Raw genomic sequence first — 288,358 nt, 5'->3', positions numbered from 1 at the left:
TATACAAAATTAAAACCTTATGTTATAATATGTTCTTTTGGTACCCATGAAGCTGATCATTATTAATTTGTACACTAATAAATATTTTCAATTGTTAAAATTAATGCAAGTGGATGTAGTGGCATGCATAAAAGAACTTATCTGGATATCATTTTTAGAATATCTACACAGAAACAAGCCAGGGTACTAAGAACGTTTTGTTTAACTTATTGTATGAAAATGAATGTCTGCAAAACAAAAGCTATTCTATTTAGAAGAGGAGGATGTATTAAGAATAATGTAATTTGTAATGATAAGACTGATTTTACAATTATACTACCTTCTCTTCATGTTAAATGGTCACAAACACAAAAATTGTCAGCTGAAGAAGTTATTAGAATAAAAGAAATCATATTACAGACTACATAATTATTATGTGAAATAATATTACTTACTATATAAGTGGGGTAAATGATACTACTACTGGCTACATAAGCGGCAACAAGAAATAATATTACTGTATATACAAGTATTGACAAGATATACTAAGAAAGAAGAAAGATATTATGTGTGGAGTCTTCAGGATGGCATTTATGAAACAGAAGATGACTTGCAGAATGTTCAGCTTATAAAGATTTAAGAATAAAAATGGTTATTTATTTCATAATGTACATGAATTTCACAAACATATTCATAGCAATGGCACAGGAGCATACAGAACTATATATATTATTTTCAAGCCATTTTAATAACAAACAATTCTAACATGTAATACTGTGTCTGTGTGCGTAATTAATGTCATTATAACTTAATACATTTAACAATGCCAGAGTGTAGTTCCATGTAATTTTAATACATTTGTTTTGTATTAAATGTAGGGGTCCATGGATTCCTTCTATTCTTAATCAACATTTGTTTCTGTTCATGTTATCTATATCATACGAAAAACTATTGATATCAATGAAAAGTTAACCTATATACAAAGGAACAGAAGATCATTGTAATTTGATTGCACATTTCACTATCTTGGCGGTTAGTTTTAGACACATGTGATTAAGTGAGGGCAGATGTGATTAGGAGGAGACAGATGTGATTAAGATTGATAAGTGTAATTAAGGACAGATGTGATTAAGGACAGATGTGATTACGAGGGGACAGATGTGATTGGGAGGAGACAGATGTGATTAATAGGGACAAACATCATTAAAAGGGACAGAGATATCTATGTTATGAGTGTAACTTAAATTTACTGCCTATCAAGACACAAAGCAAATGAAAGGATTTATATATAACAAAAGTGTTTTACTAGCTTTCCCCTTCTAGATCCTTTTTTTATGGATTTGAAATAGTATCATTCAAAACTGATTGCGAAGTCTCTGTACCTTTGGCAATAGGCAAATTTGCCCATACTTGACTGTTGATGATGATGAAGAAGAATCAGATGAGATGTAGCTTAGCTTGGGTCTCTTTATATCGTTCTAATATACTGAAAGACACTGAACGAGACATTTCCTCACAATGACAATTTGTTAATGATACATTGACAGACATTCTGAACCAGACATTTCCTCACAATGACAATCTGCTAATGATATATTTGACAGATATTGTGAACCAGAAATTTCCTCACAATGGTAACTTGTTAAAGATACACTTACAGCAGCATGTTCATTGTAAAGCTCAGGTAGGTTGGTTCGGTATGGCAGAATACTGTCAGTGGTTAGAAGAACAGTTAGACGATTCTCTAACTTCTCCCCACATATCTTTTCTTTCTCACTTTGCAAATCCCAACCTGTTTCCAACCATTCGTAAGTCAATTTCTTCTCTTCTACTCGCCACAAAATGGCAACCTGTTAAAATGAAAAGGGTTTTTGTTCTTATTTAACATAAATTCATTGCTGACCTTGCTTGAGATACTGAGAAGGAGGAGAAGGAAGAGGAAATGGATGACACTAAGGGAGATATGATAAGCATGAGGTCAGCTAGATAAGAATTGTTTTTTCACTAATCTCATAGAACATGTTGGTTGAGTTGAGACTCCAACTCATGTGGACATTGGTGAGATGTGTGAGTGATCACCTTATACCAGTCAGTCATCTGAGGCCTATCACGATAATGTTTTCAAGGGCTAAATACACAAACATGATTAAATGCAACAAGTTACAGCTAATTCATGCCAACCAGACATACTATGCATACACACAGGATGGTTTGTATGATCAACAATGACAAAGAATCAATATGAGGGTATAAAGACTCAAAACTGCTTCTTTAAATTAAAATGTTACTGATTGGTTTGGTACTTTATGGCACAACAACACAAGTAGGTTATTTAATGCTGAGGCAATTAGAGTAAAGTACTATGCCCAAGGACACACCACAGTAGCTGACCCAGGATGGTCAACCAGTGCCTTTTTGACTTTGAGTCAAGCATGCTAACCACTGAATTAGTGCAAAAGTTCTGTTAACAATGTGTTATTTAAAAGCAAATAATAAAGTTAAAACTTTATCATCATTAGTAGTAAAGTAACATGTGATGTGTGCTACAACCAATTTGTGTACACTTTGGTCTTCTCCATGAGATGTCACATCAATGTCAAATTAATAATATACTAAGAAAAGATCTAACATAAAAATCCTAATAACCAGTCTTCTTAAGTAGAAATGTGTAAATATATTTAATTGGAATCGGTAGTCCCTGCATCACTGACAGCTACATACATGCTAGTTTGCAGATTTACCAATATGGTAAACATTTATAGGCAGCAAAACAAAACCAAGCCATTTAGAAGTGTAAACATTGCAGCCTAAGTAAATAATTTTATCATTAATTTATTTCATAAGTAATTGCAAATTCATGAGCTTCAAGGATGATACCTATTGCTGATTTATAAATTGCAAAGAAAAAAGTGATGACTAGACATAAAATACCTTGAGTGGAGCTGTATCATTCTCCTGCATTTTCTCCTTCATGAGTGCTAACACAAATTCTTTCTGTGTATCTTCATAAATGTAGCTAAACTTGATGCGTTCATGGCCAGCCAACTTCGATTTCTGGGAATACTTCCTGAATGATTCTCTGTACAGATCATGTTCCTTTTTCTTCTTTGTGACAAGCACCACACAAAGCCTTAAATAAATAAACATTCCACTGATATAGGATATAATTTAATGTTTAATCTTAAATATTATGGCACAAGATATTTACAGAAGATTTTCTGCATCAAATATATTTAAGCAATCAAAATTCCAGGAACTGATGTGCTGTGCTTTTTATCAGAAGCAATAGAGCTTCTGTTCTAGAGCTACACAAAGGCAACTTAAAAATGGATAACTGCTAACTGGCCATAAGAACTGAAATATTTCAAGGTCATTGTTCCAAATAGATTTCAGCCATTCAGCTGTTGTCTTGACATTCTTGGCTTATTAATAGATTGCAATAAAATGGATTGCGTGAAAGTTGATGGAAATCTGCTGAAACCCATAAAATACTAATTTCAAATGCAACACTGGTCTTGCAAAAACTAATATCAAACTTACAGAAATATCTACTTGCCTCTGCCCTTTGGCATGACAAGAAGTCCTTGAGGCCAGTATTATAACAAGTTTTTTGGTGAAAACCCTATATCAATATAACTAACTATTCAGGAGAAGTTGCTATAGTGAGATTTTCAAGATGGCTATCATTGGAACCATACTGGATGACAGAGTGGCACCAATTTTTTTTAGTACCAATGTCATACAAAGTATTTTTGGAGAAAACCCCCAGGTAAATATCACTTCCCATTTAGGACAGCAATAAAAAGATTTTCAAGATGACTGCCATACAAAATTTTCAAGATGGTTGGGATGTCAGATTGGCAACATTTTCATTTAGCACCAACTGGGTACCATAGGAAGTCTTCTGGAGAAGGCTCATGTCAATATGACCACCCACTGACAATGGCAGCCATACTGAAGGTCAGATCAACACAAGTGTCATTTAGGTCCAATTATACATCATACAAAGTCCGTTTCCCATTATGATATGACCATCTGCACAGGAAAAGTAGGGATAACAAAGTTCTGATATCGCCACTATGTTGCAGCCTAAATGAATCTGAACAGTACCATATTTGCTTATGACCAACTGGACCTTGGAATGAATGTATATGTGTCAAGCTGCATAGTTTGGTTCAGTCTGGATTAGCATTGTACAGCAGAGACACACAGTCAACAAGTTTCTTTAGTGCTAAGTTAATTCAAGAATGAATGCCTTTCCCAAGCATGCAGTAGCTGACCTGGGCTGATCCAACAGTAAATTCAAACCTGCACACATTATCACATGATCAGGAAGCTAACCAAGAAGACATTGTGGTTCCCTGTAAAATTTCATGAAATACCTTCCAGTAGTTTAGGAAGAGAAAAGAACACAAACTTGTGGTAGCAGTTGGATGGAATGGAAAAGTGGCTAATGGATGATGGCCAAAAGGTCATCTGAGAAACTCTTGTGGATCATGACCTTTGACATGACCCCCTGTGACTGACCAGAAAAGTCATTGACAAAAACAATGTATAACATTCTGTTCTACAATAATGTAGAGAATGCACGGTAATGTGCTTATACAACCTCAATATTTTCAAATCATTGTTCATAAATTTTGCTTCAGAAACTATTATCATTTTCACTGATTTACTGGGTGGGAGTAACAGGCTTTGAGCAACAAGACTGCAAGCATTTTTCATGCATTGGTAATCACTTGGATCAACGAGTACACAAGAGGCCTTATGTGAAAAGAATGCACTCCAGTGTCCTAGGGTGCATATTGCCAACTTACTTTTAGCATGAACAGTATACACTATGAGCCCATGTTATGTTTAGTAGTAAGACCTGTATGTAATCACTAATAAGCCATACTTGATTTTGGATAATACTGACCTTGACCCCCCTTTAACCATACCAGCGATGTGTCCCTTTCCTGCCCAACAGGCAAAACATTTGTGAAATTTGTTCAAAGGTAATGGTACTGAGAACATAGTTCCTGTTTGGGTCATTGTAACCTTGACTTTAAATCTGTCAAATCCAAAATCTGTAGTATATTTCCTTTCTGTGTTGGCGAGCCATCTTCAAATGGGGTCGAGACTAGAAGTCAAATGTTTGTTCTTTGAAGTGCTAACTATTAGTCACAGGAACTCAACTTTAAAGGTACAAATTGCATAATCATTGCAAAAGAATGCAGTTTGATATCAAATGTTTGGCAGTGTTTGGCGGAGTTTTCTCACACAAATTACACATATACAAAATTATTTGTTGCATTTTATCAAAGTACATAATAATAACTGTGATACAGAGTTGTTAGAATCATGTAGAAACTGCAATTTCCAACGAATTACCCAGTTCATCTCAATTTATATGAACATAAGCTACTTGATATTTTCTTATACATGTATTCATTTTACTACATAGTCCTTACAAATATACTGAAAAATATTGCAGCAAAAGGTAGTTTGAGACCCCAAAACAGCTCTTAACATCTTTACACCTTTCCTACCATTATGTTTTGTGTAATTAAAGTTCATTTACAGCAACCTTTTCCATTGCTTCTTTTTATGTCACATCAATCTTGGCCTTGAACCTTTGATCCTAAAGTCACTAAGTATTTTTGTTGCCCAACAGTCAAGCAATCAACAAAGCATGGTCAATGTATGTGGTCTAGAACTATATTTGCTGAGTGGAAAGTATTGTGTTTTTATATGACTTACCATGACCTCAACCACTGACCTTTTAAATCCAAAATCTTGAAGGTTTTTCTCCATGTCAAGCACAAAGTTTGGTTAACGCAGGTGTTCTGGAACTAAAGTTATTGTGCAAAACTCATTCTTCTTCTGTTTCAACTCAAATTTGGCAGATTTATTTTGTATTCCAAGTGCATCCTCAAAGTTTGGAAAGTTATGTGATATAAACTTAAAGCTGTTTTTAGTTAGGTTGGTTTTAATATCCCTATTAATATATTATTGGCCATGTAATGTAGAGGAAATGTGAATTAAGTGCATATCCCCGGATCACAACAAGGATGTCCAGGAAAACTCAACTCAAATCTATGGGTTATGAGTTTGACACTACCAAGACAGTTACCATGGTTCCCTCAAAAGTTATTGTTCTCAAAATTACACCTATTGTGCAGAACCTTTTTTCTTTTGTTAAAGTGACATTAACCTTTGTCATTTTGACATCAAAATCATCTGGCTTCTTACTTGCTACAGCTGGAAGCTGTCCATAGTGTTTGATTCAGGTATGTGATCTATACTGTAAGTTATTGTACAGAAAACATTTTAATCTTTCATGCAAAAAAAACTTCAACACTGTGGAGGTGTGTTAAAAATGATGCCTATCATAGGAAACACCTACTTCTATTTAGAAGGAAAGAATAAAGAAACAATAATCAGAGTGAAAAGAACTGAATACTACTGGGTACCAATTTTTATGTTTTACTTTATTGCTACACACCATAAATTGACAGACCCAAAAAACAATTATCCATCTGCAAAGATAACAGAAACATTTTACCATCTGATGGTATACCAAGAAAAAGATTTTCAGTACCAACAATAAAGGTGTCAATGGGTGCCAGGGTACTTGAGAACCCGCCCATTCATAATTACCCAGGTGATAAAATTAGCTATAGGGTACCCATTTAGTTCATATAAAAAACCAACCAAAACAAAACAACATGTTTCCAAGTTCAGATCAAACATTACATTTGGGAACATCAGGAGCAAAGGAGACACAAAATAATGAGTATATCTCGAAACTTTTGTCAGGTGACAGATCCACTGTAGACCTCAGTCTACTGATCTTTTATTTTCGATGTGACATTGATCCATCATAGACTTCCATCTACTGATCTTTTATTTTTGACATGTGCAACCATTTGGTTAAGTACATCAAACAGTTTCCTTATTTTCTATTTATAATAACTATACATGACAAGTTTCCAAGAAAACAGATGGCTTCTTGAATTTAAAAACATGTCACAGATCACTATACTTTGATATACACTTAAACTGCAGACAAGTCTATATTAAAAAATAATGTGCCAAATATTAAGTCAAACAGGCTTTATTGATCTTACTCTTGGATATTTTTTTTACTGCAAATTGTTAGGAGTGGAATTTTGTTAACTGAAAAAACATGTTGCACCAGGACAAATCAATAGCACTTTAAAAATTTTGAAAAAGCACTGCTACAGTGGTATAATAGAGTATTCAGAATTTGTGGACATGACATTACGACCTTTAAACGTTTCAGTGAAAGTTAAACATGACATGTGATGTAGACTAGTTAAAAGTGAATGTTGTGTATAAATAATTTATCATTTTGTTTTGCAACTGTATTTGTGTACCAATCCACATGGATTTAGACAATTTGTGACAAAGAATTTTAAGTAAATGCAGATCCAGGTAAGTAGCAAAAATAAATGTACGGTTTTCTTACGGTTTTCTGTAATTATGGAAAGTAAAATATAAATTACTCTTTTTATACTCAGATTGTGCTTTTTTGCCACTCAAATTAGCAAACTTCATGGGGGGTTGGAATGTATGAACTTAAACAAAGCAGTTCAGGTTCACATTTAATATAATTTCCATTTGATTGAGTACCCAGGTAAATGATCATTAGGAGTCACGGGTATCCTGATGCCGTTTCCTAAAATTTTAACATCTGAAGTCACTTATTGCAGCCATTAAAATTGATACTTGTAAAAAATAAATGAATTCACGTCAAGTGAAAGCTTACTTTCTCTTTTTGACCTTGTTCTCTTCAGGACATAGTTCATCAAAGTACCTCTGGGAGGACAAGCGAGGCAGCATGAGGTACTTGTTTGCCTCCAATACCTCATCTATTGTAGTCCTAGGCAGCCGTTGCATCTGTGTGGGAAACAAAATACCTGATTTTACAAACTCTAAAATTAAACATGGATTTAATGAAATGCCCATTTTGACATGGACATATCCACTGCCTGTACCAGTTGTATATTATGAGCACGGCCTTTTCTTTGTTTCAAAGTTATGTATTTGTTAAAGTGTAACATACAGTAAGCCCTTGTTATACACCTCAATATGACCTGGTACCTGATGAATCACAGGTATGGTAAACAATCCCATTATAACGCACTTCAATATAACAAAGCATCAGTTGTATATTATGAGCACGGCCTTTTCTTTGTTTCAAAGTTATGTATTTGTTAAAGTGTAACATACAGTGAGCCCTTGTTATACACCTCAATATGACCTGGTACCCGATGAATCACAGGTATGGTAAACAATCCCATTATAACGCACTTCAATATAACATAGCATCTGATATAACACAACTATGGTCATGGATTCCACTATAAAACACCTCAATTTAACATTGGTATGGTCATCAATTCCACTATAAAACAACTCAGTAAAACATGGTGCCTGATATGAAACAAGTATGGCCATGGTATTGGACACTCTGCTTACCTCATTATGACAGCATCGGAGACTGCTTATCTCATTATGACATGGTATTGGATACTGCTTAGAGTATCATGACAGGGTAATGTTGGATTTAATGCCATTTATCGGCACAATATAGGCTATACATGGCGGCCAGTATAAATGGTGGAGGAAGAACCCAGGAACACCCTGGGAAGAACCAACGACCCATGAGAAGCTACTGGCAAGCTTTCTGACATATCCACACTGGCCGAATCCTAGACTCGAACCCACGCAGACAGAGGTGAGATGGCAGTGATCCATAACGGTGAGCGCTTTAGACCACTCTGCCACTCGGGGGCCCCAAGACAGGGTATTTGATACTGCTTATAGAATCATGACAGGGTATTGGATACTGCTTATAGTATTATGACAGGGTATTGGATACTGCTTATAGTATCAAGACATGGTATTGGATACTGCTTATAGTATTATGACAGGGTATTGGATACTGCTTATAGTATCATGACAGGGTAATGTTGGGTTTAACGCCATTTATCAGCACAATATAGGCTATACATGACGGCCAGTACAAATGGTGGAGGAAGAACCCAGGAACACCCTGGGAAGAACCAACGACCCATGAGAAGCTACTGGCAAGCTTTCTGACATATCCACACTGGCCGAATCCTAGACTTGAACCCACGCAGACAGAGGTGAGATGGCAGTGATCCATAACGGTGAGCGCTTTAGACCACTCTGCCACTCGGGGGTCCCATGACAGGGTATTTGATACTGCTTATAGAATCATGACAGGGTATTGGATACTGCTTATAGTATTATGACAGGGTATTTGATACTGCTTATAGAATCATGACAGGGTATTGGATACTGCTTATAGTATTATGACAGGGTATTGGATACTGCTTATAGTATTATGACAGGGTATTGGATACTGCTTATAGTATCATGACATGGTATTGGATACTGCTTATAGTATCATGACCGGGTATAGGATAATGCTTATCTTATTATGACATGGTGTTGTTGTTGTTATAGGGTTTAACACCATATTTCAGAACAAGATAGGTTATACATGGCAGCCAGTATAAATGGCAGAGGAAGAACCCGAGAAAACCCCAGAAAGAACCACCTCACCCATGAGAAGCTACTGGTAAGCTTTCTCACGTACCCGCATTGGCCGAGCCCGAGACTTGAACCCATGCAGACAGAGGTGAGATGGCAGTGATCGGTAATGGTGAGCACTTTAGACCACTCGGGGTCCTGACATGGTATTGGACTCTGCTTATCTCAATACGACAATGTGCAAGATACTGATTATCTCATTACGAAACAGGAAGGACACTTTGCTTGTCTCTATGATGGGACAGGATACATTATTTATATCTATGACAGGGGCCTGGAAACTCTCTTTTTAAATCTGACTGAATATTCTACTCGTATCTTTATGATAGGGGACTGGACACTGTCTCTTTAGGAACTTGGACTGAATATTCTACTTGTATTTTTATGACTGGGGACTAGACACTGTCTCTTTGTGAAATCGGACTGAATATTCTACAGGATACATCGTTTCTCTGTGAAATCAGACTGAATATTCTGCTTGTCTATTTATGACAGGACTGGACACAATGTTTGTCTCTTTACAACAGGGACTGGACACACCACTTATCTCTTTATGATATGGGATTGGACATTATGCTTCTATTTATGATTGTTGACTGGACATTTGATTTTGTCTCATTATGATATGAGGCAGGACATTCAGCCTGTCTCTTTACAACAGGTAACTGGTCAGACCAGTCTACCAAACCTTAAGGTTCAATTTAAATTTTGTTGGGACTGAATCACTGTGTCTTGTTAACTTGAATTAACCAGATTCCTTGGTTGCAACCCTTTTCTTATTGTTCATTTAACACAATGGGAAATTCATTAACGGTGGATGACATTCCTTTTCCTTGAACTAAACACTCATGCCTCCTAAACACCTGTAAGGTTTTGTTTCTTTTGCAAACTCTTCTGTTGGTCTAATATTAGTTACACAATGTTCTAGCAGGGTCAGTGGGGATTACTGACCTATCTGATCATATATCAGCCTGAAATGAGGAGGAAGCAATGATTTTATTTTAAACTACTGTCAGAAAAACATTAGTACAAGAAAAATGACAAATATTAGCAGCATTTAACAATTTTATATGTGCTTGTGATTCTGAGCCTAGGGACTAAAAATATTTGAGTCCAAACACAGACATATACTATTTTATATGGGAGTGCATTTGTTCTTGTATACTGGTATACTGTGGTATCGACCCTGCTGTAAGTGTACTGTGACACACTGTCAGTAAATTAGTTTTTGCAATATTTCCAACAGTAGACAAATTTCTACTTAGGTTTTCATTAGTGTCATTTTAACTTTTTGTCTTTTTCTGTGTCTATTGTTTCAAAGCCCCAAAGAAGATTTCTGAAAGATGTGTCTAGCAGGAAAACGATTACAACAGAATGCTGTACACTGCTGGAAAATGTTTTAACATAATGTCATATGCTGAAGGAAATTGGTATAACATGTCATATGCTGCCTGTTGCATGGCAAGGATCCAAAATGGCAGACGTAGAGCTGAAAGTCTTGCATCAGCTGGTTCCAAAGAAAAAAAACAACACCAGATCACTTTTCTTGTAGCTTATATTTGCCAAGAAGACGGACAATAATTGACAACCTTGCCTGTCAGGAATGTAACCTTAGGTGAAGTTTGCAGCTGGGTTGACGAACCTTAGTAGAATAGACCCTTTTGTTAATCCTACTGACAGGATGGGGGCTTGGAGGTTGGGGGTGGGTGGGGGTGGGACATATAGATTATTGGGATTTTGCCACATTGTAAATGGCATCTTTACACTTATTCCCTAGGCTTTCACAGTGTGTGTGTGTGTGTGTGCAGGTTTGCACATGTACAACTTTATAGGGCCTAATGGTACAACTTCACAATCATGGCTATACTCTACTTAGCAAAAGATAATTAGCTAAATCGCCAAGTTAAACATCTTGCCAAAATTCCCAGGAAGATAAAACCCTAATGACAAAGCAGAGATTTTGCAAAAGCTATGACCTGAAGGGTTTTTAAAAATGCTAAAAAGGGTAACATCTTTAAAATACATTGTTGGACTTTCTGTATAAACTGAAATCTCTTAGAAAGTCCTTTCTCAGGATGCATTCCAAAGCAAACATTTTACTTCAAATAATCACCATTTACCACATGCACAAGGTAAATGGGTCAATAATAACTTAATACTTACATTAATACTTTATACTCATACTACTATTTGATACTTACATTAATACTTTATACTTGCACTAACACTTGATACTTCCACCAATACCTGATACGCTAATACTTGATACTTACACTAATGCTTGATACTTACACTAATACTTGATACTTACACTAATACTTGATACTTACACTAATGCTTGATACTAACACTAATACTTGATACTCACACTAATACTTGATACTCACACTAATGCTTGATACTTACACTAATACTTGATACTTACACTAATGCTTGATACTTACATTAATACTTGATACTTACACTAATACTTGATACTTACACTAATGCTTGATACTTACATTAATACTTGATACTTACACTAATACTTGATACTTACACTAATACTTGATACTTACACTAATACTTAATACTCACACATATACTTGATACTTACACATACTTAATACTTACACATATACTTGATACTTACACTAATACTTGATACTTACACTAATACTTGATACTTACACTAATACTTGATACTTACACATATACTTGATACTTACACTAATACTTGATACTTACACTAATGCTTGATACTTACACTAATGCTTGATACTTACATTAATACTTAATACTTACACATATACTTGATACTTACATTAATACTTGATACTTACACATATACTTGATACTTACACATATACTTGATACTTACACTAATACTTGATACTCACACTAATACTTGATACTTACACATACTTGATACTCACACATATACTTAATACTTACACATATACTTGATACTTACACTAATACTTGATACTCACACTAATGCTTGATACTTACACTAATACTTGATACTTACACATATACTTGATACTTACACTAATACTTGATACTTACACTAATACTTGATACTTACACATATACTTGATACTTACACTAATACTTGATACTTACACTAATGCTTGATACTTACACATATACTTGATACTTACACTAATACTTGATACTTACACATATACTTGATACTTACACATATACTTGATACTTACACATATACTTGATACTTACACTAATACTTGATACTCACACTAATGCTTGATACTTACACTAATGCTTGATACTTACATTAATACTTGATACTTACACTAATACTTGATACTTACATTAATACTTGATACTTACACTAATACTTGATACTTACACTAATACTTGATACTTACACATATACTTGATACTTACACATATACTTGATACTTACACTAATGCTTGATACTTACACTACTGCTTGATACTTACATTAATACTTAATACTTACACTAATACTTGATACTTACACTAATACTTGATACTTACACATATACTTGATACTTACACTAATACTTAATACTTACACTAATACTTGATACTTACACTAATGCTTGATACTTACACTAATACTTGATACTTACACTAATACTTACACATATACTTAATACTTACACATATACTTGATACTTACACATATACTTGATACTTACACTAATACTTGATACTTACACTAATGCTTGATACTTACACTAATACTTGATACTTACACATATACTTGATACTTACACTAATACTTAATACTTACACTAATACTTGATACTTACACTAATACTTGATACTTACACTAATACTTAATACTTACACATATACTTGATACTTACACATATACTTGATACTTACACTAATACTTAATACTTACACTAATACTTGATACTTACACTAATACTTGATACTTGCACTAATACTTGATACTTACACATACTTGATACTTACACATATACTTGATACTTACACTAATACTTGATACTTACACTAATGCTTGATACTTACACATATACTTGATACTTACACTAATACTTGATACTTACACATATACTTGATACTTACACATATACTTGATACTTACACTAATACTTGATACTCACACTAATGCTTGATACTTACACTAATGCTTGATACTTACATTAATACTTGATACTTACACTAATACTTGATACTTACATTAATACTTGATACTTACACTAATACTTGATACTTACACTAATACTTGATACTTACACATATACTTGATACTTACACATATACTTGATACTTACACTAATGCTTGATACTTACACTAATGCTTGATACTTACATTAATACTTAATACTTACACTAATACTTGATACTTACACTAATACTTGATACTTACACATATACTTGATACTTACACTAATACTTAATACTTACACTAATACTTGATACTTACACTAATACTTGATACTTACACTAATGCTTGATACTTACATTAATACTTAATACTTACACTAATACTTGATACTTACACTAATACTTGATACTTACACTAACACTTAATACTTACACTAATACTTGATACTTACACTAATACTTGATACTTACACTAATACTTGATACTTACACATATACTTGATACTTACACATATACTTGATACTTACACTAATACTTAATACTTACACTAATACTTGATACTTACACTAATACTTGATACTTACACTAATACTTAATACTTACACTAATACTTAATACTGACACATATACTTAATACTTACACATATACTTGATACTTACACATATACTTGATACTTACACTAATACTTAATACTTACACTAATACTTAATACTTACACATATACTTAATACTTACACATATACTTGATACTTACACATATACTTGATACTTACACTAATACTAGCCACTGGAGTATCTGTTTCCTCACTGAATAGTAGAAGAGTTTCCCGGTTATTGTTGATATTGTACTTCTCTTTTAACATTCTTGTTTCTAGGTCCATGGTACAGACATAAGCAAAGGCTATGTTATCCTGGTAGTAGAAGGCAGGGGCCAAAAACCGGGTCCCTGGGTCTTGTTTGGGGCCAAAGAAGATGGCCCTTACACGATTGTCTATAAAACCATTTAAAAATCCCTGGTAAGTCTCATCTTTTACCTATGAAGAGATGCAGAAGACTTTTAAACTTGGACTCAAGAGTTATATGTACAAAGTTCAATTAATATTTTTTGATAAGCAAGGGTTCAAAACAAGACTGTTTCTTGCAATTGCTAAGTTCCTGACTTGCATCCAAGATTTTTAGCAATGAATGACTTTAGCATCACCATGTCTTACATTTTTCTCAAAAAGTGGTGAGACAAAAAAGGGCCATATTTTTTTTATACAAGATATATCAATCAAGTAAATAGTCATAAAATATCACAATCATATTTTATACAGGATACATCAATAATGCAAATATCCATGAATATCACTCTAATTTTCCAGTAAGAGATTTCAAAATTTCAGGATCAAGAAGAGAACTGTATGCATTACACAATACACCATCTTAACCAGGTTAGAGAATTAATTGGGTGGCATAATGTGTGTGTGTGCTTGTGTGTATGTGTGCTTGTGTGTATGTGTGTGTGTGTGCTTGTGTGTATGTGTGTGTGTGTGCTTGTGTGTATGTGTGCTTGTGTGTATGTGTGTGCACAAACTAGACTGAATGGAGAATGAATGCAAACTGAATGCAAACTAGGTGGAATGGAGAATGAATGCAAACAGAAAGATAGAAAAGCAAATAGAAAATGCAGAATGAGCACAAATACAAAGTACTGAATGCAGAGTAATAATGATCCATGAAAACATAATTAAACATAAATGAATTTCATAAACAGATGTGAAAATTGATTATTTCCATGGTCAAAATCCCTTTCTCATAATAACCTATTACAGATTCTTTACACTGGCAAACATTTTTCCAAACATTACAAGCCATGACTGTTCTTGGGACAGACAGAATGACATGGACTTGCATTAATGTGTATGTGGCATACAGACAGACATGAATATGTGTGTGGCATACAGACAGACATGAATATGTGTGTGGCATACAGACAGACATGAATATGTGTATGGCATACAGACAGACATGAATATGTATATGTGGCATGCAGACATGAAAGTGTGTATGGCATACAGACTGGCATGGCTATTTGTATGTGGCATAAAGAATGACATGAATATGTGTATGTGGCATAAAGAATGACATGAACATGTGTTATGTGGCATACAGACAGACATGAATATGTGTATGGTATACAGACAGACATGAATATGTGTATGTGGGATACAGACTGGCATGAATATGTGTATGGCATATAGACATGAATATGTGTATGGCATACAGTTGTTGTTGTTGTTGTTGTTGTAGGGTTTAACGCCATTTTTCAGCACATGATAGGCTATACATGGCGGCCAGTATTAATGGTGGAGGAAGAACCCGGAAAAACCCGGAAAGAACCACCGACCCACGAGAAGCTACCGGCAAGCTTTCTCACATATCCACATTAGCCGAATCCGAGACTCGAACTCAGGCAGACAGAGGTGAGATGGCAGTGATCCGTAACGGAGAGCGCTTTAGACCACTCGGCCACTCGGGGCCCCGTATGGCATACAGACTGGCATGGCTATTTGTATGTGGCATAAAGAATGACATGAATATGTGTATGTGGCATAAAGAATGACATGAATATGTGTATGTGGCTTACAGACAGACATGAATAAGACAGACATGAATATATGTATGTGGTGTACAGACACAAATATGTGTATGTGACATACAGACAAACATGACTATGTGTGTGACATACAGACTGGCATGAATATGTGAATGTGACATACAGACATAAATATGTGTGTGGCATACAGACAGACATGAATATGTGTGTGGCATACAGACTGGCATGAATATGTGAATGTGGCATACAGACTGACATGAATATTTGTATGTGGCATAAAGAATGACATGAATATGTGTATGTGGCATAAAGAATGACATGAATATGTGTATATGGCATACAGACAGACATGAATATGTGTGGCATACAGACTGGCATGAATATGTGTATGTGGCATACAGACCAGCATGACTAAGTGTACATGGCATATAGAATAGCATGAATATGTGTGAGCCATACAGACTGGCATGAATATGTGTATGTGGCATATAGACCAGAATGAATATGTGTATGTGACATAAAGAATGGCACGAATATGTGTATGTGGCATACAGACATGAATATGTGTATGTGACATAAAGAATGACATAAATATGTGTATGTGGCATAAAGAATGACATGAATATGTGTATATGGCATACAGACAGACATGAATATGTGTGGCATACAGACTGGCATGAATATGTGTATGTGACATATAGAATGGCATGAAAATGTGTATGTGGCATACAGACCAGCATGACTAAGTGTACATGGCATATAGAATAGCATGAATATGTGTGAGCCATACAGACTGGCATGAATATGTGTATGTGACATAAGAATGGCATGAATATGTGCAGGAGACATAAACAACACTATTAGTCTCAGTTGATCAGATTCTTATGCAACTTTCTATGATCTCCATCACAAAAGGTCTGGTAAAATGTTACATTGCTCTGTCATGATGAGATGATGCTTCAGTTAAGGTTTATATGCCTAGTTTGGTCATTACATTATGTATTTGTTTCAAATGACTTCCAATGTGCTTACTTTGGAACAAGTGGCCAAAACACACTGTGTAAGAACTATAATGGGCACATAAGCCTTAAAAATTTTAGAAGCAAAACTGCCAGAATTGGTCTTGATAATATTTTCCGCAATCATTTAATCCAAGATTATATTATAATCTTGTCTGGATATAAAAAAACATTACTTTGCAAACAGACACTGACACAGGAGGTATGTTTAAATCTACCAATGAAACGGTTCAGGTTTATGTGAAACAACATCACTTCATTATCACAACAATGTATTAAATCATCTCAACCACCAAACCAAGGAAATCACTTTTCCAATTTTCAGAAAACTTTGTAATGGGGTTACAAGATAATTTTTCTTTTTTTTTATCAGACTCATTTTGTGAAGATGTCATGGAGATCTTGATGAATTAGACTTCCAACCCTACATCCTCCATCTAAATATGGTTGGGGAACCAAATTATTTCTATGAAGATGCTACAATATTGTGTAGTAATGGAACCCTGATTGAGTGAGTGGAGAGTTTTACCTTGGAGAATGTAGTGGGTGAGAAGAGAGTCCTAGTGAAGTCTCGGAGTGTCTGTGTGTTAACTGAGCCTTTGAAGTAGGTGATTCTTCCTGCACTGACAGCCATTATTACAGGAACATTGGTAATACGGAGGTGACTTACCAGACCAGCTTCTCTTCCTGCATGGAAAGTGGCAGCACAAAGTCCTTAAAACAAATGAAAAAATGGTCACAATATACCAAACATGAGAAAACTCTAGCGAACCTAAAAATTTTAAACCACTGATAAGGAAGCTTTATACAGCCAGCCTCAACTATAACAAACTTCCATATAACATAGCCTTGTATATAAAACATATTTTTTATTGTAAAGAACTAATCCTTTTATAGTTATATAATTACACATTTTTTAAAGCCTTTGTAACAAACTGATTGAAATCATACTATGCGATGCAAAAAAATATAATTTGTAAGTTCACAACAGGAAGAAAGTACTTCTATATGTATTCGTTTGCTCTTCTTGTATGCTCTGGAAGTATTTATAATTAATTAGTTAAAATAGAGATCTTTTACATATTTCCTGAGATTTGTTATTATTTTAATAACTGTAATCATAAGAATTGAACATCATACATCATATTTTATGGGATTTACGAAGTCATGAAGCTTAAAAAATTGTATTATACGCTATCCTTGAACTTTCTTTGCTCTATTAGAATTATTTACACAATGTGTAACTGATCTTCAAGTTTCATGGCCTAATGAATCCTGTAAAATTTGAAGTTCAATTCTTTTTTAATATGTTAAATAAACAGCTGTCCGACTGTCTGGGACAAATGAACCTCAAGTTACCCAAGTGCCCTAACAGACTTGGTTATCTATCCAAATATTCAATTTCCAAAACAAACAAAAAACCCTATATTGAAATTCTGACATACTTTTGGGCAAGTGAATTTCAACACCAGCATGACAGGTCTAGAATTTAAAAAAATTCTTTGCAGCCAGAAGCACTAGAAGATTGAGAAATTGACTAGTCCTGCTGAATCTTCACTAGTCCTTCCCACAAAACATATCTAGATTAACATCAATGTTATTTCTCAAACATTATGATCCTTCCTAATTCAGAAATAAAAATCTTCCTTTAGGAAATCACCAAATGACTTGAAAAAATTCACAGCAAGTTCACAAGAAAAATAATGATTCTCCAGAAATTAACTCTAAATCAAGGTGACTAGTAGACATTTTATCAAGCTTTTTCATGCAGAAAAGAAAAACAAACAAATATGCATATTAAGTGAAAAAGACAGACCTAATTCACACTTGCCATTAGGTACTGTAACTCCACAAATGATTTATAGTGGTACCAGTTATGCTACAGTGAAAGGAGGGTGTAAAGATTTCTTATTATAACAAATGAATTGGGTTTTACAACAGATATAAATTTTAAAGCAAATTTTGAAGCTAATCTTTAAAAGAATAATGGTTAATCATAACAACTGTCGTAATAACCATGGCACTACAACAGTAGTTAGACAAGTTCATAAATCTGATACAGTCTTTAAGTCCGAGTTTCCTCTGACCTCTCCTACTCCAAAATTGCATTGTAAGCATAGACGCGCTGCTTACTACTCAGCCTGCCAACTTAGATAGCCTTATACACTGAGATTTATTTGGCCGAGAACACATCAACATTGATTTTGTCAGCATCACATGACTAACGTGTTAACATGTGCTCTCTGTGTCATGAATATGGTTTTTCCACATTGCAACAACGACAGGTTTAGATTAGTTATTCTCAGAATAAATATGTTGAAACTTGTGTATTTAATTTAAAAAAGAAACGATTTATAGGTCTTGTTTTGAAATATGATTAGTAAAATCCTCATTTGTTCTTACACTCAAGGGGAGCAATTCAATCTTAAGGATTTATGCAATAAACTTAGTGAAAATCAACTCATTCAGATTAAAAAAAATTATGCATGATAGCATAAAAATTAACTGATTTGTGACAAACTAAGTTTTACTGGCCACTGGTTTATCAAAATTATGAAAACTACTTGTCCAACAGAAAATTAAATAGGCTAAGACAACCACTAATTGTGAGCACTGCACGAAGCGAAAAACTATCCAGTAATTTTACAAATCATAGTGAAGCCATTAAATGAGCTTTGATACTTTTGCTATGTGTGTGTGTGTTTGTGTAAAATTATGTCAAAATACCAAGACTAGACTTTACTTTAAAAAGTCTGCTATATACTTACACCAGATACATAGCACTGACTCATTATAACACACTCTTCATTATAACACACTACTCTTTATGATGGTGGGCTTGGTAAAGGTAATTTAAAGTATATGTATAATGTACCTCATAATAATGCCATCTCACTATAATGGTGGAGTGCTGTCCCATGCCTTTGCTAATGATTATAATCAGTTTAAAGTGCCAATTTCATTGTTGGTCCAAAAGTTTATTTCCCAAATAATGTGAACACTTATTGCCAAGATTTTCCAGAACTCATTTTGTCCAATTCATGGTAACTGAGAATTGTATGATTTGATAATCAATGAATGAGCAAACTGAATGTTTTCACTTACCAAGAAAAATGTTCTATGTGTGTGTGTGCGTTTTGGATTTTTAACAAAGCTTTAACAATTCTGGTCATATTGCTATGAGGTCAACATTGTGGCAGTTTATAGTGATGTCTAGCACTGGAGCATCATGCCAAAGACATATAACATCATGTCCAACCCAGTCATTATGCTGACACCAGGCTGACCAGTCCTAACACTAATCTTTAAATGCTGCACGACAAGCAAGGCAGCTGCTAGTACCACTTTTATAAATCTTCATTATGACTTGGCCGGGGTTAGAACCTGCAACCCCACCACATCTGAAGCAGATGCTCTAACCACTTATGCCATCGGAGCAGTTAAAATGATTCTCTAACCAATATGTTAAATTCATGGATTAAACTTGTATAATTGCATTCTTTTCAAAGCAAATCTTACCAACAGACTTGAGCTCCTGAAGGTATTTCTCAACATAGTTCTCGATTCTCATACAGTTGAAACAAAAGTCAGTATATGCATAAATTACACAGGGCTTCCTGTGGCTGTTGGGGAGAATAATGGTTTCATACTGCCTGAAAATAAAGACAGTGATTCATCAAGCAATGATTTTCTGCAAACTGTTACCTTTTTGTTAAATGGAAAACTATTTCTTTAATAAAGTAGAAAAACTTAATACTAGATTGGTGTTTGTAAAACACTTACTGCAGACCTAAACATCCAGAAACTTAAAAGTATAGTAAAAAATTTCAAATAAAAAACACAAAACCAATGGGATGAAAATCTATTTAAAATTATGTACAAATGAATTTAGACAAGCATACCGGATTTCATTAGTCTACCTCAAGAGTATTTTGTATGAAAATGTTTTGGTCCAAATACTCCGTGTCCAGTAAGTCAAATAAAGGCAACAAATAGATCAAAGTACTGAGAATATTGATGATTCATAACTTGGAAGTAATACCAATATACAAAAGATCAGATGGAAGAACCAACATGTCATAACCCAATTAACTAAATTAAATATGTCACTAGTGAATTTATATTAACATTTGAAACAATATTTCAGAACTTACTGTGATTTTTCAATTTAAAAACAAATTCTAGGATTACCATCAGTGATACATATCTTGGTGAGATGAAAATTATCAAGGCTAATCATTTACGTTTAGTTGCCTCATGACATGAAAGGCCATTGGTTCTATCATTTATTGCTAATTTTAGCAGGTCCATAAAGCTTGTTTCTATAATTAGTAACACAAACTATATATGTTAAAAGAGACCATACCTGCCAAACATCCAGGAATGATGTTGTTGTCTTTTTTTAAGGCTAAAAAATGTATGTTCTGTGGTACTAAAGGTGATCAGTGCATGTTAGTAAAATTCAGAATAATCTATCTACTCATATATGCCCAGGGGTTGCAGTAAGAAATAAAGTGGCAAGAGTTGGACAGGAGGACGGGGGAGGGGGTGGGGGATGTGAGAGGAAGTAGGAGGGAGGCAGCACAGGGCAAGGCAAAACATCTCTTGAGTGGTCAAAAGGAAACCATCTTCAAGATTGAGACTGACCTGTATCAACTGGAAGATGTTAGTCTTAATTTTTTGTTGTTCTAGGGTTTAACGCCATTTTTCAGCACAAGATAGGCCATATATGGCGGCCAGTATAATTGGTGGAGGAAGAACCCTGGAAAACCCAGGAAAGAACCACCGACCCACAAGAAGCTACTGGCAGGCTTTCCCACGTACCCACGCTAGCCGAGCCTTGGACTCGAACATACGCAGACAGAGGTGAGATGGCAGTGATCCGGAACGGTGAGCGCTTTAGACCACTCGGCCGCTCGGGGCCCCCTGTTAGTCTTAATGAGATGAAACTGCCAATGAAATTATAAAGTTTTTTAAACTAATATTTTGGAAATTACAATATTACAGGTGGTGACTGCTGTACAAATTTGCAGCAAAAAATCACTAATACCGTACGCCTATAACAAAATGACTACAAATTCACATTTTAATAATGAAGCTAAAATATATTTTGTTGGAAGGGTTTAAAACACTGGTAAACTTATAACTATCATATTTCTCACACTCACATAATCACAACATACACATATTAAATAACAGTATATACAAAGTAATTTTAAAAAAATAAAAACATTAAACAGTGTAATACAGCTATAACATGTAGTTGCCAGCTCTCAACAGTTTATTGGAGGTTTTGAAGGTCATGCAAGTACCATTAGAGACCTGAGTGGTACTACTGTTCAAACTTTCCAGAAGTTTCCAGAAATTACAGTAAGTTCCAAAGCCCAAGAAGGTCAATGACTTCGTCCTACATATATGAAATCAACATTATCCTTGTTTTGTGGGTTTTTTTTAAACGTTCACATGGGTGCAACCACCAACACTCTTTCCCCAAGCAATACTCAAACTGATACATGATGATGAAAATCAAACATGACCCTGAAGACCTAATAAAGCTCTGTTCTATTTGTCCCAGGATAGGTGTGATTGTATAGTTTTAATTTAAACAAGTTCATTTTATCCAAAATTACACAGTAATGGACTACATTAATCCAAATTAGTCATGGACATCAGTCAATGACAAGAAGTCTGTAAAGAAGAGATGAGTACAGGAGATGTGTACAACAAGTAATCACTGGCAAAGGCTACTGTCATATATTAGACTTGCTTAAAAAATGTCCTTCATCAGGAGGCGCAACCCTATAAAACTGTGGATCCTGACCTCACTCACACACCCAGGAGACTGGGATGAATTCTACAGAGAGCTCTGGAAGGCAAGATAATAATGTTTCAGGAAGTATTTAGACTACTGACCTTAGTGATATACTGTACTTGTCAATGCCACCAAAGTCTCCCCCAAAGTGAAACTGGAATCCATTGCCACTGCCAAAGAATTGCTCAAAGGCACCAAATGGATTGTAATTCTCGTGAAATCCCCCATGTGGCTGACTGGGTTGTCTTCCTGTGGCTGAGGTATAGCCAAAGTCATCATACTCTCGCCTCTTATCAGGACGTCCTAAAGTCTGCAAGATGTAAATGATTAAAAAAATGACTGAGCAAGTCCATTTTTGTCCAAGAATAATTAACTCTTATTGTTGTGATTGTATGGATTTGATTCATCAAGCAAACATTCATTTTCAGGATCTGAGGAGATAACTTAAGGAACATCTTAAAGCATTGGTATGACTGTACAGATTTGATTCATGCCCTATGTTCACCATCAGGATCTGAGGGGACAACTTAAAGAATTGGCTTGACTGTATGGATCTGATTCATCTAGCAATGATCACTATCAGGATCTGTGGGGACAACTTAAAGAATTGGTATGACTGTATGGATCTGATTCATCTAGCAATGATCACTATCAGGATCTGTGGGAACAACTTAAAGAATTGGTATGACTGTACAAATTTGATTCATCTGCTATGTGCACCATCAGGATCTGTGGGGACAACTTAAAGAATTGGCTTGACTGTATGGATCTGATTCATCTAGCAACGATCACTATCAGGATCTGTGGGGACAACTTAAAGAATTGGCTTGACTGTATGGATCTGATTCATCTAGCAATGATCACTATCAGGATCTGTGGGGACAACTTAAAGAATTGGTATGACTGTATGGATCTGATTCATCTAGCAATGATCACTATCAGGATCTGTGGGAACAACTTAAAGAATTGGTATGTCTGTACGGATTTGATTTATCTGCTATGTGCACCATCAGGATCTGTGGGGACAACTTAAAGAATTGGCATGACTGTATGATACTGTTTAGTCTAACAGTGATCACTATCAGAACCCAAAGGAACAACATAAAGGACAAATTAAAGAATTGGGAACTTCCTATAAGTGTTACAACTCTATGGTCTTAAGTGACAGACAAGAGTACAAACCAACAAGTTTTGTAAAATTCAATAAATAATTTATTTTTCTGGAATAAAAAGTGAAAATTGAATAAAAATAACCTATATTATTGTGAGTTAAATCATAGGAGTCCTACAAATTTTAACACAAGCCCAAATGTATAGAGTTCTGAATGAATTAAAAGTGTTCCAAATAAATTCCAATATTGAATGTGCTGATGTGCCTGTAATCTGAACTAAGCTAATGGCTTGGAATGTAGCACAACTGATGTAACACAATAATATAATCCAAAAGGTCCTTGAATTAATTCACTATAATTCCAAAATAATGATTTAGTCCAAGAAGTATTAATGAGCTTCGATGAAAAAGATTTTCACTTAAATTATATCTCAGCAAAATGTAAGAAAAGTTCTTCAGCATCAGATGATTTTTTGAAATCTGTGGTTGGTATAAGTGGACCTATGTTCCCATTAGCACTAGCCAAAACAGCCATTACCTACTAATATTTCCCAAATGCTAGCAAAGTGTCTGAAATAAACTATTTGACTACAGGTTTTTGCTATTTCCTTCTTCATCAATTGTGAAAAGATATTAGAAATTTATTGTGTTGTGATTACCATGATTATCAGAATTTGGCCCACAAAGATCAGCCAATAACATGCACTATCACCTCATTAATATATATGTAGATCACTCATTACTGACCACATCCAAGATCTTGATGATATAAGCATATACTGATCAACATGTGATTGGAAACAGTGCCTCCTGAGTTCCAATCAGATGTGAGATCACCTCATTAGAATACCTGTACCTTGCCCATTATAAAACTATTCTGAGATGTTACTGACACTGGCCTATATTATAAGTTTGATCAAAATCAAATCAGGAATATGGCATCCAGCGCGGTAGCCAGTCAGATACAAGATTAGCTCATTAATATGCAAGGATACTGCTCATTACTGACCTTGTCCAAGATTTTTATTTATTTATAGATAAGCCAATATTCCAATTCTAAATAAAACAGAATCATAATTATGGACTCTGGCATGGTAAAAAGCAATAATGGCCAATCACTGATTAATGGATGACTGAGAACACAAAATGGATTCTGGGTCCTGTGGTCAGGTGAGCTAAACCTGAATGCAAAAACAGTTACCATGCTTGTTTTTTTTCCTCATGCACAGAGCAGATTTGATACTGATATATACACTTATAACATAAGTGTCAGATATGTATCTCGTGTTTATCTAGATTTTGACCCCCTGTATTAGATTGGTTGATGGTCCATACATAACCAAATAAATTTATTTTAAAGGTAAATAGCAAGTCTGGTGGCTTAATGTAATAAATTTATTTTAAAGGTAAATGCCAAGTCTGGTGCCTCAATGTAATAAATGACATGTACATGCATCATACACCGATTTAGCCTTCCACCAAAAGCTAAATATTTAGGTGTGAACACATAAATGACATTATACTATATGAAAGTCCTTGCACGGTGATGTAAGCTGTGGCTTGGGATATCTATTGTTGTCAGAGGAGGTAAGTTGTGACTATTGTTTGTGTAAACATAAAAAGAACATTACATTATGTAGATACAGCATTTTGGCCAGGGATGTCAATTGTTTTTGAGCATCATTTCTAAGCTGTATTTTTCCAGAGACTAAAGTGACCTCTGACCTGAGATGGTTTTGATTCTCTGGGGTTAAATAGAAAGTTCACAGCAAAGCAACCCCTTTAAAGGACCCTTGGAAGAGTTGTGACTCATTTCTATCAAGGGTGTTAGTTTGGAATGCAAGACAGGCAGTGGTGCAATGTATATTCAATAGGCAATTTGCACATCATTAAGTTAAATTTGGAAAGACTAGTGGATTTAATGTTTGAGTACATAAATTACAAGCACTGAATCAATTACTTAATAATACATTTTTGAATTATTGGAAAAAAATTGTAGGGTCTTTGAGGACGTTAAAATGAAATATTACAGTAAAACCTGTTATAAGCGACCTCTGCTATGAACGACCACCTGTCATTTCTGACTACAATAACAATGGAAGGATCGATTTTATTATATAAACTCTGTCGTGCGTGACCATCTGCTGACCACGACCAGTGACTGTGATGTCTTAGCAAAATATACATTCTGACACTGCTATGAACGACCTCATCACAAAAGCTGGGATAAACTCAACCGGCCTTTTTTTAATCCCTGTAACAATGACCATTTATACCATTCTAAAAAAGAAATTGGCTGGTTATCTTAAATTTTGTAGGTATGCTTATAGTGTTTTATAGTTTCTATTGTAAACCAAACTAAAGTAATTGTAGATTATTCTGCACTTAGCCTGACTCCTGGCCTTCGCGTAGCTAGTGCCCATACGTTTGAGTATGACCCAGTATCCTTATGAACGACCAAATCAAGAGAACATAGACACCACCGACATATATGTAATCATTTGTAACAACAACTGCTTGGTTAATAATGAGTGTTCTGATATATAAAAAAATATGAAAAGAACAAAAACAAAAAAGGATTCTGGCCACCATTGATAGATGATATAGTCCATAAACCAGGCTAATGTACATGTCATGAATTGCCAGTGTAGTGCCGAAATTGACGTAGTGGTCATGGATATTGTTTTTAGAGTTAATCCTTATTGCCTGGGGGTGAATAAGGTCTTTGTCTATCAAACCAGCAAAAGAGAATCGTTTGCAGGATTCAGTTGATAGTGTGAACGACTTATGATGTTTGTGTCTTTTCCCCCAATGTTACAATGATTACATCCCAATCACCAAGCTGTCATCTGTTCAAGTTGGAGCGATGGGGTTACACACTTTTTTTTAATATAGAATTAATCCATGTATGTCTTCTTTGAATGAAGCCGTCGACTTTTGTCTCTGAGTAAATGATTCTGTTTCTGGATGAGTTAACTGTTTTTTTCATATTTAATTATTGTTAGATATGCAATTTACACATATAGATTTTTCATTTTTTCCAAAAGCCCATCAAAACCGTTTCAACAGTTGACATTAAAACTAAACACTAGATGAACCTCCAACAAAAACAAATTTTTACACTGGAGAAAATAGTTTTGTAATTGAAAGAAGTGAAAAAGTCCAGACCTCTTGCAAAATAGCGGTTTAAACGAATGTAATACAAATTTAGGGTATTAAAAAGGAAAAGGAGTAAATCAGAAATGATTTCATATACTAATACATGTATGCTAATGTACATGTAATCTTCAAATGCAAATGTGATTTCGTGTTTAATGATAGAAGTATATCTTTATTGCTATATAATTTTGTTTTCAGATGAAAGCATATCTTTTAGCAAGAACTAGTAATAAAGATTAGATAATATATACAATGATTGTGGTTATTTTTCTTTAAACTGTACTGGAAACTGGTCTTTTTGTAAAAACCTGTTATTAGAGACAACCTGTCTTGAGAGACCATTTTTTGTTGGCAGAAGGGGCAATCTATCATGACAGGTTTTAATGTATATACATATAATATTTTTTCTACGACAAGATCGGGGCACATACCTAATGAATTTGATGAAAAATAGGATGACCTAGAGTTATCATTTGACATAAGATAACAATACATAAATTTAAAACACAAAATCAAGGGGATGGACTTATTATCAAATCATCATAGAAATACTGGGTTATTATGAGTTCATGGCCATTCACTTACCTCATAAGCTTCATTTATCTTGGTAAATTTATCTGCAGCATCAGGGTCATCATTTTTGTCAGGATGCCTGAAGGAAAATATCAAAAGCATTATTTCCAAAACATGTAGCACAAAAATTCTGTCTGTATAAAGGTAATGATGGCAATAATTAGACAATAGATGGACAATAACCTCTTAATAATATACATTTTTCTCATTCTTGACCCGATTTAGCATTCCACATGCTGCAAGTGACATACCATATGCAATGTAATACATAAACTGTTTATTAAGTTTCTCTGATACATTTGTAAGGTTCAACCTTGTTATAAGAAGCTCATACCAACAAAGTCATATTGTAAAAGTGTCCGGATTAAATATATGCATGTGGTAGAAGAGTTAGCTCCCTTACCATATGTTGGTCACTGTCTGTTGAGGAGGTTTAGTCTATATTTCCTCCTATGTCAAAAGGAACAAAAGCATATTTAACATCTGCTTTTAAGACTGATTTAATCAACAAAGTTAAGAGGTAATGAGACACTTTGCACGCTGGGGTTGAAATTCCAAAATAACAATGTTCAAGGCAGGTCTAAGTAACCACTTAATCCTTCCAATTCAGTCAGTTGGGATCAAGACAAAATGTTCTCATCATTGGATATTTTTTAACCTTGACCAAAATATGAAGAGTGCGATTATTAAGGTACTATGTCAGATTCAGTAAATGCACCAATAAAATTTGTCATGTTCAACATCATATATGAGAGTATGCAGGGGCCATGCTACCAGGTGAGGTGGGTGACTATATCGCCCAAAAAATGTAAACTTCACCTTCTTCTCTTAGGAAAGTGAAAACAACTTCGCACTGCCATTTTTCGGGATGTTTGTTGACCGACCATACTTTTTAAGATGCCCCCTTGCCTTAGCCAGGTTAATTCTAACATCGAGTTATAGCATAATGATTTCATCAAGCCAGCAGTAGCTAGCCTAGATTTGATATCAATTATGCATACATTCTCTTGCACATTCACAGGCATGTGTTTTGATAGTTGATTGACCATTAACCCTTTTCCGAGTAAGGCAGCAACTATCATGACTGATTTCCACACGTTACCCCTTGATGATAAAAACATACAAACTTGTGTTTTGAAATTTTAACAATAGTATGTAAATAGCAATTTTTGTTTTAAGATAAGAATCGGTAATCTGGATATTTTAACTGCCACTTGTATACTATTTCATCATAAGATTACTTTAAAACAGTAAATGTACCAGTGTTACTAACAGTAAAATAATGGCAGACATGGCTATGTCTGGGATGTACAAGTTTATTAGATTGTTTTCATAAACCACTGGGCAAATATATTCAGAAAAAATATACAATGCATAGAAAGCAAATTCTAGGTATTATGTTATTGAAGATTTAGCTTTAAAATCATTTACATAGGGTTAGACAGTGCTATGTAGTGTTATTCACGAAAAGCATTTTATGGTCAAAGTTGTTTTCTAACTTGACTCACATTTGTGAAAATGCAGAAAAAAAAGCAGTGAAGCAGATACTATTCAACCAATGTGTAAAATCACTACAAGTATGTAGACAAATAAATAAACCATAAGTTTGCAATCCTACCAATGGACTGCTGTAATGAAGCTATATAAAGTGAGTGATTACATTACGAAAACCCCTCCTTTTAAAAAGGAAGAAACAAGGGTTTAGTTCATTTACAGATAATAAAGAAGCATTTTATGCATTTTAGAGTATTATGTATGAATAGTTATGGTAAGGTTTTATCCACAACAAAAGAAATTAGGACGAACAGTATGATTTGAAGTCATGTGTGCATTTGACCTCATGTACATAGTACAGGGGTTGTTTCAAACATGTTTAGAAATCTTGGATAGTGCTATTATTGTGAACTTGTAGAAGGGTTTAAAAAAAATTGATTTAGGGTAGTTGATTAAACATTTTTACTAACTTGCAATTACAATAATGTAATCTGGTTACTCAGCTAAAATTTGTTACAATGTACCTTCTATTATTCTCGTTAAGAGTCATATGGCCAAAATATTGAGAAATTTACTAGTCCTGCCAAATCTTTACTAGTCCTGTTCACAAAGCAATGTCACACAGCTTTCATGTATGTTTACCGATTCAATTTTAAAGTTTGAACAACCCGCAACAAAACTGGATGTTTTCTGTGTTTGTTTTTGCGAATTGCATATACCAGTTACACCACATAACATTCCTTTCCTCATCATAATTCAGCCATTCCCTGTCTTTTGTCCATTTCTTCTGAAATTTTCCATTACGCTTTTCCCTATCATAAGAATTATTCCTCATCATTCTCATTCAACTTCTGCTTTTTTTTCTGGTGGCTGAACACCTTCTATCGATGCCACATTTTGCCTGTCTTATAAGGAGGGAATTGTGCCTTGTTTTGAAATACGAGATGTTATAGTATAGCTGACGTGAATTATTTAAAGCAAGAAAAGGAATGGCATAGTGTCCTTTATATAAGAAAGTCAGAGCGAGAAACACATTTCAAAACACGTGCCTTTGCCCCCTCTCACAACCAATTGGCCTCTCCCTAACAAAGACTAACTTCAGTGGATGTTCTTCTGCATGATCAAAGCAGTGGCTATTGTAAACACTGTTATAAAATATTAGCATCAGAAGATAGTGTTAGTTTCAGCTTGGAAAAGGTGTGTTCCCATCAAACGAAGCCATCTGACACTCAGCGCGTTGTATTTAACAGCTCCAATTATGGTATCAGAAGTCATAAGTTTGGTAATTGTTCCTAATTAATCAAACCTCAATGTATTGTTGAAATTAATAATAAGGTGGAAAATTTTCAAATCTGTAATTCCACAACAAATGTATGGCATTCTGCTTGGATATCTCCACTTGTATTCAATTATTTGTTCATTCTTGTAAGGGAAAAATATAAAAACTATTCTTATCATCATAGAAAAAGTAGTATGGAAAGGATGTGTCAATAATGTAATCATAATAACTTGATCTAATTCTTATAATTATTTCGATGGAAATGTAAAATATGTAGTTCCCTGTTTGTGTCTTTTGTAGTGTTTAGGTAGCGAAAAAAAACCAAAAAAACCTTAAACAAAAAAAACATGTTCTTTTCTGTGGTATACATCTTTGTAGTTTGTTACTGTGGTTAAGTGAATAAAGTGTGATAAAACATTATGTTTTCATTTAATTCGTTATCAGATTAATTAGGATCAATTACCAAACTTCCCTCCACTGCCGCAATTGGCCACACCGCATGTTACAATGAAATAGATAAATAAAATGCGTATTTGATAATAAAATGAAAGAAACTAACCTTGTACTGTTATAATTTATTCACTTTTTTTGGTCGACATTAGCATTTTATTAAAAGAAAAATACATCCATGAACTCCGTATATGTAGTGCATGCATCCATAGTTTAATTGCTTTTTGTCAGATAACACAACACATTGGTCGTTGACATGAATATTGAGAAACAAATCATGTTTGGCTGTCCTCAAAGGTTTGAATGTCATGAGAATGATAACTGGATCCTGCAAAATCACACACGAGAAAGAGAGAGAGAGAGAGAGAGAGAGAGAGAGAGAGAGAAGAGAGTGAGAATTATCAACCCCATTGCTCGAAAGCACCTGCCATTCATTTTGATACCACGGGTTAAAAAAAGTATTATTAATGCCATGTATACTATTTACACCGAAGAACTCAAAACCTGTTTGTGTCAATTATGACTACAGATGGCATATAAATAAAAGCCAAGGTGTTGAATAAACAAACCTTTCAACAGCCATAAATTCATTGTTTGGATATCAAATACAAAGGTTAATTTATTACAAAGCAAGCTGACCCCAGAAGCAGACTTTGGATTCCTTTTAGCGTGGAGATTTGATTTTAACTTCACATACGTATAAAAAATTGGCTGACATGGAGAAGCCAACTTTGATTTCTTTCTACCTGTCTTCACTCAGATTTTGAAAATAAATAGAAACAATGGAACACTTTGAAACGATAACTTCTCATACATTTACACAAAAAGTGATTCATTGTAGTCATTGTTATCGCGTACATAGCATATATAAAGGGGAATAAAAACAAAACAAAATAACCTACATTATAGATCTCTGCTATTATGGACAAGTTTGTAGTGCGATACTCAAGTAGTGAAGAGGACTTGCCTCGTGCATGGAAAGAAAATGCGTTGCCTAAGGCTGCACCTGGATTGATGCATGACAACTATGTTGTATCACGAGCCTATCCATTACCTTGACACAACATGTATTTCATTTTGACAGTGTCCTAAAGTCTCAATGACACCATGAGCATATTTGTTTACACTGAATACAACTGATTCATCCTGACAGAAAAATGTGTTTTTAAAATCCTATCAAGACCTGTTGTAAATTAAAAGAAAGATACATAGTGTGCCATAAATTATTTGTTTCACTCTCTTTTTCCAATCAGTAAGTTCTGCTAATATTACAGATTACTCTGACAGGGCAAGTCATCCTCCCCCATAATAAGCATCGAATCAGCCACTCCACACTTGATAGCATTGTTACTCATAACTGGCTTGCTGCATTATAAAGTATCAAGCGGTGTTGTTCTCACTCATGTTTCAGAGATGGCTCTTTGTTATTATAATTTGTGAATATTTACAAGAACAAGTCTTTCTTTATATTTTATAGATAAATCAGCATCTTTTTTCTTATTTATATGAAAGTTCCAGTAACTTTTATCTCAGGCAAATAATTTTACAATAACCATTTTCACAGATCCTGAAACGGAATCATTATATTTAATATATTTTGACCCACTTGTCTTAGTTTGTTGACAGTAAAGTTCAAAATAAATCCTTTCTCATATAACTTTGTGTATTAAGTTCCTGCTTATTTGCACTTTTTGCTAAATGAGTAATCAAAAATTAAAGACAATTCAAAAGTCCCAAAATCATGAGACTGATTTTCTAAATATCCACATGGTGAATTTTTTTGTTTTATATGTTTGTAAACTAAAATAACATTCTGTACTTACAAAAAAAACATCTTTCTCAAACCTGATTCCTTTAACTTTTGTGAAGAGATCTCTCCCAAAACCAAATTCATACTTGATACAAGAAAAGCTTTAAGAGTACTAAATTACGTTTCTTTATCCTATTTTTCCTATTAATCTACATTTATATGTGTTACTGAGGTTGTTCTGTGATTCGTACGAGTCACAAGTAGAACAATGTAACACACAGATTCATTTGAAGAGCATTAAAACATGTATCGAAATGGACAAAACTTTCTGACCAGGGTTATCAGTATAAGTGGACAATGGTATGTATCACGGACATCTGATATGCATACTAATATAAGCGACCTCTGCTATGAACGAACACCTGTCATATAAAATATTTCAAATTAAAAGTAAAAATACTAATGGTGTATATTTCTGAATAGCTGCAAAAAGTGAATCAAACATCTGGACTTCAGTTACAACAAAATGGTTTTTAATCTTCTCGGTTGCAAAGACAAGTTTAAAGTTACTATTTTAAATATTATACATTCTTAACTGTTTTATACTGACTTCTCCCTAATTCCGTCACCTTTTCATTCGTTTGGTTTGAGGTCATTTTGCCCAAATATCAAGAAACTGCTCTGTAAAACAATATACTTACCAGTCTTTAGCCAGTTTCTTATATGCCTGTTTAATCTCTCTTTGACTTGCTGTGCGTTTTACACCAAGAACATCATACAGACTTTCTGTTTCAGCTTCACAGATCGATAGCAACAGAAATACAATTTGACAGCTTAAAAGAACCCGGCAAACGACCATCGTAATTAATGAAACAGTATCAAAATATTTTTTACAAGAAATATAATAACGAACTTAATGAAAAATAAATTAAAGCTGAAGACGCAACATCTCCTAAAAACTCGTCTGATTGATATACTTCTTTTTCCTGTCTAATTTATCCTTGGTAAAGCTGTGGAACTGCAGTATCGTTTTCTAGAATAATAATGCAAAGCTATCCTTTGTAAGATATCAACGTAGTTGATACAGGATTGGACAAAATACTGTGCCAATTTGTTTGAATATTTCTTTCTGATAAATTATATTTTTCAAATGTATCTTGAAATCCAGTGAAATTATTTTTGCATATATTACTTGATAACATCTATATGGTGCAAATTTGTTTTATACGAATCGCTCACTTCTTTATAATTTTACAAAGACATTTCTGAGAAGAGAAACAAACTCGTGGGTAAGATCTAATGGACTAGGCCTAAACATAATTTATGTTCGAATCATGTATATATTGACATTAAATGAAGGAATGAGATGATTATTTAATAACCAAAACTATACTTGGACATAAGCTGACGTAAATAAAATGAATATGTCGCTGTATTAAAGAAATCAAAGGGTCGAGACTGTACAAAATCAATCCAGGTCCAAATGAGAGTACAGGCTGATTCTGACTAAAAGCCAGGTTGAATCGAGCTAAATTAGTGGTTGGATATTGTGAAATAAATTTAAGTTTGGTCTTAGATTTAAATGTAGCGTCTGCAGTTGTTTCAAATATTCTTCTCAGTATTCCCTTGTACGTTGGTCAGTTCAAAACTGCGTTTAAGGAAACGAAACCATTAGTTCCGTACACAAAATCAGATGAAATAAAATAGAACATTTTATCTTGCATTGCCAATTTAAAATTAAAATACTTTAAGAGAAGCTCAAAAATTTAAATAATTCACTATTTCATTGAGAAATAATACAGTTCCCAACAAATACAACAAATTGTGAATACAGGACAAATGCAATAAAAAGATGACATATTTTTACTTATCATTGTTTAAAGGATTGTATATTTTGTTTTCTCTAAAAAAAATTAATGTATAATTTGATTTTATGTGCAAAGAAAATCATTCATGAAAAAGCTCATACATTAAATGTTTGTTATCTTTATTTATCCTTGTCTGTGTCAATTAAGATGTTTGTTAGATTTATTTATCTAGTCTGTGTCAATAAGGATGTTGTTAGATTTATGTAAAAAAATTTATTATACTGTTTCATGGACCAGTATTAAAAAAATAATGACATTAACAAAATTGTTATCCTTAAAAAAGTAAAGGTAGGCTTCAGTGGCATGAGGGGCTTATTGCTCACAGGTGCCAGGCAAAGAGGGTGCCATGAAGAGCATTTTTTGGCAGTTTAAATTTGTAATGTTTTTCCACTTTGCCTTGCAATAGTGGGGTAAAATCTTCACAAAATTTATATTTATATGTGGGAGGAGGGAGCTTGTCAACTGACATAACAACTTTTCTCTGTGGCAAATTAGGGCGCCATGGCAACTGACATATAAACTTTTCTCTGTGGCAAAGAAGGGCACCATGTCTCAAACCCCAACACAGGTCTTTAATGGGGTCCTTTTAAATCATTGCAGTGTCATATGTAATGAAAATAGAATAAGTTGGTTTACTCATCTGTGATCTTATCACAAGCTAAAAATTAAATGTTAGCACTAAAGTGTGTTTTCATATGCGTTTTAAGTTCATGATTAAGTTTATATTCATGAATGTTTGATAGCATTGTAATTTGGCCATAATGGTCTTATTGATGAAAAGTTTCAAAACATTTTTAAAAGATATTAATTCAAGGGATGACCTTATGTTTTCTTTATTGTAAACTTTGACAAACATTTTGGGGATTTGAAAAAGGTAATTTGATGTCTCATATCTGTTTTGTTCTGGTTTCAGCTAGGAATTTACAAAAAAATAAATTATGAACTGTAAATCAACCATTCACATTGATGATTTAATTAAATAAAGCAGCAGATGTCTATATGCTGCTAATCTTGTGGACCTCGGTAATTATAATAAAGGAAATGATAACATATTGAAAAAGGTGGTGTTATCTCTGCTGGAAATGAAATATGTTTTACTAATCTTTGTTTAATGAACTGTATATCAATTGTTTCCTCATAATTCAGTTTTTAATTTTATGCAAATTAGTAACACAGAATTGATTGATGGTGCTGTATCTAAATATTGTCTCAATCTGTATACAACTTTGCTTTCTCGGAATGCCCTTAATTTAATATAAAACTTTGCTTTCTCAGTATGTCCTTAATTTAATATAAAACTTTGCTTTCTTAGTATGCCCTTAATTTAATATAAAACTTTGCTTTCTCAGTATGCCCTTAATTTAATATAAAACTTTGCTTTCTCAGTCTGCCCTTAATTTAATATAAAACTTTGCTTTCTCAGTATGCCCTTAATTTAATATAAAACTTTGCTTTCTCAGTATGCCCTTAATTTAATATAAAACTTTGCTTTCTCAGTATGCCCTTAATTTAATATAAAACTTTGCTTTCTCAGTATGCCCTTAATTTAAGTGCAGACAATAATAATGATACTATCTGACCATCAGTATGCAGAACCTGTTGGATTAATGTCATTATAATTAAACATACATGCATGATCACCACCTCTTTAATACTTTGTTTGACAGTTGCTTGCTTAATTTACATGGACTTGAAGACAGTAATAGTAAAGTCATTTGACAGTCAGTTTGCAATACATTTGATCAGTGCTGTTATATTTAAAGCACTTTATTGTCATTTTCCACTTTACTGGATCTACCATTCTGGAAAACAAATTATAATGCTGTCTTTAAATATCTTTGTAAACTCTGGTTTTATGGAAATTATTATATATTATACTAAGAACTTGATGCATGTGTGATTTGGATTTGAAACATAGCTTTAAAAAATTTTCAGTCACATCACTACAATGTCTGCAGTGTGCATTTTATAGTGATGCCCAGCACTGGGGCATCATGTTGCAGACATGTAGCATGATGTTCCACCAGTCCTAACACTAATCTCGTAATGCTGAGCACCAAGCTAGGCAGCTGTTTGTACCATTTTTGTAAGCCTTTGGTATGACTCGGCCAGGGATCAAACCCATGACCTCCTGCATCCGAGGCGAATGCTCTAACCACTTGGCCACTGGAGCAGTAAGAACTTGATGTAAGTTAATTCATAATATGTCATAGTAGCACGACTATAATTTAAAAAAAACAAAATAGAAAAGAGTGAGAAGCAAAAAGCTTTGTAAAATTAAACAAATAATTTATTTCCCTTGAAAATGCAAATGTGAAAATATTTTTACAAAAGTAGAACTTATGGTATTGCAAATTATATCGTAAATAATCCTAGAACTACTAACGGAATTCCTAAATATTAAAGTTCCGAATAAGCTTTAGTGGTATTCCAAAGTAAATCCAAAGCAGAAAGTGTTGATGGCCTGTGTCCTGATGATGTGCCAACAGACTTTTTGTTGAATCACATTAATACACTCCAGGAATATTCCTTATTTGAATTTCATTATAAATCCAGATCCCTATTTCTATGAATGTTATTTTTGAATAGTCTTTGATTCCAGAGAAGAATAATTTTGAATTAAATAAATAAATTCCAGCTCAAATGAAATACTAGTCACAACAATAATACAGCTGATTATGCTCAGACCTTAAAGCATGAATAAGAAGTTTCTAGGCAAACAAGGTTATATAGTCCTCTACTTGACATTAGGTTACAATTAGCAGTTTCTAGGTAAACAAGGTTATATAGTCCTCTACTTGACATTAGGTTACAATTAGCAGTTTCTTAAGACAACAAAAATACATTTTTCCATAGCATATAATGAAATAGAAAAAGAAAAAAAACTAACTTACAAACAATGCAACTTAAATATTTAGAACATTCTAAATGTATTAATATAGTATCTATTCTGAAAATAAGATTTAATATTGCTTTAAATGAAATATTTGCTCATTAATATTTGCTACATTTTCAAAGGTTTGATTGAAAATGAAATAAGTTGGTTTAATGGTTCAAGATTTTAAAGGATAAAGATTCGGCAGTACGAGTAAAGTACGTTTTAATATTATGGTATTCATTATTAACTATTTACGCTATTTTTTAAAATATATAATTTGAAGAAATTGGTTTGTCTGAATTAAAGCAGTAAAAGATGTGGGTCAGTTTATATATATTACTGTTTGATAATGTTGAAAGTCATCCAGATTGGCTTTATTAATGAAACATTAGTTCAAGAAATAATTTTATGTTTTAATTATTATAATATTGAAATGATAATGTTTATAAAAGGAAATCTAAAGATGAACTATGTGACTTGAATTAAAGACACAAAAATCAGCATATTACTTTCTCTTACTGTGTTTTCCAAAAAGAGTAATAACTACTAAAATAAATCGGAGGTGTGTTCCATTGCTGTTATTATTTCACATGGTCTGAAACAGCAAGCATTCCAAATTTAGTGTTTTCACATCAGGAGAAACATGCTTTTCCTGACCTGGGGCAAGCAGGCAAGATTCTGTTTAGCATTTGCTGCATCCTTACATTGAAATGCATTAATTTAGGTTTCCCAGTTTTCACACATAGTTTCAAAATGGATTAAACATTTATGTAATATTAAGATAGTTTATAATATTACTTTCTGTTACCTACCAGTATGGTATTTACTTTCCTTCTGGGACTAGAATTATACAAGGTTATACCTCACTTTCTCGTTGTCATGCTACCATGGTTTCCAAGTGCTTGACGTAATGCCATTACAGTACTTGATTTGTATACCACTGTGTTTTTAAAACAAAGTTACACAGCTTGTACAAGTATCTTGACATTTGTGAAAAAAATGGAGATGTACTAGTGTAGTTTATTTTGACTTTGCCTTCTAGTTATAACGAACATTTCTGATGAAAGTGAAACCTTTCAGTTCCTTTAGAATTTGCTCTTCAATCAGCATAATTATCTACTTTTGTGTAAACGACTTATCTCTTTTTGTGCAGGTGAGGTATATGAATGAAACCTTTGCCAGTTTATTCTCAAGCATAAAAAAATGTAATGTTACTTGTGTTTGAGTTCTTTTTCACTTTATTCATTTATTTCATATCTTAGAAAGAATAACTAAGTTTTCGGGAAAATCTTGATACCGTTTGATTTTAATATTGATTTCTTTTTAAATACTACATGTTTGAAAAATACACATCATGCCCATTATTTCATTTGCAGAATTTGTAGATTCCAATTAGATGGTCAACAGGCTTGCTTGAATTATAAAGTTTATAACAAATCAAAATTTTGACTGAATTTTATATAATTTTAAATAAATCCTGGTTTATTCTATCTACTTGACATGTATTTTATTTTTTCATTAGTTTTTGAAGTAGCAGAATTGCTCATCAGCTGTTTCTTATTATTAGAAGTTATTTAAAAATCCCAATATATCCACTGCCTGCCAGAAGTTATTTAAAAATCCCAATATATCCACTGCCTGCCAGAAGTTATTTAAAAATCCCAATATATCCACTACCTGCCAGAAGTTATTTAAAAATCCCAGTATATCCACTGCCTGACAGAAGTTATTTAAAAATCCCAATATATCCACTGCCTGCCAGAAGTTATTTAAAAATCCCAATATATCCACTACCTGCCAGAAGTTATTTAAAAATCCCAATATATCCACTGCCTGCCAGAAGTTATTTAAAAATCCCAATATATCCACTGCCTGCCATAAGTTATTTAAAAATCCCAATATATCCACTGCCTGCCAGAAGTTATTTAAAAATCCCAATATATCCACTGCCTGCCAGAAGTTATTTAAAAATCACAATATATCCACTGCCTGCCATAAGTTATTTAAAAATCCCAATATATCCACTACCTGCCATAAGTTATTTAAAAATCCCAATATATCCACTACCTGCCAGAAGTTATTTAAAAATCCCAATATATCCACTACCTGCCATAAGTTATTTAAAAATCCCAATATATCCACTGCCTGCCAGAAGTTATTTAAAAATCCCAGTATATCCACTACCTGCCAGAAGTTATTTAAAAATCCCAGTATATCCACTACCTGCCAGAAGTTATTTAAAAATCCCAATATATCCACTGCCTGCCATAAGTTATTTAAAAATCCCAGTATATCCACTACCTGCCAGAAGTTATTTAAAAATCCCAATATATCCACTGCCTGCCAGAAGTTATTTAAAAATCCCAGTATATCCACTGCCTGCCATAAGTTATTTAAAAATCCCAATATATCCACTACCTGCCAGAAGTTATTTAAAAATCACAATATATCCACTGCCTGACAGAAGTTATTTAAAAATCCCACTATATCTACTGCCTGCGAGAAAGCAATACAAGAAAGAAAAAAAAACGCCAAGATATGAATCTACCATCAAATGGAAGTATAAAATATAAGCCACAACTGCTGATCTTTTTTACAGAGAATGAAATCAAGGAAAAAGAAACATCTTCAAAATATGGCTTTGCATTATCAGTCACATGTGCAAATTCATATGATATAAACCTGTTTGTTGACTTATATTTGAATGGATACAGTGACTTATTTCAATGGATACATCGACTTGTTTGAATGGATATATCAACTTGTTTAGATGGATACATGGATTGATTTGAATGGATACATTGACTTTTTTGAATGGATACATTGACTTATTTGAATGAATGGGTACGTTGACTTGTTTGAATGGATACATTGACTTGTTTGAATGGGTACATTGATTTGTCTGAATGGATACATTGAATGACTTGAATGGGTACAATGACTTATTTGAATGGATACATTTCTGTTTTCCTCTAAGTCCCTTTGGATCAATTTAGATCCATCTGCATATGCTACTGAATGCTGCAACACATTGTCAGCAAAACAGTGAAGCACTTGGATGACCACCTCATCATCACCGATTGTATGACATCTGAGTGAGAAGATGTTTCAAGACTTAATTCTACAATTTGAGCTCCGAACGTCTTTTTCTCTAGAGAATGGTCTACAGAACGATGTAACGATCCTGGACATCTCCAAGCCCTTTGATCATGTTCTACACAAGAACCTACATGTGATGATCCTGGATATCTCCAAGCCCTTTGATCATGTTCTGCACAAGAACCTACATGTGATGATCCTGGACATTTCCAAGCCCTTTGATCATGTTCTACACAAGAACCTACATGTGATGATCCTGGACATCTCCAAGCCCTTTGTTCAAGTTCTAGACAATGACCTACATGGGATGATCCTGGACATCTACAAGCCCTGTGATCATGTTCTAGACAAGGCCCTACATATCATGATCTTGGATATCTCCAAGCCCTTTGATCATGTTCTAGACAAGGCCCTACATGTGCTGATCCTGGATATCTCCAAGCCCTTTAATCATGTTCTAGACAAGGCCCTACATGGGATGATCTTGGACATCTCCAAGCCCTGTGATCATGTTCTACACAAGAACCTACATGTGCTGATCCTGCATATCTCCAAGCCCTTTCGTCATGTTCTAGACAATGACCTACATGGGATGATCCTGGATATCTCCAAGCCCCTTGAACATATTCTAGACAAGGGCTTACATGAGAGGATCCTGGATATCTCCTAGCCCTTTGATCATGTTCTAGACAATGACCTACATGTGATGATCCTGGAGATCTCAAAGCCCTTTGTTCAAGTTCTAGATAATGACCTACATGTGATGATCCTGGACATCTCCAAGCCCTTTGATCATGTTCTAGACAAGGCCCTACATGTGCTGATCCTGGATGTCTCCAAGCTTTTTGATCATGTTCTAGACAAGGACCAACATGTGATGATCCTGGATGTCTCCAAGCTCTTTGATCATGTTCTAGACAAGGACCTACATGGGATTATCCTGGATATACATGTATCCTTGCCCTTTGATCATGTTCTAGACAAGACCCTACATATCATGATCCTGGATATCTCCTAGCCCTGTGATCATGTTCTAGACATGGGCTTACATGTGATGATCCTGGATATCTCCTAGCTCTTTCGTCATGTTTCTAGACAAGGACCTATATGTGACGATCCTGGATATCTCCAAGACCCTTGAACATATTCTAGACAAGGGCTTACATGTGATGATCCTGGATATCTCCTAGCCCTTTGAACGTATTCTAGACAAGGGCCTACATGTGATGATCCTGGATATCCCCAAGCTCTTCGATCATGTCCCACAATAAAGACTGCTCTAGACTACTGTGATGGACAACCAAGTCTTTGATCATCATTTCTGCACAGTACTTGTGTTCACTGCCACGTACTGTCCAGTAAGGATGTTTCATGTCAAACGGTCATGGTGACAGTGACAGATCTATGTTTTCTGCACATAAAAAAAAAACATTTATCTACTTAGAGGACTATTAAATATAGGATTAATGTATACGTGTAGTGTGCAGTTGCTGTTACTTGTGTTTCATTCTATTATCATTTTCATTCCTAGTTTGGTTCAGTGGACTCAGCTGCAATACAAATTTGTCTACCTGGACAAGTGCTACATTTCAAACCCAAAAACCAATCAGGCCCTGTCAGGCTGTGTTGTATTCCCATACCATTACAAAGAGGTAAATTTTTCAGTATCTTCAACATAGCTTAGTACTTCAGAGGTCTCTACAAGAGCCACACTAGACTTTAACATAGCTTAGTACTTCAGAGGGCTTTACAAAATCCATGCTACACTTTAACATAGCTTAGTATTTCATAGTGTTTTTTTTAGATCCATGTGAGATTTTAAAATGGCTTAGTATTTCAGAGGTGTTTTGTGAGATCCATGTGAGATTTTAACATAGCTTAGTATTTCATAGTGCTTTATGAGATCCATGTGATATTTTAACATAGCTTAGTATTTCATAGTGCGTTATGAGATCCATGTGATATTTTAACATAGCTTAGTATTTCATAGTGCTTTATGAGATCCATGTGATATTTTAACATAGCTTGGTATTTGAAAGTGCATTATGAGATCCATGTGATATTTTAACATAGCTTAGGATTTCATAGTGCTTTATGAGATCCATGTGATATTTTAACATAGCTTGGTATTTGATAGTGCATTATGAAAAAATCCGTGTGAGATTTTAACATAGCTTAGTATTTCATAGTGCTTTATGAGATCCATGTGAGATTTTAACATAGCTTAGTATTTCATAGTGCTTTATGAGATCCATGTGAGATTTTAACATAGGATTTCATAGTGCATTATGAAAAAATCCGTGTGAGATTTTAACATAGCTTAGTATTTCATAGTGCTTTATGAGATCCATGTGAGATTTTAACATAGCTTAGTATTTCATAGTGCTTTATGAGATCCATGTGAGATTTTAACATAACTTAGTATTTCATAGTGCATTATGAGATCCATGTGTGCTTTATGAGATCCATGTGAGATTACAGCAAATCTTAGTATTTCATAGTGCTTTATGAGTTGTAATTGACTTTCTGGGTCTTGAAAATGTCTGGAAAAATTGAAAAAATTTACAACAAAAGTCATCAGGAAGTTGTAATTTATTGTTATTACGGAAAGGTATATCCTTTTATGCATTCAAGAGAAGATTAAGTATACTGATTCAGAGCTCTATTGGAGTTACTGTCAAATGCAATCTTTCAAGGCACATGTAGCTGATAAATGTGTGTGAGAAGTCTACACCATCATCTGAACTGGTCTTTGATGTTGTAGGGTTTAACGCCATTTTTCATCTCACGATAGGCTATACATGTCGGCCAGTATTAATTGTGGAGGAAGAACCCGGGAAAACCCCGGAAAGAACCACCGACCCACGAGAAGCTACTGGCAAGCTTTCTCACATACCCACATTGGCTGAGAACTGGTCTTTGTGCTGACATGCTGAATATCAATCTGCTTTTTTGATTTCATTGATTATTTTATTAAGTTTTGTATTGTGCTATTGGGTATATTCATTTTGATTTCATTGGATTTGATTTGATTTGCCATTCTTGGACAGTTGTTTTGTATGTCTGTGTGGATATAATATTATTTAAAGAATGCTGGGGCATTATGGTTATAACCCTTTATGGGAAGAACTGGTGACTCTAAAGCCTGGATAGGACCTTCCCAACTTAATATCAAAAGCTTCTTGTTTGACTATGCTGGAAAGAATTTAATATTTCCAGTATGGGGCTTTCAGCTCTTAAAAGCCATAGGAAAAATCTTTTATCCAGTTTTTGGCCGGATCCCTGCCTACCCTACTCAAACACTCAACATTCAACAATGGATATAACAAAATGGACAGTCCCTTAGTGGCTATCATCAAAACATAGATTTTAAAAAAATAATCAAAATGATATTGAGTGTCAACAAACATCACTGTTTTGGATTTGATTATCAGGTATGATGCAGAGTTATCAACTGGATGATCAGAGTATGGAATTATTAATAGATATGATCATTGTATAGAATTATCAGTAGATATGATCAGAGTATGGAATTATCAATAGATATGATCAGAGTATGGAATTATTAATAGATATGATCAGTGCATGCAATTATCAATAGATATGATCAGAGTATGGAATTATTAATAGATATGATCATTGTATGGAATTATCAGTAGATATGATCATTGTATGGGATTATCAATAGATATGATCAGTTTATGGAATTATCATTAGATGTGGTAAGTGTATGGAATTTTCAGTAGATATGATTATTTTATGTAATTATCATTCGATCTGATCAGTTTATGGAATTATCATTAGATATGATCAGTTTATGGAATAATAAGTAGATACTGCTGGATCCTGTTTGAATAGACATGTTTGGTGTATGGAATTGCCAGTAGATATATATGATCAGTGTTTGAATGGTCAAAATGTATTATCAGTGTAAACATGGAATTGTCAATACATTCTTTATGGAATTGTCAACAGTTCTGATGAATGTATTTTTCATCAGCATGTATGATGGTACATGTACATTAGGTTCAAAACATAATACATATATCGTGTGACACATACAGTGACACTAACTGTTAGGTCCAAAACATAATACAGATATTCCATCAACATATATAAAGATGTATTATCTTGTAGCACTCAATTCTAAACCTGGTTCCTGTCCAACAGTATGTATGGAAGCAGTCAAAATGGTGACTGATTGCGATTTTAAAAACTGTATGATTTATAAGTTGCTGTTTTAAGTCTCCATTTGGGCTGGCTAAGATCCATTTGAGTCTGAATTAAACTTGTTTGTGATTCGGAGTTGATCGTATTTGTTTAGATCAAACCATTTTAATCAGTGATAACAGAGATTCCAATAGGGTTGCATAACTACCAGTACTTAGTACCAGCAAAGTCATGAAAAGTCTGTATAAGGCCAAATTTTACTGGTACAAATGCTGATCTGCCATTATCATCTGTGTATGGTTTATCACTTGCATAATGATGTATAAAGATTAGAAAATTGTCTTGTAAATGATATTTTATTGAAAGTAAATGAAATTAATACATTTCTGACCTCAACAGGAGCAGCTTTGATAATAGACATCACAAATCAATACCATGCCAGTAGTGTAATTCTCTACTCTGAGTTTCCTCTTAACCTGCCCACGTCATTTTTGATATTTTGACATTTGTTGACAAACATTGGAATTCAATGCCATGGCAATATGGCAGATTAGGGTGGATGCTTATAGCAGGCCTAGCAAACTTAAACAACCTTATGCCAATCCATACCTGCATGACATCGATAGAAAAATTATGTTTTCTAAAAAATTGCAATTCTAATATCTGTTATGCCTGTAATTAGTGGTAGATGAGATGAAACTACGGTATTGATGAAAATATAACCTGGTACTATCTGTTTGCATTGCTAGTCACATGACTGAATAAATCACTCAACCTACAGTAATACATGTCTATGATATTAGAGATCCATGAGCAACAAAAAGCCATTTCCACAGCCTGACATCTGTATTGTTTTGAACATAACAGTCAGTGTCATATAATATCTGTACATGTATTATGTTTTGAGCATAACAGTCAGTGTCATTGTATGTGTCATACGATATATATGTATTATGTTTTGAACCTAATGTACCATCATACATGCTGATGAAAAATACATTCATCAGAACTGTTGACAATTCCATAAAGAATGTACTGACAATTCCATGTTTACACTGATAATATATTTTGACCATTCAAACACTGATCATATATATCTACTGGCAATTCCATACACCAAACATGTCTATTCAAACATGATCAAACAGTATCTTCTTATTATTCCATAAACTGATCAGATCTAATGATAATTCCATAAAATGATCATATCGAATGATAATTACATAGAATGATCATAACATCTTTAAAAACTATTAAATGAAAGTCACATAATGTTTGCAAAATAAACTAAAGCATACTAATTCTCAACATATTTATGTCAAGAACAATGACCAAAACCTGTCACTCTCACAACAGCCTGTCAATAAAACCTGTCATTCTCACAACAGCCTGTCAATAAAATATGTCACTGTCACAAACAGCCTGACAAAAACACAGATTCCTCAAGCAGCGAGCACATGTCAATGCAGTAGTCACATGACACAAACTAAAAGCTCGCTGACAAGTGATCTAGGCTTAATGAATTTGGCTTTTTCCAGGTTTTGGATAGCCGATTAGCTCAGTTTCCAGAGCCCAACATAAACATTAAAATATTTAAACTTGAATGGGAAGTGTTAGAGGAAACTCCGACTAGATAATCCCATTCCACTGTCAGTCACCAACTAAATCCACACAAAATAAACAGCAATATCCAAACCAGGCGGATCCATCAGCAGATAAATGTGGTTATTAATTTGCTTTGAACAAAAAGAAATAAAAGCTTGTATTAACATCTACAAAGCAGAAATGTAGGTGCTTTTATTTTCATTGCTTCGAGGAACAGCAGTTAGTCACAAACAACAGCACCAGAAGGAGTGAGCTTATCTCTTCATTGACTTTAGGCATTGATTTGAGTTTTGACTGCAACTACACATGAGGAAACTGGTTTCTAGTCTGGTTCCCTTTCTTGTTTAGCTGCAGCAGCAATCCAATACTATGTTTCATTAATTTGGTAACTGGAAACTGTAGCCCTAACTATATGTTGTCTGTTTTAACAGACTAGGGAGACAGAATTATACCATATGTATGGACCATTATGCCATCTGAATTCATCAAAGGGATAAGCACACTCTTCTTCTGGTGCTTTGTTGTGCTGTCATTCACTGATCAAACTTGGCAAGGATATGGAATTACAATTGCATCAAAAGATTAATTGGCTTCTGACAGACTTTGATACAAGACAGTTAACCTTCAACACTTAAAACAACATTTTACAGTGTGTTGGTACAATAATACTGATAGTCTCATTTTTTCCAGTACAGGGACAAATTTTAGCAGTACAAACGGGCATATACCAGTGCAGATACTTTAAACCATATATATGTTCATTTGAGTTACTTTTTGTCCTTCCTTCAGATTCAGTGATATAAAAAAAAGTATGGCAGACTGGGGTGCAGAAGTTGATGCACAAGAAAATTCTCTTTCTTCAAAGGTATGAGCATTTCTTTGAATTATTTAGAAAGATATAATTAAAAAATTGTTTACTTTTTATGCCTAATGTGTTCATTTGTCCCAAGTCAATACAGCATCAATCCCATTTGAGGGACCATTGTATTTAAATGCTTTATTTGTTCTAGGTCAATAGAGCATCAATCCCATTTGAGGGACCATTGTCTTTAAATGCTTTATTTGTTCTAGGTCAATAGAGCATCAATCCCATTTGAGGGACCATTGTCTTTAAATGCTTTATTTGTTCTAGGTCAGTGTTTCATTTCAGCATTTTTTTAAATTACATATATGCTGAAGTGCTGAGTGAGGGACTTTTTCAGGTTTGTCAGTACATTGAGGAAAAGTGTAGCATCATTCAAAATTTCCAATATATTCAAGGATGGTCTAAGCAGACAGGACTAGTCACCTATGTAGGTTTAATACTTCTTGCTGTGTACAACCACAACACAGCAACAGTGATGAGAAAATAGTGATAGACCATAGATTGAACAAGTCTTGCTTAAACTTTGTCATGTACAATGGTAAAGCTTGCTTTACCAAAATGTTTCTGAACCAAAATGTGTTTTTTTTTTCTCATTTAGGTCTAATTTCTGCTCATCTGATCATAAATGAAAATATTTTTTTGTTAAATTTTCAAAATGAAAATTCACTAATTCTGCTTTTTGTAACAATAAGAAAGAAATGTTAGTTTATTAATACACTCAAGGTTCTTTTACTGCCTTCTTTATAACATTGTTGTCAGGAGCCAAGAATCTACCCCCTCAACCACCTACCCCTTCTAGTCAGATATGGTTGTACACATTAAAAAATATAATGAATACATTAAATCTATATTGATTGATATGCATAAAGATTTCAGAAACTTGCAAAAACATATAGTATGTTCCTCTGTCATTATGGAAGCCATATTGTAGGTGTAAATACATGAAAACACCTTGTAAAGGTTCCTGATTCTATATCCTTTTGATAAATTCAGGTTTATCATTTTCATTCTCTGATGTTGTGGTTTCTTTTGGACAGGTTAACTGAACAGCTCTGAATCCATGTTGTAGCTGAAAGTAATAAATTGAAGTGAATCCATTGTGCATTAATGTTTTTTGAACAACTTGCATTACATCACAGTCCAAAATGTGACAGTAATATAATCATAATTAATTATTCTCCTCATGTCATCAAATATATGGTTGATGTGCCCCAGTTTATGTGCATATCTCTGTGCCTGAATATGTTTTATGTAAGATATCAATAATTCATAACAGAATCTGCATTTACTTGTTTTTTAATAGGTGGAGAGACTAACAGTCACGGCAGGGCAATCAAAAGGTCCAGCCACGTCAGTGGGAGCTGGGCCAGCTCAAGCCAGTGGGGAGGCATCAGCTTCTGCCTCTGCCCCAACTAGAGGGGCAGAGGGTGGGGCTGCAGGAGGAGCCTCAGAAGAGTCTGAAGATAAAGGTATGTCATAACTAGCATTCCTATGACGTGCATAGGGATAGTCCCTCCTCCAAAAAAAAAGAAAAAAAGAGCAACAATCAACAAAGTGAGACTGTCCCACATGACAGCTTTAAGGCTGTTCACTGAGAAGAGTCTGAAAATCAACACGATAAAATCAACACAATAGAGTTTAAAGATAGTTTACATACTAGGTTGTTTTATTAGTGGAATGGTCAACTGGTAAGTTACATAAGCAGATGAGCTAAGTCAGACTTCCTTGGGTCTCTCTTTTTTTGTGAAGAATTAGCAAATGAAAACACAATTCAACATATATCCTAGAACAAATAGAAATAAAGATATATAGGATTAATAAAATAAAAATTTAAGATGGTTATTATTTTAATGACCCCAGAGCAAGATAAATTTGAGGGACCTAGAAGGGTGTAGCAGAGGGGATTCAGGACAAGTTTGTGTGTGGTGGGAATAGCATCCCTTTATATCTGGCTGGCTGGAGCTGTGCTGAGGTTTTGAATGCATTCTAGGATTGCATTTGATTACTACATTTGGATATTTAGTTGCCACCTTCTCTTCAGTTTTGTAATTATTAAAGGTTTTGTATATAGTAAAAAGGTGTTTTAAGATATTCAAAGGTGTCATTCTGTATTTTTGTAATTGATTTTCATCCAAAATTGAACCACTCCAGTGGCCTAGTGGTTAGAGCATCCACCTCAGATGCAAGAGGTCATGGGTTTGATGACCAGCTGAGTCATACCAAAGACTTACAGTAATGGTACTAACAGCTGCCTCGCTTGGTGCTCAGCATTGAGAGGTTAGTGTTATGACTGCTCAGCCTGGCGTCAGGATAATGTGACTGGGTGGGACATCATGATACATGTCTGCGGCATGATGCCCCAGTGCTGGACATCACTATAAACTGCCACACTGCAGACATCATAGTGTAATAACTGATTTTTTTTAAAGCTTCATTCAGAATCCAAATCTCACACACACATCCACATCCACACTCAAGTTAATGGTCTACCTGGCCAGTGGCATTTGTTTTGCAAACAACATAATATATAGCTAATATTTCTCTCTGAGTATAGATTAAATATTCAGATCATTATTAATTGTAAACATATCTGTAACTTTGAGTTAGAGCTACAGTCTTGATTCAGACCCTGGACAGTTCCAGAAAAGAAATTTTCCATTAAGTTGACAGTAGTTACTGATGCATGAATTTTGCAGGCTGTTGCTCCAAAGAAAATCAAAAGTCAGACTTTCACCCAGTAAAATATGTCTTCTAGGGGATGACAATGATACTGGCTCTTTATTAGGTTTTTAAAATATTTTTGATAGACAAAAACAACAACAAAAACTAAATTTATATCTTTGCCTTTATCAGCTTATTATGGTATTGCTGTTTTGTTGTTATGGAAAGGATGTTCTTATTTTATTATGTCTTTCATGCCTGTCACTGTAAATATGTATGTATGTATATATGTGTATTTATGTATCTATGTAAGAATGTTTTTAATGTCATGTCAGCACAAAACTGGCCATGTAGTGCTGATTCAAACATGAGGCGCTAAAACAGTAGTTCAAAATATTAAAATAAAACGAGTTAGAATAGGGGCGAACATTTCATTCTCATGGTTGCTTTTTAACCTGACTTTATTTTCTGCATGATGATTAATGATTAACTGCTAGCGACTACCGAAAGCTCTATAGGGAATGATTATTGTAATCAATAATCAAACATTCTGTTTATTCTAAGCCTTCTTCTTGTTACCTGATGGCTTTTTTTGTGCGCTTGGTGTTTCCAAGATATGTTCCAAGAGTTGATTACATTCAGTATATAAAGTGTTTGGAATGCCTTGGATGTTACCCCCTGGATGCAACTGAAAATGGCAAAGTGTTCATGTAAATTTCAATACCTTGCATTTGGGAATGAAGCCACAAGCATAAGTGGTAATTGAGTTTGTCTTTTAAGTTATCTGCCAAACTGAATAACCCATGCTGATGATGTAGTGTGTTTAGATGAGCGGCATAGTTTGACATCGTTAACAGTTGGTGGATCGCAAAAGCTGAAAAAGTACTGCTTTCTCATTGGGATAGCAATTTAGGTAAATTTGAAAGTCTTTATTATGACATACCTTCCATGTAAAGTATGATGAAATCTCAGTATACACCAAGAATTATGTGATAATGGATGATACATTTTGAAGTCATAACAATTTAAATTTGTATTTATTACATAGTGGCAAATCATGAAGGTGTTATAGCTGCACCAACAAGCCATGCAACAATCTTTTAACCATGCTGTTTTTGTGTAACACTGATACCTAGCCATCATTTGCATTGGTGAGGCAGCCTTTGTTAGTTTCAGTGTGTTATCATTTGACAGATGTCTGTCAGTCCATCTGTCACCTACAACATATCTTTTGTGATATCACCCATCTGTTTCTCCATTACCACATCTGTTGTGATATCCCCCATCTCTCTCTCCATTACTGCATCTATTGTGATATCCCCCATCTGTCTGTCCATTACCACATCTGTTGTGATATTCCCCATCTGTCTGTCCATTAACAAATCTATTGTGATATTTCCCATCTGTCTGTCCGTTACATCTCTTATTGTGATATCCCCAATTTGTCTGTCCATTATTATATCACCTTTTAAGCTTCTGATCAGAAAATTACAAAACTTCTTAGTCGCATTGTTCTTGTGGTAATCATATGCATGAGGGTTTCATCTTTGCCCTGCTTTATGGGTCCATGGGAGTGGGTTTCACCTTTTCCCTGCCCTTTGGGTCCATGGGAGTGGGTTTGTGGTAATGTGTACTGCAATGTTCACAAGGTTTGAAAGTGAGGTGTGCAAAAATGTCATTATCATGACTTTTTCTAATATTTTAAGAGCAAACCTCATATATCACAGCTGTAAGACACATCGTGTATGTGATAGATTTTGGATTATGATCCTTGAATTGCTTTTTAGGGGTGAGTGTGAGTAATAGGTGGGGGTTTGGAATATTAGGTAAAACTCCTAGGGATTTCTGTTGTCAAACCAATTCAGTTTCTATTTTTCTTTTCATCACAAAAGTTTCCAAAGAGGAGGAGTCTCTGCTGAGGAAGCTGATTAACTCTAAGCTGGTATCCACAAAAGCAGACCTAGAGATCCTTCAGAAGGATCCCAACTCTCCCCTGTACTCCGTCAAAACATTTGAGGCCTTGAATCTGTAAGTGTTTGAACTTGCTGAAATATTACATAAACCATTTGTGTATATATATATGAAGAAAGTGTTGTGTTGTTTTAGACAATGATAGTTACTGTAATTGTTTTTAAATTTAAAATAAAAAGACAACTTGATAAAAAACAAAAAATAAGAAGTTTAACATTGACAAAACACATGCATAATAGATATATTTTAGAAAACAACTTCATTATAAAATTATATTATGTCAGAACATTGAGGTTTGTATTTGGTTACATAAAACAATGAGGCCTGCCTCTGGTCACATAGATCAGTGAGTCTCGAATTTGGTCAAATAAAACTGAGGCTTGTCTTTGGTCAGAAAATAGTGAGGCCTGTCTTTGGTCCCATAAAAATTCAGGCTTGTCTTTGGTCCCATAAAACAGGCATTTTTTTGGTCCCATAAAAACAGTGACTCTTGTCTTTGATAACATAAAACAATGCAGCATGTCTTTGCACAGATAAAAGGTTGAAGGCATTAAAATGTATGTACCAGGTAAATAAAACTTCATTTAAGTTCAGAAACTTGTTTATTACCATCGCCTGTTACAAACTCCAATGACCACATTATTTTTTTGCCATTTTATTTTTGCACAGAAATATAACTTTCACATTATGTTATTGATTTATATATAAAAATTTTTTACAAGTTTATACCCATTCAACTATATTAAAGTTACTACATTTAAGTATTACTAAGATATTATGTTTTGATGTTACCATCCATCTGTCTGGCTGTTACAAATTTCATTTCGACACAATAACTTTAGTTGTTCATGATGTACAGTTACCAGACTTTACAGATGTTTTGCAGTCATGGGTCAAGAAAGAACAACAATGGATTCAGAACATTAACTCGAGTTCTCAACCAATTATCAAAGTCTGTGGACAGTTTGTACTTGAAGTAAGGATGAACCATATCAGTGTCATGGTCAACAGGCAAGGTCACTATGACTGAAAAAGAATAATGGTCTCTGCACAATAACTATATAAAGAAGCCTCATGATTTAAGGGTCAAACAGTAAAAGGTCAAGGTCACTGCTAGAAAGAAAATTTATACACGATAACATTAGTTTTTAAATGAAGACCTGGACCAGACTTTGGATGCTTTGCTTTGGGTAAGGAAGAAGCATGTTGAATTTTGGGGTCAAAAGGTCATAAGTGAAGATCACTGTGCCTGAAAGAAGAAACAGTTTTCTGCAGAAAAGTTTAAGTTATAGATCAGACACATTGATCAAAATTTTTGGATGACTTCTACTTTGGGTGAGAAAGAAGTCTATTGGTTTTAAGGTAAAAATGTCTTAGATCAGGTTCACTGTAACTGAAAGAAGCCTATTGGTTTTAAGGTAAAAATGTCTTAGATCAGGTTCACTGTGACTGAAAGAAGCCTATTGGTTTTAAGGTGAAAATGTCTTAGATCAGGTTCACTGTGACTGAAAGAAGCCTGTTGGTTGTAGGGTAAAAATGTCTTAGATCAGGTTCACTGTGACTGAAAGAACCTTATTGGATTTACGGTAAAAATGTCTTTGATCAGGTTCACTGTGACTGAAAGAACCTTATTGGATTTAAGGTAAAAATGTCAAAGATCTGGTTCACTGTGACTGAAAGAAGACAAATGGTCTTGACAGAACTTTAGCTCTCAAAATTGCACCTAGACCAAAGCTTGTGGAGAACTTGCACTTATGATCTGGACGAAGCCTGTTGATTTGGGGGTTACAAGATCAAAGGTCAAGGTCATTGTGGCTGAAAGAAAAATTGGTATTTTGAGAATAGTTTTTGTTAGTAATTTCCTTGACTAAACTTTGTGGATGGCTTTCTTTTAGAGTAATAAGGAGGCTTTCACTTTGGGTAATAAAGAATCATGTAGATTCGGGGGTCTAAAAGTCATGTCTCATTATAAGTCTTAAGAAACTAATGATTTCTGCACATTGAGTTGAATTAAAGACTATGCACCCTGACCCAGAAGTTGAGCTGATTATGATACCATGGGTCATTGATCTCCAGAGTCAACCATATACTAGAGTCTATATAAAGGACTTAAGCATGGATTGCTGATACAGTACATACTATATAATTCCTTTGGTCAGTTGTATAATAACAGAGTACATTATAATGAAGTGTTGAGTCTTGGTTATATCTATATAGTTATCTATTCCAGGAAACCAGAGCTACTCAGAGGTGTTTATGATATGGGTTTCAATGCTCCATCCAAAATTCAAGAGACTGCCCTTCCTGCATTGCTTGCTGATCCGTAAGTATTACATTTTTAGAAAAAATACTTTTCTTTTTGAACTAGGTAATGAACAGTCATAGGCATTTATTAAAGAAGGTTAGAATATACATAAGCAAAACTATATGTTTTATTCCTAGTCATTGGGAAGATAGAATCAGTTCGATGTTGCATATGGATAAGTCAAGGCAGTTAGGGTGTCAACTCATATATTATAAATAATTTGCAGATTCATTTTTTTAAAAAAACTTGGAAGAAGTAAACTCACTTTCACTACATATATATCATATATGTTAGAAAATGTGTGTTTTTTCTTGTGTATAGGATGTGCTTTTATATGTGGAGCTGTGAATCACTGTAGATTTGTGTGTATCAAGTTTCATGGTTTTGGTTCAGAAATACACAATTGTCTGTACATAATTTCATAGATTTCTCTTTTTAACAAAAATGATCAATACTGGAGATTGATGTATTACCTCAGTCAGCGATGATACTGACAATCACTTTTTAAAAAAGGCTCAATTTCTACTTCAGTAATTGGGTTGATGTCGTTAGTTATCTCATCTCAGAGGTGGTGGGGTGTCACTGAAAGACTTCTGATGCTTAGTTGTTCCAACATGGAAAATGGTGCCTATCATACATCCATTATGGCAGAACGTAGCATCCATCTTGAAAACCTGGTTGTCATTTCTGATCCTGAACACAGTCATAGTGACATGGGGTTTTCACTAGAAGACCTTCTATAACGTCTAGTTCTTTCTAAATGAAAATGGTTTTACAAAGCCATCCAATATGTCCACTACATTGGCCATCTTTAAAATCATACTTTTCCTGAATGGACAGTCATATTATCATGGAGGTTTCACTAAAAAAAAAATCCTTATGATGTCTAGTTAGTCCTAAGTGAAAATGCTGCTGATATCCAACATGGCCACAGTAGCCATCCTGAAAATCTTCTTATCGCTACTCTGCCTGAATGGAAAGTCATGTCCATATGGTATTTTCACTTGAAGTCTTCTAATGGCTTCCATTTGGTCTTAAATAAAAATTGTGTCGATCTGGTATTCAGTATAGCTACCACAGCATCCATCTTGATAAACTTACTGCTACTACTAGTAGATGAAAATTCATGTCTGCATTGGGTTTTCGATTTGAAGACTTTTTAAGATGCCTTGTTCGTACTAAATGAAAATGGTGCTGATTTGATATCAAGTTTGGCCATCATAGCTGCCATCTTAAAAAGTTGTTGCTTCTATTTTCAAGCTGGGAAGTCATATTGACATGGGGTATTCACTACAGGAAATGGTGCCAATCTGACCCCATACATGGCTGCCATAGTGAAAATATTGAAAATTTACCTGAATAAATGCAGTACATGCCATCATCTGTATGCATTTCTTGATGGGAATGGTAGCATGATAACATAAAAATATTTTTAATTTAAGGTATTTTGTCTGTACTGCAAACCAGTTCTAATATTGCACATACATTTATAAAATTTTGTTCTTCCAAAGTTTACAGTTGAGAAGAAAGGTGTGTATAAATACTGACTGGTTTTTATATTTTATTATTTTTAATAAAATTTAAGTTTAAATGCATTTTTGCAGATGCAAGTTTCAAATGATTTCACTATGAAATCCTATAATTGATATCCTTATTAATCATATTGCCATATAAGCATTGATATTACGATTGAAAAGATGTCCCAGGACTTACTACTCTAAAATAAAGATCTGTCACAGAACATACAGTGCAGACAAAAATTACTTTAGAAATTAATTTATTGTGTCCCAACATGTGCAGTAAGTATATCAACATAAGGGTGTTCCCCGAAATTTTTCCAGTAGTGTCTGGTTTGCCCTAGATATAACTGATGGCAGTCATACACTCAGTATGACTGCCACAATGGCTGGTTTGAAAATTTTAAGGTTCAAGAATATCATAGGTGGTTTCAACACTAGAACAAGTTAAAGCAAGAAATGTTCTTATCTTGAGTTCCTGGACATTCATTTTCATCAGTAGAGTATCAGTCCGTCAAGGGACTCTGTTTTTCTTACCATGGTTCTTGATTCAGGAACTGAGCTGTGCCATTTGAAAAATAATGATTGTCCATAGGACAGTGAGTAAAATAGTTTCTGCCTTTCACAACTACTAATTTTGTGTTAATAGTGTTTGAAATTTATTTCCTTTGATACTCCGTCCACATATAATTAAGAATTTACCATTATTCCCTCTGATTCCCCCATACATGTGTACATAAGAGTGTACCGTTATTTCCTCTGATTCCCCCATACATGTATAACTAAGAGTTTACATTACTGATATGCTTTCTTGATTTATTTTTGTCAGACCAGCCAACATGATAGCTCAGAGTCAGAGTGGTACTGGAAAGACGGCTGCATTTGTCCTTACTATGCTCAGTCGAGTGGATCCCAGCAAAAATTACCCACAGGTACAAACCTTTTGAGTTAATGTCACCTGCTGAACATATATTTGAAGGCATCAGCTGGCATGGATAATTAATATGTTTGCAATTAAGGAAATTGCTGTTGCCAACATATTTCATATGTTTTTCAGGGTCCGTAGGGGACCTTGAAAAGCCTTGAAAAATTAATTGTTCCTTCAAGCCTTGGACCACTCCGGTGGCCTATTGGTTAGAGCATCTGACTTGGATGCGGGAGGTCGTGGGTTCGATCCCCGGCCGAGTCATAGCAAAATCTTACAAAAATGGTACTAACAGATGCCTTGCTTGGTGCTCAGCATTAAGAGGTCAGTGTTAGGACTGGTCGGCCTGTTGTCAGGATAGTGTGACTGGGTGGGACATCATGCTACATGTCTGCGGCATGATGCCCATGTGCTAGACATCACTATAAGCATGCAATGGTAGAGAGTGCTGCACAGTCACATGCAGCTGAAAAAATCCCTAAGCTCTTGTAACGATGCTTACTACAGGCAAAACAAGAAGCCTTCAGCATGAAATCATTTCTGACAAAAGAGGTATGTCTATGAAGACAGAGATTCAAGTTTTAAAATATAAACTGTATATAGTCTTAATTATGAAATTAGTTCAGTCTGGTTCTGTTTTGGGACTGAGTGGAAATAGGACAGACTATAGTCCTTAATGTAAGACCTCGATGCTGATATTTATGTTTTGGCCATCAGGGTCTAACTGCCTAAGTAATAGCACTTTGTAGCGTGTCTTGATGTCAACTAACATTGTAACAAAAGTCAATTTTTCAGGAATATCTCACTAAACTGGCAATTAAAGTAATGACGCTTTGCTACAAAGTAAAGTCATAATGTTTTAGTAAGACTTACTCTGATGTCTTTTCTCTAATAAATTCAAATTCTCACAGAAGAAATGGACCTGTTTTCAAGTTTCATTGGCCAACATTTCATTTGGCTGGAAAGCGATGAAAGCCGAGAATGCTGAAATCAGGTTAAATTAAAATATTGTTCTTTAATGAAAGGAATAAAAAATATATTATGCCTGTTGGAACTGTAAGCAATGTTTCGTTTCGTTCATGAAACATATCCCCCACATGAACCTACTTGAACATACTTCGGCATACGTTGCCTACTGTAGCATTTCAACAAATTCAAATTTATGTCAATGGAACATGCAGATGTGTCCATTTGCTAGAGTCAGATTTTGATTCCACCAGGATAAAAGCAGCACAGTGAGTATATTAATTATATATCAATTTTTGGAAGAGTGTTGATATAGGCAGCCAGGTGTGTGCAATATTCCTGAAATTACTCGTTCAGATGTCAACCGACATCGGAACATGCTATACAAGCCCGTTATTTGGGTAGTAAGACGTAGCACTAAAACAATTTAACGTGTGCTATATCTTACATTGTGGGACTAGAACAGATGATAATTACAATGAATATGATAAATCTAAAAATATAGAATACAGCTAAGCTGAGAGAAGTATCAATACATCTAATATGAAATAGTTTAAAATATCCATACGCTGTTTTTAAATAAGCAATAATATAAAAAATATCTTTACTTTTTTTGTTTATGGGGATGTGAAGAAGAAAGGAAGGTACTGGAAATGAGACAATGACAGCTGCTGCTGATGACTGTGCATTGAAAGCAAAGATCAATAGCAAAATTTCCTTTATCGCGACATCAGAAAAATTGGAGGAAAAGTGAAAAGGACAAAATCGCTAAACTTGGAGCTTTTGAAAATCAGCTTGATGGCAAGCTACAAGAACTGAAAAATTTGCAATAAAATATTTTGGACTTTGTAAATAGTGTAGTTTAGACAGTGTAAGGGGCCATCCATTTAGTATGTATGCATGGAGGTGGGTTAACCCAAATGCATGTGATTGCATGGGGTGGTCTACTGATAATGTACGTATGCACATAAAATGGGCAGGGTAAAACCTCAGATAATTTGTCTAATACATAACCTGTTTGACTGGGTTTACTAGACAACTTTTTAAAGTTACAGAGCTTGTTTCCATGATGCAAACAGACATTCAGTGTTGGTGAACTATCTGTTTTATTAAACATGTTAATATTATTAATCCTTGATCAGTTCTGCATGGATTAAATATAGGCTGTTCTATAGAATGTGTGTGTGTGCATGACTCGTACATATGCAGGTGCGGGTGTAAAAATGTATGCATGTGTACAGGGAGGGGTCAAGCTTTGCCAGATTTTTGCGTTCTTACTAAATGGATGGCCCTTAAAATGAACTTTGTTCGGTAACTACATTATTCTAATGCTCCAATGTAGGATGTTTAATATTAATGGGAAATATATCAACGATCATTCTATTGACTTTCTTTTTTTCTTTTTAAAAAATAAATTTGCAAGAAATGTTCCTCATATGAAGTAATAGTAAGTATTTATTTGTGTTTACATACAGTTTCTTATATGTATCCTTTAAAATTAATGTAATAATGCACCTTGAAAAACACAATTTAAATCTTGAAAAACCCTTGAAGATTTTGAATAAAATATGCTACTAACCCTTTTGGTTAATGATACGAATGAGAAATTAAAATGTTTATTAAAACACTTTAATGTCATCTATCTTGACCATCAAGGTTTCAAACATGCATGTAACTAACAAGCAGTTCAGCAGGTATTGATATAAAAAAGTTAATATTTTTCAACTGGAAATATTTGAGATGCATCTAAATGGTTTCATTATGACTCCTATTGCATTTTATTAAGTCCAGCCATTGATTTGCCTCAATAAAACCTATAACATTGACTGATATTAAAGTTATTTGTTGAAACATACTGTGAGGGTTCTATTTATAAATGCTGATCTTGAATAAAACTGCCCCCATGCCTTTAAAGATAGAAATTGTCAGAAGAGGCATTCCCCTTGTGTGAAAATGCTGGAAAAATCACTGATTTTATTCAGCAGTAAATTCTTTTACTTTAAGATCTGCCCTTTAAAAGCTTTTTCTGGCAGCTTCAGTCTCTGATACAACAGAGAGATAAAGGTAGGTAGGAGAAATTAGTCATGGAGGCAATATATAACAAAGGGGATAATAAACCAAGTTTATCCTTCCCCAATCCTGCCAACAATCAACAGTGACTTATTACCCTGCTGTCCACTGAAAATCCACCATAGGGAACAGTACTTGTGCATTTTTGGCTATCTTGGATTAGCGTTTTTCCACATAACAAATGGGTGATTGAGCTTGTTTCAGAGGGGCTTTCGAAATTGTTTATCCAACCCCCCCCCCCCCCCCCAACAGTCATGTTCACTTTCCATGACAGATATTCCAGCCAGTCGTGGAAAGGTAGAAATGTTACAGAAGGAGATCAGGTATTTTCTCTCCAAGCAGATGGTATAGAGACTTTGCAAACCAAACTCTCCAAGATCTTTTTCAAGACTTTTTCTGGTGCCAAAAGCTAATGGCAAACTTTGACTGGTGAGAGATCGGTCTGCAGTAGTAATAAATACTTCAGGATGGAAGTAACATGGTTGGTATTTGTTTCTGTCAGTGATAAATATCTCTGTGATGAAATGGAACCACAAACTACCCATCTTCTTCTCTCCAGTTCCAGATACAGAGAGTTGGGTTGTGGATCCTCTGGCAGTCAGACAGGATGGGTTTTGGGGCTACACCCTTTCTCCAAATGTTCTGATCCAAGAGTAAGGACAAAAAATGGGGTCAGACCTGCAAAATAGTTATAATCATGCCCATTTAGATAGGATAATAGGGAACAATATACTTGACCTAGAGATGGACATCCCCAGGAAAATCCTGATACTGCCCAACTCCGTTGAACAACCCAGTCGCAGGTGTTTCATTACATTCCAGACAGGCTTCTCCACATTGGTTTGCTCTTGTCAGGAGGACTTTGCATAGAAATAAATTATAACCTTCATTCCTGGAAATGATGTCAGGAGCTAGAAATCCCTCCACATTAAATTTTTAGGAGGAGAAGAACATTTTCGGGAACTGATGCAGGGGCAAAAGCTTTATTCCATTGAATCTATCTGTATCTCATTTGGCTACCTTTGTTTCTCTGGCTGTTTGAGGAGAGAAGCTTAGCTCGTGTTTCCATTAAGGATTACCACTCCGTGATTTTAGACACATTCAGGCAGCATTGTAGAGGGGATAAAAGGCCACAAAAAGGACCTATCAGTTCAGTAGCAGAGACTCATTTTGTTAAAGCCAGAGCTTAATTGAAGCTACTATCATTAAAAAATCTGCCCTAGATTCACTGACCGAGTTTTATGCCCTTTCAGTGGACCCAAATTATCTCCATTTAAGATCAGAATGTTCCATGATTTGAATGACAGAACCAGATTTTATAGCTAAGAACAAGTTGATGTCGGGCAACAAGACTGGTCATAGACTCTCTTTGATTGATATTCTTAGCAAGGCAAGATCCAGTCCATGCTTTCAAACATGATTTGAAACACAGAGTGAAATGTTGTGGGGATCAAGAGTACAAAACCATCAGCTGTTTTGCTTTCATGTTGTTGTTCTAGGGTTTAACGCCATTTTTCAGCACAAAATAGGCTATACATGGTGGCCAGTATCACTCGTGGAGGAAGTACCCTGGAAAACCCAGGGAAGAACCACCGATCTACGAGAAGCTACTGGCAGGATTTCCCACATACCCACGCAAGCCGATCCTTGGACTCGAGCCCACGCAGACAGAGCTGAGATGGCAGTGATCCGAACAGTGAGTGCTTTAGACCACTCGGCCACTCGGGTCCCTGTTTTGCTTTCATGTTAGGAGAGCAGTTTATCCTTCATATAGTGATCCCACATGAAGGATACCTGCAGAAGAGGTTGGATGCTCATTAATTTTCTCAGGCTGTTGTGTATTCTTCAGACATGTGATGAAGGAACATATTTAATGGAGATGGTGTATTTTTTTGTATTTTTCTTTAAAATATTTGCCTGATTACATTACTGTTAAGCCCTCACACACTGATGCAGTGTGAGCATCCTCATTGCTGTTTTGCTCAACCTTAAACTGGTAAACATCTGGTATAGGGATAGCTTCTAGTGGTGAAAATGGGAGGTAATTTTGAGGAGTTTCTTCCCTTTGTTTATATGTGATATATATAGTTAAGAAGGACAAGGAAAGAGATCATCTCTTTGGTTGGATAAATTTCCTAACATTAATGTGCCAGGGAATGTATTCTTAAAGATACATAATTTACTTTTAAAAAAATCAACTTGTTAATCAAATAAGGTATATTGTACCGATTCTCCGAGTACAACCTTACACTGACAGATCAGAAATATTATGTTAAGAATTATGAATAAAACTTCATCATTTTAACCACATTTAGAGCTCTTGCTTCAATGTTTGTTGTTTTATAAAAATACCCAATAATATCATGTTCATTATTTTTCAGTGCCTCTGCTTGGCCCCAACATATGAGTTAGCTCTTCAGACTGGTGAAGTCACTAAGAAAATGGCCAAACACATGACCAATGTCAGAATTGGTTTTTCTGTCCGAGGCGAGAGAAGTAAGATTCTGTTTCTTATCATGATTGTTTGACTTGATTATGGTTCAGTCATGAAAACAGGGCCATGTATTGGATGTTTGTGCAAGGTAATAATTCAACCTTTTGATGGTAAAGTTAAATTTATCTAGTATTTTATCTACTTTTTCATCTTCTTAACAAACCAAGTTATTGTCAACAGCAATCATTTTTCTTGTGGAGATGGTGTCGGCAGCATTTTTAAATTTAAAGTTTTATAAACCACATATACATCAGTTGCAGCATTTAATTTAAACTCCCTCACCATAGGACTTAAATTTATGACATAATATGCATGTCTTATCTTCTTACACATCATGGTGAGCAATGTTCAAGTATTGCATTATTGAAATTCACACATCTTCATCTATGACTTTACTCAACTGGAACTTAATAAGTGACTGTATTCATATGGAATTTTGTGATAATAATTACTATTGGTATAAAGGTTATATATGATATCGAAAGACTTTATGTTTTGTTTGTCTTGCCTGGTTAAGCAGAAAGCTTGATTCATGTATTTGGAACAAAAAGCTTCATTTTAAAGTTGTTCAAAGTCATATATCTTCAGTTGTTTCTGCATTCAGCTGAAACTTTGTACAATTTTACAATAAACCTAAAGTTTTAATTTGGTATACTTTGCCTGTCTCACCTGGTAAAAGAAGAAAATATGTACCATTATTTTAAACAGTGTTAAAGCGTTGTGTGAAAATTTCTTCATCTTGAATAGTAGTTGCTGTATTCAGCTAAATATTATATATATTATATAGGATAATATTAAAGTCTAGACGCTAATGAAGAATTCCTCTCTTGCCGGGGGGGGGGGGGGGGGGGGGGGGGGGGGGGGCGCCGAGTGGCCAAATGGTCTAAAGCGCTCTCCGTTATGGATCAGTGCCATCTCACCTCAGTCTGCATGGGTTTGAGTCTCGGATTCAGCCAATGTGGGTATGTGAGAAAGCTTGCCAGTAGCTTCTCATGGGTCAGTGGTTCTTCCTCAACCATTAATACTGGCTGCCATGTATAGCCTATCGTGTGCTAAAAAATGGCGTTAAACCACCCATCACCAACACCTCTTTTGCCTGCATCATCTACATGTTAAAGCATTAAGGTCAATGATGTTGAACTTTTGTGTGAATTTTACGAAAGTTACACACAGTAGTTATAGTGACAAGCATACAAGCACAGATGCCACAATATCCAGAAGCATACAAGCACAGGTGACACAATATCCACAAGCAGCCATGGTCTCAAGAACTACTTGAAGGGCACAGAGGCAAGTCATGACCCACACAAGTGGCTCTTTCTGATGCTGAGGTATCGGATGATCAGACTATTTCAGCTCATGAGATTAGAGCGATCCATGTGAGCCTCGTGTTTGAACATAACATTTCAATCCGCAATATAATAGAAGTTGTTGGCTTGCATGCAAATTCAGCCTTCTCAAATTTTCATCTCGGACATGAGACAAATTCTCAGAGTCAACTCATCCTATTAACTTTGCTGGATTCACCAGGGAAACTTTGCCAGTATGAAGATTCTTAACCGGATGTACAAGTCACAGATCACATGAACTTAGGCTGTGTTGGTTATCAGATTAGCCAAACTGATTATGTTTAGCGGGGAATCCAGCCATTATTTTATTTGAAGGATACCCAATGTATAGGTCAGATAGTCAGCATTCCTTCCCTTTTTAACTATTCTTCTTGCATTATTGTGATCAGGGAATATATTTGAAGGAGCACTGTTGGTGCTAGAATCATGAAACTAGAGCTTTGTTAGTGCCACAAAGGAAGGTTACCTTGGTCAGTATTTCACACTTTATGGGCTTTGTTTAAGTTTTGCTTTTAGCTCTTGATCACATAGGTTTTTAGCATGTTACCAAGAAACTTAATGGTGGGATCCATCTTGATAAGTAGTACACCTATTACAGCATGATGTTGTCTGAGACAAGTTGAATCATTTCTGTTCATGACATCAGGTTCAAGGTCGGTAGCCATGACAAAGAATTTTATCCTTCACTTACAGGGTAGCTTGTGAGCATGTTAACTCGCATATGTAAAAATATATTTTGTTTCCACATTTGATGTGTTGGAGTTTCTAGAAAATAGCCAAGATGCTTTCAATCTGTGGTAGTTATAAAGAAGAAACAATCTTACCTTGAATACATAGAAATGCTTTTCAGTCTGTAGAGCCTCAGATCCTTTGAGACTCGTTTTAATTCAGATATACTTGAAGGCCTGTGTGGACCCATTTTCACACTATACATATTTATCTCAACTGTACAGCAGCCAGTCGGAAATCTTGCTATAACTCGAGAATATCATTGATGGTTTCAACACTCAGCAGTTGAAAATAAGAAATGGTCATATCTTGGATATCTGGAGATTCTTTTCAGCCAGAAGAGTGTCAGTTCATTCATGGTACTCTTGCTTTTACCACAGATAAACTTGCAGACCTATGTATATTTATTTTCAGTATTTATTTATTTTTTAGTATGCGCTTATTTTCACATGATGTGTATATCCAGATTTTAAAGTATTAGTGAAGGAATTCATTAGCAGATATTTCTTATAGGTATTATGCTGGATTGATTTGCAGTTGATTAAATTAAAGTCCAAGCATAGGAAATGCCATTGCAGAGATTCTTTATAATAATCTTTTCATTTTTTTTTTTTCAGTTCCTCATGGCCAGAAGTGTACAGATCACATATTAATAGGAACCCCAGGGACAGTCAGTGACTGGTGCTTGAAATTTAAATCTGTGGACCTGAAGAAAATTGTTGTGTTCGTTCTAGATGAAGCAGATGTTATGATTGCCACTCAAGGTCACCAGGATCAGTCAGTTAGGATAAAAAGGTTTGTTTAAAACATTAAAGTTAGTTTATATTACATGATTGTGAAGCAAGTTTAATGTCTTAACATGCTCTCGATAGCTCATATTCGCATTAACTGATCAGTTAAGCATAAGAAATTTTTAAGACTGAAGAGGAACACGCATACTGAAACCAAGGATTGAACCCAAGACAGTAGATGTGCAAAGCAAGAGTATAACTACTATAAAATCCTATGACTTTTGCTGTTAGTTTTTTACATTGCTTATTTCATCTCTGGACAATAATTCAAGTTCTTCACCAGCTACAATTAACAAATTTTATAAGAACATTGCATTTGGATCAAGGAAGAAAGGTAAACTGTTTCTGCACAATAACTTGTATACCAAATATCTAATCCAAGGATTTTAAAATGGCATGCAAGTTAGATAGGTGATCAAAAGTACCCCTTGATGATTGCCTCCACTCTAATGTGGCATCAGCTGGTATATTAGTGCAAAACTCAAATTTACCTTTTACAAGTGGACACAGAATGGGGTTGTACGGATAGAAATCGCACACATATGCTAGATGTCAGCAATCTCAGTACCACCTATGGCCTCTTTTGTTTTATTTCAGAATGCTCTCCCCTTCCTGTCAGATGTTATTATTCTCAGCCACCTATGATGAAGATGTGATGAAGTTTGCACAAGCCATCATCCCAAACAACCCTATAATTATAAAACTCAGAAGAGATGAGGAAAGTTTAGATAATATTAAACAATATTATATTGAGTGCAAGGACATAGATGATAAATATCAGGCTGTATCAAATCTGTATGCAACAATATCAATTGGACAGTCAATGATATTTTGTGCAGTAAGTAAATTTTCATATATTTTTCTCTAACTTTCATCTTCAGAATTGAGATTTTTATTAACAGTTTATTTTATTTCTTGAAGTACTGAGAATTCGTAATTTTTTATGAGGTACACAATTTTGTGGATTTGTCCATATAAAGTTAATAATTTTCAAACAAGTAATGATTTTTCTGTGAAAGTAAATGTACATAAGTGGCCTTGTTGAAATTGCTATCGCTGCTCCTCCTAAATGGAAGTCATATAAACAAAAGACTTTTTATGATGTCAACTTGATCCTAAATGAAGTGATGTTGATATAATGTCCAATATGGCCACCACAACAGCCAGCTTGAATGTTTGTATATCTCTACTCCAGAGCAGAATGCGATATGGCTATGGTGTTTCCACTGGAAGTCTCTTTTACTGATATTATGAAGACATGCAGTATGGTCACCCTAGTGGCCAACATTTGAATCTTGTTATCACTACTCCACTGGAATGGAGGTCATAGACTTATCATGATGTCTAGTTGATCCTATATTTAAATGCAGATCTGCCATCCAGTATGGCCACAACAGATGTCATCTTGAAAATATTGTTATTGCTTCTAGTTGGTAATGGATGGTCATAATCAGCATGAAGTGTTTACTGAAAGACTTTTTAATGTGTCTAATTTTAAGTAAATATTTTGTTTATCTGATATCCAAAATGGCTACCACAGCAGCCATCTTGATAATCTTAACGCTGCTCTTCCTAGATGGGAGGTCATATCAACATTGGGTTTTTGCGAATGACTTCCTGTGATGTTATATGGGGTACTAAATGAAAAATGTCAGATATCCAGTATGATCGACAAGGCAAACATTTTAAAAGTCTTGATGTTCCTGCTCATAATTGAAAATCATATCAACATGGGGTTTTAACCAAAATGATCGTGATATCTAGTTAGTCCTGTATGAAATCTGACTTCAAATGTACCACAATGAATATCTTAAAATTCCTGTGACTATTTTCTAGAATGGATTGTTATGTCAGGGTTTTTTAGTGCAAGTCTTCTGATGCTGTTTAGTTTGTTCTAAATGAAAATAGCACCAATCCTATGTCGGCTATAGCTGCCTCAATGGCTAATTTGAAAATCTTATAGCTCCAGAACCAAAGAAGTGGTTTCAGCTCTTCACAGTTAAAAAGAAGAAATGGTCTTGTCTTAAATTCATGGAAATTCTTTTCGGACAGTAGAGCATCTGTATCATTGACCCCATTTTAGATTGAATTTGAACCAAAACTTGGAAAATGAGCTTGTATATTACAATTTTGGAACAGTTTGATTACGAGTGAGATCTGTAAATATGAACAAGCTGACCTGGCATCTGACTGACTCTAGGAACTATATATCAGATTAGAGTTTGATGCAGCTTACGGTAATGAAGGTATTTAACATTGCAGTTAATTCTAATGTTCCACTGGGCAGTCTTTTGACCAATTTTGAGATGGTACTTGTATTACTAATCAAATTTTGATTGAACATGTGGAACAAACCTTCATCATTAGTGTTTTAGACAAGTTCAAATGATTACTTTTAGAGCCAGGTAAACCTCTGGTTCGACACACCAGTATTTCTAGATGACAGATGATAGGCCAAGTGAGGACTTTTGTTTATTTTTAAGCTTTCAAAAATTTCTTTAAACTTTCATATAGGAAATGCTATGAAGCAAATATGTGACCGACACAGGTATGCTTACACACAGGTCTATTATAGACCCACAAGTGATGCTTACACACAGGTCTGTTATAGATCCAGGTATGCTTACACACAAGTCTATTATAGACTCAGGTATGCTTACACACAGGTCTATTATAGACCCAGTTATGCTTACACACAGGTCTATTATAGACCCAGTTATGCTTACACACAGGTCTATTATAGACCCAGTTATGCTTACACACAGGTCTATTATAGACCCAGTTATGCTTACACACAGGTCTATTATAGACCCAGTTATGCTTACACACAGGTCTATTATAGACCCAGTTATGCTTACACACAGGTCTATTATAGACCCAGTTATGCTTACACATAAGTCTTTTATAGATCCAGTTATGCTTACACATAAGTCTATTATATAAACACTGATGCTTACACACAGGTCTGTTATAGACCCAGTTATGCTTGCACATAAGTCTATTATATAAACACTGATGCTTACACACAGGTCTATTATAGACCCAGTTATGCTTACACATAAGTCTGTTATAGACCCAATTATGCTTACACATAAGTCTATTATATAAACACTGATGCTTACACACAGGTCTATTATAGACCCAGTTATGCTTTCACATAAGTCTATTATAAAGTGATGCTTACACACCGGTCTATTACAGACCCAGTTATGCTTACACACGAGTCTATTATAGACCCAGTTATGCTTACACACAGGTCTATTATAGACCCAGTTATGTTTACACATAAGTCTTTTATATAAACACTGATGCTTACACACAGGTCTTTTATACACAGAGTTATGTTTACACAATAAGTCTATTATAAAGTGATGCTTACACACAGGTATATTATTCACAGTTATGCTTACACAAAAGTCTATTATAAAGTGATGCTTACACAAAGGTCTATTTTATACACAAAGTTCAATATATATCTACCAATCAATGCTGTCATAAAATCACTTTTTCATTATTTCTTCTTTTGTGTTCTGTAGCATGTAATACAGTATTAGAGTCGAGTCTTTTTCTTGTATATAAACCACAGATATTTTTTGTGATGGAGACATTGTTGTAAATATTTTGAAAACATTTTCAGACCAGAAAAACAGCACACTGGTTAGCTGAAAAGATGATACAAGAGGGACATGCAGTGGCATTACTAAGTGGTGATCTTGAAATTACACAGCGTGCAGCCATTATCAACCGATTCCGTGATGGAAAGGAGAAAGTTCTTATTACAACAAATGTTACAGCTAGAGGTTTGTTTTCTCTGAATGAAATCAGTGAGGATTGGTTTACCACAAGTGCTAGTAAACTGATGAAATCTGATGTCAGTTATATTTTGCCTTACCAAATGTCATATCAAACTAGTAAATCTTTGGATATTTCACTTTTAAAAACTGTAGCATTTATTTGACCTTCATTTGTCACAAATAATTATTGGACAATTTATATGTGTGCTTTTGTTAATATATTGTTATAGGTTTTATCTATCCATAGTTGCTCAGAATGGAAGAATAGTAACAGAATTGATGCAGGTTCGAATCGTAATATCAGATTAGCCCAGGCTAGGCTACCATGGTGTGTCCTGGGCAGGGTACTTTATGTCTATAGCCTTGGCACTAAATAACCAGCATGTGTTGCTGATCAGTAAGACAACAAAGCAAACTCTTGTCCTGTCCCAATATTAGAGCATCTGCACATCATTGTTTTCCTTGTGTTCCTCCTTCGATCCTGATTATATTGCATCTTGCATGCAGCTTTCTTTAAATATATTCATCACAAGTTTCCTTTTAACCCTCCCTCGACTGATTTGGTGTCCTAGTGGTAGAGCATCTACCTTGGATGCAGAAGGTCATGGGTTTGAACCCCGGCCGAGTCATACCAAAGACTTACAAAAATGGTACTAATAGCTTTCTTGCTTGGTACTCACCATTACAAGGTTAGTGTTAGGACTGGTTGGCCTGGTGTCAGGATAATGGGGCTGAGTGGAACATCACGCTACATGTCTGCGACATGATGCCTCAGTGCTAGACTTCACTATAAACTGCCACATTGCAGGCATCGTAGTGATATGACTAAAAAAATTTTAAAGCTATGTTAAAAATCCAAATCACACACACACACTTCATTGTTTCCCTTGTGTTCCTCCTTCCCATCCTAATTATATTGCATCTTGCATGCAGCTTTCTTTAAATATATTCATCACAAGTTTCCTATTAACCCTCCTTCCACCCCAGTTTTGCTCCATCCATACATCATCTTTTTTCTTGAAATCCTTTATCTAAATGTTAATGCATTCTTGCATGCAGATTTGAGTACATCTGTTCATCATTTTCTTTGTGATCCTTCTTTGATCCCTGTATGACTGCATCCATTCATTTTTTGTACATCTGTACATTATTGTTTTCTTTCTAATCCTCCCAGGGTTCATGCAAAATATGTTTTTATGTTAAATTTAGGTAAGTATTAGCGGTCATAAATTTACATAGTGGTTACTCTTGAAATTAGTAAAAAGGTCTTGGAAAAGTCATGGAATTCAGTTTTTAAAGATTGCCAGAGCATGTCCTCCTCTAATCCCAACGTTACTTCATCCTTGCATTCAGCTTTTGGTACATCTGTACATCTTTGTTTTCCATCTAACCCTCCTTCCATCCCAATGTTACTACATCCATGCACGCAGATTTCGTTGCACCTGTACATCATTATTTTCTTTGTAACCCACGCTCCCATCACACAGATTAAGGGAGAGGGATTGTTTTTGGTACACTGTTTTAGTTGGATGAGTAAAGGTTATAGATTCTGAACACAGCGTCCTCCCCTCCATGGAAAGATAGGATGTGGTCAAAAGGCACATTTTCATAAGTAATATGGATGTTTCCTTGCCTTCTGAACTCCATTTACAGTGACTGAGTGAGGAAGATCATATTTTGATATGATATTTAAGGAGAATATTTAGAAATTATTCTTGAAGTTTCATATCCTAAATGCAGCCACACATTTTGGTGGGATACAGATACCAAAATTTATTAAAGTGGGCATTTGTGAGGATCCATCTCCAGGTTTCACCTAGGAACTGATGGTAATGTCTTATTGCAAGAAATATTACCACATTTATTGTATGTTTTTGGAAGGCAAAAAATAATTTTTGTTTTCCAAAAACATTAAATTTCTTTTTTTGGTGTCTGAAAACATACAAGGGAATGCAAATTTGCCCCCAACCCCCACCATAATGAGGTTACCTTTAGGTCATATGGTGATGTGCTGCCATTAGGTAAAAGTAGTATTTTTTCTAGCACTGTGGGAAATTTTAATTAAAGAAAGAAAACAAAATGTTTAAAATTAGTATGATATACACTTGTATATTGACAACTTACATTTGTGTATTATAGCCCATAATGCATTATGAATACTATAGGTCACACGTTAGAAAATTCATGTATCAGTCAGATTTGGTTAGAAAACAGAAATACAATATAAAAAATGGCATTCCTTATTGATCTTTATTCCGTTGTCAACAAACACATCACTAAATGCACTACAGTTCCATATTCGTTGCCGACAGTATCATTTGAGTGTTTAGTTCAGGTTTATGTTGTACATGCACTTGTACTTAGATTGGATGATATTTTGGTCTGCATAAGAAATCTCTGAAGGCTAACTGAGGCTACCAATGGGATAAGGCTATTCATAGGGAGAAAAAAAACCTTTAAAAATAAAAAATTTCATAAACATCTTTGGGTCAGATACCAAGTTTGAAAGGATTGTTAATTTAATACCCTTTTTATGCCTCAGTTGGTAGCCTTTGTAGGCATCAAGTTAATTTCCTTTTCCTGCAAAGGATGGGTCAGAACTAGTAGCTTGTCAACATAAATGATAAGAAAGCAAAGGATTTGTTCAATTTGGGCCTTAGGACTTCTGTCAACATACACACTTATTCCACTTATTCTTTTTAACATGTCATCGACATGAGCATGGCAGATTTTGTACTTTATGTCATCGACATGAGCATGGCAGATTTTGTACTTTATGTCATCGACATGAGCATGGCAGATTTTGTACTTTATGTCATCGATATGAGCATGGCAGATTTGGTACTTTATGTCATCGACATGAGCATGGCAGATTTTGTACTTTATGTCATCGACATGAGTATGGCAGATTTTGTACTTTACATTCTTAAAAAAATAGTGATCAGTTTGTTATGGTTCATTCTTTTTTTTCTTCTCTTTTTCTTAACCTAGCAATGGGTAGCTCCAATATGAGCAGAACTTGCTGATTCAATACAGTCGGCTTGTTAAAGATTGTTTTGATGCATATCAGTGACTATAGGTGCTCACGGTTAATAATATACATCAGGGATTTCTTTGACAGGTGTGTTTAAAGTAAAAGGCAGCCACCTGGTTTTGTGAAAACTTACACAATGTACTTAAAATTTAGCTCCCACAATTAATGCTTGTCATTTGCAAAGAGTTTTGTTACCTGTTGAACAATACCTATGACTAATTTATGGTGCATAATGCACCAGGGGTAATCGGTTTGTTTTGTTGCATGATTCCAAGGAATTTACTATAGGATTAAATGATCATGGTTGGGTATTTATTGATGTGTAAATTTTACTAATCACTCACAAAGTAAATAAAGTCCTTATAGTTCCAATTTCGTCCTAAGTAGGGCATAATTTCCTTTCATTTGCTGCTTCACATCACTCCATAATACATAACCGGTACAGAATCACAAGAACAGATTGACTACTGTCACAGTTACGTTTATTCAAAACTTTACATCTTAAGCAATGGCTACCCGTGGTTTCATTTATTTAGAACATTCTTGTTCAATTTTAGTCGGTCCCATCTGCTACGCCGTTGACCATGATTTTATATAATAACAGCTGATACGGATTGAACAAATGTGCTAAATTAAATTTCCAATGTAAACCTGAAATCATAATGGATTTTATCAATGAACAACATGATAATATGAACAAGATAATGCTATCCCTTGCTAAAATAAAGGTAACAATGAAATAAATTGTATACAGGAATAAAATCTTACGTCATTCTCAACAGTGTTAATATTTAACAAGACCATTCAGTGATCTAATGTGAAAAGAACCGTGACTATTGTCATAGTTCGTTTATTCAAAAACTTCATACTTTACATCTTAGGCAATGGCTACCCTTATTGTCAGCACATTTCTTTTTTATATAGAAAAATAACATTCTTGTTCAATTTTAGTCATTCCTATCTGCTGTGATAGTTATCTAATGTGAAATTAAATGTGCAGTTGTTCAATGTAGAGTTGCTCGCAAAACCAGCCATGTTTCGTTTGGTTGCATAGTTGAGTGTTGGAGTGCTGTTGGTTGCATAGTTGAGTGTTGGAGTGCTGGAAGGACTGAATTAAAAATTTAAAAGATGAAATAGTCGTTTCATAATGACATGTCTGCAATGTTTATTTATATTGCAAATCAAAAGTAGTCCCAGAATTTATTGATGCATAAAAAATTCAGATTAGTATCACTTGACCATTTCCATCCAATAATATTGCAGAAAATTTGTTCCATTCATAAAAGTTGGAATTATTAGTCCATAAATGACAGTTCCATGTATTGTTTAATGAGAAAATGCAGGATTCATGGTTTCTGAACAGAGCCATAAATGTCACACCTGTTGAAAATGATATCATTTTGATAACCTACCACTCATGGAAAAATTACATGATGAAGTATAAATCGAATACCTGTCACTATCAAAAGTTATTTAAGTTTATATACTCTATAGTTACCATCATTACACCTAACATTGTTAATACTGATAATAATTTGTTTGGAGCTTCTTATATTGTGTCCAAAAACATAATTCTCTAAAACAGTTATAGTCAAGCAATGTATGAAAATTACAGTGTATTTAATTATTGTTTTTCTGCAAAATGTATGTTGTCCAAAAAAAGTGTCCAGAAACAGTAAAAACAGTATTATCCTTTTAAATTGAATGGCAATAAAGATAAGTTTTCTAGCAGCCCAGGAAAAGGTTTAAAAAAATGGTGGGTAATGAATCCTTGGTGTTGATATCCTTACATCATGGATCCACAAGTTACTCAAGCGGAAACCTTCAAGCAAATTTCATACAGGGTCTTGAGGTTTTGACTTGATTGATTGGTTTGAGTGGTACTTTTAACACATCATGCCTTGGAAATGAGAGATAAAATCCTCATTCCATGGACACACCAAGGCAGCAAACCCAGCTTGGCCTTTGTGGGTATGAAACCCACAACCTTTTAATTACAAGTCTGATGCTGTTTCACTTAGCCACAACCACTCTGCAGGTTTTGACATGGATTATTATACAGTAAAACCTGTTGTGTACAACCTATGGTATGAGCAACCACCTGTCATTTCCAACCACAATTGTAATGCACAGATTGACTTTGGTTATATAAATACTCCGTCATGAGTGACCACCTGCTGAATGTGACCAGCAACTCACGATATCTTGGCAGAATATGCATTTTGACACTGCTGTGAATGACTGCGTCTCAAAAACGAGGATAAACTCCACTAACCTTTATTTAAATTTTTATCCCTGTAACAATGACCCATTACACCATCGTAAAATAAAATAGACTGGCTACTGATATCTACGCTTATTGTTTGATAGTTTCTGTTGTGAACCAGACTAAAGTACATGTAGATTATTCCTGCGCTTAGCCTGGTTCTCAGCCTTATTGTAGCTAGAGTTCATATGTACGAGTAGGTCCCAGTAGCCCTATTAGCAACCATATTGTGAGAACATAGACACCACTGACCTATATGTAATCATTTTTAACAACGAACATTTAATTATTAACAATTGTTCTGATTGAAAACAAACATGAAAGAATGAGAAAAAGGATTCTGGCTACCGGTGATAGATGCTACAGTCCATAAACCAGGATAATGTACATGTCACAAATTGTCATTGTAGTGCTGAAATTGACGTAGTGGTCACATATATCGTTTGTCTTTAGAGTTAATCCGTATTGCCTTGGGGTGAATAAGGTCTTTGTCTATTATACCAGCAAGAGAGAATCATTTGTGGGATTCGATTGATAGCGTTAAAGACTTGTGATTTTTGTTCTTCCCCCCACTTGTGATTTTTGTTCACTAAGATAGAGTTAATATGTCTTCTTTGAATTAAGCCATTCTGTTTCTAGATGAGATAATTATTTCTTTTTATTTCATTAATCTTTATTGCTATAAAAAATTTTTTTCATATGAATGAATATATTTTATCTAGAACTATTAAAAAAGAATAATATATATACGTACATTGATTGTGGTTATTTTTCATTAAATTGTTCTGAAACTGGACCTTTTAAAGTGGTATTTTTGTACAAACCTGTTATGAGAGACCACCTGTTTTGTTAGCCGAAGGGACAGTCTCTAATAACAAGTTTTATTGTACATCTGATAAATCAATTTACTATAAATAAAATTTAGTATAACAGAAATTATTCTTAGAGTTATTTAAGATTTGATATCAAATGTATGAGGAGTATTTGAATATTTTGTTATAACTCTTATTTCTAAGAACCTGACACTTTTTTATGTAAAAGGTCTGGTCATCCAAGTAACTAGTGTTTTTTTATGCCTCCAATATATTGCCAAAAGTTTTGAACACTACTGACATACCCATTTGCATAGCAGTAATGGAAGTATTCATTGACTGTGTGACATTGAATTGGTAAATAAATTTACCAGACCTCCTAAAGCATCCAAACTTGGATACATCATCATCCATTCAGCTCTGATTTAGTTAGAAGTGATTTGGGCCAAATCATGTAATCAAAAATTAACTGAGGGACAGATGATTTTGAGAGCTACCATGAGGTTGGAAATGAAGTTTTCCAGTGTATGAACAGTTTACCCAAAAGTGAATACAAAATAGCATTTAATTAGATAACGAGACTGAGAAATTGTATGTAGAGGTGCATGGGTGTTACTTTGGTGAATGCAATAATGTATTGCTCACAAATAAAGAATTTTTTTGCACAGTGCACATATAATTCAGAATCTTTTAAAAATCACTCATGACATGCCAGCATGAGATATCTCGTGTTGGAGATGTCACTGACATTGAAAGTTAGGAGTGACTTTGGGAAACTGAACATTGCACATTTTGTATGGCAGGTATTGACGTAACACAAGTCACAGTGGTTGTGAACTTTGACCTGCCCATTACTATGGAAGGAAAACCAGACTGTGAAACATACCTACATAGGATAGGGAGAACAGGAAGGTTTGGAAAGACTGGCCTTGCAATCAACATGGTGGACAACAAAAGATCTTACTCTACACTCAAAGTGATAGAACAACATTTTGGTAAGTACACTGATCCCTCACTATAATGGCCCTTAGTATAATGCAGCCTTCTGTAATGTGAATACAGTCATGAATCCCATTAAATAGGTAAACTTTTGTTTCATTATTCACACAGTTTTAATTCTTGTAAAATGAGAGCAACAATAATGGGGTTAAAATTAAAATTAATTTTGCATTTTAATTCACTATTTTAACACAATGATGTTTGACCACAACCTCACTACAAGGTATCCCAATCTAAAATGCCAATTATTTTTGTGGCTCGTTGAACAACATTATAAAGAGGGACCTGAATGCATTTTCTGTAAGATACTGATTAGAAGTCAAAATAAATTTTGTTTGTGATTCCCTAATGTAAGGTCAGATTTTGTAAAGGTCTTATAAGGTCAGATGTATTTAATTTACCTGGAAATAAAGCCCATTGACAGTACAGTACAATCCTGTGTTTAGTTGGCTTTGTGACATTAAGTTTACCTGGAAATAAAGCCCATTGACAATACAGTACAATCCTGTGTTTAGTCGGCTTTGTGACATTAAGTTTACCTGGAAATATAGCCCATTGACAATACAGTACAATCCTGTGTTTAGCTGGCTTTGTGACATTTAGTTTACCTGGAAATAAAGCCCATTGACAATACAGTACAATCCTGTGTTTAGTCGACTTTGTGACATTAAGTTTACTGGAAATAAAGCCCATTGACAATACAGTACAATCCTGTGTTTAGTAGGCTTTGTGACATATATTGTCCATCAACATTAGCTAGTTTTTACATTTTTTGAAAATGTGCTTTGTAGAATTTGGCCATATTTGACGGAAAGCATCCATGATTGCAAGCTCTTCATTTCAATGCAAATGATTTCAATCCAGCATCCAATATGGCCAATGTTACTAAAACAATGAATTTAAAAATATATTAAATGACTTGTCATTAACTGTTCAACAGAGTTTGGTCAGATTTGATCAAAAGTATTCTGCTAACCCAGATAACTTGGCCAGTTGCTCTTTCATTTATCTTTTTGGCTTAAGCCCATAGGTAAATGACTTAAAGCCCATTTGCGTCTTTTTTCTTTCCTTGTTGTTCATAACTTTTATATTTGAAACTTTTGAGTCTGGGAACATTAACAGTAAATTTCTTCTCTTTAATGCTGCATTTGAAAAAAACTTTTGACGTTTGATTTATGATGTCTGTTCTTAAGTCCCATCAGTTCCTCTGGCATCAGCGCTAATGTTAGGGTTTGAATTTAGGTAATTTTCACAGACACTTTTGCTTGTAGAGTCACCTGACTTGGATGTTACTGCTTGATGAGGAGTGCTACAGTTATCAGTGAAAACTTGGTCACAATGATCTATCATTTATAGTTAAATGATTTCTGTTTGCTTTAGGGTTTCCATTTTCTCAGGTTTTCATTTGGTACATTTTCTCTTACACATCTGCTTGCTAAGTCATGTTACTTGTGAAGCAGAAGGAATTTTCACATATGTAAAGAAACACTGATGGTTTCATGTCATTGGATGTTTGATATGCATTGGATGTTTGTTTTTTTTACATTTAAATTTAACCCTGAAAATGGAATAAAAGAGTATTCAGTACCCTAATTATTGGAATACTAGTTAAATCACATTGGTCCATACAGGGCTAGATTTACCATTAAACACACTAAGCATGTACTTAGGGCACCAACCCATCCATGGGCACCTGAAACAGTTAAAAAATTAACCTCTTTTGTTTTCTTTTTTTTAAAAGCTTTTAATTGAAGACCTTAATCTGGCACTGGGTCCATCCTGTAAGGATGAAATATTGTAGTGTCATTTGGAAACAAGAGAGAACATACCAAAGATAGATAAGAAACGATAGTGAAAATACATGGACAGGATGAAGATGCATCATGAGGTGTACTTCCATCAGTCAAAGCTAGGTCATTGTGAGCTATATTTCACACCACACTGAACCTCTTTAAACTATGCATATATTTTTTTTTCTCCATAGAATACATTACCTGATCACATAAACATTTGAATACTAACCTTCATTGCCTCTCAACTCATCAAGCCATTCCAGAAAGACAAAGACAAAAATAGACAAAAAATGAAACCCCTTACCACCACAAGGTGCTACTCATCATGAAGTTTACCAATTTAAATGTCTATAATGGTGAAATCAGCATCACATTCAGGGAAGTCAGCTTCAGTTCTACCCAGCCATCAAGAAACTCTTTGTAGTATTGTTTATTAATGTATCTGTTACATAGTATCATGATTATATTATGTGGACTTGGACCTTGTACTTCAACAAGGTGTCATGGTTGTGATCTTTATGTACACTTCTTTGAGGTTGTTTTCTTTCTGTTTGCATTAATATTATAGAGAACACTAAGGGTTGTTATTTTCATTTGGTTTTATCATACTTGTTTCAATTAAACAGTGGTGACCAGATGTTCAAATTGCATGAGATTTAAGGTGTAAGATGTACCTCACTTGCATAAAGTATTTATCAGCTTCGTTGTAGAGTACCTGTGCTAAATGGTCATAGGAATACAGTATATGGTATTGCAAAGGTACCTGTGCGAAATGGTCATAGGGAATACAGTATATGATATTGCAAAAGTACCTGTGCTAAATGGTCATAGGGAATACAGTATATGGTATTGCAAAAGTACCTGTGCTAAATGGTCATAGGGAATACAGTATATGGTATTGCAAAAGTACCTGTGCTAAGTGGTCATAGGGAATACAATATATGGTATTTCAAAAGTACCTGTGCTAAATGGTCATAGGGAATACAGTATATGGTATTGCAAAAGTACCTGTGCTAAATGGTCATAGGGAATACAGTATATGGTATTGCAGAAGAGTTTGAAAAGCAGAGATACATGTGAAGTCAAAGTCAAACGATATCAACATCTTGAGTCTTGACCCTAAGGTGTCATCAGAAGCAATTGCTGCACGCACGCATACACACACACAAACCATGCCTGCGGCAACAGTTACATTTGGAGGAGATCAGTACACATCAGAGATGACCATGCTGCTCACTTCCCAGGCACTGCTAGAGTTGCAAATGCAGAGATTAGTGCAGAAAACAATGATGCAGGGTGCTGGCTTGAGGAGAGATTCTATCCCACTGTTTGTCACATCTATCCAGTACAGGCTTGGAGTTGATTGGAGATTGTTCTTCCATTTTCCAGTGGGCATGTCCATGACACTTTAATTGGCAACCAGTCAATCCTCTTATCCAACTAGCCATTCTTTATGATTAGTGACCAAACCCTGCCTGATCATTATGTTATAGGTTGTGTCAATAGATCTGTGTTTTGCTGCCCATTCCAGCATGCTTTGTGTTGGACCTTTCAGCCATTTTTACTGGCAATACAAGTGGGCCCAGTGTGCATGTATATCAAGTCAGTAAATACTGTGCTTCACTTAGGGACTGTGGCATGGTTGTCATTGCAGCTAGGAAGGATTTTTGCAAATATGGAAGCAATGCCTGATGCAGACAACTCCCACAGACCCTACCATGGAGCATACTTAGTTTAGTTTCAAAGTAGCAGTAGAGATTTATAGAATCTTACCTCCTACTGAATGGCAACAAATAGAATCTTACCTCCTACTGAATGGCAATAAATAGAATCTTACCTCCTACTGAATGGCAACAAATACCTCAGCTTCCTTCTACTTCAGCACATGACAAATATTAAAGAAATATCTTACCATGTGTCAAACAATATTTGGGACCCAGGGAATTCAATGGCTTTTTTTTTAGATATCCAGTTACTGTCCTTATTCTCTTCCTGCTGATACCGCACACATGAACTAGACCAGTGCTGACTTGTCAAACATGGATAAAGGCATGAACTAGTACAGTGCTGACTTGTCAAGCATGGATAAGGACATGAACTAGTACAGTGCTGACTTGTCAAGCATGGATAAGGACATGAACTAGTACAGTGCTGACTTGTCAAGCATGGATAAGGACATGAACTAGTACAGTGCTGACTTGTCAAGCATGGATAAGGACTTGAACTAGTACAGTGCTGACTTGTCAGGCATGGATAAGGATATGAATTAGTACAGTGCTGACTTGCCAGGCATGGATAAGGACTTGAACTAGTACAGTGCTGACTTGCCAAGCATGGATAAGGCCTTGAACTAGTACTGTGCTGACTTGCCAGGCATGGTAAAGGACTTAACTAGTACAGTATTGACTTGCCAAGCTTGGATAAGGAGTTGAACTAGTACAATACTGACTTGCCAAGCATGGATAAGGAAATGAACTAGTACAGGACTGACTTGCCAAGCTTTGATAAGGATTTGAACTAGTACAGTACTGACTTGCCAAGCATAGATAAGGACATGAACTAGTACAGTACTGACTTGCCAAGCTTGGATAAGGACTTGAACTAGCACAGTACCTACTTGCAAAGCATAGATAAAGACTTGAGCTAGTACAGTTCTGACTTGCCAAGCTTGGATGAGGACTTGAACTAGTACAGTACTGACTTGCCAAGCATGGATAAGGACATGAACTAGTACATTGCTGACATGCCAAGCTTGGGGGGCCCCGCGTGGCCGAGTAGTCTAAAGTGCTCACCATTCCGGATCACTGCCATCTCACCTTTGTCTGCGTAGGTTCAAGTCCAAGGCTCGGCAAGCGTGGGTACGTGGGAAAGCCTGCCAGTAGCTTCTCATGGGTTGGTGGTTCTTCCCTGGGTTTTCAAGGGTTCTTCCTCCACTAGTTATACTGGCCGCCATGTATAGCCTATCTTGTGCTGAAAAATGGCATTAAACCCTAGAACAACAACAACAACATGCCAAGCATGGATATGGACATGAACTAGTACAGTGATGACATACCAAGCTTGGATAAGGACCATACAGCTTCATCACTGTCAGCAGAAGTATCATATCAATATTCTAGAAATGAAAGCCATAATAAATTATTTCATTCCTGGAAGATGTACTTTGCAAAGTGAAATTCTCATACTATTGAAGAGCTCAGTAGTGTTGACCTATTTCCTGAAGCTAATGGGCATCAAATCACCTGACCTTTGCATTCCAGTTATGGACTATGCACTGGTGTTCCCAGCTCAAGATCACAGTCTAGATCAAATGATTTCTGGCAGGCTCAGTGTCTTTGCCTACTCATTGTCGAGGAGCTAGACCCATCACTCTGAGTGGTCCATTCATCCATTGGTTTCAGTAAAATAGTATGTTTTGAGTAGTCCAGCAATAGATTTTTGTGACAAAGGTGAACTACAAACTGCCTATCTTCATTTCCAGTTCTGGGTCGAGAATCCTAGGCCATGGATGCTCTATCAGTTGGGATGTGTTGGGGAGGGTTGGGGGCACACTTTACTTTGTCCGCCAACACTTTTGGAACTTAGAATAATACAGAAAATGTGGGTCCAGGTTTTGGTAGCCATTCTTAGATGGGACAAGGCTTGGGTGAATCGTCTCCACTCATTTTAGTGACAGATATTCTCAGGAAATCCTAATGAGGTTGAACATACTCAACAACTATGGTAACGTGTTTCATGCTTATCCTTCTCACCTAGCTCATTAGGGAGTTGAATAGAAAGAAATATCAACCTCCAAGTCATGGAGACCTAGAAGACTCTTCACAAACGAGGGAATGTGTCTTGCGTAGGGGATTGGTACAGAGCAGCATTATCATCACACGGAATGCTTCATTTTATTAGCAGGTGTGCTTTTTTATCTGGCCTTTTGAGAAGAAAAGGCTAGTTTCTGTTACTATCAATTGCTACCGCTCCATGATTTCCAACGTAATCAGGCATCTGGTAAAGAGGATATAGACCATGACATGGATCTATTAGACTTGTCGGCTAACATTTACATGAATAGGCCCCAGTCACTCACCTTGTTTACTATGTGAAATCTTTGATAGGTTTAGACATGACCCAACTTAAATAGATTTGAGCCCTTGTCAGTACCTCACTGAAGCTACTCTATTATAAAGCATGTTTTTTTTGAATCCCCAGCATTGGCATGTCGGGTGGGGCTAAATATCTCTTCTGGAGAGGACTGGAATGGAGAATATGAGCCGTCTATCCTGTGGGTTTTGTCTGACATGGGTAAAATGCTTGTCATTCTTTGTGGTCTTACAAGAAAGGATGTGATTATGAGAGTTTCAGTTCATGTGATTCAACTGATCTAAGTGAGCTTCACATTGGAAAATGTTGTTTTGATGGCAGACATTATCAAAACCATTGGCTTGCATGCACAGTGAGACTATCTTGAGTTCTGTCTCTAAGATCTTATATCACAGACACCAGAATTATAGCTGTAGGCTAAGTCTTTGCTGCTCTTTTGACAACAGCACAACCTCATCATGAGATTGGGTTTAGCCCTTTTTGCTGGATTCACATGGATATTTTCTTAGTAAGTAAACATCATTTATTTCTCATTGCCCATGTATGGACATATGTGGTCATTGGTTCTGGTGCCTTTATGTTAGGGGACTGGTGTATCCTTCATATAAATACTCCAGCTATACTTTACTTGAAGGATACTGATAGTAACGGTTGGATTTACATGTATTTCCTCCTCCAGTTACCTATTCTCCTGACAATAAATGACAAAACACACAGGTGTGATTTGACTGGTTATGAAAGTCTCTTCATGATAATTTATTTTATATTACACACTCGAATGAATATTGGCACATCTTTTTTCATTGATATAACTGGTTCTACAGAGCAATGCAATCCATATTAATGACTCAAATTTTCAATGAACATTTATAAAATATAGATTAAGCACATAACTTTCATATATTCACAAAAGCTGTCAGATATTCACTAAATAATGCCAATAACATAGGTTAAAATTCACAATAGTGAGATGGATCACTCCTTATATCACCTCAATGAATTCTTAACAAGATGTTGTTTCAGTGTCTTTGTTTTGATTATACTTGTAGTTGATGGATTGGTCTTTGGTGTTTGACAACAATCTAAGCCAGTTACAATAACTGTTTGAACCCTGATATTGACATTGGATACTGGTAATAGGTGATATTGGTATTTTTTTGTTCTTTGTCATTAATCCACATCAGTTATGATGCTGGTTTTGCAATCTGAAGTGGAATGAGGACTACAAATGATAACATCTATCTTCTCAGAACATACAAAAAAATGAACATTAGCTGAAATACAGCTGATGAGTTTTATTTATTTGTTTATTGTTTAATAACCTTTTTTTCTGTCGTTGTCATTCATTTTGTTTACATTTATCATTACCCTATGGATAACTTCATTTCCTTATTAACATCATCACTAATTTGATCTTGTTAAATCTTGCCTGCAAGCAGGTGTCAGCTGAACGACTTGCCTAAATGTTTGGGCCTGTTTAATTAGCATGTAAATAACACTGCATTGTCATGTGGTTCTTGTGAAAATGGATATTGTACTTAAAACAAGATTGAATTGTTTATTAGTAGTGCCCTTGTACATGAGGAAGATCACAGTTATCAGGTAACTGAACAATGCAGATTACAATGCCCTAAAACCTCCCTTTTACTCTCACCAAAATAAAATGGTTTGGAAAAAAATCATGTAGGTGTTGGTGACTGCAGTTTCCTGATTAATCTGGAATAGCATAGTGATATAATTAATATTCATGAAACCAGAAGTTACTTGCAAAAAAGACAAAGCCAGGGTTTTGATATGGCATGGTCCAGTACTCCACATTGACTTGTATATGGATCAAGGAGTGAAAATTAATAAGATTAGTGAATTTCACTAATACTCCACATTAACATATAGGCCAGAGAATTTTTGGTATGTATATTATTTAATTTGACTTTTACTCCACATTGAGGCCAGAAAATGACATTGGACTTTTACTCCATGTTGACATATAGGCCACAAATACAGTATGTATAATGAATATACAGATTAATGAACAAACTAAAGAAGAAAATGTTTTATTAAGCTGTTTTGTTTTATGTGGATGCATGTATGAGACAGAGTATCGTCAAGATCATTATGATCATTAGTTAGCACATCTTATTTTAAACATTTCTAGACCATTAATTAGTACATCTTATTTTGAACATTTCTAGACCATTAATTAATACATCTTATTTTAAAAATTTCTAGACCATTAGTACATCTTATTTTAAACATTTCTAGACCATTAATTAATACATCTTAAACATTTCTAGACCATTAATTAATACATCTTATTTTGAACATTTCTAGGCCATTAATTAATACATTTTAAACATTTGAAAACCCCAGAATTGCTTATTTTTTCCTGTTTCAAGTGTATCCATTCCACGTCTATAACTAACTTAGCAGTAGCCATAAATTTGTTGTATTTGTCTTCTTTCTAACTGTATTTTAATGTGCTGTATTTTTTTAAAGGCAAAACAATAGAAAAGCTGGATGCTGAGGATGTTGATGCAATTGAGAAAATTAGCACCTGAAGACAATCAGTTTGAGAAGAGGACATTGGTGAATTTTTTTGGACATTATGCAAATAATTTACAAGCAACCCAGGCAGTAAAGATGTTATTTCATGTTACTCATGCCAAAACCTTGCAAAAAAAATCAAACCTGTTTTTTAATACCTGCAATATTGAGGCAGTGGATATAGGAATTCTTGTATTTATTTATCCATTCAGCAGCCATTCTATCCAACACACAATCCTCTTAGTGCAATTAGTCCTGCAATTTTTAAAGAATTGCCATGAAAGTGGTAGATATTAACCAATTTTTGTCTCCCCTGATTTCTGTAAGAGTTAGGGCCCTTTGTCACTTAAAGCAGAATGCAGTAGATGACAGAATTTTGTGATTGCAACAAATCCTGGAGTTTTCAGTGGATGATGTGAAACTTAGTACATCATCAGAAGATATACCTGTTGAGGAATCATAGTACTCATGCTATTTTCATGTTATGCAATGTTTATTTATGATAGATATTGCCATCATGAGGGTAGAAGTGGCATGTGGTAGAGGAATGGGGACAGCTGCATGAGTGTATTCCTTACCATTCCTTTATTCTTTTTATATTTTACTGATCTATTACTAACATGTGGATGTTTATCATTGATATCTTTCCTTAAATACATATTTCTGGATGATGCAAAAAGAAGTTTTCTGTGCCTCTGTTTTGCTCGAGTTGCAGCCAAATGTACACATTAGTCCATTGATACAGAGTCAAGATACAAGTTATGTATATGAGAGTATTGTTACAAGATCAAATTACATGTACAAGTCATGATGTGTACAAGAGTCCATTGACACAAGATCAGGATACAGGTTATGATCAATATGAGAGTCCATTGACACAAGATCAGAATGCAGACAATAATGTATATGAGTCTGTTGACACAAGATCAAGATGCATTTATGATGTATACAAGAGTCCATTGACACAAGTTCATGATACAAGTTATGATGTATACAAGAGTCATTTACATGAATTCATGACACAAGTTATGTATACAAGAGTCAGTTGATATGAGATCATGATACAAGTTATGATGTATACAAGAGTTCATTGACACAAAATCAAGATACAAGTTATGATGTATACAAGAGTCCATTGACACAAGATCATGATACAAGTTATGATGTATACAAGAGTTCATTGACACAAGATCATGATACAAGTTATGATGTATACAAGAGTCCATTGACACAAGATCATGATACAAGTTATGATGTATACAAGAGACAATTGACACAAGATCAGGATGCAAGTTATCATGTATACAAGATTTCATGGATACACGATTAAGATTCATGTTAGGATGTACACAAGGGTCCATTGCCTTATGATAAATTGCATTAAAATGGATTTTATGACTCAGTTCGATAGATCTGAAAACACATACAAAATGATTTTCTTGCTAATCAGTTTCTAAAGTACTTTAGATCATTATCATTGTGACTCTTGATTTGTTTTATATGTACTGCATTTTGCAGTATATTTTCTTTATTAGATTTCAGATTTTTGTGTAGAATTTAATTAAAAGTTCTGGAGTATTTTTTCTTCATTTTTCCTTCTCCAATCTAGAATTTCTTTGTCATGTTGAACTTAACTAGAAAAATAACATTGAAATAATTAGATTTTACCCTAACTGTTAAGTCGATTTTTTTATGGGACTGTTATATACACAGTAATTGTAAATTGATAAAAAAAATTTGTAATAGCAGTTTGTTATGAATGATGGATGGGACTCAGTAATTATTTGTCATATCAATAAACCATTGTAATCAGGTACAAAAAATGTGGTGACCTGGACCTGCTGGCAGATCATGGTTGACTACATCTTTAATATAACATCATGAGTAGAATGAAGAACTTATGAAAGCAGGTCTGGATTTATACTGTATTGTTTATGTTTCGATTATTCAATATGTATTTATCAATAAGATTTAATGGCACATCAGCACAATCCAGGCGTTATAGTGCCAATTAAGTTTAGCCATCTCCCAGAAAGGCACACGTAAAACAGATAAGGCAAAGAAGTAAAAATAGCCAGGGGAAATTATTTTGCCTTTTAATGAGTAAAAAGTCGCAATAATTTGATCTGGAGAATCAAAACTTAACTATATTTGATGTTTTAAAAAGCATCCCATTTTTAAGTTTGTTATAAGTGGTCACACAATATTGTCTAGTCTCATGAATCTGACTTCCATTTATCCAATTATAAGATGACACAAGTAGGGATTATTTAAAGAGAAATATATTAGTTCAGTTGTCCCCAGCCTTTTGGGAGTTTGAGGACTCCTTTGTAAATCCCTAATAGCTGTACTTTTAGGCTCCCTTGGAATATCCCCGCTGCCCCAGGTGGGTATGCAGCACACAGGTTGGGAACCCCCATCTTAGTGGATAGTGGACATCAGTATGCAATGAAACCTTTCTTGGCAAACACATCAATATAAATTACACCTGCTCAGATAGGTCAGAATTCAAACTTAAATGCCTTAGTGTACTTGTGTCAGTATAAAGAACAGATTTATCTTATGGTCTGTTTAATCTCAATTATAATAAAATCAACATCTACAACATTGAGATATAGTACTTATAGTCTATTTAATCTCAATCATAATAAAATCAACATCTACAACATTGAGATATAGTACTTATAGTCTATTTAATCTCAATCATAATAAAATCAACTTCTCCAACATTGAGATATAGTACTTATAATCTATTTAATCTCAGTCGTAACAAAATCAACATCTCCAACATTGAGATATAGTACTTATAGTGTATTTAATCTCAATCATAATAAAATCAACATCTCCAACATTGAGATATAGTACTTATAGTCTATTTAATCTCAATCATAATAAAATCAACATCTCCAACATTGAGATATAGTAGGCACTAGTAAGAAGTCATGGCATAGAGATATGATGGACACCATTAAGTGATCATGGCATAGAGAAAAGATGGACACCAGTCAGAGTTCATGACATAGAAATATGATGGACACCAATAAGAGATCATGGTATAGAGACATGATGGACACCAATCAAAGATCATGGCATAGAGAGATGATGGACACCAATAAGAGATCATGGTATAGAGACATGATGGACACCAATCAGAGTTTATGGCATAGAAATATGATGGACACCAATAAGAGATCATGGTATAGAAACATGATGGACACCAATCAGAGATCATGGCATAGAGAGATGATGGACACCAGTAATAGGTCATGGCATAGAGATATGATGGACACCAATAAGAGATCATGGCATAGAGATATGATGAACACCAATAAGAGGTCACTTTTTTCACCTTTCATTTTACTAACTGGACTGCAGTTTTTATGTTTAGTAAATTAAAATGGTCTTTCTGAACGTATCTGATTATTATAATTCCAGTAACATGAAATTGCAACAATTTATTTCATATGGTACTCAAAACAAGTGGGCTGGGAATTCCAAAGGTCAACAAAACATAAACCTTTATCAGGGCCAGTCAGTCCTACTTACTTGATGTCAATCTTGGTTTTAACCAGATTTTTTAACTCTGGCATTTTAAATTGAAAACAGTGTTTTTACAAACTAGAATATTGTTCTTTCATGAATCAATTGGTAAAGTTAGGACTATATTCCATGAAAAAGAGGGTTCAAGGTGTAAGGAGCATGTTTTACATTGTATGTTTTGGTGATCATGTGAAGTTTCCATGTCAAATTCAGATTTATTTTTTAAACATTATTTTGGATATTTGTGACTGAACGGAAAAATGGAGAAAAATACGAATCAACATTCATATTTAGGTCATAATTTTGCAATGTTTTTTGTTGCTTAAGAAATAAATGTTTTTCATTAAGGAAAAATGCTAGCACCACATAACATTTTTTAATTTTTGAAGAGATAAATTTGTTTTTTATTATAATTTTGAATCATTATTTGCTGCCTAATAAATGATTCATTGTACATTTTGTGAACAAATATACTTTGCACAAAACATCATATATTAAAGTGATTATGATTAAAACATTTGTAGTATATTTGATTTGTCTCTGTTGATCCAAAAATCAGTTCCAAATGTAACTGGAAAATAAAAATGAATGATTAAATGACACCTCAGGGATTGATAAGATGTGATCTAAAGGAAACTTAGTAATGCTGAGAAGATTGCTGACTTCTAATGGGAAGCCACTTACAGATCATGATATCACTATACTTACAGATCATGATATCACTTAGTACTAATATTAGTACCCTTACTCGTACCTCGTGGACAGGGTACTAACATGAGCGTATACGTGTTAATGGAGCAAGCCGGGTGTGATTCACACCCGGCGCTCTTTTAGCCTAATAATAACACTTTAAACATATTCCTTGCATATAATCCAATAAATTGAGTAGTCCTCTTATTTAATACCGGAAGTATCGAAAATCATTGTAGAAATAGTTGTAAAATCTCGTTTACCTTTTTTAGCCGATATTTTCGTTTAGATCGTGCGCCATATTATTTGAAATAATTATTACTTGCATTCTCAACCTCGTTTGTTTGTGTGCCATATAAGGACATTTACACCTTATTTGGAAATGTAAACAAATCGTAGTAAAAATTTGGCGCCGTTTGGGTCAGAAATTCTGCGCATTAAAGGTAAATACGGTTTATCGGCAACTTTGAAATTCCACCAAGAAGCGATTATTCTCACTTGATTGATAATAATATAGTGTAGTATATCCTAAACATGGTCTGGCAAGCCTTACGTAAGAAAGGGGTCACGGCGAGAGTCTCGCGTTATCTGTCATCGCGGACAGGATAAGGTTAGAGTAACCATGCCAATTTATTTTATCGTGTAAGGGCTTAATAAATTCAAAATAAGCCAAACTTCTTTCACAACATGATTATACTTATGTAGTTAATTTCTACACTGTTTGTTTTTCTGATTTTAGTGATGATTTTTTTTGCTCCAATACATGATATGGGATCAGTTCGTAGCCTCAACCACAACAAATCAAGTTGAGGCTATGACATCGTAACTAGATATCACTATACTTACAGATCGTGATATCACTACACTTACAGATCATGATATCACTACACTTAGAGATCATAATATCACTGCACTTACAGATCAGGATATCACTCCACTTACAGATCATGATATCACTCTACTTACAGATCATGATATCACTCTACTTACAGATCATGATATCACTACACTTACAGATCATGATATCACTACAATTACAGATCATGATATCACTACACTTACAGATCATGATATCACTACACTTACAGATCATGATATCACTACACTTACAGATCATGATATCACTCCACTGATCTTGTCCCTTATATATTTAATTCTTTCATAGCTTTAATAAACTTTAGTAGATTAGTTCAGATGCACCAAGACCAACTTATACCAGGTGCAACATCTATGCATTTCAGCATAGGTTATGTTGCATTTTCTTGAAATGGTTGGATTAAAAATGAATTTGTTGTGCAAGTGACTTTCAGAACCAGTCAAATAACACCTTTTTGTTTTGTCATTCTATACCAGAGCTCAGAGACTGAACTCAACAAACATTTTTTGGTTTGTTTTAGGCCTTAAATCTGCTTTCTTCTGTATCCAGGTGATTTTCTTAAGTGGTTAACAAATCTCAAGGACAAATGAGAGAAAAAAATATTAATTTTCTTAGGAACTACAATAGATTGCAAAACCAGCTGATTGTCTTTATTAGTTTGGTAACACCTTGAAGAGATGACAAAAGTTGTACATATTCAATAAGTTGCTTTTTCTGGATTTGTAGCAGCACTTAAGTATGGCTGCAAAGTTTGGTTGTATTGGAGATAGAAGAAAAAATTAATTGTAGCCTAAATCTCTACTCATGGTGTTGCTTTGGAACCAAAATACCCCAAAGAGTTTAAAATGGTACTTCTGTTTTCCCAATAAATGGATCTAATCAAAGCATATCACCTGAGTGCACTATGCAACTAATAAGAAATTGAAAATCCATAAACCATTTTCAGAATTAAAAAAACAGCACAGATATAGGTTTTCTTAACAAGGACATACATGCTTTGGAATAAAACAAAAATGTCATACACTCATTTCCATTTTTCAGGAGATATTTAAACAGTTGAGAATGATGAATTTTAGAACCTGATGCCATCAGAGCCAACATTTTTGTATAATCCGTATAAAACCACACCAGTCAGCCTAGAGTATATATTGTTATAGGTCTCTTATGTCACATTGAATGGACAAACCACTCTTTTATACAAAAAATGATCATTAAATGTCCCAAGTTCACAGTTTTTGTCAAGAATGATGTTGCTTTAATCTTGTTATGTTGCCATTACCAGAAAAAATTACCTTGGTCCCATCAAACTGGAAGAACTGATCTACCCACCTTTTCTGTTCACACTAGAACAACAGTACCGAAAGCATGAAAAAAAACAAAAGTAAAATGTATGCGATAACATATTGTTTGCATGTATGTGTTTAAAAAAAATATAATTGCAATGTCAGTAGCTGGTACAGGAAAGTAACATTTCCATTGGTCAGAATGTTACCACGTGACCAAAACGAATTGCGTTCATTTCTGTATGAACTGTAAGGAGAACTACTTTTCCACTTCTTTAAATAGAGTCACGTGTGCAGCATAAGAAAAACACCGCCAGTTAAGGCAGACATGAAGTAAGCATTAAAGAAAAACAACATTCTAACACACAAACAAAAAATAATTGAAAAAAAATTGGCTTCCATTGGTTGAAGGATTGGTATTATGATGATCTTATTGCGATCAAGCTGGACATCCCAAGTGCTATAAATAGCTACGTAACAGAAAAACCACAAACATGTATTACTACGCTCAAATAAGATTTCTGTTTTTTAATGATGCAAACAAAATAACATAACAAATAATTAAAATTTCAATTATAAGAGTTTAACGTTTTTTCTGAGTTCATCGTGGTATAAACTGTCAGTTGCCGACTCACACAGCTTACATAATGCCATTCGGGCGTTATTTGCCGTGTGAGTCGGCAACTGACAGTTTATACCACGATGAACTCAGAAAAAACAACATTAAACTCTTACATAATCTATTCAGCCATGTGAGATATTGATGTGTATAGAAGCTGCATTTGTGCAAAAGAAATAATAATGATTTATGAAAAAGTGTTACTCATTTACTCTCTTACTTGCTTGAACCGGCAATCAAACTAATTACGGTGTATGTGCAAATAGAGTGCATTACCATGCTGCTATTTATATCCAGTATTAGCCAGTAATCTTACTGACTTGAAGTTAATAAGCATACTCAGTAATGTAATGACTTGAAGTCAATAAGCAGACTCAGTAATATTACTGACTTGAAGTCAATAAGCAGACTCAGTAATGTTACTGACTTGAAGTCAATAAGCAGACTCTATTGTCAGAAAAAGTCTTGACATCAAATTATAAATTAAAAAAAACAGGTTGATTTTCAAGTCCAGTAAAAACAATAAAGAAATATGAAGCTTCAAGATCCTAAAATAGACTCGATATTGTTATTCTTTTTATTTTCAACAACTAGACTCAGAATTAATGTAGAAACTTTTTTAATTTTGAATTCTTGAGTCTGAACTATATCATGCGTTTCAACAGTTTGGTACCTCTGACTTATACTTGCTTGAATCAGGAAACAAACCTGTTACTACGGTGCTAACTGGGTTTAATAGAACATTGCTATTTACACCAGTAATCAGTCAGTAATCTTACTGAATTTCTACTGAAATATCAGGCCTTGTGAGTAAAAGTGTGAAGCTTAAAATCAGAAGTTAAACTCGAAATATTAATTATTTTTGTTACAGACTCGGAATAAATGAAGAAAGTTTTTCAGACTCTGTATTTTTGGTGGTTGAATGTGGCAAAGTGTTTTTAAAAAGTTGTGACTTTTGGTTCCAAATTTGGAATTTCGAGTGAGCTCTTGTCATGTATTTAAGCAGTTTGGTGAAACAGAAGACTGGTTTCTATATCAAAAATAACATTTTCATTGACTTGGTAAATAATTGTGTGTCATTATACAAAATTTTTATGAAAAGTTTAATAATAGAAATTTGTAGAATATGGCACTATTATCAAAAATTATAAATTTTATTGATGATTGATGTTATTTAATTGATAATACAGATTTATATTAACTAATAACTGTCATGAAAGCTTGTTTTTTATCCATAAATCCTAGAATGCACATATAAACAATTTTCCTAGAGTTATGGATACATATTTGGCTCCTCAGTCAAGTATAATATGGATGTTCCTAGAATTTAGAGATCTGACTCTTCCTTCAAATGTAACTCGGAATATTCAGTGTATATTGCAGACCTGCCAGTCATTATGATTTTGCCATGTCTTATGAAAATTCAGTGTATATTTCAAACCAGTCAATCACTATGATTTTGCCATGCCTTATTAAAATGACCCTTAATAGATGGACTTGGGTAATAAAAGCGAAAACAACAGAAATAAAATTGTTGCAGCAAAATCTAGTTAATTGTTTGATTTGATTCCACGTTTAATATTAGATTTATATGGAGTTAATCAGGGAACCAGACTAACTTTACAGTATTACCTCAGATGCTTTAAATGGATCAGGGTCAAAACAGACTGGTACCAAAAAGGCCCACAACCAAAACGGACTAATGCCTAAAAGGCCCGACCCAAAAAGGCACATTTATTTATTAATAACCAATTACTAATATCATTTCTACTAAAAGCAACTAATACGTAAAATATCAAATCCTTGTTTTACTGTGAAATGTCATTAAATAATGTGCAGTAGAGAATCATTGTGCTGTATGTCACAGTCGTACGTCAGTGATCATGACACACTACTACTTGTTCTATGTAAAATGAACAAAGAAGAAAATAATGCAATTTACTGAATGTGATAAAGTTAAAAGAAGGCAAACAATAATTGTGTAAGAAAACATTGGAAGTAAAGCGAATCAGTAATATCATTGTTATAACAAATCATGACCAAATACGAGTTAGTGTCACCCACGTGTGGTTTGTGCATGCCAACTTTGTCATGGTAATGCCTTAATTAAGTAATGATGATTTCATTAATGATGGATGAATATTTTCATTTGCAAAGACTATTGACTCTTTCTGTTTCACATACATGTGCATGCGTAATTTATTATTGTTGATTATAATTTATACTTTAAATAGACATTTGTTATATTATGTGCCTTGTAGGCACCATTATTGCATTGTGATTGAAAGGAAAGTCAGTTCAAAATTGGAAGAAAATTAAGAGATTATTTATGAAAAATAACAACAAAAAATTGTTATGCTGGGAGAGAAAGACATAAAGAAGAAAAGCTATCATGTCTAACTAGTATAAGCAACTAAAGACAAACAGACACTAATGCCATTTCAGATTTATAAATTTGTTAATAAGAACAAGAATTATTGCTAATACATGAATGTTAAAATCTACAAATACTACAATATTCCTCATAATGACTGTCAAATAAATTTAACAGTAAAATATAGTAAGCAATTCTACAATAACAGCAACAAATAATCACCGAACTATAAAAACTTGCATACACAGATATTCACTTTTCAAAAAAAAATCTTATAACACAACAGAATTGCACACAGTGGCTGTCAGAGTTAATTCATAATTTCCATGCCTTCGTTTTCCTAGTGTAGATCAAAAAACGTAAAAAAGCTCAAGGTCAAATTTTAACCTGGGCCTTTTATGTCCGGTGCCTTTCTGACCCGTTACTTGCCTTTATGGACTGGGCCTTTTTAACCCTGGCCTTTTCCTTACTGGTCCTTTCTGACCCATTACCCTTTAAACTGCACACATTTTTCATGCAAAGCATATTCATGATCACACTGTTGATGTTATACATTTTTAAAATGGTGTCCAACAAGCGATCAATGTTGAAAACGAAAAGGAAAATAAACCTTAAAAAGCTAACAATCGGTACAGAAGAATAAAAAGGAATATTCAGATGCTTGTAAATAAAGGCAGGAAGGGACACAATTACATTTATTAGACATCACATGTTGATTTAAATATGCCTCATGGCAGGAGATATGATTGCCATCATCATGTGAAATCCAAAAATCCCCCCAAATTTTCCAAGAATTTCGTCGACTTGAGAGATGGCAAAAAGCCATTGAGGTGCATAGGGTTTGAAACTGATGCTTACACAACTGTACTACAGGTAAATAAGGTCTACATGTACAGTACTTTACAAACTTTTCAGTAGAACATAATGTTTACCATAGCTCCATATGTTTTCACTATAAAACATATTAAATTGCATGTTTTCCAACATTACAAAATCAGTATATGATATTTTGTTACACATTAGTGAAAACCGGTCAAACTTATGGCAAAAATCAACTGCTTTACTTACATGGTCTTGTTAAGGTTGGCATGTGTGATATTATAGAATTACACTTTCTTTGGAGGGTTAGATACATATACCAGTTTGTTACACAAAATTGCACTGCATGTATACCAAAGGGCTATGATATCATAGGTCTTAATGTTTGTGATCGGCAAAAAGTAAATTAAAACACTGACATTCAAGATAATATATGTCTTTTGTTAGGAATTGATATAAAAGTCATCCAAGATCTTGAAGATACCATTTTGAACAAAATCTATTCAGTAATGCTTACACAATCCTACAACAGCAGGAGTACAACCACTACCTTGCAAAAGCAATGCTCCCATCCCCCAACTGTATTTCGCAACGAAAGTTAAACGTCGTCTACACACCTAGGTGGAAACTAGACAAGAATGATCTTTCATTGTGAAGAGGGATTGATGCCAAATCCTGTCCATACATCAGGCACTACTGGAGAGGATGTCCACGAGGTCTATGAGATTTAAATTGTTCTACTGGGAGTGACTACCTACAGGGTCTATCATACTTAGATGTAACTGCTTGGAGTGGATGACCACTAGGTCTATCTTATTGAGATCTAACTACTGGGATTGGATGGCCACAAGGTTTGTCGTCTTTACATTTAGCTACAGGGAGATATCCACAGGATCTATCATTTAGAATTATCCGATTCACAATATCCCATGATTTGGAAATCCCATACGTCTAACGAATAAACAGTAACAGTTAAGTCCACATTTTGTTTAATTCACTGAATCCTATTAAAGCCCCTATCTAATGTCATTTTTTACAAAGTGCAACAAATTCGTCCTCTTTGTCTGTTGAAGTAGGGAAATCCTCCATTATCATCTAGTAAATCGTCTTGGTCTAGTCATCGTAAATATTATCTGACTCCATTTCCTTGGCTTCACTGTCATATGCTGGGGCTTATGTATTGATTGAGATTACCAGTAGGCTCAGTAAGTAACACTTTGATCATGTTGTCTTGTGAAATATAGTAAAGACCGCAACCGAACAAGTGTCAATTGTGTGGCAAGATCGCTGGGAGTTCTAAATAACCAACCACTGTTACTTGGCATATTCATGGCTCGATCATAAGGTTGTCACGTGGGAAATTAAAGTGGATGCTGCCTTTACAAGGTAAAAGGTATTAATTGCAAACATTCATTAGAAGATATAGAATTTTACTTTGCAGTGAAGCAGTACATGTACATTCGCAACTCCAAAAGGAATGTCAACTTGAAAACGAGTGCTGCCTTTACAGATTCCAATGGCTTATCGGGTCAGGTGTTCAGGCAGAAAACGTGGGAAATATCACATTGCAATTAAATATCTAACTTACGGAAAAGGAAAATGCAACTTAAGTCAAACATTTTTGTATCAAACACAGTGTTTATTCAGCAAATCATAATATTAATTATAATACATTTTGTTAGGACTTGCATGAAAATGGAAACCATGTATAACTGCATATACAAATAATGTGCAATGAATACCGTCGTGAAAGGGATAAATACAGTACATATCATATACACATTTTTGAATGGGAATAGTGGCATCAAAGTGTAAAAATATTTGAATTCACAGTATTTTTGTGTACAGCAAAACTCTCATTTCCAACATTACCCATTGATTATCGATTTTTGTTTATGTGGCACTTATAAGACAACCCCTATTTTGCATGCATCAAATTTTCAGTACACAAAAAGTTGACTATAAGCGACTATATACGATATGAGGTCAAGAGAATTACATTCCCTTACACAGGAGTAGGCTCATTCTCCCGTCCCTTAATGTATATGATGTAGCTTCAAATCTTGTGTGAGACACAGGCTATGGTCATCACATAGACATAATTGTGTGTTGCATGTAGAACAATATGTTCATCCTACAAATCAGCAGACACGTAGAGTGACTGTGTCATTGAGAACAACCTGTGATCTCACATGGACTTCCACAAATTTGAAAGTAATTTTTAATAAAACCCTTAAATGTATGACCATTCCATAATTCAAAGGAACATTGGTGGTTCAGATTATAACTAGCAAAAGATTCTGTGTCAGCTGTCTTGCTGGGTCTCTGTGTGAGGCTTTTACTCCAAATGTTTTAACAAAATAGAACTATTTATGTCCAAATGTTCCATTATGGATTTTTTAAAAAGGCAGAGAAAATAAAGTAACCTTGAGAAAACTACTAAGCATGGGTGACTAAGCAAATTCCCTGCATAAATCAAAATCTTCATAATTGTACATGAAATGAACAGCAATTTAATGATTACCTAGAAGAGATAGTACATGTATAAAGAGATCAAGTCTGGACCAACACTTCAAACTACATATCTCTATTATAGAAAACTGTTCAACACATGAATATTCTGCTGTTAGAAACAGGAGTTCAAGTCAGTGATCTGAGGAGTTCAAGTCAGTGATCTGAACCTGGCAACTTTCAGTTTTCTTAACATGATTTATCAGCAAGGAAATCATGAATCAATGTGACATAACAACATGTAGTAACCAATGTACATGTGTATTTAATTACAGCTGATGTAATATCTCCAAGGTTTTTTGAGCATGTTCCTATTGGTACCAGTGTTTAACTATCAGATGTTGATTTTCAACAAATTCTCTGGTTTACTCCATCCGAAACACTATAGAATGAGGCACTGAGTGCGAGGTGCATTGATCTAAAATAAACTAACTGCCACCTATAGAGCCTCTGAGTCTGCAGACCACTAAAACATGACCATTAGAGCCACTGAGCGTGAGGTGCATGAGTTTGAATAGCAAGTACAGAGGTTTGACCTCCTCAATTCAAGGTCCCATATTTGTTATAATTGCTATCATACTGATTTACATTCATCAAGTCAAGTTCAAGAACTTGTGTTCGTGGAGAACAGAAAAGAATCTAAAATTACTATGAATTTGAATACTATCAATTCTGGACAAGGTAAATTGTAAGCACCAACACACATTCCCCTGTGACAAGCATTGGCACCTTGACCAACTATCTGACTCTACCTCCCCATGGTGGGTGGGTTTACAAACAAACGGGGATTTGTGCAAAAACTCACCTCTCCCTACAATAATGACTCACCCGATATTTATATTGTTTATAGGGTGAGGCGTTTTATATTGTAGGACTACTACACCAACAAGTAGTTTTCCACTTTTTTCTGACATTGCTGGACCGCACCGGTGGTCCAAGCAGTTAGAGCGTCTGCCTCGGATGCGGGAGGTCGTGGGTTTGAATGCCCAAGACATAAAAATGGTCCTATCAGCTGCCTCGATTGGTGCTCAGCATTAAGAGGTTAATGTTTGGACTGGTTGGCCTGGTGTCAGGATAATGTTTATCTGTGTGGGACATGATGCTATACGTCTGCGGTATCATGGCCCCATGCTAGACATCACTATAAACTGCGACAATGCAGATATCGTAATGATATGATAAACTGCGACAATGCAGATATCGTAATATGAGTGAAAAAAATTGTTAAAGCTATGTTAAAATTCCAGATCACACACACACACATTCTGACAATGCTGGTAGCGGATAATCTACCTACTGGCAGCAATATCAGAATGAAAGTCAGAGAACAACTTGTTGGTATACATAGCATCATATGTCAAACTTGTTACTGGATGAAGCTTCCGTAGCAGAGAAGAGAACAGCACTTACAGGCAGGCAGGTGCTCCGACCACTCTGTGGTTAGTATGCCAGACTTGCGACTGATAGGGTCCACTGGTTTGAATCACACCATCAAATCAACCAGGGTCAGTGCATGCTTCGGCATTGTACTAAATCTACTTTTATTTCTTTTCCATATAACACCATTATGAACCAATTAAAATAAACCTATTATGTGTTAATTGATATTTATTTTGTCCCATGGCTAAATGCTTCACTCTAATATCTGAGTGATATGACTTGTCTGTCCGACACAAATTGGACAAAGTTGGCAGAAAATAGGGATAATGGTGTGGACAAAAGTCGCAATTTATGTTGAACATATTCATTTAAAACTTATGTTTCTTCATATTTTCACATCAGATGATTAATGTACAGCTTAAAACTGAACAAAAATATTTAAACTTTTGCCTTACTGCTCGGTTACAATTATGATGACGACTTTATTTCGAAACCAAGATTATGATTGCAAAGGGATGATTATACGTATGATACCAATTGCTTTACATTTGCTTATTTTGTTTTATTTTTGACAGATATCATACATTGTATAACTGAAAAACAATCTGAACTCTATATAAATGTTTACTGACAATTATTTACGTCCAAATTAACAAATCAAATGAGCACTGTTTACATCATATTCACACCAACAATTTTAGTTGTTACTGCTGACCACAGGAAAAGGCATGTTGAATAATTGACTTCACAATGAGCAATGACAGAACCACATTTTTTTTTTTTTTTTTACATGGGCTTCTAAACGTCTCACCTAAGCTGTAAAAACTGGGTATAAAGTACTTGGCTTCTGTAATCATATTGTAATCAAGGTTAAATAGATAAGACATTTATTTGATATCTACTTCACTGATGAAAGAGTTGCTAATTGAACATGAATTTTTTAATAAAAAAATGATCACATAAAATTATAAGATGCAGTATATTTTTTTTAGCAAATTTAGCTTGCATATTGGCCACCGAAAATTATCCATTCCTTATTGTAGTAGTCAATATTCACAGTATTTCGTTTATGGAAAACGTGTATGATTCTTACAATTATTAAGACTATAATTAGTGATTTGTTGTTGTAATAATGATTACACTCTGTGATTACACTGCTAATGAAGGATGATTACGATTATAGATCTTCTGAAATTGATGATGACGATCAAGATTACGATTTCAGCTCATAGTGCAATCGATTACAATCGATTACGATCACATTCGTATTTGGCCTACTGCCTCGCTGCAGTTGTATTGCAGTTTTGACAACATCAAAAATAGGTTACAATAAAAAATTCAGCAATAGCTATATAGTATAAGCGATCTTTTTATTCATTTATTGGATAAAATGGTGGGTTTATTTGTATTAGTAACGAATCTGAATACATTCAATGAGTCATAATCTGCTTCAGATTGAGCTATACAGAGGATTCTATTTTGACTCCTCTTTGACTCCTCTTTTTCTTAAGGATTGTGGGCAAATGGGGATTTCCAAGAGGGCTATGGTGACGCTCACCAGCCTCGTGTTTAGAATTTTAAAGAAAAAGAAAATTTCACTGGGTTTCCTTACAGGTTATACTGTTTAAAAAGTACCTTGGAAATCTTTGAGATTTTTCAAAGAACCTTTATTTCCCTTTATTTTGGATGTGATTGATGAGTGTAATATGGGTTATATAGGATACAGCTTGTTACTTCCACAAGTGTTCGTCGCGAGCTTGATACTGAGAAAAAAACATCTGAAGGAAACAAAAATCATACAGAGCGACAAATATACCTTAAATTACCCCCATGACCCGTTTTAACATAGGACCCTCTCTAACATAGTGTGCTTTTGACTAATTCATACTGTTTCTGAGCACAAGAAAGCAATGGTTTTGTTAGCTTTGTAGATCATTTACAATATCGACAAGTACACTATCCAATGAAATTTCAGCCACAGTACACACACTTAAGATAGAGGCAGCAGAGAGAGAGAGAGAAACACACCTTTTGCTGAAACGTCACTTTTGAAAAATAAAACTTCCTAAGAAAATGAAAAATAAAAGGTCAATAACGCCAAACCGAAGCCTCTGACTAAACACTGATAGTTTCTCTAATTGGGTAAGTTTATTTTGTTACTTATCTTTGTCGTTCGTGTTTTTTTTTTTAAATGTGTATGTGCGTTCGTTTACCCGCCGGACGTTTCATTGAGGCTGAACCCTCTCTGCCGCTGTAATGTGTGAGTAATTCAATCATTATTATATCAGTCTCTCAACCAAAGATTTTATCAAGACCTATACGATATCGTGATCGAGGATTATGTAAATTTATCGTGATAAATCCGTGTGGGGTAGTTTGTGCTTTTGAAAAGAAGTTTTTGAATTTAATCATGTCCATATCCCCTGAACACCAAGACTGATGAATATTTCGTAGTGTATGTGCATCGACTCCATTAAACACAACTAAAATATTACAGTTATCTCTGATCACTTTAGGTATTTTTGTACATCGCTGAGTAACATAAATCACGTCTGCATTTTTATGTCTGCTTCGAGAAAATATCCGAGCTGGATTTGATTGTTTGTTCAGCATTACATCATCGTATACTACGAGATTATTAATAAATCCATCGACATCATCTTCAGATGGGGCTTCATCAATATCGGTGATAAAATTAATAATATCATTACCATCTTCGTCCAACAATTTAGCATTTTCATAAAAATCTACAAGTACATTGTAACATCTCTGATCATCAACTGACGGAGCTACTAAATACAATTTATCCCATTTGAGCCATCTCATTAACAGATTAAGTAATAATTGCGTCTTACCAGACCCAGATGGACCTGTGACAATTGCTCTGATAGAATTTGGTAGCGCTGGATGATGTTTTACTGCCTTTTGACTTCGTGTCGCTGAGAAATCAATGACATCCATGTTATACAAATATAATACACAATATGGATTTATATTGTGTTCGATGCAGAGCATCCAACCCTACAAGTGGATTAACAACAATGTTAACAAAAAAACAAAAAGCGTGCACTTCTAGGCAAGCGAGTGAAATGTGATACAACTAAATATAAATTTATTTCGTCTCGTATGAAGACAGGTGGTAATATCGCTGCTTTATTAGGAAAATTACTAGGAACTCCATGGGCTAAATACCTAGAAGAAAAACATCTTCCTGGATATAATTATTGTGGTCCTGAAACTCGAGAGGATATCCGACTTAACGAGCGAGATCAGCCAAGACCTGGAGAGTATCCGGTAAATGCGATTGATCAAGCATGTCACGTTCATGATGTAGCATATAAAAATAATGATTTACAACAACGAAATATTGCACATATGAAGTTGATTCACTCGTTAAATTCCATTAAAAGAATAAATCTTTCAGAGAATCGTTAGCTATTTGGTTGATAAGATCAGCGATGAAACGTAAACTAGTATTAGGGGCAGGTATTTAATCATCCGATTATTAAAATAATTCAATCGATTTATTATAGCCCAAGAGGATATTGAAGGGATAGAGCAGTGATTAGTAAACTCGCTGATGCAGCAAATATTACAGGTTCTATTGCTGCAAAGTAGTTAGCACGACAGGCAATATGGAAAATTTAACTACCACCCCTTTAAAAACATCAGCATGCACATTTTGATATCAGCACTCCTAACGAAGTTCATCAAGCAGATATTTTATTTTTACCACACGATAGTATTACAATTGGTAGACGTCAATTATGTACATACAAATACGCCTTAATTTTCGTTGACGTTGCAAATAGATATAATGAAGCAGAACCACTATCAACTAAAACAGCAGCTGAAGTTGTATCTGCTTTTGAACGAATTTATCAATAACGACAATTGCGATGGCCACAGTTGCTACAGGTTGATCCTGGCAACGAATTTCTTGGTGTAATATATCGTTGATGAAAAAACATAATGTCAAAATCAGGCGAGGACATGCTGCAATTCATCGCGATCAGTCAATTGTTGAACGATTTAATCGGACACTTGCTGATAGCTTGTTTGGATATCCATACGCAAAGGAAATAATTCATAAAGATATGAGATCTCGCGAATGGGTTGCAAGATTACCAAGTGTGATAGTTGCATTAAATAATGAAATAACTCGTACGATTTCTATGAAACCCATTAATGCAATTCCAAAAACACATATACCAATGCAACGACATGACTTTAACAAACAACCAGTACTTGGTAATGTGACTGTATGATATTTATATGAACCCGATGAACTTGACGGTGGTAAAAAAGAGCGACATATCATATTTGGAGAGTGAAGACCCATACACTTTTAAGCGTGATAATATCTCCGGGTAGACCAGCAATCTGCAGATTAGATTCAACTGCTCCTCGACGTGGATTTGTACGCGAGCAGTTATAAGGAATTCCCGAAGACACACAATTACCACTGCATTCACTTTTGTAAACTAACACCTTGAATTCGATTACACTCAAGACAGGTCAGCATCAGATTTTCGCGTGTGCGACCAAACTTACTATTAATTCTGTCTGCGGTAAATTATCTAGGATTATTATTTAAATGCTGCCACAACATTGCTGTGTTACAGCTCGCACAATGATTATTCTGTCGTTGTTTCAATGTCATGGTAAATTTAGCAAGCAGATCACAGTCGCGCTCATTTTTTTAAATTTTCTTTTGTCAGGCTGTTTATAACTACTTTTATTTCTTACTATATCATCGTTAGGTTCCTCAATTTGATTATTACTTTCTGTGAAGTCTATGATACCCTCCCCCCGCAGATGATATATTCTTCTAAATCTAGACACTGCGAGATAAACTAAGTTTGACCATTCGATATGATCATCGACGATCCAAACATTTGTATCAGAGATGGATAATCCTTGTGATGAATGAATTGTCATTGCGTACCCTAGCGTCCATGGAGTTGTGTCCATAGTTAACACGCTCTCAACAACACTGACAGGAACTTAAACAATATCATTTAACACAAGATTTTGATTCTCGGACGATCCTAGTATTTTGTCATCGCGTATATATTTGTCGATAACACCATGGTACGGGTAGATTTGAAATTGTTGCTGAAGTGTATCACGAATTATCTTTTTACTCGCAACTATCAAATCATTTGGCCTCTATATATTCAAAAAATTGTTAATAGGAGTTTTTGAAATTATTGCACGCATTATTTTACACTGAACTTTATTCGGTTGTAGTCTAATTAATTTCTTAAACTCTCCTAATTCTGGATCAAGCGCTCTATGATCATCATTTATTTCTTCATTCTAATCTACAACCTTTTTTAGCCATTCGTGCGGATACAATCCAACAAAAGGCGATGGTTGACCATGATCGCCACACATTATTACAGCAGTATTTTTGTCAATAATCAATCAAGAAGTATTTTTAGTATTTCTAGCGGCACTGTACATATTTCATCCCAAACAAAAATCATTGGAATATATTTCTCGCCCATTCGTTCATGAGTCCTTGTATTACCCTTCCACCAAAATAATTTCTTTCTTTCATTTCTCTTGCCAATAAAACTCAATAAAAATTCCGAAATAATTAAATCACTCGAGTTATTTTTAAGATAAATTGTTTTATGTCTAGCTACAGATGACAATTTTGATATTTGATTTTTTTTGGTAATAAATATCCTTAATTTCAAAGTTGGCAGACTCAGAATAATTAAGTATATTTTCTTGGTTTATTCTCCATTCACACCCCATGATGAAAAAGTGCTAGCTAGTTGTTCTAGCAATCCTGTATTTTTTATTGATATAACATGAATCCGTGGCGACTCTGACAGCAAACTCAGAAACTATTTATCTTCGATAATATATTTATCGAAACATACGCGAGCATTGAAGATCTTAAATGAGTAAGCTGCGGTGACTTACCATCACTATAACTTACAATTGTACCTAATTTACTTCCATTTGCAAGAAAACTGTTTCTAGACTTATAAATAAATTCGTTGTATTAGTAATTATAGAATCGAGTTCAGCATCGTCTATAATTAATCTTGTACAATGTCGATTATTACCATATGATCCTCCTTAAATAAATTTACCGATTATTTTTCTGCCGAGATCTTTTGCGATTTTATTCTCAAAATCAGTCATATCAAGATTATCATCATCAGGCTATTTCTTTTATTGTGGTAACCAAACTTTTTTTCTGTGAACTGTATGGTATAATTGCTTCATTTACAATCAACGATATTAATATTTTTACATGGAGCATATACCATAATAATACTGTTGGTACCCACATTTTTTCTGAAAAGTGTTTTCCAAACCAGACAACAAATTGGATGAAGATTTTCAGCAACCTTAAATGACTCGATACAGGCGAATCCAGTCAGGTCAAAATATGGTAACGGTCCAATTATCGATACACTGCTCATCTCTTGTGTTGGGTGTCCAAATCGCTCAAAATACTTAAAACATTCTTTCATTCCAAGAAAACTTCTTGGATAACATGTTGGATAACATGTAGCCATATCAAACGAGATAACATCCTTATAATCTTATTTACTATTCCACAATCCACCGTGTCCATATTCAACACAACTTGATATTATATCATTGAGAAAATCAAACATCGTAGGATTCCACGAATGTTTCTCTCTAGCAAAATAAGCCGCGAATGATGGAACCGTAAAACAATTACTGTGCAGCTTTTCATCATGACATCGTCATGTGTATATTTTGATGCAAGATTTTTCATTTTTGTATGAAGAAATTCTCTTCGATAAATCTCACCATTAGGTCTTCCAACTGATCAAATCTGCTTTTTTCTTCAATACAGATACTCCCATCAGGCCTTATCGGATCACTATCATCTTCAGAGCTTTGAAACAACCATACAGATACAGGATCACTTTTACTTATTTTGTTATTAAATTAAATATATCTCCTTGGTATAATTTAAGAGTTCGATCTCGTTAAAATAGTGTCACAGCAGATATCTACACATCCTCATTATGATCAATGCTATTTATCGGAGCTCCAATCGATTTATATTTCGATTCGTAAAAAAATCTCTCCTGTTATTGTTTTTAATGTTATTTGGAATTTTAATTTCTTTCCTAATTCAGCAACATCGTTTATTGTAGCACCTTTAGCCTTGACTGATTCAGCTCAATCATTTATTTTTTTACGTCTTAGATCCGTTAAACCATTTCCACGAATCGCGTTTGTACAATTATCTACTACTCCTTCGGCTACACAATTAGTTTTCGAAAATTTCATTCGTTTTAGATCATTAATGCTGGGTTTATCGTTCAAAGAATATATTGCATAAATAACTGTGGTTACAGGATACGTTCTTTCTAAATAAAGTTTGTCAATACCAGTCAATATTCCTGGTTTGGATTTTTAATTTTTTTTTTTACAGTATCTCCAACGCCATGATGTAATCGAATATGGTCACGTTTGTCATTCATAATCCAAGTATCGTCTACTTCCTTAATAAATTTTACTCTCAAAAAAATATCTTTAATTGTCGAGATAATTAATAATCGTCACCGCTCGTTGCTTGTTCATTGTAGCATCGACGACTTAGTTCTTGTGCATGATTCTAAATGTTGACCACACATGAGTTGCACTATCTATGAGACATGTTTCCTTAGTATCACGAACAATTTTAATCAAAGTTTCCATCGGATCAACCAGAGCTCGACTCGGCAAGTCAGGGGTTCTTCTATCAAGATCAAATCTTCATTTAGAAGGTTTAATTGCAGATAATCTTTCAAACTCCATATCATGTTTAAGACAAAACTATATTTAAATTAAAATAATTTATAACCATTCAAACCAAGAATAAATGCAAATGGCCTATGATAGGTTATACAACTCCTGTAATAAAGCTTGTGTAAACGAATCATGTGGACTTCGCTTACAAAGTGTACGGCGGAGAGGGAGTTTAGGACCTAAACTGTGTTTGAAAAGTGGTGTTGGTGTGTTTGTGATTTTATTCTTTTAATATTTTGGAAAGCAACAATTACATGTATATGTCATGGTGCAGAAACACCTTGTTGTGATGCTCTCTGCCATGCCAATAAGCCATCAGTGGTACTTTGAGCTCTATCTGTGGTTATTGTCAACCATGATAATGTTGATTTACCACATGAGTCCATAAAAGAGAGTAATTACTATTCTTCAGTTAGCGATGGTATCATTATTGGCATCCACAATGAATGTTTTGTTAGCATTACTTTACCAACATCACCAGCAGCACCAGCAGGGCGTCAGAGTGCATCATCGTCAGTAGTCTTTCTTACAAGCACAACTGTTCGCTTGGCTCCGAAAATGACTTTTCTGACATTTCTGCTAAAATCTAAAGATGGGGGACAGTGGAATTGCACATGAAAATCTTCTACTTCCATTGATGTGCTGTGAATCCTAAGTTGAATTCTAGATTAGCACCATGAGCCACAGGCCACACATCAGCGTCAGCGTTGTCGGGATGGTTTTCTGGCTGTCTCATATTATCCTGTATGCTGCTAGGGTGGTCAGAAGTGTCTTTAGCAAAAATCTATGACGGACCAGCTGATCTTATATAATCATCTGAATATCTTGCTAGACCCAATATCGTCATGGAAACATCAACATCTTTCTAAATTAATTCAATATTTTGTCCATCGATGATATATGTAGCGCTGTCAAACAACGCCATAATACCATTATTAACAAAACCAACACTAACATCAGCTCCATATTCAGTATTATCTATTTTCAGAATTTCACCTTCTACTTCAATAAATGCTTCAGCGGGTAAGAAATATATACTTGTATCCTGAACTTGCAGCTCATTTCGCCCACGCTAATTTAGCTGTCATGCATCATAATAATCCTATTGATAATCGTGCACATATTCATCATTGAGACTTGGTGCATCCATGTAGAATGAATGATCAGATACACATCTTAACATTTTGTTATAATTACTATCTTGCTATTAAACTTGCCGTTATATATTTTTCTTTTTCTGACACCAGTACACCAGCCAACTCTGCTAATGTTTGATTTGCAGCTTGATTTATTATTTTACTAACATTTGCAGGCATAACTTCAGTGCTGGGTAATTTTACTGGTTGTGGTTTTCGTCGTATTAACTGCACTAATCTATCCTTGATTGCTCAAAATGCTTTACCAGCAGTATCACCAACAAAACCAATACTTTTTTCACGAACATCAATATATTTCATTGATAATTGTTTTGCAATCTGTATTGCTTTTGGGGCAATCCTTCTAAACAGACCCTGAACAACATCACCGACTCTGTAGGTAACTTTGTATGATGGTAATCGTGAATTTATCACCCTGACCATTACAGGTCCTCCTTGAGCATTATGTCTAATCATCTTATTTTCTTGTCACTGATCTAATTGTATACCCTCTATCACTGTGATAATCATCAACGATATCATCGATGAGGGACCGATAAATATTAACTTCCATGACACCGCCTGTAAATAATCGTTGACAAATATCAGCTGCTTCATTAATGATTACTGGGGAATTATTTCCGGCACATTTTCCTCCCATCAGAATTTCCAGTCTTTCAACGTTAGTAAGGACGTTATTGGGACATGTAGTAACAAGACCACTTCCTTGAGTGACAATACCTCTTCCAGTGGCGCTGGGGTCAGGATCTATACCTGTTGTTTTGTCTGCTTTTTCTTACTTGTTGCTGAACGTAATATCCAGTTTTTGTTTAGCTTCTTCAAGTTGAAACTTCATTTCTTCTTCTTTTTGTATCATTTCTTGTTCTTTTTCGTTCTATAAATGCATCCACTGTCTGGTTAAAAATATTAAAATTATTAACATCTCCCTCAGATCTGATTTGTGGAGTGTCAGTAGCGATGCAATGTACAACTCTTCTCCAATCTGTAATTTTTAGAGTTCTAATATATTCGGGCTTTACATACTTATCTATATTATAATTTCCAAATGCAGCTATATTAAGTAATTGGTCCGAGTCATAAATATCGGCAATACCTTCGGTCGTAAATTTATCTACTATCTTGGTTCTAGCTTTTGGCGGTTCAGGTCGTGGTTGAGGAGGTTGCTGGGGTGGTGGCTGAGCTGCTCGAAGATGGCCAGCAATATCAAAAGGCAATGTCTCAAGTGCTTCTTGAGCCACCTCAGTTGCTATTACAATTTTCTTGGTCGTTTTGATAATTGGTTTGAAAAAATGTTCTGTTACCTTCTGCAAAATCCACATGAGACTCTTAACAAGCTTGTAGTTGCTGCTTGACAGTATCATGAACAGGGATATATTTCTTAATTGATTCTAGTTGCTCTCCAGCTAATCTAGTTGTGTGAGATTCCATTATTGATACAATAATGATTTAGTTACTCACACATCACATCAGCAAAGAGGGTGCAACCTCAGTGAAATGTCCGGCAGGTAAACAAACCCACATACAAATTTAAAAAAACAGGAATGACTAAGATAAAGTAACAAAATAAACTAAACCAATTAAAGAAACTCTTGGTCTGTTAGAGGCTTCGGTTTGACGTTATTGACTGTGAAGTGTCGAATTTTAAATTGTAGTGAACTTTAAAGTTAAATGCATTAAGCATTAAAATTGTATTGCATTTAAGCCAGACAGTCTTTGTGAAGGGTCACTTCGACCTTTCTTTATTTATCCCCCCCCCATGTCAGTGTAAAATTTAAAGGGCAGCATTCCAACTCAGTGAAAATGACCGTGGCATCTTAACACGGTCCTTAGAAAATAAACATTTGGTGCTACCAACCCTATACTCTTGGTAGGAACCTATGTCAAACTATCATTTTTTCAAAGGGAAATTGTTATGCACTATCATTCACAGATTCTGAGCTGTCAAAAGCTGATGAAAGAAATTATTTCTTTGGGAAAAATTAGGGACTGCTGACTATGATTGGGCAGAACAAATTAAATTGTACACTTAGAAGCAATCAGAATTTAAAGTGATGACCTTAGTCAAAATTATTTAGTCTGGAATTTCTTGAAAGAGGAAAAGTAGTCTTGACTTCATGGAAGCCTAAAGGGAATAGTGCTCTCCTCATTAAACAAGAAAGGGACCAGGTGGCCATCTTGTAAAAAGATCTGAAAGTGAACAGCAATTTTAGCTTCACATAATATTCTGTTTTTTGTTGTTGTTTTATGCAACTGTGTTTGCTGTGACTAGGTTTCCATATTATGTATCGTTTATTCAATTTCATGGAAATGTGTTGATGCTAGAGTTATTATGCAATTTATTTTTATTCAATTTCATTGAAAGTGTTGATACTAGAATTGTTATGCAATTTACCTTTAAATTTTACAATTATTTCATTGGTAGAATTGATTGCATGTGATCCAAATGGTCATATGTGTAGGATTTTATATGGTTATATGAGATAACTTCCTTTGTTTGTTAGGACGATACAGATTATTTTGAGTTAATGATACTTACCTAATTATATCTGATTTTGTAATGTTTGAATAATCTTGTAGGTTAAGGATTGCTGTGAGTTACAATTTGTGAAATTTCATGCAATAGTAATCTAACATGTAGTAGTATATATAACAGAATATGGTACTATTCGATAGACGCTCATGTGGTAATTTAAGAACTGCTGCTGGAAGCGAGGTCAATCCCCTACCATTCTAAGTCAGAATTTATGCAGTCTGTGGATAGCCAAAATGCTCTGAGTAATGTGAGGAAATTTTATGTAAGTCTAGGGAGTGGAGTATACAGAAATTTAGGGGTAATTTTGTCCTTTAAGGGACAGCTTTCTGGGAGAGAGGCAGGACAGTCTGAAGACAGAAGTCCGAGTAAAAAGAAGGACGAGGTCAGAATAAAAGGACCAGTCCATGAAGGGTCAAAGTAAAGAGCTTAGGAAGGATGAACTAGGAGGACATTGATATACGGTCAATGAAGGAAGGTGATGCAAATCAATCGTGGACATTGAGCTCTTTTCGCCTCTCGTTATGATGATGAAATAAATTCAAATTCTATTGACATAATCTTACTTGAATTGGAATTGCCGTTATTAATATTGTTCTGATTAAATTTGTTATTTTCTTGTCAAAGGGGCTTGTATTGCTTTATTTCTTCCCAGTATTCTCACTCAGTTCTCTGTTGAAATTCTATTCTTCTCTCACTCCTGCCAGGCTATAATATCAAGGGAGATCATCCTCTAGATAATGCTAGCCAAACCCAATTAACCACCCCTCTTAATAAGAGGGCGATGTTACATTTACCTTTTTTTCACATTTTCGTAGGAAGCTTTATTTTTCAAAAATGACGTTTCAGCAAAAGGTCTGTTCAACCTCTCTGCTACTGAAGCATACCAGGATTCTCTCCACTGTGCATGTTGCAAATGTTTTACATTATAACCACCACTCTTACAGAACTTCATATTTGTAGAGTGCCCCCATGTATCATTGATGCATTGCAGTTTCACTGCCATGGACTATATACAGACTTACATATCCAAGAATTTCCGAATGTCTTCTAATACTGTATAACAATGTTGTTATGACTCTAAGTCACAAACTAAGTAACAGAAAAAAGAAAAGCCAAGTTTTGTAATACTTAAAAAGCAGTTAAATTATTAAAGTTATAAATGAAAACATGAGAGGAACTGGCAGTATTATAAAATGAATCCAAACTAGTCCCTATAAAGGTTCAAGAAAGTCCTAAATGAATGAAAAGTTCCTTATAAATTTCAAAAGCAGAAATTCTCTGGTCCTCCAAGAACCATGACATCAAGAATTCCTTCAAATAATTTATAACAAAATAATGAGGTGTTATTTTTCTACTGAAACAAATGTTGTTCCTCTTGAATATTATCTAGGTACAACTTACAACAGGAACACAAAAAAGGCGAATGATTCCAAAATCGAAATGAAACTGCTTTCTCAGTTCTCATACACGGTCTATTGCAACTGTATTTCACAACAGACTCAATGTGACAGAATACATTCATTCTGCATCAAACATGACTATTCATGTGACCTAGGGGAAGTTACTTCAATCCTAGAACTGTTAAATCCCATCAGCCAATAAGAAATGAAGCCAAAGGCTTATTATTAAGATTATTATTAATACCATATATAGCTAATATGCAATCTTATTAACAGATTCAGGACACATAGGCAAAACTAAATATATTCTGTACAATTTACAGCCATGAATAAATATAAGAATTTAATAAAATCGTGTATCAGGAGTTACAAAAAATATAGATATACATAACAATGTAATAATAGTCAAGTGAAGCATTATTTTCACTCTGGACAAAATTCTGGTGTTCAAAATAAATCCAGAAACTACACTGCTCTCTAGAGAATCACCACTTTAATTTGTGCACAATCCTTAGGAAAGAAAACTGACCCCCCCCAAAAAAAAAAAAATAACGGTGACACTGAATACATTTTGGACTTTGTTAACATTGTCAGTATGCTTAAAGCTCTGTGATGTTGTTATCTGGATAGCTGAGGAGTTAATCCTCAAAAATGCCGGCAGGTAGATTAACTCTAGTACTGACCATCAGTACAAGACGCCTGTTAATGAACCATTCCTCCATCTGGAAAGTCAGTTTGGTTGTAACCAAATCACAGACTTTCCAACTAATGAAGTCAGTACCCATGACCAGTGGTGTAACTATATCACCACAGGCCCCTTAGCAAACTGTTTGTACCGGGCCTCAGTGTCACCTATTTTTTTCCTAGCTGGACCAGGCCTCCAAGACGGTCAGGATGCACAGCACGTCTGCACCTGCTACCACTGTTCAGGATCACTTTTCACAAACAGACAATTTCCAGTGAGCACATATTGTACTATTCTTGGCATTATGGTAGTGAACTCCACGTCATCTTTATTGATTTAAATATCAAACTGAGAAATGAGAAGCCAAAAGAAAGCTTTACATGTGGAATAAAACCAACATAGCAAATATTAAATCACATCAGCTATCTTTGTTTTATTATTTTAACATTTGCATCATCCAGCAATATCAGCAAAGCCTGACCAAAGCATTCTTCACGATGTCACGATATTATTGGAGAAAATGTTCCCTAGCAATGGGAATAAGAGGTACCAGATGAAAAACTCTATTGAAACAGAGATGAGACTCTAATTTATTTCAGATACTGTGTGTAGTTAAAAAGCAAGGAAGAAGAAAGACAAGCACAGAAATAAACAATAAGGTTCATGATGCTTGTGTTAACGATGCACTGAGTAGTGTTCAATAAAAACCAAAACAATATTGTATTTCGTTCAGGAAAGAAAGAAGGACCACATATATGTACTTCTCTTGAAAAGAACTATCTGAACTTTTGCAGTTTTAAAATTGTTACAAGTGGTCAAACAATTCAGTCCTTGCTTAAGAAATTTGCAACTGGATATTTTGTTAACAAATATACTTTGAATAAACATTATACATGAAAGTGATGATCATCAAAACATAGTATATCTTATTTGTCTCTGTTCATCCTGTCAGTCTCAAATTTAACTAGAAAATAAAACTAATTGATAAAGCAACAGATCATGGATTGACAAGATGTGATCTTAGAACTGAAGAAAACCTAGGAGCATGCAGAAACTGCTGACTTTGGATGGGTAAGCACTTTCATTACTGTAACACTATTTCTGATCTTTGTATATTTCTTTCATTCTTCCATAGAATTGATAAGATTCGGTGTAATAGCTATAAATTTAGATGCACCAAGACTATCTTATACTAAGCCAGGCATGTGTAGATTCCTCCAGAGTGCTGGGCCAGATAACGATTTTGAAGCCACTCCATATCGTGTAACTGTAACTGCAGGCTGGATGCCCTGAACTCAATGTAAATTTTATTTTCTGTTTAGGCTTGAGTGTTGCTTTTTACTGAATACAGGAAACATTCTTCACTGGTCAGCAAATCTCTAGGACAAATTACAGACAAATATTAATGTTCTTAGGAACAATGTAAATCCAACTGCTTAGTTTAGTAACACCTTAAAGAGATGTAGATACCTTTTTATACTCAGCTGATAAAAGATGGAGAACAGAAATGTAATCTCTGGCCTAAATCTCCACCCATGCTTTTGCTTTAGAAATAAAATAATCCAGGAAAGTTTACAATGGTGCTTCTCTTCTCCCAATAAATGGATCTGATGAAAGCACATTATGGTTACCTATAGTATACCTATGGTAATCAGAAATGACAGAAATGTTTGAGAATCCATGAGTCATTTCCAGAAAAACAAAACAGCATAGATATTAGTTGCCACAACAATGGCATACACCCTCTGGAATATGATTTTAAAAAGTGGCATGTTCATTTCCAACTGTCAGAATATATACAAACTGTTAATAATGGTGAACTTTGGAACTTTTTACCTTCGGAACCAAAATATCAGTACAATCCTGTAATGAACCGAAGGCAGAATTTTGCAGAATCAGATCATGTTGGCCGGACGTCTTACTAGGAGTTACATAATTTTGGATCTCTAAATTGGCTTCAAAGGTGTTTAATCCTAGTGCAAGCGGGGCTTCTGCCAATGAGCATATTCAGGCAGGATACCCTGTAGCACGCCAAGATGGTGTGAAAAAACCTGAACCCAGGCGGAAAAAACATCAAACGATAGGCATGTTGACTAATTAGGGAAGCTAGATCTTCCACTGGGAGGGGCCAATACTTTAGGCGGAAAAATGCTTCATTCTTAGTCGCAAACATGCACAGACCCGTTGGTGAGCTGCTAATTCTCGGGGGAGAGAGAGACGTATTGTCTAGTAAAGCAGGAAGCTTATGTTGAGGAGGGAATTTTAGCTAAAAGCCACTCTGAGACTTAACTCATAAAAAGAAGGGAACTGAACTGGGTAAACAAGCTTCTCAAAGGAAGCTCCCAGGGTGCTGTGAGAGTCGGTGCTGAGATATTCCAGGGTGTACAACATTACGACACCGACAGAATAAGAAGGAAGCCGTGGAGACTTCCAGTGTGTATACAAGAGACACAGTGTATTGAAGGAGGAAGAGGTAGGAAGGAGGAAAGAAGAGAAATTAGATGAGTACTTGGGAAAACTCACTGAACAGAGACTCTCTCACAATAGGACAGTAATTTCTCTATGATGAAGTAAAGAGTAAAGGGCATTTGGTCAACCCGGTCATTATTGTATTATGATATAGTGAGCTGAAGATTTATGTCCATGAAATTCTTGCATTCGTATATTTGATAAAATTGTTATTTATCCAACCTTGAGTTGTTATATGTATTTAGAGAGTCGGAACTGCTGACTGGGGGCTCATGAGTCATTAAATTTTAATGCACACCTTCTGCAGTATTATTTATAATGCCATAGTGGATCAGCATTATTTATAATACAGCAGCGGGGTTGTGACAAATCCTTACAAATAATCAAACCTGGCAGACCAATGTATGCCTTTTATTCTAGTTCTCTGTATAATGTTGAATGGACAAGTCAAACTCTTTTATATATAAAATGATCAGGAAATGTCTCGAGTTCATAATTCTTGTCAGTAAGGACTTTTCATGGTACCAGTGCCTGAAAAAAAATCATCATGGTCATATCAAACTTGAAGGACTAGACTTCCAAAATGTGTTCTATTCACACTAGAACAGCAGAACCCAAAGTGTGAAAAAAGCAGAATAAATTAACAAGCATGCAATAGCGATTGGTTTGCATCCAAATGAAGTTTTAAATAATGTTAAAGTTATTCAGCTATGTAACAAATTAATGTGCACTGAAGCTGGAACTGAACAAAACAAAATAATATTTATGTATAGAGGGTAACTCATTTATTCCATGAGTATTGTCCCTTCTTGTCTTGTTAAGAATAAAATCTAACAATGCATATCATACAAAACAGTCGAGAACAATCACAATTTAGATTAATAATCTTTAGTATACAAACACAAATTCTATTATAATCTATTAGTATCATGTACACATTTATGCAATATTTTCAAAAGCCGATTCCCAGAACTGTACTACTAGAGTTTTTTATATTAGTCTGTTCTTGATTTCATGAATGAAGGTACCCATTTTTCAACTTGGGTTTTCAGTATAGGATTTAATGCTGCTTTTTACTAGATGCAAGTCTTCACTGATTAGCACATCTTCAAGAAACTCCAAGAAAATAATATTAATGAATATTTAATGAATAATTTAATGCAATAACAGCTTAATTAGTGTAGCAATGGTTTGCTCCTGCTAAACAGATATAGAAGGTGCTCTCCTCTTTTCTTTTACTCTTCCTCTCTCCAGAAAAAAATCTTTTTTTCTTCTTTTAATTTATTTTTATGTTTATGAAAAGTATATATATGACTGTGATAATCTATTTTGTTTTGCTTACTAATGGGTTATAAGTTTAGATTCTATCACTGATTATGTATCTTTGGTTTCAAAATATACCTTTTGTTTAAAAAAGTGCCCACTAAAATAAGATTCACTTATTTCAGTACTTGTTTGAACCAGGAAACAAAACCCATTACTGCCTAGGTGCAAACAAAGTATATAACAACAATGCTTTTCGCACTAGTGATCAGCCACTTACCTTACTGCTTTAAGCCAGAGTATGCCAGTAATCTTACTGACTTAAGGTTGATAACCTGGCCCTACATTCAAAGTATGCCAGCAATCTTACTGACTTAAGGTTTATAACCTGGCCCTAGAGCCAGAGTATGCCAGTAATCTTACTGACTTAAGGTTGATAACCTGACCCTACAGCCAGAGTATGCCAGCAATCTTACTGACTTAAGGTTGATAACCTGACCCTACAGCCAGAGTATGCCAGCAATCTTACTGACTTAAGGTTGATAACCTGACCCTACAGCCAGAGTATGCCAGCAATCTTACTGACTTAAGGTTGATAACCTGACCCTACAGCCAGAGTATGCCAGTAATTTTACTGACTTAAGGTTGATAACCTGACCCTACAGCCAGAGTATGCCAGCAATCTTACTGACTTAAGGTTGATAACCTGACCCTACAGCCAGAGTATGCCAGCAATCTTACTGACTAAAGGTTGATAACCTGGCCAGACAGCCAGAGTATGCCAGCAATCTTACTAACTAAAGGTTTATAACCTGGCCAGACAGCCAGAGTATGCCAGCAATCTTACTGACTTAAGGTTTATAACCTGGCCCTACAGCCAGAGTATGCCAGTAATCTTACTGACTTAAGGTTGATAACCTGGCCTTACAGTCAGAAAGATTATGAAACTTGAAATCACATATTGGACTCAAAGAATAAATAAAAAATATACAGATTCTGAACAATACACAGAATGAAGGAAGAAATGTTTGAATAAGGTGAATTTTGATTGGTTTGAATGGGGCAAAGTGTTTTTAAAGTTTAACAACACAGTATGGTTCCAGGATTGGAATCTTGAATTTAAGCTGATGTCATATGTTTAAACAGTTCTGTAACTTAGTAAATAATTAAATTGAAAATATTCAACAAGCAATAATTAGGTGCTATTAGACTAAATTTATATCAAAGGTTTAGTAATAAGATTAATAATAATTATTATGGAATATGCATTTGGCATTATTATCAATAATAAAATTTATAATGTATTGATTACACTTAATTCTTGGTTGAGAGCACTATAACTTCTATTACAGCAAAGGTTGTAAAAGCTTTTTAATCCATACATCCTCAAATACATACATAAACATTTTTGTATCATGTGTCCCTGAATGTGTTTACCCATACACTGGTTATCAGTAATGGACACAAAAGAAGGTATTCACATTATCTAGAGTGTAAACATACTTCTGGTTGAAATCTGGATGTCCCAGAAATATTCATGCAAATTTCTAAAGCTTTTGCATATAATTAAACTTCAAGCAATTGGGCTTGTCAATCAACTGAAACACATGATATTCTGTATATATTGCCAAATGACACAATTCCTGAAGTTGAAGATACATGTGCCAGTTTCTTACATGAAATGGTGCAACATGAGAGTAAATTAGTCTGGTCCTCTGCTGTACAAACTAAAGACACTTAACTAAATATACTGGTAAGTAAACACAATTTGAGAACCAGACTAATACAGAGGCCAAACCTACATCAACACCTGTTAGATGTTCACTTACAAGAGGTGCAAATAATTGGAACCAAAAGAACATTTCATGTACAATGAAATAAGAACTCAAATCTCATGTTGGCATTGGTTATTTATAAGTAAGTACCACGGATGAAAAATTGTAGAGAATCACAATGAACAAAACTATAATGTCAAATTTTTATGCAACTTGCCATATTGCTGGGTTTTTTTCTTCCAACATGGATGCAATGTATGACTATTCCATCCCGATTGATGCATTTTGTACTTGAACTAGTATCATTTACAGTGAATTAATTTTTCATTATTGTGTTCCAGTTTTACTGATTTCCATCTCGCTTCACACAGTGGAATTCAAGAGACAAGAAAAAGTGTTTTACTCCTAGAGAAAACTGACTCCTATCGACTTCCATAAGTTTAAGTTCATACAGAAAAGATTATTTTTAATACAACTTAGAAACATGATAACCATTCAGCAACCCCAATTCAAATTAACCTTTATGGTTCAGGTATTAGCAAAGGATTCAGTGTCAGCCATCATGCTGTGTCTTAGTGAAAAGAGAAAGAGTAACCTGGAGAAAACCACTAACTATGAATGGACAAGCACACACCATGCATACATTGGAATGGGGGATTGTACACTGAACTGGAAAGTTACAAACCGAATGTGCTACCACTTTACAATCAACAGTACAGTAATAAGAGAGTCAACATTAACATTATTTTAACTGAACTTTAAAAGAAAAACAATTTAATTATTGCCTTAAGGAGATTACAATTAATATAATAGATTTATAGTGAAAAACATAAAGTAATAACAAATTGTTATGTATATTGTTTAAATTTCTAACATTGTTCAAGCTTTGAAACAAATATTTCCATCTGTAATATGGAATTTTTCCGTGCTTGAAGATTATTCTCTGAGTTAAGTCAGCATTCTGACCATGGCAACTTTCAGTTTTATTCATGTGATCTATCTGTTAGTAAAATCATGAATCTGAGTAGTGGTCCCCTTCTTATATGGCTACCTATTCTGTACCAGGAAAGTGGCCATATCCTGATTGGTGGCCTTTCCAGAGGAGGACTCTATTTGTGACAAGTATGTGTATATAGTAAGAAAGCTACATATAACCTAGAGCTCAAAATATCTTTATTTGGAAGTAGCATTAATAATTAAAAGGTTCTTCTTGTCTTAAAAAACAGCCTTTTTCAAGGTAACATATTTAATAGTTCTTATTGTTTGGTGTGAAATGTGAGTAGTGGGGTATTGTTGGCATGCACATTGCAAAACCGTTAAAAATGTTTTTTAAATCTTGGTACATACATTGCTTCATATTTCAAATAATTCTCTTTCCATATACTCCATTTTCCCACTGCTGCAGAATATTCTCCTTATCTGTTAAAATGTTATTTATCAGAGTCTTCCCAGCAAAACCATTTTCAGCAGGAACTCTTGAACTATCTCCATTATTGTCAAGTCTAATAACGTTTAAAGTTTACTCTTTCTTCTAAAGTATTAATTTTCCATTTACATGATGGCATGTTAAAGTTTTGCAACGATTTAATCCCATGTTGCTAATTGTTCAGTACTGCAACTTATTTATACAGACCAAACTTTGTGGAGATGAAATGCTTTGTTTATAAAGGAAGTGATACATGTACTGTCAAGTAATTTTTCAGTCTTTGTCTGGTACCCTGTTTTGTTCAAAGTTAATTTCTCTCTGTGGTGTTAATCCATAAAATCTATTTGTAGCCTGTGCTTTCCATGTTAGGATCTTGACAATTATGTCCATCATAATCATCAGAGAAAAAACTCAGCATCTGTGAAAAGCCCAGAACTCTATCAGAACATTGCTGACCTCATTTCCTGTAAACATCAGCATTAATGGTACAATATTAACCTTTGTGGTACAGTCATGTACTTTGCCCAACACTTCTTTTAGTAATGAAAACCTGACATCAGGAAACAGACATTGGGAAAGATAACTGGATCGCTTACCTTACCATATGAATTAAATATTGGTTCTGGACATAGGTTAATAATAAAATGTGGCCGCTTGTGAGGGGTAATTTTTTACATTTTTACAATATATTGGCTGCTGGTCGCATTAGAGGGTTGGCCTTTCTTGAGGGGTACTTTTGAACACAAACTCATCAGTGCCATGGATGTAAAAAATGGCCATCATATAATGCACCAGTATATCAGGGTCTATGTTATTTTTTCTACTTATTAATCTGAATCAATAACACAGACCCAGACAAGCTGACAGTGATAAACCTAAATCTATGCATTTTGCTGCTGATTTGACTTATAAGTGAAAATCTAAGGTAAAACGAAAGTACTGCATACTGGGAATTTTAAGTGTCTGATAAAATGTTGAATATTAGGAAATCTCAAGATCCTTTTTGGCTAAAACCTGCCAAGTCAAAATCATAATCATCTTTTTGAACAAAATTCACTAATTTGCAAATAATTAGAATGTTATTAAGTAATAGTGTATAAAATTGACATTATTTTCTTAAATAAAAGTCCATGTTATGGAGATGTGAAGAAATAAAAGTCCTTCGTCAGAGAGCTCTTATAGACACACAATTCCTTGTCTTTATCTTCAACATCGATACTGTTCACCTGCAGAATAAAAAACAGAAAATAACTAAACAAAAATACAATAGTAGATATGCCCTCTAAAAGCCCTCAGAGTTCCCAGAAAATGTAGGACAGCATCTTTGCTAGCAAATGTTCCTATATGCTAACCCTATTTGCACCTCAAACTGCTTTGGGTCTGTTAATTTTATTCGATGTGGCAGCATAACACTGCATCCAAATCAACATATTCAAATCTGAGCACTGTTCCTACATGATTGAGGGAAGGGAAGCATATAAATGGAACGGATTCCTAAATAAGTAATTTTCCACAGCTGGTCGGTGTTTTGTACAAATACATAATTTCCCACAAATAATCCTGTAATAGCTTCTATCTGGAAAATAGTAATATTGTCAATGTTAAACTTTAAAAAAAAGTATTTATATTTCAATTGTGTTTATCATTTTTGGCTGACATACAAAGCAAATGTCTTACATGCTATTGGTTAGTTGGCATTACATACCAAGGGAGGCAACTAAAAATCCAATAGATGTCACTAGGATAAAGCACATAAATATATGATCAATCCACCAAGGTAAAGACAGGGTAGGAGAGGGAGGCAAAACAATAGTTGCTGCTCTTTTAGATAAGTGAATGAAGTGTATTTGCCAAAGTCTAGTGGATCTCCTTATTAATTAGTGCCAACAAAATATGACATTCTTTTAAAGAAAAATTATCATTTTATATAATCATAGAAACTCTGCTTTTAACATCAAACCAATAAGCTTCTAATCATGAAAATTGTATCCATAAGTGCATATAAAAAAAATTCCCCATTGATTTTGCATTTAATTTTGAGTTACTAGAATAAAACTAACACAATGGCAGCTGGACTGTGGTATCTCAAAAGATTACTTTACAGTGCCACATCTCTTTGATTTTTAAAGAGTATAGAACTAGTTTTCAATGGCAAATCAATTCTGTGTAAGGGTTAATTGTGGCTGTTTATGTTTTATTATCCCCAAAATTGGTAGTCCTAGTGAAAAGATAGCAGAAAAAATTTCAGGCAGCAGGTTAATTAATTATTATGAAAACATGCAGTCTGAAATTTAGTCAGCAATACATAACTCAATTATTTAGAATTTATTTTGTGATCCGATTTCATTCTATATTTATCACAGTACAAGATGCCCAAAGTGCACATACAATTACTCACCGGCATGACACCTAGCTATTAGCCAAGAGCAAACACAGTTGGCCTGGAGATCTGAGCTAGTACAGTCAAACCCGGTTATCTTGATTACGTCGGGGGTGTAAAAAAATCGTCGACATAACCGGGTCCCGAGATATCCGGGTTCATAAAAACCGGTAATTTTAAAAATGTCCTTGAGCATTACTCCTGTCTCTTGCTGGTGTTTACTGGAATCCCCTCCCACTGCATGTTACAATAAAATAAACAAAACGCTTAATTGATAATAAAATGAAATGAACTAACCTGGTGTTGTTATCATTTATTCCTTTTTTATCATCATAAGTAATTTATTAAAGAAAAAATATATCTATGAACTCCTTATATCACACGTAGCGTATGCATCCATTACTGTAGTGTGCATCACTTATGTCAGATAACACACGACGCATTTTTATAATTGATGTGAATATTGAAAAACAAATCATGTTTGGTTGTACTCAGAGGTTTGAATATGTTATCAGATTGAAAAATGGATCAAAGAAAATCACAAACGAGAGAGTGAGAGAGAAACATCCACCGATTGCTTTCAGGCACCCGCCATTCATGCATAACGCGGTGTTAGGTGCAAAATAACCAAGATTGTATTATATCCAGGTTAATATATGACAGTATCTCGCAGATAAAGATCAATAAATGTTTTTGAAAATACATGTACATGTACATGTACATTGACTGTGAGTGTTTTAAAACCGTGTGTGGAGAGAGTGCATCTGTTTCAGATGTGGCTGTTAAGGAATGGCATAAAGAAGTTTTGCCAAAAATCTTAGACAAGTTCAAGCCATGCGATATATACAATGCTGATGAAATGGGGCTATTTTGGCAATGTCTGCCTAACAAGACGATGGATTTCAAAGGAAACAAATGCCATGGAGGAAAAAAATCCAAAGAGAGAGTAACTTTGCTTTTGGCCGGAAATATGGATGGAAGTGACAAGATCAAGCCATTAATAATAGGAAAATCAGAAAATCCAAGCTGCTTCAAAAACCTGAATAGGTCTTCTCTCCCCGTTGACTATAAAAGCCAGTCAAATAGCTGGATGACAGGTGATATCTTTACCAGCTGGTTACGCAAGTTAGATCGCCACTTACAGTTTGAAAAACGAAAGATCGCATTGATAATAGACAACTGCCGTGCTCACCCACGTGTAGAAGGGTTACAAGCAATCACAGTGTATTTTCTTCCTCCCAATGCTACCAGTAAGCTTCAGCCACTCGACCAAGGAATAATTCAGGCTTTTAAAATCCATTATCGGAAAGCTTTAGTTTGCAATTATTTGCTTGCAGTTGAGGAAAAGCGATCCTATAAACCAACTCTGCTAGACGCCATCATGTATGCCCGTGCAGCTTGGAACAGTGTATCGCCGAAAACCATTCAAAACTGCTGGTTCCATTGTATTTTTCCGGAAATTTCTGATGAAGAATTTCACCAGCAGTGTTTAATTGCACAAGAAATTAAAGAGCCTCAATCAGAAATAGGTCTTGAAGCGATGGCTGATGAGATTGCGGACTCCATAGGCATTGCTCGGGATGAATTTTCTAATTATGTTCACGTGGATGATGATGCCAATGCCTATGGTGAACTTACTGATGAGGAAATAATCCAATCGGTGACAACGAAGCAGATACAATCATGCAAGCAAGATGATGATGATGATGATGATGATCAGCCTATCACTATCCCAAGCTACAGTGAAATGGCTGAATGCATTAAAAAAATGAAATTGTTTGTGGCAAGTGTCGACGGTGCCGAGCACATGTATGAAAACGTAAGTGCTTTTGAATCGTTCGTTACAAATCAGCACCGGAGTAAACAAAAGCAGACTGATATTACTTCATATTTTCTACAAAAATAATGTAGTGCACATTATGATATGTTTATGTACTTGTGTGTTTTATAGATGTATAGATTCAAAGTGAAAAAAGTATTCATTTTTTTATTCATATATAGTATGCGTTTATTGTACATGTACATGTAGGTAATTTTACCGTATATTTTTGTGTTTTCGTAAAATAAAGTTACATTGTAATTTGTACACACTCTTGTCTTTGTGAATCCTTGAATATTTTATGTAGTGAACATGATATATTCTTAATAAACTAATCGATTAAGCTACTCTTACGAACCAAAAATAGAAAGAATATGAAATAAACATGTGACTACTGCCGTAACGGACCAAAATTGTGCCTGAAAATCGATCGCTTTTGCTGACTATTTCTTGTACAATTTCTGTGAGATTGACGTTAAAAAGTTGCATTTCGTCGAATTAAGCGGGTCCACATGTTACTTCGGACCGAAACTTATGCCCGACATAACCGGGTTATCGACTTAACAGAGGTCGAGATAAGCGGGTAAAAAATAGCATAACAAAGAAGAATTTTTTCGGGACCGGACCAAAATGCTCGACATAAGCGGGTTGTCGAGATAACCGAGGTCGAGATAAGTGGGTTTGACTGTAAATTGAATTGGCATAAATTATTAAGCATCACCTGTCTTCTCTGCAGAAGCATCTTAAAATTCTGCTGATTATTTATTAAAACAATTATCTGAAGCCTTTTCGATATTTGTATAGTATATTCATTAGTATTACATGGCAGAAATGCATTATTTTTCCTAAAATTCACATTGCCTTTCTTCCATGTTTTTGTCAAATTATGTAATCTCTGACATATAAATCTCCTTTTCTGAATTATTTCATACAAATGTAGGTCATGTTAACATTTTATTACATATATGATAAGGATCATAGTTTATTTTAATCTTGGACTTTTTATATTCTTTAACACTCACCATTGTTAATGATTTTACACATGGACTTCCAGCATGCTTTAACATTGACAAGTGTAATCATCGACAAGTGGATCAGTGCACACAGTATACTTATGCACTCTATTACTATACAAGTTTTATCAAGTAGACTGAAGGTGAATAAAGGGTTCGTGTTACTATTGCATAAAAAGATCAGAACCAATCTACAAATGGGTTAACAAACAACAGATCAGAACCAGTCTAGAAATGGGTTAACAAACAACAGATCAGAACCAATCTAGAAATGGGTTAACAAACAACAGAGGATATATTAATTAATAGTAAAATATAAAACTAATTTGAGTGATTTCTTGGATGAAGTCATCTTTGTAATGGCCACCATACCTGGCCTTCACATGCAGATGCTTTTTATCTAATTTTATCAAATTCTGTTGGGCTGTTCTGACAAGTCATTTAAAGTATTTTTCTTCTGTCACAGTGGCCAGGATGCTCTTTGTCAAAAATGGCCAATATCTGTTAAGCATGTTAGAAATGAAGTTGTGTATTGTTTTCTTTTATTTTTAGTAATGCCCACCATATTGACTGGCAGATCAAAACCATCTATACAACATGAAAGGCCTTCAAGCCAGGATGTCTTCTGCAAAATTCAGTTGAAATGGGTCCAGTGGTTTTTGAAAAAGTTACAAATAACAACAGCTGATGGCTGGTGCATATAATAAACTCACTGGACCTTACAGCCGCATGAACTTACGAAAAGGGCATGTTTCTTCGAAAAATGATGCAGTCAAGTAATGTTATCATATCTATATATATATATATATATATATATATATATATATATATATATATATATATAAAATCACATATGATTATTCTTCATGATAGATATCCTACACTTATTGTATATTAAAAGAAGAGACATGTCTCTCTGCCTTATGTCATTTCTTGCCACACTCACCTTTTTAATTATTTCCTCCAGGTGGCACTCATAAACAAGTTTACAAATGTGACTCGCCAAGACTTGAATAAAGTAAGAACCATGGAATGTGGAGTAACCTGAAATAATAATAATAATAATAATAATGAAATTAATAATAATTATAATAATATCAATAATAATGATGGCAAACCCCACATTTTTTATTACACATCCCCCTCCTGCCAGACCATGACAATCTAGAAGTCTGTACTTATATATCATCCTACTACAGTAACAAATGCATTTTTAAAACAATTTTTCACAAATATTATTTTAATGATGACATTTGTGTATTTCATGTTTAATCCCCTACCAACTCTTACACAAAATGAATGTCTGGAGGGTAACAGAAATCCACACTCCACTTGCTGAAATTATCACAGAGACAAACCATTTAGAAAACAGAAATCCACACTTCAATTAGAGAAGTTATCACAGAGACAAACTATTTAAGCAAACAGAAATCCACACTCCAGTTACAGAAGTTATCAATAAGACAAACCATTTAGCAAACAGAAATCCACACTCCACTTGCAGAAGTTATCTCAGAGACAAACTATTTAGCAAACAGAAATCCACACTTCAATTAGAGAAGTTATCACAGAGACAAACTATTTAGCAAACAGAAATCCACACTCCACTTGCAGAAGTTATCTCAGAGAAAAACCATTTAGCAAACAGAAATCCACACTCCACTTTCAGAAGTTATCACAGAGACAAACTATTTGGCAAACAGAAATCCAAACATACACACTCCACTTGCAAACAGAAATACAAACTCCACTTGCAAAAGTTATCTCAGAGACAAACTATTTAGCAAACAGAAATCCACACTTCACTTAGAGAAGTTATCACAGAGACAAACTATTTAAGCAAACAGAAATCTAAACTCCACTTGCAGAAGTTATAACAGAGACAAACTATTTAGCAAACAGAAATCCACACTCCACTTGCAGAAGTTATCACAGAGATGAACTATTTAGCCAACAGAAATCCACACTCCACTTGCAGAAGTTATAACAGAGACAAACTATTTAGCAAACAGAAATCCACACTCCACTTGCAGAAGTTATCACAGAGACGAACTATTAAGCAAACAGAAATCCACACTACCCTTGCAGAAGTTATAACAGAGACAAACTATTTAGCCAACAGAAATCCACACTCCACTTGCAGAAGTTATCACAGCGACAAACTATTTAGCCAACAGAAATCCACACTCCACTTGCAGAAGTTATAACAGAGACAAACTATTTAGCAAACTGAAATCCACACTCCACTTGCAGAAGTTATCACAGAGACAAACTATTTAGCGAACAGCTATAGGAATACCTCAGGAAGAGAGACTTGGGGGAGTATGTAGCATTGTGAAGAGTGCCTGACACCTGTATGTGGAGCTGCAAGGGGCTGATATGAAGTATATAGGGACACTGATAACTGAAACTCGATAAGCCTGATCCTGCAGATTGCTATGGTAACAAACATCAGCTGATACTCCATACATGCACCGTAGGAAGCAGGAATGAGGTATATGGGCATAATAGTTGAGTACATTTAAGTACTGACACAAATTGGGGGTCAAAAGCAAAGTTGTGAAAGCATGATACTTGGCACTGGCCCAAACAAAGTGAAGGGAGCTCTGTGACTATGGAACAGGGCGACTGTAATGAAGGCCCCCAATTTAAGGAAATGTAAGGATAAAGATAATAATGATTGATAATGCAATAGCATGGAAAATGCATGAACTAAGTTTCGAACTGCATGATAATCGTGATGTGCCTAAAGCTATCAATATTAGATATATGTATTTGATAACCAGTTGGGAATTCACATGTCCACTAATAGAAGATACAGCTGAAATGACAATGTAGCAAAGGATGTGAAAATGAATGACTGGCAAGAACAGCCAGCTATACAACGTCTCTGATGTGTTCCAAATTTGTATGATGGTATCACTAAGTAAAGAAGCGGAATAGTGCCTTAATTGACACAAGTGTGCACCGACAAGTGAGGCACACACTGTGATATATGCCTCAACACAAAGAGTGCACCTGAATATATATACAAGATACATTAAAGGACCATTGACCCAAGGCTGGATCAGATGATACAGAATTCCAGCCTTAGCAGCACTGGTATCTGCTGCAATGTGGCAGGTATGTACATTATAGTGATGTGAATCATAACCTAACCTGAGCAAAACAGCCTCATTGGTAGTGATAAGGATAGTAGTTCTACTTAAGGCGCGAGCATTGTCCACGAGAAACAGTGGATCACAAAGGCAAGCTCCAGCTAATATCTGAATACAATGGAATTTCCTCTTCACCTGGAAAGGACAAACAAGGACATCATAGGTCATATCATTAATATGATATCCACACCTTGATGGAAAATGTCATTCTTAGATGCTCTACAGAGTGAATAGGCGTTTATCCATATGAAATATCATGTCTGGCATACACTGACTGTTTGTTGCCGAAATAATGGGCTCCATGAAATAGCATATTATCCACACTGCAACAAAGCAAATGAGACCAGTGTACAATTAGTCTGACACAACCATGAGTTCCGAAGGATTGATATGTTGACATTAGCATTAAATGGGGTATTTTTTTCTTTTTTTGAATCACATCTCGAATCCTCAGGCAGTTGCATGTGGCATTTGTCTGCAATGCTCAAACTGTAGATTCACCATATCGCAAGAATCCAAGAAATGCCACTAGACACATGCACTGCAGCAACAAGTCCACAGTCTGTTAACTCCCTCTCGCAACATAGGTTTGACAACTGCACCACCATCCTGTATGTAATAGGGAATCTGGACTTACTATGATATTTTGTTCATTTTTTATCCCACAAAGTATACTCTGTAACCTCTCTGACTCCTGAAATAGTTACTTTGACCAGACTGTATGTAATGGAATATAATTCCTGCAAGGTACAGCTTAATTGTGGAATACTGCAGCTGCAGGCTGGTGTGACAGCCTATGACGAAATAAATCAAAACATCTGAGAGTTCATGTAAAGAGTATGAATGAGCAACAATGCCTGACGTTGCCAAACATTTCAACAAACAACTGAAGCCAGTTCTGTACACTGACCTAGTTAACATACATAGAAAAACACAAATGCCTGCACATGTTGTCTATAAATAGCATGAATTCTGAAGTCAGGGGGCACACAATAACCAGAAATGTTTGTATTCCATGTCACAGAATGTCAGTGGGAAACTGAAGTGCTGTTAAGTCGGTCACATCTTAAGTGAACCCATAAGAAGTCCTCTTCAATGAACTGATATGAAGTGCAGTGCCATATATGGACAGCTCTGTTGGTCAGTGCACCCACGAGACCGCCAAACTGTGCACACAATATCCAGAAACATCTGTATTCCATGTCACAGAATGCCAGTGGGAGATTGAAGTGTTGTAAGAGAGTCACGTCTTCAATGAACCCACACGAAATGCTCTTCAATGAACCATATAAAGAGCAGTGCCATATGATATGGACGGCTCTATCGGTCTGTGCACCCACGAGACTGCCGAACTGTGCACACAATATCCAGAAATGCTTGCATTCACATGTGGAAGAATGTGTTGAAAGAAGATCATGTCTTCAATGAACCCATATAAAGTGCAGTGCCTGCATGATGTGGACGGCTGTATGGATTTGTGCACCAATGAAACCTAAAATCAGAAAAAATTGGAAAGCAGAACCAGGCAGTAGAAAGTGCTATAGTAATGTGTAGAAAAAAACAAAACTGAAGTCAGCACTGAATTACAAACTAGTAATTCAGGTGGATGTATTCTAAAGACATCAGACTGCAACCTACCTAAGACCCAAATAGGGACTGTCTGATAGACCCTGCTTAGCACCCTCTATTGCTGCCCCAATCATAGAACTATGAGTCTTGAATAATTGAGGATTAAAACCACAAAGAGCAATGTGGGCAAGGATTGGTTGAACTCCTGTATAGTTATGGGCAACTCTTTCACAGGTAAGAAAGAGTGGTTCCATATGAGAACCCAACATTTGTAAATATTAAAGCAGCGCATGGCCAGGGCTCTGGTCTTGTAAATTGGGGGGTGGGGTGGGGGTGTTTATGACACTTAAGGCAATAAAGGGTACCCTTGGAGTGTTTTAATGCTTAAACTCAACAACTAAACCATTGTCACTGATCTGAACCTGAGAGAACTGAAGTTAAGTTTGGGATTCTGCAACCAAGTTATCTTACTGTCATTCCCCAACTCACAGGAATGCTCAAAATGCAAGTTGAAAAATAGACTTAAATAGAACTACACAGAAGGCATTGTGAGTCAATCATGGCAGGCCTTTTCCAAAGACAAGGAAAAGTCCTGAACTGTAAGCCTCCATTGAACATGGAATAGTAAAATGAAACAATACTACTCCTTGTCTATTAATGTTGGTAGTTCTGGGTCCTGTTTTGGGATTTCTTATGCATAGGTTGGGTCGGAAAACTGGGTACTTTTTCACATCCAGGCATTTTCAATGCATAGTTACAACCTCCTTGGTGATCTTGTGATATGGCCGAAAGTAGGTCGCTAAGCCAGTGGCATCATCCTGGAAGAATCTGTGGACCTTCTTGAATTTGTTAGTGACAATTTGGCGCACTATCTCCATGAATGGCAAGGACTCCGCCACGTATCCATTGATTGTTTTGACGAAATTTGCAGTTAGCTCAAACGCCAAATAGGTCTGAGATTATGTTGTGACCATCACAGAAGGGGTGGAAGTTGTCTTCCTCTAGCGCTGCACTGTTATCAAGGATGGGGCCATATTCGGCAGCAATGATTCTACATGACTATAGAATAGTGTGTCCTGCGGATCCGTGCTTCCCTCGTGCCAATATGTTTTTAGTCCATCAAGGAGTGATTACTTTTGGCTAACATAACCGCCATATTTTTGCAGTGCCACCAGCACATACCTGTCAAACCATGAGGCTCTCCCAGACTCCATGAAGACTGTGAAGGTGTTGTACCTTGCGGTGATATGGCAGTTGTTGTGGAATATTGTGTCAATATGGCGATAGATGATTGTAATTCGGCTAAAGTTTGCTTGACAGCTGCCATGTCTGACATGTTTAGAACATGTGGTGTATCAGCTGCTTGCAGGTTACATGACGATGCTGTTTGAAAACATGAAACACCCATCTGGTCACGTAATGATGCTCTTGAACACGAAGAAACAGCCGTCAGCTGCACATTATCTCTGTACAGTTGAAGAAGATTCCAATTGAAACTAAGACCTTGAAGTTCTTCTCAGCTAACTGTTTAACCAATTTTTGATGCAGTCCCATGTTTTGGAATGTCCACCCAAGTTGAATTTGTTGCAGTGATAGCGCCCTGGTTAAATTATGTACTGGTAACGCTGGCCAAACAATTAACAATTTGTCTTGATCTATGAGAAGCCATTGTGAGTTGAATAAACATGATTCCCAAATGATGGAAAGTAACATGTGGTATCAGCAAACATAAGAAGGACTGTTTCTTTCTTCATTTAATGTTAAAAATTAAATGCAACATCTGCACTGAAACGAATGCATCTCTATTGGTGTATCAGTTATATGAATAACGCCTAACTGACAATGTTTGATCACATGCTTCAACTCAGTCATCTGATTGGTTGAACATGACAATGTATCTAAATTTAGTTACTATAGCTCATTAACATATATTGGCTGCAATGACAACATTCTGGGCAGAGAACAATAGTTGACAAAGAGGGGCCCAGCAAGAGGCCAGAGAAGAATGCACTGTGTATTACTTAAACTACATTAAACCAATTAAATTATAATAAATTTCACTCCTAATCATACTCAACTAACATCCGGATGAAACAAGCAATTTTTTCCCCCAAGTCTCATAAAATTTCTATATGAAATACAGTCCCTCAAGTGGCATAAATCTCAGCTGATCCATTGCAAAAGGACCTCACAAATATGCAAAGGTCTTGACAATGTTCAGACATTGATGATATTAGCCGATTAACCAACTTCATTAAAATTATGTCAGAAATACAATCTCTCAGAAGGTCAACCAATCATTCACAAGATCGACTCAATAATACACAAAGATCTTGTTCATAATAAAACGGGTTATATATCTTTATAAGACTATCAAATTTGAAATAAATATGACCAGAAGTTAAGTCATTACCATGTCAAGAAGCTCAGCCAATCAGCTGCCAAATCACCTCAATGACATGCATGAATCTTTCTTGTAACTGTAGTAGTCTAATATTTTGATGATTATAGTGTAATGAAAAGACAATCGGAAATACAGTGGTAGGTTCAGCAAATTACACATGACCCTCTCAGACAGGAGGGTTCTTCTCCTGAGTTTAGGTGTCTCTCTTAACTCCAATCACTCAATGGAATCTCCTGTTTACGCAAAATGTTTAGTGAAATGTTTGTGCTTTTCTTCACATTTGGTTCCAGTGTAGTATATTTATGGTAAGATAATGTAATTGCTAATTTCACCTTTTGATCCTGTTGGCATGGTTAGCTGACACCACTGTGTGTGTATGTGTGCGATTTGGATTTTTAATGTAGCTTTAACATATTTTCAGTCATACTGCTATGATATCTGCAGTGTGTCAGTTATAGCAATGTCTACCAGTGGGGTATCATGCCACAGATATATAGCATGATATCCCACCCAGTTACATTATCCTGACACCAGGCCAACCAGTCCTACCACTAATCTCTTAATGCTAAGCGCCAAGCGAGGAAGCTGTTTGTAACAATTTTTTATAAGTCTTTGATATGACTTGGCTGAGGTTTGAACCCGTGACCTCCCATATCCGAATTGGATGCTCTAACAACTAGGCAACCAGTGGTCCCATTGTTTGCAGTCTCTAACAGTGGATTATCCTGCGCATGAGAAGAATGAATTCCGAAAGACATTCATTATGGTTGGGTTACTAAACTGTACAAATTACTTTGATTCTCTCCAAAAGGTATGTTCTGCTTCAGTGGTTAATGCTGGTCAGATAGATACTACTTATGATCAAAAGGGATCTAGAGATGGATTACTCAAGTGGCATAAAACTGTGTCGGTTTGACTTTGATCTTTAAAGTTTATTGAGACGTAAAACCACTCCAATGCCAAAACACCAGAATCCCACCAACTGAAATATCACACAACATTTAATAAAGGTTGGAAATGGGAATTTCAGAGGTTGCAATCAAGTTTAAAGATTTTTGCTGGATTATATTCATGGATGTCCTTATCACTGTTCATTTTAACATTTAGGAGATGATGTCATTGTTGTTGTAACACCATTTTTGGCATAAGATTGGCTATACATGGTGTCCAGTATAACTGGTGGAGGAAGAACCTGAGAAAATCCCTTGAAGAGGAAGAATACGGAAAGAACTACCAACCCTGAAGAAGCTACTGAAAAAGAACAAGGAATTTAATTTTTGTTGTAATCAAGTTATCAAAACTTCATCAAAAAGCAACTAAGTTCACTAAGTTTAAAAGCATCATATTTAGTTTTCAGTTAACCTCCTAAATATATAGTTCTAAACTTTAAGTTACTCATCTGTAACATCAGTGACCACTTTGGTTTGAATCAGTGAACATCTTGGTGTGAAGATACCTGCACATGTGCTTTCAATTTCTGAGGAAGTTTTAGAAACAAAATAAATTGTATTGTTGTTTATGTGGCTACTGATTAAATATGTTTACCTACCTTAATTTGGTATGCATAGGATACATTTTGCTATTTTCAGAAGAATAAAACACTTGATTCCAGGTTGCTCTGATGTAAGGGTCAAGTAATTAACCCACTTAATATCACTTCACTCCTTGTAAAATACATGTACATGACTGTTAACTTTTCTGCATTAAAGTGGCGCAAAGTACAGCACTGCCATAAAACAAATAAGATTACTGTATCCATAAAATTTCAATACTTAACAACTATTGAGATCTAATAAATTACTTAATTTAAAATTTCTTTAAATCATAGTTGAATTGAAATATAAATATTTAGAACTCAAACAGTATTAATGCTATCATCAAAGAAACATATCACAGACATTTTTTTTCACAACTATGATTCATCTGTTCTGGCAACATTGACACATAGTGTGAAGCAAAATAAAAAGTCAGTGTATGAAATTAGCAAATTCTTTTATTTTCTTGGAAAATAAACTTGATTTTAGATTTATTTCTTTTCCTAAATCAAAATATTTTATATTTCTTTGTGTCTATACAGTGATCATGGCTTCCTTGACTTTTGTCTGTAACTTTGGTCTTTACGAGGCAATCAGCAATGATTAAAACTTTGATGTGCTAAACATAATTACATTCTTTTGTGCAGGTTTATTTGTATTTCTTTTATTTGGAAAATAATCTTGACTGTTTGTTTTATTTATGATTTAAAACTTATTTTTGTTGCAATACCATCGTCAATGTTTAACTGACAGAGCATATTTTTTCTAAAGTTAACTAATGTATTTGCCAGTCAACAAGATGACACTTTTTGACCAGAAACTTTTAGCTTCGTCTTATGCTCCAAATCTACTTATATATGGATTCTTTATCGCATGTCACATAATGTTTCGTATAGAATTTGTTTTCCAGAAGTACAAAACAAAAATGTGTAAAAACATATTTCTTTTTGGGGTAGAGATCATGTATGAAAAAATACAGGACTCCAAATTGAGGACTTGAAACAATTACATGACCGTCAGTATTAAATATAACTTATATCAGATGTAACTGCACTAAAGCAGCCTGAATTAGTAATATACATTGTTTGTAATATATGTTGTTTAAATCTGATATGGGTGCGTTAGAAAGGAAAAGTTAGAAGATAAATAACCTTGACATAGTCAGATATTGCATCACAATTTTCTTACTGTACCTCATGATCAAATAAAAATTATGCCCTGTTATGTGTGTGAGAGAGGGAGAGAGAGAGATGTATTTATGATTGTACAGTAATCTTTCATTGTTCACTTACATGATGACTTTGATTACACTCATGTACATATGTGCAGTACCATATTTCATTATCAATTAATACCACTTGGTAAGCAATTCCTTCTAGTTTTAGTTGTCACTTCCATTGTTCAAGAATCATGTGGTTTTGTAGTGGTATGTATATGCTAATTAAATATGCTACAGCTGCAGTCAGGTTTTCCAGAGTTAACACCTGTTTGAGGCCATGATTTGGCAGACCAGATCAGATTAGTGAGGCTACCAATAGGGAAATGAGGCTAACCATGGGTATTATGAATATGGTACCATGTAATGAAAGGAAATGCCAGGTGTTACTCATGTAAATCTCTCAACCAGTGACACCTTTTGAACTTGCCCCATAGGACTAACAGTAATTAAAAGTAACATATAGCATAAGTAAAGATCAAAAGCAATTGCTGCTTAAGTACAGAAAAAGTACATGCATTTGAAAAAATAATCTTGTTTGTTGGGAATGGAGAGGTCGTTATTCTTGCAAAGAAAATTATACATCATGCAAAAGGGTAATTCTTGGGATATAACCTAGTAAATGGAGTCTATAATTATAACTGTTGTGAATATTCAAACCCTGAAGGAGTATGGTATGCATTTTCATAGTTTACATTTACTATTTATTATGTTTTCTTCTCTTAGACAAAAGCTTCAGTTAAATAGGGGCAATAAGGTGAAGAAAATAAACCACAAAGACCTGGAATCTCTCTCTCTCATATATATTGGGCCATATTTTATTTTGATTATGAGTGCAAGAAGTAAAATGCGAGGGAATAAATGCATCTCTCTCTGTATCTCTCTTTTCCCACCCACCCACCCACTCTGCCCAAAATGTGGAAAAGGCATATTAGCATCAATGATGCAATTTCCCTATTGCTGGTAATCTGAAATTGCATACATTGATACTTTTAATATTTATAAAACCGAACATTATTATAGTTTAATTCCACATAGCACTGCGAATTTTATCCTATCTGTAAATGGTAAATTTTCAGGTTAACATCATTATAGGTAGCTAAAAGTACATAATACATTTAAAATACTTTGTGTGAAAGAAATTAGGTACTATTAGTTACATATACTGATTAAGGCCAGAAAGGTTACTGAGTTACATACAGACAGGATAAAATTTGCGATGCTGTGAGGAATAAAGTGAAAAAGATGAAGCTGAGGTCTTGATCTGGCTTCGTCTTCTACTCAGCATAAACTTATATATGGATGAAGGATGGAAAATTTGCTCATTCAGCTTATCCTCCAATTAGACTTATACAAATAAAATGGAGTAGACATCAACATGATTGACCTGTTGCCATGTTTCATGTTTCCAGATAAAACAGTATTCTGTGATACATAACACCGTGACCAATGTACATGTGATATATAACACACCAATGTACATGTGATGTATAACACACCAATGTACATGTGAGCTAAATGCAAGAACCTAATATAAGCCAGTAAAATGTTAAATGTAGGTCACATACTTCAATAATATTCGCATAAACAGTGCTTGCAACTAAACAATGACCTACTTTTGTAATGAAGCTATAGTATTCGTCAAGATGCATACCCCCATTCTAGACTAAGTATAACAGTATAACCACAAATTTTTTCCAAACTCATTACTCATTTAGATGCTTACCCTCACCCACTGATTCAGATATATATATATATATATAGATATATATATATATATATATATATATATATATATATATATATATATATATATACACACACACACACAACATCATTGGGTCACAAGCTAAATGCAAAAACTTAAGTCTAGAACCAGTTAAATATGACACATAGGTCACAGGGACTTTCCTTTATCGTACGAGTGTGATACTAATAGAAATATACAATTACATACTTTGATGAGTTTGAGGAAAACACTTAAACAAAAACTATTAAACAAAGTCAGCAAAACATGAAACAAAGATCACACTGACCTAGATTATACACACATGCTTTTATCTGTGCAGATGCAAATATCAGGATTTATTGCCACTGCCTCACAGAAGTGAGATGACTTACCTGCTGTACCCAAGACAACCAACATATCTGGAGAGCTGGGCTGATCCAGCACATCCTGCTTTGTGTCAGTTACATTTGCATTCACTGGGGCACCCATTTTAAGATCTGCCAGCCTGTCACTGAGATCCACTAAGTCACTAGAAACACTGTCATGTCTGTTCATACCTTCTGAAAAGGAAGCCTTTATTACTTCATTGTACAAAGTTCTTCTTGTTATTTAGATTTACATATCTAATGTGATCATGAAAATGAAGTATTTACACATCATCCCAGAAGGAACATCTGCCCCAAAATAATATTTTTTTTTTTTATTAAAATGAAAGGAGATAAAGAGTAGCATTTCAGGGTTGAGAAATAAATCAATTACACATATGATACTGAAGTTCTTGAAATAAGGTTGTCACAAGTTAGTTCCAATGCAATATACTATTCAAAACTTACTGCCATGGAAGTGCATACACAATGTTGCATTTTAATTTTAAATTTACAGTATGGGTCCCATCACCATGCACACTATTATCCATGGTGTATGTTTTAGTTCGGTTAGATGATTGGGATATGCTAAGATTTACTCACTTGGCTGACTGAGTTACTGTGGCCCACTAGCAACATATTTTCCATATACAGAACACAACATACTCATATATAGTGTTCTAGTTTCTGTACATACTTACATTACATGGATGTTTTACCATTTAAAACTGAAAGAGATCTTCAAGATGGCCAAATACAAATCCAGACTTATATATCAGGTTGTTATTCTTCGTGATAGCAGTCATATAGGGAATAATTCTTTTGTTATGCCATGTTACAGTGAAATAATGCAACCACATGAATGTTATTGAAGGATGTATTTTGTAATTTTGAGGATGCACAGAACTAAATGTTAACTTTTTGATTCTTGGATTCTCAAGATTAACACTAAAGCCCATAACACTGGAATATTTTATAGTATTTCAGATCACTCAGATCAAATAGTTTCCAATGGATTGTTAAAATGAAACACTAAACAAAGAAACTCCACTACTATGTTCTCCAGCCATTTCCAATTACAGCGACAGTAGAAAAGTCATGATTTTATATTATTAATTAGTTTTGCAAACTAAATAAACTGTCCAGCTTTAATTGTTAACCAAGTAAGCTGAATATTGTATTCATACACCACATGCAGGTTTAATATTTTCACAAGAGCAAAAAAGACGCTTCTATAGCTCTGTGGTAATTATTTCATACCACCCTATAACCTGGTAACAGACAGTTATGGTCTCAGGTAGCCACAAGACTATTTCTCAAAAACTGCAGAAGAATTGTGTCACAGTTACCACATTCTTATGACACATTTGTGACATGGATATATGCATTTGGATTTAACAGTTATGTCACACTTCCTAAAAGCATATGGACCCTTGGATATAAAGTTATGCCACAGTTGCCACATGTATACAACTTTATTTAATGAGAGTGCATATGGGTGCTTGGATTTAACAATGATATCATTTTAGTAGCCACATGCATAGGAGTACATGGATATAAAAATTATTCAGTTTACACGTGCATATGGGCTCTTAGATAAAATAATTAAGTCACTGTTATCACATGCATATGGACTCTTAGATAAAATAATTAAGTCACTGTTATGACATGCATATGGGTCACAATGAAGAATTATCATAGACATTTTCTCAATGACTGAATGGACCCAATAAAGTACAATGAATTCTGCCTGTTCACAAACGATAACATTTATGAAAAGTGAGTTTACCTTAAGTAAGCTCAAATACTTCAATCTCCTGTATATATTGGTCACCTTTCCACAAAGGGCAATATTTTACTGGGTGTCCTTATAGACAGGCTTCACTGATTTAGGACTTTTGGGTCTCAAAACTTCCGGGTACAATCTCACCAAAGATATGTGCATTTAGAACACCTTGTGGCTTTTATAGCAAAAATCCACCTCTGAAATGCTTTGAACATTTCCAAGATGGCCTATATAGTGGGCATATTGGATGAATAAATGGTGCATTTTCTCTTGAGCCCAACTAAACATCATAAGACATCTTCAAGTAAAAGTTACATGTTAATACGACTATCCTTCCAGGAGGAGAAGTATGAAAAAATGTTTAAGATGGCTGCCATGGTAGCCATCTTGCATATTAGAATGGCACAATTTTCATTTAAGACTGAATAGACCTCATAAAAAGACGTTAGTGAAACCCCATGCTGATATGACCATCCATTAGTAGTAGCAACAACTAGATTTTCAAGATGGTCACTGTGCAGGTCACACTGGATGTCCAAGTGACGTTATTTTCATTAGGACCAACAAGACCACGGGATGAATGTGTAGGTTTTATGGTAACCTCCAAATGGTTAAGGAGGTGTATTTACAACAAACTTGAGCTGACTGAGATACAGATGATGGATAACAGGCCAATCCATAAAGCTAAAAAAATGAAATCAGAGAATCACTTGAAAAAGAAAAAGAACTTGGCAATGCTTAAATGCTTGACAAGTGTAAAAATCAGAACCGAACCATAAAAAGCACATTATTTTATTCATAAACTTCATGAAATACCTAAAAAATATAAAAGAAATTTTCTAAAAACTTCAGATTAAATTTAAAAAGAGAAATTTATAACTGTTTTGACGAAGAATAAAATGCATCAGTCGATAAATAGTCCTGATGAATATTCGGATTCAACAGTAATAAAACACAAAGTGCCATTTAAAGTTGAAAGAGATCATCAAGATGGCCGAAGGAATACAAATCCAGACTTATATATCAGGTGCTTATTCCAAAAGGACTTCAGTCTATCTGTCTATTATCCTTTCCTTGCAAACTGATGCTGGCCCATCCCTTCATAATAACATCATTTCTGTAACATAATCTTTTTGTAAACAACGCACATGCATACCATTTCCAAGGTGTCTTTCTGATCAATGATGGTATGGCATGATCTTGTTCCTACTGAGACTGGTGATTCCCTATCCAACTTTGGTTGAGTTTCAAAAAATTATCTGGTTTACTCATCCAAAAGACAACTAAACACAGTCACTGGGGTCACTAAATATAAGGTGTACAAGTCTGAAGAACAACTGCAGAGGTTACAAATTCTTCAAGCTCTATGTCCCACCTGTTACAACTGCCAGCTGACTGATCCACACTTCGTGAGTCAAGTTCAAGAACTGATGTTTATGGGGAACAGAAAAGAAATCAAAATGCTAAGAATTTGTTTATGTTCTTGGAGGAATAATTTTCAAGATCATATGATAAAGGCAGGGTTTTTTTTAAAGTTTATAAATTCATCAATTAATGAAGGGATCCTAGTGTTTCCATGGATGGACTGAGCATTGTTCATTGGCTATTGTTTCCCTGGAATGAGCATTGTTCATTGGCTCTTGTTTCCCTGGAAGGAGCATTGTTCATTGCTATTATTTCTAAGGAAGAACACTGTTCACTGAATATTGTGTCCATGGAAAGAGCATTTTTTTATTAGCTATTATTTCCATGGAAGGAGCATTCCATGGAAGGAGCTTTGTTCACTGGCTATCATTTCCACAGAAGGAGCATTCTTCATTGGTTATTTAAATCTGTGGTTGTTAGCAGCCATGAAATCCATGAAAATTTATACCCTACAAGAAAATGAAATTGTATTACTTGAAAAAAGTTTGTAATTTAAAAATCTGGAGTTGTCACCTATTAACAATCATATTATATAAAGCCTTACAATGAACTGTGCAATACTATTAACACTTGGTACAATATCCTTTTTGGTAGATAACTGTATAACTTGTGGTGGCCTGATCTAACTGAATCTTGAACTCATAAAATGACAAAATATATCTATTTAAAAATCAGCATGCTTTTTTTTAAAATACTAACCACTGTATTCTGCTGCTTGGATTAGAAAGATCTTTGGTTTTCCTTTCAGAGATGGTGCTCTTGTGTCATTGAATATTTCTGCAATTTCTTGAATGGAAATTAGTTCGCCATCGGCTGTGTATATGCTGCTTCCTTTGCCATGTGAAAGGATGGCAAGAATAAAACAATCAAATTGGCTGTGGTCCTTCTTAGCCTCATTTTCCAGTGTCTCTCTTGTTTCCTGGAAAAAAATGTGTTGACATTTGTGGAAGGACAGCCTATTTTGGTCGTAATGATTAATTTATAACAAAGATGTATTTAAAATTCCGAGAACACATGACTTCTTCTCTTAAATACTTTATAACAAAGACGTATCAAGAATTATACAGTTGTCCCCATCTTATGAAGCCATTCTACTGCAGCAATAAAAATGCAGCCAGCCTAATGTCCTTTCACAACGGGGACAAAATGACTCAGGCAAGGTGGCATTATGCAAAGGATGACCTCTATTGAGAGAGGGGCATCTTATGAGGAGGTGCCACTGAAAATTTAAGTGAATAGTAATGTTGCATCTATAGTGGCATGCACCCTAGTTTATGGAAAATGAATATCTTATGATAGTGACCATATTTTAGTGGATGGGTATTGTACTTAGAAGATGCATCAGTACAATATGTTGCAGTCAACACATATCAATAATTTCAGCAACTGGAAATATTGCCAATATTAGATGATGCTGATGTCAGTGATTTCAGTAACTGAAGTACAGCCAACAATGGATGATACAGATCTCAGTGATCTGAAATATAACCAACAATGGATGATACAGATCTCAGTGACTCCAGTAACTGGAAGTATAGCCAACAATGGATGATACAGATGTCAATGATTTCAGTAACTGGAAATATACCCAGCACTGGATGGTACAGATGTCAATGCATTCAGTAACTGGAAGTATAGCCAACATGGGATAATGCAGATATCAGTGATTTCAGTAACTGGAATAAAGCCAACATTAGATAATACTGACATCAGTTATTCCATTGTCTGAGTATAGTCAACATTAGATATTACTGATGCCAGTGATTCCAGTAACTGAAAGTTAGTAACTGGAAGTAGAGCCTACATTTGACAATAAAGATGTCAGTGATTCCAGTAACTGAAAGTTAGTAACTGGAAGTAGAGCCTACATTTGACAATAAAGATGTCAGTGATTCCAGTAACTGAAAGTTAGTAACTGGAAGTAGAGCCTACATTTGACAATAAAGATGTCAGTGATTCCAGTAACTGAAAGTTAGTAACTGGAAGTAGAGCCTACATTTGACAATAAAGATGTCAGTGATTCCAGTAACAGAAAGTTAGTAACTCGAAGTAGAACCTACATTTGACAATAAAGATGTCAGTGATTCCAGTAATTGAAGTACAACTAATGTTAGATAATCCAGATGCTAATGATTTCAATCACTAGAAGTAAAGTGATATTATATAATCCACACACCTATCACTGGAAGTACAGTAATAACAGACTGTTTTGGTGACTTAGTGGTTAAAGCATCTGCCTTGGATACAAGAGACTGCAGGTTAGAATCCCAGCTGTGTGTTGTAAAGTGATTTGGATTTTTAACGTAGCCTTAACAATTTTTCAGTCATATCGCTATGATATCTGCAATGTGGCAGTTCATAGTGATGTCTTGCACTGGGGCGTCATGTAGCAGACATGTAGCATGATGTCCCACCCAGTCACATGATCCTGACATCAGACCGACCAGTCCTAACACTAACTTCTTAATGCTGAATGCCCAGCAAGGCAGCTGTTAGTAGCATTTTTGTAAGTCTTTGGTATGACTTGGCCGATTATCAAACCCACAACCTCCAGTATCCAAGCAAATGCTCTAACCACAAGGCCACCAGATCAGTCTGAATCTCAGCCAATTCATACCAAAGACTTATAAAAAATGGCACTAATAGCTGCCTTCCTAGGTGCTCACCATTAAGAGGTTAGTGTAATGATTGGTCAGTCACTGATTCCAGTCAATGGAGGTACAGTGATAACATACAATCCAGACTGTCATTGATTCCAGTCAATGAAGGTACAGTGATATTATAAAATCCAGATGTCACTGATTACAGTTAATGGATTATACAATCCAGATGTCACTGATTACAGTTAATGGAGGTACAGTGTTATTATACAATCCAGATGTCATTGATTCGATCAGTGGAGGTACATTGATATTATACAATCCAGATGTCATTGATTCAATCAATGGAGGTACAGTGATATTATACAATCTAGATGTCACTGATTCCAGTTAATGGAGGTACAGTGATATTACACAATCCAGATATCATTGATTCCAGTCAATTAAAGTACAGTGATAATATATAATCCAGATGCTGTAAATTCCAGTCAATGGAGGTACAGTGACAACATACAATACAGATGTCACTGATTCCAGTCAAATGAACTGCATTGATAATATACAATGCAGATGTCACTGATTCCGGTCAATGAAGGTACAATGATAGCGGCAATCCTGGTGTTAATGATTCCTTTCACTGGAGATAGTGATGAGAGATAGTCCAGATGTCCAATCATTCCAGTCAATGGAGGTACAGTGATAACAGACAAACCAGATGTAAATGATTCTTTTCTATGAATGAACAGTGATAATAGGCAATCCAGATGTCAGTGGTTTCTGTCATGTTAAGTACAGTGACAATAGATAGTAGTTGCTTTATTTCTCAAATATAACCGCTATAATGCTGAGCAAATTGCAAAGGTGGTTATTTCTTAATAGAGCTTTGAAACTGGCTCTATTGTGAGATGCTTGACCATTTAACATGCAATGATTGTCAGTGCACACTGCACCTAAAATGGATTTAGTCAAGCAAGGCCTTCGCTAGGTAAATAGTTAATTGCATCTGAAAATGTAAAAGTGTTTGATTTTATTTGGCATGTAAGAAAGGCAATCATGGATGCTTTCTCTGATATCAATATCTGCCAAATCCCTTGAGTGCATCAAAATCCTCACCCTTCAACCTCAGGCTATACGGACTCTGTCAGGATATGGCAAACACTGATACCATAAAAGACATGCATAATTCTTATATTCCATTACCAAATGTACAATTTATAACCACTTTTCAACATATGTGCTTATCCACCTTAATAATTATACTCTCATTCACTTTTACACATATCTGAGCAAAGGCTTAATGCATGCTGCAGTAATTGGATTAATTATTAATTGGATTAATTAGCTATGTTATTTATTGCTAAAATTTAGCAGAAATTTGAAGATCTTCATCACAAAAAATGACCAACATCCTTTCCATGTACTGAAAATCCTAATGTAATGAGTCCGTGTAAAGAGGAGGCAGTATTCCATGTTTTCAAAGTATTCCATGCTCCATGCTATTCCTTGTTTTCAAAATACACTGCCTGGAGAGGCTGCTGTCTCAGTAACAGAAATTGTATATCTATATGCCAGCAGCATGCACAGAGTCCCAAGATTTATGTGTCAACAAAATCTCCAAAATGAGCTCAAGTCACCATCTGACAAGTTATATTCATTCCAGCTTTGAGGCTGACCAAAATTTGGTTTCGGTTTCGGTGCCAAAAGTTGGCAAATGGCCACTTTTGGCATAGTTTCTGTTTTGGCTGAAGCCAAAAAGTTAGCTTTCAGTTTGCTTTCGGTTTTGGCCGAAACTGATATTGACTTTCGGTCATCAGCCGAAGGTCTATTTTAACTTTCAGAATGCAACGCTAGTGCTGTGTCTATTACTCTGCTTTGTCAGCCGGTCAGTCAGTGCTAGGCAATTCTAGGCACTGTTGCATTTCAGTCTACTCACGTGCTGAATACAGAGATTTCGAAGTCTGACAATATTGATAATTTCAGTTAGTTAAACTGTATTGAATTAATCTGTGTGAAGTAGAAAATTGAAGTTAATAATAAACGGATTAGTTAATCACTGCAAAGAATGTCGAAAAATGCCATTTGGCAGCGATAAACCAAGACTTCAGACAGTTTCAGGTTTGAAAGGTCATTTGGCCAGCTGCCACAAGGAGCTCCATGGTACGTATCTCAAGAGGTCCAAGAACGATGGAGCAGAGTGTGCCTCGAAAAAGATGATGATGGAAGAGAAAGCGACTAAACATGCATTACCGAATTTTGTGCAGACGTCCTTGACATCAGTGGTCGAGAGCAGAATGGTCTGGCCTGATGAGCACATTGCAGTTCAGCGAATTCATAAGTGCATCATGGACTTTATCGTTGTCGACATGTTACCCCACTCAGTTGCTGAAGTGTAGCATTGCATCATGACCCAGGCCTATTTAATAAATCTTGTGTTCGGCAACTTCGGTTTATCTTTCGGTTTCTGTTTCAGCCAAAGGTGTAGTTACACATTTGGTTTTGGCTTCGGTTTCAGCCAAAAGTCAATTTATAACTTTCCATCTGGTTTCGTTTTCAGCCTAAACCAGAAATTTAGTTTCGGTCGGCCTCTATTCCAGCTAAGTGCTGACTTGAATCAAAGTGAGGAAAGTGGGGATATTCTATCAGATAAGGTCTCAATCAACCTGAAAAACATCAACCCTATTTAGCCAATTAATGCAAAATGTATTATCTCCCAACATTGTGAATATATGTAATTAAAATAGGCTCCAAGTAGTTAAAATAGGCTCTGAGTAATTAAAATAGGCTCTGAGTAGTTAAAATAAGCTCTGAGTAGTTGAAATAGGCTCTGAGTAATTAAAATGGCTCTGAGTAGTTAAAATAGGCTCTGCGTAATTAAAATAGGCTCTGAGTAGTTAAAATAGGCTCTGAGTAATTGTGAATGATCTGCTAATTAGTATTCAGCAGTTGATGATATGTATGAAATATAATTTGCAATAACAATGTGCTATTGTGTTCTATTACTTAGTGGAATAATAATAGTACTTGTGAACAGAATAAAAAATGTAGTGGACACTTTCAGAATTCATGAAAGAACTAAAGTTGAATCAAACATGGTACAGTGTGACCCCACTATAGAATGCTCCATTAAAACACAAATTCGGATATAACATGGTCATGGTGTGGCCACCAAAATTTTATGTACATTTATTTTTCTCGTACATGAAAAAAAATCTTTCTAAAAAGTATGAAAAAAACGTAAAATGTTTATCATTTTGGGGAAGAGATCGCTCATCAATAATACAAGATGATCGTGGTGTGGCTTCTGAAATTTTATATGTATTTTTCTCATACACAAAAAAAAATAATCTTAAAAGTACAAAAAAATAAGGTGAAAAATATTTATTTTGGGATCACGTAGGGCTTCGCCAATGTCGCAAACTGCAATTTTTTTCCTTATTGGCAGCAAAATATACCATCTGGCGATTTTGTTTTATTGGCGACATTGTTGGCTGTATATATTGTTTGGAGTGGAGAAATTCAGAGGCCCCATGAAAGGAAGCCGCAAACTTGGTATAAAATGCACTGAAACGTTTTTATTGTTACATAAACAAATTCTTTTTCTATATTGACAAACCATCTTAACAGTTCACTGTTATATCATAATCGGCTTAGGTTGACATCTAGCATGAATACTGTTGTGGGATATCTGCATTTTTTGTTGTTGACATTTCTGGTAGTGGAGATCAAACGGACGAGGCATTATTTCATAATCTTTCTTTCACTGGATTTTCAGCTGCTCGCTAGTAATTAATATACTTACATAGACTGACATTTGTACATGGATGGTAAGCAAAATTCCTCTTCTTTTCACTCAGAATTAAATCCTTGAGAACACTCAGATTTTCTGTAATAATCCCATCATCAAACCAGAACACCCACGTTGCTATCATCCATTGACCCTTTGTTAAATTTCTGATGCATGCGTGGAAGGCAGCATCACTCCGATAGCAAAAATATTATAAAAAAAATAAAAAACTTGTTGGTCTATTCAATAGGCAGGAAGGAACAGTAACCATAATCGACTAAATGATGGCCAATTCTTTTTTTTAAATGTACCCAGATAAAATAGTTTGCTGAAATTTCAAAGAAAACAGATTACCTATGAAGAACTGATTGTTATGAAAACGTACCAAGCAAATGGAAAAATAATCAGTCTCAATCATGCAATGCAATTATTTGATGTTGCGACCACAACAAGAAACAGGCATTTGTTTGGTTCTCCAAAGATGTTCTTTAGCGGTACCTCAATAACGCACAGACCCTTCATCAAAGAAAGCCAACCACAATCTTCAATAAAACCAAAGAACGTTTCTTCACAGGAAGTAAGTACCAAACTTAAATAAAAGAAATAGGATCTGATGGACTTGTTCATTTTCCAACATGACTGGAACATGTTTCCTGTGCTGTGAAAGTTTCCTTTTTGCAGGGAAAATGTTTATGCTTACAATCACTGCCAACATTGGCTTAAAATGCAAACTAACTTTACCAACCTGGGACGTACTGAAAAGTAAATGTGCTTCATTATTCATTATGTGACTGTGCTATGTTTTCCCACTGAAATCAGACCTATATTACCTGTGACAAAATTATTTAATATTTTAAATGTCTGTGTGTGCATATTTTTGATGGAATTACTTGTATTTTGGATTCAATGTATGTGATTAGATTCGCAGGTGAGAACACAGTGTTGATACTCTATTCATGTATACATTAGACATATATATATATAAATATAAACTGTATACACGTATATGTACCAATCCTTGGTTCTCTAAATAAAGTAAAATATTATAAATGCCTTCTCTATTTTCACTATAGGTGTATTTCTCATTTAATATGCATCGATTTAAGGTGGTAACTGTGCCAATGAAGCATGTATTTTACTGCCTGCATTTATTACCTCCCCCCCCCGCGCAAATATTTAGGGGTACATGCATCATTTTCTTCAGCTAACTGGCCTGGTTGCTAATAACTCGGTTCAGTCTATAATACAGTCAGGTTCTATGGCCCCCAACTAACATGTTATAGTGGGGTCACACTGTAATTGCTAGCATATTAGTATATCTACTCTGTTTGTAAATGTCCTCTTAGATACTAGTGTCCAACTAGATAATACAGTCTACCTAGATAATAGTCTAACTAGATAATATAGTGCCTACCTGGATAATAGTCTAACTAGATAATACAGTGTCTACCTAGATAATAGACTAACTAGATAATACAGTGTCTACCTAGATAAGTCTAACTACATAATACAGTGTCTACCTGGATAATAGTCTAACTAGATAAAACAGTGTCTACCTAGATAATAGTCTAACTAGATAGTACAGTGCCTACCTAGATAATAGTCTAACTAGATAATACAGGGTCTAACTATATAATACAGTGTCTGTGTGATTTGGATTTTTTAATGACCTCCTGCATCTGAGGCAGACACTCTAACCACTAGGACACTGGAGCGGTTATACAGTGTCTAACTAGATAATAGTGTCTACTTAGATAATAGTCTAACAAGGTAACAGGCTAACTAGATAATACAGTGTCTAACTAGATAATAGTCTATCTAATTAAGATAGCATCTACCTAGATAATACAGAGTCCAACTTGATAATAGTCTAACTAGATAACACAGTGCCTACCTAGATAATACAGTCTAACTAGTTAATAATCTAATAAAATAACAGTGTCTACCTAGATAGCAAAGAGTCTAACTATATAACAAAGATTCTAACTAGATAACAAAATGTCTAACTAGATAATACAGTATGTTCATGATCCATGTCTGATAAATAAACTGCTGTTAAAGTTACAGAAGGATATGTGTGCTTCAAAAGGTCCAAAATGTGATTATCATTTTCTTTTCTTAATGCTTCCACACTTTTAGGCATTACTTAAAGTTTTAAATAGTACTTATTATAAAAACTAGACAGTATAATGTGCTTTTTGAAGTAAAGAAACATACAAACCATGAATAGACAGTACATGTGCTTTTTGAAGTAAAGAAGCATACAAACCATGAATAGACAGTACATATGCTGTTTGAAGTAAAGAAGCATACAAACCATGAATAGACAGTACATGTACTTTTGAAGTAAAGAAGCATACAAACCATGAATATACAGTACATATGCTTTTTGAAGTAAAGAAGCATACAAACCATGAATATACAGTACATATGCTTTTTGAAGTAAAGAAGCATACAAACCATGAATAGACAGTACATGCACTTTTGAAGTAAAGAAGCATACAAGCCATGAATAGACAATACAATCATGTACTTTTGAAGTAAAGAAGCATACAAACCATAAATAGACAGTACATTTGCTTTCTTAAGTAAAGAAGCATACAAACCATGAATAGACAATACAATCATGTACTTTTGAAGTAAAGAAGCATATAAACCATGAATAGACAGTACATGTACTTTTGAAGTAAAGAAGCATACAAACCATGAATAGACAGTACATGTGTTTTTTGAAGAAAAGAAGCATACAAACCATGAATATACAGTACATATGCTTTTTGAAGTAAAGAAGCATACAAACCATGAATAGACAGTACATGTACTTTGGAAGTAAAGAACCATACAAGCCATGAATAGACAATACAATCATGTACTTTTGAAGTAAAGAAGCATACAAACCATAAATAGACAGTACATTTGCTTTCTTAAGTAAAGAAGCATACAAACCATGAATAGACAATACAATCATGTACTTTTGAAGTAAAGAAGCATATAAACCATGAATAGACAGTACATGTACTTTTGAAGTAAAGAAGCATACAAACCATGAATAGACAGTACAATTAGTTTTGAAGTAAAGAAGCATACAAACCATGAAAAGACAGTACAATCATGTACTTTTGAAGTAAAGAAGCATACAAACCATGAATAGACAATACAGTCATGTACTTTTGAAGTAAATAAGCATACAAACCATGAATATACAGTACATGTGCATTTTGAAGTAAGAAAGAAAACAAACCATGAATAGACAGTACATGTACTTTTGAAGTAAAGAAGCAGACAAACCATGAATAGACAGTACATGTACTTTTTGAAGTAAAGAAGCATACAAACCATGAATAGACTGTAGATGTACTTTTTGAAGTAAAGAAACATACAAAACATGAATAGACTGTAAATTCTAGCTCTGATATCCCCAACATAATTACCATGTATTGTGTTGGTAAATTCTAGCTTTGATGTCCCCAACATAATTACCATGTATTATGTTGGTAAATTCTAGCTTTGATGTCCCCAACATAATTACCATGTATTGTGTTGGTAAATTCTAGCTTTGATATCCCCAACATAATTATCATGCATTGTCTTTGTAAATTCAAGCTTTCATATCCCTAAGGACAGGCACTATTTAACAGGTTTGATTGTACATCAATTCAGCATCTGACCAGGAAGTCATCAACAACAATCTGAAAGGAAACTTGAATAGATAGGTGATACCCATGCCTCATTATCTTGGTGAGACAAACTTAAAGGGAACTTGACCTGATGAGATACCTTTGCCTCATTATCTAGGTTAGACAAACATAAAGGAAACTTTCCCAGATATCTGATACCCTTAATTCATTAGGTAGATGAGACAAAAATATTTTTACCTTTAAATCCAAATTTGTTTTGTTTGGTAACACTCTAAACTGTAGATCCTCAAACATCTGGATCAACCTCGAAGAATCCAAACTGTTGCATTGATGCGGTCTCTCTGGCAACTTGTTCTTAAAGTCTGTGTTGCTTATTATGAGCACACGGCCCCGATTACGCCTGTGAGGCATGGAGTAGTACTACAACATAACAGTAAAATAACTTTGAGTCGGTTTCTTTACAGAACTCAAGGGCAAAACTGAGTTCATAGCTTACAATGCCAAGAACAAAATACAAGAACTATTAAAGTATGCCAATAATTTAGTGCAGTTCAATATGCCACCATCAGAGCTTCTACCCTGTAAAGCATGCATACCAAGATTATATACCAAATATTTGCAGGGCCTTCCATTAGATATAAGGTTGGAAGGTGACTTGCCAAAGGAGGTTGGGGATAGGGAGACCTCCCCAAAGGGGATACAGGTATTTTCCAAAGAAGCCAGCTGTAAAGTAAAAGTAGCCAGGTAAATCACCTGGCTCCTGGCTGATAAGCTCTGGTTTTTGACCCAGATATTTAACCAAAGTATTGTGTTCTTGAAATCTGACTGGAAACTTCAACCCTGATATTGCAATACTCAGTCAAATCAAATTCTACTTTTGTTCACCCAGTCTATGATATTACTAATACCTATCACTTCCTGCCTCTGGACTTTTTTCCAATATGGACTAATTTTGTTACACCTGCACCTTCTCTATGGATTTCTTTCCAATATGGACTATGTTATACTTGCACTCTCCCTCTGGACTTCTTCCCAGTATGGACTAACCATGTTATACTTGATTTGATGTCCTGTTGTGGAATGTCAATCTGGATTCCTTCCCAGTATGGACTAACCATGTTATACTTGCTTTGATGTCATGTTGTGGAATGTCAATATGGACTCCTTCCCCATATGGACTAACCATGTTATACTTGCTTTGATGTCCTGTTGCTGAGTGTCAGTCTGGACTCCTTCCCAGTATGGACTAACCATGTTATACTTGCTTTGATGTCCTGTTGTAGAATGTCAATCTGGACGCCTTCCCAGTATGGACCAACCATGTTATACTTGCTTTGATGTCCTGTTGTGGAATGCCAATCTGGACTCCTTCCCAGTATGGACTAACCATGTCATTACTCTCTTTGACATCCTGTTGTGGAATGTCAATCTGGACTCCTTCCCCATATGGACTAACCACGTTATACTTGATATGATGTCCTGTTGTGGAATGTCAATCTGGACTCCTTCCCTGTATGGGCTAACCATGTTATACTTGCTTTGATGTCCTGTTGTGGAATGTCAATCTGGACTCCTTCCCAATATGGACTAACCATGTTATACATGCTTTGATGTCCTGTTGTGGAATGTCAATCTGGACTCCTTCCCCATATGGACTAACCATGTTATAATTGCTTTGATGTCCTATTGTGGAATGTCAATCTGGACTCTTTCCTAGCATGGACTAACCATGTTATACTTGCTTTGATGTCCTGTTGTGGAATGTCAATCTGGACTCCTTCCCAGTATGGACTAACCATGTTATACTTGCTTTGATGTCATGTTGTGGAATGTCAATCTGGACACCTTCCCAGTATGGACTAACCATGTTATACTTGCTTTGATGTCCTGTTGTGCAATGTAATCTGGACTCCTTCCCCATATGGACTAACCATGTTATACTTGCTATGATGTCCTGTTGTGGAATGTCAATCTGGACTACTCCCAATATGGACTAACCATGTTATACTTGCTTTGATGTCCTGTTGTGGAATGTCAATCTGGACTCCTTCCCCATATGGACTAACCATGTTATACTTGCTTTGATGTCCTGTTGTGGAAGGTCAATCTGGACTCCTTCCCAGTATCGACTAACCATGTTATACTTGCTTTGATGTCCTGTTGTGGAATGTTAATCTGGACTCCTTCCCCATATGGACTAACCATGTTATACTTGCTATGATGTCCTGTTGTGGAAGGTCAATCTGGACTCCTTCCCAGTATGGACTAACCATGTTATTACTCTCTTTGACATCCTGTTGTGGAATGTCAATCTGGACTCCTTCCCCATATGGACTAACCACGTTATACTTGATATGATATCCTGTTGTGGAATGTCAATCTGGACTCCTTCCCAGTATGGGCTAACCATGTTATACTTGCTTTGATGTCCTGTTGTGGAATGTCAATCTGGACTCCTTCCCAATATGGACTAACTATGTTATACTTGCTTTGATGTTCTGTTGTGGAATGTCAATCTGGATTCCTTCCCCATATGGACTAACTATGTTATACTTGCTTTGATGTCCTGTTGCTGAGTGTCAGTCTGGACTCCTTCCCAGTATGGACTAACCATGTTATACTTGCTTTGATGTTATGTTGTGGAATGTCAATCTGGATGCCTTCCCCATATGGACTAACCATGTTATACTTGCTTTGATGTCCTGTTGTGGAATGTCAATCTGGACTCCTTCCCATTATGGACTAACCATGTTATACTTGCTTTGATGTCCTGTTGTGGAATGTCAATCTGGATTCCTTCCCAGTATGGACTAACTATGTCATACTTGCTTTGATGTTCTGTTGTGGAATGTCAATCTGGATTCCTTCCCAGTATGGACTAACTATGTTATACTTGCTTTGATGTCATGTTGCTGAGTGTCAGTCTGGACTCCTTCCCAGTATGGACTAACCATGTTATACTTGCTTTAATGTCCTGTTGTGGAATGTCAATCTGGACTCCTTCCCAATATGGACTAACCAATTTATACTTGCTTTAATGTCCTGTTGTGGAATGCTAATCTGGATTCCTTCCTAGTATGGACTAACCATTTTATACTTGCTTTAATGTCCTGTTGTGGAATTCTAACCTGGATTCCTTCCCAATATGGACTAACCATGTCATACTTGCTTTGATGTCCTGTTGTGGAATGTCAATCTGGATTCCTTCCCAGTATGGACTAACCATGTTATACTTGCTTTGATGTCCTGTTGCCGAGTGTCAGTCTGGACTCCTTCCTGGTGTGGACTAACCATGTTATACTTGCTTTGATGTCCTGTTGCTGAGAGTGAGTCTGGACTCCTTCCAAGTATGGACTAACAATGTTATACTTGCTTTTATGTCCTGTTGTGGAATGTCAATCTGGACTCCTTCCTGGTGTGGACTAACCATGTTATACTTGCTTTGATGTCCTGTTGCTGAGTGTCAGTCTGGACTCCTTCCTGGTGTGGACTAACGATGTTATACTTGCTTTGATGTCCTGTTGTGGAATGTCAGTCTGGATTTCTTCCCCATATGGACTAACCATGTTATACTTGCTATGATGTCCTGTTGTGGAATGTCAATCTGGATGCCTTCCCAGTATGGACTAGCCATGTTATACTTGCTTTGATGTCCTGTTGTGGAATGTCAATCTGGACTCCTTCCCCATATGGACTAACCATGTTATACTTGCTTTGATGTCCTGTTGCTGAGTGTCAGTCTGGACTCCTTCCCAGTATGGACTAACCATTTTATACTTGCTTTGATGTCCTGTTGTGGAATGTCAATCTGGATGCCTTCCCAGTATGGACCAACCATGTTATACTTGCTTTGATGTCCTGTTGTGGAATGCCAATCTGGACTCCTTCCCAGTATGGACTAACCATGTTATTACTCTCTTTGACATCCTGTTGTGGAATGTCAATCTGGACTCCTTCCCCATATGGACTAACCACGTTATACTTGATATGATGTCCTGTTGTGGAATGTCAATCTGGACTCCTTCCCTGTATGGGCTAACCATGTTATACTTGCTTTGATGTCCTGTTGTGGAATGTCAATCTGGACTCCTTCCCAATATGGACTAACCATGTTATACATGCTTTGATGTCCTGTTGTGGAATGTCAATCTGGATTTCTTCCCCATATGGACTAACCATGTTATACTTGCTATGATGTCCTGTTGTGGAATGTCAATCAGGACTCCTTCCCAGTACGGATGTCCTGTTGTGGAATGTCAATCTGGATGCCTTCCCAGTATGGACTAACCATGTTATACTTGCTTTGATGTCCTGTTGTGGAATGTCAATCTGGACTCCTTCCCAGTATGGACTAACCATGTTATATTTGCTTTGATGTCCTGTTGTGGAATGTCAATCTGGACTCCTTTCCCAAATGGACTAACCATGTTATACATGATTTGATGTCCTGTTGCTGAGTGTCAGTCTGGACTCCTTCCCATTATGGACTAACCATGTTATACTTGCTTTAATGTCCTGTTGTGGAATTCTAATCTGGATTCCTTCCCAGTATGGACTAACCATGTTATACTTGCAGTGATGTCCTGTTGTGGAATGTCAATCTGGACTCCTTCCCCATATGGACTAACCACGTTATACTTGATATGATATCCTGTTGTGGAATGTCAATCTGGACTCCTTCCCAGCATGGGCTAACCATGTTATACTTGCAGTGATGTCCTGTTGTGGAATGTCAATCTGGACTCCTTCCCAATATGGACTAACTATGTTATACTTGCTTTGATGTTCTGTTGTGGAATGTCAATCTGGATTCCTTCCCCATATGGACTAACTATGTTATACTTGCTTTGATGTCCTGTTGCTGAGTGTCAGTCTGGACTCCTTCCCAGTATGGACTAACCATGTTATACTTGCTTTGATGTTATGTTGTGGAATGTCAATCTGGATGCCTTCCCCATATGGACTAACCATGTTATACTTGCTTTGATGTCCTGTTGTGGAATGTCAATCTGGACTCCTTCCCATTATGGACTAACCATGTTATACTTGCTTTGATGTCCTGTTGTGGAATGTCAATCTGGACTCCTTCCCAGTATGGACTAACTATGTTATACTTGCTTTGATGTTCTGTTGTGGAATGTCAATCTGGATTCCTTCCCAGTATGGACTAACTATGTTATACTTGCTTTGATGTCCTGTTGCTGAGTGTCAGTCTGGACTCCTTCCCAGTATGGACTAACCATGTTATACTTGCTTTAATGTCCTGTTGTGGAATGTCAATCTGGATTCCTTCCCAGTATGGACTAACCATGTTATACTTGCTTTGATGTCCTGTTGCCGAGTGTTAGTCTGGACTCCTTCCTGGTGTGGACTAACCATGTTATACTTGCTTTGATGTCCTGTTGTGGAATGTCAATCTGGACTCCTTCCCAGTATGGACTAACCATGTTACACTTGCTTTGATGTCCTGTTGCTGAGAGTGAGTCTGGACTCCTTCCAAGTATGGACTAACAATGTTATACTTGCTTTTATGTCCTGTTGTGGAATGTCAATCTGGACTCCTTCCTGGTGTGGACTAACCATGTTATACTTGCTTTGATGTCCTGTTGCTGAGTGTCAGTCTGGACTCCTTCCTGGTGTGGACTAACGATGTTATACTTGCTTTGATGTCCTGTTGTGGAATGTCAATCTGGATTTCTTCCCCATATGGACTAACCATGTTATACTTGCTATGATGTCCTGTTGTGGAATGTCAATCTGGATGCCTTCCCAGTATGGACTAGCCATGTTATACTTGCTTTGATGTCCTGTTGTGGAATGTCATTCTGGACTCCTTCCCCATATGGACTAACCATGTTATTACTCTCTTTGACATCCTGTTGTGGAATGTCAATCTAGACTCCTTCCCCATATGGACTAACCACGTTATACTTGATATGATGTCCTGTTGTGGAATGTCAATCTGGACTCCTTCCCTGTATGGGCTAACCATGTTATACTTGCTTTGATGTCCTGTTGTGGAATGTCAATCTGGACTCCTTCCCAATATGGACTAACCATGTTATACATGCTTTGATGTCCTGTTGTGGAATGTCAATCTGGATTTCTTCCCCATATGGACTAACCATGTTATACTTGCTATGATGTCCTGTTGTGGAATGTCAATCAGGACTCCTTCCCAGTACGGATGTCCTGTTGTGGAATGTCAATCTGGATGCCTTCCCAGTATGGACTAACCATGTTATACTTGCTTTGATGTCCTGTTGTGGAATGTCAATCTGGACTCCTTCCCAGTATGGACTAACCATGTTATATTTGCTTTGATGTCCTGTTGTGGAATGTCAATCTGGACTCCTTTCCCAAATGGACTAACCATGTGATACATGATTTGATGTCCTGTTGCTGAGTGTCAGTCTGGACTCCTTCCCAGTATGGACTAACCATGTTATACTTGCTTTAATGTCCTGTTGTGGAATTCTAATCTGGATTCCTTCCCAGTATGGACTAACCATGTTATACTTGCAGTGATGTCCTGTTGTGGAATATCAATCTGGACTCCTTCACAGTATGGACTAACCATGTTATACTTGCTATGATGACTTGTTGTGGAATGCTAATCTGGACTCCTTCCCAGTATGGACTAACCATGCTATACTTGCATATATATTGTGCTGCTGAGGGTCAATTTAAGGAAACACAATTGCCATTTAGGCTGTATAACAACATAATGGTTAAATGAAACTCTACATAATATGAATGAAATGTGTCTAGACCATAACTTACAGTTTCGCCCAAATATAAATATTGACTAGATGGGGTGTCACTTAGAGAAAAATATAATTATGTGACTTTAATTTGTTTCCTAGAGTAAAACCTGGTACTTTAATGAAACTTAGCTATTAAGTAAACATCTTGACAAGAAGGTGAGAGATCTATTATTAGAAGGTGAGATATCTACTATTAGAAGGTGAGATATCTATTATTAAAAGGTGAGATATCTATTATTAGCTTTAACCACATCTCAGGGTAAAGATCAATGTTTTGAGGTGCAGTTAATATTTTAAGACAAATATCTTTACTTCAGATAAATTTTATGTCCTGAGATAAATTGTATGTCTTGAGATACATTTTATGTTTTGAGATACACCTTCTGTCTTGAGATAAACGTTATGCACACAAATAGTTTGTTATTATACACTAGTACCTTTGGATATTTGTGGGACTGAGATATGTGTCTTGCCTTGAGCTCCATGTCATATCTTGAAATATATGTTTTGCCTTGAGCTACACATCATGTCTTGAGATACATTTTATATGAAATACATGTCTTGCTTTGAGCTACCCACCATGTCTTGAAATACATTTGTATGAAATACATGTCTTGCCTTGAGCTACACACCATGTCTTGAGATACATTTTATATGAAATACATGTCTTAAGATATATTTGATGTTTACTATTTTATAATACAGAGCAGTACCTTCTGGGATTGAGGCAGATTTCTTGCCCTTGAGTCATCCAATGGAGTTATGCTGAAATCTTTGCTTCCAAATGCGATATCTAATTTCTCCACCCAACCTAAAATAAACAAATTACTGTGATGGAAATTAAAATGACATCATCCTGTACAAAATTTTTAGGCAGATTCCGCCTGGTTTTTAGGTGGATTACGGGTGATTTTCAGATGGACTTAAGGCAGATTCCACCTGGATTTTAGGTGGATTCAGGGTGTATTTCAGATAGACTTTAGGCAGATTCCACCTGGATTTTAGGTGGATTCAGGGTGTATTTCAGATGGACGTTAGGCGGACTTGGAATAATGCTAAGTGTGACAGACTGAATCCTTCTAATAGTTAAGTGTATTATTTCTTATATTCCTCCTAAAGGATAACTGTTAGATGGAAAAGTTCTGATAGAGGTGAAAGATCGATTTTGATAATCCAGAAAGTCTTGTGGAGCCATGCTAGGAATGAGGCTCCCAAAGAGGGTCTAGAGGAGCAGCCCTTAGATGGCCTTTACTGTAGTTAAGCAAGACCTTTGATGAGTCCAATGCAGCATCATGGCAGATGTGCAGAAATTCTGATGATAATTACATGGCAACACTGAGTGCATGCTAGGATGTAGCTGAGAATAGGTTAGCTTGTGAATCTATGATCACATGCAATTGGGTTTTCTGCTCCCTGGCATCAATTGTTTTGATGCAATGGCATGGCAGACTCCTGCAGAAATACCCACCTTGGCATCCAAAGGAGGAGGTTTGGTAGGAATTACCCGGTAGCTGGAAGAAGAAATAAGGGGTCTCAATGTTGAGGGAGGAATAGGCTAGTGACCTCTACATTGTTGAGCAATATTTTGGCCCTTTGAAAACCTCTGAGATATTTTCTCAATCATGGATAAATGTGAGAGAGTAATATCTGTGGTTGTTTTGGTACCCTTGAGATCTCTTCCATAATGTAAAGGATTTTTGGACTGTGTTCCTGATGGTTTGGGGCACAAGACCATGGGTAAGCCTTGTTTATTGCCTAATCGAATGACCATACCTCTTCTTTATCATCCATCTGAGAGAAAGTGTCAATGCTGCAGCTTCTGTCTCAACTCATTGGAGACCATGAGGACAGAGAGGACATCATCATCATCATCAGAGTCAAGGATGCTCTGAATTGGAGAGTGGCAGGGCATCACTATGTCCTCTGATGGATGGGGTATAGGAGCACTCAGCGCCATGCTCCCTGATTCATCACAAATTACAGTGGGGAGATACGAATTCCTCTCTTACTTTAGATGATGTAATACCTTTAGCTTCTGAGTGGAAGTCACCTGGTGAAAAGGTGATGGTGGGACGTGAGCTGTGAGGGCAAGGTCAAGTGGCTATTGTGGGCATAATGGACAATGGGCCCTGAGGTGGATTCATAGGTATATTCAGGAAGGGGGAACACTGATGTGGTCTCTGAATCTAGCCTGAGTTGTGTGCATGGGTTGCAAATTGTGCACAGGGTGAGATGGTAGAAGGGGAAAAGGGGCAGTTTGGTCCTTACTATGTCCCCACACAGTGGGAATGATGAGTGATAGATGGAGAAGACCTCTTCTTCAACTGATTTATCAATCTAAGCATCATGGGAGTGGTATTTTGCTTCCCTTAAAAAAGGGGGCAATATGTTGCAGTGCTCCACTTCCTTCAACAAAGGTGCAACCTGCTATTCTGGTGCTCCACCTCCCTAATGAGAGGGTGCAACTCACAATTGCGTGCTCCACCTCATAATGGGAGGGTGCAACCTGCTATCACAGTGATCTACCTCCCCAAACAGGAGGGAGTAACCAACTGAGGCATGCATGCTGTTAGAGACATGATAAATGTCATCTCCCTACAGGAGGGAATTTGATCGAATGTTTGGACATCTAGACCCTACTTCTTGAGGGGCTTTACTGTCCCCCAAAGATGTTTGTCCCAACATGTAAGACATGGAAGGAGGAAGTATAGAGTATAGTGTCTTTCCCAAAGACACACCAAGGCAGCTAGCTAGGAGTACAAATTGGCTGGCATGGTCAGGTGTAGATCCTTTGATTGTGAGTCCCATGCTCTACCAAATAAGCTACACACAGCTCCATTTATTATCCTGTTAACAAGAAATAATGAATTTATGTCACTGGGAACACAACTATTTGCATGCAATATCATACCACACACCACACACACACATCTGTGTATGCACTAAGAACACTGTGTCGCAGAAAGTAAACAACAGAGTTGACCTCATAGAAATTACCTGTAATTTTTTCTTTACAAAAATAAAATAATTCACCAGTGAACTTTTGTTTATTAAAGCAACATGCAAATACATATGCAATGTCAACATGCGGCATGGGTAAAGATAAATTGGTGGACAATGTGAAATTGAAGATAGAGGAAAACGATGTCCTCAACGTTATGTAAAGGCCTATTTTCATTTTCAGACAAACTTAAGGACTTACCCAATACCTTCAATGTTTTTTGTATATGCAAGGAACATTTGTCTACCTTTTTCCTAAAAGATGGAACATGATGTGCCTCAAAGGCCCTTTCAAGAATTAAGTTCTAACGAGGGAAATTAGGCTATAATACAATTTCTTATTAAAAGGAACAGACAGTTGTAACAATGAGTGTAATTAAAAAATGCAGAAGCAACTTGCTTTTTATTTGCAGTAAACTGCTAAAGGCATAATTTCTCGGGTGACAGTTTGGCAGACATGTACACAGTATGGCATCCATGAAAAAGGATGACAGATAATATATACCTTCCGTACATGACATTGTGACATTCAGAGTCGTGTGCAAAAGGTCATACTGACTTTTCTCCACTCTGTGGAAGAATGTATTCACACTGAGTGGCCTGTGAGATTTTGCTACGAAAATAGATTAGCTATGCAACTGTGGCAGGATAAGTAATTGGTGCTATTAAAAGGCCATTTTGTACTGATTAAACTGCATACATTTGTTAATTCGTGTAACAAAATAGCCATTGTTGTGAGCATTAATTTGTTTTAAATTCTTATTCTCATTATTATTTCTAAGGGATATATCAGTTCTACATCCAAGCTGAATTGATGACTTAATTCATTATTTTTTTTCATTATATTTTTGCATGTCTTGATTAATCTTATGGATAAGAATGGATTTAATTTTTTCACCTTTCACATCTGTATCAATGTGTATGTCATATACAGTACACATCTGTATCAATGTGTATGTCATATGCAGTACACAGTTTAAATACTGTGTATTGGCATTACCACTGCCATGTCGATCACTGTTCTTTAAAAGCTCAAATGCGTTTAAAATATTTGAAGTTAACAAATGTTTTATCCTCTATCTTTAGATAAGGAAATTTTTAGTAAAAGTTTTGCTGTTTGGAAGTTACATCAGTATTCACAATACACTATTCTGACTTTGACTCTCATTTTTTGCTCAGATATGTGAGAAAATAAACTTTCAGTATGATTCAGTATTGGATAGGAAAATTTGGATCAAGGTTTTGCACCAGGTACGCAAAACAGCCTCAAGTCTAATATAAAATTCAGAAAGTCCAGTGGAATTTTCCTATCCTATACTGACAAATATGAAGGATTCTATTAGTCCCTCATGGCTTTCCCATATATCAATGATATCAGTGATTGTACTCATCTAAAAAGGTAATCTGCCTTTCAGCTTTATCATATGTCAATGATATCACCGACTGCTTTCACATAAAAAAGCAATTTGCTTTTCAGCTTTCTCATATGTCAACGAAATCATTTTTAGTGTCACTGATTGCACTCATGGCTTTCTCAAATGGCAATGATATCACTGACTGCATTCACATAAAAAGGCAATTTGCTTTTCAGTTTTCTCATGTGTCAATGATATCAATTATATCAAATATCATTGACTGCACTCACATAAAACAAACTGAAATTTATAAAGCAGTCATGTAATAAATGAAAATACTGAACACATACCTTTAATACTGAGAGGCTGTGAACTTGACTCCTGGCGACAAACTCCTTTCGGGCCCCTAACATCTTCTGGTTGTACTCCTTTGGGTCCATGAACAGCCTGAAATCCTGTTTCTTCACCAGCTGCACCAGAAACAGATGGATTTTCACCAGCTGGACTTGTTATCAAAGAGGAGCTTTGATTGACCTCATCTGCAGGAGGTTGTTTTGTCGACTCTTGCTGGATTACTATGGGTGGATTTTGGTTGTCATTTGACAACAGTGTAGCAACTAAAGATGGATCTAGTTTTTTAGCAAGTTCTTTTTGACCATTATTAACCAAAGCTTCAAGGAAAGAATGAAAAGCCTGCTGTCCTCTTTTAGGCAAAATGTCTAAGAGTTTTCTACTCTGTTTTATCAGTGTTGATTCTGCCTGAAAAAGAAGAATGAAAACAGCAAATGAAAAAGAGACCAGTGAGAGACTGAAAGGATATGCTAAGCTGGTCATTAAGATGTATAATACAGCAAGCATTACAACCAATGGTCAGAAATCTGTATCATACAGCAAGCATTACAGCCAATTACCAGAAAGCTGTATGGTGGCGCTGTACAGTTTCACATTTTGCATAGGGTTAGGATTTTAAAGAAAAAGAATTTCCCCGGCTCTCCTCACTGGTTATACTGGCTATTTAAAAAAGACCTTGTATATCTTAGGTATAATGCAAAGAACCTTTAAATCCCTTTATTTTGGTGTATGATTGATGGGTGTACTAAGGGTTACAGAGTATACAGCTTGGCCTTACTTCAAATGTGAACCTTTCAAAAAAGTGCTAGCTCTACTTGGTCATTTTCACTTCCTGAACTTCAGAGGTCAATTGTATAAAAAAAGAGCCGATAACTTTTTTTACATTTTATATATTTGGTAATTCATTCATTGCACTTTCAGAAGCTGGTATTGTCTAGTCTGGCAAAATTCATTTTCCCTATTTTAATAGCTGCTATGTATAGTGCACTTTAGACTAATTCAGACTGATTTTTTAACACAAGGGAGCAGTCATTTTAGTTAGCAGTGTACTTAAATCATGTAAAATTTCCAAAAGTACAATATCCAAAAGAAATATCATCCACATTACATTAATGTAGCATAGAGATATGCCAACATTCTCTCCACTGTGCATGTTTTAAATGCGAACTACTTCACCTTACATACGTCACTCTCTCAAAAGTACATATTATCTGGTGAGCGCCACCTATGATACAGCAAGCATTACAGCCAATTACCAGAAAGCTGTATGATACAGCAAACATTACAGCCAATGGCCAGAAAGCTGTATGATACAGCAAACATTACAGCCAATGGCCTGAAAGCTGTATGATATAGCAAGCATTACAGTCAATGGCCAGAAAGCAGTATGATACAACAAGCATTACAGCCAATTACCAGAAAGCTGTATGATACAGCAAGAATTACAGCCAATTACCAGAAAGTTGTATGATATAGCAAGCATTACAGTCAATGGCCAGAAAGCAGTATGATACAGCAAGCATTACAGCCAATGGCCAGAAAGCTGTATGATATAGCAAACATTACAGTCAATGGCCAGAAATCTGTATGATACAGCAAGCATTACAGCCAACTAGCAGAAAGCTGTATGATACAGCAAGCATTACAGCCAATGACCTGAAAGCTGTATGATATAGCAAGCATTACAGTCAATGGCCAGAAAGCAGTATGATACAGCAAGCATTACAGCCAATGGCCAGAAAGCTGTATGATATAGCAAGCATTACAGCCAATGGCATGAAAGCTGTATATAACATTCATTACATACAATGGACATTAAGCTGCAAGATGAGGCAAGCAGTACAGCCAATGGCCAGTAAGCTGTGACACAGCAAGCATTAAAGTCCAATGACCAGTAAGCTGTATGATACAGCAAACATTACAGCTAATGACCAGACAGCTGTATGATAAGGCATGCATGATAGCCATTAAACAGTGAGCTGTGGCACAGTTACCATCTTAAATCAATGCATATTTAATGAGAAATACACCTGTAGTGAAAACAGAGAAGGCATATATAAAAGTTTACTTTATTCAGAGAACCACAAATTGGTACATACATGTGAATAATGTTTATATATATACATGTCTAATTTATAGCATGAATAAAGTATCAACACCGTGTACTCACCCGCGAATCTCATCACATACATCGAATCCACAATACAAGTGATTCCATCAAAAACATGCACACAAAGAGATTCAAAATATTCAATAATTTGGTCACAGGTAATATTGGTTTGAATTCAGTGGAAAAACATAGCACAATCACATAACAAGTGACAAAGCACATTTACTTTTCAGTATGTCCCAAGTCGGTACAAGTTAGTTTGTATTTAAAGCCACCATTGGTAACGTTCATAAGCATAACTTTTTCCCTGCAAAAAGGAAACTTTCACAGCACATAAAATAAAAAACAATTGCCAGATGGTATATTTTGCTGCAAATAAGGGGGAAAAAATCCAAGTTTTTGACACTGGCTAAGCCCTACGCGATCCAAGAATAAACTTTTTACACATTATTTTTCGTACTTTTAAGAAGAAAAAACAACTTTTTCGTGTAAGAGAAAAATACATATAAAATTTCAGAAGCCACACCATGATCATCTTGTATTATTCATATGCAATCTCTTCCCCAAAATGATAATAAACTTTTCACTTTTTTTAAAATACTTTTAAGAACAATTTTTTTTCGTGTATGAGAAAAATACATGTATATGAAATTTCGAGAGCCACACCACGACCGTGTTATATCTGAATTTATGTTATAATGGAGCATGCTATAGTGGGGTCACACTGTATATATATATATATATATATATATATATATATATATACACACACACATACATACATACACACACATCACAGACATAAAATACCATATATCTGAGATCTTGCTAGCATAATCATATATGCCTCAAATGTTTTTCCCATTTGTCCAATACATGTACAGTACAGAACTCTCCATTTTTTTCAGAGGTGTGTTGAGGTGAAATACAATATCCATTAAAGATTTTCAGTTCCTCATAAAGAATTGCATTCATATTTTAATTTCATTTAGTATTTCAAATTCACTGAATCAGTTATTATTTTTCCAAGAAATGACTTTCTCCCCTTTATTTTCAAAGGTAGCTAAAATATTTTGGACTGTTTACACACACAAATATTTTTCTTAGCTTCAGTTATATAATGCTATTCTAGTCCCTATTCTAGTCAATTCATATTTTCTATTGACAATTATATTTTTTACATTGACTTTTTCAAGTCATATTTTCTACAGACAATTATATTTTTTACATTGAAATTTTCAATTCATATTTTCTATGGACAATTATATTTTTTACATTGACATTTTCAGTTCATATTTTCTACAGACAATTACATTTTTCACATTGACATTTTCAATTCATATTTTCTACAGACAATTATATTTTTTGCATTGACATTTTCAAGTCATATTTTCTACAGACAATTATATTTTTTGCATTGACATTTTCAGTTCATATTTTCTATGGACAATTATATATTTTACATTGACATTTTCAAGTCATACTTTCTACAGACAATTACATTTTTTACATTGACATTTTCAGTTCATATTTTCTATGGACAATTATATATTTTACATTGACATTTTCAAGTCATATTTTCTATGGACAATTACATTTTTTACATTGACATTTTCAAGTCATATTTTGTACAGACAATTATATTTTTTACATTGACATTTTCAATTCATATTTTCTACAGACAATTATATTTTTTGCATTGACATTTTCAATTCATATTTTCTACAGACAATTATATTTTTTACATTAACATTTTCAATTCATATTTTCTATGGACAATTATATTTTTTACATTGACATTTTCAGTTCATATTTTCTACAGACAATTACATTTTTTACGTTGACATTTTCAAGTCATATTTTCTACAGACAATTATATTTTTTGCATTGACATTTTCAATTCATATTTTCTACAGACAATTATATTTTTTGCATTGAAATTTTCAAGTCATATTTTCTAAAATTATATTTTTGCATTGACATTTTCAATTCATATTTTCTACAGACAATGACATTTTTTGCATTGACATTTTCAATTCATATTTTCTACAGACAATTCCATTTTTTGCATTGACATTTTCAATTCATATTTTCTACAGACAATTACATTTTTTACATTGACATTTTCAAGTCATATTTTCTGCAGACAATTATATGTTTTACATTGACATTTTCAAGTCATATTTTCTACAGACAATTATATTTTTTACATGACATTTTCAAGTCATATTTTCTATGGACAATTACATTTTTTACATTGACATTTTCAAGTCATATTTTCTATGGACAATTACATTTTTTACATTGACATTTTCAGTTCATATTTTCTATGGACAATTATATATTTTACATTGACATTTTCAAGTCATATTTTCTATGGACAATTACATTTTTTACATTGACATTTTCAGTTCATATTTTCTATGGACAATTATATATTTTACATTGACATTTTCAAGTCATATTTTCTATGGACAATTACATTTTTTACATTGACATTTTCAATTCATATTTTCTACAGACAATTATATTTTTTACATTGACATTTTCAAGTCATATTTTCTACAGACAATTATATTTTTTACATGACATTTTCAAGTCATATTTTCTATGGACAATTACATTTTTTACATTGACATTTTCAAGTCATATTTTCTATGGACAATTACATTTTTTACATTGACATTTTCAGTTCATATTTTCTATGGACAATTATATATTTTACATTGACATTTTCAAGTCATATTTTCTATGGACAATTACATTTTTTACATTGACATTTTCAGTTCATATTTTCTATGGACAATTATATATTTTACATTGACATTTTCAAGTCATATTTTCTATGGACAATTACATTTTTTACATTGACATTTTCAATTCATATTTTCTACAGACAATTATATTTTTTACATTGACATTTTCAAGTCATATTTTCTACAGACAATTATATTTTTTGCATTGACATTTTCAATTCATATTTTCTACAGACAATTATATTTTTTACATTGACATTTTCAAGTCATATTTTCTACAGACAATTATATTTTTTACATTGACATTTTCAAGTCATATTTTCTACAGACAATTATATTTTTTACATTGACATTTTCAGTTCATATTTTCTACAGACAATTACAGTTTTTACATTGACATTTTCAAGTCATATTTTCTACAGACAATTATATTTTTTACATTGACATTTTCAAGTCATATTTTCTACAGACAATTATATTTTTTGCATTGACATTTTCAATTCATATTTTCTACAGACAATTATATTTTTTACATTGACATTTTCAAGTCATATTTTCTACAGACAATTATATTTTTTACATTGACATTTTCAAGTCATATTTTCTACAGACAATTATATTTTTTACATTGACATTTTCAGTTCATATTTTCTACAGACAATTATATATTTTACACTGACATTTTCAATTCATATTTTCTACGGACAATTATATTTTTTACATTGACATTTTCAGTTCATATTTTCTACAGACAATTACATTTTTTACATTGACATTTTCAAGTCATATTTTCTATGGACATTTTCACTGCAAGCGTTATCTTCATATATTGATTTTTCCACTATTTTGTCAAGAGTGACTTTGCTTCTGTCCCATACTCTATTTATAAAAAATTGGCTCCCATACATTTTTACAACAATTTCAACAATTTATTAAAGTGCTACAAAGTTTTAATGCCAAAATAAATAACAGTTTGAGTGACTAAATGGCAAGCAGTGCTGTATTCTTGAAGAAAAAAATATGTCTACTTCTTCCTCATTTTTAAAAAGCATTAGCTCCTTGAATTTTTCTTTGTGTGTCTTAACTACCTCACACACACACACACACACACACACACAGACACACACACACACAGTCTTCACTCCCATCATTGCTCAAACCAAGTACCAAGAAATGCATGAGTCTAAAATGTTTCTCACTCATATTTATAAATCAATTAATTTACCTACCTTTTGAGGGAACAAAATAGACAACCAATGCCTGCTCAATCAATTGTGATATTACAACTTACACCTGTTCACCAAAGTCATTTTTGAAATAAATTTTAATTCCCAAATTTACAAAGGCATGTACTGTCACTGCCACCCTCCCCTCCAAAAATGTCAGTTTTAAGTCTCTCAGACGTACACAGTCCACTTGTTATTTTATTTGTAAAATTACTGTTCTTGAAAACTGAACAGAGCCAATGAAGTTGTGTGGGTGGAGGGACTGACTGTTATAATGAACCATACTACACCCTGTTTTTTGCTCTGCAATAGTGCAAAGCAATAGTTTTCAACTTATGCTTGAATGATTATATGGCTTTATTTATTTGTCCTTTTTATTATTTATGTATTTTTATTTATCTTTTTGAAAATGATTCATGTGATTTTTGGAGATCACACTTTACACATGATATCAAATGGTTTACTCCCAAAATTAGTTGAGGAAGTATTATACGTCTTAGCTAATGATCTCAAGTACATTACAAGGTCAATACCAGTATATGAATTTCAGTTAATGTATTGTTCAAGTGGAAATATAAGCTCATGATAGAAACTCCCAATATCTGATTTATGCATGTAATTGTCACTCAAAAATCAGTCCATTTTTAAAAACTCCCAATGTCTGATTTATGCATGTAATTATCACTCAAAAATCAGTCCATTTTTAAAAACTCTCAATGTCTGATTTATGCATGTAATTGTCAATCAAAATAGTCCCTTTTAAAAAAAGATCATCTGAATTATGCATTTTATAACAAGTATCAGTCCCTTCTTTACAAACTCATAATGTCGGATTTGCGCATTTTATTGTTGGTTATAAATTGGTCGCTTTGGACATGTCAAATATGTATAAATGTTTTTGAAAATTCAGTGTATTAGTAAGAAATTAAGTATTTGGGATCAAATGGAATCTACAATTTCTAAAAATTGTTTCTTTTGCACATTTTCAAAAGAATTACTATTCAGTTGTCAATATTTCTATACATATGTACCAATTCATGGTTCAGTGCTAAACAAAACAGTCATATGTATTTACTGTTTTTAAAGTATTTTGTGTTTAATATGCATCAGTTTAAGTTGGTAGATGTGTCACTGCATCCTGCAGTTTTGCACCATCCTGCCCTCATGTTATATAATGCAGAGGCACTTTGTGGACCCTAACCATAACATTATAGAGGTGGTTAACAGAATTTATTAAACAACAACACGGATTGCCATTCATACATTTGAGTGAACTTGACCTTTAAAATTCTGATTGAAAGGTTTAAGTTTATTATTTTTAACTGGCAATTATACTCTACAGAAAAACAAAGACAATTATTAAATATTCTAATAGTAATTAACCTCTTTCTTCATGTATACATTTGAGCCCTACCATATATAAGTTAGAGCCCTACCATGTATAAATTTGAGTCCTACCATGTATACATTTGGGCCTAATCATGTATAAATTTTAGCCCTACCATATACAGTATGCCCTGCTATTGCACACTTGATTATAATAAAACATCAGATATAATACGATCATGGCGAGGCTCCCAAAATTTCATATACATGTATTTTTCTCATACAAGAAAAATATTTCTTTCTTAAAAGTACCAATAATAATGTGTAAAAATTTTATTATCATTTTGAGAAAGAGATCATGTATGAATTCTAACATAAGATGATTGTGGCATGACTCCTGAAATACATGTTTTTTATCACACATAAACAAATATTTTTTTCTTTTCTTAAAGGTACAAAAAATAACATTAAAAAGTGCACACATTGAAAGTGCTGGGCTTCACCAATGTCACAAAATGTGATCTTTTTTATTGTCAATAAAATATACCATCTGGCGATTGTGTTTCTGCAACATTGTAGGCTATTTAAACTTGTATCTTGGGTTTGGAGTGGAGAAATTCAGAGGCACCAAGCACAGAAGCAACAAACTTGATACAAAATGCACTGGAATCTACCTATTGTTACATAAAAAAAAATCCTTGTTCATAGTGACAAACGATCATAACAGTGCATTGTTATATCATAATCCACTTATGCTGACATTTGGACTGAGTAATGTATGCTGCGATACACTTCAATAGTCATGCTACCGAGACTATCAAGAATCGACCAACCTTTGAAGGCAGGAACAGTAACTGCTACAACTGAGCAAACAATAGCTAATTCCTTTTCTTTTAAATGTACCCAGAAAAATTAGTTTAGCTGGAACTTCAAAGAAAACTGATTACCTCTTAAGTACCGATCATTCTGTATAAAAGGTATGAAAATGAATTAAAAAATCAGTCTCAATCAATGTTCTACAATTAATTGATGTTGCCATCACAATAAGAAACAAGCATTAATTTGGTCCTCCAATGCTATCCTTTAGCGGTGATTTCAATAACACATGCAACCTTCATCAAAGAAAGCCAACTATAATCTTCAATGAAAAAAAAGAACCTTTCATCAAAGGAAGTCAACACCAAACTTTTTTTAAAAAACAATGGAATCTGATGGATAGTTGCATGGAACACATTTACTGTGCTGTGAAAGTTTCCCTTCTACATGCAAAAAGTTTATGCTTATAATCAGTACCAATGGTGGCATAAACATAATTTAAATTTCCACGCTTTTGAAATGATAGATATCTGGCTGTCAACTTTATTGATGATGGGGTATCTCACAAAGATGTTTGTTAAACTTTTTTAATTTGTTAACATGTTTTCATTTCCCTATGAATAGCCTCATCCCCTGGGTAGCCTCAGCAGAATGATATCTGTCTCCAGCTTACCAAAATCGTGGCCCAATTTAAGTACATGCACCTGTGGTATGTGAACAACTATAGCCACATGCTACACACGACAATATCCAGTGAACTGTTTAATGTCAATTGGATACAGATCAGATGAGGAGTACCATTTGTTTTATATATATGTGTTATTTGTGTTTTCTAATGGGATGTGACTAATATATAGATTTTATAACATGTGATTTACACTAGAATTCAGGGACTTATATTATAAATGTACATGTATAGTACTTGATGGATTATGAATTGTACTACAGAAATGTAAGTTGTCAATATACAAGTGTACTTCAGACTAGTTTGTCTTCATTTAATCCAAAGGATGCATTTTTGCTACACTTTTATAACCCCCACCCCACATGCATAATTTTTTTCACATAACTGACTTGGCTGGTTATAATGCTGTTTTGTCTATAACACAGTTGGGTTCTATGGACCACAAGCACCATGTTATAACGGGGTCAAACTGTATATTGTTGTTGTTTTGCGGCTTAATATAATAGTGATCGAGCAGTCCTTACTTTTGTATTTACCGCAATTGATATAACTGTCTGTCATATGTTGCATAACACATTTCATTAAAATCTTGATAATTTATACAAGCCATTCTTGCCCTTCAAAGTATTTATTCCTAATAGGTACCATAAATAATAAGCAACTATAATGTATTCCTGTAGCACAATCTAGACCCCCATAAAACTAATTTACTTTTCACAGTAGCTCTGAAGAAGTTGCCATGAAATATGGACAAATGCACTTTTAGTGGCAGCAAATGCTTTTGGTATGGAAACCTTCATATGCCTTTGGTATGGAAAGCAATATATACCTTTGGTATGGAAACTTATATATGCCTTTGGAATGGAAACTTATATATGCCTTTGGAATAGAAACTTATATATGCCTTTGGAATGAAAACTTATATATGCCTTTGGAATGGAAACTTATATATGCCTTCTTAATGGAAACATATATGCCTTTGGAATGGAAACTTATATATGCCTTAATGTCAAAGAAATGTGTCCTTACCATTATCTCACTACGCATACTTTCCGTGAGAATGTCACATGAATAGAGGTCTTCACAGATAGTATGAATGTCATGCAAATTGTTGACTAAGAATGTTCTGTTTTGTCGAAGTATCTGTCTGTTTTTATCATCCATTTTGAGAACTAGAAAAATGAAGAGAAACTGAAAATCAAAAGTGCATATATGTGAGGGGGGGGAAAAAGGCAACCGTCATCTCAGGAATTATGAAATGCGTTATATATGACCAGCCAAATTGGTATTTATCTGAGAAACTAGACATCTCATAAACTATGTATATATATATATATATATATATATATATATATATATATATATATATATATATATATATATATATAATTATTATAAAATTATTAATTATATAAGATATATTGTGTATTTTATAAGTTGTATTTATAGATTAATATGTAAAAAATAAATATCTAATTACATTTATACAATTTTTATAACCAAAAAGATTCAAGATGTCTTATAAGGGTTATACAGCTGCCTCGCTTGGCGTTCAGCATTAAGAGGTTAGTGTTAGGACTGGTCGGCCTGGTGTCAGGATAATGTGACTGGGTGGGACATCATGCTACATGTCTGCGGCATGATGCCCCAGTGCTAGACATCACTATAAACTGCCACACTGCAGACATCGTAGCGATATGACTGAAAAATTGTTAAAGCTAAGTTAAAAATAAAAATCACATCACATTATAAGGGTTATAAGAGATGCTCTTCTACAATAAGATATAAAACAATTAGACATTTGAATTGACCACTTACAAAAGATTTTATTATTTTATTAAATCTCTTAGATGCTTCATCAGATTATCTTGTTAACTTCATCGGATTATCTTGCTAACTTCATCAGATTATCTTGTTAACTTCATCAGATTATCTTGTTAACTTCATCGGATTATCGTTAACTTCATCGGATTATCTTGTTAACTTCATCAGATTATCTTGTTAACTTCATCAGATTCATCAGATTATCTTGTTAACTTCATCAGATTATCTTGTTAACTTTATCTGATTCATCAGATTATCTTGTTAACTTCATCAGATTATCTTGCTAACTTCATCAGATTATCTTGTTAACTTCATCAGATTATCTTGTTAACTTCATCAGATTCATCAGATTATCTTGCTAACTTCATCAGATTATCTTGTTAACTTCATCATTAACTTCACCAGATTATCTTGCTAACTTCATCAGATTATCTTGTTAACTTCATCAGATTATCTTGCTAACTTCATCAGACTATCTTCATCAGATTATTTTATCTTATCAAGTTTTTATCTTTAAACATAACAAATAAATTTTGATATATTCCTATTCTAACCATATGATCTTATGAAAAAATATAACTTTATAATATTATACATGTATATGCTGTCCTATAAACAACATTAAATTACCTTCTAAAATTTATATGATATATGACTATATTAAAATTGTATACAAAATATATTATATTGTTTATAGAATATCTTATGATGTGTCTAAATAATCTCATAAAGTGTATACGCTATCTAGCTGGAATAAATTTTATTAAAAACATAATGCATCACAAACTTAATAAGATCTCACATAAATTATTATACAAAGTTTATAAGATAGCTTATACAATTTTTATCTTGAGATATCTGAATTAGCACTGGTTAAATGGTATTTTAATATATCTTGTTAACTTTTCCAGATATAATTTGAAATTATTTTCTGAGAAACAATGCTATCACCAAAGTATTTCATTTACAGTTCTGACTGATGTCGCACTGGCTGTTAGAAAGTTTCATAAGTAAACCATTCTCTTGGACACTTTAAACCAACAGCCTATAAACTTAGTATTCTGACCTTTCTAAATCTGTCAGGGAAAATTTGCCCGGAGTGGGTTTATAATGTGTGTGTCATCAAATAACATAAAAAAAAATACAATAATTAAATATATCTAACTTCATCAATGACAATATGCTTTTGGCAAAACAAAATACATAAATACCATAGAAAATTAACTTGTCAAAAATGCACATGAAATTAACAAAACACTTTATTCTATACTTTTTAAATAGTTATATAGTTTTTTATATAGTCATAGGAAACACTAGAAAATGGTTCAATTCCAATAATAGGCTTTGCATTATATTGTAAAAGGTAAACATTGATTCCACAAGAGTCCAAAACTAATACAGGACGAAAACAAAATCACAGAAATGTAGCATTATAGACAATAAAATTGTTGTTATGAGTTTCATGCTATTTTTCTGCACATGATAGGTCACACATGGCAGTCAGTAAATTTGGGGGAGGAACAACTCAGGAAAACCCTGGAAAAACCACCAACCCATGGGGGGCAACTTTCCCACGTTTTCATGGGCTCGTATTGTTGCTTGCAATTTACCTGAGATACATGTGCTATATATACATTAAACAAATGAAATGGGCACCTGGAAAGGATGGTATCCCAGTGGAGGTGTACAAGGCTCTCAATGAACAGACTCTGGAGGCATTCCAGGATGTGCTAATCAGTATCTGGACGAAAGAGGAGATGCCAGACGACTTCCGCGACACATCAATTGTGCCACTATAAGAATAAAGGCACACATGTGGACTGCAGTAACTACAGAGGCATCTCCTTGGTCTCCATAGCTGGCAAAATACATTCTCAACCATCTTACTGCAGCAGTGTCAGAAGATAACCTTTCTGAGTCTCAGTGTGGTTTTCGCCCAGACCGCAGCACCACTGACATGATCTTCACTGTGAGACAAGTCCAACAGAAGTGTCTTGAACAGAACATAAATCTGTATGCCGTCTTCATGGACCTGACAAAGACTTTTGATAACAGAGACATACTGTGGGTAGAACTCAAGAAGCCAAGGTGTCCTCAGAAGTTTACCATCTGGCTCTTCTGGTTCATCTGGCTCTTCCACGATGACATGACTGGAGACATTCTCTCAAACGGTGAACCCTCTGAGAAATTACCCATATCTAAGGGTGTCAAATAGGGCTATGTACTTGCTCCAGTACTCTTCAACCTTTTCTTCACACAGGTACTGCTCCATGGCATCTGTGTCCTTGACCTTGGTATCTACATTAGATATCGTGTTGATGGATCAGTGTTTAATCTTCGTCACCTAGCTGCAAAAACCAAAACGCTAGAAAGACTCATCACTGAAGCACTCTTTGCAGATGACTGTGCTCTCATGGCTTAAGAAGAGGCTCACCTACAGGCAATCGTGGACAGGTTCTCTGTAGCCTCCAACCTATTTGGACTTACAATTAGCCTGGAAAAGACAAGTCCTCTTCTAGCACACCCCAAACACTGTCCCTTTAGAACCCTGCAACACCACTGGCCATTGAAGAATGTGGATGGTTTCAAATACCTTGGCAGCACAATATCCAGTGGTGGCTCCCTGGACAAAGAGATCACTGCGAGGATCCAAAAAAGCCAGTCAAGCACTCAAATAACCCTGAATCAAGGTCTTGCAGCACAAGGACATAAGCCTGTCAACAAAGGTGAAAGTGTACAATGCAGTTGTCCTCACGTCTCTCTTGTACGGCTGTGAAACGTGGACTGTCGACCGAAGGGATATCAGTCAGTTGGAACAATTCCACCAGCGCTCCTGAGATCCATCATGTGGATCAAGTGGCAGGACCAATTCACCAACCAGGAAGTCTTTGAAAGAGCCGACACAACAAGCATCAAAGCCAAACTAATCCAGGCTCAGCTTCATTGAACTGGCCAAGTCATCCGCATGGATCAAAACAGAATCCCAAAGCAGCTGTTCTTTAGCAAGCTAGCCCAGGGCAACCAAAACCAAGGCCGCCCTCGCAAGAGCTACAAAGACAATCTTAAGAAGCACATCAAATGGACAGACCTTCAACTCCACCAGCTCAAGCTCGCTGCCTCAGACAGAAGCCACTGGCGAGCCCTCACCAGAAAAGCCTGTTCCACCTTCGCAGTTGACCACCATCAGCATCTTGCTGCAGCTTGTGAAAGACGTCACAGAACTGTATCCCAGCCACCCCCAACTACTGGTGTCCCTTGCCCCACCTGCAACCGCCTGTGTGCATCACCAAAAAATGATGCTACTCAATCAGTGTTATATGCAATCATGTGTAGCAGACACACTCGCATGACAACCTAGTAATTAATTCTCATGTATCTACACAGTGCCATTTACCCACGGACCTGGGTTCAAATCTCTGTAGAGTATGAATTTAAATTCTCTAACCTGTACGATAGTATTATCTGTATTAATTCTGCCTACTTTTATCAAGCATTCTTCTATAGGAATCCAGGGATAGCACTTTCCGTTCTGTCTGGTGTATATTTATGATTATATATATAATTTTCTAAATTTGCTTAATAACCTATGACTATTATAACAATGAAATATCTGGGATATGATTTACACTTACATAAATTTATATAAAATAACAGATGTCGTTAAGGGTCATCAATTTCTAGGTCAATATAAAATATTTTCCAGTATCAGCAACAAGCTGAAATTAACTAGCTGAAACATAATAAAGTCAAAAAGTTGAATTCCTGTAGATACAGCCATGTAAAGTATTGAAAAGATAACCGCTTTTCTGTTTTATTTGTTTGTCTTGTCTATGTTTTGTATTTACCTTTGAAAAAGACTCATTAAAGAGTCAAAAGCGCCCAGGCTAGATAGATACTAGTTTCACTCTTCATTGTCTGCATTGTCCTAATCAATCCCCGACACACATGATCCCTTGCTGGATCTGGTGCACTTGAAAGGATTGCTATTTGCCATATCATTTTTATTATATATATATATATATATATATATATATATATATATATATATATATATATATATGTATTGTGCATGTATGACAAGTAAATTTATATATGTATTGTGCATGTATGACAAGTAAATTGTTATAGCAACAACACGAGCCCATGTGTTTGGCAAGCCCGAGACTCAATCCCTCATGGACAGTGGTGAGATGTCAGTGATCTTGCCACTCAGGGCCCCAATATAGAAATATCAGTAGATAAACAAAATAGTTATGGTGACGTTCAGATATTCATATATTATGATAGAATCAGAACACTTTCTATACCTGTTAGTTAATCCTGAAAAATAATAAGAAAATTCAAATAGAATATTGCACTGTTTTGTTGATCAAGTATCAAATACTAGCTACCAAATTAGTATAGCAAATACGTATCAGAAATGATGCAAAGTTTAAGCTGAATACTGTTTACATGTAATGACTTGTTAGATGACAACTATAAAATGGTGTTAAAAAATTGGCATACAGGATTGTACAATAAAATGTTTAAAATTCTTAAAATGGAATACTAGTAAGACAGTGGCAGCAGCTATTTTCAGTATTATTGTAATATTAAGTTTTTCTATACTGATTATGAGATTATATATTTGGCAGAATACAGAGGCCAAACTTCTATGTGTAGGAACAAATACGGAAAACCCCTAGTTAATTCCTAAAGTTGTATCATGACATAATCTACAAAGGACGAAACGAAATATTTAAATGAAAAGTTGTTTGCTTCATGAGATAAATTTCACAATGAATTTATTTTATTATTTGATAATTTAAATATAAACTTATTTTTTTGCTTTAAATTTTACAAATTTAACGTTATTCTCGACAATAATTCGGTCATTTTATTTCAGAAACTATGGGAGATAACTCTTTTTATTTTAAGGAGAAAAAAATGAACAGATCAGCTTTGCCGGACACGGTCAGGAAATCTACATTATTTTGATAATATAGCTATCAACGCTTAAAAAAATTAAATATAATCGTCATTTTTGTCAGAATGTATGTAATGTACACAAATCTGCATGTTGGCTTTCCTTGTAAAATGACTATATTTTCAGAATACCCCCCCCCCATATATTTAATTTTCTTGCGTATGTGCTCAGTAGTCCTACAATGTAAGACATATCACACGTTGGTTTTGTTTCAGTGATATCAGAACAAAAATATTGTAGGACTAGCGTTTGTGCTAGCAGTTAGCTCAGCTGAACTGCGCCAAATGGGCTCGTATCGTTGCTTACAAATTGCCTGTACCATGACAGGTAAATGGTAAGCAATGATACAAGCCCCTTGTGATCTGCGCAGGACGGAATTAGGCAGCAGCAGTATTTTGCTTGCAAGAGAATTAGTGCTGATTGTATTCCCTCATCAAATCCTGTCTTATCATCGTGGTCGTATGTTGTCTGGACTACCAGATCCTGAGGCACTTAAGCACTTACTTTCACCTTTTTAGAAATATCTTCAATCGTAGTGATATCTCTCATGAACATGGGAACATTACTTATTTTAGCAAAGTATGGGCAAGAAATATAAATGATATATTCCCTCATAATGAACTTTGATCCAGACGACCACCTAAGGTAAAGATCTTGTAGTATGTCACCCATTTTGATGCATCTAGAAGAAATATATTTTTACCCCAGACACTATTGTACACATGATCCGTGAATATAGGCCTACTGCAGAGCAACATCAACAACATTAGTTTTGCCTGTCACCCCTACCGGGGTATAGGCTGCCCACAAAAGATTGCCAGAGGCTTCTGTTCTATGCCATCCCTTCAAGCTGACTCCAGGTGTGACCCATCTTAGTGATGTCCGCCTCAAGATCATATCGCCAGGTGTTTCTTGGTCATCCCCTTCTCAGCTTGCCTTGAGGGTTCCATTTCAATGCCTGTCTGCTAATGTTGGTTGGCGGCTTACGTAGGGTGTGTGTTATCCAACCCCACCTTCTCTTCTTGATCTCATCCTCTACCAGAAGCTGGGAGGTTCTCTGCCACAGGTTGGTGTTGCTGATGGTGTCTGGCCAGCAGATCTGGAGAATTCTTCTTAGGCAGCTGTTGAACTCTCTTTACAGTCGACTTGGTGGTTCTCAAGGTCCCAGCTCCATACAGTAGGACTGACTTAACGTTTGAGTTGAAAAGTCAGTCTGATCTTGGTAGTTAAGGAAATTTCTTTGGAGCTCCAGATGTTCTTGAGCTGTATGAAAGCTGCTCTCACCTTTCCAATCCTTGCCTTGACATCTGCGTCTGTGCCACCCTGCTGGTTGATAATGCTGCCCTGGTACGTGAAGGACTCCACCTCTTGAGGATCTTGGTCTTGTCTTTGTGGATGTTGAGGCGAACCTGTGCTGATGTGGCTGCCAATACATCGGTCTTGCCCTGCATTTGCTGCTGACTATGGGACAAGAGTGGTAGGTCGTCAGCAAAGTCCAAATCCTCAAGTTGACTCCACAATGTCCACTGGATCCCATTTCTCCACCCATTGGTGGACGTCTTCATAATCCAGTCGATGGCGAGAAGGAAGAGAAACGGCGACAGCAGGCAGCCGTGCCTCACGCCAGTCTGCACTAGGAAGCTGTCTGTGTGCTGTCCTGCATGAATGACTCAACAGGACATTCCGTTGTAAGTGTTCTTGATCAGGTTCACCAGCTTGGTTTGGATGCCATAGCGGCGAAGAAGTTTCCAGAGTGTATCTTGGTCCATGGTGTGGAATGCCTTCTCATAATCGACAAAGTTGATGAAGAGTGAAGAATTCCACTCCAACGATTGCTCGATTATGATGCAAAGAGTAGCTGTTTGGTTTGTGCACAATCTGTTCTGCCAGAAGCCAGCTTGCTCATCTTGTAACTGTGGGTCAACGGCCTCCTTCATCCTCTCCAAGAGGACCCAGTTGAAGACTTTCCCTGGTACTGATAAGAGTGTGATAGTTGGAGCAGTTGCCGAGGTCGCCTTTCTTTGAGATCTTGATGAGGTGTCCCTCCTTCCATTCAGTCGGTATTTTTTCTTCCTCCCAGATCTTCTCAAGGAGGTGAGATAGCATTAACACTGAAGCATCTAAGTCTGCTCTGAGGGCTTCTGCAAGGGATGCCATCAGGTCCAGCTGCCTTGCCGTACTTCAGCTGGGTGATGGCTTTCCTGATCTCGTCTCTGGTGGGATTGTCACAGCTTATGGGGAGATCTGCATTGGCTGGGTGGATTTCTGGGGGATTTAGTGGGGCTGGCCTGTTCAACAGTTCTTCAAAATGTTCTGCCCATCTCTTAGTTTGGTGTTCTGTACTTGCTATGGTCTTTCCCTGCTTGTCCTTTACGGGTCTCTCTGTTTTGCTGTACTTGCTGGACAGCTTCTTGGTGATGTCATACAGCTTCTTCATGTTTCTACTTCTTGTAGCTTCTTCTGCCTCTGCTGCCATTCCTTCAGCATAGTTTCTCTTGTCTATCTTGATGCTTCTTTTCACTTCTCTGTGGGCATTAGTGTATTCTTTTTGTATCTTTACTTTTTCAGTTCTTGTCCTACTGCTATTTACTGCTGCTTTTTTCTGTTTATGGGGCTAGTACTTCTTGGCATGTTGATTTTATTGCCTCTTTAACTTTCTGCCATCTGTTGTTTGCATTGTCTTCCTCATCTTCAAGAAGCTCTTGTAGCACGTGGTACTTGTTGTTAAGCGTCATCTGTATTCTTCTTTAGTTTTTGCATCTTTCAACAGACTGATATTATACTTTGTTTTCTTCTCTTTTGTACCCATCCAATTCTTCTTCAGCTTTAGTTTCAGCCTTGCAACAACTAAGTGGTGGTCAGATGCCACATCTGCTCCCCTCTTCACCCTCACATCTTGCAGGGATCTTGGCTATGCAGATGTGGTCAGTCTGATTTTCTGTCACATGGTCTGATGATATCCATGTGTTCTTGTGGATTCTCTTGTGGTGAAAGATGGTACCCCCAATGACCAGGTTGTTCAGTGCACAAAGGTCTGCGAATCTCTCTCCATTTTCATTCATCTCGCCCATGCTTGTTCATACCCTGTGTTGTCTGACCCAACTTTGGCATTGAAGTCACCCATGAGGATGTTGATGACTTTGTCTGGGAAGTTGTCTACTATATTCTGTAGTCTGTTGTAAAACTGGTCCTTATCTTTTTCTTCAGCGTCATTTGTTGGAGCGTAGCACTGTATGACGTTCATCTTTATTTTCTCCTTGGTCCTAAACATTGCCGTGAGGATTCTGGGCCCATGTTTTTCCCATCCTATCAGTGCATTATATGCTTGCTTTGACAGCAAGAGCCCTACCCCCTGTGTAGTATGAGGCGCATTGTCTTCCTCATGTCCTGAATACAGTAGCATCTCTACTGTCATCAGTCTTCTTTGTCCAGATTGAGTCCATCTTGTCTCACTAATGCCCAGTAGGGATAGGTTGTAGTTCTTCATCTCTGCTGCTACCTGTGCTGTTTTTCCTGCCTGATACATTGTCCTCACATGCCATGTTGCGCTGTTAATTCTCCTGTTTGATAGAAGGGTGGTCTGCTTTATGGCTTACGCGGGCTCGCGGTTTTCACCATGTAGCATCATAAATCTTCCAGAAGAAGACCCTTCCTCCCTCAGGCTTTCAGTTTCTGGTTTTTCTTCTGTTGGCGTTTTTGTAGCAAGTTGGGTTTTACAGGGTCAGGTTGCTAGCCCCATGCCCAACCCTCCTCCTTTTACACCCAGGCTTGGGACCGGCAGTGGTGGAGATAACATCAACAACATATAGAAAACAAAACTTTATAGGAAAAATTAGAGTAAAACGATTTATATAGCTTTCCTAAATTTTTTCTTATATCTATTATATTCATTTTGAAACCGAGTTTGTTGCAAAAGCTAAAATAATCCTGTTGGGGAAAATCATGCTCGTTTCATGATAAAACTGTTTTCTTTATGATTAAAAAGCAATTAAATTTAGTGTATAATTGTTTTGAAAGCTTAATTGGTATTTTTAATGTACAGAACCTCAGTGTTTGAATATACTGTTTCTTTTTTTAACTCTAAAACTGGTTTGCATCCTTCATAACTTATGTCTCTAAAAGTGCAAATAATAAGAGAAAGAAGACATAATGTTACAAGAGATGGTTTTATTTTCATTTGTTGTAACTCTTTTCATTATTAAACCAAATTATGAAAAAAAATAGTTAAAATAAGTAAAATATCGAGATTCTCTTTAAGTCTGATTGAAAAATTTATTATGAAGGTTAAATTTCTTATTTATCAGATATGGGAATCGGGATAAAAAAAACAACACAAATGCCAATAATTGTGTGCAACTAGTTTTGCATTTACTTTATGCTTCTTCAGGCACAAAATATTTTCAAAGAAACAGATGACATCTTTATATTTAAAATAACAATTACATCATTTACGTAACGTCATAAATGATATGTATCATTATAACATATATGTATATGTGTATGTGTATATATATATATATATATATATATATATATATATATATATATATATATATATATGACAGGTTCGAAAAGATACGTAAGTCACTAATGAAAACTGAATCAGTAAATTAATTAAATTAATAAAATAGAGACAAACATATGCACTATATCAATTTTTTAATAAACATTTTATACAATTTTTTTTATAGTGCCTTGGTATTAAGGCAATTAGGATACAAAGTATCAAACTTATGATCCAATAACTTTCTTTTATCAGTCTGTTCATGTTACCTTGCACAATATCTATTGGCATGAAAGAAAAATCAAGTAGAGAGTGATTATTTGTATTAAAATGTATTGAAACATTAGAGGAGAACTGAGGATCTCTATAATTTTTTTATATGAAAGCAATCATTCATTCAGGTTATCAAATGAATCACATCGATTCAGTTGATTGGCAGTTAGTGTTATAATGTAGAGAAAATACTTCTTTTGTATTGGCGCTAATAAAATAAATACTTTTGTACATTGAGAGCACCAATGTCTGTTACATTTAGACAAAGAAAAATATCTTTTTTATTTTCTGTCTGTTTAGTTCTAATTAAAAAATCTTGTAAGTTCTTGGGTCTTCTATAAGCAAGAATTGGTTTATTTTTTTAAAGTGTTTTTATGCTGTTTTTATTTGATACATTTAGGAGACTCCAATATTTGTTGATTATAAGGTCTATATTAAGTAATGAAGGATCATATTGTATTGTGAAAGGAATTATAAATTATATTTTTCTCTATTGTACATTTTACTGTGTTTAAAGCCTCATGTTGAGTAAGATAATGGGCTCTGTTCAATGCAGAATCAATTATATGTGTAGGACAATTTCTATTTTAGAAGAATGTTTTTAATTCATTCAACCAATTTTGTAATTGACAATCATCTGAAATAATATGTCTGTATCTTTTGGCTTGTTTATATGGTATACCATTTTTATGTGACATGGGATGACATGAAGAATATTCCACATATTGGGGGATATTAGTTTTCTTGACATAAAAATTTGTAGAGGTAGTATTATCAATATTTTTTATTACATTTACATCTAAGAGAACTGAAAAAATTAATTTATCACCTAAATTATTTTCACTCGACGATTAAATTTACTTATATTGCATCTAGTATGCACGTTTCATTTTTAGATGTAAATGTACTGAAAAAATTAATTGATCACCTAAATCATTTTCACCCATTGATTAAATTTACTTATACTGCATCTAGTATGCATGTTTCATTTTTAGATGTAAATGTACTGAAAAAATTCATTGATTGCCTAAATCATTTTCACTCGATGATTAAATTTACTTAAAATGCATCTAGTACACATGTTTCATTTTATAGTGATAATATTCGGCTTTTTGATCAATGTTTATGTCATCATGACTCAATGTTGATCAGCGCAAATATATGTTGTGGTTATAACATCAAGGAGAGACACGTTCTCTCAAGAACTGTGAGTTTATGACAATGTGTCAAAATAGGGAAGAGTCACATTAGGGTTTAAGATAGTATTTATTCTAATACAGGACTACAATATAAGATGCCTCCCCTGATATTTGTGTTTTTGGGATCGCCAAAAGCAAAATGGTTCAAAAGATGGAGACATTTCTTAACAACTTGCCTCAGAATTCTATAATAAAAAAGACACAAAACACCAACCAGACCCTGGAACTGGTCATATAACCTCCATGTCTCTCAATATTGTCACTAAACAAAAGTCTGTATGAAGCTACTTTGCATGATCAAACCAGATTCCAGTTAGATTACTGAAAGAAGCTGCCAGAGAATTATAAATTGGTCTTACATGACTCTTCCAAATCATCGTCGACAGTGATAGGATTCCTGGTGATGGTAAATTTACTCTGCTTAGACCAGTCTACAAAAATGTAAATTATTCTACACCAGCAGACTTTTGGCCAATATTTCTGTCTTCCATCATATTTAAGACGCTGTAACACATTATACACATTTCGGTCATGTCACACTCGGAATGTTACTATATACTTTGTGACTGTCAGCATGGAGATCAGAAAGGAAGGTCATGTGTCCAGAATTTCTCCAAACAGGACAGGGTTTGAATAAAAACTAACATGTCAGTGCCATCCTGTTGGATTTCTTCAAGGCCTTTTACAGAGTAAGTAGGGGCCCCGAGTGGCCGAGTGGTCTAAAGTGCTCTCCGTTATGGATCACTGCCTTCTCACCTCTGTCGGAGCTGGTTCTAGTCTTGGATTCAGCCAATGTCAGTATGTGAGAAAGCTTGCCAGTAGCTTCTCGTGGGTCGGTGGTTCTTTCTGAGGTTTTCCAGGGTTCTTCCTCCACCATTAATACTGGCCGCCATGTATATCCTATAGTGTGATGAAAAATGGCGTTATACCGCACAACAACAACAACAGAGTACCAAGGGGTCAGTCTACCAGGTGAAGTTGGCAACTGAGTTGCAAAAAAAAGTAAATTCATCTTCTTCTATTAGGAAAGTGAACATTATTTCATCCAGTCATTTTTTGTTTAGATTTACACGAAGTAACAGTAGTTTATGGCCTTTGAAATTTTCCCTCAACCCAGACAAGTTTTATAGCCCAAAGCAAAATGTATTGCATGTGGCATTAGCAGGTGTTCATATCAAAATTGCACCAGCAAAACAAACTCTTGCACATTGACAGGCCTGTGTTTTAATAGCTGATTGATCATTACATGTAACTCTTTCCCTGCCCAATTTCCACAAGATCTCATTTGACAATGAAGACTTACCATCTTGTGTTCAGAAACTAAAACACATATGTCTTTTTCAATGACTGTTCATTTTCATAAAAGATTTGGTGAAGACTCTTTAAAAATTTATATTTTTGAAGGTTTTAACTGCTGTTTTTGCATTATTATTTTCATCAAATCAGTTTATGTGAACTAGCCAAGGGATAATAATGGCAGACATCATTGTGTCTTAGATGTACATCTTCATTGGACTGCCTTTACAGTTTTTGTAAATCACTGGGCACATAAATAAGAAAATTGTACAACTTGTTGAAAACCATGTCTAACTATTATGTAATAAATGATTTAGCCTCAAAATATGTGTGAAAATTAGGTCAAAAACCTTACTAACACCCTCTTTAAGACAGCATCACTGTAGTGTAAGGAACATCATATACTTGTGTGTACTTGGATTGAGAACTTCCTTCACAGCTGTATGGCATATACCAATGACCTGACAGAATGTACATTATCAACAATTAGACTTTTTTGCAGATGACTGCATTTTGTGCAGAATTGTCCATTCACTGTGAATTGTACTACCATTCAAAAGGACCTTGTCAATCTCCAGGAGTTGGAGTAAAACTTTCAGATGGCTTTCAACTCAAGTAAATGTGAATTATCAAGTATCACCAAGAAAAGCATATCTAAGTCATTGTCAGCTTCAGTGGCCATGGAAGACCATCAGTAGCATGACATATATTAGAATCACAAATTCTAGTGCTATATCCTAGACTGGGCACATTGACAACTGTGGCACCAGATGACTGGTCTCAGACACTTGCCTGTACAGATCACTGACATCTCACCTCTGTTCATATGGGTTTGATTCTTGGGCTTGGCCATTGTGGGGGTGTAAGAAACCTTGCCAGTTCCAGATACTAACTATCATCTCTTCCCCGAGCTAGTCCTCATCTGGAAAGCAAACCTGATCAGCCAGCCCACATTGGAATTGGTCCAACTGGTCCTGGTCATTGACAGTTTTTGATGTCAGAAATCCTGCTTTTTTATAAGTGGTATTTTAACCTCACATATTTGACTCCAATTGTCATCATTACCCAATTCGCATGATTAAGGAAGATTAATATGGTAAACAAGCGGTGGGAGGAGAATGGTGCGAATTCAGTGCTAAGTGGAAGTGATCTTTTACTTTTGGGGCATGTTTAGGTGTCTTTTTATAGCAAATAGTCAAAGTTGTCCTTATGTACTTGTCCAATTTGACCATAAATTTCTTTATGCCATGAGAATATTTAATAACAGCCTGATTAAAATGCTAAAGGTAAATCGAGAGGCTGATTTGTTGTCATGCCGGATGTAAGGGTGTTCTATAAGTTCAGCATAGTTAGATGTACAGGATTTTAACAAGTTCTGTAAGTTCAGCTTAGTTTGGAGTACAGGATTTTCAATGGCAGATTGTAAACATTCATCCAGTGTGACGATTTGGGGCAGTTTTTAAAGGTTCGGTATACTCATGAACTACAATTTGAGGAAAATTGTAAAGATTCAGTGTAGTCATGAGCTAAAATTTAGGGCAGTTTCTAAAGATTCAGTCATAAGACAGAATTTGGGGTAAATTATAAAGGTTCAGCATAGTTATGGTGGGGGCCCCATGTGGCCGAGTGGTCTAAAGCACTTTCCGTTACGGATCACTGCCATGTCACCTCTGTTTGTGTGGGTTCGAGTCTAGGATTCAGCTAATGTGGGTATGTGAGAAAGCTCGCCAGTAGCTTCTCATGGGTCAGTGGTTCTTCCCGGGGTTTTCCCGGGTTCTTCCTCCACCATTAATACTGGCCGCCATGCATAGCCTATCATGTGCTGAAATATGGCGTTAACCCCACAATAACAACAACAATAACAACAACAACAACATAGTTATGGTAGCTATTTGGGGCAAAGTTTGGATTGAGCTTATCTTCCATGTAAATGGTGGAAACAAACCAAAAGAATGAATCGAAGATGATCATAATTATTGAGAAATTTAATTTTGTTTTTGTTTAGTGCCTGAAAATGACATAACTCTTTCATCTAAAGTAATTGATAATTTCTAACCTATTTCTTATTTAGTATAAAATAGTACAAATTGTTTTCCAAAAAACTGGCTCATACCATTCTGTGTCTACAATAATACACACATTGCAGATTTATTTTAGTTGACCAATTGTAAATGGTTCATTTGTATGATATATCCAAATGTATTTACTTTATATATCTTTTAATTTTATAGAATGAGGATTACAGAGAAAGGAATTACTGGGACAAGAGATTTGAATCTGAAGAGACTTATGATTGGTTTGCTGACTTCAAAACCTTCAGACACTTACTGAGGGAGGACTTACAGGAAAATCATCAGATTTTGATGCTGGGTATAATGGAGAAAAAGAATTTTATATATACACCACTCCCTCGATAACTCGCGCCTGATAACTCGCAAACCCACTTAAAATGCAGGGTCAGGCATGGCTCCCATTTTGTAATGGACCTGGAAATTTTAATCATCACTTTGAAATATCAAATTTAAAAATAGGTCATACGATTTTTTCACATTTTCTTTCCAAAACAACATTTCTAGTACACTTCAATTAATGATATGTAAGGAAATGTTGATCAATGAAAATGTCACTTACGCCAAGTGGAGGCAGTACTTTAATAAATAAATAAAAATTAAAAATTTTTTTTTATCAGTTGAAATTTGTGTTCTAGTTTTAATCTTTTTGTTCCTTTTAAGTGTAATCATCATAAATGCCATGTGTCCTCTTGTAATTAAACGTAAAGTACATCAATCTACCATAACAGTTATGTCCACAAGCGTTTCTCTGAGAACCTAATTAAGTACCAACCGTGTTTTGATAACTGACTTCCAGACGTATTTGTTGTATTGTTGCACTGAATTAAAAGCTGGCCTCCTTTGTCTTGATAATTATGTCTTTTGAATCAAATAAAGGTGGTGGAATAAAAGAAAAGTTAAAAGCCACCAAAATCATACAAACTTAAAATCTAGAGGGCCTGGTCATATGTTGGGTGAGCTCTCTTCATTTGATCAACTGAATACTTATAATGTTATTGTGTATGTAACATAAACTACCTTAAATTAATCAACTCTTTCACACTTTGATAAAAAAATAACAAGGCAACCAAGAGAAATGAACACTTCGTAAAATACAGAGCTTGACTTTACAGATACGGACCATTGTGGTAAAGCAAGTTTCAGAGAGTTCTTGAACTGGCACTTAGAGATATCCTCAAGGATGATAAAAAGTTTCATTATTACATGTACTTCCAAATGAATCACGACATCAGTGTTGTACTAACTGAACAATACAAAAATACAAAAATTGAGTTTCGACATAGACAATTGTCTCACAAAATGTTGCATGTTTTTGAAAAAAAAGGAACCTTGTTTGGTCAACAGTTAGTCTAGTTCCCTGCTCATCAAGAAAACAAAAAGTAGTGACATAATACACAGATTTTTCACGTGAAACCAGTTGGAACGATCTTTCATATGTTAGACATTTTGAAAATAAATGTTATTAAATCATAATAATAAACAACTTCATTAGAAAAAGCGTGTTATTAAAAGTTATTATCGACGTGATTGTAAAATGAGGATTCAGTCAATAAACAGCCCACATCCTTAACGCTGCTCCCCCCCAAAGGTTTTCTTGATGTCAAAGCGGTGTTTTTCAATTTGTGGAGGTCCCTCAATAACTCGCACCTCACTTATAGTGTGGTCTATGTTTGTGGACCCGTTGTGTGCGAGTTATCGAGGGAGAGGTGTACCATCATTGACTTATAATATCATGACTGTCAGATATTTTGGACACAGTATTTACAAACATTTTAATAATTTACATTGGTACAAAAAATTTCTAGAATCCCAAGTTATTTTTTTATGTCAACAAAAATAAAATATAGTAGTTAGTTTGTAAACTAAGGAATATCTTTTCTGTACTCAAAAACAGATGATTGATTAGGTGACTATCCGACTGTAAAACTTAGGTGACCATCAGACATTAAAACTGCTTTGAATTCCCTTATTAGGCAACAGTAAAAACAGTGGGCATATTCCACAAAGTGTGATTAATCATTATGATATAGGACTTGATGTGGACAATTCAGATTGTTAGTAAAGTGGATTAACTTGTGTGTGTTGTTGGGGCCCCAAGTGGCTGAGTGGTCTAAAGCACTCTCTGTTACAGATCACTGCCATCACACCTCTGTCTGCGTGGGTTCGAATCTAGGATTTGGCCAATGTGGGTATGTGAGAAAGCTTGCCAGTAGCTTCTCGTGGGTCAGTGGTTCTTTCTGTGGTTTTCCCGGGTTCTTCCTCCCCCAATTATACTGGCCGCCAGGCATAGCCTATCATGTACTGAAAAATGGCGTTAAACTCCACAACAACAACTTGTGTGTTATTAAGTGTTGAAACATATAGGCAAGTTATTATTTTTATTCTTCCCTTTTCCAGATAATCTGAGTAGACATTTATTTCTGATAAAGTAAGCATCTCTGGCATGCAGATTTCACAGGTTCTTGTTGTCACAGTTTTATTCCTTGATATATTTCCCAGTGGTAACATCATTTTGGTTGTCCCAGTTAGTGACTCCATTCTTCATAACTAGAGTATCAGTACAAATACAGTGTGACCCTGCTATAGCACGCTACATTATAACACAAATTTTGATATAACATGATCATGGCATGGCTCTCAAAATTTTATATACATGTATTTTTCTCGCACACAAAAAAAAATCTTTCTGAAAAGTACGAAAAAATACGTAAAAAATTTATTATCATCTTGGGGAAAAGATTGTGCATGTATGATACGACGATCATGGAGTGACTCCTGAAATTTTATATGTAATTTTCTTATACACAAAAAAAGTAGTTTTTTCTTCTTAAAAGTATGAAAAATAAGTGTAAAATGTTTATTCTAGGATTGCATAGGGATTCACTAATGTCGCAAACAGTGATTTTATTTTCCTTATTGGTGGCAAAATATACCATCTGGCGATTTTTTAAAAAAATTTTTATTGGCAACATTATTGCCTGTTTAAACTTGTATATACAACCATAGGTTTGGAGTGAAGAAATTCAGAGGCCCCATGAAAGGATGCTGCAAACCTGATATAAAATGCACTGAAATGTATCTATTTTTATATAAACAATAGGGGCCCCGAGTGGCCAAGTGGTCTAAAGTGCTCTTCTTTATGGATCACTGCCATGTCACCTCTGGCTGCATGGGTTTGAGTCTCGGATTCGGCCAGTGTGGGTATGTGAGAAAACTTGCCAGTAGCTTCTCATGGGTCAGTGGTTCTTTCTGTGGTTTTCCCTGGTTCTTCCTCCACCATTAATACTGGCCACCATGTATAGCCTATCGTGTGCTGAAAAAGGCATTAAACCCCACAACAACAACAGCAACACAAACAGTTTCTTTGTCCAAATTGATAAACCATCTTAACAGTGCATTGTTATATCATAATCCGCTTATGTTGACATCAAGCTTGAGTACTGTGTATTGTGAGATATCCGCTTATTGTTGAGATTTCTGGTAGCAAAGATGAACCGGACGAGGCATTATCTCATAATCCATCTTTCATCAGATTATTGGTCACTCACTAGTAAGTAATATATTTACGTAGACTGATATGTAAAATTCTTCTTCTTTCCAATCAGAATTAAATCCTTCAAAACACCTACATTTTCTGTACTAATCCTTGTCATCGGACCAGAACACCTGCATCTCTATCGCCCGTTGACCATTTGTCAACTGAGTGGAAGGCAGCATCACTCCACTACCACAAATGTATTTTTTTTAAAATGTTGGTTTATTCAATAGGCAGGGAGGAACTGTAAACTACAATCAACCGAATGATGGCCAATTCCTTTTTAAAAATTTACCCAGATAAAATAGTTTGCTTAAATTTCATAGAAAACATTACCTTTGAAGCACTGACTGTCATGGAAACATACTTAGCAAATGGAAAGAAATTCAGTCTCAATCATGCAATACAATTATTTGATGTTGCCGCAACAATAAGAAACAGGCATTTGTTTGGTTCTCCAAAGCTGGCCTTTAGCGGTGACTTCAATAATGCATGCACATTTCATCAAGGAAAGACGACTACAATCTGCAGTAAAAATAATGAACTTTTCTTCAAAGAAGTCAGTACCAAACTTGAATAAAAGCAATGGAATCTGATTGATTTTTCCATTTTCCAACATGACTGGAACACGTTTACTGTGCCATGAAAGTTTCCTTTTTGCAGGGAAAAAGTTTGTGCTTATGGATGCTACTAGTGGCAGCTTAAAACACAACGTAACTTTTACCGACTTGGGACGTACTGAAAAGTAAATGTGCTTCATCATTCATTACATGATTGTGCTTTGTTTATCCAATGACCTGTGACAAAATGATTGAATGTTTTAAATTTCTGTGTGTGCATATTTTTGATGGAATTACTTGTATTGTGGAATCAATGTATGTTATGAGATTCGTGGGTGGGTACACTGTGTTGATACTTTATTCATGCTATACATAAGACATGTATATATAAGCAGTATACACGTATATGTACCAATCTGTTGTTCTCTAAATTAAGTATAATATTATGTATGCCTTATCTGTTTTCACTGCAGGTGTATTTCCTATTTAATATGCATCGATTTAAGATGGTAACTGTGCCGATGAAGCATGTATTTTATTGCCCGCATTTATTACCTGCACACACACACATACACCCCGCAAATATTTTTGGGTACATGCATCATTTTCTTAAGCTAACTGGCCTGGTTGCTTATAACACGGTTCGGTCTATAACACAGTCCGGTTCTATGGCTCCCAACTACTGTGTTATAGCAGGGTCACACTGTAATGGTATTTCATGATTAAATTCCAGAACCAGTCATGTGATTTGCCTTATTTACATATATAGAGAAATCATCACCATATTTGGAGTTGTTGTGTAGTGTTGAAATCATTTGAGCCGTTTTGAAGAAAAGTCTGGATTACCTCAGTCTAAGAATGTTTGGAGGTTAGATAAATACAGATGTATATCTTTCCACAATAGTTTCTGTTGTCAAAGACAATCATTATTTGAAACAATCTCATTATTAGAATTTACCATCCAGTGCTGGACCAAATTATATAGTTACTTTAATTTCTGTGCACTCTTGGCAATTGACAAACTGGCAGATATTGTGTTGCTTAATATATTTTGATGGACTTAAAAGCAATAACAAAATCAGCTGATTAAAGCCCAACAAGTCTCAATCATTGCTTTTTTGGTCCAGATTATATTACAGTGTGCAAACTGCTGATTGGAGCTAAAATTCGATATAGCAATATGATTCATGATTATGCATCATGAAGCCTGTTCCTTAGGAGTGCAAGATTGAAAGTAAAAAATCCCATTGGTGTCAAAATGGGGGTTCAGAATGAGTAAAATCCTAACCTTGGTGTCGAAACTGGGAAAAATATGGGGCTCTGATACATAAATAAGGATTAAGGGAAACACTGGATATGATTCATGGCAGTACCTAATAATTAGGATTTAATTATGTTTGGTCACTTTAGCTTTATGATGTTAGGAGTTTAGTATACAACAAATAATAAATTGAAGTGATATTTCTGGATCAAATTCTTTGTTTGATGACTTGTGATCCCTATGTCCTGTGACCATTTTGTAGTTTGTGCTAGACTGTTACTAAGTACTGTTAAGTGTCTAAGTTGTGTGCTGGTGCATTCCAAAAAGTTTTGCATGCAGCAAATTTACACATTCTAATGAACAAGTGACATCATACCCACAAATCGTCCATCAGTTCCAGTGTAGATTTGGGGATTTGATTTATCTAAACATGTTTGTGTGTAATCAGAAAAGCATGATGTGGTTATGTAACAGATTAGGTTTTTTTTTATGTTTCTACCATTAAAAGGTCTAGTAAATGCCTAATTGATTGCTTATGCTAATAGAATGTGCTAAATTGGCAAAAAATGTTTCACAACTGAATTTCTTACTGTCTCAGAACATATCTAAATTTATTGTCTGTGATCAGTTTAAGAGGGCATCATTGGATATCTTTTTTCTAAGCACATGCCATTTATATTGAGGGAATACTGTATTTCATTATAAGGTTCTATATTCTGCTTCACATGGATGGTATTATAATGAGAGAATTCTATATGTTGAAGTCACATCTTTATCATTTTTAATTTTTGTATTTTATTCCCCCATTTTAGGTTGTGGAAACAGTCTGCTAAGTGAACATCTATACAACGATGGTTTTAAGCATATCACCAATATAGACTACTCTAAAGTTGTCATAGAAAAGATGCAGAAAAAATATGTTAACTTGTCAGAAATGACTTGGAAGGTGATGGATATTTTGGACATGTCCTTTGACCCAATGACCTTTGACATTGTACTAGAAAAGGGCACACTTGATGCACTCTTAGTAAATGAAAAAGACCCATGGCAGTTGTCTGGAGAAGGAGAACAGATGATGGACACAGTTTTGAAACAGGTAGTAAGAATGTAACTGATTTACCAACACTGAAAATTCTGTTATTTTTTAAAAAGATTGTTTCAACAATTTGGAAAAAATAGTAAAGTACATTTCCTAAGCACACTGTCTTCAGCTGTCTGCTTCAGGTAAGCATATGGTGATGAAATCTGGATATCAATCAAAGTATGTAAGAGACATAAAAGCGTATGTTATGTAAGATATGTGTATGTTATGTAAGAGACATGTAAGTGTATGTTATGTAAGATACATGTAAGTGTATGTTATGTAAGATGCGTGTAAGTGTATGTTATGTGTACATGTAAGTGTATGTTATGTAAGATACAGGTGTGTTATGTAAAAGACATGTAGGCATATGTTATGTAAGATACATGTAAGTGTATGTTATGTAAGAGACATGTAAGTGTATGTTATTTGTACATGTAAGTATGTAATTATGTGTACATGAAAGTGTACATGTAAGTATGTTATGTGTACATGTAAGTGTTAAGTGTATATTATGTAGGAGACATGTAAGTGTATGTTATGTAAGAAACATGTAAGTGCATGTTATGTTGTTGTTGTTGTAGGGTTTAACTTAATTTTTCAGCACACGATAGGCTATACACATGGTGGCCAGTATTAATGGTGGAGGAAGATCCTGGGAAATCCTTGGAAAGAACCACCGACCCTCGAGAAGGTACTGGCAAGCTTTCTCACATACCCAGATTGGCCGAATCCGAGACTTGAACCCATGCAGACAGAGATGAGATGGCAGTGATCCGTAACAGAGAGCGCTTTAGACCATTCAGCCACTTGGAGCCCCTGTATGTTATGTAAGAGACATGTAAGTGTATGTTGTGTAAGAGACATGTAAGTGTATGTTAAATATAAGAGACATGTAAGTGTATGATAAACATCTCTACCGTTTTAAAATGGAAAACAAGCAACTGAATCCTGTGCCTCTTCTTTCAGCAGCTTCCCGAAAACTACTGTGCCACTTTTAGCAGTGTCACAGAAACTGAGAGACTGTTTAAAGTCCCATCTAAAAAGTTTTCATAAAATATCTTGGTCTGGCAAGGGGAATTAACTCACATAATCAGGCCTTATTTTGGCCTGTTACTTGAGGCTTCTCTTGGAAAATCACTGAGAATAGCAACCTGTAACTATGTATTCACTTTCATTGCATGAAAAGGCCAAGTCATATATGCAGCCAACACTGACCCAGGGATCTCTTGCTGTTCATAGCCCCACTCTGAAAATTTCAATTACAAATTTGATGTGCTTGGCAAGAGGGGAATTTACATTATAATTGAACATAAATGTGTTAGTCTGAGTCCAGAAATGGCAAGACAGACATTTTGTTCATATTGACATTTACTCTGCATAATAAGAAATGAATTTACTTGATATTTACTTTGCTGTATAATTACCAGCATAAGGTTGGAGGCAGAGGCTTATAAGAGTGAGACATCAGCTTCTGTGGAATGCTTGTACAATATCTTCTTGAATATTTAATTAATTTTCATTATTGATATGTCAACTGTATAGGTGTCCAGCCATACATTGAGCCATCCCAAGCATAAAAATCAAATCAGTCTTGTAACCCTAATGGACCGGTTGATGATGTAGAAGACATCACACATCATCATTTTAATCCTAAAATAAATATTTTGGACAATTGACAAATGCTGAAATCTGAGTGTGTTTCAAGTAAATATCTTTCAAAATCAGTAATGATGCAAATATTTTTAACAGCATCATCTGAAAAAATCTTGTTATCACTACTCCACTAGAAAAAATGATGGTACTGACATCAAGTTTTCGACCATCTCAGATGTGGGAGGTTGTGGGTTCGATCCCAGCTGAGTCATACCAAAGACTTACAAAGATGATACTAACTGCTGCTTCGCTTGGTGCTCAGCATTAAGAGGTTAGTGTTGGGACTGGTCGGCCTGGTGTCAGGATAATGTGGCTGGGTGGGACATCATGCTACATGTCTGTGGCTTAATGCCCCAGAGCTAGACATCACTATAAACTGCCACACTGCAGACATCATAGCGATATGACTAAAAAATTGTTAAAGCTACATTAAAAATCCAAATCACACACACACACACATCAGGTTTTCACTAACTAACCTTTGTCAGTTTGTAATTAATCCTGAACGAAAATCATGCAGATGTGCTCATTCATATGACCATGCTGTTGTGAAGAGGTTTCAGAACCATACATGATGGTGTTAGGGTCACCTCCAGGGCTACTGCTTGCATTTTTGTATTGCATTGAGATTATGAAGACAGTGACGTTTACTAATACAAATAAATTTGACCAGACTTTATATTTCTTTGATTTTCAGTAAAGAAACTTTATTGTTATCACTCTGCCATTGATTTTGAGGTCAGTGGCCTTACGATGGATTTTTATTTGTGATGGCTTGTGAGCATGTTAACATAAAGAGACATGAATTTTATCAACCCAGATAATGGATATAACTTAAGAATATCTTTAGTAACTTGATGTATTAAAAGAATTAATTATGGATTAAACCAAACTTACTGAATATATCTTGATGATATATTGGATGATTCATTGATCTTCTTTCCATAATATCAGTTTCAGGGTCGAAGGCCGTGACAACAACTTTTGTACTTCTTTTATCTTATAAACAAGTCAACTTAAATATTTAGGTAAATATTTGTTACCTGATTTGTTATGCTGTTTTTTTTTCTTCCAAGAAGATACAAGATGATTTAATAACAAATAAATTTGAAAAGCTAAAAGGAGGGAAGAAACTGACTTCTCATGAATTCAAATATTCTTTTTGGCCAGTCAAACATTTTTCCTTGAAGAGACTTTTTCTAGTCAGTAAGGACCTCAATCCTTGGGGTGCAAACATTAAGTGTTCAATTTATTAAATATTTACAACTGAATAGTTTATCTACTGTTGAATATTAATTGTCAAGATTCCAGATTATAGACTGTAATATGAAAAACATTTTATTGGTCCTATAATTTAAGCCTGCTCAGCTCAGGCTGTATCTGTATGGTTTCCACCTACCTGGGCTGTATCTGTATCGTATCAGTTTACCCTATCTGAATAGTTTTGGCTTGCCCTGTCTGTATCTGTATAGTATCATTATGCCCTGACTTTATCTGCATAGTCTCAGTTTGCCGTGACTGTATCTGTATAGTCTTCAGTTTGCCTTGACTGTATCTGTATAGTATCATTTGCCCTGACTGTATATGTATAGTATCAGTTTGCCATGACTATGTTGGCATAGTCTCAACTTGCCCTGACTGTATCTGCATAGTCTCAGCTTGCCCTGACTGTATCTGCATAGTCTCAGCTTGCCCTGACTGTATCTGTATAGTATCATTTTGCCCTGACTGTATCTATATAGTATCAGTTTGCCATGACTATGTCAGCATAGTCTCAGCTTGCCCTGACTGTATCTGCATAGTCTCAGTTTGCCCTGACTGTATCTGCATAGTCTCTGTTTGCCCTGACTGTATCTGTATAGTATCAGTTTGCCCTGACTGTATCTGCATAGTCTCTGCTTGCCCTGACTGTATCTGTATAGTATCAGTTTGCCCTGACTGTATCTGCATAGTCTCAGCTTGCCTTGACTTTATTTGCATAGTCTCAGCTTGCCCTGACTGTATGTGCAGTCTCAGCTTGTCCTGACTGTATCTGCATAGTCTCAGCTTGCCCTGACTGTATCTGTATACTATCAGCTTGCCCTGACTTTATTTGCATAGTCTCAGCTTGCCCTGACTGTATCTGCATAGTCTCTGTTTGCCCTGACTGTATCTGTATAGTATCAGTTTGCCCTGACTATCTGCATAGTCTCTGCTTGCCCTGACTGTATCTGCATAGTATCAGTTTGTCCTGACTGTATCTGCATAGTCTCAGCTTGCCCTGACTGTATCTGCATAGTCTCAGCTTGCCCTGACTGTATCTGCATAGTCTTAGGTTGCCCTGACTGTATCTGCATAGTCTCAGCTTGCCCTGACTGTATCTGCATAGTCTCAGCTTGCCCTGACTGTATCTGTATAGTATCAGTTTGCCCTGACTGTATATGCATAGTCTCTGCTTGCCCTGACTGTATCTGTATAGTATCAGTTTGTCCTGACTGTATCTGCATAGTCTCAGCTTGCCCTGACTGTATCTGCATAGTCTCAGCTTGCCCTGACTGTATCTGCATAGTCTCAGCTTGCCCTGACTGTATCTGCATACTCTCAGCTTGCCCTGACTGTATCTGCATAGTCTCAGCTTGCCCTGACTGTATTTGTATAGTATCAGTTTGCCCTGACTGTATCTGCATAGTCTCAGCTTGCCCTGACTGTATCTGCAGAGTCTCAGCATGCCCTGACTGTATCTGCATAGTCTCAGCTTGCCCTGACTGTATCTGTATACTATCAGCTTGCCCTAACTTTATTTGCATAGTCTCAGCTTGCCCTGACTGTATCTGCATAGTCTCTGTTTGCCCTGACTGTATCTGTATAGTATCAGTTTGCCCTGACTATCTGCATAGTCTCTGCTTGCCCTGACTGTATCTGTATAGTATCAGTTTGTCCTGACTGTATCTGCATAGTCTCAGCTTGCCCTGACTGTATCTGCATAGTCTCAGCTTGCCCTGACTGTATCTGCATAGTCTCAGCTTGCCCTGACTGTATCTGCATAGTCTCAGCTTGCTCTGACTGTATCTGCATAGTCTCAGCTTGCCCTGACTGTATCTGTATAGTATCAGTTTGCCCTGACTGTATCTGCATAGTCTCTGCTTGCCCTGACTGTATCTGTATAGTATCAGTTTGTCCTGACTGTATCTGCATAGTCTCAGCTTGCCCTGACTGTATCTGCATAGTCTCAGCTTGCCCTGACTGTATCTGCATAGTCTCAGCTTGCCCTGACTGTATCTGCATACTCTCAGCTTGCCCTGACTGTATCTGCATAGTCTCAGCTTGCCCTGACTGTATTTGTATAGTATCAGTTTGCCCTGACTGTATCTGCATAGTCTCAGCTTGCCCTGACTGTATCTGCAGAGTCTCAGCATGCCCTGACTGTATCTGCATAGTCTCAGCTTGCCCTGACTGTATCTGTATACTATCAGCTTGCCCTAACTTTATTTGCATAGTCTCAGCTTGCCCTGACTGTATCTGCATAGTCTCTGTTTGCCCTGACTGTATCTGTATAGTATCAGTTTGCCCTGACTATCTGCATAGTCTCTGCTTGCCCTGACTGTATCTGTATAGTATCAGTTTGTCCTGACTGTATCTGCATAGTCTCAGCTTGCCCTGACTGTATCTGCATAGTCTCAGCTTGCCCTGACTGTATCTGCATAGTCTCAGCTTGCCCTGACTGTATCTGCATAGTCTCAGCTTGCCCTGACTGTATCTGCATAGTCTCAGCTTGCCCTGACTGTATCTGTATAGTATCAGTTTGCCCTGACTGTATCTACATAGCCTCTGCTTGCCCTGACTGTATCTGCATAGTCTCAGCTTGCCCTGACTGTATCTGCATAGTCTTAGGTTGCCCTGACTGTATCTGCATAGTCTCAGCTTGCCCTGACTGTATCTGCATAGTCTCAGCTTGCCCTGACTGTATCTGTATAGTATCAGTTTGCCCTGACTGTATCTGCATAGTCTCTGCTTGCCCTGACTGTATCTGTATAGTATCAGTTTGTCCTGACTGTATCTGCATAGTCTCAGCTTGCCCTGACTGTATCTGCATAGTCTCAGCTTGCCCTGACTATCTGCATAGTCTCAGCTTGCCCTGACTGTATCTGCATACTCTCAGCTTGCCCTGACTGTATCTGCATAGTCTCAGCTTGCCCTGACTGTATTTGTATAGTATCAGTTTGCCCTGACTGTATCTGCATAGTCTCAGCTTGCCCTGACTGTATCTGCAGAGTCTCAGCATGCCCTGACTGTATCTGCATAGTCTCAGCTTGCCCTGACTGTATCTGTATACTATCAGCTTGCCCTAACTTTATTTGCATAGTCTCAGCTTGCCCTGACTGTATCTGCATAGTCTCTGTTTGCCCTGACTGTATCTGTATAGTATCAGTTTGCCCTGACTATCTGCATAGTCTCTGCTTGCCCTGACTGTATCTGTATAGTATCAGTTTGTCCTGACTGTATCTGCATAGTCTCAGCTTGCCCTGACTGTATCTGCATAGTCTCAGCTTGCCCTGACTGTATCTGCATAGTCTCAGCTTGCCCTGACTGTATCTGCATAGTCTCAGCTTGCCCTGACTGTATCCGTATAGTATCAGTTTGCCCTGACTGTATCTGCATAGTCTCTGCTTGCCCTGACTGTATCTGTATAGTATCAGTTTGTCCTGACTGTATCTGCATAGTCTCAGCTTGCCCTGACTGTATCTGCATAGTCTCAGCTTGCCCTGACTGTATCTGCATAGTCTCAGCTTGCCCTGACTGTATCTGCATACTCTCAGCTTGCCCTGACTGTATCTGCATAGTCTCAGCTTGCCCTGACTGTATTTGTATAGTATCAGTTTGCCCTGACTGTATCTGCATAGTCTCAGCTTGCCCTGACTGTATCTGCAGAGTCTCAGCATGCCCTGACTGTATCTGCATAGTCTCAGCTTGCCCTGACTGTATCTGTATACTATCAGCTTGCCCTAACTTTATTTGCATAGTCTCAGCTTGCCCTGACTGTATCTGCATAGTCTCTGTTTGCCCTGACTGTATCTGTATAGTATCAGTTTGCCCTGACTATCTGCATAGTCTCTGCTTGCCCTGACTGTATCTGTATAGTATCAGTTTGTCCTGACTGTATCTGCATAGTCTCAGCTTGCCCTGACTGTATCTGCATAGTCTCAGCTTGCCCTGACTGTATCTGCATAGTCTCAGCTTGCCCTGACTGTATCTGCATAGTCTCAGCTTGCCCTGACTGTATCTGCATAGTCTCAGCTTGCCCTGACTGTATCTGTATAGTATCAGTTTGCCCTGACTGTATCTACATAGTCTCTGCTTGCCCTGACTGTATCTGTATAGTATCAGTTTGTCCTGACTGTATCTGCATAGTCTCAGCTTGCCCTGACTGTATCTGCATAGTCTCAGCTTGCCCTGACTGTATCTGCATAGTCTCAGCTTGCCCTGACTGTATCTGCATAGTCTCAGCTTGCCATGACTGTACCTGCATAGTCTCAGCTTGCCATGACTGTATTTGTATAGTATCAGTTTGCCCTGACTGTATCTGCATAGTCTCAGCTTGCCCTGACTGTATCTGCAGAGTCTCAGCATGCCCTGACTGTATCTGCATAGTCTCAGCTTGCCCTGACTGTATCTGCATAGTCTCAGTTTGCCCTGACTGTATCTGCATAGTCTCAGCTTGCCCTGACTGTATCTGCATAGTCTCAGCTTGCCCTGACTGTATCTGTATAGTATCAGCTTGCCTTGACTTTATTTGCATAGTCTCAGCTTGCCCTGATTGTATCTGCATAGTCTCTGCTTGCCCTGACTGTATCTGTATAGTCTCAGTTTGCCTTGACTGTATCTGTATAGTATCATTTTGCCCTGACTGTATCTGTATAGTATCAGTTTGCCATGACTATGTTAGCATAGTCTCAGCTTGCCCTGACTGTATCTGCATAGTCTCAGCTTGCCCTGACTGAATCTGTATACTATCAGCTTGCCCTGACTTTATTTGCATAGTCTCAGCTTGCCCTGACTGTATCTGCATAGTCTCTGTTTGCCCTGACTGTATCTGTATAGTATCAGTTTGCCGTGACTGTATCTGCATAGTCTCAGCTTGCCCTGACTGTATCTGTATAGTATCAGTTTGCCCTGACTGTATCTACATAGTCTCAGCTTGCCCTGACTGTATCTGCATAGTCTCAGCTTGCCCTGACTGTATCTGCATAATATCATTTTGTCCTGACTGTATCGGCAAGGTTTCAGTTTGTTGCGACTATATCTGTATAATCTCAGTCTGCTCTGGCTTGCCCTGACTGTATCTATATAGTATCAGCATGCCCGGACTGTATCTGTATAGTTTCAGCCTGCCTAGAATGTATCTGTATAATCTTGGCCTGTATGGACTCTATTGGCATCATCTTGTACATGTTTAGTCTCAACCTTTCAAGACTATCAGTATAGTCTCTGCCTAGCAAGACTGTATATATAATCACAACCTGCTATAAAGTTTCATTCTACCTAGACTCTGTCTGGATAGAGAACATTTTATTAGTTCTGTAGCTTCAGCCTGCCCATGATCGTATCTGCATAGTTTTGGACTGCCAAACCTGTATATGCCTATAGAATTTGAAGAACATATGGCAAAAACAACATATCCCCATGTGGATGGTTGACATTAATTGGATACATTTTGATCATATCCTTCTAAAATGTGTTGACATCTCCAAGATCTTAACATAACAGTGGTAGAATATTTTTCAGAAAGTATGGTTGCCTACTGGACATTCAACCAGACTGAGAAATCTGTTTGCCCAGCAGAATTATCTTGATGTCCAGTTAAAATTGCTCTAATATAAATCTGTATAAAATTACAGTTAAAACTTATGTTGTCCAAGGTCTTATAAGACTGTTGACTTCATTTGTCAATAAATGAAGTAAATAAAAAATCATGATTTAATCAGCATAAGGATTTTAATAATTATGACTCACCCATTTAATAATTATGACTCACCTATTTCCCAGTACGCTTTTAGAGCACAAAGGAAGTCTAACATTAATGGAAAAGAGCCAATTCCTGGTTCTAAAGTAGAAATGATTTTGTAATTTATCCAGTCATTGGTGTTGTAAGAAATTCTACCACACACCCCCCAAATAAAGAAATGATGGGGCCCTCTAATGAAAAAAGTTGTTTGAAGGGAAATTTGGACTTACACTGGGCACTGTCATGGGCCTGATGCAGGGGTTGTGTGGACAGTTGCTATGCCACTGTATCCTGTATGTGTAACATTTTTCAACTTTTACAATCAAATCTCTCAACTTTTACAACTAATCTTTCTTTGTCATGTATATAAGGTAAGTGTTATTTATAAAGTCAGCATTACTATTATTTTCAAATGCTTGCAAAAATTTTTCAAGATACAAATACTTAATGTATGCGAAATAAACATTTTTGTTCAATTTATTGCAATTTTTGCATCATTTAATAAAATTTTATTTTATACATTTGAAGATATTTATTTTCCTTCTTTTATATGAATATATTATGCAAGTTAATGAATTTATTTTTACTTCAAATTTTCTATCACTCATACTTTTATTATAAATACAGACTCATTAAAGCAGATTAAGTAGTTATAATTTTTACTGACTGACTTGCGATTTAGAAAGAGTAATTGTATTATTGAGATATTGATATCAAAGCACCAAGCTGAAGGTGCTTTACATGATATGGAGGGGCTGTTAAACAGCCAGAATCTGAGCATGTGAGGATCCAAGAGTACATGATTATTTTGAGTAATGATTTGTTCCTGGTGTCTCCATGTTGGGTAGTTGTTGTTATGCAATACACTAATTTATGACAGAAAATAAACATGCTACTTTTAGTAAGCTTAACATTTAGCATTGACAAGTCCAGAACCAGGGAGTGCTATGACTTGTCCTGAACTAGTGAGTGATGGTAGAAAATGGGAGCAGATGTTTAGCAAACATTAATACAAGGAATCAATAACAAGTAACAGACCTATGCTTTTCCAGCTCAGTTGATTTGTCATCTTTAATTAGAATCAAACTTGTTATAAACCACAGCCTGAAACTGTTGTTATTGAACCCAGTACTATGACTTGTCAGACATGTGGTTGCCCTAGGATCAGATTTTATTGTCCACTTTGACCTAGGAATCAGTGTTTTCTTGCCCCAGAATTATGTGCTTTTACATAAAAATGATGCACAGCAAATCTGCAACTAAACTGATCTTACAGTATTGGTTCTAAGTACTATTAATTTTACGTTAGTTTACCATTAGTTGCAAATCAGCACAATTATTTTCATTATTAAATAACTTACCATAGTCAAAACTCATATTACCATATAACACCCTAAAATGTGAGGTGCCTTATTTTTGTTTTCACTTAATTTTATTTCTGCAGGCTCCAGTAAACGTTATGGGCTTACCCTGACCAAGGCTATTTCATCCATATGATAAAAGTACAGATATTGCGTATACTTTGGATAATAGGTGTTTTACTGTACAAGCTGTACAGTTTGGACATGCCTTTGTTGGGCCCAATTAGGAAGAGATAAGTTTGTAAATAGCTGCACTGAAAATATATCCAGGGGTCATAAAGTCTATTTTCTCTCTCATTTAATTAGACTGTATAAAAAGGACAGCTATTATGATGTTTAACAGAAATTATTTCATTTCAGCCAGATTAAATAAGGAATTCCTAAAATATTGTCAAACCTTGTAATAAAGAGTATAATTGTGTGACAGTAGAATGAGTAAATTTTGAAAGAAAAATGACTCCTTGATCTGGAATTCGGTTTTAAAAAAGTACTTTACATTTTGGCAACATCCCCATTTCGTAATCCAGAGAATGTGGCAGCTTAATACATGCATTATGAAGCCATCATCAGTATGGGAAAAAACTGAAGAAGTGATATTGTTCATGTTTGCATAGACAGAGAGATATTCCTTTCAGCATATTAGTTTGTCTATCTAATTTCAAACCTTTTTAAAGTCTAAAAGAAATCCTCTTTAATGTTTTTGCATCATAAATATGTTAAAAGGTTATGGCAAGGGAGATAAGTAGAACAATCGCCAAGGTTTTATTGGCTTTTTGATTATGTAAACTGGATTTTTCAAAGTAGGGCAAAAAACTTACGGTGTATTAGAAATGGGTAAATTAATGCATATTCTCAAATAAAAAATACATTTATTTATAAAAGACTGATTTTTTTATTTAGCATTTGCTCCGTGCTAATTGTATCATTGAACCATACAAAATTACATTTTTATGCACATTATCAACATACAGCAAATTGTATGTTTTTCATTGATCATCAAGAGCACAATGTGATGATGTTGGGCTTCATACCACATTTTGGGCATACATACTTTGCAGACCCCAAAAGGTCAAGTCTTGCAAGTCCTTTGTACATTCATTTATACTTAACAGGTCATTGAGGTATTAAAACCATTGTACTTTTCTACTTACAGGTCAGTGAGGTATTAAAAGTCTTTGTATATTTCTACTTGCAGGGCAGTGCAGTATTAAAATCATTGTACATTTCTACTGACAGGTCAGTGCAGTATTAAAGTCATTGTACTTTTCTCCTTTCAGGTCAGTGCAGTATTAAAGTCATTATACTTTTCTACTTACAGATCTGTGCAGTATTTGTCACTGTACTTTTCTACTTACAGGTCAGTGCAGTATTAAAGTCATTGTACTTTTCTACTTCCAGTTCAGTGCAGTATTTAAGTCATTGTATTTTTCTACTTACAGGTCAGTGCAGTATTAAAGTCATTGTACTTTTCTACTTACAGTCAGTGCAGTATTAAAGTCATTGTACATTTCTACTTACAGGTCAATGCAGTATTAAAGCCAGGTGGTAAATTCATATCAATAACATTTTCACAGCCTCACTTCCGAAAACCATTATATGCTAGAGAAAGGTACAAATGGTCTGTGCAAACAAAGACATTTGGAGAAATGTTTCATTTCTTCTATTTTTCAATGACGAAAGGGGAGCCTCTAACAGATGAAGAGAAGAATGAAGAGAGGAAAAGGGAAAATAGAGAGTTAAAAATTAATAATACACGTACTGTTTACCTAAAAAGTGAAGACAGTGAAGATTTTTTATGTGACTTAGATTTGTGATAATAAAGTATTTTAGTTTTGTTACCTTGGCTTTCCTTTTATCTGAGCAAGAACATATTGTGTAAAAGTATGCTGTTTTTCTGACTTGGACTTAAGGGGTAATATTTTCCTGATTTGGGCTCAAAAATTAAAATTAAAAAGGTCATCAGCCCATGTAGAAAATGTTTGACTTTGGCAGGATAATTGATTTTTTTTGGTAGCCTGATCAGATTTCTTTGTCTGTGATAAATAACTAGGATAGAGAAGCAGTCTTTTGATTTGGAGTCAAAGTTCCTGGTCAGCAAGGACTATTGAAGATGCAAAAGTGTTTGTATGATGCCACTGATTTCTTAGTTCAGATATGGCTCAATCTGTGTGAGGAATTTTACATGGATTCGGAAGACACATGCCATGTGTCGACTGGTTTGGCTCAAACTGTGTGAGGAATTCTACATGGATTCAGAAGACACATGCCATGTGTTGACTGGTGTGGCCCAAACTGTGAGGAATTTGACATGGAGTCAGAGGACACTTGCCGTGTGTTGACTGGTGTGGCTCATAATGTTGAATGACAAAAGATTAGCTTGAAGATATTTTTCCTTTATATTACAACTTCTGCTGCTTGAGGAAGCTTAATGCATGGTTTATGTATTAGAGCAGAGTGGATACTTATTGAATCTGAGGTCAGAAGGTCAAAGGTCAGTGCCTTTCATTTATTCATGGTTTCAGCAGAATCTTTTACAGATTCACATATTACATAAATGCCTTACAGAATAAAACACTAAAGCCTAAAATGTTTGATATACATGGAAAGCACTCACACAAAGCTTAGGGTTACAAACTGTAGGGGGGCCCCGAGTGGCCAAGTGGTCTAAAGTGCTCTTCATTACAGATCACTGCCATCTCACCTCTGTCTGCGTGGGTTTGAGTCTCGGATTTGGCTAATGTGGGTATGTGAGAAAGCTTGCCAGTAGCTTCTCGTGGGTCGGTGGTTCTTTCCAGGGTTTTCCCGAGTGCTTCCTCCACCATTAATACTGGCTACCATGTATAGCCTATCATGTGCTGAAAAATGGCATTAAACCCTACAACAACAACAACAACAACAAACTGTAGGAGCCCTGGGTGGCTGAGTGGTCTAAATGCTCACCATTTATTACGAGTCTTTGCTCTTAGAAAAAGTAACAGATAAGAGTGAAAAGCAACAAGCTTAGCAAAATTCAGCAGATAATTTGTTTCCCTAGAATATGAAGCAAAAAATGTTATAAAAAGGAACTTACATTATTACGAATTAAATCCCAAATAATCATAGAATTACAGACTTTATTAATACTAATAATTTAAAGTCCTGAATAAAATTCAGTAGAAGTCTAAATTAAATCCAAAACTGAAGGTGATGATGTATCTGTGGTAGCTTGTAGAGTATTGATATGCCAACAGTCTTTGGTTGAATCACAGTAATATAATTCCAGGTTTGAATTCACTATAAATTCCAGTGAATGACTCTGTCAAAGAATTTTATCAGAGCACTTTTTTATTTCCAGAGAAACTAATCACTTTAATTGAACAATTTGGAAAAGATATATTCCAGCCCAAAATAATACTGGACACAACATGTAATACAACTTGATTGTGTAGAACTTAATGCATGAATGAATTTTCCCTTCAGTGACAAGATTATATAGTCTTCTACTTGACCTCAGGTCACAATTAGCGTTTCTATATTTTAAAAAAAATATTACCTAATGGGAAATAGCCTTCTAGAATGATCCCGATGTTACAAAATAAAAATGTTACTTATTATTAGAAACCAGAACCTGGACTATGTCAAATACATTAATGAAATTCCAAAACCTAGACCTAGACCCAAATAAACATATTCTGTTAATAATAATTCTGATTTTAAACCCATACACACAGGATATTTTAGCTATGAGTTGTTTACAGAATAAAATTTTTAAAAAAGTCAATTCGGGTCAGAAATAAACTCAGTTTCGGACAAGATCAAGTCCAGCATACAACGTTACATTACATTCTCTCATGAGTTATACCGGCTACCATGTATGGCCTATCATATGCTGAAAAATGGCATTTAGCCCCACAGCAACAACAACAACACAAACTGCAAAACTCTTTGCATAGCTCATAAGTAAATCATTAAGATCAACAGAACTATTCAGCATTGTAACTACTGCATGGTAATTTTATGTCAAATAGATGTGTCTAGAATCTACCATTCACTAGTTCTACTCCCTTTTAGTTCCTTTTTAGTATTATCTGGACTTAAATTGTCCATGATCCAGAAATGTTCAGATCATCACAGATTGTCTAAATAGTCATTGTTGTCACATAGCCAGTAGTTTCTATTGTCTTCCACTTTTTCATAATTCTTATAATCAGATAAATTGGCCAAAATACCTGTGGTATGATTATTTTGCTGACTTTTTAACAAAAATGTTAGATGATTGTAGTGCTACTTCACCAAAAGACAGGCCTTTTTTTTCTCTAAATCTCTATTCTAGTTGCATGTGAGTGAACAAAAGGTGAACAAAATGAACTGGGATTTAGTTGGGACAGTTGCACATACTTCGGACCCAGTTTGGAACAATCACCCACCGATGCAGTTATAATTCACTGAGTAATTCGAGTTCCTACCATTTATTATTTTAAAGTCTAATTTTATGGGTACCATGTATACTTAAATGAAACTTGATGTACAACAATGCAGGCATCATCTGTGGTTATATTAGTGCTGTTCCAACTCCATAGGGATACAAAGAAAATTGCTATAACAATGGCTCAAACAGCTGCTAATTAATGTTAAATTTAAGAGAAAGAATCTTGTACAAAATAACTTCCTGTCCAAAAGCTAAGCTCATTATCTAAATTGTATGAGGTAACCCAAGATGTATGCTACAGTATCATTCACGTTCTTAAATATGGCACGCTTATTATAGTGGAGTCGTTGATGGATATGTGTTATTTTTCATACCTGCATTTAAACAAAGGCATGCTGTGACAGTGGTATCACTTTTGGGTTGCTACAGCATTATTTTCAGTGAAGTTAAGACTTGGTTTATACATTAGTGGCTATTTTGAACTAATTTCTCATTATTAGGAAGAGAAGAAAAAAAACTTGTGTTGAAACCTTTACATTGACATGGTTTGAAAGTCAGGTTGATACTACTTTACAAAGACATAAAAAAGATGACAAAAATGCCCTGCTACAATTTGACCCAATCTCAAAAAACTAACTGAATGTATTTAAATGGTATCCATAAAACGGGGAATAATAATTAAATTGTATGTTTTTCTCCGACAGTTATCAAAGCGGAGAATATAATAGCTATTAATTACAACTGTAGATCTAAAGCTTTGGAAAGTCGAATCAATACTGTTTGAATATTAATAATGGTATGATCATTTGAATGGAAAAAGGTGGGTAGGGTAAAAAGAACTGATTGATGCTGTGCATTTCAGTAATACCATCATGTGATAATATGTGTGTGTGTGTGTGTGATTTGGACTTTTTAACGTAGCTTTAACAACTTTTCAGTCATATTGCTACAATGTCAGCAGTGTGGCAGTTTATAGTGATGTCTAGCACTGGGGCATCATGCCACAGACATATAGCATCATGTCCCACCCAGTCACACTATCCTGAACCCAGGCCAGCCAGTCTAACACTAACCTCTTAATGCTGAGTGCCAAGTGAGGTAGCCGTTAGTACCATTTTTGTAAGTCTTTGATATGACTCAGCCAAGGATTGAACCTCCTGCATCCAAGGTGGAGGCTCTAACCACAAGGTCACCAGAGCAGTTCATGTGATAATAGAAGTGATCAAGAACTGAAAGGTTGGTAAAGCATAGCTGTATTCCAATGTTCATACCCTGATATGCAATTATTTCTATATTGCCAACATACATGTATTAATCTTTCAGCACAGTAATCTAAACCTGATCACAGATGGGACAGAATTCAGTATAATCTTTAAGGACAGTAATCTAAACACAATCACAGATTAGACAGAATTCAGCATATTCCAGCAAATTCTTCTTTGTAATACTTGTTACTTTATTAATATGCATGTACAAGAAATATAACATTGAAGATCTTCAAACAGAATAATTTAACCTTATTTGAATATCATGAAGGAACACAATATTGAATTAGTATGGTATTTGAGAAAGAATAAGAAACACCCCAACATTTTTCTTCTGACAAGACATATTCAGATTTCTCTGATTAATTTGCTGCTAAGGTCTGGAGAGGACTTTTATTAGGAAACTGAAGAAAAAATTGTTTTGAGTGACATATTGGCTTTTTTATACATGTAACACCATCATCAGTTGTCATATGACTATACATAACCTCACTATTTATTTCCGTATTTATTCATTTTTATACAATGATAGCCTGTATATTACGAGTCTGGTGCAGTCAACCCAGGCTGGTATTGAATCCACAACCCATGGATAACAAGTCTGATGCAGTCAACCCAGGATGGTATTGAATCCACAACACATGGTCCTATGGATAACAAGTCTGATGCAGTCAACCCAGGTTGGTATTGAATCCACATCCAATGGATTACAAGTCTGATGCAGTCAACCCAGGCTTGTATTGAATCCACAACTCATCGATTACAAGTCTGATGCAATTAACCCAGACTGATATTAAATCCAAAACCCATGGATAACAAGTGTGATGCAGTCAACACAGACTGGTATTGAATCCAAAACCCATGGATTACAAGTCTGATGCAGACAACCCAGGCTGGTATTGAATCCACATCCAATGGATTACAAGTCTGATGAAGTCAACCCAGGCTTGTATTGAATCCACAGTCCATTGATAACAAGTATTATGCAGTCAACCTAGACTATTATTGAATCCACAACCCATAGATTACAAGTCTGATGCAGTTAACCCAGGCTGGTATTGAGTCCACAACCCATGGATTACAAGTCTGATGCAGTTAATCCAGGCTGGTATTGAATCCACAACTCATGGATAACAAGTCTGATGCAGTCAACCCAAACTGATATTATGTCCACAACCCATGGATTACAAGTCTGATGCAGCCAACCCAGTTACAAACCTCATGCCATCAACCCAGGCTGGTATTGAATCAACAACCCATGGATTACAAGTCTGATGCAGTCAACCCAGGCTGGTATTGAATCCACAACCAATTGATTACAAGTCTGATGCAGTCAACCTAGGCTGGTATTGAATCCACAACTCATGGATTACAAGTCTGATGCAGTCAACCCAGGCTGGTGTTGAATCCACAACCTATGGATTAAAAAACTGATGTAGTCAACCCAGGCTGGTATTGAATCCACAAACCATAGATTACAAGTGTGACACAGTCAACACAGTTACAAACCTGATGCAGTCAACCCAGGCTGGTATTGAATCCACTACCCATGAATTACAAACCTGATGCAGTCAACCCAGGCTGGTATTGAATCCACTACCCATGAATTACAAACCCGATGCTCTACAAACTGAAAAAATGTGGTGTCCTTTTTAATATAGAGCAATAAACCAGTCAACATTACTAAATACACTTGATGACTTAGCTATATTTTTGCACTGATACATTTTTATAAGGTGAAAAGTAGGTTCATTGTTGACTTCATTGCAACACACTTGATGACCCCACCATATAATTCTGTATTGATACATATTTGTAGGGTAAAAGTACCGGTATGTTGATTATGGGCTTCTTTCCATCACACTCGATGACCCCACTATTTAAATTCCTTTTTATATGGTGATAGGTAGATTAATTTTGGACTTTACTGCAACACACTGGGTGACACCCCACTATATAATTCTGCAATGACAAGTTTTTATACTGTGATTGGTATATTTGTTGTTAACTGAACTACAGTGCACTTGATGACTCCACTACATAATTTTAAACTGATATATTTTTATTGAGTAATTATTGAACCTAATTACAAAACACTAGTACATTTCTGCATGCAGACTGAGCTTTTCAAGAACATGACAGCGGCAATGCTATGCTTTGTTAAAAAAAATAAGGAATGCACTCAATGACCCCACTATAATATTTCATATCAACTTTTGTTTAGTTATAGACAGGTTCACAGTCAACTCTACTGCAATTCTCTTTAAGACCTCACTATACTGGATTGATTTTTGTTGCAGCATTTGTGCAATTTTTAAAATGATACATTTTCAGATTGTACTGTTACAACATTCAAACTTGTAATATTAGAGACAACTTCAAGTCAAAGATTAAGTAAATGTTGCTGTATTATTCAGTTAAAAGAATTCCACATTGAACTGAAATCTTTCTATTCAAGAGAAGAACAAAAATAGCATTGTAAATATAGCACAAGATGAATTTCATTTCCTGGCTGAGCTATTGAGGGATATGATTGCAGCTTTACAACACCTTTCTGAAAACAAAGTAATGAGTTATTGGTTTAACATAATGATTAGTGTTCTTAAATATATGCACGCACAATAATTATTATGCAGTGATATGTGACCATCTGTCTGTAACCATGTTCATTTCTCCACAACAACTTGAGTTGTCCACCATCATCAGCTTCCAAACTTTGTGAATGGCTTGCACTCTGGGGAATGGAGGAATCCTGTAGATTTCAGGGTTGAAGTTCAAGGTCAAAGTCACTAGAAAATTTGCTTCTGTATAATAACTTGACTTCTCTACCATCTGCAGTCATGAAACTTTTGTAGATCATTTGCATTTTTGTTGGGAAAGAGGCCTATACATTTTGATGTTCAAAAGGCCAAGGTCACTGTTTCTGAAGGAAGAAAAATCATTTCCATACAATAACTCTAGTAACTAGTAATCTTCAGCTTCCATATTTTGCAGATGTCATGCAATTAGCGTAAGGAAGAACCCTGTCAATTTTGGGATCTGAAGATCATGTGTCCAGGTCACTGACTGAAAGGAGACAAATGATCTCTGCACAATATTGATTCTGTATTGAAGACCTTGACCAGTCTTTGTGGCAGGCTTGCACTTAAGAAAAATAAACTTATTGATTCTGAAGTCAGAGGTCAAAGACACAGACTAACACACACACACACACACACATCAACACACATAGAGTAATGTTAACTCTACATCATAGACCAAGACAAAACTTTGAGGATGATAGACTAAGGTCAAGGTCACTGACTTAAAAAAGAAAAATAGTATGTGTACAAAGATTTCAGTTATGGACCAAAGACCTTAACCAATGTTTGTGGATGATTTGCAGATTGGGTAAGAAAGAAACCAATTGTGGAGTTTATTTTCAGCATTGGGGGTAGTCAAATATCAAGATCACTGTGTCTCAAGTATGCCACTCTACAGTTTCATATTTTGCATAGGGTTAGGATTTTAAAGAAAAAGAATTTCCCCAGCTTTCCTCACTAGTTATACTGGCTATTTAAAAAAGACCTTGTATAGCTTGGGTATAATTCAAAGAACCTTTAATTCCCCTTATTTTGGTTTATGATTGATGGGTGTAAGATGGGTTATAGAGTATACAGTTTGGCATTACTCCAGATGTGCACCTTTCAAAAAAGTGCTAGCTCCACCTGGTCAGTTTCACTTCCTGAACTTCAGAGGTAAATTGTCTAAAAGAAAGAGCCGATAACTTTTTTTTTCACATTTTATATATTTGGTAGTTCATTCATTGTACTTTCAGAAGCTGGTATTGTCTAGTCTGACAAAATTCATTTTCCCTATTTTAATAGCTGCTATGGATAGTGTACTTTAGACAAATTCAGGCTGATATTTTTTAGCACAAGGGAGCATTCATTTTAGTTAGCAGTGTGTTTAAATCATGTACAATTTCCAAAAGTACAATATCCAAAGAAATAGCATCCACATTACATTAATGTAGCATAGAAGTATGCCACCATTCTCTCCATTGTGCATGTTTTAAATGCAAACAGCTTCACCTTACATACGTCACTCTCTCAAAAGTACATAATTGGTGAGCGCCCCCAAGGAAGAAAACTAACCTTGACCTTGAATATGGCTAGCAGTTTACACGTAGAAGAGGCCTAAAGATTGGGGTCAAAAGTTCAAATATCAATGTCATTGTGGCTCCAAGAAGAAATGAGTTCAGCAAAAGGTATGTTCTTGGCCAGCTTTGTGGATGTCTTGCGCTTAGATTATGGGGTCAACAGGTCAGAGGTGATGGTCATTGTTAGTCATATAAGAAAATAACGGGTTTTGTACTTTAAATATAGTTCAATATCACACACCTTGACCAAAAGTCATGGTTGTCGTGATCCGTTAGTCAATGATCCCTAGAGTCAACCATGCACTACTAGGCATAAAAACTATTGAACACTGAGTGGGCATATATTGTGCCATTCGCGCTACTCGTTATACTGTCGGGGGAGGGGGTCAGTGCTTTCTTTTAAACAATCTTGAGTAAACTCAAATGCATGTAGATCTTTATGATGTTTTTAAATCGTTGATATTGATATCCATGCATGTAGATCTTTATGATGTTTTTAAATCTCAACCTTCTTCTTAACCTCTATTTTCTATCGGTAAAAAAGCACTACTGTGTTCTCTTTCCAAGCAGAGAGGAAAACAATATGAAAACTGAACAGCTGATAATTAATTGATCTTTACCTGCCAAATGATTCTTTTTTTTTTAAAACTGTAACTGTCAAAAATACATTTTAATGGAGAGACAGACAGACAGAAACTGACAGAGAGTTGCTGTATCTAAAAGTACACATTATCGATGTCGTGGGTGTACACTAACTTCTAGTTATTAAAAAAAAATGGTGTATTCGAAGGATGATATCATAATATTATCGTATTTAACACTGTAACATTGGAGTTCGACGATTCATTGCGACCAGGATGAAACCCCTCGGCTTAATCTGTACATGTGTGAGTGCTGCATTTCCAAGGACCACGGAGAAAATGTTTACAAACGAACACGTCCGAATTTTCTTCTTAAAATTCAAAGCCTTAAATCATAATATTGGGTTATATTTGGAAAACGTATGGTGTTATATAGATCAAGATAAACTATTATGTGAATGAATAATGTGGGTGTGGCTTTTTAAAGAAAACGTAGACGAAACAAAAATAAATGCAGACGGGCAGAAAGGAAAACAGGCATTAATGAGAGAAGAAAAGAAAATGAAAGGACAAAATAAAAAATAAAATGAAAGTAGAATGAAAAAATATAAAAGTAAAATTAGTAGAATAAAAATCCGTCTTCCAAAACAATACCTCACATATTTTAATATTTCTTTCATATTAATATATTATTGGAACACGGGTATTTGAAAGTCTACTCTATTGCTGTGGTAAAAATAAATAAATAAATATGCCAGAATATAAGAAAATCGTGTACAATCCTTGTCATTTGTCTCCAAACAGATATTTACAAATATTTTCATGCTACTGTCGATCCTATTTTTACTTTCTCCAAATACACTGTTTTAATTCAAAATAATTCTTAACTATCTGAAATCGATAAGAACACTCAATTCTCAGTTTAAAATCTATAAATGTGCTATTACCTCCACTCTTCCCCTATTTTTTTTTAAAAAAAAAACCATGTCCCTAAGTCAATTGATAAATTTAAACTCTGGGTTAATACTTCAACAAATTGGCAAAATAAAGACATGAGCTTTTACAGCGGATTTTTTGAGACGTAGTTTCTAACTGTAACCCTTAGGAAGTCTAATTACTTTTTGATATTCTACAGCTTTTCTAGTCTTAGCTTAACACAGAAAACAGAGATATCAATCCAAGAAAATAGTCTGTGCAGTTCTTAATTTGTACATGTTAAATATTGTTTAGCGGGGTTATATTATATAAATGGGATCTTACTTGCAGGATATTAAAGATACGAAAATCTCGCAACCTGTCAAACAACCAGCTTTCCTGACAATGAGTACAAATGCAGACTATCGTTCTATAAACATGATACAGAATGCAGAATTCTTTTTGTCCACTTTTTAAACTCTTGCATAGTTTCATGGTTTAGTGAAGGCAGGGTCATGACAAACCAGATCTGATTTGGCCAATAGAGTATAAGAAAATAAAAAGTTATTTTTTTAATTGAAAAAACTTAACTCTAGTTAATAATGGAATAGTATTAAATAACGAAGTTACAGAAATGTACTGTAGATCAAGTGTGGCAGGATTTATTGGATTTCGTCAAACTAATAAAAAAGTCCACTAGCATTTATTTATCTCCAAAATAAATGAATGGTTATAAAAATTAAAAAGAAAACGATGCCTTGCTTAATTTAGCAAACGAGCACGTGTTCTGCGCAATGCAAACTGACAAGGCCCCCTAACTACATGGCGCCTTAGTATAGTGCAGTGATTCAAATAACACAAGTACGACTAATTTAGGCCGATAAATCAGCCTCTCACCCAAGATGGCATTTATTGGCGGTTTATGGGCTGATATCGCCTATTGATTAAAACCTGCACGAATCTACAGACAATCTTAGCGATTAAAATGAATGTGTCAGCGATTCTCCAATAGTTGTTGGACAGCAGACAAGCGCGGCCGAGAGGCCAACAATAAATTTAAATGACCAATAAATATCAATGGTGCCAATGAAAATTATTTAGTAACAGTATAAAAGAAGAACCTTTACAGTTGTATAATAGAAGAAGTGTAAATGTTATTATCTTTTTTAATATTATTGAAAAAGTGAAATACCCCACACTAGGACGATAAATCAGCCTCACAACCGTGATGTGACTGGCGTTTTACGGGCTGATATCTCCTATTCATTACCTGCAAAACTTCTACAGCCAATCTTGACTGCAAACATCGGTTTTCTACATTTTATACACTTATCTGTATTTCTTGTGGCTGTGGAGCTGCCCTCGGCTAGAGTTTTTTTCTTCTTTCGACATGTACATTTTATCTCCGTAGCAAATCCTATGGCTGGCGACTTGTAAATCCACGTGGAAATGCGCAACCCTCTAGCCCCTTGCCATTTTGAATTTCGCGCTAGTTACGGCTGTTACCATAACCCTGTCTAACCTGTTCGCAGGTTTGTTCCGGAAGATTTGTGTAGAGCAAAATTGCACATTTGAATGAACTGGTGACATCAGACCCCTATGTCGTTCATCAGTATCAACACATATTTGGGTGGTTGATTTATCGGACCAACCTCATACATGAACATTACGTGGCGTACGAAAGTGTCGTTGAATTTTGCACCAACTACAGATCTGTTAAATGCACCATGCAATATCTCTATATTTTTTAAAAGACTTGTTTACATTTATTTTTCCATCTGACAGAGAGTTTATGACACCAGTCTATGTACGCTATGTGCATCCGTTTTCGATATTGTTCAACAAGATCCTTAAAGACTGTTATCAGTTTTACAGCAGTGACTAAATACAACGAGACGTGAATTTGGGTCATATGACACTAACTTGGCAGAGGAAGTTCAGTTGCAAAAATTTGCTTGGACTTAACGGTGATTTCTAATTCCAGGGGTTTACCGTAAGTACTCCTCAGTGTACATACCATGTTCCTCAATTTATTATTAAAAACCTGTTAGGTTTAACATGAATGAACGTTAAACAATAAGGAGCGAAAATGGCAGGTAACGACCACCATCATCATCATAATAGCCTAAATAGGCGTGACAGTTTGACTCGGTCACTCGCCCACTGGGAATCGTATTATTGTTTAAAACTTACCTATAAATAATACATGTAGTATATGCAGATATATATGAGTGGTTATATAGTACATGTATTATTGATATTTAAACAGCGATACAAGCTCCTTTGTATACTCCCAGCTAGTCCTACATGTAAGACATAGCACATTTTGATTTTGTTAAGGTGCTGTAACATAAATATCAGCGTCGGGTCTTACAGGTAGGACTAACTCCCAGCCAATCACTGAATCAGCCATCCAGATGTACAGGGCCCATTCATAAACCCTACCCTAGTGATCTTTTTTTCCCCCTCTACCCCCCCACTTTAAAAAAGAGTGGAATATTTTTTCCTGGATATAGAGCGATTTTAATATACAAATCAAGTTACAGCTTGAAAATAAATGTGTGATTTTTTGTGCATGTGATCAGATGTTTTTTATAGAAATAAGTGCAAATTGCGCACTGTGTCGATCATAGAATAGACCCTGCATATATTCATTATGATCATTGTTTTAATCTTAAAGTACAGACATTGCTTGTGGAATGGGAATCATATGAGAAATTTTGCTATGGTACTGCCTCAGTGACCTGGTGGTTAGAGCATCCACCTCAGATGCGGGATGTCACTGGTTCGAACCCCGGCTGGGTCATACCAAAGACTTACAAAAATGGTATTTACAACAGCCTCGATTGGTGCTCAGCATTAAGAGGTTAGTGTTAGGACTGGTTGACCTGGTGTCAGGATAATGTGACTAGGTGGGACTTCATGCTACATGTCTGCGGCATGATGCCCCAGTGCTTAGACATTACTATAAACTGTCACACTGTAGACATCGTAGCGATATGACTGAAAAATTGTTAAAGCTACTTTAAAAATCTGAAAATCACACACACACACATTTCGCTATGTTCATATTTCAGTGACTAGGTCAAAAAAGTTAAAAAAGGTTGTGTAAGTTTAAATTGTCCAGGATAATTTGAATAAACAATTATCGTTAACAGGTTTCACATCAGTGTGGTTGAGGAAATTGGTAAAGTTTATGCCTGCCATATTTCTAGACAGTGTAGATTTTTTTTGGGAGACTCAAAAAGTGTTTTGAGATCACAATGGGGTGGGAGTGCACATGACTTAAAAAGTTATGTCCTATTGAGCATAAGTAATCTTTTAATTTACAAATTCAAATCTGAATGAAAGAAAATAATTTGTCTGTTCTCTTTGAAGCATAATACACTTTCAAGGAAAACAAATAGTAGGTAGATTTAGCATTGTATCATCACATATCTGCAAACACTCACATGATCACAACCATAATGACATTAAGTAAAAACATGTTTCTTTAAAATCCATGTAGTAATAGCATTGTAAGATCTTTATTTTTAAAATCCATACCGTAATAGTAATGTAAGATCTGTATCATTAAAATCCATACCATAATTGCACTGTAACATAGTATCTTTAAAATTCCATACCATAATAGCAGTGTAAGATCTGTATTTTTAAAATCCATACCATATTTTTAAGATCTGCATCTTTAAAATCCATTTCGTAATAGCATTGTAACATCAGTATCTTTACAATCCATACCATGATAGCATTGTAAGATCTGTATCTTTAAAATCCATACCATAATCGCATTGTAAGATCTGTATCTTTAAAATCCTTACCAAAATATCATTGAATTGCATTTAAAACATGCACAATGGAGAGAATGTTGGCATACCTATTTGCTACAGTAATGTAATGTGGATGATATTTCTTTGGATGTTGTACTTTTGGAAATTTTACATGATTTAAGCACACTGCTAACTAAAATGACTGCTCCCTTGTGATAAAAAATCAGCCTGAATTAGGCTAAAGTACACTATACATAGCAGCTATTAAAATAGGGAAAATGAATTTTGCCAGACTAGACAATACCAGCTTCTGAAAGTGCAATGAATGAATTACCAAATATGTAAAATGTAAAAAAGTTATCGACTCTTTTTTATACAATTTACCTCTGAAGTTCAGGAAGTGAAAATGACCAAGTAGAGCTAGCACTTTTTTGAAAGGTTCACATCTGAAGTAAGACCAAGCTGTATACTCTATAACCCAGAGTACACCCATCAGTCATACATCAAAATAAAGGGAATTAAAGGTTCTTTGCATTATACCTAATATATACAAGGTCTTTTTTAAATAGCCAGTATAACCAATGAGGAAAGCCGGGGAAATTCTTTTTCTTTAAAATCTTAACCCTATGGAAAATGCGAAACTGTATAGCGCCACCAATAGCATTAAAGATAGTATCTTTAAAATCCACATTACATTACTGTAGCATATAGGTATGCCAACATTCTCTCCATTGTGCATGTTTTAAATGAAAACTACTTCACCTTACATACGTCACTCTCTCTAAAGTACATATTAATTGGTGAGCACCCCCATAATATCATTATAAGATCTGCATCTTTAAAAGCCATACCATAATAACATTGTAAGATCTGTCTTTAAAATCCATATCGTAATAGCATTGTAAGATCTGTGTCTTTACAATCCATATCGTAATAGCATTGTAAGATCTGTATCTTTAAAACCCATACCATAATTGCATTGTAAGATCTGTATCTGGGGGTGCTCACCAGTTATTATGTACTTTTGAGAGAGTGACATATGTAAGGTGAAGTTGGCATACCTCTGTGCTATATTAATGTAATGTGGATGATATTTCTTTGGATATTGTACTTTTGGAAATTGCACATGATATAAGCACACTGCTAACTAAAATAATTGCTTCCTTGTGCTAAAAAATCAGCCAGAATTAGTCTAAAGTACACTATACATAGCAGCTATTAAAATAGGGAAAATGAATTTTGCCAGACTTGACAATACCAGCTTCTGAAAGTGCAATGAATGAATTACCAAATATAAAAAATGTAAAAAAAAAGTGATTGGCTTTTTATATACAATTTACCTCTAAGTTCAGGAAGTGAAAATGACCAAGTGGAGCTAGTACTTTTTTGAAAGGTGTACATCTGGAGTAAGACCAAGCTGTACATTCTATAACCCATATTACACCCATCAATCATGCATGAAAATAAAGGGAATTAAAGGTTCTTTGAATTATACCTAAGATATACAAGGTCTTTTTTAAATAGCCAGTATAACCAGTGAGGAAAGCCAGGGAAATTCTTTTTCTTTTAAATTTTAACCCTATGCAAAATATGAAACTGTAGAGCGCAACCAATAGCATTTTAATTTCTGTATCTTTAAAATCCATACCATAATAGCATTGTAAGATCTGTGTCTTTACAATCCATATCGTAATAGCATTGTAAGATCTGTGTCTTTATAATCCATATCATAATAGCATTGTAAGATCTATGTCTTTACAATCCATACCATAATAGCATTATAACATTTGTATCTTTAAAATCCATACCATATTAGCATTGTAAGATCTGTGTCTTTACAATCTATATCGTAATAGCATTGTAAGATCTGTGTCTTTACAATCCATATCATAATAGCATTGTAAGATGTGTCTTTACAATCCATATCGTCATAGCATTGTAAGATCTGTGTCTTTACAATCCATATCGTCATAGCATTGTATGATCTGTGTCTTTACAATCCATATCATAATAGCATTTTAAGATCTGTGTCTTTACAATCCATATCATCATAGCATTGTATGATCTGTGTCTTTACAGTCCATATCGTAATAGCATTGTGAGATCTGTGTCTGATGAATTTTGACCCTGAAATATGCTAGAAAATTTAATACATATGTACATCACATTTAGTACTGACCATTTGACTGGTGGAAGGGGGAGAGAGAGGGTTATAATGCTGTGCTTACAAAATAAAACTGTCAACAGGGAGTTCTGAAATTTAATTTTGTAGGGCTTTCCTTGCTTGCTGATAGCGTATTGTTTCCTGATTCTCAGAAAATGTGTTGATACATTTTCCCTTGAAAAGGAATCATGCTCAAACACTATTTGAGTGACTGAAATAGTCATGTTTTGCATTTTAATATGTGGCATAAAATCCGACTTCAAAGAAATGTTGCCTAGTGTTTACAAACTTGTGAAATATCTTTCATACAGTTGGCCTAAACATTCTCATTCAAGGCAAGATTGATGTGTAAGAATGTTTGTTCTTCAGCACTGATCTTTTGGTTCATCTATGATTTATAATGACTTTGTTGTTCCACTTTGTGTTCTTTGCCTATGCAAATTAGGATCATTGGCAACGCCACAACAATCTTAAAAGAATTGACACATCACCCTAGCTATTGTAAGTCAATTAAATTATGTATGAATGGTGATTGTTTATAGTGTTTATACATAACAGACCACCTTACCTTTTAATTGTCTCTATGAAAATTAGCTGTATAAAATCCCCATGGATAGTTTTACATTAGCTTTAAACAAGACTGTTTATTATCTATACATGCTGCATGTTTTGGGCATTTCATTGAGGTCAGGGTGGTGGTGGCAGTTAAGATTCCTGAAAATAACAGGGTTTTTTAAGATCACTGAAAGTCATTTTTTTAAAACACAAGCATATCAATGAATTTGGTTGTTAAAGATTGTTTATTTAGCATGACACATTATATTATGACAGATATCTAAACTTAACAGAACATCATGGGCAGTAGAAGAGATAGAAGTTCTGTGGTGTGGGGGTGGAGTTGGAGGGAAGCAGCGCTAATCTTGTGAAATGGGTCATATTAAGCAAAAAATGCGCAGCAGTTGCTTATTGGATGGTCTGTTTGGTTATTGGATGGTCTATTTAGGTATTGGATGGTCTATACGGCCTGATCCTCAAATGGTATTGGTTAGCCAATCATATTTTGTATGGAAGTGAAGTATGTGTTGTTGGTATGTCAATATATATATATATATATATATATAGAGAGAGAGAGAGAGAGAGAGAGAGAGAGAGAGAGAGAGAGAGAGAGTGATAGACAGGCAGTGGAAGAGATTCAAGATATTACGTTGGAGAAAGTAATTGGAAAAGTGGAATGGTAAGACAGTTGTCTGCAGATATTGTAGATTGATTGCATTCTATTAACTTGGAAGAGGAAGAGGTATACAGGAAACTTTCCATATGAAGGGTAGATATATACAGTAATTATGTACAATTACTTTAGCTGTGATTTATTTTATACCTCTGAAGACCTGTCACCCCTGGCCCTATTCGTGACGTATCATCATTTTCATTAAAAGACAAAATGCACCTGCATATTTCCCTAATGAGCAGCATCACGCGGGACAGTTTAAGCCAGACTGAAACTCATTTGCTATGGTGAACCATATTTGATATTAATATGCTTCACTTGGACCACACATATTATGGACTATGATAAGCATACAAAGTTCACACTGGGCCGGACTAAATAGTCTGGCAGGCTGTTTCTGGCTGACAGGCTATATGTTTGAGTCATCATACTTAAAATTCTTACATGATGTTTGGAACACTTTGCATTTTACCATAAGCCATATTTAGAAAAGTAGTACTTTGCTTTAGGAACTTTTTTTTGGGTGAGAAATAAGTACTTATCATGATCATCATGAATATTCGTATGATCAGCTGATTTTTGGTGTCATATACTTTCATTTTAGGGTAATTATAAATCATCAAGAGATTTGCTGACAGAAAGTAGATAATGTATCTAATAATAAAGTAGATAAAGTATCTGATAATAAAGTAGATAATAAAGTAGATAATGTATCTAATAATAAAGTAGATAATGTATCTAATTTTGATAAAGAACACAAAATGCCTAAGAGACAGAGATTTTGTGGAATGAACCATGATATCATATATGTCCTTTGGGCCACAAAATAAGTAAACAATTGGACATTATTAGCTTTTAAATGCATGGTGTTATGAGTGTGGTAGGAAACATTTAGTGGTAATCCCTGGAACACTGAACTTGCAACTGGCCACATTGACCAGGCATGATGTCTGACAGGATCATCTCATGTGCTACTGTGATTCTAAATCTGTACTGAAGTTCAAGTTTAAGAAAAAAGTGAATGTAGTATACTGTGGTGCAAACAGATTAAATGAAAAGAGGTCAATAGAATATTGTCATCTTGTTATTCTTCCTATGTCTTAACAAATTTGTTATTTAAAGTGGAATGATTTAAGCTTGTTAAATAAATTAATGTGGAATTAATCTCTTCCTCATTTAGTTCTAGCTGTAGACAAAATTTAACAATGACATGTTATGCCCTCACTAACTGATGTTATTAACCTCTCTCTCTCATCCAGGGAATTCCCATCATTTTTCAAAACTGCCATTGTAAAGCCTCTGCTGAAGAAACCAAAACTCAACCATAATGATTTGAAAGAACTAACGCCCAGTTTCTAATCTTAGCAAAAGTTGTTCTATCTCAACTTGTATCTCATCTGAATTTAAACAGTCTTTTTAGCAATGTACAGTCTGCATAATGCCACAGTACTGAAACTTGTGACTCTTCTAAAAGTAGTTAAGGACATTCTTTCTTCTTTGGATAGTGGAAAGATTACAGTTGTGACACCCTCCTTAATTTGTCTGCAGCATTTGACACAATAGACCATGATATATTACTTCACATGATGTCCAACATGTATTTGACATTCATGATACAGCCTTAATGTGGTTCAAAAAGTCCTACTTGGTCAACAGGACACAAATTATATCCACAAATGCAATAGGCTCCAGCCCAGTTGATCAATGTTGTGATGTTCCACAGGGGTCTGTTCTTGGTTCTGTTCTCTTCATTCTTTATACTCAGCCACTCTCAAGTGTCATAGATCATCATCCAGTGTCTCACCAATTGTATGCTGATGACACCCAAATATACAAATCTAATCACCCAGCTGAATTTGATGCTACCATCCAAGGTGTAGAGAGGTGCATTTCTGATTTGAAATCATGAATGACATGTAACAAGCTGCAGATGAATGATGATAAAACTGAGGCCATTCTGATCACAACACAAAGACTTTCTCATTCACATCTTTACCTCAAATAATAAATATCAGCAACACCAACATTAAATTCACACAATCAGTATGAAACCTAGGTGTTACTCTGGACAGTAGTCTCACATTGCACCAACATGTCATGAACATATGCAAGGCTGCATATCTTGAGTTGAGACGCATCAGCTCCATTCGCAAATATCTTTCAGTTGATGCCACTAAAACACTTGTGTGTTCATTAGTACTTTCAAGACTGGACTATTGTAACTCAATTCTGTCTGGTTCATCTCAATATCTACTCCAAAAAGTTAAAAACACAGCTGCTCTGATCATACTTAGAGTACCACGATCAGAGCACACCTCCCCCTTGTACCCTACACTGGCTATCCGTTTGATCCAGAATCAAACAAAAAATTTGTTCTCTGTGCTACGTTTCAATGACAGACTCTAGTCCAACATACCTATCCGACTTCACCCATGTGTACACACCTGCAAGATACTTACACTCCTCTTCTAACAGTTGTATACTCATTATTCCCACTATGAAAACAAAGTCATATGGACAACGTTCTTTTGCATAGCAGGGCCCAGTAACTTGGAATGAATTGCCCACTGAACTTAGACACAAAGACACAGTGATCACATTCAGGAGTGCTCTCAAAACTCACTTCGACTGCAAGAACAAACTTAAAGACCTCAGGTTTCCCACCTTAAATATTTTCAGCATGTTTTCTGTTTTCTAATTTCATGGTGTTTGTTTTTTGTAATCATATCATTGTTTTCTAATGTTGTTAAGTACTTAATAAGAGCATCTAAAAGCTTACGCACCATACAAAGTCTTCATTATTATTATTATTATTATTGTTATTATTATTTGGTTATTATAGTTGTAGCTTGTGACATCACCATCACATTTATCATTGTTCTCATCTATCATAAATATTTATCCATTATAATAGTAATAAATGTCACATTGAAATCAGATGTTTGCATTGGCGACAGAACAGTATGCACATAATTCCTTGAATTATTGCAAGGAAAGAAAGAGTCTTGTTTTTAGGACTCTTTTTCTGTGACTCTGACTTCCAAGTTTGATTTCAGTGAAGGAGTCCTAGACTGAAACTTTAATAATTTTTTGGACAGTTGGAGAACCATGCTCTAGACAAAATATACATCCATCACCCACAAAGGAGAACAGAACTGTCCTAACCAGGGTCTTCTTAATAGAAATGGCTGACATGAGTCATATTTTCATTCTTCCTTAAGTGTTACAGTCTGACTATTTGATCTTAGACTCTCCCATTTAGGCGCAGGGAGGTAGAATAGGCCTGATGCACCCTTATGCTTATCACAAGAGGTAACCAATTGAGGTAATCATTTGCTCAGGATTTGTCTATTTTATGGCCTTTGTCTTTGCTTTGTCTACCTTTTTGGTTAATATAGTATTGTTTATCTATGATTGTGCTCATGAAACATACACACATACATACATACATACATACATACATACATACATACATACATACATACATACATACATAAACATGTACATACATACAGACATACAGACATACATACATACATACATACATACATATGTACATGCCTCTGCAAACACTTGTATATGCCTGACATATCCAGTGGTAATGGTATTTTGACAATGCAGTTGCCAAATAATCCTGTCAAATGGAATCTTTACTTTCCTAGCATTGCTGTAACAAAAAATACCATTGTAACATGGTTTGAACCGGCCGTTGTGACATACGGTTTAACTGTCGTTTATACAGTTCAATGCCTTAACAAAGTTTGGGAGTAGACCATTCGATTTCCTAGGAAAGAGAGGTGCCCAACAAGCAATTAAGTCATGTTTGAAAAAGACAATTGAAAGAACAGGCAGAATAATAGTAATTTAAATTTTAATGGTGTATTATACCTTTGGTTGTATCTAATTTGCAGCAGAAACAGTGAGCTTCAAGTATGCTTGCAAAAATGTAAACCTTTCCCCCCCACAACACAATAAATTATGCTGAATAGTTAGTGATATAGCTTAATGTAAAGATGAAGCTTGGAAATACAGTGTCAAATGCCACATGTACATAAGTGATTGAAGTTGAAGTCTGTGTTGAGGGAAAAAAAACAACTAAAGCAGCAATTATATAGTTGTGTACTGACCTGGAAAGATCAGATAAACTCACACTGTATACTGGAGTTAACTGGCCAAGGTAAGATGAAGGTAGAAAGAGGACAGATACTATCATAGCAGTTAAGAACTCGACAGCAGTTCATAATTTTCCTGAACTTTTATACATGTCTACATACATGTAGTACTGAAATTATTTTAACTCAGTTCATAACGATAAAGGGTAGCCCTGATCTGTCCAGTGATCTAAAGCACTCACCTGTAATAATCGCTGTCATCTCACCTCTTCTATATTGATTAATTTTGTCTCAGGTTTGGCGATTTGGGGTATGTGAAAAATCCACAACAACAACAACAACAACATAATTTTAACGCTTTTTCTTTCTTTTAATGCTTCAGAACTCAATAAATATCTATAGATTATCAACAGATTTTAGACCCCATGTAAGGCTGACTAAACTGAGTGTTGGCCATTTCCTGTGATGCCAGGCTAAAATTTCATCTTTTTTTTCAGATTGGCAGAGGAAAGGGAATCTCTTCTCAGTGCAGAATGAACTCTTTTATTCAGAAACTTGCTCGAAAGAAATATATAGACATCAGTCATGTGTCAGATACACAGCTTGCAAGATGCCTCAACACACTTGATCTCACAGCTCTTGGTGACTATTTTAGTTAATTATTCAATTTTCAATAAACATTTTTACTTTTTTATTTTTTATTGTAGTAAATCAGAGTTTTTCCATATTCTGTATTACTACACTGGATTATTTTCCTTCAGTTTTGATACTGAATTGCACCTGGAAGAAATTACTAGCTTTAGATAGGTGATCACTTATACCTTTGCACTTGCCATAATAAGGAATTGAACCATGGACCACAAAGAAGCAAAGAGAGCATGCTTGACTGCTGCACTTTAGTGATTCAATAAAACTGTATTTCAACTTTCTTTGAAGAATGTTTAGAAAATTAAAAATTATAAGAAATATTTATAAAGATTTAACTGAAGCTGGGAATTACACTCCAATTTTTGCTCCTAATGAATCCCTAATTTCTTGATTGTTTGTAAAAAAAATTTAATGTAACTCAGGGGACTTTGTAAAATAGGTCTGTGCAGCAGACCATATTGTCATGCTAACCAGTATGTATATGATTACTGGAATACTGCATCATCTCTGACCCTCCTGTATTGAAGATGCATTTTAGAAACAAATTTGTTTCGCACACAAGATAAAAGAAACATTTGCAACCCTATTCCATGGAGTTGTTTACCTGGTGTTATGTTGCTAACTGACAAGGCTTCAGAAGGTGAAATTTGATTTTGTGATGGAAGATATATTTTCTTTGTTCTCATTCTTATTACGAATACAGTGTTAAAAGTAACTGCAGATTGCATCAATAGTTTAATATACAGATATCCTGTTATACATTTTAGTATATTTTTTAACAATTTGTGTTTGAAGATAAATGAAGATAAATCTGCAACATGAAATCATTGGGTATTAGTTATTGCCAAATGAAAGTTAATTTATAATAAAAGTGAAATTCTAGGACTCTGCATGGAGTTTCTTTTTTATGTGATCAAGATCTCAGAGTTAAATTGTGAGCAACATTAATGAGGTGCATTTGCTTGACTGAGCGTCTTACCATCTATGGTTCTGATCAGATTTTTACAAATTTGATATGCTGGATTATTGTTTATGGTTCTAGTGGAATATCATGAGATTTAATGAAACCATGTGTACAGATTGCATGGTGAAACCATGTGTACAGATTGCATGGTGAAACCATGTGTACAGATTGAATGGTGCAAACTACTTGCCAGTACTTAGCTCAGCTGGCCAAATCATGTGTCATCCACTGTCTTTTTGTCCATCATGTGTCACCCACTGTCTTTTTGTCTGTCATGTTTCATCCACTGTCTTTTTGTCCATCATGTGTCACCCACTGTCTTTTTGTCTGTCATGTGTCATCCACTGTTTTTTTGTCCATCATGTGTCACCCACTGTCTTTTTGTCCATCATTTTTGCCCATCATGTGTCACCCACTGTCTTTTTGTCTATCATGTGTCATCCACTGTCTTTCTGTCCATCATGTGTCATCCACTGTCTTTTTGTCCATCATGTGTCACCCACTGTCTTTTTGTCCATCATGTGTCATCCACTGTCTTTTTGTCCATCATGTGTCATCCTCAGTCTTTTTGTCCATCATGTGTCACCCACTGTCTTTTTGTCCATCATGTGTCATCCACTGTCTTTTTGTCCATCATGTGTCACCCACTGTCTTTTTGTCCATCATGTGTCATCCGCTGTCTTTTTGTCCATCATGTGTCATCCACTGTCTTTTTGTCCATCATGTGTCATCCACTGTCTTTTTGTCCACAATTGTTTTGTTATTAATCTGTATTCCATGTTGAATTTCAATCAGACTCTGAATATGGGCTTATATCAACAACCATGATAATGAATTTGGTCCATGCATATTAATTATACATCTAATTGACTGAGTACTGGTTTTAAAATTAGGGTAGGTAGTTAGTTTTATTTATATTTTTTTTAAAAACAAAACACTATATATATTATAAGGACTAGTATATATAATGTACTAAGTCAGTGCTGTCCAACCTTTTTGACACCATGGGCCACTGAAAAATGCTTTTCTTGAAGCCAAGGGCCGCAGCAGAAAACTGAAAAGCAATGACTATATAGCTGCTCGAGCTCTGGTGGGCCATTTAAAATCAGCCTGTGGGTCACATGCGGGCCACGGGCTGTGGGTTGGATAGCACTGTACTAAGTGCTTCAAATACTGGCCTAAACAGGCTCAGTTAGATGCTCATATCAGTTTATGGAATGTTAAAAAAATGTTTTCTTTTAACCTGGGGGAAAAAAGTAGGGTAGGGAACAAAAAACATGGATGGTTGGCCAACTGGAAACACATATTTTTCTTTTTGGTCTTACCAAACTTTGTGGGTGGCTCACATGTGGATTTAAAAAGAATTCAACAAATTTTGGACTCAAAAGGCCAAAGGTCAAAATCACCTGGTGGAATATTAATGATTTCTGCATGGTAAGATTACTCATTAAGCATAAGGTGAGCATATAATGTGCTGTTTATCATACTATGTCTTCTGTTTAATTTCCTTTAGTCATTTTATTTATTTTTTCACTGTTAACTGCATAAAAAAATAATTCTGATCAAAGTTTGTACCAAAGGTCACCAGGTGGTATTTAGGAGTGATGTGTTATTTAGAAGTTGGTTTTTAACACTTATACCTTAGTCTACTCAAGATGAAAACTTATTGTATTTTAAATTTCAACAGGAATTGGAAGTACCCTTGGTGCTGGGATATATGTGGTAGCTGGGCAGGTTGCCAGGGAAACAGCTGGTCCCTCTGTCACCATCTCATTTCTCATTGCAGCTCTTGCCTCAGTCCTAGCAGGTATCTAATATACGCAAAAGCAAACTGCTTGGAATATTATTTTTATACCTTCATAATGGTAAAATGATTTTTTTTACAAAGATTATTTCACTGTGTGGTATATGATATTTTCTCAAGTCACAAACTTTTTCTTTACTCAACTATATGCATTAAGTATTACTTGTAGAATGCTGATACTAATTGAATATTGTGTAATGTGAGAAAATTGGATTCATGCAGATGATGATGTTGATAATAATAAATTATCAACATTTTTTAATAGTTTTACTCTTTCATAGCAGCACATTGGATATTAAAGACAGCATCATAAGGAATTTTCTTTGAATTTCAGGTCTTTGTTATGCTGAGTTTGGGGCCAGAGTTCCCAGAACTGGGTCAGCATATGTTTACAGCTATGTCACTGTGGGGGAGTTGATGGCTTTTGTCATAGGCTGGAATCTTATTTTAGAATATGTTATAGGTATGTTTTATTTTTTGTTGTGAGTTCTGATTTGAAATTGTAAAAGCAATTCATAGAACTGAAAAAGGACTATGTTTGAATTTGCTCCTCAATGCTTCCTATAGTCGAAAGCCCAACAAGTGTGTGGTATGGAACCACATCCATATGTACATGTCCTTTGTGGTTTTTTTTACGAAATACTTGCCACCTTTCTGGAGGCTTAATTTTTACACAGGTTGAAATCAAACTTGAGGTACAGGCTTGCATTGTCAAATTCTAGGACAAGTTTGATTATGAAAAACAACTTTGAATGTTAAATTTCTATTTGATTATGCAACTTGAATGACATTATTGTTTGTATTACTTGCAACTTGAATGACATTATTGTTTGTATTACTTACAACTTGAATGACATTATTGTTTGCATTACTTACAAAACTCACAAACTGTATGGCCTTATTAAGGATTATTAGCATAAAAGTAAAGTTTCACTGGCCTTTCAGATCAATTTATTTATCAGGGGAGACAACTCAAATGCACATGATTATATACAATAGTAGTTATTCCACATGCATATGTACTCGTGTCTACATGTTGATGCTGCTCTTTTTCTTCAGGTACTGCCAGTGTAGCTCGAGCCTGGAGTTCTTACTTTGACTCTCTAATTGACAACAAAATTCAGAACTACTTCAAGGAGAATGTTCCCATGAGTGTATCGGGGCTGTCTCCGTATCCAGATTTCTTTGCTTTAGGCATCACTTTACTGTTAACAGGTGGGTAAACCAGTCTGCACTTTATGCTTTTCAGTCATTTGTTTTGTGCATATTTATTACTATGGAACATGTTTGTAAGGATAGCATGGTTCTCATTGTTTCACCCCATTGCAATGAAAAGGTGACCATAAATAAGGGGTGGCCTGTCCTGAGGAGGACAAAATTATAAGAATATACTGTTTATGTTGCAGGCAGTTTGGTCTGTCATTGGAGACGGGTCTTTGTTGCATGAAAGAAAACAATTTATATCTGACTGACAATAGCAAAGTATATCTATTGGTTAACAAATTTCCATTCGGAATAAAACTTTTGATATGTTACATAAATTTTATATTGAATAGATTCCACTGTATTTGAATGTCTGGATGATTTCAGTCCTCAATTCATTAGAATATTTGTGCAGTTTTGTGGATTTTGGATGTTTGAGCAGATTTTGGTCTTTAATAAGTAGGTTCTGAATTATATCAGCTTAACTCTCAGTTGGAATGTATTGGTTTTTTGTGTGTTCCATGTTCTATTAATCATGGCCATTTTTAAAGCTGCCTCAAAAGCTGATGTTTATTATTTCATAACTACCCTTATTACTGACATCATATGGTCTTGATTATGTGTCATCACTGGTCACAGTTTATGTAGTAGCTGTCAAAACTAAATCATTTCTTCAGTCCTTTTCTTCTAAGGCAAAGGGAATAACATACAGAATTCAAAGAGCAGGCATTTAATTTGATTATTTGAATGTTGTATGATTTTATTATTAGCACCTATATTTCATCACGATAATCTATTTGCATATTTAGCTGCATATTCATCTGCTAAAAAAAAGTAACCAGTTTGGAATTGTATTACAGTAACCTCAAGGTTTCTTTCAGAGAGATGGCAAAGTTATTCAGTTTGCCTTGGAAAGAGACAGGGATACTCTGATTGGCTTAGTTCATCTCCTTTATCAGTTTGCCTTGGAAAGAGACAGGGATACTCTGATTGGCTTAATTCATTTCCTTTATCAGTTTGCTTTGGAAAGAGACAGGGATACTCTGATTGGCTTAATTCATCTTCTCTATCAGATTCTTCTTATATAAACTTAAGAGTTTATATATAGCCTTAGATTCAGTCCTCAGATTAGGGGGCTTTTAGTAAGGTGTCTCTAATTTTGAATACTGTTCAGGAAAGCTATAAATCTGACCCATCTTATAAACGAGGCAATTTTATTCTGAGGTATGTTCAAACAATGTTATAAGTGAAGCCATCTTGTCCTGAGGTATGTTCAAACAATGTTATAAGTGAAGCCATCTTGTCCTGAGGTATGTTCAAACAATGTTATAAGTAAAGCCATCTTGTCCTGAGGTATGTTCAAACAATGTTATAAGTGAAGCCATCTTGTCCTGAGGTATGTTCAAACAATGTTATAAGTGAAGCCATCTTGTCCTGAGGTATGTTCAAATGATGTTATAAGTAAGGTCATCTTGTGCTGAGGTATGTTCAAACAATGTTATAAGTGAAGCCATCTTGTCCTGAGGTATGTTCAAATGATGTTATAAGTAAGGTCATCTTGTGCTGGGGTATGTTCAAACAATGTTATAAGTGAAGCCATCTTGTCCTGAGGTATGTTCAAATGATGTTATAAGTAAGGTCATCTTGTCCTGAGGTATGTTCAAACAATGTTAAAAGTAAGGTCATCTTGTACTGAAATATAGTCCAACAGTGTTAGAAATGAGATAATCTTTATGCTAAAGTATGTTAAAATAATGTTTTTGAGTTAGTCCACATCATATAGATGTATTTTCAAACAATGTTATAATGAGACCACCTTACACTGAAGTATGTTCAAATAATGTTCAAAGTGAAGTGACCTTATACTGAAGTATGTTCAAATAATGTTCAGAGTGAAGTAACATTGTACTGATGTTCAAATAATGTTAAAAGCAAAATGACCTTGTACTAAAGTATGTTCAGATAATGTTAAAAGTGAAGTGACCTTATACTGAAGTATGTTCAAATAATGTTATAAGTGAAGTGACCTTGTATTGAAGTATGTTCAAATAATGTTAAAAGTGAAGTGACCTTGTACTAAAGTATGTTCAGATAATGTTAAAAGTGAAGTGACCTTATACTGAAGTATGTTCAAATAATGTTAAAGTGAAGTGACCTTGTACTGAAATATGTTCAAATAATGTTAAAGTGAAGTGACCTTGTACTGAAGTATGTTCAAATAATGTTAAAGTGAAGTGACCTTGTACTGAAGTGTGTTCGAATAATGTTAAAAGTGAAGTGACCTTGTACTGAAGTGTGTTCGAATAATGTTAAAGTGAAGTGACCTTGTACTGAAGTGTGTTCAGATAATGTTAAAGTGAAGTGACCTTGTACTGAAGTGTGTTCAGATAATGTTAAAGTGAAGTGACCTTGTACTGAAGTATGTTCAAATAATGTTAAAGTGAAGTGACCTTGTACTGAAGTATGTTCAAATAATGTTAAAGTGAAGTGACCTTGTACTGAAGTGTGTTCAGATAATGTTAAAGTGAAGTGACCTTGTACTGAAGTATGTTCAAATAATGTTAAAGTGAAGTGACCTTGTACTGAAGTATGTTCAAATAATGTTAAAGTGAAGTGACCTTGTACTGAAGTGTGTTCGAATAATGTTAAAGTGAAGTGACCTTGTACTGAAGTATGTTCAAATAATGTTAAAAGTGAAGTGACCTTGTACTGAAGTATGTTCAAATAATGTTAAAGTGAAGTGTCCTTGTACTGAAGTATGTTCAAAAATAATGTTAAAGTGACCTTGTACTGAAGTATGTTCAAATAATGTTAAAAGTGAAGTGACCTTGTACTGAAGTATGTTCAAATAATGTTAAAAGTGAAGTGACCTTGTACTGAAGTATGTTCAAATAATGTTAAAGTGACCTTGTACTGAAGTATGTTCAAATAATGTTAAAGTGTAGTGACCTTGTACTGAAGTATTTTCAAATAATGTTATAAGTGAAGTGACCTTGTATTGAAGTATGTTCAAATAATGTTATAAGTGAAGTGACCTTGTACTGAAGTATGTTCAAATAATGTTAAAAGTGTAGTGACCTTGTACTGAAGTATGTTCAAATAATGTTAAAAGTGAAGTGACGTTGTACTGAAGTATGTTCAAATAATGTTAAAAGTGAAGTGACCTTATACTGAAGTATGTTCAAATCATAAATAGAGTTAAGTATTATAATAGGAAGCATTGATCCCTTGCTGTTAATCCTATGTGGAAATAAGTGTTATAATAGGAATCATTGATCCCTTGCTGTTAATCCTATGTGAAAATAAGTGTTATAATAGGAATCATTGATCCCTTGCTGTTAATCCTAAGTGGAATCAAGTGTTATTATAGGAATCATTGATCCCTTGCTATTAATCCTAATTGAAATCAAACCTTATAGTAGGAATCATTGATCCCTTGCTGTTAATCTAAGTGGAATTAGGTGTTATAATAGGAATCATTGATCCAGTGCTGTTAATCCTAAGTAGAATCTAATTTAATTATAGGAGTCATTGATCCAGTGCTGTTAATCCTAAGAGGAATCAAGTGTAGTAATATGAATCATTGATTTCTTGCTGTTAATCCTAAGTGGAATCAAGTGTTATAATATGAATCATTAATCCATTGATGGCTATCCTAAGTGGAATCATTTGTAATAATTGGAATCATTGATCCCTTGCTGTTAACCCTAAGTGGAATTAAGTGTTATAATAGGAATCATTGATCTTTTGCTGTTAATCTAAGTGGAATCGAGTATTATAATAGGAATCATTGATCCCTTGATGTTAATACTAAGTGGAATCAAGTTTTCTAACAGGAATCATTGATCCCTTGCTGTTAATCCTAAGTGGAATAATAGGAATCATTGATTCATTGCTGTTTATCCTAAGTGGAATCAAGTGGAATAATTGGAACCATTGATCCCATGCTGTTAATTTAAGTGGAATCAAATGTTATAATAGGAATCTTTGATCCCTTGCTGTTAATCTTAAATGGAATCATGTGTAATAATAGGAATCATTGATCCATTGCTGTTAATACTAAGTGTATTCAAGTGTTCTAATAAGAATCATTGATACCTTGCTGTTAAATAATAGATAATAAGAATCATTGATCCCTTGTTGTTTATCCTATATGGAATTAAGTGTGTGTGTATGTGATTTAGATTTTTAATGTAGCTTTAACAATTTTCCAGTCATATCACTATGATGTCTGCAGTGTGGCAGTTTAAAGTGATGTCTAGCACTGGGGCATCATGCCACAGACATGTAGCATGATGTCCCACCCAGTCACATTATTCTGACACCAGGCCGACCAGTCCTAACACTAACCTCTTAATGCTGAGCACCAATCAAGGCAGCTGTTAATACCATTTTTAGAAGTCTTTGGTATGACTTGGCCAGAGATCAAACCCACGACCTCTCGCAATATGGAATTAAGTGTTATAATAGGAATCATTGATCCCTTGATGTTAATCCAATGTGGTATTAAGTGTTATAATAGGACTCATTGATCCCTTGCTATTAGTCCTATGTGGAATTAAGAGTTAAAGTAGGAATCATTGATCCCTTACTGTTAATCGTAAGTGGAATTACTGGTAGGGTGTTATAATTGGAATCATTGATCCCTTGCTGTTAGTCCTATGTGGAATCAAGTGTTATAATAGGAATCATTGATCCATTGCTGTTAATCCTAAGTGGATTCAAGTGTAATAATAGGAATCATTGATCCATTGCTGTTAATCCTAAGTGGAATCAGGTGTAATAATTGGAATCATCGATCCCTTGCTGTTAGTCCTAAGTGGAGTTAGGTGTTATATATATGAATCATTGATCCCTTGCTGTTAGTCCTAAGTGGAATTAGGTGTTATAATAGGAATCATTGATCCCTTGCTGTTAGTCCTAAATGGAATCAATGTTATAATAGGAATCATTGATCCTTTACTATTAATACTAAGTGGAATTAAGTGTTATAATAGGAATGATTGAATCCTTGCTTTATGCAGATATTTTGCCAAAGGTAATAGCTGGATCCTGACAGCGTTTTGAATTTTTATCTTAGCTTTAACAATTTTGCAGTCATACCTCTATGATGTCTGCAATGTGGCAGTTTATAGTGATGTCTCAGACATGTAGCATGATGTCCCACACATTCACATTATGCTGACACCAGACCAACCATTCCAAAGAATAACCTCTTAATGCTGAGGTCTTTGGAATGGCTCAAAAGAGGTTAAAACCTGCGACCTCTTGCATTCGAGGCCTGTATCCTGGTAGTGATCCCCTACTGTATGCCACATCAGTACAACATGGTGGATATAGTCATTGACAACATTACACTGTAATTGTAATGCTATATACAGGGTTATAAAATTCTTCAAAGTCAACTGACTGTAAAATTGAACTTGTCTCGGAGAGATTTCAGCTTGCATAACATATATGACAACAAGACATCAAAATTAAATTCAAAATATTATCATAAAGCCAATATAGAATGTTTAAAGAAAATCATATTTACATCAAACTTAAAACTTAGCCAAGCCAAATTTTAGTTTGTCTTGGGAGTGAGGTAAGCAGATTTCTGGAGTCCAGATATATATAATTTATCCCATTATAAGATGACCTCTTATAACAATACACTTTTATGGCTGCTGTGGACAGCATTATCGAGAGTGAGCTCTGTAAAATGTACCCCCTTAGAACATGACCATACATATAATACAATAAACTTGTGTGGCTTTGTTGAATAACAGTATACTGGGGGAGCACTGTATGATTTACCCTATTATTACTTAACCTTGTGTATAATTGAGTACAATTTTGTGGTTTCTTCGATTAAGGGTATAAAAAGGAAGCACTATGTAGAGTAACCAATATCAAGGTGACCTTGCGTATAGTACAGCTCATTGTTATGGTTCCTTTGAACATCATTATAGTCAGGAATCAAGGTATTTCTGCATTGCATGATCACATTACATTAGGATAACTTTCTTTGCTGCCTCTGATGGAAAAATATATATTTATTATATAGACAAAAGGAAGCAACTCTTACATGTTAACTCCCCTTCCTACCATTCTGGGTGGCTACCAATATACCTGGTTTAACCAGTTTTTATTTTTGCTGCCACTTGCTAGGATGTCCTCCAGACAATCCAGTTAAATTGTATAACTTCTAATTTATTCATCTATATTTCTTTTAGGTGATACAGGAAGTCAAGATGTTTTATTTGGTGTATATAACATTCTTGTGAAATCCATTGAATTTATTGATATTTTTGAGTTATTGTACCATTCATTATTGTCACATGAAAATTCAGTTGATTACATTCACTTTCACCAGAGAAATTTTCAGGCACTATACTTAAAAACTGTTACACTTCTAAGTCATTTTGAGAATGCGGTTTACATTATTTAAATTTACATACATATATTTATTTTTGTTATATGAACAGTGCTCCTCTTCATTATTATAGAGTTGACAATTAAATGCAGGGATTGTAAATGAGTTTAAGTCATGGAGGATAGACATGAGATGTGTTTACAATTGCTCATTACTTGGTATGAAATTACTTGGTCCAACCATAACATGCTCATTCTAAGTAGAGAACTGGCTGCATAAACAGTGGCCATTCCACTCAAGAAAGCACAACGTTTGACCCAGACATGAATGTGCCACTTTTGCTGGATTGGGTCGGGAAATTTTAGCTGGTGAAACAATAATCAAGTGTGGAAACACAGGGATCTCCTTTGCATATGTGTAAACAAATTGTCTCTTGTTGTGCTAATCTTACATTAGGACAGTTTTATCCCTTTATTTGAGCAATCCTCCTCCTATGGGGGTGACAAAAGATGCTCAGCATTTCCTCTGCCTATGGGGTGACACAGGATGCTCAGCATTTCCTCCACTTCCTCTAACATATTCACCTCATGTAGTATGATAAGGTAATGTATTTGATGAAGAATGCATATTATTTACTAAATTATGTTTCTCTGATAATACTCACCTGATCACATTGTGAAGATTCCTTCACACCCATCCCTGTAATGCAAACATCATTTAAGGTATTGCTCAAGCAAAAGCTAATTTAAACCAGTTACATATATAATGGTAGCTACCTAATGGGTAGAAAGAATGCTTAACCTGTTAAGAGTTGCTTCATCTATATTATATAGTCAGAACAACTTTTGTTTTTGTTTTCTGGAGGTGTTGTATTAAGAGGTGGCAAATAAAAGTTATCATAATTTAATGTAATCAGGTAATTATTATTGAAGAAACATAATGTACTAAAACAAATTGCTCTGACATTAAGTTTTGCAGAGAGGAAATGGTGTGTAATCATTGTTTTAAATTTATTTTACATTAGTCAAGAAGCATTGTACACAAATCCGATCAAAAAGGAGTTTTTAAATAAACATTTATCTTCAAACAACATGTGCAACTGACATTATAAAATCTCACATGTTAATCCAGAACTGGCCCAGTCATAAAAGAATTAATGTTTGCACATTTTAAATTGTATTTTTGTTCTCCTTCTTTTGGATTGTATATTGAGGTTTTACTAGACAAAAATTGATTTTTGAAATTTATTGTTTTTTAAATAAAGAAAGAAATTAACTGAAAGTTTTTTTCTCCATTTCAGTGATATTGGCAGTGGGTGTCAAGGAATCGTCAAGATTCAATAATTTATTCACGGGAGTAAACTTGCTTGTTGTGACATATATTGTGATATGTGGAGCATTTAAAGCTGATCCACACAACTGGAACATAAAACCATCAGAGGTATGTAACTTGAAAATACTATTATCAGATGTTTGTAACTGGAAGATACAACTGACAGAGGTATGTAAATGGAACATAAAACCATCAGAGGTATGTAACTGGTACATGAAACCATCAGAGGTATGTAAATGGAACATAAAACCATCAGAGGTATGTAACTGGAATACAAAACCATCAGAGGTATATAACTGGAATAAAATAACGTCAGAGGTATGTAACAGGAATATAAAACCATCAGAGGTATGTAACTGGAATACAAAACCATCAGAGGTATATAACTAGAACAAAAAACCATCTTGGGTATGTAACTGGAACACAAAACCATCAGGGGTATGTAACTGGAACACAAAACCATCAGGAGTATGTAACTGGAACACAAAACCATCAGGAGTATGTAACTGGAACACAGAACCATCAGGGGTATGTAGTAGAACATTAGCAGTGAACTTTAGATGCAATGATATCCAAGACACCTAAAAAAAACTATATTATTATATCAGACATCTGGACTAGGTCAATATTACTGATTTTTTTTAATGGATTGTAAATGGCATTCAGAATTGAAACATTATTGTTCTAACTGAGACTCGTACATAGATACTGACCTCCATTTTTGTTTTTTCTTGTACATTGCAGCAGGGCTTTTGCAAATCAATTAATCTAACCCCTGTAAAGGGAAAATGTAATTTCATGTCTCAACTAAGTTTGGTACCATTTGATTTCATTGGTAAAGAGGGATCCTCAAGAAACTAGTGGTTTTAAAAAATAAGACAGGAAGAAAAGGTCCAATAATCCCTATTCAAATAGATAGTACATGGCAATTACAACTTTGTACATAATACACAGTGAAAATGGAGTAGCTAATCTGATTGTATCATATTATATGGTGATATCTACACCTTTGTACATAAAACACAGCAAAAATGGAGTAGTTTAGGGGTCTTAAATAGAAGCCCTAGAGGTGACCCTGATTGGGTGCCCTAAATAGAAGTCTAGAGTAGACCCTGATTGGATGTCTTAAATAGAAGTCTAGAGTAGACCCTGATTAGGGGTGCTAAATAGAATTCTAGAGTAGACCCTGATTAGGGTGCTAAATAGAAGCACCCTTCTAAGTTGTTGTTATGTTTTGTGTTTTTCTGTTCACAGAATATGATAATAATCTTATGTATGTAATCAAAGTTCATTAAATATTTACAAGAAAGGAACAAATAAAAAAGAAAAACCCTGCATGATTCTTATTCTGGGAATTTAACATATTCTGCAGTGGATTTATACAATGACACTAGAGTTTTTTGTTTTGCAAAAATGAGCTAATAAAATCTTGTCAGTTTATTTGTATATGTAACACTAATGCGTTACATACTGTATTGAGTTTAATTATTATCATATATATTGCAATACAAAATGGCTGGCAATACAGTATCACAAAGGTGTTTAGACTGCATGTCCTCCATTTTCTTTTGTTCAACATCATACCAACCCATGATAACAGAGAGTTCACTGATTTGAATTAACTTGAAATAATGCTTAACATTTCTAAACGTTTACATATTTAAGTCACAATGATCACTGAATCCAAGTTGAATACATTAACACATGCTACGTAGGTTGTTAATTCAGTCATACATTGACACATTATTTTGTTTGTTAATTCAATCTTACATTCACACATGTAGGTTGTTAATTTAGTCATATATAGACAGGTGTTATGAAAGTTATTAATTCATACATAGATACATATAGGTTGTTAAATCAGTCATGCATTGACACATGCTATTTCAGTTGTTAATTCAGTCATGTATTGACACATGCTATTTCAACTGTGAATTCAGTCATTCATTGCTATTTGCTATTTCAGTTGTTAATTCAGTCATGTATTGACACATGCTATTTCAGTTGCTAATTCAGTTATGTATTGACACATGCTATTTCAGTTGTTAATTCAGTCATTAATTGTCACATGCTATTTCAGTTGTTAATTCATTCATGTATTGACACATGCTATTTCAGTTGTTAATTCAGTCATTAATTGTCACATGCTATTTCAGTTGTTAATTCAGTCATGTATTGACAAATGCTATTTCAGCTTTTAATTCATTTTTTCATTGCCACATTCTGTTTGAGTTGTTAATTCAGCCATGTGTTGTTGACAAATACTATTTCATTTGTTTATTCATTCATTCATTGCCACATGCTATTTCAGTTGTTGATTCAGTAATGCATTGTCACATGCTATTTCAGTTGTTAATTGAGTCATTCATTGCCACGTGCTACTTTGGTCGTTAAGTGAGTCATGCATTGACACATTTTATGTAGGTTGTTAACTGAGTCATGAACTGACACATGTTACATAGGTTGTTAATTGAGTCATGCATTGACACATGCTATGTAGGTTGTTAATTGAGTCATGCATTGACACATGTTATTTAAGTTGTTCATTGAGTCTTTCATTGACACATGTTATGTAGGCTGCTAATTAACTCATGCATTGACACATGCTATGTAGGTTGTTAATTGAGTCATGCATTGACACATGTTATGTAGGTTGTTCATTAAGTCATGGATTGACACATTATGTAGGTTGTTAATTGAGTCATGTATTGACACATGCTATTTAGGTTGTTAATTGAGTCATGCATTGACACATGTTATGTAGGTTGTTAATTGAGTCTTTCATTGACACATGTTATGTAGGCTGCTAATTAAGTCATGCATTGACACATGCTATGTAAGTTGTTAATTGAGTCATGCATTGACACATGTAGGTTGTTAATTAAGTCATGGATTGACACACATTATGTAGGTTGTTAATTGAGTCATGTATTGACACGTGCTATTTAGGTTGTCAATTGAGTCATGCATTGACACGTGTTATGTAGGTTGTTAATTAAGTCATGCATTGACACATATTATGTAGGTTGTTAATTGAGTCATGTATTGACATATGCTATTAGGTTGTTAACTGAGTCATGCATTGACACATGCTATTTAATTTAATTCAATCATGACTGTTTATTTGATATTTTATATCTTGATTATGTGCTTAAGTTAATGGGTGTACAATCAAAAATTGGTAAACATATCCAGAGATTATTGGTTCACAATTAAATTCTTGATATATTTTTGTGATAATCAATTGCATTTCACACGCTGAGTAATAAGCATGAGACTAGTCTGTTTTAGATGATGTGAAAATTAAAGGCATTATTATACAGTTCTTTCTTGTTCTAACACCCTTCATTATAATACATTTTCTATTGTATTATATGCTTGTACAATATGTATTGTAAGGTTACCTCACTATAAGGCAGTATGCTCCAGCTATAATGAGGGATTACTGTTCATGTAGTAGCATATAGTTATAAATATTTTTGATTTGCAAATTTCTTCAGGTGAAATCAGCCAATGTGACAGTGGGAGATGGTGGATTCATGCCATTTGGGTTCTCAGGGATGATCTCAGGGGCAGCAACTTGTTTCTATGCATTTGTTGGCTTTGATGCTATTGCCACTACAGGTTGGTGATAAAGTATTGCCTGCCAAAGACAATTACATTATTACTGTACTTTCTTACTATAACACTCCATGGAAGTCATGAAGTATGATTCCTTATAGTGAGATGGTATTATAGTGTATTACATATTAAAATACTCCCTCATTATAATGCTGTCCATGGAAGTCATGGAGTGTGTCTTATAGAGAGATGGCATTATAATGAAGTTTATGATACATATAATTTTACAATCACTGTGTTATAATGAATGGCTTTATATTGAAGAAGTGCTGTACTAATTATTATTATTATTCATCTCATCCAATGACAAATTAGGTCAGATACCTCATGATTGGATACGAGGAAAAAGAATATTGGTGGTTCAAAACAGAAACATTAATAAAACTGATATTTTATATATGTAAAATTGCACATTCATGTAACAGTAATATGTCTCAAAACCTCAGTTAAACATTTGTGTCACAATAGGAATTGATACGTTTCTCACAGGAAGTGTTATATGGTCACATCATCTGGTGCTGGTTCAGAAACTTTTGCTGACAATTTTATGTAAATATATTTCCACAATGGATCATGCATTTGTTGGTGGCTGATCAAAAACAGACCTGAGTAGAAATTATTAGGCAGCCACTTATTAAATATGAAAAGAATCACTAGAGATATTTGAATGATACATGAAGCATGGATTTACTGAGTTTAACCCAACTTGAAAAGATCATAAAGTTTGAATTGAAGAAAATGAGTAGAGACCAAAATATATCTTTATAGTCAGTCTGTCTGTCATTGAGCATTGTACACATTATATTTGATTCCTGGTCATCCATGTATCCATGCCAGGTCATCTATGTATCTATGCCAGGTCATCCATGTATCCATGCCAGGTCATCCATGTATCCATGCCAGGTCATCCATGTATCCATGCCAGGTCATCTATGTATCCATGCCAGGTCATCCATGTATCCATGCCAGGTCATCTATGTATCTGTGCCTGGTCACCCATTTGTTAGTACCTGGTCATCCATGTACAGAGGTTTTGCTAGGATTTTAAAATTAGGAGTCCAGGACTCCTATTTCGGTAAAAATAGGAGTCCCACCAGCAAATGTTGCAGTCCCCTCCCCGAAAATGTGAACTTTGCAAATTAGAAGAACTACTGGTTGCCACTGAGTTTAATTTTCATATTCTTTACACCACTGACATATAGCTCTTGTTTGTCCATCAGAGTGACACAGAAATTCATCAATCCAAGGAAAGATCTTATTCCAAACACTAAGCTAGGCATAATGCATTTTCTTACACTTGGCTTCTGTTCTATCCAAACCATCAGTTCTTTAGCACTCTTCTGAATCTCATTATAATCTTTGTCAATTTGCCGTTTAACCTCAGAATACTTCACCAAATTTGTAACTGGCATTTTTTCTAAGTCACAGCATGTCACATGCACTATTTATTCAGCTAGACTAGGAAATGAAAACAATAATGAAAGCTAAAGTTGTTTATTTGAGGTACTCTGAATTCAGTCACTGTAAATATCAGCACATTTTTCCACCAAAAAGCCAGTGAAAGTTTCTGAACTGCTGCCCAGCTCTCGCATCATGTTCTTTGATGTAGTATTATTAATGACCACATGTAAATCTCTGAGTCTTTCTGCCTCAGAATTTATTCATTGTAAGTATCAGCACATTTTTCCACTTAGCAGCTGGTCAAAGTCTTTGAACTTGCCACCCAGCTATTACATCATGTACTCATATAATGGTAACAGGCTCATTGGGGGTCTTTCAGCCACTGAATTCTGTCATTGTAAATATCAACACAGCTTAATTGATCAACACATTTTCCCACTCAGCAGTTGGCTACAGCAGGACTGGCAAGCCTGAGTTTTGCCGCCCACCTATTACATGTGTACGGAGGACTCCTGGCTAAGTGATTTTCTGTGTCCCAGATAAACAATTTGCATCCAAATATGCATGATTATGCATGTATCCGTGCCTGTTTCAGTGTCACTGGAACTTTGTATGCCTACAAAATGCTGTGAAAAGTTAAGAAACACTACCAAACCAGTACCCAGGCAGAGCCTGAAAATTCAATCAAATGTTTGTCTATTCCTAACAGTAGTTAAAACTAAGCTTACTGTATGTCCTAGATATGCTGCCAGATTGTTTTAATTTTGGCAGAAGGTAAGAATGAACCACAGAGAATTCATCTGCTGCAAAATCTGTTGCACGGAAGGGATTCAAAACTACAAAATGGATGGAAATTATGGTACAAATAAACTTATTTGTACTTTTCTGGATCATCAGAAAAAGACTTGGCAATCGGTTCAACATGATGAAAAGTGATTGTTTCTGTTTTGTTTAGCATGTATGGCATACCCAGACTTGAGTGAGCTATTTGTTTAGCTTGTATGGCATACCCAGACTTGAGTGAGCTAATTGTTTAGCATGTATGGCATACCCAGACTTGAGTGAGCTAATTGTTCAAATGTCTTATTCAAAGACATGTCCAATTTTACAACTGACCCATAGATAGCATGTGAAAGAAGCTGAGAGTGTGTTACTTGCACCAGAAAGGTTATTGCTGATAAAAAAAACAGCATATCCCTCTCAATCATCAAGACCCTGATTGCCTGAGCATTTTGCAAAGCTGTGTGCATGATTGGTTATTTGCCACTTCAGAGGGATCAGAACTACTTGATTTCTGTCCTGAAACCTCACATATTGAGTGCTTTCTTCTGAGAAAACAAGACACTTCACACAACACTTTGAGTGCAAAGGCAAAGTTCATCTGAGGTTGAGCAGTTGTTATTTTTGGAGCCATTGACTTTACATAAATTGACTTGATAGGTTGCTTTCCCTTTTATTTCACTGAACAAGCTTTGAATTTCAGATGAGTTCATTTTTATTTCAGTATTTGATATTTTTATCTCATGCTGAGAACTTTTTGACTTGAAGTCTTAGTTAACTAAAGCAATGAGATTCAAAGAGGATCTACCAATAAAAGGCATGATCAATTGATTTTGCAATTTTAAAATGTCATGGTTGATAATTATATGATTAAATAAACAATTCAGCACTTGTCTGAATTTTGAGTTTGTATTCAGTTTGTTATTTTTCCTATCTTTTTTATGTTAATGCACTGTAGTAAATATATAGACTTGGTTGTTGGTCTGGTACTTAGCATGTGTAGATGTGGCAATCTTGGACCCTACTGGTCCAGGACCAGTTAGTCAGAAGCAAAACGTTCAGGCCCTGCCAAGTTATCCATCTATTTTACAACAATGCATCCATGCAGCCCTGATTTAGCTCAGTGTTATTTTAGGCTGAATCCTGTTATCAAGGATTTGAAGGCTACCATGTAGTTGGAAGTGCAGTTTCCAGCATATGAACAACATGTCAAAAAGTGAAATAAAATGGCAATTAGTAATTTGATAATCAGACTGAGGAGGTGTGTTGAGGTGCGTAGAGATTACTTTGAGGTGATGCACTGACATTTTTTCACTAATACAATACGAGACTTCATTGTTCAGAACCTATTCAATATTTTATATATATATTATTATTATCATTCAGGTCAGAAATATTTTAATTCATCCTCTATGGACATTGGAATCCAAATCTGCAATTCATTTGTTTAAAACATACCATGAATCTGCTCCAAAGTATTTACAAAATGTAATTCAATCTCTTGTTAACAATGAGATCTACACCACTCATTCACTGAACACTGTTCGACATCCTTTGTGCAGAATGACACTGTAATCATTTGAGACCTCCACAGTTTAACTGTGGAGCACATTACTGATTGAAGTAATAAGTGACCCATCCATTCAGAACATTAAAACTTGCCTGAAGTAATAAGTAACCCATCCATTCAAAACATTAAAACTTGCCTGAAATAATAAGTAACCCATCCATTCAAAACATTAAAACTTGCCTGAAGTAGTAAATAACCCATCCATTCAAAAAATTAAAACTTGCCTGAAGTAATAAGTAACCCATCCATTCAAAAAATTAAAACTTGCCTGAAGTAATAAGTAACCCATCCATTCAAAACATTAAAACTTTCCTGAAATAATAAGTAACCCATCCATTCAAAACATTAAAACTTGCCTGAAGTAATAAGTAACCCATCCATTCAAAAAATTAAAACTTGCCTGAAGTAATAAGTAACCCATCCATTCAAAACATTAAAACTTTCCTGAAATAATAAGTAACCCATCCATTCAAAACATTAAAACTTGCCTGAATTGAGACAATCATAAAATTCATTTGTATCATTATGTTCATGTGAATCAAATTCATTACATTCATTTGAGAACCAAATGCAGTATCATAAATAACAATTTATTCCTAAATCTTGTTTCAAACAATAAGTACTGCATATGTGGACAGTTCAAAACAGCTGATCACTTTCAGTTAGAATGTCAATAAGACACATTGTGGCCTTTTCACATTACTGATTACATTGAATACAATATGACATGACAATCTGATCTTCCGTGATGGAATTAAGATGCATATTTCCTTGGCAGTGCAAACCTTCATAAAATTATCCAACCATGTTTCAAATTAATACACAGGTCACAACCGTAAAAGTGTATTCGATCATTTCTAGCTACATGTATTATATGATCCCTGAAATAATCAGATATCTTGGGGGTTGATCATGTATATATTTATATACAAGTCTTTCTTAGGTCAGTAAACAGTTATTGACTTTTTCAGTTTCTCAATAATTGGGAAGTCACCTTTCTACTGAATTCTCTAATAATATAATGTTATAAATCACACATGAAAATGAGTTTTTAAAGAAATACTGTTCAGACGTATCCTTGGTGTTTTAAATCTACTAGCTGTATGGTGCAGGATGTTCGTGTTGACATCCATGTTTGTGTGTCCATGGCTTGTACTTGATGACAGTGTCTATTCTCCTCCTGAAATATTTGGAATCAGTGATGCAAAAATGTTGCAATTTAAGGTTTTCTGGGATCGTATTTTTCTGAAACATACCTTCTTGAGGTTAAGTAACAGGTGACACATGGCAAAACAAACATGGCAAAAATGAACACGGCTGTTTTATGGAAAGCCTGAATAAACATTGTCTAATATGAACAGTCAATGCCAGGTTTGTACATTGCACTATGTGCATTGTGGACATCCAGAAAATGACACAATAGTGATTGTGTGAAACTGTCTAACCAAAGGATAAGATATATTTATGTAGCCTAGGGACAAATTTAGCTAAACTCATCTGGTTCGCAGCTGATCAATCAGCATAACCAATGTACAGTGAGACATTTATATTACATTATTTGTTCCAGGTGAAGAGGTTCAGAATCCACAGAAAGCCATACCCATCAGCATTGTGATATCCCTTCTTGCCTGCTTCTTGGCATACTTTGGTATCTCCACAGTGATTACATTGATGTGTCCGTACTATCTTCTTGATGACAGTGCCCCATTGCCAGCAGTGTTTGACAGAGTTGGCTGGGATGTGGCCAAGTACATTATCGCTGTTGGAGCCATTTGTGGCCTGTCTACAAGGTGGGTTCATAGAGATTAATTTCCTAGCATATATACTTATAAGAGAGGTGAGGCGAATCTAATCAGGGGAGATAACTGTTGCATCAGCTGTCAGGCACATGAATATATTATTGTATGATAGGATAATCCCGACTAAAGTTTTAAACAAAATGACATCACATTGGCACACACAGTGCATAAAGACAACAAAACATCCAGTTAAAAGCTTGAATAATTATTTAGACATTTATACTTGTTCAGTTGTTTGTTACGTTGTAGTAGTGCTTTATGGTACTTCAGCACAATAGGAGCTGTTTGATGACAAGGAAAGGTAGATGTCTAAAATAATATGTATTAATGAATTGCACACAAAAATACCAGAAAGATAAAACCTTCCAAATAAATGCAAATATGAAGTACAAGACAAAATATAAAAGTAAAACATGATAAAATTCCGTACAATGTATATAAAACAAAACATAAAGATGACACACCTCAGATCCTTAAAACATGATTAACATATTTTGTATGAAGCTCATTCTCTTTTAAAGTCAAAGGTAATCTTGGGTGGTACATCCTCTTGCAGGTTCATCAAGTGGTTAACTTCAAAATGCTTCGGACTTGCAGGGGTTAGATGGATTGGAAGATAGTTTAAAAATAATGCTTTGACATCAAATGATGTAAGACAAGACTCATGACATCACATGATGTATGGCAAGTCATGATATAAAAGAGATATTCTGAATGTTCTACCCATGAAAACAGGTTGACCTTTAGGAATATGAGAGATACTATCAGTCTGCATTTTATACTGAAAAACATGGTCAGACACAGATAAGTAATGTGAAATTATAGAATCAAATACTCCAGTCCCCATGCTGAATGGCACTCTCTTTTACAAGGCCAACTTATCATTATATAATAGGTGGCCTAGTAATGGAATGTGAGGGGAACCACTGTATTATGCTTAATTGATAATATCCATATTGGAGTGTGGTGGGAACCACTTTGATATGCTTATTTAACAATATCCATTTGGGAGTGTGATGGGAACCACTTTATTATGCTTAATTGATAATATCCATATAGGAGTGTGGTGGGAACCACTGTATTATGCTTAGTTGATAATATCCGTATTGGAGTGTCGTGGGAACCACTTTATTATGCTTATTTAACAATATCCATATGGGAGTGTGATGGGAACCACTTTATTATGCTTAATTGATAATATCCATATGGGAGTGTGGTGGGAACCACTTTATTATGCTTAATTGATAATATCCATATGGGAGTATGATGGGAAATCACGTTATTATGCTTAATTGGTAATATCCATATTGGAGTGTGATGGGAACCATTATATTATGCTTAATTGATAATATCCATATGGGAGCGTGGTGGGAACCACTTTATTATGCTTAATTGATAATATCCATATGGGAGTGTGGTGGGAACCATTATATTATGCTTAATTTATAATATCCATATGAGAGTGTGGTTGGAACCACTTTATTATGCTTAATTGATAATATCCATATGGGATACTGCTCAACACTTTGCTGTGCGATCAAATGGATGCAGGTTTGAACCCTACCATTAGATCATACTTAGTACTATTTTATGTGGTACATTTTATGTGGTACTATTTTATGTGGTACTATGTTATGTGGTACTATGTTATGTGAATCTGGACACTCATTTCTGTTTGATCTTGTATTGAGTGACAAATCAGGTTTCTTATCCACAAACACGTAAATTTGGACATATATTAAATGTTTCTGACACAGTTTAAAATCATGATTTCTAATGAATGAATATTAGTTAATACATTTAAATATTGTAGCTGTTATATGCGACATAAAGCATTAACACCCTTTGAAAGACCTTTGCAATCTTACAAATAATTTATTAATATTTAGTTTCCAAAAGTTAAATTTTTCATCTGTTCCTTTCAGTTAAATGCTTCATCCATTCATTTCATGTAAATGCTTCATCCATTCCATTCATTTAAATATTTAATCCATTCCTTTCAGTCAAATACTTCATCCATTCATTTCAGCTTGCTGGGAGCCATGTTTCCTCTGCCCAGGGTATTGTATGCTATTGCAAGTGATGGCTTGATATTTCGGTTCCTTTCCAAAGTGAATGAACGCTTGAAGACTCCTTTTATAGCCACTATTCTCTCAGGAATTTTTGCAGGTACAGGTATTATTTATCTCATCTGTGTGCAGGTACAAGTGTGATATATCTTATCTGTATACAGGTGCAAGTATGTCCAATCTCATGTGTATACAGGTACAGGTATGCTAAATCTCATCAGTATGTGGGTACAGTTATGCTAAATCTGATCTGTATGCAGGTAAAAGTTAGCTGTATCACATTTGTTTGCAGATACAAGTATCTCCCCTGTATGCAGGTAGCACTATGCTATATCTCATCTTTATGCAGATAGAAGTATACTATATACAATCTGTATGCAGATACAGGTATGCTGTAGTTCATCTCTATGCAGGTAGAATTATGCTACGTGATCTGCATACAGGTACAATTATGCTATATCACATCTCTATGCAGGTACAAGTACGCTATATGCAGGTACAAGTATGCTATATCACATCTCTATGCAGGTACAAGTATGCTGTATCACATCTCTATGCAGGTACAAGTATGCTATATGCAGGTACAAGTATGCTATATCACATCTCTATGCAGATACAAAGATGTTATATCTCAGCTATGTACAAGTATAATATAACTGATCTCTATGGAGGTACAAGTGTGCTAGATCTATGTATAAAGGTAGGAGTATGCTATATCTCATATTTATGCAGGTACAGGGACATTCTCTCTCATCTGTATGTAGGTACATGCATGATATATCTCATCTGTATCCTGGTACAAGTATGCTATGTCTCATCTGTGTGCAGGTACAAGTATGTTCCATTTCATCTACATGCTGATATGGGGTCCCAGGTGGCATAGTGGTCTTAAGTGATTATCTTTACTGATAATCTTTACTGATCACTGCCATCTCACCTCTATCCATGTGGATTCAAGCCTCAGGCTTGGCCATTGTGTGGTTGGTGGTTGGTGGTTGGTGGTTCTTACCAGAAGTTTCCCAGTTTCTTCCAACACCTGTTATACTAGCTGCCATGTATAGCCAGTCTTGCACTTAGAAATGATATTAAATCCCAAAACAACATCAAATGTTATGTTCTTTCTCATCTGTATGCATTTTAAACAATTACTGCTGTGACTAAAAAAACTGATGCAGTGTAGCTGCCATTGGTACAGCTGTACCAAAATAAATATTTATTTGAATTTTATTTGTTGTTTTAAAGTATTGTTTTTGTTTTGACCAAAGTTTTTCTTTAAAAAAAGCCATGCTTTTTAAAGGTCTTAAGTGTACATTGCTCTTTGAAAATCTTTATTTCATCTTCAGATATTTTACTGGAACATGATAGGATAACAATAACTACCTCTCAAATCCAACCCTTACAGGGTTGGTTTATAGCAACAATCATGCAAAATGTTCTCTGCCCAATGATGTACATGAAAGATAAGAATGATCTCCTCTTGAATGCAGGGATTTGTGCCAAATCCAGTCCATAGGTAGTTGCTACATCGTCTTGTACTAGGAGGCAATCATTTTTCAGACCTCCCAAAGTTTGATCTGTTTATGCATTAACATATTTTAGCATATGTATGGAGTGTTCTTACAACATGGAAGTATACACCACTATTTCTATTTCTTGTTCTACTACTATCATTGATGAAAGATTCTCGCTTTTGTTGACTTAACTTTGTCCATAAATTTTAATGTCTGTGCCATTTCCTTACTACAAGTGCTTTGGTTCCTCTTGGTATTTGCCTGTTATTAGATGTCTTAAGGTCTTTCACAAATTTATTTTGGGCTTTTGGATTTTTCATTATTTGAAAATTCACACTCTGTTGTCCAAACTTCTATCCATATATGACAAGATGCAATTTAAAGCTACCCACTTTTCTCTTTCCAGTCTCAAAGTACGGGCAGTCAGCACTCTTCCATGAACTCGAACAGTTGAGATTCATATGTATTCCCTTGGAGGCCTCTGATTCCCAGACTTGTGCAGAAAGTGTAAGAATCAGAGGACTGTTTGATCCTGATTGCTCCTCTTAAATGGGAAGTGTTATGATAAAATGATCTATGGAACTTGGCCACAGAAATTCAAAGGAAATCTTTGTCTTTTTGCACCTGTTGAAGCAGTATCAGATACGAGTGTTTCGTCTTAGCATGGACTAGTTAAACCTGATGTCTGGCTCATATCCAGAAGACTCCCAGAAAAGCAGTTTTCAGAACAAGGAGTGGACAGACTCACTCCGAAAGCATACAGAGTCAAGTGGAGAATGTTTTTCTAGTGGCACAGTTGGAAACATATCACTCTATTAAAATCCTGGATACCACAAATAGCAGATTTCTCCTTTGGTGCTTTGGAATGTTGATTCCTGTCACTATAAAAAAGCTACCATTCCCATGATCTCAAACATAGTTTCATCATAATGGAAGGAAGGATATAGACCAATACAAAAGATTTCTCCAGCTTATTGGAAAAAAGCTTTTGATTTGTCTTGATGGAAGGGTTTGGCAGTGTCTGAAATGAAATCAGACATGATGGAATAAATCAACTTTCATACATATGTCTGCAACATTACTGACTCACCTTTCAACAAAACAAGCATCATCCTTGTTCTAGATACAGTAGGCAAAATCAGTGGGATGTAGTCAATTTAAACTATCTCCAGTTCCATTGAGATGGTTTGATTTCACATCTGACATCTCTTGCTTTCATTGCAGAGTACAGGCTTCCACTCATGGGGAATCAGCCCTTTGTTACAGAGCCTCTATTCTTGATGGACCATTCATCTCAAAGAGGTCTACAGGATCCTTTAAGGCTTTGAAGTGACACCTGAAGCAAACCAAGTCTATGACAAGAACGAGATCTCAGAAGAAATGCATGCTTTTTAAGCTCAGATTATGTTGTTCTGGGTAGGATGGATTTATGCACTCCGCCTATAAAGAAAATGTATTATTAAGTCTTGGATTTATAGACCAGTGTGTTTCTTGTTTGTATTGGCTCTTGAGGTTAGGGCAGTGACTACTAACATAGCATTCAAGGGTAATGGTACACTACTGACATTAGACATTATTATTGTGTGGGATGGAGGTCATTGACAATTTTGTTTGGCATTTACGTAATAAATCATTCATCTTGACCTGGTTGAACCTATAGCAGCCACACAACAGGCTACCTTTATGAATTGTTAAGCAAGTTCCCAATAATGCAGAGCATTCAACTTCTATCTGGATTACGATCATAATAGTGACACACCCTTTCAGCCTATTGACAGTACATTAAACCTAGTTGAACATTCACATCCACTCCTGAAGTAATTGATATTTGGATAGAATTTTGGTACCAGTCCATCTGCCCATGAGGAATCCAGGTTTGTCCAACAACTTGTAGCACTTTTATGCTACAAGCAAGGTTAATAGGGCTAGGTTTTTGCAGTAGTTGTTAAGCACCTGATGAACTGTGATATTATTAGTATTAACAAAGAAATGTATCTTACATAAAAAATTGGTTTCTCATACAAATTCTTTGTAACTTCGTAATTCCAGGCCATCCCAAGTTCCCAAGCTATCACTTGCCATTCGAACTATCTCCAGGCCATAAATAGCCATTCCTATTCATTCTAGCTACCTTAGGCCATCAATAGCTATCCTTAGTCATTCTAGCTTTTCCCAGGCCATCACTAGCCATTCCTAGTCATTCTAGCTTTTCTTAGGTCATCACTAGCTATCTCTAGTCCTTCTAGCCATTCCTAGTCATTCTATACATCCCTAGTCATTCTAGCTTTTCCCAGGCCATCACTAGCCATTCCTAGTCATTCTAGCTTTTCTTAGGTCATCACTAGCTATCTCTAGTCCTTCTAGCCATTCCTAGTCATTCTATACATCCCTAGTCATTCTAGCTTTTCCCAGGCCATCATTAGCCACCTTATGTCATTCTAGCCATCCCTAGTCATCCTAACCATCCCTAGTCATCCTAGCCATCCCTAGTCATTCTAGTCATCCCTAGTCATTCTAGCCATCCCTAGTCATCCTAGCCGTCCCTAGTCATCCTAGGCTGCTTTAAGCTTAACCATCACATTAGGTTTATTTTGCTGTGGGTTAATGCCATTTTCAGCACATGATAGGCCATATATGATGGCAGTTTTAACTGGTGGACAAAGAACCCCTGAAAACCTCTGTAAGAACCATTGACCCACAGGATGCTATTGACAAGCTTTCTCATATCCACATTGTCCAAGCCTGAGATTCTAACCCATGTGGACAGAGGTGAGATGGCATTGATCAGTAAATGCAAGCACTTTGACCACTTGGCCACCAGGGGCCTCAGGCTTATGTCAGATGAACTTTATGATGATGATGCAAAACATGACATCATAATTCTCTAGACATTTCTTCTGATGCATGAAAAATAATGAAGGCAAAGAGTAATCTGAAAATAGCTTGAAAGACATTCAACACAGTAAAATATTTCTCCTTCAGATATGTTTCCTAATCACATTACATGAGAAATATTAGCCTGCCGCCCCACGATTTCTTCCCTACCAAAAAGAAGAAAATCGTCTTTTTCTATTAATTTTAATAGACAAAGGACAATAATTCTTGCCCTCCCCTTGGCACCACCATGTGTCACATGTTTTTAGCTTTGTTGCTGTACTGGATAACATTGTACAGTTTATTCTTCAACAGTCCAAGCCAGTTGACTCATCCAACATTTTTTGGATCTGTTGTGTGGATTAATCATTCTGCTGCAGGTTGTTTACATTCTTTTTTACAATTTCTGCCAAATTTGAGTGATTTTGTCACCTTTAGTCCTTTTGAGACTATCATACCACGCTATCATTGAAATCTGCAAGGTCATTATGAGTTGGCGTGACTTTGATTTTTGTCACTTGCTCCATTTGTAACAAAGTTGGTTTTTAATAGCAACTTTTTAACATGCTGCATTGCAAATTTATGCGTTGTTTTTCCCTTCTTGTGTAGTTTCAGTAGAACGGTTATCTAAGTAGTAGAAATGCATAAGTTCAAAGCACGGTCTATAAGTTTTGAATGCAACACTATTTTGATTTCTTCATTGGTAACGGGGAATATATTTATATTAGCGAGTTAGTAACTTGATGAATTACTGATTTATGCTTTGCTGTCTCTTGTGTCGTTTCAGCAGAATGTCATTTAAATGCTATATATGCAGCTTCAGAGCCTGTGAAGTAAACCATGGCATGGTTTGTTTATACTAAGTACACACTGTGAAGTAAACCATGGCTTGGTTTGTTTATACTAAGTACACACTGTGAAGTAAACCATGGCTTGGTTTGTTTATACTAAGTACACACTGTGAAGTTAACCATGGCTTGGTTTTTATACTAAGTACACACTGTGAAGTAAACCGTGGCTTGGTTCGTTTATACTAAATACACACTGTGAAGTTAACCATGGCTTGGTTTGTTTATACTAAGTACACACTGTGAAGTAAACCATGGCTTGGTTTGTTTATACTAAGTACACACTTTGAAGTAAACCATGGCTTGGTTTGTTTATACTAAGTACACACTGTGAAGTAACCCATGGCTTGGTTTGTTTATACTAAATACACACTGTGTGATATGCAGCATCTGTAATACACGGTCAGAGGAAGTCTGGGCTGCCATATTAGCTATTTAGTCACATACTGATTTGCTAATGTATGCTATTAGCTAGTTTCTCTTCTTGTGTCATTTCAGGAGAAACGTTTACTAAATGCATGAAATACATCATCCAAGCAATATTCCATTTGGCATTGAAAGGAAGGAAAGATGGAATAAGTCATGGTAGGCAACATATGGTTCGTTGTTGGTGGTACTGACTCATTGTGGAGTATTCCCTAAATTTAGGCAACCCAATGGGTGTAAATCCCTTTGCATGTCTGAGCATGGCCTTTAGGCCTGTAAGCCAGAGCACATGGGTTCATATCATATTTGTTGGATTGACCTCCTTATACCACTGCACAGTTAATGGCCATCACCAGCCATCCAGCTGTCACCGACCATCCTGTATGGGAGACTGCTTGAAAAGGTGTCCCAGCCAGCTAGTTTGTTTGTATTGGATCCGTTTGATCTAATGGATAATAAAACTGCACCATCGCCAACTGTTTACCAAACACTGGCCATCCAGCTGTTCCAACATGGGGGCCTTTCTGTAGAATCAGTCCAGTCAGCTATGACTTACAGGGATCTTAGTGACTGACCATACCTTCGGCGACATGCACATTTTGTGATGGAGATTTCAGTGAGAAATCTTTCTATCCAGCAGGCCCTTGGAGTGGCCAGAACCTGTGATAGCTGGAACATCTTATACACTGCCAGCTTCCAGGCTTACCATTCACCGGGCAACCAGGCGGCAGTGTGCCAGACTTCCACATGTACACTGCTTGTCCACAAGGTAGAAATAGTGACGTTTTCATGGGGATGGAATTCAGTCTTGATACCAGCTGGTATGTCTTCCTCAGAGCTTCAAGTAGGCCATAGGCCATGATGGAGCCTCCACGCATTGTGAGTGCAACTGAACTCCTTCGAATCCACCATCCTTTGCATCATACTCCCATCCGACCATGGAATGGACTGAAGTTTCGCTTTCAAGCCACTATCAAGGACATTTATAGATTAATGGCTACTTCTTAATACCCTCTATCCCATAATGCTACTCTAAAGAATTGGTAGATCTCAACGACGAAGAAGAGATACCATCCTTGAGGTTCCTTCCCCAATCAGAAAGACTTCAGGTGACAGACACCTTAAATACTGATCTCCATGCACTTGACAAGAATATAGCAGCTGTTCAGATGTCCACCGATCTGTTTTATAAGGCAGACAAATTTGCTCCATGCTAATCAGAGCTGGTTCAGGTTGTCATTGTACCTTCTTCATTGTTGGATTTGGCCTCTTTGGCACATTTTAGGCTTGACAGAGACATCCTGCAATAGCCACACTTGGGAGGTGATGGCCAGGATTGCTGTCGTCATTGACCGGGGTTGCTCACCATACCATTGCCAATACTTTGATGGTTTCGGCTAATTTACTTCTGATAAAACATGTCATGTGTCTGTGAGTCATGTCTCTCTAACCATGTCATAATCTCCCTTTACAGACGACCCTGTTTTGGTCATCATTGCTTTGCAGGACGAATAGAGGAAGTTCAGAGCCAGGCAGCTCAGAGACATTCCTTCCACCTCGTGACTCAACCCACAAGAGCGTTTGTAACCACTCAGCCCCTGCCAGTATGAATGGATTTTAAGTGACCTCAAGATCTTCACAGTCACATAGGCAACAATACTGATCCCTGGGGAGCAATCATACAGAGCCAGTAAGAAACCAAATTTTTAGCTCACTGGATCTCCTTATTCCCTCAGAATGGGATGGAGGCATGTCACCAAGGTCATGTGGAGGGGTTTCAGGTTTTGTTCATTATCAATCCCCTTCCCTCTCCTCTTCATAGATGAAACATCAGATGGGGAGAATAATATCTTTCTACTACAAGAGGTACTGCTACGTATATAAAAAATAACAACAAATAAACATAAGATGGTGAAGCATGTGCAGGGACCACAGTCCATGGGGTTTTATTCAAGGTTGACTTTTGTTTACTTCAGAAAGCAGGCAACACGTTGAGACCCATTGTTGATGAGTCGCTTCAACCAATTCATAATAGAGACGGCGAGTTCAATCCGCCTGTCCGTTCGATGGGATGAGTATGCTGTCAGTCTCGGTCTGACCGAAACATATTTTTACATCTCTGTCCACCCCATGTCATGAACTTTTTCTCCATTTTGCTTACCACAGTACAATTTTTTAGTTCCAAGTTCCTCTTTTGGCCTTAAAATCAGCCTATGGCTATTTCAGGATTATGAATTATGTCATCATCCTATTAAGATAAACATAATCTACAATGATGGTATTATACTTGGATAGCATTCTCCAGAAACATATGGTAAATTCTATTCTACCCAAGGCAGGAACAATTTTCTATCTCTTTTAGATGATTCAGGCCTTCTAGTGAACTGGGAAATGTCAGAGCTTCATTCATCCAGCGATTTCATCCATCTGGACATGTCATTTTTAAACAGCCAGAATCTGGTGTGACTTCCTCATGTTGGCATAATCAGATTTGTCAATCTTGTCGAGTCCATTTCCAACAGGACATGGATTTCAGCAAGAGAGTGTTTGTAACTCCTTCATTTATTCAATGCAAGAGTTATTTCTTTTTGTTTGTTGAAATAGACAGATGAAGATGATTTTCATCTTTAGTAATGCTGGATTCACGAGATAGCTAATATTCCTAACATAATATGATTGGGTAAGTATTCTCAGAGAAACATAAGTTACTTAAAAATTTATTTTTGTACAGTATAATAACATCAACAGAGAAATGAAATCCGGATATTTTCATTGATAAGGACCTTCATGTTTGGGACAACTTGGTGATAAAGGAATCATTGCCATCATGAATTAATTGAATTGCATTTATCCCTTTTCATAGCTTTTTTGTGTAACATTCTTTTTGTACCTTCCTATATAGGATTTAAATCAGCTCTAGAAAGTAAGCAGCATTGTAACTACTCAACAGGTGTAATAAATTTCCTAAGAAATCGTAATTCTGTCTATCAACAATGCAGCAGGATTATTTATTATATAAACTGCTGGGAAGGCATTGAGAGGCTTGATGTTTTCAGGAACATATTGATATAATACAAAGGTTTCATTTTGAAAATGTCAAACAAAATAAAGTTATTATTAATCAGGCTGTCATCAGGCATGGCTAGCATGGGTACGTGGGAAAGCCTGCCAGTAGCTTCTCGTGGGTCGGTGGTTCTTCCCAGGGTTTTTCAGGGTTCTTCCTCCACCAGTTATACTGGCCGCCATGTATAGCCTATCTTGTGCTGAAAAATGGCGTTAAACCCTAAAACAACAACAACAACAACTCATATCAGACACCTGTAATACTAAGGCATATACTTGTGCGACAGCTATGTAATGCATGTGCCATATATGTACATATATCATACTCATCTCATACACATACGTCACAAGCCATTTCATGCACGTTCATATTACGCACATGTGTATATCATTCCTGTGATACTCTTGTCACACATATTATGTTCATATCATGTACATCTTATACTTGAACACATGTAATTTTCATACACTTGTAATACTCATGTAATGCACATATCATTCTTATACATGTCCAATGATGCATGAAATATTAAATACATTAAGTGTGTGCTCTTTAGAGGAAAACTGTAAATATGTATTTTTAGGTGTGATGGCAATGCTTTTTGACCTAAAGGAACTTGTTGACATGATGTCAATTGGAACACTGCTTGCCTATACCCTTGTTGCTGTATCTGTTCTTCTTCTCAGGTAATGTATTGCTCTGTATCAGGTTGAAACAAAAACTCTTATAACAGTGTGCACTGTATATGAGTCTTTTGAATACAATTACATTGTTATCTTGCAAATATTTTTGTTGTTGTATAGTTATCTTGCAAAAATTCAGATACAGTTGTCATCTTGTACAGTAAAGATTCTTTTATAGTTGTCACCTTGTACAGTAAAGATTCTAGTATAGTTGTCATCTTGTAAAGATTCTACTATAGCTGTCATCTTGTACAATAAAGATTCTAGTATAGCTGTCATCTTGTACAATAAAGATTATTGTGTAGTTTTCATGTACAGTAAAGATCCTAGTATAGTTGTCATCTTGTACAGTAATATTGAAATAGTTGCCATTTTGTAAAGTAAAGATTCTAATATAGTTGTCATCTTGTACAGTAATCTGGAATAGCTGTCATTTTGTAAAGTAAAGATTCTAGTATCTTTGTCATCTTTTACAGTAAAAATTCTAATATAGTTGTCATCTTGTACAGTAAAACTTTTAGTAGAGTTATCTTGTAAAGATTCTAGTATAGCTGTCATCTTGTAAAGATTCTAGTATAGCTGTCATCTTGTAAAGATTCTAGTATAGCTGTCATCTTGTAAAGATTCTAGTATAGCTGTCATCTTGTACAATAATAATTCTGGTATAGCTGTCATCTTGTAAAGATTCTAGTATAGCTGTCATCTTGTACAATAATGAATCTAGTATAGTTAACATCTTGTAAAGTAAAGATTCTAGTTTAATTGTCATCTTGTACAAATTTTAGCAATGTTATGACTCTGTGGTCTTAAAGAAAGTAAGATGATTTTGGACAAGGTCTGCTATAAAATACAATTTTACAAAACACATAACATATAATAAATTTAAAAAAAAATAGCAAACAAACTATGCAAATTAAATTTGCATAACAGTATAATTGTCATCTTGAAGAGTAAAGATTTTAGTTTAGTTGTCATCTTTGTACAGTAAAGATTCTAGTATAATAGTTGTTATCTTTGTACAGTAGATTCTAGTATAGTTGCCATCTTTGTACAATAAACATTCTGATATATTTTTCATCTTGTAAAGATTCTAGTATAAATGTCATCTTGTACAGTAAAGATTTTAGTATAGTTCTCATCTTGTACAATAAAGATCTTAATATGGTTGTCATCTTGTACAGTAAAGATTCTAGTAAAGTTGTCATCTTGTATGATAAAGATTGAAGTAAAGTTACCATGTTGCAAAGACTCTAGTATAATTGTCATCTTGTACAGAAAAGATTCCAGTATAGTTGTTATCTTGTACAGTAAAGATACTAGCATAGTTCTCATTTTGGGCAGTAAAGATTCAAGTATAGTTGTCATCTTGTACAGTAAAGATTCTAATATAGTTCTCATTTTGAGCAGTAAAGATTCTAGTATAGTTGTCATCTTGTACTGTAAAGATGCCAGTATAGTTGTCATCTTGTACAAGTAAAGATTTTATTATGGTTGTCATTTTGTACAGTAATGATTATTGTACAGTTCTCATTTTAAGCAGTAAAGAGTATAGTATAGTTGTCATCTTGTCTATTATGGTTGTCATCTTGTACAGTAAAGATTCTAGTATAGTTGTCATCTAGTCTAGTATAGTTGTCAGTTTGTTTGTTATGGTTGTCATCTTGCACAGTAAAGATTCTAGTATAGTTGTCATCTTGTCTATTATGGTTGTCATCTTGTACAGTAAAGATTCTAGTATGGTTGTCATCTAGTCTAGTATAGTTGTCAATTTGTTTATTATGGTTGTCATCTTGCACAGTAAAGATTCTAGTATAGTTGTCATCTTGTCTATTATGGTTGTCATCTTGTACAGTAAAAATTCTAGTATGGTTGTCATCTAGTCTAGTATAGTTGTCAATTTGTTTATTATGGTTGTCATCTTGCACAGTAAAGATTCTAGTATAGTTGTCATCTAGTCTATTATGGTTGTCATCTTGCACAGTAAAGATTCTAGTATTATTATCATCTTGTACACTAAAAATTGGTTTAGCCAATTTAAAGGAATATAATCAAAATTGTTTCATGTGATACATTTTGTGGTTTTGCATATGATCATCTCTTCTGGCTGAGATGTTTTGGAGAGTCTTGAAAGAGAAACATCTTTAGATTAGAAAATATGTGTTTTATAATCTATAATGCTTTTAAATTCCATTCAGTGATGGTCATATGTGAACCTTGAAAAAATTAATTTCAACCTGGAAAAACTCTGAAAATTTATCTTTAGAAGAGTGTGGGAACAATCTAAAAGACCAAAGGAAGCCTAATTAAATAATCCTTAAAAGTTTGAAAAAAAAATGATTAATAGCTCTACATGTCCCCACCACAAATGTTTTTTTACAAAGTGACATTTCTTCATTAGGCTAGCCAAGCGGTTGAGAATTTCTTAGCACTTGCAGTTACTTGTTTTTTAATCATTAATTTTCCTTATCTTTGTTTTCATTTTATTTTAAAAATAAACTCAAAGCATACTTTATCAAATATTTAATAAATGTTATGCTCACACTGGAGATAATCTTTTAACTGCTTTGTGTCTTTAACCTCCAAAATGTAAAACCTTGACAAACCTAAAGAGAAAAAAAACCACTCTAATTTTTTAAACGTAATTTCACTTCTAATCCTGTGCTTATTGTGCACTGGGAAAATGGTTTTAAACTCCAAAAACAACATCAACAACATACATGAGAAAACATTAGTGTTATTTTAAGATATTTTAATTAGGCTGTCTCTTCTGTTTACCTTTGTTGCATTGTTTGCATGATAGTTTTTTTCAGGTATAAAGTAATGTGTATATTTTGGTTTAGCCACTATTGTGTTGAGGTGCCAATAAAATGCCACAACATGCAGAAACACTAGTGTTATTTTCAGGTATTTTAATTGGGTTTAGCAAGTCTCAGACTTCAGTTTATATTTATTGCATTCTTCACTTAATTTTTTGTTTTCAGGTATAAAGTAATGTGTATTGGAGGACAGGATGATACAGCCAATGGAGACTATAGCAAATTGTAAGTTTGGTAATTACAGCTTTGTTGTCTGAGCTGCATTATTTGTCTGTGACATTGTCATAACCATTAGGAATTTGTGTAACAGGATATTGTGTTGATTATTGTTGTTGTTATTAAATGGTACATCAGCACATCATTGGTGAGATCATACAAAGACCAATGAAGTGAAGTGAAGTTATTTTCATAGGGGTATATTACATATACCAGCCCAGCCTCTTTGCAGGATTTTAACCCATTTGGACACACATCCAGGATGCTGACCACTGAACCATCACAGCATCCAGATTTTGTGTTGATGTTATTGAAAGTCGTAGACATGGAGGATGTGTCATAACATAATTTGCAATTAAGAAGTTTTGTTGCATGGAATTCTTGACTTATCAGTTACAAAAGTCCTTGTATAAGTGTTTATTAGCTCACTGGACAGTTAAGTCCTGGTATAAGTGTTTATTAGCTCACTGGACAGTTCAGTCCTTATAATAGTGTTTATTAGCTCACTGGACAGTTAAGTTCTTGTATAAGTGTTTATTAGCTCACTGGACAGTTAAGTTCTTGTATAAGTGTTTATTAGCTCACTGGACAGTTTAGTCCTGGTATAAGTGTTTATTAGCTCACTAGACAGTTAAGTCCTTGTATAAGTGTTTATTAGCTCACTGGACAGTTAAGTCCTTGTATAAGTGTTTATTAGCTCACTGTACAGTTAAGTCCTTGTATAAGTGTTTATTAGCTCACTGTACAGTTAAGTCCTTGTATAAGTGTTTATTAGCTCACTGGACAGTTAAGTTCTTGTATAAGTGTTTATTAGCTCACTGGACAGTTAAGCCAAGAAAGAGTGTGATATTGTCTCATTTATGGTTTGTGTTTTTTGTTGGAATTCGCTGTTTTAATCTTCATTTCAAATGACACTGGATAAGTTTCGAGCAAAGTTGATAAATGGCATCGTATACTAAAGACCTTTTAATTTTGTGCAGATTTTGTTAGTGTGCCTTGGCCATTGTTACTAAAAGTAGAACAGTTTATAAACAACTTTTACAATGAAGCTATCTTTTCATTTGTTTATGGGCGACACAAAAAAATTCTTTTTTCTTTCTTTTGTTTTCAAGGATCGTGTGTGAATTATTAGCAGGTATTTCAAGCATCCTTGATCTTATACTGTATATTACATCCTATACTGTATAATGCTTATTCAACAATCTGTTTACAGGCTAACATACATCAAAAGGCACCTTTGTGCAACTTGCTTGATATGTGTACCAAGTTTGGTTGAATTACATTGAACAGTTTGATACTTCAGGATCATGCTTAATCGGCTTGTCTTGTCTACAGTGACATAATAAGAGAAATAAGATAAACTGTAAAACCCGTCTTGAAAGCCAAATGTAATGGTCTTTCAAGATAATTGGTCTTACGTATAATTATAAGGTCAGTACTGCTGGCTGAAGAAGCAATTTAACTATTCTTGGACATGCCAAATAGAAAAATATCAGATGACTAATTATTTTAAAGGGAGAGAACCAGTTATTTGGTATGGGAATTAAAAAAAATAGAGTACTAAATATACTTTAGAGGCACCCATTGGTCAATATATGGATTTAATTAGTTTGCATCATTATTTTATGACTTTCAGTATATGTATTATAGTTGAAATCACAATACTTACATTTAGTTTGATATCCTCTATTTAATATTTTACTGATAAAATAGTATTTAACTCATAATATAATAGTATATAAACTCACAATGCAAAGCTATAATACTTGGAGCAGACTAGAGTTCCACTGTTTAACAGCATCAAAAACATGTAGGGGAACACTTGTTCTCAAGTCTTAAATTTTTTCATAATTCTAATCAAAGGAAGACTGTGTGATTTGTATGTCAGTCTGATGCAGAACACAACTGTGATGCATCAAATTGATCATATGAACTGAGTTTGTTTTCAGTCACCTCATTAATCACCTTTTGAGTTACATTCTCTACTTGAATGTAACAGCACTGAGTGGCAGTGTTGAAAGGTGTTTTCCCAAATTCAAAGCCTTGTTGTACGTATCATTATACTGAATGGCAGTATAATGTGTTCTGTTCTGTGTCACCTCATAACTAAATCACTTTCATATTTAATCTCAGGTCTTTGTGATATCTTCCCCACACCTGCTCTTCACACTGGACCTGGCATGAAATTTATGAATGAATTACCTTTTTTGACACATAGAATCTAATATTTACACTGCATACTGCTTTCTAAATGGTATAATTTCTAATTTAATTTACAACTCTGTGTGCCAAGGTATTAATCTGATTGGATTGGTTACCTTCTCATGGCTGTTGAGAATTAATAATATATCGGAACTTCAACACTAAATTGGCACCTTTTTTTGAAATTTTTTAAAATTTAGTTTATCTCTCATAATAAATTATCTTTGTGGAAGTATCTTGTCAGTTGTATTTTTGATTAAATATTTCTTACGATTCAGTTTTGTTGTTTAAACTTTTTTCTACCTTTATTTTATTTCATAAATCAGTACATATATAATAGTTGACCACAAACTATTCTGGAATTTATCCTGTTTTTAATTTTCTACTGACAAAATAGCATGGAAACTCTTGTTTTCAGGATGTGTTATTTAGTGCAGACCAGGGATCCCTATGTTTAACTACACAAGGCTCAAATCAGTGCTGCATAACACCTGTTTCATGACTGACAAAATTTTATCTAATGAATGGAAGCATGATTGGTTTGTGTTCCAGTGTAATGCAGAAATTATTTATAAACACTGAGTTCAGTATGATGTAAAACTCAATTAGATACATTTGTCAAGCCGAATATTAAGTTTTATTAACCAGTAAAGATAAACATATAATTTTATTTGAAAGTTTGTATGCAGCTCAAAGTCTGTAATTGTATAATACTTTCATTTAATTCCATTTGTATCCTTTTGTTATTTATTAAAATAACAAAGCATTTTGGGCAATACGTTCTCTGGCAATAAACTGATAATGTAATGTAACATGATTTAAAAATAATGTAATCTGATTATATACAGTGACCATGTTGTAAAAATTGTTATATGCTGATTATATACTACAACAGTGTTACATGAATTACAAAAATGTCATTGAAATTTGAATTTCATTTTCTAATTAAAATGTCAGTGAAATTTGAATTTTGTTTGCTAATTAAAATGTCAGTGAAATTTGAATTTCGTTTTCTAATTAAAATGTCAGTGAAATTGGAATTTCGTTTTTAATTAAAATGCCCCAAAGTCTATGTTTATTCAGAATTTTTAGTTTTCACTGTTTGTATTGCAGTGTCATTTTGGTTTTGACTAACTTTACTTTTCAGGCCAAATAAAGGCTCTGATGAAGATGAGCGGTATATTCAGGTCTCAATGACCAAACCTCTGCTAAATAGGTCAGGTCAATTTAGTTGTCGCAACATTATGCAGAGGATGTTTTGTGCATGGAAACTCAAACAGCCCACAGCTGAGACGGAAAATTTAGTCACTGTAATTGTCTGGATATTCTGTAAGTCCTTGTATTTTTTAAGTCCATGATGTATGTTAAGTCCATTTATTCTACAAGTCCATGCATTCTGTAAGTCCATGTAGTTATGAAATGTTTCGACATTAACAGGTTATAGTAGATATACCATTGGTTATGTGTCAAGCCTTGGATCTCCAATTTACTTCAAAGACAGAGTGTTGAATAGTATAAACACACTTATATCTATTTAATAACAAATTAAAAATAATAATTATTGCTGTTTCCAAATTTGAAAAGAGTATGATTCTACTAACAAGAAATTTTGTTTATTTTTTTAGCAAAATCATGCAAAGATACATACTATAAGATGACTGATTATGATGGTACATTCTGTTTTATTGTAAGACTTATCACTTGGTGTGTACTATATTATTGTGTAATGTTACTTGTCATGTGATGTGTATTACATTCTGTTTCATAGTGATGCTTATAACATTATGTTTATTGCATTTTGTTGTGATGCTTATCACATGATGTGTATTACATTCTGTTTTGTAGTGATGCTTATAACAGATGTGTATTATATTCTTTTGTGTAGTGCTACTTATAAGATGTATTCATTCTGTTGTACAGTGATAATTATGACATGATTAACATGATTTGGAATTTTCCTACTGAGAGTGTTTCTGCTCGTAAGTAGATTTAAAAACTAAAGATTTTTTGTATGAAAATTGATATGCATAATTGTAATAACTTTGTTGAATGGCAATTGACAATTTTATCAAATTTGGTTATGTAAATAGATAAGACGAGTTTTTACATGTAATATAGAAACCTTTTTACAGGTATCAGCAAATACGCATTCAAACAGGCAGTAGATAGGTAGTTATGTAATGACTGTTAGTTGCTTTGCAGTGTCATTGGTCAGGGGTTCGCTTGAAATAAGGAGTATATTGATTGAAAATTGTCATTAGATCAATTGGTGTCAGTATACGACCACATTAGCTACTAAGTACAACTTCAGTCACACTAATGTAAAAGTAAAATTAGTTACAGAATGGAAGCAGGGGAGTACACCTGTATCTTGCTGCACATTATCATATTGCAGTGTTGAATTCTTTGTACATTGTTTAACATAATATTGGCAGGTGGTATAAATTATTGATATAAATAACCCCAAAAGCTATTTTAATTGGTTTAAAATGCAACAGTCTTAAACTATTTCCAATTACTTATCTCAATTTAATCATAAGTCCCAACTTCAGAAATGTTTCTTAATTATCACTCACATTCAGTGACTTATAGACCACAAATGTTTTTATATTTAACCATAGCTTGATAATGTAAAAGCCAAACAATCCAGCTTATTATTGTTTATCAATGGTAAAATATAAAAGGTTTAGTTTAATGAGAAATTTACCAGTCTGAAATCTTTAGGCTTAATGTATTGTTATCTACATTGCTTCTTCTTCAGATAATTTACACAATCATTATCCAGACCTCCCAAGTTTTAGCTTTGAAAGTGCTTTAAAATGTATTCTGCTCACCTAGGTTAGAATCAGACAAGAGTGATCCTCCCATAGAGGGTTTGATACTAAATCCTTTCCATACATCATTTTTCTGATTATGTCTTTTTGATATTTGAAGCAATTTGATATAGTTTCTCACATAGGGAAGTATATTCTAGCTATATTTCTGGGGGAAAATATATAAGCTGTACATTAGGAATATTAGCCTGCTACATAATGAATCCAGCCCTACTAAACAATGAAAATTATCTTTTTCTGTCTATTTTACAAAGGTAATAATTGTTGCCTGTTACCTCCCCTTGGCACTGCATTTGCACACGATGGATGGAAAAAATACAGTCAACTATCTTAGCCAAACATGCAAACGGGCTTTGATGCCTCTAATCCACTGAGGGCATGGGCCTAGTGTAGAAATAAAATCTACAATGGGTTCTGACAATGCTAACTAAAACACCTTTCAAACCACTGAAAAGAGCCCTATTGATTAACCTGCTTCCTGGTTGCTCCAGCCACAGCGGGCAGATTTGTTGAGATACACACCTCATAAGTTCAATTTAAACTATCAGCAGTTTTGGTATAATGGTTCAAATTCACTAATGATGACTTCTATTTTTGTTGCTAGAAACAGGTTCCTAACTCATTGGCAATCCTTCCTTTACCCCCTCCACTATTACATATTCTAATGTAGTATCATTAGGTAGTGTATTTGAAGTTGCAAAGCAGATTCAAATGAATTTGTATATGTACCAGTTCATAATAAATTCAGAAACGAGTGAAAATCATACATTTCTGATTTAAGCTGGTGTATTATGTTTCAATAAAAACATTTACCTGATCATAATGCAGTCACATCCTCCCAACCTTCCCACAGTTAGATTTGAAACTTGGAAGTATTTCACTGAAAATTGAAATTTGGATGGGATTTAGCATCACTTCCTTCATATAAGGAGAGATCACTCTTCTCTGACTTCCACCAAGGTAGGTGAATTAAATTTAGAATTTTTATTGCTATAAGTCTAGACAGCTTGGGAGGGTTGGATTTGTGAGGTAGTAGTCATACTCAATACATGATCAAATAGGTATTAACTGAAGAAACTTATTTTACCAAATATTGGTCTCTGCTATTAATATCCTAAATTTACTGGTGTAATTTATTTTAAAAAATGTTTTAATGTTCCTAGAGATTTTTGCGATTCTTTATGCTTTAGACTTTTAGGTCCTAGTTTATTTTTCACTTTATAGCCTGTACTGCACTGATATGCTGTTAAACCCTAATATACACTTATATCCGTACATGTATATTGTTCTCATTTCAGGTTTATTCACAGTGATAAGCAGTGTATTCCTGCTTTTTGGAGAAACCAATCTATTTAATGGGGAATGGTGGGCTATATTAATATCAATTGTGCTAGGATTGTCCATGATCCTAATGTTTGTTTCCATACTCTGCCAGCCACAGAATCAAACCAAATTGTCTTTTAAGGTCAGTCTTATTATAGTACATTTTGTTTTAACATCATTAGCATTATGATATATAGATATCACTTTTCTGGCATTAGCATTATGATGTATAGATATCACTTTTCTGGCATTATCATTATGAGATATTGATATCACTTTTCTGGCATTAGCATTATGATATATAGATATCACTTTTCTGGCATTAGCATTATGATATATAGATATCACTTTTCTGGCATTAGCATTATGATATATAGATATCACTTTTCTGGCATTATCATTATGATATATAGATATCACTTTTCTGGCATTATCATTATGATATGTAGATATCACTTTTCTGGCATTATCTTTATGATATATAGATATCACTTTTCTGGCATTAGCTTTATGATATATAGATATCACTTTTCTGGCATTATCATTATGATATATAGATATCACTTTTCTGGCATTATCATTATGATATATAGATATCACTTTTCTGGCATTAGCATTATGATATATAGATATCACTTTTCTGGCATTATCATTATGAGATATTGACATCACTTTTCTGGCATTAGCATTATGATATATAGATATCACTTTTCTGGCATTATCATTATGATATGTAGATATCACTTTTCTGGCATTACCTTTATGATATATAGATATCACTTTTCTGGTATTAGCATCATCAAGAATGTCCTGGTTTTGTGTTTGAATTTCTGCAAGCCAGGGTGGTGGGGTGGAATACACCAATGCATGGATGCAGATATTGTTTTTGTTTCCTATCTTTGATCCTGCTGGCTATCATTACATATTTTTTCTAAAACTTTTTCTAAAGGCATGGTTCAATAATGGTTTTGTTTGGCCCTCAATCACATTCTTATGAAACTTAATCAGATACAAGAGGTCCCTCTCTCTTCCCAAAATATGTATCTAATTCTTATCAAAGATCACTTTTGATAAAGAAAATTGGATATTAAAATGCCGATGGTTTTATCCTCCATTGCATTATAGACAGTATGGCTAACAAGCTCATGTAAAGCTGACTGGTGAAAAGAGATACATCTAAAATTCTACATCTGCACACTCTATGCCTAATAGTCAATGAGAGTATGTAGAAATATGCATTTTTGATGATGTATATGTGTACAGATATATATATATATATATATATATATATATATATATATATATATATATATATATATATATGTAAGTATGGTTGATTACTTCAGGCACCAATTTTCATTTTCTTTACAAAAATTATGCTTAACAGTGATTAAACATATCAAAATCTTAACTTGATTGCCACAGAATTACATCTCATGTATTTCTTTACAATAAAGAAACACCCCAAAACCACACAGATGATTTAAGTAATAGCAATAACCATATGCTCTTACATTGTATAATTAAGAATTGAAACCAAATATTCAGAGCATCAATGATCAAAGCAGCTTTGTGTATGTATTGGCAGGGGAAAGCTTATGCAATCTTTATTTTATTTCCAATTTGATACAGTTATTTCCTATATTGATCAATGATCACAATGTTAGATATTTTTTAAAGATTTTTATTAGAGAGAGGTAGAGCACATTACCTGTAAGGCATACGGCATGCAACACACTTTTGTTTTCTGTAAAGTACAGTTTTGTTACGGATCAAGGATATCAATTTTGAAATAAAAGTTAAACCTGAAACTATGCCTTGAATAAAAGTACACCAATTGTTTAATGTTCAATTTAATGATGAAACATGGAAATAAGCAATGTCATAAATGATTTGATTGACAAGAAGCATTCAATCATGTATGGACACTCAGACATGACAACAAGCTGTTGAGCATCTGGTCATTTTTAAAAAAATGAGCTGCATACTCGAGGATAAATATAATTTATGCCTGATTTTAGGCTGTCAATCTATTAATGTGTCATAATTTAAAATAATGCTGCAGCTATGGTTTTCAATGTTGCCTGATACTGACAAGATATTTTGTTTGCATTTTGGCACACTCACACATGTAGACATGCACAAAACACATGTACAAGTAAAGGTGAAAAATACAAATATAAAGATATTTATAAGACATTCAAAGTACAACAGCTGAACACTGGCAATTTGAAAGTACTAATGATACGACCATCATCACCACACCTTTCTAGTTAGGGTCATTCACATGGCTTCACTCTCTCTCTTTCTTGTCAAGGATGCTGTTAATATTTATGGAAATATATATATGCATGATAAAACCAATTCACCAGATGTCTAAAAATTACTTCATTTTTAGAAATCATCTTATTATGAGGGACAGTTATACTGAGGTATTTTTGTGTGAGGGTGCATTGTAATAATGGTGCCAACAGTAGACACTAAATTCATAATGGATTGAATCAACTCTACAAGACCAATCAGTTTGAGGGAACAGTAGTTCAAATCAACAAGGTTTGATTAAACAACAAAGACCCCACTGGGTCCCAAAACAAGTTTAAACAATCACAGGAGTTTGAGCCACATAGATTCTGCTGCACACTTTTCAGGTTTGCTTAAAGTGTATACATTGCAGAAATTAAGTTTTAGTTTTTGAAATGTTTTCTTTATGCAAAATTGATTAAAGGGTGATGGATTTTGTAAGAAGAATCATAAACATATTGTGATGTTCTTACCTTTGCAGATACTGAGACCAAGTAATTTATTACATGCCCAATTAATCTTATATATTTGATCTGGCGTTTGATACAGTGCATATTTTACATGCCCAGACTGGACAGTTTTAGCTGTTTTCTTTCACAGCCATGCATCATTATTCTAATATTCACCACACAGAATTTTTAAAATCTTGAATTTTGAATCTCCATGCTTTTTATTACCTGTCTTCTCTTCAGCCTAATCTTCATCCTTATTGAATATAACCCAGAGTTATATACATAAAATCTTTCACATATATAATGTCCTCACAGACTGTGACTTAGAGTATTAACTCAGAATATGTCACATATATTGTGTTGTCCTTATTGACTGTGACCTCGAGTCATCACCCAAAATAAGTCACCAGTAATATGTTATCCATATTAACTGTAGACATAACTTAAATTCTCTCATATAGTATGACCTCTTATCGACTGTAACTTAAAGTCATAACCCCCAATTTTGTTATGGCTTGGCATTGCACATGCTCTGGTATATTAATATTACCAAAAATGTTATGAATTTTATAGGTGCCATGGTTGCCACAGCTACCAATGATCAGCATATTTGTCAACATTTTCCTGATGCTGAGGCTGTCGTACCAGACATGGATTAGGTTTGGAGTCTGGATGTTTGTAGGTCAGTTGGCAATTTTAATTCAATTTACCAAACTCCTGCTTATTTTCTACAGAATCCTGATGGACTCTTTTGCACTCTATGCTTATGATTTACAAAACTCAGCTGGACTCCTTTGCACTCTGTGCTTACTTTTAACAAAATTCAAATGAACTCCTTTGCACTCAATACACCAAAACCTGTTTAGCTTGAAATGCAGTAGACTGTTTATTAGAAACCTGTACTGAAAAAGTTTTTAAAAAAAGGGGGGGGGGGCAAAGGATAAAAAAATAGATTACCATATATGTTGAATTAAAAGTTCCATATTTGATTACATCATAAACTTACGCAGGTGAAACAAACTGTGTTAGTTCTGTTAAACAAAGCAGTCATTAGACTTGCCCCAGATTATTCTGCTGTCACCTGATCTATAGCCTTACTATTTTATTTTTTAGCTTTGTGGATTTTGCATTTTTGGAAGTTGTCCATGAAATGTGTACTTGAGTCAGGGTGGGGATTGGGGTGGGATATGTAGACCTTGATTGGAGTTCAAGATATTTCTGTTGAAGATGGAAGCTTCTGTTAGGATATATACATTATATGAATCAGATTGATTGTCCTGCCTGTAAATTATAAGGTATAGGTATCACTTTCTGGCAGCCAATGTGAAGTATGATTTAAGTTTTACACAAGATTACTATGGGTCTTAAGTTTGTACATGATATTAGAGTACCTTATAACATAAGTTCAATGTGCTGATCTGCTAATTCACATGCTAGTAACATATATACATGCATATAAGTCAAGTCCAAATGATGGCGATATAGACCTTAATGTGCCAGCAAATTATGCAGGTAGATCATGGTCAATTTGGTATATTGTACTAGCAAACTGCATAGATCCAGACCTGCTGGTGCATTATGTAATGGCAAATCTGGGACTTTGCAGTTTGCTTTTGGACTCAATTGCATACAGTATTTCCCATTTGCGTATGAACTCTATTGCATACAGTAATTCCAGACCTATGTAAGAAGAAAGCTTGTTGACTCAGTTGTCAACGTTCGAGTCTCGGATTTGGCTGATGTGGGTATGTGAGACAGCTTGCCAGTAGCTGCTCGTGGGTCAGTGGTTCTTTCCGGGGTTTTCCTGGGTTCTTCCTCCACCATTAATAGTGGCCGCCATGAACCCTACAACAACAATCAGTTGTCAACAATGTTAAATGTTTGTATTAAGTCTTCTGAAGATCATATAACATTTTTTATCAATTGCTGTTTTCAGTGAATATTTAGACTAATTTAACTTCGTATCTAAGTTTTGTATCCAGATTAAGTTTTGAATAATAAGACTTCATACCTAAGGTTTGTAATCAGATGATGCTAGGAGTTATGGATGCCAAGCATAAACGACCTTTGATTTAGTGAACCAGTCTCCAACAATACCCAGTTAAAGACCACTGAAGCATCATGGATTGGCTCTGTACAGATCCGTCACTAAAATTCCAGTTCTATCACAACCAAGTAGTGGCTGTGGAGACTTTTCATTCCAGGATCCATGTTACACATTTTGTGTTTTTGATGACAATCAGATTGTATGACAAGGCATCACCATGGACAGATTCAAAGTCTTTTTCATTGTCTTGGACTGCCAGCTTCACTGGTAGATCTGTCATTATGTATGCAGTGAGCTCCTTTGTCACCTTTATCACCCAAGTAGGAATATGTGCATTCACAAGCACCATAGTTTTTTTTCTCCATCTCAAAATGTGTAAGGAAGACCTAGTCTTATATGCATCCATTGAAGAAGTCCTAATCCTAGTCTTCTGTCATTTGTTTATTCCTGAATTCCTAAATCCATCAGCCTCTTAATCTCGAAAGACCAGCCTTTTATAAGGCACTCATTCTCATTTTCTGTTAAAATCTCCCAGCTGTCCACACGGACATTGCATACCTTGGAGGGTCGAATATTCTTCAACTTCATTTTGATGGCTATAGTTTGGCACTCTTAGCTTTAGCCAAGACATCTCCATTGAGAAACCTACTTCATCCATTTATCACCAGCTTCCAGAATGAGTTCAATTCCCATCCGTGTCCATGGCACCAAATTACCATTGAAATACCCATCTCAGACTGCAACCAGTCTTACAACTTCTTATCCCACGGAAGGCTTGGAACAGACTAACATGAAGCAAACCCTGTGCGTATCCAGCATCCTAGTGTCCAGTTCTTATTTTTTCAGTCTCTTTATCACATACTAGGATAGCTTCATCACTCAAAATGCATCATTCTTATCAATTACCATAATGGGTCTCCATATCAAGTTTGGCAACCCTGTCTTGTGAATGAGGGTTTTCTTTGCTATAATCGCCCATTAGACCTACATGAAAAAGACATTCTGTACAAAAAATGTCAGCTGTGATCCAGCACATATTTATGTCATTCCTACTATCTTCTTATCGTAGACTTACTTTTTCTGTCTCAGCATATCTGGGCCCCTAGTGTCGAATGGACATACCAAGAATGTTTTTTAGTGCCATTCAGAAGGTAGGTTTTAGTCAGCTGTAACCTCAAGCATGCATACATTTATATTACCGACCTCAGATCTTCCAAACATTTATGAAGTTCACATGCTTTGATTCTGTGTACCAAATCATTACACTTCTTTAGTCTGAATCTTGGCACCTGGGCTTTCATGTGTATCATGGACTGAACCATGTCACACTTCATTCTTTAACAGGACAAGTTGAGTAATTTTATGTAGCAAGAACTCCCTTGTTTTACTCTTGCTTCACCTTAGATTTCTTTCCAAGAAGTACATAATTATCGAATAAGCCCATTTAGTGCCAGTGCAATAGGAGCAAAATGCCTAGTCCAGGGATAAACTGGTCGATGGTACAAAGCCAATCTTGGAAATCACAAACTGTACAAATGCCAACACAACATGTTGTGGTTCAAACCTTCTGCCCTTGTTTCAATAAGTGAGTATTAGTTTGCTTTCTCAGAAATGATCAGTATCCAGGAGGTAAATGCATTTTGATCATAGTAGTATATGACTTATCCAACAACACTTCTGTCACCAATCAGATCACATGAGAAAGCAATGTAGGACAAATTCCCTAGGCCTTGGCCTTCTTGAGTGGAGTTTTCTCAGGTGACATTATCATTAACAAATCCTCACCCAAGTCCATCACATCCCAGGCAGACTGTGTCCTAGCAGACTTTCTGTTCTGACATAATCAGCTGTTACACTATGGATTGGCTCATTGCTGATAGCCATTAGTTTATCTGCAGCAGTATGTGTTGGCCTCTTGTGGACACCAATGGATAGGACATCAGGCTCCCAATTTTCACCTTGCTAACTTAAGATGAGAAAGCTGAGGCATGTAAGACCCTTTCTAGAACTGGATAGATATGGCCCCTCTGATACCCAAAACTCTGTAGAAAGGGAGTGAATTTGAGTGCTGAATAATTCAAAGTACACCCATCAAGTTGGATAAATGGATAAATCATGAATCAATGACCATATCAGCCTAGTTAAAAGTCTAGCATTCTCCACACCTGCTGAAATGGCTGTGCATGCAGGTTTTCAGGCATGTTGCACTCTCAATAACTCACATCAAAACAACCCTAAAAAAAAAATGGTTCTCCACAAAAAGGGTGGATGGAAATCTTCAAGCTAGATAGCTCACCATTTTGAAAGCATGTGAGTGAAAACTGCGAGTGTTCTTTCATTGGTGTGAACACAAGAACATCTGTCTCTGTTAGTACCATAAATAGCAACCTTCTTCCTATGACTTGAGTAGATGAAGTTAGCCCTCATCACTACTAAGGCTACTATTCTACAGATATGTATTAGCATCATGAAAAAGAGGCAGCTGTAGTCCAGACCATTTTGTGAGCTTTATCTTTGATCAGTTGTCCAGAGTCCTCATTATGTGCCACAGTTACTTGTATTTTAGTCACTTTGACTTTGACACACAATGGTGAAACTTATCCTTGAAGCACTCTTCGCAGATGACTGTGCTCTCATGGCACACACAGAAGCAGATGATCGTTACTTGATTTGCAGAAGCCTCAAGACTCTTCTGACTCACTATCAGTCTGAACAAGACAGAGGTACTTCACCAACTTGTCGCAGGCACCATAGATCCCCCCCCCCAACAGATTTCGTCTATTGAAGACACCCAACTGAAAGCTGTCGATCACTTCAGGTACCTTGGAAGCATCATATCTGTATTTTAGTCACTTTGACTTTGACACACAATGGTGAAACTTATCCTTGAAGCACTCTTCGCAGATGACTGTGCTCTCATGGCACACACAGAAGCAGATCATCGTTACTTGATTTGCAGAAGCCTCAAGACTCTTCTGACTCACTATCAGTCTGAACAAGACAGATGTACTTCACCAACTTGTCCCAGGCACCATAGATCCCTACCCCCCGATTTCATCTATCGAAGACACCCAACTGAAAGCTGTCGATCACTTCAGGTACCTTGGAAGCATCATATCTTCCGATGGATCGCCAGACAAAGAGATGATGGCATTCATCAGCAGTGCCAGTCAATCATTAGGATGTCTCCACTCTCATGTGTTGAATCACAGGAATATCAAACTGTCCACAAAGATAAAGGTATATAAAGCAGTTGTGCTGACAAGCCTCCTATATGGATGTGAGACCTGGACAACATGCAAGATGGATATCAAGCAACTTAAGCACTTTCACATGAGAGCCCTGTGCTGGGTTATGGGCATCAGATGGCAAGAGAGGGTGACAAACCTAGAAGTGCTGGATTGAGCAGGCTTAACCAGTACTGAAGCAATGGTCATGAGAGCCCAACTCTGGTGGATGGTTCATGTCATCTGTATGGAGGAGTCTTGAATGCCATGTCAGATGTTGTATGGAGCTCTACCTAGTGGACACAGAAAAATTGGTCGCTCAAAGAAAAGATTCAAAGACTCCATCAAGGACAGTCTGAGATGCTGCTCCATATCTGTGACAAACCTAGAGTCCTGCACCATGGATAAACATAGCTAGCATGCAGCTGTTAGTAATGTGTGCAAAACCTTTGAGGATGCCTACAGAAAGAAAGGAAGTTTCTGATGCCAGGGAACGCAGGAAGGCCTCAGCATCAATAACCAACCCATGCCTCCAGTGTACACATTGCTCCAGGACATGTGCATCTTGTATCAGACTCATCAGCACATGAGGACCCATCAGCGAAAAGCATCGCAGGATTGACTTCATCGAGCCACAATGGTCAACCAACATGATAATAAAAAACATAACTTTTGTCACTTTGATGACAGCAAAGTTAGTGACATACCATATTAACATGCTTTTAATACAAGTCCAACTGCAAACTGCAGTGACCAAAAACTGCCATCACATAATGCACCAGCAGATCTGATTCTATGCAGTTTTTTTAAGCAGTAATCAATAGAACAATGTCGACCCTGATCTGCAGCGCAATATCTTACAGCAGATCAGGATGTATGTAGAGTACAGTTGGGCTCAACATGTAGATGGGTATATACATGTAGTGTACAGTTGGACTCAACATATAGATGGGTATATACAGTAATGCCTTATCATTCAACAGTTGGCAGTTTCACTAGTATGATGATTCAGTTTCATTCATGATGCTGTCTTCCATAATTGCCAATAACAGATTCCAGCTCATGAGAAACCAGTCCTTTGTCTTGACTCTTGATGGGACTGTTTATCACAGGGACATCTACAGGAAGTGGTACTCGTAATGAAATCAGCTGAATTTCACTTATTATTACAACTATGAAAAGGAATTGAGTATGTTCCCACTCTGACTTTGTCATCCCAAATGAGTAGGATATTCACTCAGCCTTAAACGAGCAAACTTAAATTTATTAACATATTTTTTAAAAAGAACAATGTGAAGTCTGCCAATTTTCATAAGTTTGTGCTTCCAGTCACATGGTATATTGTTTTTGCATCCTTTAAAATCTGTGAATTTTTGCTAACCTTTCATCGCAAGGCCTTAGCTGGATATAATGGGATCTATATCTATGATACACCAGGCAGCTTGTAGTTCCCAAGTTGTTTAGTGGCTTTTCAGTGTCATAGGTGGCTTGTTTAAGTTGTATTTCTGGGAGTGATAATTTATTTCTCATAACCACATCCATACACATTGATCCTGTGGTAACCATAATCAATTCCTCACATCATGTGAGATACACATATTTGAAGGAACCAGTTGTTTCAGAAAAATATGTATCTTCAGTAATATTTGCTTGATCATAATATGAACACACACACAACCCATGCCTACCCTGATGTTACATTTCTGGAAGAGTAAGCACATCTGCTCCAGTAGAAACTGATGGTTGATGGGATTAACCACTATTCCTTCAGAACAAGGGGAGATGACTCTTGTCTGACGTCTGGCTTGACAAGCAGACTGTAGGTTAGCACTTTTAACGCTATAAAAGGTTAAGATCGAGATCAGCTCCATTTTTAGCTTGGGAAAGCTATTTATAGGGTAATGGATGTACTCCATTTATAGCTTGGAAAGCTGATTTGTGGGGTAATGGATGTACTCTATTTTCAGCTTAGGGAAAGCTGATTGATGAGGTAGTGTATATACTCCAATTTTAACTTGGGAAAGCTGATTTGTGGGGTAATGGATATACTCCAATTTTAACTTGGGAAAGCTGATTTGTGGGGTAATGATATACTCCAATTTTAACTTGGGAAAGTTGATTTGTGGGGTAGTGGATGTGCTCTATTTTTAGCTTGGGGAAAACTGATTCATGTGATAGTGGATGTACTCTTTTTTTGGTGTGAGGTAGTGGAAGTAATCCTAATGTGTTATGATCTGTTAAAATATTTCCTTTAAAAATATTTTTCTGCAAAATTGTCATTTTGAAGGCTGTACAGATGATGACAGGTGTTCTTTCTTAAAAACTAGCATGAACGGTCTTCTTAGGATAACATAACATGTTTATTCACTGGAGGGAAAAAAATATCAGAAGAGGTGGAAGATTATTAGAGAAAACACTAACAGTTAATAGGTGAGACTAAACTCAAATGATAGCAAGAGTCAGAACAGAAAATACCATTGGGTAGACCTTATATGGTACATTCAGTAATCAGGCAGGTGCTTGTACATTATTATTAATAAAATTTGTGGCAACTACTTAAACAATTATAGTAATAGTAATGATAATAGTAATTGCCATAGTAGTATTAGTAAGATAATAATAATAATAATAATAATAAAACAAAAATTTATTATTTTTGTTATTGTTATTATTATTATTATTATTATTATTATTGATATTTATCAGAATAGTAAGCTAGTTATAGATGTTAATTTTGTCTGAATCAATTATTTGATGAATGATTTTTGGTGGCATTTACTTGAAAGGACATTTTATTTAGTTTTGGTACCAGTTTCAGAACAATTGAGATAATTTTTAGGATTTTGAAAAAAGAGACAAATTTATATATGTAAAGGTAAAAGAGCAGATTTATTACATTTAATTTTTTTTTGTTCTGTTCACATTTCAAGCATTTATAAAAGACAGAGATTACATAGCATTTTCAAACCAGAATGAATATAGATTTTCATTAGTATGCTTGATTTTAACTGTATCCAACAGTTGATTAGAAAATGTAAATGTCAAGCAAAGATTGACTTCATTTTAATAACAGTAAGTTTAAAATCCCTTTTACCATTGCTTCATGTTCTTTCCAAATTCTTTGCATGCATTCCTGAACCAAGCACTATATATTAACACCTATCACATCTCAGACTTAACCTGCTTTCCTTGCAGGCTTTCTGATCTACTTTTCCTATGGTATATGCCACAGCTCTGAAGCCAAACCACGTTCAGTACCATTTGAATTAGAACAGGAAGCCAGTCAAGTCCATGAAGAAGAAGGGAAATAAAGAAAAATTGATACAACTATTACTATGTTATTTTATACCAGTGTTAAATAAGTTCATGTCCTAATATTTATTTTTTATACAATGACATCTAATGTGCAAGTCACAAAATATAACAGTGCTTCCAAATTTGCACTTTTTTTATTTAAAAACTTATGATTGTTTTCTCATATAATAATTTGTATTGTTCATATGTCCATCTTTCATAAGAGATGTATAATAGTTTTTCTTATAAAATGGGAAACAATGTAAGATCCTATATGAATGTATATTTTTATATTAATTTTACTTATATGTTAATGAAAATGTTAAAAAATCTTGTATTTTAGATATTTATTAATTTTACTTTGATTTTTATAAGATTATTTATATAATGGTTACTGGTAATTTTCTAAGGCAATAACTTTGATATTTGATGTAAGTTTTTGAGAATAATTTTTTTCTTCAGTTTTAGAAAAAAATGTTTCCTTTTAATGGACTGATATGGAATATTTCTAATTAATGTCAAAAGAATATGACAGTATTGAGAATCTGACTTAGCTTTGGTACAAAAGCTTTCCAATTTTACATATACAGCAGTGCATGATTTTAATCTGTTCTATTTTTTTTTGTTGAATGTCTTGTATTCTTACAGCAGATTTCCTGTTTTCTCATTCCCAATATTTTGGAAGAAAATGTTGGGATTATGTTAATCTGCCCATGCATTCATGCGTGATACAGTGCAACTGTTTCTAAATTGCTTAAGAAAGAGAACAGAAACTTTAGAATATGATCAGGTGTAGTCTTCATATGTGCACAGTGAATTTTAAACTATTCCTTGGTGCAAGTAGGCATTTTGGATGCTTTTGCATGATGCCATTTTTCTGAATATCTAGACCAGCTATTGTTCCAGACAGGGTGACATACAGTAGGTAACCAGTATTCCAGATTATCATTAGAAGAGTTATGGCCCTTGATACTCCTAACGTTGATTTTATTTTTGGTGGCAGAGCATACTTTACCAAGAAATTTTAAACAAATTCACTGTACACATTTATATTGATAAAACGTGAATAATCTTGACTTCCAGGATTCCATCGCATGAAGAGTTATAGCCCAAGACTGCTCATCGTCTAACTTTGCATTCCAAAACCTCTGTTTAAAGCCCTTCTGAGTGGATTATAGTTATTGGGCCCTGTGCAATATTCCCGTTGCTAATGTCTTTAGTTGGTTCTACGATTAATGCATGAAAAGTTAATGATAAGAATGATAACATTATCAATTTGGATACGCATTTTTCTCTTTCTTTAACTATTGTTAATTTATGAAATATTAGTGATGAAATGATAATATTATGTCATTTTAATACAAATTTGCATAATTCTCTTTCTTTTTCTCTTTCTTTCCTCCTTTCCTTTTTTCTTTGTTTCTACATTTTCTCATCAAGCTGATTAAAATTAGATCTCAACTGTCCTACATAAAGAACTGGCAGCTTAGGGGTAATGTTCTGTTGACCTGTGTCATTACCATGATGACTAAGTTTATCAGCCAGTCAGATGAAGTCTTATATCTTCACATTTGGGAGACTGAGTAGTATGGCTAAAGAGCATCTATATGTGCTGAACAATTTGATTTACTTTCACATTTTTGAAAGCTGCATTTTCATTGGATAATTCAAAGGTCATCAAAACACAACCCCTAAGTGGCATCTGCTCTTCACTTAGGACATTGGTGATATGATTTTAGTTGGATTGTTTTATCTTTGAAATTTAAATATGTAAGTCTAGTTTATATTTCTTCTATATTCATTATAGATCTGTACAAATATCAATCAATGTAAATCAAAAATTTAAAACCATTCAAAGATTTCTCACCTTTCTTGATCCTGCAAAAGGAAGTTCTATAATAATTTCATATTTTTGTAACTTAAAAGAATGGTTATGGATAGTGTTTATTTAGGTGAATGAAGTACAATGTTAACCATTGCTAATTTTTGCCATTTATCATATTTGCAAGTCACTATGTGGTCATTCACCCATGACTTTGATAAGATTTCCTTGTTTTTCATGAATATTCATAAATCTTATTAACTATCATTGTCAGCCCAAGTAAAATTTTAACAGAAGGTTGACCTGGTGTGACATTTTATGTTGACTGAGTGAGTTGATCAGAATTTCACTTTTAAACAGCCATCTAATCAATTGATAAGACATCATTTCCATGTACGTACAAGACTTATTTGATTGGCTAATTGTATGTACTAGAGTTATTTGATTGGCTAATTGTATGTACAAGAGTTATTTGATTGGCTAATTGATGATGTCATTTGGCTTAGGCATGTTCATGAAACATGAGGACTTTCTGTCATGGGCAGTGATAGGTAAAAAGAAAGTATAGCAGATTTTCAGTCATGGCTTATGACAATTGTATTTATTGTTGATCACTTATCAGTTTGTAATTATTGTTATTGAAAAACATTCACGACATATCAAAACATTGACTTTCATTTTTTGTTATCTCAGGATTTTTGTGTTAGGGTAATTGTGTTCCCTACAGCGCATTTGTCCCTTTCTCGCTCCATCTCACTGCACCTACAGTAATGAGTGGAAACGTAAAAAACTATACTATTTTGTCATGATAACCATTATTTCTGGTACTCTCCATGAGGTAATTCGATATGTGTCAAGAGACCAAGTATAAAAAAAACTTAAATTAAGTTTTTTCAGAAATCATTTTACAGTTGCAAAAGTTAATATTGTGTAAATATTTTCATTTTGATTATAAATTTGTGTAGTATTTAAAAAATACTTCACATTTTTGTTGACACTCAAATTTATAAATTGGGTAGAGGTCCTGTCCTTTCTACAAAAGAATAATTTTTCATTTGATAGTTAATTTTCTTGATGTAGCAAACACAGAATTTATCATAATTAGTATGTATGCCATGAAATATTTTTAATATACAGCATGCAGTTAAAACAGACAAATTCTACAGTGTCATGGATTTGAGGTTCAAACCTAGGGTCACTGATGGATAGTGGGTGGTTGATACAAATGTAATAAAGCACAGTTAGATTGTATGCTAATTTATAAATTTTGTTAAGATTTTTCATTTGAATCAAAAGGTAAAATAAATATGTTACTGTCATTAAACTGTTTGATTTATGCTTTAGTGGAAGTGATATCTCAGATCAAGATATTTTGGCTTGGATACATTTTTCACTAGCGCCATGTCTGAGGCATGGTGTTCATTCTCTTCTGTCAAATATGTTAGCATTGTTAATAACAGTAACACATGTGTTGTCTTACAATAAAGTAGCAGCAAATTATTGATTGACAGGCCATTTGTTAAGTTTATCTGGCAAGGGAGGCAACTCAATTTAGGTAAGTTGGTATAACTTATAGTAGCTATTTGCTTTTAGGATATTGTTATGCTGATGGAATTGATTTGAAACAATATTAGAAAATGCATTTAAAAGGAAATAATCTCAATATTCCATCTAATGACATACAAAAAAGGGGCCATCCATTTAGTACGTGCACATGGAGGGGGGTTAACCCAAATGTATACGCTTTCGTATGGAGGGTATACTGATATATATGCATTGGAACGGGGGGGGGGGGTACCTTGATAATAATTTGTCTATTATGTAACCTGTTCAACTGGGTTCAGTTGGCATTTGAATTTTAGCAGACACTAGAATTTTTAAAAAAAGTTACACAGCTTATTTCTTTGATGCAACCAGACATTCAGCATTAGTGGACTATCTCACATTAATATTATTAATCCTTGATCATTTCTCTGTGGATTAAATTTAGGCTGTTCTATAGAATTCGGGGTGGGGTGGTGCGTTAAGCATTTGTGTGCAGGTGGGGGGTATAAAAAAGGAAGCATGTGTACAGGGAGTGGGAGAGGGGTCAAGCTTTGCCAGATTTTTGCGTGCATACTAAATGGATGGCCCCAGAAGAAATATAAAATAGTATTATACAGATTATTTAGAACAGCATATTTATGATAGTAAAAAAGCCAAGGCTTGTCAGTGCGAGTCTCTGTGTATCATGTTTCTGGGTATGTGAGTGTGAGTCTCGATGTGTTAGCATTTGTTGCTTCTTTCAGCAATGAACATTGACCAGTAACCAGCAGAGTTCTTTCTAATCTGAAAAAGAGAGTGTCATAACTATTTATGTATTTTCTTATCAAGAAACTTTAGGAATTCTAGTGAAAAATGGAAAGAAAGGTGAAAGCACAATTTCACATTCCGTGCAAGTGAATAATGTTTAGATCAAAAGACCATATAATAAATCTGGGTCAGCTGCAACCACAGTTGATGGAGCATCCTGACCATAGAAGTCATTCAGTTTGGTATTAGTAATGTTGCTCAGTTTTCCAATATGGCTACCATTAGAAAAAATAGAAATTCCTGTCAAAGGCTTTTTTCCAATATAGCTACCATTACTACAAATAGAAATTCCTTTCACAGGCTTTTTTTCCAGAACAGGTCAACATAATTATATGAAATTTGAAATGAAGCATTTTGGTTTGAAGATACTTAAATTTTTACAACTTTTGATGATTTGCCTTGAAATATTTCTGAATATACTAATAACAAAGAATGTGTCTGACTATCTTTCATGACCAATAAAAAGACTTTTAAAAGAAAGTGTCCTATATACTTGGATTTCTTGACTGTATGTCCTTGCATTTGGCTGTAAGGCTGATATCTCCTGGATGATCCAACTACTTTTCATAACCAATAAGGGCTTAATTGTAATCAGTGCGAGTCTGTGCATATCTGTAGGAAAGGTTTGACTGTATTTGTATTATGTTGCTTGCACAAGAAGTTCATCCAGCTTGTACAAAATTTTAAGTACATATCAAACATAAGTAACTATTAGATTGCCTGCCTATTTGTTTTCTATGTGGAAATACTTGATTTACTGCCTATTTGACTTGTAGATGGAAATACTTGATTTACTGCCTATTTGACTTGTAGATGGAAATACTTGATTTACTATTTGACTTGTAGATGGAAATACTTGATTTACTGCCTATTTGACTTGTATATGGAAATACTTGATTTACTGCCTATTTGACTTGTATATGGAAATACTTGATGTACTGCCTATTTAGCCGAGTGGTCTAAAGCGCTCTACGTTACGGATCACTGCCATCTCACCTCTGTCTGCGGCGGTTCGAGTCTAAGATTCAGCCAATGTGGGTATGTGAGAAAGCTTGCCAGTAGCTTCTCGTGGGTTGTTGGTTCTTTCCGGGGTTTTCCCGGGTTCTTCCTCCACCATTAATACTGGCCGCCATGTATAGCCTATTGTGTGCTGAAAAATGGCGTTAAACCCCACAACAACAACAACAACTGCCTATTTAATTTGTACATGGAAATACTTGATTTACTGCCTATTTGACTTGTAGATGGAAATACCTGGTTTACTGCCTATTTGACTTGTAGATGGAAATACTTGATTTACTGCCTATTTGACTTGTAGATGGAAATACTTGATTTACTATTTGACTTGTATATGGAAATAATTGATTTACTGACTATTTGACTTGTAGATGGAAATACTTAATTTACTGCCTATTTGACTTGTATATGGAAATACTTGGTTTACTGCCTATTTGACTTGTAGATGGAAATGCTTGATTTACTGCCTATTTGACTTGTAGATGGAAATACTTGATTTACTATTTGACTTGTAGATGGAAATACTTGATTTACTATTTGACTTGTAGATGGAAATACTTGATTTACTGCCTATTTGACTTGTATATGGAAATACTTGATTTACTGCCTATTTGACTTGTATATGGAAATACCTGATTTACTGCATATTTAATTTGTACATGGAAATATTTGATTTACTGCCTGTTTGATCTGTAAATGGAAATACTTGATTACCTGCCTATTGAACTTGTATATGGAAATATTTGATTTACTGCCTATTTAATTTGTGTACGGAAATATTTGATTTACTGCCTATTTGATTTGTAAATGGAAATACTTGATTACCTGCCTGTTTGACTTATATATGGAAATACCTGAGGCTGCCTATTTTATTTGTATATGGTTATGATATAATTTTTACACTGAAGCACATTTCAAGCATGACACTTTCTTGGTGATGTGTATGAAAGAATGATAAATTTAACTGTGTCCTGTTCACTCTGGATGTAGTAGTAAACAGATCTTTGAGTGGACACCTGATGGGTCAATTATATGCCTGGTTGTTTTGATTATAAGTCAGGTCAGGCCATTGATTCATATAGATAATACTGTCCTGCTGTCTTTTATTGAGAGGAACTAGTTATCAGTGACTGAGTTTGAAGTTTTACAGCTTTTACTTTGAGAAGTGTACTAATTCATATCTATCGAAATCTGTTTAGTGGCAGTCGTCTATTCAATTGAAATCTATTTTATTGAAACCTGTCTTGTGGCAACTGTATTCTATTGAAATCTGTCTAGTGGCAGCTGTGTGTGTTTGTGTTTTTAGATTTTAATGTAGTTTAATAATTTGAGTCAAATCTCAATGATATCTGCAATGCGATAGTATATAGTGATGTCTATCATTAGGGCATCATGCCGCAGACCTGTAACATCATGTCCAAGCCAGTCACATTATATTGACATCAGGACCACCAGTCCTGCTGAGCAAGGCAGATGCTAGTACCATTTTTATGTCTTTGGTATGACTTGGCCAGGAATCGAATCCATGACCTCTCGCATCTGAGGCAGACACTCTAACCACATAGGCCATTAGAGCAGTCTATTAAAATCTGTCTATTCTGTTTAAATCTGTCTAGTGACAGCTGTCTATTCTACTGAAATCTATCTAGTGCCAGCTGTCTATTCTATTGAAATCTGTCTAGTACCAGCTGTCTATTCTATTGTAATCTGCCTAGTTGCAGCTGTCTATTCTGCTTTCTCTTCTTTTTTCTTTGTATATGTTTAACTCACTGATTTTATTTCCTCTTAATCATAAGGTGTATTGAAATCAATGTACATGACCCTGACACACAACAAAGAATCACTTGACAGACTACAAGATGAATGCTACATCAACTGACATATTTACAAAATGGAGCATCTAATTATTTACAACAGTATAAATGTCTTTAGATATATCAGAATTGATATTGCTTCGCTTTCTATGCCACTGCCATGCTTTAAACATTTACACAATATTAGTAATGATATATAATGTAAGTACACAGAGCATCCGTTGCAATTAGTAAAGACATTGATTTTTTGGTATTTTTGTGGAGTATATTTGAGATTACTGCTAAAATTATTTCTAATGTTGACATGTTGACAACATATAAATATATGAGATAATGTGTAACTAGCATTAAACATGCTGTGTGTGTGTGTGTGTGTATATATATATATATATTTATATATAGACATGTAATCTAGTAAAAGTAGATTACTTATCAGTAACTGTATACTTCATTTCAACACTGATATATTTTGAACAATTTTAGCAAAAGTAAAAAACATAACAGTATGTCTATTTTTCAATATGTCTGTCTGTATGTATGCATGCATGCATGTATATATGTGTCAGTTTGTCATATTCTGTATCAGAGTTTTTGTAACCTTTTATTACTTTTCATTCTATATTTTCAGGATTTGTGATTTATTTTGGATATGGGATACGCAATAGTTCTGAGGGCATGCAGAAACCTTTGTTTAATCATCCACATAGGGATGAATCAGATGCATCCATTACGGACCTTACTGACGGACCTATAAATGAGAATAGCAAACCACTTCGTCCAAAACTTTATCATTAGCTTATCTGGAATAATAGGATATCTTTTAGCTGTCTCTTTTTCTCACTTCTCATAAATTCTGATGTCTCTCCTTAGGGAGAACTAAAAACTAGTTAGGCATTGTGGATGCCGTATTTGTGGAGACTTTAAATTAATGGTGCAACCTTGTAATGTGCTCATGTTTTTAAACAAGATTAAGGCAATATGGTTGCCAATAGTAATCAATATGGATGCCAGCAGTAAGCAATATGGAGACCAATAGTAATCAATATGGATGCCAATAATAATAATGCAATATGGATGCCAGCAGTAAGCAATATGGAGACCAATAGTAATCATTATGGATGCCAATAGTAATCAATATGGAGACCAATAGTAATCAATATGGAGACCAATATTAATTCAATATGGATGCCAATATTAAGGCAGTATGGATGCCATATTTGTAGAGACAGAATAAAATAGGCAAATACTGTAATGGGAAGGAAAAAATAAAATGTCCACAACCTTATAATGTACTTCTTGTGTCTTTCTTTATTACAAATGAAAACAAAAGACCTAAAAGGGATTTTGTATTAAATACAGCAAAAAGTTGTCTGCAATTTACAGACATGAATAAAATTATAAATATTATAGATATACATAAAATATATGCCTAATTTTAAATCTTGTCTTGTGAAAGACTGATCATTGTCTTGATTTTTCACATTTCTTTCAGCATTATCTCAATACTGAAAATACATAGATCAAGTCAGAGAATAATAGTCTGTAAAGTCATAAATTTTCATTTATTAAGCACTTATATTTACGAGGGATTTTATAACATTTTTTTAAAAATCCCGTAACCCTTCTAAATGAACTGGCATTCCGAACATTCAGTAAAACAAATATATCAAAATGGAATCATATAGTGGGATCATGTGGATTGCAGAAAAGCCCACAATGAACTTTATAAATATTATGAATACGGAATTCACTATGATATATTCTAAAAACAAATGCATAATTTCGTGTTTAGGGAAGATAGGGTGATGATAAAACAAAATCTTTTTGGGTGAACACAGAAATAAAATAGCTTTTCGATCCCACTTTTGGGTATGAATCAAATTTTTTTATAGTAAACCTGCTCAAGTATATGACATCACTTACAACACGGTTAATGTTTTATGTCTCTAGTGAATAGCTCATTGTGAGGGAAGATCGATTGTATGACTCAGAGTTGTAATTTTCATGAAAACCTTGAACTTAACAGATAATGTTATGTACTTGAAGCATTAACTAAATAAAATGTGACCTTTATATAAAAACACTCCTCCCCCAAATAAACAAACAAATAAAACTAAAGACAAAGAGCAGCTGCAACAACAACAATAGAATTATGGAGAATAGGCTATTGTCATATTTTTTAAATTTGTTCCCTAATTGGCAAATTAAAAATTGTTCACCTGAAATCAATTGATTTTCGGTGACCAATGAAAAGAAGCCATATCATATACATTGTAGTCCGATAAATCACCCCACCCTCCCAAAATATGTGCTAATACTGATGGATGATATCAATATCATCACAGGGGAGGGGTTGATTTATTGGCCTATATACACTGCTGTGAGAGATTCAAGCATCATCATGTACATTATTCGAACAGATTCAAACCTAATATACAAGGCTGTGACAGATTCAAACCTAACATACAAGGCTGTGACAGATTCAAACCTTATCACATATATAACTGTGACCAGTTAAATCCTTATAATATACATTGCTGTGACAGAATCAAATATTCGTGGTAGTAAGTCAAAGGATACCCATTAATTAAGTCTTATCGCA

General features: G+C 35.1%; 5 protein-coding genes across 10 annotated transcripts in view; 3 read left to right on the top strand and 2 right to left on the bottom strand.

Moving 5' to 3' along the window:
• LOC149782293 (dnaJ homolog subfamily C member 16-like) overlaps nucleotides 1-33,940 on the bottom strand; it is a 60,521-nt gene extending 26,581 nt beyond the window's left edge. The window contains exons 1-9 of the mRNA XM_089933678.1: nucleotides 33,624-33,940; nucleotides 27,962-28,028; nucleotides 23,208-23,416; nucleotides 20,814-20,947; nucleotides 17,824-18,008; nucleotides 14,450-14,710; nucleotides 7,754-7,884; nucleotides 2,911-3,109; nucleotides 1,638-1,829 (exon numbers count right to left, since the gene is read on the bottom strand). Coding sequence (XP_089789804.1) covers nucleotides 1,638-1,829; nucleotides 2,911-3,109; nucleotides 7,754-7,884; nucleotides 14,450-14,710; nucleotides 17,824-18,008; nucleotides 20,814-20,947; nucleotides 23,208-23,416; nucleotides 27,962-28,028; nucleotides 33,624-33,781 — 1,536 coding nt within the window. The 5' untranslated portion in view covers nucleotides 33,782-33,940. The remainder of the gene's footprint in view (nucleotides 1-1,637; nucleotides 1,830-2,910; nucleotides 3,110-7,753; nucleotides 7,885-14,449; nucleotides 14,711-17,823; nucleotides 18,009-20,813; nucleotides 20,948-23,207; nucleotides 23,417-27,961; nucleotides 28,029-33,623) is intronic.
• Nucleotides 33,941-34,176: 236 nt separating this feature from the next.
• On the top strand, nucleotides 34,177-88,585 carry LOC149782292 (ATP-dependent RNA helicase DDX19A-like). Of its 2 annotated transcripts, none has more exons than XM_089933676.1 (13): nucleotides 34,177-34,211; nucleotides 42,299-42,419; nucleotides 47,332-47,407; nucleotides 48,711-48,876; nucleotides 51,961-52,096; nucleotides 54,270-54,362; nucleotides 56,691-56,793; nucleotides 62,204-62,318; nucleotides 65,012-65,189; nucleotides 65,783-66,023; nucleotides 68,823-68,985; nucleotides 75,895-76,086; nucleotides 84,472-88,585. In XM_089933676.1, the coding sequence occupies exons 3-13, from the start codon at nucleotides 47,354-47,356 to the stop codon at nucleotides 84,531-84,533; spliced, it is 1,503 nt and encodes a 500-aa protein (XP_089789802.1). In that variant the 5' UTR covers nucleotides 34,177-34,211; nucleotides 42,299-42,419; nucleotides 47,332-47,353; the 3' UTR covers nucleotides 84,534-88,585. The 2 variants fall into 2 exon arrangements, with proteins under 2 accessions (XP_089789802.1, XP_089789803.1); XM_089933677.1 differs by lacking the exon at nucleotides 34,177-34,211 and adding an exon at nucleotides 36,832-36,977.
• A 24,177-nt stretch (nucleotides 88,586-112,762) lies between these two features.
• Nucleotides 112,763-176,447, bottom strand: LOC149782291 (caspase-6-like). Of its 4 annotated transcripts, none has more exons than XM_089933672.1 (9): nucleotides 176,363-176,447; nucleotides 170,960-171,102; nucleotides 161,011-161,419; nucleotides 157,019-157,116; nucleotides 149,776-149,958; nucleotides 140,216-140,435; nucleotides 136,333-136,500; nucleotides 125,276-125,373; nucleotides 112,763-120,343 (listed from the first exon to the last, which is right to left on the bottom strand). In XM_089933672.1, exons 2-9 carry the CDS (start codon nucleotides 171,092-171,094, stop codon nucleotides 120,251-120,253), a joined length of 1,404 nt encoding a protein of 467 aa, XP_089789798.1. In that variant the 5' UTR covers nucleotides 171,095-171,102; nucleotides 176,363-176,447; the 3' UTR covers nucleotides 112,763-120,250. The 4 variants fall into 4 exon arrangements, with proteins under 4 accessions (XP_089789798.1, XP_089789799.1, XP_089789800.1 ...); XM_089933673.1 differs by lacking the exon at nucleotides 176,363-176,447 and adding an exon at nucleotides 176,062-176,326; XM_089933674.1 differs by lacking the exon at nucleotides 176,363-176,447 and adding an exon at nucleotides 175,600-175,618.
• A 214-nt stretch (nucleotides 176,448-176,661) lies between these two features.
• Nucleotides 176,662-204,338, top strand: LOC149782290 (EEF1A lysine methyltransferase 4-like). The gene is made up of 4 exons (XM_089933671.1): nucleotides 176,662-176,707; nucleotides 186,224-186,362; nucleotides 192,233-192,516; nucleotides 204,021-204,338. Exons 1-4 carry the CDS (start codon nucleotides 176,681-176,683, stop codon nucleotides 204,312-204,314), a joined length of 744 nt encoding a protein of 247 aa, XP_089789797.1. The 5' UTR covers nucleotides 176,662-176,680; the 3' UTR covers nucleotides 204,315-204,338.
• An 11,279-nt stretch (nucleotides 204,339-215,617) lies between these two features.
• On the top strand, nucleotides 215,618-287,044 carry LOC149782289 (high affinity cationic amino acid transporter 1-like). Of its 2 annotated transcripts, none has more exons than XM_089933670.1 (15): nucleotides 215,618-215,803; nucleotides 225,582-225,726; nucleotides 228,384-228,503; nucleotides 228,835-228,963; nucleotides 229,560-229,715; nucleotides 237,362-237,501; nucleotides 240,894-241,017; nucleotides 246,333-246,555; nucleotides 248,594-248,733; nucleotides 257,940-258,042; nucleotides 261,021-261,080; nucleotides 264,421-264,602; nucleotides 267,406-267,572; nucleotides 270,757-270,865; nucleotides 278,653-281,897. In XM_089933670.1, the coding sequence occupies exons 2-15, from the start codon at nucleotides 225,618-225,620 to the stop codon at nucleotides 278,766-278,768; spliced, it is 1,878 nt and encodes a 625-aa protein (XP_089789796.1). In that variant the 5' UTR covers nucleotides 215,618-215,803; nucleotides 225,582-225,617; the 3' UTR covers nucleotides 278,769-281,897. The 2 variants fall into 2 exon arrangements, with proteins under 2 accessions (XP_089789796.1, XP_089789795.1); XM_089933669.1 differs by lacking the exon at nucleotides 278,653-281,897 and adding an exon at nucleotides 286,385-287,044 and having other exon boundaries at nucleotides 215,621-215,803.
• Nucleotides 287,045-288,358: the final 1,314 nt, after the last annotated feature.

Source organism: Sinohyriopsis cumingii, chromosome 15 (genome assembly GCF_028554795.1).
Source record: "Sinohyriopsis cumingii isolate HCF-2022 chromosome 15, ASM2855479v2, whole genome shotgun sequence".
Lineage (NCBI taxonomy): Eukaryota > Metazoa > Mollusca > Bivalvia > Unionida > Unionidae > Sinohyriopsis > Sinohyriopsis cumingii.
This window is presented reverse-complemented; position numbering and strand designations above follow the sequence as displayed.

Coding starts and splice junctions, on each gene's coding strand:
- LOC149782292 (XM_089933676.1), top strand. CDS start 47,354: ATGGCAGACTGGGGTGCAGAAGTTGATGCACAAGAAAATTCTCTTTCT. Junction 54,363..56,690: donor CCTGCATTGCTTGCTGATCC/GTAAGTATTACA, acceptor TATTTTTGTCAG/ACCAGCCAACATGATAGCTC. Junction 76,087..84,471: donor AGTGATAGAACAACATTTTG/GTAAGTACACTG, acceptor ATTTTTTTAAAG/GCAAAACAATAGAAAAGCTG.
- LOC149782291 (XM_089933672.1), bottom strand. CDS start 171,094: ATGGATGATAAAAACAGACAGATACTTCGACAAAACAGAACATTCTTA. Junction 161,420..170,959: donor GTATGCGTAGTGAGATAATG/GTAAGGACACAT, acceptor CTTCTTTTTCAG/GCAGAATCAACACTGATAAA. Junction 120,344..125,275: donor TGGAGGAAATAATTAAAAAG/GTGAGTGTGGCA, acceptor TTTATTCTGCAG/GTGAACAGTATCGATGTTGA.
- LOC149782290 (XM_089933671.1), top strand. CDS start 176,681: ATGAACAGATCAGCTTTGCCGGACACG. Junction 186,363..192,232: donor TCATCAGATTTTGATGCTGG/GTATAATGGAGA, acceptor CCCCCATTTTAG/GTTGTGGAAACAGTCTGCTA. Junction 192,517..204,020: donor TGGACACAGTTTTGAAACAG/GTAGTAAGAATG, acceptor TTCTACTTACAG/GTCAATGCAGTATTAAAGCC.
- LOC149782289 (XM_089933669.1), top strand. CDS start 225,618: ATGAACTCTTTTATTCAGAAACTTGCTCGAAAGAAATATATAGACATC. Junction 225,727..228,383: donor ACTTGATCTCACAGCTCTTG/GTGACTATTTTA, acceptor AAATTTCAACAG/GAATTGGAAGTACCCTTGGT. Junction 246,556..248,593: donor ATTTGTGGCCTGTCTACAAG/GTGGGTTCATAG, acceptor CATTCATTTCAG/CTTGCTGGGAGCCATGTTTC.